Raw genomic sequence first — 288,358 nt, forward strand, 5'->3', positions numbered from 1 at the left:
TGTTTGCTAAAGCGCTGGAGAGCGGAACAATAATGAGTGTCTGCAGGCAACAGTGAAGCATGGTGGAGGATCCTTGCAAGTTTGGGGCTGCATTTCAGCAAATGGAGTTGGGGATTTGGTCAGGATTAATTGTGTCCTAAGTGCTGAAAAATACAGGTAGCTACATATCCATCATGCAATACCATCAGGGAGGCGTCTGATTGGCTCTATTCTGCAGCCGGACAACGACCCCAAACGTACAGTCAATGTCAGTAAGAACTATCTTCAGTGTAAAGAAGAACAAGGATACCTGGAAGTGAAAATATGGTTCCCACAGAGCCCTGATCTCACTATCATCGAGTCTGCCTGGGATTACACGAAGAGACCGACGGATTTGAGCAAGCCTACATCCACAGAAGATCTGTGGTTATTTCTCCAAGATGTTTGGAACAACCTCCCTGCTGGGTTCCTTCAAACACCGTGTGCAAGTGTACCTAGAAGAATTATTAATTTGATTTAGATTTCTCTTCTGCTCATTTACTTTGCATTTATTAATTGATAAAAAATAAACTATTAACACTTCTATTTTTTAAAGCATTCTTACATTGCAAATTTTTTTCCACACTTGCCTAAAACTTTTGCACAGTACTGTACATATAGAGACAATAGTGCTGTAGAGTAAAAAATAAATAAAAAATAAATAAATAAATGTGTTTTACCTGTTTGTTGATTTCAGTGTATTTCTCCCTGCAGCCTAGCAAAGCTGAAGGCATGTGATTGATCAAAGCTGTGAAGAGTGCACTTTAAAGGCAGTGTGGGTGTGTTGTTTGCCTTTCAGTCTGGAAGGGGCAGCTTTTCTATCACAATGTAGAGATCCTTATAATGCAGTGATTGAACAACATAACATCTGCAGCGCTTTATTTCCGAGGGTACTCAGCGTCACGCAGTACCAATGCTTTTTTAATTGGATAAGTGACCTAAGACTTGTCCAGTGTGTGGAATCTGCTGTACGTCATGCACCAACTTTTAACTTTAGGTGTGCCCCAGCCCTTTCTTATAGGAAAACATAGAGCACTGACTACAAAAATATACAGTCTATATACAGGTAGATATACAATTTTCTGTGCTGCTGTTTGCTTCAAATACTGTAGCTACCACACTAGAATATCAGCAAATGAGTGGTATTTATTAATATGCGGTGATAAAGAACCGTTTGTTACCACATTCTGGGGGAGATGGATCAAGTCTTGGAGAGAAACAATTGGAGAAGTCGCCCAAAGCAACCAATCACTTTGTCCCATTTCAAACGTAATGACAGTTATAAGCTAGTCGCTTTGTGCAACTTCTCCATTTCATCTTTCTCTAAGGGGGACAGTTACTAAGCAGTGATAAGAGCGGAGAAGTGAGCCAGTGGAGAAGTTGCCCATGGCAACCAATCAGCACTGAAGTAACAGCTATAATTTGCATACTATAAAATGATACAGAGCTGCTCATTGGTTGATGGGGAGATTTCTCCACTGGCTCACTTCTCCGCTCTTATCACTGTTTAGTAAATGTCCCCCCAAGTTCTAGATACATCTCCCCATCTGTCTTTAAAATTATGCCGAGTCAGCTGAGTGATACGTTGGGGGACTGATGAAGGACATTATACAGGAGGTAAATATTGCTGATATGCGGATGACATAGAATTTATGACAGAGGATTAGACACCTCTATAGTAATACCTCTTTAGAAAATGACTCCACACAAACCAAACCACGAGAAATTCAGCAATGTTTTACTACATAGCCTCAAACTATTGCCGAGGCCGTGCCAAACAGCACTTCTCAGCGTGCTAGGTCTCATGCAACCCAGAATCAGCACGACAAATTTACCCCAATATCGCTCAAATATGATTAGCAATAAAATGAGTGTTGATCAGTGTAATCTATTCACATTCCTTACTATACCATAAATTACCTGCTGGAGTTCGAATCTGATTTCTTAACTGACTTGTGTCCGGCCCCACCTTGTCTGCTACCTGCCCTTCCTTCAGCTGCCTCTGATATCCTCGTTATTGCCTTTTGTAATGCTACTTGAATTGTTATCCTGTACTATGATATCGTTGTCATTTCCTTTTGCTACTGTACATGTATTATGTTATCTTATATAGGAATTACATATCCGCTGTTTGTACTACTGCCCTATAAAGAGCTGTTGAAGTTTGTGTCCATTAACATTAATAATAACAATAATACTTGAATACAGGGGAATATCTGTGAGGTTCAGAGGAGGTTTGGTATCCTCAGACAAACTGAACAGGTCTTTCTGGTATTCTTGGAAGACGCAAGTGTAAGTAACAAGAAGCTACTGCCTATTTGCCAACAAGTCAGGCATAATTAGCTCTCTTTCCATTCCACAGCTTGCAAAAGTCAGGGCTCACACAAAATGCAGTGAAAAGCAACCCTGGGTGCCATCACAAATACTGAGCGTGCCAAGTGGAAACCATACATTGACAAAAATAATTTCCACTAGTAAGAGAAAAATCTGAGAAACACTAAACTGAAAATCCAAAGTGGACAGTTGTGTTTACATGCAGCAAGCACGGAGTTAGGGACAAAATATATGCATTGTGCTAGGTGCCCCCCACCTACCTCACTAATCACCTCCATAGCATTACATTACAAGTTCCTTATTCAATATGGGGTTGTAGACTTTCTGGACTATGAGTAGTTACTACTCCTTGCTGGCTGGCCAGTGCTGCGGTCCATAGACATGGATGTCCAGATAAAGAACACTGTCCAGGATCCACTGCAGCCCAGGGGCAAATGCTGGATTTCTTGTAGGCCTGATTCGGAGTTTGGAGTCATGCAAAAAAAAAAACCTAACTGTGCACTTTGGCAAAACCCACTGCAACTTTAACAGTGAACCCGTGGGCAGCCCTAACAGGGAGAACAGTGGGGGACTATTTGTCCGTGCCGGACTCTCTGTGTGTCTGTCCATAGCCAAAAATGAATCTGATACCACCTCATCAGCTTTCAAAAACAGTGCAATAAGTCTGCAGCCACACACATAAAATGTCGTCAGTGACATGCAAATACATCGATCCATTCCCCTTGGGCAATGAATAATTAACAGCCAAAAGTAATTTGAGGTGAAATTAAAAGGAAAGACTATTCCAGAGTAAGGGAAAGGGTGCATGTGGGGTGGTGGCCAGAGGGGGTGATTGGCAAGCTGGTCAAGGGGTATTAATAATAACACCAGCATGTTGTTCCTCCCTCTTCAATGACATGGGAGCTTTGAGGGCTGTCTTTTATTGATATAAATATATCTACAAACACGGATTTAAAAGATGGTGCTGATAAGACAGATGGTTTTGTTTCGATCACACAAAAACTTAAAATATGTAAAAAAAAAAATATTTTTTAGCGGTTATAAAATGTCTTCCTTAATTTTACTGCGTGAACATGTCTTGAAGGAAAAGCATCATTAATGGTCTTTAGCTAATAAAAGGAAAATGTCTATTTTGTATTTCTTCTTTTTTGCTCTAGGTGGTGCACACATATAAAGCGAAGTTTGGATCCACTCGCTGGATGTTCTGTAGCTTTGCTTCCCTTGTGGGAAGAGTGAAAATTGTTTCTGCGTATGACGAGGTCTGTCCTACACAACAATGAACTGCATCAGTTGAGTTTGTCTACAACAATTGTTTTTAAAAATTGGAATCATACTGAAACAAGGTTGTCGAAAAATGGCAGCGAAAGTAGCGTAAAGACAGAAAAAGATATTGTTTTTCTATTTTTGTCTACTCCACATTTTCCTTAAGAAAAAAATACATAAATAAATTTCAAAATGTAAAATACAATAGTATTGTGGTGTGATATGGGGTATTTGGTATGAGGTGCCGTTTTTTAAGAGGTTACGTTAAGCCTGGTGTTTCTGAAAAAGAATCTCTACACCAGTGGTTTTCAACCTCAACCCTCAAGTTTTCCTAACAGGTCACGTTTTTAGGAATTCTGCCTGTGGAAGCAGGTGTGATAATTACTGACCAAGCAAAATAGATTAACTCACAGATGCATAATTAACGAAATGCAGAAAACATTACCTGCTGGTGGTACTTGAGGACTTGAGTTGAGAACCCCTGTTCTACACCATAGGCCTCAACCATTTGAAGCTGAGATCCCATACTGAGTTTCAGTTTTGGTCAGGCCCTCTAAACCCAGACAGAAAACCCGCCTAGTCACTGATCAATTTCATAAGAGTAAATCTATATACTGTATATAGAGTTTCTTAGACACAGAATTTAAAAAAGTTTAATTTTTAAATATTTTGTTTGCAGTACCATATGGTATGAATCATGTCATCATCATCATCTCCCATCTTCTGAGGGCAATTACATCTTTTTTACGCACACATACACAGCTGAGTACCAGCATAAAGGTGGATCTTGGCTGACTGGTTCCACTGCTTTCCCCCTGAAAAGTCTTTCCATCACCTGTGTCTGAGTGTCAGGCCCGTTCTTAAAATATACTGTGGGTTGGCCGGATCGCTGAAAGAGCCCCACAGCCACCACCCTAAGGGCCAAGCTAAACAGTCTTAGTTATTCATTTCTGATAAATCACCTTATATTATACCACTATAATGCAAACAGAACCAGTGTTCCCTACATTATATCAAAAAGCAATACAGCCACATTACAGTACCTTCCAACACCCCCAGATATACCTGAAGCAGCCAGTGACCTGTCATATATAATACCAGCCTCTACTGCCCATGCATAAATAAGCAATATGGTGCCCAAAATTTGTCTTAACTGCCCCTACATATACAGTACATATAGTTTTATCATTTGTTTTTTAGGTGTTGAGAAATCCACAGGTTTGGTTGGAATGATAGAAAATTAATCAGGGGAGGGGGGGGGGGGCTGTGTGTAATCTCTGTGCAGGGCCCCCTCACCCCGCACCAGCAGCGGAGACTTGGGCACCGTTTCAGAGTCTACCATGCATATCTCTGGGAAAATTATGTCCTCCCAGTGGCAACTGTCCTCCCTTCTTCAGCGGCAACTGCAACGTAAGTATATTCAATAGGGGCATGGGCTTCCCTTGACTCAGGGATCCGTGTGCACCTATTATAGATATGCCAGTGCCTGGGAGGGTGGTGTCACAAAGGCCAATGGAGTGAAGGGCATAGAGAAGAAGAGGATGGAGCACACTGTCGTAGGTGGCAAAGATGTCTAGGAGGAAGAGCAGGAAGAAGCGGCCCTAGACGTGGCAGTGACTTTATACCAGCCTCAGTTTCTCCAACAAGTAAAGGCCTCCAGTGACCACACATATGCAAAATTCCAATTGCCCCATTCCTCTGGTGCTATGAGGTCTGGTAATGTCCACTGAAGCACATGTAGTGTACCAGCCTCTGTTCTTCCAATATATGACATACGCTAGACTCCAGATACCCCTGTTGACACTGCACACTGCTTCTTCATTAATGGCTGCAATATTTCATACTGCATAAAAAGTCTCAGATCCAAACTACTGAGCCTTTGCTGTAAAAATTCAAGAGTCACAGTACTTTGATTACCAATAATAGTGACGGTTATACAATGGAAGAAAGTAAAGGCATAAAGGTGTCGGTGATGGGGAATTCATACCTTCATGAATATTGAAGTCATAAATTATTTTTGAATTACATTATTTCCTTATGGCGTTCATTCTGGCATTGGCCTCCCACCCAGTAATAACATATATATTACCCTAACTCCTTCACAATATGACCCAGGCCCTATCTCTGTATAACCACGGTCTATTACTCTGTAACCTCCCAGTGTAGGAGAACCCCCCCATAATTCAACAACTACCAATGGTATGTAGGTATGTGACCGACGGTCACAACAACTCCCCCTGCATCCCAGCCACTCAAAATACCGACAGTCGGCATGCCGACTAGAAGGTACTATTCCCACTCGTGAGAGTCCACGATACCCATAGAGCGGGAAAAGAACCTGTGGCGAGCGCAGTACCGAGCACGCCACCAAGCCCGCAAGGGGCTTCGTTCCGCTGGATCCCCCCGCCGGGATCCCAGCCACCGGTAATGTGGCCCAAACCTCATTCCAATATCTAACTAAAAGTATGTAATCATGAATTAGATGGACAAGTTAAAAAAGTTTTTATTAAAAACGAACGACAAATGTTTTGGAGCAAAATTAAGGATTGGTGAGAAGTCTTTTTAACATCATTATCAACTATTTAATAATTAATTTTGCCTTTTAGATATCTAGTAATAGTATTCTAGAGATTATTTCCCTAATTTGAGAGGTTTTCCTTAGAGACTTGGGGCCAAATGTAATAGAGTGAGAGTTTCAGAAAGTGAGAGATTTGGTAAGATTTTGCAGTTTTTTTTTTAAAGTGGCAATCATTTACACAGCAAGATTAACCTGGTTTTGCAGTGTAAATGATTGCCACTTTAAAAAATAATGAAAAACCTTACCAAATCTCTCACTTTCTGAAACTCTCACTCTATTACAATTGGTCCTACAATTTTTAACTCCCAAGTCCTATTTAACAATAGAATAAAAACTAATTACTTGAATGAAAATATAAAATTTAATATAGAAAAAAGTTGGGGGGTTTTCAATGTTGTTATAACCCACAAAGTCCAAATAGATGTCCAACTGAAGATGATCTCAACACTTTCCTCAAGTGTCCATTAGTGGTCATGTCTTGAGATTTAGTCTTAGAATATTCAGACCTCCCAACAATAAACATTAAACTTCAGACATTGGGGTATATTTACTAAAGTGAGTTTTTGTAGAAGTGAAAATGTTGCCCATAGCAGCCAATCAGATTCTAGGTATTATCTCCTAGAAGGTGCTAGATGAATGATAAGTAGAATCTGATTGGTTGCTATGGAAACATCTCCACTTCTAAAAAAAAAAACCTCATACAGTACTTTAGTAAATTTACCCCATTGACTTCAGTCCGGCTAATTATGAAAAACAGAAGCAGATCATTATATGATGGCTAAAACGGGTCATTTTGGAAGTGGTGGTGGTTACTGTCCGAGGTGATTTGATTCTTTCAGCTGGGAACGATTAAGAAAATTGCGGCATGTACCAGGAGGTAATAAGGATATTGTTTTAAAAAAAATAAACAAAACGTTCTCACAATTTTTTTTTATTCCTCTTCTCCATTCACTCCAACAGTTCATGTTCTGTGTGTGTTTATGTGGTTAGAGTTGAACAAAAACACACACAAACATAACACATACACATACATGCACACACAACACAACACACATCCCCTTTTTAAAGCTCATATTTACCCTTAGATGAATTATCTTTCTTGTGGTCTTCAATAATGACTGACCCCCACACCCCATAGCACCAAGGGGGCTGACTGGCACTTCTGTCAAATACGTGAAGGCTTGGTGGCCCGATGAGCCAGTCTGAAGACCTGGTTGGCCAGCTTCACCTCCTGTCGCTCTGCTTGGCCGGCATGTTGAGACACAGGGGAGTGCCGCTAGTGAGATGCGTGGTCACACCCTTGATATATGACTAAGTGATCACCAATGGCGGACCTACCAGCCCAGCCCCCCCATCAATTAACTATGCACTTGACCCTTATTGATCTTAATATAGTTCTTGTAGTATCCGGACTTCTTAGGTACTAGTAAGCCACCTACTGTATTTACCGAAAGGGGTGCAATTTCCATGCACTGAGCGTAAAAACCCTGGTTTATGATCCTCAAAGACTCATTAGCTACACACAGTGGTGCCGAGAGGCAGGGGGACCAGGTACAAATTACCCGGGCCCAGGCTGCTGGAGGGGCCGGGGGGGGCAGCGGGTCCGGTAACCACCACCCCCAAGGACATAAGTACTCTGGTCGGCGGGCAACGGTGCCATCCACTCGGTGATATCTTCGGGAAGATGGTGCCGCACATAGAAAGTCTTTGCTCTCTAGTGGCCAGTGTCATCTTCTCAAATATTACTGGGAAGATGGAGCTGGTCAGGGAGGAGAGACCCGCTTCCAGATCAAGGAAGGGAGGAAGCGGGTTCTCTCTCCCCTGCATCCCTATGTTATAAAGGCGCCCCCTATGTTAAAATGGCATCCCACCTTGTGGAGCACTCTCGGCGGCTCCACAATTATTTTATTATTCACTTATTTTTATACTAAAGGGCATAATCACGCCCACTTAATAAGCCACACCCCTAGGCCTTTACTGGGGCCCTGCGTGGCTCTCAACGGCCCTGGCCACACATCTGCCTTTGCCCAGTTGATCAGTTAAAGATTTTTGTATACAACATTGCAGATCCTAGGCTTTCCACCACTTCCCACATTCTTAACAAGACCAGATTACAAGACCCCAGCTCTTAAATATCTTCCTGTTCACTAAGTCCTTCCTGCTACATTCTCATTGGCTCCTGTAACTCCTGACACTCCCCAGCAATCCAAGTTTAACAATTGTAGCACCATAATCTGTAATGTGCATACACCACAATCTCAGCATTACATTTTAATGCATCTGTTCCGTTTCCCAAAAAATACTTATTTTATTTTTATAGTTTCTGAAAGTGAATTTTTTATTTCATGCTTTCCTATATGTTTCCACAGGAACATTAGGGCTTTTTTTTCAAGCATATTAGAATAAATATATTTTATTAGTCTGTTACATCGGTAAAAATTGGGCAAAATTAGTTTTTAAAAAAACACAAAAAAAACAAAAACAATAGCATGTAGATATATATTGTGTTTGTTAAATTAAAAGGTATGATATGGCTGCAAAGATGTGTATATTTTTTTAATGTTTTTAAAAAAATAGATTTGTTAAAAATTATTGGGAACTGGGGTGGACCTTGGTTTGTTTAATTTATAGGTTTTTTTTTTCTAGCCCTAAAAGAGATTTATACAGTATGTTGTTATCTAGGTGCCTTCCTGGTTCTTCCAGTCATTGACATTATAAGAAGGGGTGTGATATATTTTGTTTATATTCACAATGTCCATATTAATTTGGTCGACATGAGTTTGTTGACATAGAACATATCAACATATTCATGTCGACATTCACCGTCGACAATGATGTACAGTTGTCGACATTGATTATGTGTTTTTTGTGTAATTCTCTCCCTAACTGTAACCCTAACGCTAACCTTAACTCTACTGGAAATGTCAACTTTATAACAAAGTTGACATCTCCTATGTCGTCATTCTGCAAGTGTTGACATTAATGGAGTTGTTATTGTAGCCGTATTGACATCATCAATGAGTGGCCCAAAGGCTGGATAATTTAAATAATGCATTGTTGCCCTAAAAATCATAGTAGCCAGCCATATCAGTGAGCACAGAGTTGGGGTGTAAGTTTGTGGGACTCTTTGAACTCCTATTTTGGTTGGAGAAGGTGCCAAGAGAATTGCCATGGTTACCAACTCTTAGGGTACGGCTTATTTCACCAGTCACCACAGGATTGAGTGGCTAAAAGAGCCAACGTGCTTTTCTGTGCAACACTTCATGTAATTAATTTTAGGACTGCTCTTTGTTAATCCCCCGTCGTCATTAAGAACAGTCAACCCAGCACTGAGTAGCCCATACACAGGCTTGGACTGGCCCACAGGGGTACAGGGGAAACCACCGGTAGGCCCCACTGCCTGGGGGGTCCTCCTCCTCTAGGGATCCGGTTCTAGACTGTGCCCATGAATTATATATTATACATATGTTACCTTATACTGCACAGGATTATGATGTATTCTCTACAGTACATTGCTGTCATTAATCTGGCACATTATCATGCATGCACTAGCATTAATTACTATATAAATTATCAAGGAGTCCAGACCAGGTACTCTACAATGGTTAGCCAAACCTCTGTGGTGGCTGGACACACCCTCTTTGGAGGCTGGCCACACCTCTAATCATGGGCCCCTACCACTGCATACCCCAGGTGGGCCCTTCATGCTCCAGTCCGACACTGGCCCCTACCACTGTATTCCCCCGGTGGCCCCTGCATGACCCAGTCTGACACTGCCCATACATGTTGACTTTTTCCTAGCTCCCTTCTGGAGATACCTTCTCCGTTTCCTAGCTCCCTTCTGGAGATACCCAGGGAGAGTATCCATTTCCCATGAAGGTTCTGTAAATACTTTTTTGGAGAGGTGGTAAGTATGGAGTAGCACAAGGGCTCATCGCGGTTGGGGGGGAGTTACTTTATATTGAGGATCACCACAAAATCATGGTAAACAGATTTGTTAGAGCACTTGCTAATGAATAACGGGATTGAGTTGAGGACCTTTTGCCCATGAAATAGAGGCCATGTAGAGGTTGGTTGGTTACTACTTTCGGGGGATGGGCTGGTACTGGAAGTGCTGGAGTTTGGTTAACATTTGTAGATTGTCCTGCCCTCATTTGTAAAACACTGAGCCTATGTCTAACAGCCTACTGCCTGGACACCCCATTTTCCTGTCTTTATGAAATCATGGTGGCCAGCACACATCTTGTGCACACATCTGTAGTATTCATTACACCAGCCCATAGCGACGCTAGAACAATGTGGTTGGGATTGTCTACGACAGTATTCATGGAGGAGCCAGTAGTCTTTAGAAGGCTGTTGACTGTGCTGAATCTTTCTGGCATCTAAGAAGTAGCACGGCTCAATTTTTCTCCAGGTCTCTGTGGAGGTGGAATAATTGCCACGGCTTGGTCTCAGCCACAAGCACATGGGTCCCCTCAAGTTTCAGCATTTAGAAAGGAGTCATACGGTTTCCTTGTTCTGTAGCTCCTGTCTTCTAAATACAGCCCTAAACTACAAACTATCTACAATAAGCATCTTTTAAATGTAAACTGGATTTGGTTAAGGTGATGAAAGGCCATTCCCGTGTGGCAGCTGCTTTTATTTCATGCCAGCCCAAACCTTCTGCTTAAGATACATTAAAAAGGAGGCAGACTGTTCCCTTTGCATGTGTAATGTGAGTGAGCGTCTCTCTGACTCCTGTTACAATTAGGCGGTAATGTAAGAGGTGATGCCATTTTTTATTTTTGTATACTGCGTGGTTTAAATGTTGAAAATTTTAGTTAATACTGTTTTCATACATTTAACTTTAGAGAAAAAAACAACAAAAAAACATAGAATTCATTGGAACACTAAAATCACAATACAACCTGTGACCGCGATGAACACAAAGACTGTGACTAGACACATAAGATCATAATAAATAACAAATTTTGCTGATTAACAAGGTTTAACATTTCTTTCTACTTTTACATTTTACTCCATTATTTGAAATTTAATATTCTGACCCCTGTTACAGCTTTCGTGTTTTATCTGAAGTCCAATGGCCGGTAGAACTAATCGCAAACAGAGGGCCTGATTCAGGTTTGCGAGCAAAGCAAAAAAGCCCACAACTGGCCAAAATCATGCTGCGCTGCAAATGGGGCAGATGTAACATGTGCAGAGAGATTTCGATTTTGGTGGTTATATTGTTTCTGTGCAGGGTAAATACTGGCTGCTTTTGCATGAAGCCCACAAATGTTAGACAGATTTGATTTTGCACTGCAATTTAGATTTGAGTTTTAACACACCCCACACAAATCTAACTCTCTCTGCACATGTTACAACTGCCCCACCTGCAGTGCACATGGTTTCGCCCAATTGTGTGCTTTTCTTGCAAACCTGAATTAGGCCCCCGGAATACTGAATAAGGAGAATCAGGAAAGGACACAAACAAAGAGTAATGGAGATTGCCAACCCTAAATAAGAATAAAAGCGATGGGCAAAAACTAAAACACAATAGAAGAAAGATAGGATGGATAACATAGATTATTAATTCATGAATACATTGAAGAAAAAAGATACGCACATCAATACAAAATAGCAGTAAACAAATGTTTCACCGGTTCAGTGCTAAAAACAGTGGGTAATAACCTTACTCTGTAATTGGAGATGTGGGTGTAGAAGGACTGGACTGAGAACTTCTGGAGTGAGACAGAACATCTTTACTCAGAATCACATATGTACTGTAACTAGACTGACTTCAAGGAAATATGATTCTTCCAGCATGCCTAGCAACAGACATCACTTCCTGCCAGGTCCTGGCTGGTCCTACATTTCCATTATTCCCTTCAAGATATAAATGTTAGATAATGCCTAAAGTGGTAGAGGGGCAGGATAGGGCAGTGGGCTGTCAATTTGCATATTGGAGCTGATTGGCTGGTGCGTTTATCACCTTGCACTTATCAATGGTTTATCACTTCCTTATGCCGTCTCCAGGTTAAAACATCTGCTCCATAGTTCTGGAATTTAGGGTCAGGCTTGGATACCCAACAAGACCTTGTGACGATGGGAAGCATTATAAATTGATGAGTTCCAACAAGCCCATTTGAGTATTCAGGCAAATCAAGTGATGGTCTTGAGTATGAAGATATGGTCACGGGCCATTCAGATCTTGACTCCTGTGAGGGCCAGATCTTGACTCCTAGCCCATTACTTTTAATCAGCAGAAACTGCCTGTGCATCCTATAACATAACTTTGCATCTAAGACGCATTTTCATGGCAAAAGATGCAAAAAAGACACTCAGCACTACCGAGTCCCACCACGGCATGGCGCGACTTGAAGGGCTAATTAGCATGACTGCAGTGTGTTTGCATATACATATACAAACACACATGCAGGTGCAACGTCACTTGCTGCAGCATAAGCTGAGCCGTGCCAGGGGGAAGCCATCCTGTCCCCTATTGCAGGTGTTAGCAGAGCTCCTGGGATAGAGCCAATTAACTATTCAGTAGCAGGTGCGCCATAGAGCTTTGTTGGAAGAGCAGTGGTCACACTTGGATCATGCTCTGAACCACACAGGTGCTGTTGTACATGCAGGTACCCCTTCAGGGTTTGGAGCCCGGAGACAGGAGTCCCCATTGCCTCTGGGAGTTACGCCTCTGCATACTCATCTTCCACTTGTGAGATAAATAGGCCCCGGAGACCACGCTTGTAGACAACATCCAGGTGGTATCTCTGTTATTTGAGCATCAATCATTGTATGGGGTAGAAGCATTATGCAGGAGCTTCCTCAGAATGGTGATGAGTAATTGATGGTCCATCTCAACAGTGATGGGCTACCCCAAGTAATGCAACTTGTGACAGGCAAAAACCAATGCTAAACAATATTTTTCAATCTGTGCATACTGCAATTCAGTCTCTGTCAGTTCTGTAGAGTGGAAGGCAATGCTTTTGGAGGCATATTGCACCCAGACTGTAGGTGCTAAAATTTTTGCCTCAGGCATGTCAGCAATAAATTGTTTGACTGTTCTCAATGGATGTCAAGACCTTAGGACTACTGTTCACTATGCCCCCTTCCTCATTAAGAGTGGTCAACCCAGAACTGAGTAGCTCTTCTTGCTGACTTTTTCCTGGCCCCCTTTCAGAGACTCCCAGAGAGGGCATCCATATCCGATAACCGGCAAGTATTGAGTAGCTCAATGGCTGATCAGTATTATGGGGTTTACCCTATATTGTGGATCACCACAAAATCACATTAACCAGTTAGATACAGTAGTTATTAATTAATAATTGGATTGGGTCTTAAGGACCTTTTGCCCAAGAAGCAGCGGCCATGTAGAGGTTGGTTAGTTGCTACTTTTTGGAGCTACTATTTGTTCCATAGCTACACCAGCATTAGCAGGACAAGTACTGTAAGTGCTGGTGTCTGGTTACAATTTGTAGAGGCCCCTGCCCTCATTTGTGTAAAAAAAAGCCTACAGTATGTCTAACGAGTCTCGTCCCACATCTGTGGCTCTCACAGGGCCACCACCAGGGGGGGACTGCTAGGACTGGAGTCCCGGGCCTTTACAGAGAAGACCCTGTCTCCTACTGCCCTCACCTCCCCCAACACACACACACACACACACACACACACACACACTTTGTGATCTGTTAGACTACACTGCAGCACCCAATTTGTTTTTTAATTAAAGAAAGCATTTCAACTCTACTCCCCCCACCCCAATATCTTCATCAGACATGAGGTGTGCGTACCACTGGGATTTATCTAAAATATGCAGTTGGTGATGGCATTTGCTGGCTTCGGGGATTGCTAATAGGGCGTCAGTGGTGTATCTGCAAATGAGGCGCTCCCCTCCCGCCAAGGGTACCTGCTCGTTGCCAGGGGATTTTTTCCCTCCAGCCGATGAGGGTCTGCGGTCCTGTCGCACCTGCTTCCTATGAAAATGGCCCTCCCAAAATGGCACTGCCTCCTCTAGCATCCTTAATGACTGTCTTCTCTGAGGCAGCAGCCATTTTGGGAGGGACATTTTCAATGGGAGCAGGCACAACAGGACCACAGATAAGTATCTCAAGCCTGGAGATATTTGTCTGCGCTGCGGTCCAGTCATGCCTGCCCACATAGATATAGCCCCCCACAGACACCCAGCACCTCCAAGCCACCATGGGGTATGCGGGGGGCTATTGCTACACCACTGTAGACCTGTCTCTTGCAACACAAGTTTTCTGAGTTTGGGCTCTTATACTTTTGATAAATGGGCCCTAATTTTAATAGTGTCTACTTATACCCATTTCACTCCACAAGCCCGGATCACTGAACACAGGTTTAAAGTAGAGATGTGCGGTTCAGTTCTCCAGAAATCCAAATCCATTTGAATGTTGTGGTTCCGAACCGAACCGATCTGAATTAAGTCCCGGTTCGGATCTTCCCGCTGTTCGGAATTCTTATTTTAAATCTGAATTTCAAGTTTTGGATTGCAAAAAGGACATGATTTTGGCTGTTTTTATTGATTTTTAGCAATGATTATCGATTTTATTATAGATTTCTAACCAAAAATCATCATCTCCAAGCGCCGTTGAGCCGGGTTGGCCATTCACACTGCCCCTTTCACACCGTGCCACGACCCAGGTTTTTGCGGCAGAGTGAAACGGGTATTACTTGGCCATAATGTTTTTTAGACATTTATTTTGCACAGAAAGGGACTGGGATCTTCTTTTCTTATAGAGAGCCCTTAAAATATCAGACTTGAGATGAGATTACATATCATATTTACATTGTATATACAAAGTAAGCTGACCAGGTAGATGTACTTCATTCAATGAAATGCGCCAGAGAAACCACAGAGGCAAAGCGGACCATCCAAAACACAAGCTACAAGGTAAGGACACTTTACATACCCCCCAACTCTGTATATTGCTGGGTCAAAGCAGGTCGCAGTGCAGTGTGAAAGAGGTCACTCCCGAATTCCCGGGTCGCCTGACCTGGAATTTTAACCCGGGAATAAAGAAGGGTTATTCCCCCATTATTACCGGGTCAGGTGCATTGTGAATGGGTTACCAGGTCTCATCTCTCAGTGCCACCTCCGCACCCGATACCGCATCGTTTCCAAATCCTGGGTGCGACCTAGCATTGCGATCTGAAAGCGGCATTACTGGCCTCCTGGCTCTTCACTGTTGTGCAACTATAAACGCACAGCTAAAGGCAAACTTATCCAAAACCAGAACATTAGGTTCCACATGGTAATAGGTGGCCACAAAAAACACTTCAAGTGGAACTACCAGCATGTCAATTGTACCTAAAACCAATTTACAAGATAGTCATGCACTATAGCCACCACTAAAGTTGTTGGTGGTGGTGGTGGGGGTTCGATCTGAGTCTTTGCCCTAGGTGAGGGAAAGCCTAGCTTCACCCGACTCCCGGGGATTTCAGAGCACACCCACAGATGGCAGAGTAAACCCACGGATGGCAGAATACACCCTTGGATGGTAGCAGGCACACATGTGTGACAGCTTATCTCATCACTATCAGGTGGAGGGCCCTGCCTATTTTGTCAGTCTTGGGCCCCAGTTCACTACACCAACCCATATCGACTTTAGGAGACTGTGGCTGGAAAAGTCTCCGACAATTTTCATGGAGGAGTCGGTAGCCTTTAGGGGGGTTGGGGGGGGGGGGGGGGGGGTGGAGGCTCCTGCATCCCTAAAAATATCCACCAATACACAGGCTGAATATTCACAACTAAAACAAAAAATTCCAAGATTCTGTTTTGGCATCTAAGAAGTAGCACGGCTCAATTTTTCTCCAGGTCTCTGTGGAGGCGGAATAATTGCCACCGCTTGGTCTCAGCCACAAGCACGTGGGTCCCCTCAAGTTTCAGCATTTAGAAAGGAGTCATACTGTTTCTTTGTTGAGTAGCTCCTGTCTACTAAATGCAGCCCTAAACTGCACACTGTATCTACCAAAAGCATCTTTAAAACATAAAATGGGTTTGGTTAAGGTGCTGAAAGGCCATTCCGTGTGGCAGCTGCTTTGTAAGCCATGCCAGCCAGGCCAGACAAGTAACACAAAACATAGTAAGAAGGGGGCAGACGGGTCCCTTTACATGTGGTATAGTGAAGGAGCGTCTCCCTGCCTCCTGTTACCGTTAGGTGGTAATGTAAGAGGGGATGGCATTTTTTTTTATACTGTGTGGTTTTAATGTGAAAAATTTGACATAATTCTGTTTTGCATATATTTAAACCTTAGAGGGGAAAAAAACACAGAATTCACTGGAACACTAACATCACATAACATCCCCGTGATATCAATAATCACGAAGACTTTAACGCCACACACAAGATCATATCCAATAAAAAATACTGCTGAATATAAAGGGTTAACATTTTTAACTACTTTTCCATTTTTTTCCATTATTTGCTCCTGTTGCAGCATTTGTGCGTTAGCTGAAGTCCAACGGCCGATATAGCTAATAGCATGTAGAGGGTCTTTTGCAGAGACGGATGTTGATCTTTCTGCACTTGAGTGATTTTAGTTATGGGAATGTCACGTGTGTGTCTGGGAACACTGCTGCGTTTCCAACCGCTGCTTTAGAGGCCATGCTTAGTTGGATTTTAGGAGAGTAGCTAGAGTAGACACTGATGCGCTACCACAAACATCGATGATGCGACTGATGTTGCAATGACAATCTCCATTGCAACTGCACAGATCCTGAAAGTGGGCGCTCGTACACTCCACCGCACGGCGGAACACAAAGGGACGGCTGAGATTATTTCCACCACCGCTATTGAGAGCGGCTGCATGACCAACCATCGCTGAATCAAGAGCAGAGTACGTAGAGTATACCGAATAAGAAGAACAAAGAAAGGACGCAAACACAGAATAATGGGGATTGGTCACACTAATTAATGGGAATTAGCGCAAACTAAAAACACAATAGAAGAAAGATAGGAGCATTAGTGTGAATGACGAAGGTTCATTATTGATTACATTTCACAATGTATAGGAGAAAATCTTCACTTGGTAGCAACTGTGGGTAAAAGGGCATCCGAGCTGAGCCAAGGGCAGCAGCTAGTAATAATAATAATTTTATTTATATAGTGCTCTTTCTCCAATAGGACTCAAGGTGCTTAACAGACAGCATGAAACATAGGGGGTTATTCCGAGTTGATCACTAGCTGCATTCGTTCGCTGTGCAGCGATGAGGCAAAAAATCAGCACTTACGAGCATGCGTATGCGGTGCAATGCGCACGCACGTCGTACTATTGCAACGAACGATGTAGTTTCACACAGGGTCTAGCGAAGCATTTCAGACGCACTGCTGGCCGCAGAGTGATTGACATGAAGTGGGTGTTTCTGGGTGTCAACTGACCATTTTTGGGGAGTGTTTGAAAAACCGCAGGCTAGCCAGGAAAAACGCAGTCGTGGCTGGGCGAACGCAGGGCATTTGTGACGTCAAAACAGGAACAGAATAGTCTGAAGTGATCGCAAGCGCTGAGTAGATTTGTAGCTACTCTGAAACTGCACAAAAAACTTTGTAGCCGCTCTGCGATCCTTTCGTTCGCACTTCTGCTAAGCTAAAATACACTCCCAGAGGGAGGCGGCATAGCGTTTGCACGGCTGCTAAAAACTGCTAGCGAGTCGATCAACTCGGAATGACCACCATAATACAGTACAGAAACATAGGGGCTAATTCAGACCTGATCGTAACAGCAAATTTGTTAGCAGTTGGGTAAAACCATGGGGGTAATTCCAAGTTGATCGCAGCAGGAAATTTTTTAGCAGTTGGGCAAAACCATGTGCATTGCAGGGGAGGCAGATATAACATGTGCAGAAAGAGTTAGATTTGGGTGGGTTATTTTATTTCTGTGCAGGGTAAATACTGGCTGCTTTATTTTTACACTGCAAATTAGATTGCAGATTAAACCCACCACACCCAAATCTAACTTTCTCTGCACATGTTATATCTGCCCCCCTGCAGTGCACATGGTTTTGCCCAACTGCTAAAAAAATTCCTGCTGCGATCAACTTGGAATTACCCCCCATGTGCACTGCAGGTGTGGCAGATGTAACATGTGCAGAGAGAGTTAGATTTGGGTGGGTTATATTGTTTCTGTGCAGGGTAAATACTGGCTGCTTTATTTTTACACTGCAATTTAGATTTCAGTTTGAACACACCCCACCCAAATCGAACTCTCTCTGCACATGTTACATCTGCCCCCCCTGCAGTGCACATGGTTTTGCCCAACTGCTAACAAATTTGCTGCTACAATCAGGTCTGAATTTGCCCCATAGTACAGCACAGGAATAATGAAAAGCAGATAGCATGGAGATACAACAGGTTTGGGTCATTAGTTGCAGGAATATTTATCCCACCCATGCAGAGCCCAGGTCAGGCAGCCATTTTATCCGCACTACGTAGGATTACACTTGGCAGCGTAGGGAATGCCTGGAACTGATGACACACAATGAGAGAGAGAGAGATAAAATACCTGTTGGGATACTTGTACGTACATCAGAGCCATGCTCTTTTCATTCTACAAAGTACCAGGTGAGGCCGTCACTAAACTGGCTACAACGTGCAAATAGCATTGCGTGGAAAATAGGACACAGAAGGATGAAATGAACGGTGACAAGTCAGATATCTCCTGCCTGAATAATGCCATGAGTCGCTCATTCTGCCTTTGAAGTAATAATTGTAGTCACATATGATGAAACATCGAAACAGTCCCCCCAAAAAAGTGAGAAACTTGTGTCGCCATTTTTTGTGTTGACCATTTCCTAGCCAACCTTTTCTACTGTCTACCTTTTCTATATCAACCTTTTTGACGCTCTCGACCCAAGGACTGTCTAATTACTGTAGATCTTTTATAGCGCACCCTTAATATTTGTGAGTATCCGCAAATATTCAATGAATAATAGGGTTTGCCTTTTCAATAATTGCCCCATTAAAACATTAGGCATATTCGCCGGGAACTCGCCAATGCCTGCATCAATTTACCCCATAGTCATTAAACGGGTTGGGATCGAAATACCGGCAGTTGGGATGTCGGAGGTCAGAATACCGTCAGCGACATTCCGATGATCAGAATCCCGACGGGGGAAGGTAAATACACTTATCTTCCCTCTCTGGCCCACTAACCCTCCCTGGTAGTGCTAAACTTAACCTCCCCTCCCCGCAGCCTAACTCTATCCCTCCCTGGGTGTGCCTAAACCTATCCCCCCTGGGCTGCAGCCTTACCCTGACCCTCACACCTGCAGCCTAACCATAACTCTCCCTGGGGGTACCTAAACCTATTCCCCCCCCCCCCCCCCCCCCGGGCTGCAACCTAATCCTAATCTCCCCCTGCGCGGGTTACATCCCCTGCGGCCCGGCGGATGCTTGGTCTGGATTCCGGCTGGAGACGCTATTCAGGGGTATATTCAATAAGAGTCGGAATGGACCCGACAACCCCTATTCAAAAGAGCGGCCAAATCCAACTGTCGGATTTGGCCGCCCCCGGTGTCTTGTCCTGCCTGCTGGGTGCGTTGACAGCAGCAGCGGGGGGAGCTGTCAGCGGCGCCGTGGGGGAAGGAGGGGTGCTGTAAGTGGCTGCCATGGGAGGGATGTCTGCAGCGGTGGGGGCAGCAGCAGGAGAGCAGCGGAGGAGGATGAGATGGAGAGGAGACGGGGGGAGCAGCGGCTGCAGCAGCGGAGGCTCACGGCGGCGTCCACCCGGCTCCAGCAAGCAGGACCTTGCTTGCTGGAGCCGGGTGGACGCTGCTCTGCTGGGTTCCTGCTCTACCCGCTGCCCCCCTTCCCCCCCTTCCATCTCCTGCTCTCAGTTTACCTCATCTCAATCCGACTTATTTTAAAGTCGGATTGAGATTGTCAGAAACGGGGGCTAAAACCTGTTGGGTTTGGCCCCGCTTCCGACAATGCACGCTGATCAGCGTGCATTCCAACAGCATTCCGACAAGTCGGATTTCCTGACATGTCGGAATAAACAGGGCCCTAATGAATAGGTCGGAACCCTTTCCGACCTAAAACTGTCGGAAGCTGCCGTCTTTCCAGCAAGACGGCAGCTTCCAACAGTTATTGAATATACCCCTCAGAATGCCAGGGTCCGCATTCCCAGTAGTATAAGGATTCTGGCGTCAGTATTCTGACTTCCGGGATCCCTATTAAACACCCTTTAATAGCAACAACTGGAGTATCTGTAAAAAAATTAAAAAAATAACACTGAGTGGCCCAGTTAGTTCTGATCTAAGACTAAATCCAATTTAAAATATCTGGCCATTCCTCAAACTTTGTATCCATCTCTGCTCCCCAAATTAGCTGAGCCATCTTAAGCAGATTTGCATTGCGCAATGTGCAAATACAGTAATAACAGGTTGCCAGAGGTAGTTTTCTGTAGGTATTGACCAAGGGAGACAGATGTTTAAAAATAAATTATTTATTTTTTAGCACTTTATAGTTTGCGATTATTTTCCTCCTTTGCAGATACTGGGAAGATGTATGTGTATCTATAACATATAAAACTGGGATTCTAAAAATGCAAAATTCAGTATATTGTGATTTAGGAATCACCCGACAACAAAAGCAGAACAGCGAAATCTGAAGTCGAGCCCAGATGTTACAACAGTTACCGAGAATAGTTTCCAAGTCGGCGTTACCATCAGGCATCTAGAGTATCAGCAACATCTGCTAAAGCATTTGGTATCTAGAAACACACATATTCTACCCAAGGTGTAAAGGTATGTTTAATAGGCTTCAAAGGGAAAATAAAGCGCAAAATTTCTCGTCCACTTAAACACAATTTACTGCCGTCTTATTATTTCCTCTCCAATCACATTGCATCAAGTGGGATATTAAAATGTCTTTTTGCAAGTTCAATGAAACGGTGGGAAGGGGAGACACATTATGAAATCTGATACATTGCACTGAGCCCCTTGTATTTCAAATAAATACCCTTTTAAAGTCACTATTGAAGGAATAGCTCCCCGGAGAAGCGTCTCTGTGCTGCGGAGGCAGATGTGCTGACGTTCTACAAGCCTAGCTATGAAATACACCAGTTTACAGTGATACACAAAGAGCGCAAGACCATGCGAACATGACAGGGCTTCATAATATACTGTAATAAATGTATCTCTCTGTACAGGATTTAGGAGGACTGTCTGAATTGATGGATCTGTACCAATATTCAACAGACGTTTAGATTTCTCTGACCAAACCTTTTAGAAGTTGGGAATGGAGAACAGTCAGCGCTGAAGTGAAAGCGATTAAAAATAAAAACCCCACGGTTATCCCTGTGGATTCCTATGGATCCTGAAGAAGAAAATAAAATTATTCACAACATTTTTTTCATCCAGGTTGAATTTTTTTATAAACCCAAAACTCTTGTACACGCCCCCTTCACATTCATTGGGGTTCCTTAGCAAAGGGCCTAATTCAGACCTGATCGTAGCCGGCTACGATCAGTCTCTCAGACATGCCGGGGACACACCCAGTCTCTCAGACATGCGGGGGGGACCCGCGTGTCTGGCTCTACCCTCCCCCCTTCCCCACACAAGTACAAAAGCGCTTTTGTACTTGACGAGTAGCTCCCTACCTGCGCGCTTGCAGGGAGCTACCAATCGCAGTCAGGGTCGCAGCGGCTGCGCGTGAAGTCATGCAGCCGCCGCGGCACCCCCCCCCCCCCCGCACAGTCCGGGCACCTCTGCATTGCCTGGACCGCGCCCCCAAAGGGGCGGGCACATGCCGCTGGCCCGCCTAGCGACCGCCTCTGCCGGGATCGCTGGGCTGAGATGGCAGCAATCCGGTCTGAAGTAGGCCCAGAGTTCAAACAAGGATTTGTCCATATTTTGCACTGAGGAGATAGAAGATTGAAACAGCTGTGTCCCAATCTATGGGGAAGATGTATTAAGCCTTGGAGATTGATGAAGTGAAGGGAGATAAAAGTACCAACAAATCAGCCCCTAACTGCCATGTCACATGCTGTGTTTGAAAAACGACAGTTAGGAGCTGATTGGTTGGTATAGTAATTAATTGAATTTTCAGTTTTACATTGATGAAGCAGTTTTTTTTTTTTTGTTTTTTTTTCTACACAAGTGGTAAAAATAATCTCTAAGCCATAGGGAACACATCACATGTTGAATAAACTCATGCAAAGTTTCCCATACTCCGCCATTACAGTTTAGGTTTTAAGGATATTCATGCTTGAGCACAGGTGAATAAATTAGCATCTCAGTCTATTTGATTTAACTATGTGTGCTCAAGCATGGATTTCCTGAAAACACGGACTGTAATGGTGGAGTTTGGGACACTCTGTACCAATGGAATGCTATTTTTGTCTCCGGGCTACCAGACTAAGTACTAATAACTATAGGAATATTATACAGTATTTGCTTACCCAAAAGTTTTAGAGTAGAACAAAAGACAGGCTAAAGGCCCAAGGTAATAGTCTGCGATTTGCTGCAAGTGAAAAGATTTTAAGCTGCATATTTTTTTTTATGATGGCAAAACAAACTTGCTGCTCTATATCGTGGCATTTGCTGCAATTTGCAGGCTATTACATTTGCCACCAAATACTACTTGAGTAACTATACTGAAAGGACAGTAGATGGCGCTGTACCTTTAGCTATTGTTTTGCAGTTTCTCTCTGTTGTGATAGTGTACACTCATCTAGTTGATTGTTCATGGGTTGAGTCTCCTTTAATTGTCTCAGTAAAGCTTAAAGCACAATTATTCCCTGTCTGTTGACGTTTGAGAAAATAAGTATATATATATATATATATATATATATATATATATATATATGTATGTATGTATGTATGTATGTATGTATACAGACACACACACACACACACATACATACAGTAATGGCCTGCGAGTTGAGTTGCAGGCACCCGCAAGATTTCAGCGATATAGCCGCTTTATTTAAACCGGCGAGTTTCGTTTTTTCAGCCTTTCCAAAAAATTGCAGCTTTAAATTGCAGCTAAATTGCCAAAATCTCGCAGCTACCTGTAGCGATGCAGACTATGACCATTGGCGTATTATCTTCAGCAAAACGTAATTATTTGCAGAATTCCCCATACTGCCAGGCATATATCCCAATACTTTTATCCAGCATTTTTAAGTAACATTTTCTACTATTTCCATAACACTATTATGCCAATATCAAGAGTTTTATGTATTCATTAATATCTTGGGGGGAAAGAGAGATCAGTGAATATTATTGTATTAGAGCCAAAAACGAAATTGCTGCCTAAGGTGTATCACACAGAGCTAATGAGTATCGGCTTCTACAGGTGTACCCTGTTTTTTGTGGGTTCAGTCGCGCCAAATAGCACCTTCCATAGCGTCTGGGCCCATGAGACTCAGTCAGGCTGAGAATATTTTTGGCTCAAAATGTTCATCTTATTCAGCTGGGAGTGACAAAACTGTATTTATAGCACACACCAGTCAGTGAGGTGTGTGACATTTGTACAGGTGTGATACGGACTCCGTATCTTTATAAGTGCTCCGATGCGAGCATACGCAGCTTTTCCTCACTCCCGGTTCCGCTGTGCTTAATCTGTGACTTTGGGGGTCATTCCAAGTTGATCGCTCGCTGCCGTTTTTTGGCAGCGCAGTGATCAGGTCAATACTGCGCATGCGTATGCACCGCAATGCGCAGGCACGTTGTACGTGTACAAAGCGGATCGTTGCTGGGCGATGGATTTAACAAAGAATCAGTTTGCACAGCGGATCACATGGAGATTGACAGGAAGAAGGCATTTGTGGGTGTCAGCTGATCATCTTCAGGGAGTGATTGGAAAAAGTAAGGCGCATTCAAGCGTTTGCTGGGCGGATGGCGGATGTCAATTCCGGCACCAAAAAGACTGAAGTGATCGCAGTGGCTGAGTAAGTCCAGAGCTACTCAGAAACTGCACAAAATGTTTTTGCGAAGCTCGGCTGCAAAGGCGTTCGCACACTTGCAAAGCGAAAATACACCCCCTTGTGGGCGGCAACTATGCGTTTGCACGGCTGCAAAAAATAGCTAGCGAGCGATCAACTTGGAATGAGGGCCTTTGTACGTGTGTAAAACCAATTCCTGTGCGGTTAAAGTCGCAGCCTAACATCGCTGGTAGACTGAGCGGCTTTTCACTGCAACAAAGATGTTACTCCGCTTGGAGAGTCTCACTTGCACCGGGCGCCTCGAGAAGTATGGCGTAAGGACGCTCAGTGTAAGCATGTGAGTGCCTCCTGTTACAAAGGAGGGTTCCCTGTAGTAGTCTAACTTTACAGGGGCTGACCGTTTTTAAAGTAACCTTTGTAAATAGCTATACTTTTCTTTCTTGCAGAATTTCCAAGATAATTTGTTCCGGACATCTGTTGTAACTTAATTTCCGTGCGATAGTGTTCATCAGCACCAAATCAAGATGGTTTGCGTTCTCCTTTAGAAACGTTGTATCCAATTGTGTATTTTTTATTTACATTTTTTCTTTTATGGTGCAATTTGCTGCTTCAGCGAGTCTAGGCAAAGCCTGATAAACTTTGGCGTGATCGTAGTCGGTAATTGGGAGAAAATACGGCATTGTTACTATGGCCTGTTACACTAACGTATTGTTCCACCGTTCTCTTTTCTGGAGTTACACCTTTTATTTTATTTTTTTCGATAGACAACAAATGTAAAATGTGTTACTTGTGTAACCACTGCGCCAGGGAGTAATTCAGAACGCATCTATAAGTAAAACTAAGCGCACTGATCAGTAATAAACATGTCCCGTGACAAATGAAGTATTCTGGGATTTAAAAAGATTTAAAAAAAAAAATCTTTTCTACTTTTTGTTATCTCTCCAATTCCTAAACTTTCAATAACATCTAATGTTATTAAAAATAAAAATACTTGGAGAGTGGGTGTAGAGATACAAAGTGTGTGTAGTCGCAAAGTTCAAACAAACCAAACTGCTCAGCGGCGAGTATCAAATGTAGTCGACTGGAAGCAGGAGCTAACACTCCGGTGTAACACCAATAACAATGATGATGACTGCGTCCGATTGGTCTCACACGGTGAAAACACACCCATTTATGCAAACTCACTAAATCTGCTACAACTGTGCTTTAAATGTCACCTTACGCCGAGGTGCACAATCGATTTACACAAATACAAAAAGCCTGAGAATGGGGACGTTGAAGCTTGCACACGTTTTTTTGTGTTGTAATAAACAAAATCCTATTTGTGTTTGCTTGGCTTATTGACATAGCAGATACATAGTATCTTGGCTATGGTTTGCCGGCTACCTCCTAAGATAGCTATAGATTTCCTATTTAACAATGACACAAGTCACCGACCATAATAGATGCTGTTATATCAGGATGGCGAAACCAGATGATCCCTTCCGCATAAAATGCTCTATTATGAAAATGAAGCATTTGTTCCTTTTTAATTAATGTGCAACTGCAATCCCAGGTGCCGATGCATGTGCGAATCCGCAGAGCCAGATCACCCCAGGGCAGAGTCCGACGTAGTGACAACGGTCCTCTTACCACTGCCAGTGTGTATTGCTGGGGCATTCAGTCAGGCTCTGAAGAAGTTGTGATGCACAGAAACGCACCAGCATGTTTATACAGCATTCTGTTCATTGGAGAAAACTAAGTGCTTTCATTTCATCCACACCAACCACGAGATACTCCTGGATTACTGTCAGAGGATTGTTGGTCACATCATGTATCCATGCCCTCTTCTATACTGTGCATTTGCTGTACACAGATTTGTCAGCTCATTCGAAAAACTTATCGGAGCTCTCTTTATCCATGGACTGGTCAGTTACGGGTGTGGATCTCTAGGGCGACAATGTTTAGGTCGACAGGTCAAAAGGTTACCGTTCCCAATCGTAATCCGCGTGGATCGTTAAGTATGAAAAAGTTAAAAAAAAGAATGAAAAAAAAAGTAAAAAACCCATGTTGACCTGTCGACCTAGAAACCCTGTCGACCTTGAAAACATGTCAACCTAGTGACTGTCGACCTATAGTGGTCAACCCAAACATTGTCGACCTAGACACTGTCGATCTTCAGACCGGATCCCCCAGTTACAGCTGCCTCTTATTTCAAGGTGTCCCACTTTGGGGACTTTGTGTTCTAAGCAAAACTTTAGAATGATCTATGATGAGACATTTGACTCGGAAAAAGACGGTGCACTTACAACAGGGCACACTATACCATCTATCATCATACAATTCACAGTTTACATTTGATTCCGGTATTTGATACTTTATTGGAAAGATAAATATTTTCCCTTTTTGATACCTTTATTTCATGTCATTCAATGCTGCTTATTGGAAAAGGGAAAAGAAACCTCTTACCTTACTATCACTTTAAAGGATACACCTTATTTATGAAATGGAGAACACCTTTGACCTCTAGCCACAAATTAATAGTTCTCGCATTGTTTGTGTGCATTATACATATTACTAGTATTGAGCTTAAACCAGCATTCCCGTATAGGTTAATTTTTTTTTCCTTAAATAGTCCCAATGTAAAGTGCAACAGTATATGCCAGTGCTAAATTAATAAAATGTTATTAAGTCGCAGTACCTTTGGGTAGTAATGTTTCTTAAGGTGTGTACACACGGTGAGATTTTTGCTTGCGATTTTGACTATATAGTCAAAATCGCAAGGAAAGTTAGTGCAGATCGCAAGGTGGAAGTCACCTTGCGGTCCCGCGAGGTCAGTATCGCAAGCCTAGATAGACTGGGCAGGCAAGTCAATTTTGACTATCTAGTATGAAAGTAAAGCCAAAATTGACACTTAGCCAAAATCACACATAGCCAGCATCGCAAGCACAGTCATCTAGGCTTGCGATACCAACCGTAGTCTATATCACATCGTGAGAATCGGGCATAGCTGAAATCTCACCGTGTGTACACACCTTAAGCCGTCCTTGCAAAAATCATTATCTTCTTTTCAAATTCTCTCTGTAAGTTGTAAAACATGGCTGCTAGTAATAAATCTTAGTACATAATTTGATGGCAGGATGGGAAGGTTTTACATCACGCAGAGCAGACTGAGACCAGAGGGGAGCTCAAAAGCCTCTCTGCTCACGACATCACGTGCCATATGACTAATCATCATAGTAGCCGATGACATTATGCTCAGTTATAATTATGAATGGCAGCATTATCACTGAAGGCAGCGTGAAGAAAAATCAAGGAAAATTATTTTCTTTACACAGTAGATTGCTACTTTAATAGTGATGTCAGATTTGAATTACTGTGACACTGGCTCATGGGCTGCCATGACTTCTCTTAGATAACAGGGACACAGTCTGGAATACTTTATGCTGGATTGATCTGTATACTTTATCACCTCTAGGCTGTGATTTCCTATTTCACTTTGTGCGAGAAAGACCATTTATCCTAAAGGTTTTGCTTTGTGAACGATTGCTGCCTTAAAAAATGGGCAGATTCACACAAAGTCCCGCACCTCCGGCAACACGCAGGGTATTACATTTAAAGGGTCATTCCGAGTTGATCGTAGCGGTGCTAAATTTAGCACCGCTACGATCATCTTCCCTGACATGCGGGGGGACGCCCAGCACAGGGCCAGCCCCCTTGCAGAAGTGCAAAGGCATCGCACAGCGGCGACGCCTTTGAACTTGAGTAGCTTCCGACCAGCGCAGCTTTAGCGTGCTGGCCGGGAGCTACTCCTCGCTCTCCGGCCCGCAGCGGCTGCATATGAAGTCACGCAGCCGCTGCGGCCCGCCCCCCCGTTCAGTCCGGCCACGCCTGCGTAGGCCAGACTGCGCCTACGAAACAGCGGCCAAACACCGCAGTTTTGCCCCTTCCGCCCAGCGACCGCCTCTGCCGGTCAATCACGGCACACGGGCAGTAGAGACCCGTTCGCTCAGCTGCAAAAAACAGCAGCGAGCGAACGGGTCAGAATGACCCCCTTAGCCCTTAGGCGCATACAGAAATACAAATGTTGCATATCAAATTAACCGGTGAAGTCGCGTGAAGCGTTTACGACGAAGCCATTTGAGAGAAAAAGACGCTACACTGCACTCTCACGCCAAACGACGTGCGGCTTATTGAGGCTAGGTGTATGAGATATCATCTGTATACTTTAAAACCTTACAAAATCTTTCCTTATATTTAAAAAAAAAAAAAAAAGACCACCCTATTACACAAGAAAAAGACTTTATTCTGGCTGCAACACAAGCAGCACCGCTACCATGGATACTGAGCCGTAACAGACCTCAAACCAGCACAGTGTGTGCAGAGGAATAGAGATGGACAATGAGATTAAAGAGAAAAGAAGAAGATAACAGATGATAAAAACTTGCTTTCAGCGCCTGGTACATATTTTCTTTCACAAGGAAAAATGAAAATATACGATGAGCGGCTGTCATTGTTCTCTAAACCTCAGCAAGGAAACAAGGGAGAGTATTGTGAAACCTTAGGTGTGAAGACTAAATCCCAGCAGTCACGGTTTTCTGGTGCAGATATAGACATTCAATGTATATACAGAGGAACAATGCGACTACACACCGGCTTCATAGATCACGCGTGTTGCAGCCAATATTTGCCCTGCAGGCTTTTATTCTGATGCGCTCTAGTCTCTGTCGCTGCTCTGTAGCCGCAATCTTTACTCCACCGCAGCTATTTAACACAAAGTAATAAATGTACACTACCAGAAAAATTATCATGGTCTGTATATGCTAGTAGGCAGGAAGTCAAAACATAAAAGGAGATTTATGGTAAAACTTACCATTGTTAAATCTCTTTCTGCGAGGTACACTGGATTCCACATCTTGATCCGACTCTACACCCCAATGTTATTCCTTGTGGAATAGCAGTGTACCCCGCTGCAGAAAAACAGGTTCCCTTCTGCCAAAGTTCATTCCATTCAAAAACTAAAATACCCAATGACTTTTTTCTTGTTCAGTGCAGTAGATTTGCTATAAACACTTGGGGCCTAATTCAGACTGGATCGCTGCAGCGGGGGCGATCGCAGTCTGAATCCTTTTGTGAAGTGCGCACGCGCAGCGGCCGCACTGCACGTGCGCACACCGGGAGCCCAATGAGATGCATGAGCATCTCAGGGCTGTGATCGCCTCTGCTTGATTGACAGGCAGAGGCAGTTGTGGGGCGGGAAGAGGGTTAGAACACCGTTGGCGGGGTGCGGTACGGACAACGGAGGCATGTCCGGACCGCTGCGGTGGCTGTGATCTGGGACGCGGCGAGTAGCAGCCTCCCAGCACGCAGGAGCTGCGCTGGCAGGGAGCTACTGAGCGGGTGCAAAAACATCGCCGCTGTGTGATGCTTTTGCACCCTTGCGGGGGAGGGGGGTGGGGTAGGGCAGGGCATGCGGAGCGGGCGAGCCTTGCACTAGGCGTACCCTCGCATGTCTGAGAAACTGATCGTAGATGTGCTAAATTTAGCACATCTACGATCAGATCTGAATCCCCCCCCTAGTCCCAATAATCCCTTACCATACTGTGTCATCTGATGTCTTAACATTGGGAAAATACCTTGAGTTACAATATTCAAGCAGCAAAAATCTGGACTCTCCTGGAAAGACAAGATAACATGGGAAGTCCTAGGCGTGACCAGGTTGCTCCACAATGAAACACGCCAAGTACACTACTCTGTAAGTAGTGCTGTACCTAACTTTACATATAACGTCCTCAACAGAAGCACGTGACACATGGTTCAAACACAATCAGCAAGTCAGCAAAGTTCTTGCTAATGACCGTACATGCAAATGGGACATCAAAAGATTAAAAGAAACATGGGAGCAACACAAATACAAAGAGACGGGATGTAATCAGGATCCCGGCGGTCAGAATACTGATGCCAGGATCCCGACCGCCAGAAAGCCGACCGCGCCGCCACAACTATTCCCATTTCTGGGTGTCCACGACACCCACGGAGTGGGAAAAATACCTGTGGCGAGTGCAGTGTGCCCCCCTGCCGGCATTCTGGCGGTCAGGATCCCAGCGTCGATATTCTGACCGCTGGGATCACGTACCCACCCCCAAGAAACACCACGCATTATAGGCAATTGGATGAATTGCAAATATACATGATTTTGCACAACATATTAATAAAATCTGACGTCGGTGATGCCACTTGCTTAACGCAACTGCTCTGTGGGTGATAAAGTGCAGAGATTGTGTACAGTCATATCGGGCAACATCTCTGCGTTGCATTCACATATAAAACAGCATTGAACACAATGAACAAAGTAACTATTTCAGTGTTTTAATTTAAGAAAAAAATAATAATTTATAAAGAAAAGGAAATTAAAGATCATCTTCACGTCTCCGTGACATCATTGGATCCTGGTGAATTAAGACTGCATCTTTCAGAATATCGGCTCAGCCTCCGCTGTGTTTAGGTTTAGACTAAAGGTCGGTCAATAGAGGCGACAATTTGTTACAGGGACAGTCGGCCGGTTGTGGTTTCGAGAGGTTACGACTGAGTGATCTGTAAAGTCTCCAACATGTTCTCTACCGCCTTCAGAGAGGACTGGGTATCAGGCATGGTGCGACCTGCAAGCTAAGAAGAAGAATGGTCATTATTACTTCATTCACATTACACACTGAACTCAACAAAGGTGGAACTTCCAGATCATGGGTTCTCAAACTCGGTCCTTGGGACCCCACACAGTTCATGTTTTCCAGGTCACCTGTACATTTTTAAAATGTGACAGTTGGTGATACACAGAGCAGCTGCCGGAGACCTGGAAAACGTGACCTGTGTAGGGTTCCTGAGGACAGAGTTTGAGAACCAGTGTTCTAGATGTACGATAATTCCCCAATCACAGCCTGGGCTTCTGATGAGAATGGAATTTCTTCCTGGGGAAGCTCCCTTTGCAGGCAGTTCTGCTTTGATGCAATTAATACTAACTTACCATGTTCTTCTAAGGTTCTAAGAAAACTTACAGTTATTACCAAGCGTGCTGTTCTAGCACTGTGTCTGGGAACAGTATGATCTGGTTCTTGGCTAGAAGATCGGTAAGATACGGCACTGTGTTTGCCCATGCAATGAGTTTGGCACGGGGTCCTGGCGACACTGCAATGTTGTCAGCAGGACTTCCTACAAGATGGCTAGCCATACTGTGGCAGGGTAGGCACTATACATGTCTCCTGCCTCTCAGCTGCAACCAATTACAGTCAATAGTAACAACTACACAAAGAAACAACCAAATTCACACAAATAGTGTAAACATGTAAAACACCATATTAATACTAAGAATTTACTTACCGATAATTCTATTTCTCATAGTCCGTAGTGGATGCTGGGACTCCGTAAGGACCATGGGGAATAGCGGCTCCGCAGGAGACTGGGCACAAAAGTAAAAGCTTGAACTAGCTGGTGTGCACTGGCTCCTCCCCCTATGACCCTCCTCCAAGCCTCAGTTAGGATACTGTGCCCGGACGAGCGTACATAATAAGGAAGGATATTGAATCCTGGGTAAGACTCATACCAGCCACACCAATCACACCGTACAACCTGTGATCTGAACCCAGTTAACAGTATGATAAACGAAGGAGCCTCTGAAAAGATGGCTCACAACAATAATAACCCGAATTTTGTAACAATAACTATATACAAGTATTGCAGACAATCCGCACTTGGGATGGGCGCCCAGCATCCACTACGGACTATGAGAAATAGAATTATCGGTAAGTAAATTCTTATTTTCTCTAACGTCCTAAGTGGATGCTGGGACTCCGTAAGGACCATGGGGATTATACCAAAGCTCCCAAACGGGCGGGAGAGTGCGGATGACTCTGCAGCACCGAATGAGAGAACTCCAGGTCCTCCTCAGCCAGGGTATCAAATTTGTAGAATTTAGCAAACGTGTTTGCCCCTGACCAAGTAGCTGCTCGGCAAAGTTGTAAAGCCGAGACCCCTCGGGCAGCCGCCCAAGATGAGCCCACCTTCCTTGTGGAATGGGCTTTTACAGATTTTGGCTGTGGCAGGCCTGCCACAGAATGCGCAAGCTGAATTGTACTACAAATCCAACGAGCAATCGTCTGCTTAGAAGCAGGAGCACCCAGCTTGTTGGGTGCATACAGGATAAACAGCGAGTCAGATTTCCTGACTCCAGCCGTCCTGGAAATATATATTTTGAGGGCCCTGACTACGTCCAGTAACTTGGAGTCCTCCAAGTCCCTAGTAGCCGCAGGCACCACAATAGGCTGGTTCACGTGAAACGCTGAAACCACCTTTGGGAGAAATTGAGGACGAGTCCTCAATTCTGCCCTATCCGTGTGAAAAATCAGGTAAGGGCTTTTATAAGATAAAGCCGCCAATTCTGAGACACGCCTGGCTGAAGCCAGGGCTAACAGCATTACCACCTTCCATGTGAGATATTTTAATTCCACAGTGGTGAGTGGTTCAAACCAATGTGATTTTAGGAACCCCAAAACCACATTGAGATCCCAAGGTGCCACCGGGGGCACAAAAGGAGGCTGTATATGCAGTACCCCTTTGACAAACGTCTGGACTTCAGGCACTGAAGCCAGTTCTTTTTGGAAGAAAATCGACAGGGCCGAAATTTGAACTTTAATGGACCCTAATTTTAGGCCCATAGACAGTCCTGTTTGCAGGAAATGTAGGAAGCGACCCAGTTGAAATTCCTCTGTAGGGGCCTCTTTGGCCTCACACCACGCAACATACTTTCGCCAAATGCGGTGATAATGTTTTGCGGTTACATCCTTCCTGGCCTTTATCAGGGTAGGGATGACTTCTTCTGGAATGCCTTTTTCCTTCAGGATCCGGCGTTCAACCGCCATGCCGTCAAACGCAGCCGCGGTAAGTCTTGGAACAGACAAGGTCCCTGCTGGAGCAGGTCCTTTCTTAGAGGTAGAGGCCACGGGTCCTCCGTGAGCATCTCTTGAAGTTCCGGGTACCAAGTCCTTCTTGGCCAATCCGGAACCACGAGTATAGTTCTTACTCCTCTCTTTTTTATGATTCTCAGTACTTTTGGTATGAGAGGCAGAGGAGGGAACACATACACTGACTGGTACACCCATGGTGTTACCAGAGCGTCCACCGCTATTGCCTGAGGGTCCCTTGACCTGGCGCAATATCTGTCCAGTTTTTTGTTGAGACGGGACGCCATCATGTCCACCTTTGGTTTTTCCCAACGGTTTACCATCTCTTGGAAGACTTCTGGATGAAGTCCCCACTCCCCCGGGTGAAGGTCGTGTCTGCTGAGGAAGTCCGCTTCCCAGTTGTCCACTCCCGGAATGAACACTGCTGACAGTGCTATCACATGATTTTCCGCCCAGCGAAGAATCCTTGCAGCTTCTGCCATCGCCCTCCTGCTTCTCGTGCCGCCCTGTCTGTTTACGTGGGCGACTGACGTGATGTTGTCCGATTGGATCAATACCGCCTGACCCTGAAGCAGGGGTTTTGCTTGACTTAGGGCATTGTAAATGGCCCTTAGTTCCAGAATGTTTTTATGAAGAGATGTTTCCATGCTTGACCACAAGCCCTGGAAATTTTGTCCCTGTGTGACTGCTCCCCAGCCTCTCAGGCTGGCATCTGTGGTCACCAGGATCCAATCCTGAATGCCGAATCTGCGGCCCTCTAGTAGATGAGCACTCTGCAGCCACCACAGAAGAGACACCCTTGTCCTTGGCGACAGGGTTATCCGCTGATGCATCTGAAGATGCGATCCGGACCATTTGTCCAGAAGATCCCACTGAAACGTTCTTGCATGGAATCTTCCAAATGGAATTGCTTCGTAAGAAGCCACCATTTTTCCCAGGACCCTCGTGCACTGATGCACTGACACCTGGCCTGGTTTTAGGAGATTCCTGACTAGCTCGGATAACTCCCTGGCCTTCTCCTCTGGGAGAAACACCTTTTTCTGGACTGTGTCCAGAATCATTCCTAGGAACAGGAGACGTGTCGTTGGAATCAGCTGCGATTTTGGAATATTTAGGATCCACCCGTGCTGACGTAACACTAACTGAGATAGTGCTACTCCGACTTCTAACTGTTCCCTGGACCTTGCCCTTATCAGGAGATCGTCCAAGTAAGGGATAATTAAAACGCCTTTTCTTCGAAGAAGAATCATCATTTCGGCCATTACCTTGGTAAAGACCCGAGGTGCCGTGGACAACCCAAACGGCAGCGTCTGAAACTGATAATGACAGTTTTGTACTACAAACCTGAGGTACCCTTGGTGAGAAGGGTAGATTGTGACGTGGAGATAAGCATCTTTGATGTCCAGAGACACCATATAGTCCCCTTCTTCCAGGTTTGCTATCACTGCTCTGAGTGACTCCATCTTGAATTTGAACCTCTTTATGTAAGTGTTCAAGGATTTTAGATTTAAAATTGGTCTCACCGAGCCGTCCGGCTTCGGTACCACAAACAGCGTGGAATAATACCCCTTTCCCTGTTGTAGGAGAGGTACCTTGATTATCACCTGCTGGGAATACAGCTTGTGAATGGCTTCCAAAACTGCCTCCCTGTCGGAGGGAGACTTTGGTAGAGCAGACTTCAGGAACCGGCGAGGGGGAGACGTCTCGAATTCCAGTTTGTACCCCTGTGATACTACCTGCAGAATCCAGGGGTCCACTTGCGAGTGAGCCCACTGCGCGTTGAAATTTTTGAGACGGGCCCCCACCGTGTCCGAGTCCGCTTGTAAAGCCCCAGCGTCATGCTGAAGACTTGGCAGAAGCAGAGGAGGGCTTCTGCTCCTGGGAAGAGGCTGCCTGGTGCAGTCTTTTTCCTCTTCCTCTGCCCCGGGGCAGAAATGAGTGGCCTTTTGCCCGCCTGTACTTATGGGAACGAAAGGACTGAGTTTGAAAAGACGGTGTCTTTTTCTGCTGAGAGGTGACCTGGGGTAAAAAGGTGGACTTTCCGGCCGTTGCCGTGGCCACCAGGTCCGATAGACCGGCCCCAAATAACTCCTCTCCTTTAAACGGCAATACTTCCATATGTCGTTTGGAATCCGCATCCGCTGACCACTGTCGCGTCCATAACGCTCTTCTGGCAGAAATGGACATAGCACTCACTCTTGATGCCAGGGTGCAAATATCCCTCTGTGCATCACGCATATATAGTAATGCATCCTTCAAATGCTCTATAGTTAGTAATATACTGTCCCTATCCAGGGTATCAATATTTTCAGTCAGGGAATCCGACCACGCCACTCCAGCACTGCACATCCAGGCTGAGGCGATTGCTGGTCGCAGTATAACACCAGTATGTGTGTATATACCCTTCAGGATATTTTCCAGCCTTCTATCCGCTGGTTCTTTGAGGGCGGCCGTATCAGGAGACGGTAACGCTACTTGTTTAGATAAACGTGTGAGCGCTTTATCTACTTTAGGGGGTGTTTCCCAACGCACCCTAACCCCTGGCGGGAAAGGGTATAGTGCCAATAATTTATTAGAGATTAGCACTTTTTTATCGGGGGAAACCCACGCTTTATCACACACCTCATTTAATTCATCTGACTCAGGAAAAGCTACTGGTAGTTTTTTCACTCCCCACATAATACCCTTCTTTGTGGTACTTGTAGTGTCAGAAATGTTCAATGCCTCCTTCATTGCCGTGATCATGTAACGTGTGGCCCTACTGGACATTACGTTTGTCTCCTCACCGTCGACACTGGACTCAGTATCCGTGTCTGGGTCTGTGTCGACCCACTGAGGTAACGGGCGTTTTATCGCCCCTGACGGTGTCTGAGACGCCTGGACAGGCACTAATTGATTTGTCGGCTGTCTCATGTCGTCAACAGTTTTTTGTAAAGTGCTGACATTGTCACGTAGTTCTTTAAATACAACCATCCAGTCAGGTGTCGACTCCCTAGGGGGTGACATCACTAATACAGGCAATTGCTCTGCTTCCACATCATTTTCCTCCTCATACATGTCGACACAATCGTACCGACACCCAGCACACACACAGGGAATGCTCTGATAGAGGACAGGACCCCACTAGCCCTTTGGGGAGACAGAGGGAGAGTTTGCCAGCACACACCAGAGCGCTATATATATATAGGGATAACCTTATATAAGTGTTACTCCCTTTTATAGCTGCTGTTTATAATTTAGCTGCCAATAGTGCCCCCCCTCTCTCGTTTTTACCCTGATTCTGTAGGGACTGCAGGGGAGAGTCAGGGAGCCGTCCTTCCAGCGGAACTGTGAGGGAAAATGGCGCTTGTGTGCTGAGGAGATAGGCTCCGCCCCTTCACGACGGCCTTATCTCCCGCTTTTTTCTGGAAAACTGGCAGGGGTTAAATACATCCATATAGCCCAGGAGCTATATGTGATGTATTTCTTTTGCCATCCTAAGGTATTTCTGTTTTTTATTGCGTCTCAGGGCGCTCCCCCCCAGAGCCCTGCACCCTCAGTGACCGGAGTGTGAAGTGTGCTGAGAGCAATGGCGCACAGCTGCAGTGCTGTGCGCTACCTTAGTTGAAGACAGGAACGTCTTCTGCCGCCGATTTCACCGGACCTCTTCGTTCTTCTGGCTCTGTAAGGGGGCCGGCGGCGCGGCTCCGGGACCCATCCAGGCTGAACCTGTGATCGTCCCTCTGGAGCTAATGTCCAGTAGCCTAAGAAACCCAATCCACTCTGCACGCAGGTGAGTTCGTTTCTTCTCCCCTTAGTCCCACGATGCAGTGAGCCTGTTGCCAGCAGGACTCACTGAAAATAAAAAACCTAAAATAAACTTTTACTCTAAGCAGCTCAGGAGAGCCACCTAGCATGCACCCTTCTCGTTCGGGCACAAAAATCTAACTGAGGCTTGGAGGAGGGTCATAGGGGGAGGAGCCAGTGCACACCAGCTAGTTCAAGCTTTTACTTTTGTGCCCAGTCTCCTGCGGAGCCGCTATTCCCCATGGTCCTTACGGAGTCCCAGCATCCACTTAGGACGTTAGAGAAATTTTATTACATTCTACTTGTAAGGCGCCACAAGTGTTTCGCAGCGCCGTACCGAGGTCATACAACAGAACAGTACAGGGAGACAGAACTTAACATAACAGTAAATACATACCAGAAATAGAGCACAGGTAACAAAGAGCACCACAATTCTCATATATAATACAGCTAAGATGTAAGTAGTGAGGGAGTGATCATTGTACTACTTGGGGCTGGCGGCTATAGATAGACATGAGCCTTTACCAGTAGGAGAGAAAGCGGGTAAAGATGGTCGCTGAATAGGAGAGAGCCGTGAGTGAAATGCGTAGAGAAGAGGGCTTAGATAACAAGAGGAAAGAGGGCCCTGCTCTGAGGAGCTAACAATCTAGTGGGGAGGGGTGACAGACAGATGACATGAGGTGCAAGCAAACGGTAGGTAGCCTGATGGCAGTATGCAAGCAAAGCAGAGATGGTCAAGGCATGAGGCAGGGGAATGGAGGAGCAGCCTCAGGACTAGGTTACGCATCGGAGGGTACGCTTTGATGAATAGATGGGTTTTCAGTGCACGTTTGAAGCTTTGCAAGGTCGGGAAGAGTATAATGGAGCGGGGGAGCGCGTTCCACTGAAGGGGTGCAGCATGGGCATAGTCTTGAACTTGAGCATGGGAAGCAGTGACCAGGGCAGAGGAGAGGTGACGGTCATTGGCCGACCATAGGGAGTATGAAGGGAAAAGAGGTTGGAGATGTAGGGAGCAGTGGAATTAGAGATGACCTTGTATGTGAGGGTGAGGAGTGTGAAGAGGATTCTGTAGGGGAATGGGAGCCAGTGTAGATTTTGTCGAAGGGGAGTGGCAGATGTGGAGCGGCGGGAGAGGAAGATGAGCCTAGCTGCGGAGCTGAGGACAGATTGGAGGGGAGGAAGATGGGAGCAAGCGAGGCCAGTGAGGAGAACGTTGCAGTAGTCGATTCGTGAGATGACCAGTGAGTGGATGATAAGTTTAGTTGCACTCTGGGAGAGAAATGGTCTGATGCGAGCAATGTTGCATAGCTGGAAACGACAGGATTGCGCCAGAGCTCGGATGTGGGGTGCAAAGGAGAGGGAGGAGTCAAGAGTGACGCCCAAGCAGCGGAGTTGGGGGAATGGGAGAGATGATGGTGTTGTCAACAGTGATAGAGATATTTGTAGGGGGTGTTACTCTGGCTGGGGGAAAGATAATGAGTGCAGCTTTATTTATAGCATGTCTCACATCATGCCTCTCCAAAATCTACCCTCAATTTCTTGCAGCCGCGTCTTTTGCCGCAGCATCTGATCGGTGTCTATGCCACTGCCAATTTCTTCAAAACTGAAACGCCCAACTGCAGCGCCTTCCACCTGCGGAAATCCGTCTTTAGACGCATCATCGAAACATGCCCTATGGCAGATGCAGTTTCTCAGTCTTAACATGGATTCCTATTGTCAGCGTTTTTTTTTTTACATCTTTGGACGCCGTCGCTGTCAGCAAATGCCTGTGTCTGCAATGCCACCCCGTTACTTCCCAGCTACACCCACTAAAATCTATACTCCCTTTGCCCCAATTTGTTCGGAGTCTCCGTGCGGTAACAAATCAGGAAGGATGCGCAGTGCGAATCAGATACATGCGCAGTACTTAAGACATTGGCCAACTGCGCTTTCATCAGCATAGCGAGCGACTCTGAATGAGGTCCAATGTGTGTAAAAGACATGGATGCCTCACAGCGGCGTGTATCATGGCGGCAGCGACCATTCACATCCGTTGGGGTATAGTCGTACCCGCAATCGTACAATGCGTTCTCTATTGATTGCGATTAATAGCACATGCCCGTGAACAGAAACACTAATGGCGACAAACCACTGGCGGGTGCGAATAGTCGCAGCCAAGATGAGGCTGAACATACAGATGTGTCCTCTAGTCTTAATACGCCATGCGGCGCCAGATGCCTGGCGTGAGTGAGCCGCCAGGTCCCGTGCAGCTCTGCTAATATCAGGCATCTTGTTTGCCGATAAGGTGTCTTAGTCGCAACGCAATGCTACATTGTAGCACTTCGTGTACAGATTCAGAGACTCAGTCGCACACAGATATACAAGTGTCATACAAATCAATCAGCAGAGACTCCTCGTGCGTCCTAGTCACACTGCATTGCCACCATGGCGCATTTTCGGAATAAAAAGCAAAAAAGACTCCCGGCGTTAGAAGATTCTCTGGCGACCTGGCGTGCCCAAGAGGGGCTGTTTTATAAGGACACATCTGTATCTACAGCAACAACAACAACAACAAAAAAGCTCAACTTTGCGCAAAAGACAGGGACGATTTACAGTAACAATTAGCGATAAAAAGGTCAAAACAATACGGCCAGGCCTTCGTGTGCAGTTACGCCCCCCTTTCGCCTTCAGTATACTATTTATGAAAAGCATAGAAAATAAAACCCACAATAAATCAGAACAACTTTCTGTTCCTGAATGTTCTAGACGTGGGATAGATCTTCTAGCATTTTCCGCTTTACTCAGGTTGTCAAAATACAGCCCTGAAGTGAAGTGTGTTTTCTCCATGTTCTGCACCGCTTGCAAAAACACAGCTGCAGAGAAGAAGCAGCTCCTGCCTGGGCAAAAGCCTTAGCGGCCCAAAGACCAGCCGTCGCTTTCCTCCAAATAGCACAGCAGCGCTGGGAAAGATTAACAGCCGTGTACACCATTAAACTAAGTTTTAATTTCCACTCTCCAGTATTTACTCAGGAAGAAATTAAGGCCGGCCAATTAGATCTTCCTACAATTACGCTCCCAGGCAGCTGAATGCGTGGAGTGAAGCCTTTGAGCTGGAAGCTGTTGAGTACTTCATGCTGATTTCAAAATGAGTTTTCTAACGGCACTGACAACCTCCATCACTCACCAGCCTGATTACGCTAAACATATGAAGCGGGGTAAACGGACGGCTTTTGTTCAGCGAGAAAGGCGCGTTTACAATGCACCGGCAATAAACTGCCATTTTCTCTGGAGAAGACTTCTTGTAATTTGCTTTTGGTCAGGGAAATATTTTCTTAGTCTAATGTGAGCATTTAAACACTTAATAAATTTTCAATATAATGGTTTATTTTCTGCGATTCTGCGAATTAGGTCTGTGATTTACGAGCGCTCTCCTGAGCTAAATTCATTTAGTAAGTCTGCTATGATGTGTGGGGAAGGATTATGTGCTCAAGGAACAGCTCCAGCAAAGAGCTCGGAGGGCCGTTAACCTGCTTCTGACCCGTATCCAAGCGTCCTGATCAATCACTTTACTGGGAACAGGTTTTTTTATTACACGCTCGCGTTATGATAAGGTAAGTACTGCTGATGTATCCAGCGTCGTTTAAGAATGAAAAATGGGGGAAAGTCGCAGAAAAGCATGTGCTATAAGCTATATATTGGCCACACCACCTATCACAGCTTATTATACTTCAGGTTTTGGCAACAAAGATACCTTCCTTTATTAAATTACGTGATTCTTTATTGTATTCCATGCTTTTTCTTCTTTTTTTGTTATTACATAATTCTTTATTGCATTACATGACTCCTGGCTACACCATACGACTTTTGTTGCTGCACTGTAGGTATTAGAGTAACCCTGCTGAATCACATACCCAGGCTTCTGCTGAAATCGGGCAATACTGTTCTAGACTTCTGTCTGCATTCTGGCTACGCCTCACATGCTGCTGTGCCACAGTGCTAGCTACAATGCTGATCCCTCAAGCTGCAATAATTTAGCCCTAAACTACGGAACATTGGCATGTAGGTAAGTGACCACAGATAGCCACATACAATAGCACTTAGCAGTAATCTCTCGCCCACACTAACAGTCCACTACTAATTAAGAGGCCGATTATCTCAAAATAATTTTAATTTCTATAAAAAGAACAGAACACAATACAATGGGTACTGAACTGTGTCAGGACAAGGTAGGGTTGGCCACTGTCCATCGATGGCTTGTCACTATCAATGCTCTCCTCCCAATAGTCAATGGTTTTACCATTGATGGGGAGATCTGATGGTTGGTGGGGGGGGGGGGGGGACCCACTACTTTTAAGTATTGCGCAGTCACAGTCCAGTTAGTATGCACACACGCAGACCTGAATCATCGATGAATAAACTATTAATGGTTCCCTTGATGGTTAAAAACCATTGACCATCAATGGCTCAGACATCAATGGACAAGTCTAGTGTGGATCCCAAGGGTGGATGGGGAAGGAGGGGAGAGGGGAGAAGAAGAGGGGCAGGTGGAAAGGAGGAGTAGGATAAGAGGAAAAGGGTAGGAGAGGATAGGGGGGGGGGGGCAGAAGAAGAGGAGGTAGATTAAGAGGAGAGAAGGTAAAAGGAGAAGAGGGGAGGAGGAAAAATGAAGTAGGAGAGGAAGGGGCAGACTAGATGGGCCAAATGGTTCTTATCTGCCGTCAAATTCTATGTTAAGAGAGGCGTAGGAGAGGAGGAGGAGGAAAGGAGGAAGAGAAGAGGACGAGGATTAGGAAAAAGGAAGGGAGAAGGAGGAGAAGAGGAGAAGGGGAGGAGGAGAAAAGAAGAGAAGAGGAGAGAAGAGGTGGTGAAGAAAAGAGGAGTGGAGGAGGAGGAGGAGGAGGGGAGTGGAAGAGGAAGAGAAGGGGAGTGGAGGAGGAAGAAGAGGAGACTAGGAGGAGAGTAGAAGGGGAGAGGAGGGAGAGGATGAGGAAGAGGTAGAGAAGGAGGGGAGGAGGAGAGGCTTGGATAGGAGGATGGTTGTCACAGATGGCAAACAAAAAAACAAAACAGTACGGTAGCGCTTAATAGCACATTGCTTTTACACAAACAGTTTTTAGTCATCTAATCTTTTCAGAATTTAACAAATTCACTTCATATGTTGGATTTTAAATATACTGACATTTATTAGTTTCAGTATAATTTCTACAAAACAACATTCACACAATGTTAAACAGATCACAGAACTGAAATTTTTAATTTTTAATGAAACCCGGCTGTTTGGAGTTAGTTAATTGAGCAAGACTGAATACTGTCTCATTTTAGTGCATTTATATTATACAGTACAACAGAACATAGAAATACAAGTAATATTTTATAGGACGAGTGCACTGCCCTCAGACCATCCACTTCAGGAGTCACATGCGATTGTGGTAGCACCCACATATCTCTCTGTATATATGACTGATGTATTCATAAATATGGCTGTCAAACCTAATTCTGATCGCTAGGAAGCGGCAAGCTGAATGACGGCATTTTCTCTGATGAACAATTATTTTGTCCACATTAATCACAGGGAACATCCTTTATGAAATTAAATATTCCAAAATGTTTGCAGCTTCGCCACGTCTGCTTTCAAACATTGGTTACATTAAAATTCAATAACCTGTCCAAAAACGTATTTTACTGGAAAATATAAGTGAGAAGGATCACGTTAGTGCACTGCCTTAGCATTAATGTCATCCGACTCGCTGCCAAAAATCTCCTGCTTTTAGACACGCTAAACCAATTACCCCACAGTGAAGGCAACAAGCACTATAATATTACTGTACTTTATAACAACCCAAATAGTTGTGTGCGATGTATCATGAGAGAGGTCACATTATCTACCACCAAATTAATAAACCACACTAACATGTAGCATTTACGGGAGTTTATTTAGAAATCTGTATCTGACATTTTTAGGTACACAATACATAACATGATGGGACGCTATTAGGGTTGCCACATCATCCCTTTAATTCTGGACACATTAATTACACAGGTTCTGTGGCTGGCTGACGTCAAGACTCCATGTCACCTGGTTTTAATCAGCCACAGAATCTGTGTAATTAATGTGTGTCCAGAATTAAAGGGATGTTGTGGCAACCCTAGTCGGTATACGTTCTATTTGCTGGCTGTTTGAATACCAGCGTTCAGGATACAGACGCCGGAATGTCGCCAGCCGGAATACGGGCGCAACAGGGCTATTCCCACTCTTGGGTGTCCTATGCTCTCGCCCCGCTGTCGGCAGACTGGCAGCCAGGATGCAGCTTTCGGTATACCGACAGCCAGCCGCCGGCAAGTCTTACTGAACACGATGGGTCCACTTGCGGCACCTGCTACAAGCTGTACCCATGTACTCCCTTGTACCTATATACCACTCCATTATTATGTTCCCTTTCCCCCGTACTTGTATATCCCCTAGTAATCCCTTACCTAGATACCCTCCTTGTTACCAGGGACCCCCCTGCCCTCCCTAAGGGAATAGCTACCAGCTGCTGTGGAACCACAGATTCCAGCAAACCCAACCAAGCACCTGTGGTAGCATGGCAGTATACTACAATACCATCCGGCTCCACGGCAGTGCGATCTCTCACCATAGGGGTCTCCCTCCCGTTCAGTGGCCTCCAAGATGCCGGCACAAAGATTTGCCAAGCAACAATAGACAGACGCATCTCTCTCAGGTGACCACCCAGAGCTCAGGAGAAGACTACGACATGGTAGAGGGTTAGGTGAGGGGCGGTTTGTAGCCTTGTGTCCTGGCAGTAAGAGCCGCAGATGTGGTATGCGCACAAGATGGGTAAACTAAGGACTGCTACCGGGCAGCTGGCGTGCCGGCGCTAGATGCACAGATGTACAATTATATAAATGTACGAAAATGCAAAAACACATTCAGTGGGCACCAAGACTACAGTATTTCTTTATTGGACCTAGCCAGGGAGCGAGCTACAGGTAGGAAGCAAAGTCCCGAACTATTGTCCAGTCCAGCCAGACAGCCACCCGCCCAATGCGTTCCTTTGTCATCTTCAACTTCCACATCTCTGAAGAAGTTGTGAAGGCAATGAAATGCGTGGGATGGCTGACAGGTCCTCTGCGGAGGACTTGGTACCTACATGGAGCTCAAACTCTGGCTTGGGTGAAGAAATAGCCTGGTAGTAACCTTAGAATTTCCTATTGTGGAAAGATCTTTCACCAAAAACAATTCAGATAAGCCAATTTGATAATTTTTCTAATGTACTCAGATAATCATTAAATCATCTCGCGGCCCGATCTTCCCCAACTACAGTAAAGTGTGGCTGTTGTTGCGATAGATAGAAAAAGCAGCAGCCACACACATGGAACGTGATGAGATCTTCCAAATACATTTTGAAGGCTCAGCAGTGAAATGAGTTGGATTCTCCTAAACGTCGCTGCTGAGCCTTCAAATTTATTTAACAGACGTTCTCATCAAGCCCCATTTGGGCGCTTGCTTCTCTTCTTCATAGATACATACTCAGATACAGACAGATAGATGTGATATTTGTCATTGAATTCACATATAGTACAAAATGGTACGCTGTCACCAGTTCAACAATCTAATTGTCCATGGGGTGGAACCCGCTACACTGACCCGTTAATGTGACTTACAGTGTCAGTTTTACAACTTAGGACGGAATGCTTTACCATCACGAATAAAGCTGTAACGCAGTCACTGTTAAAATGCTTGAAATCGTGTTTAAATCAGGTTCAACTACTCAATGTCCCTGTTCCGAGCGTTGACGTCCAAACCCGTAGGAAATGGGAAGGGTCATTGCAGCGCAAAGAACCCATGGCTGTAACCCAGAATTAATGTATATATAACAGTCAGTAGTAAATGGCTTACTGACTGCTAGCTCCTGCAGCCGACGTTTCTCCTGTCACTATATCCCAGCTCCTGCAGCCGACGTTTCTCCTGTCACTATATCCCAGCTCCTGCAGCCGACGTTTCTCCTGTCACTATATCCCAGCTCCTGCAGCCGATGTTTCTCCTGTCACTATATCCCAGCTCCTGCAGCCGACGTTTCTCCTGTCACTATATCCCAGCTCCTGCAGCCGACGTTTCTCCTGTCACTATATCCCAGCTCCTGCAGCCGATGTTTCTCCTGTCACTGTATCCCAGCTCCTGCAGCCGACGTTTCTCCTGTCACTGTATCCCAGCTCCTGCAGCCGATGTTTCTCCTGTCACTGTATCCCAGCTCCTGCAGCCAACGTTTCTCCCGTCACTGTATCCCAGCTTCTGCAGCCGACGTTTCTCCCGTCACTGTATCCCAGCTCCTGCAGCCGACGTTTCCCCTGTCACTGTATCCCAGCTTCTGCAGCCGACGTTTCTCCCGTCACTGTATCCCAGCTCCTGCAGCCGACGTTTCTCCCTTCACTGTATCCCAAGCTCCTGCAGCCGACGTTTCTCCCGTCACTGTATCCCAGCTTCTGCAGCCGACGTTTCTCCCGTCACTGTATCCCAGCTCCTGCAGCCGACGTTTCCCCTGTCACTGTATCCCAGCTTCTGCAGCCGACGTTTCTCCCGTCACTGTATCCCAGCTCCTGCAGCCGACGTTTCTCCCTTCACTGTATCCCAGCTCCTGCAGCCGACGTTTCTCCCGTCACTGTATCCCAGCTCCTGCAGCCGACGTTTCTCCCGTCACTGTATCCCAGCTCCTGCAGCCGACGTTTCCCCTGTCACTGTATCCCAGCTTCTGCAGCCGACGTTTCTCCCGTCACTGTATCCCAGCTCCTGCAGCCGACGTTTCTCCCTTCACTGTATCCCAGCTCCTGCAGCCGACGTTTCTCCCGTCACTGTATCCCAGCTCCTGCAGCCGACGTTTCTCCCGTCAATGTATCCCAGCCCCTGCAGCCGACGTTTCTCCCGTCACTGTATCCCAGCTCCTGCAGTCGACGTTTCTCCAGTCACTGTATCCCAGCTCTTGCAGCCGACGTTTCTCCTGTCACTGTATCCCAGCTCCTGTAGCCGACGTTTCTCCTGTCACTGTATCCCAGCTCCTGCAGCCGACGTTTCTCCTGTCACTGTATCCCTCTTCACTTCCTGACATCTCCCGTCCTCTTCTCCTGGTATCAGCCCCCCGTTACACCCCCGCTCCCCAAACCAGTCGTCCAGACTGCTTCCAGGGTCCAGCTTTATCACCTTCACTATGCCCCACATAATAGCCCCCACCCTCCCCTCCTACTCTCTAGGAAGATGGGTGCTGACAATCTGCACTTGGCTAAACTGAAGCTGGGTTGGTGACTGGGTTTGGAGCCTGGTCAATACTATGCCCCCCAGGCAGAAAAGACAGAGATTGGAAAAGTGAAAATAGGGCAAATGCCACCCTAACTTCCACCGCAATGGTGTTGAGTAGGTAGTAGACGTTTCCGGGGACAGCTATGAAAATGGGTGACAAGCCGCAGTGGGTGTAACCCTCGCTAACAAGACGCTTGCTTTCATATCCTAAACTACACTGGAGAAATGACAGCTTGGATGGGATTGGATGATGTTGTGGAGTTCACGGTCTATGGGCTGTGGGTTCTGTGGAACAGTTTTCCCAGACACCCCCTATTAAGAACGCAAATGATAAAGGTAAATTCAACAGCGTATAGGGAGCTAGGACGGAGGATGTCCGGTACGTCCTAGCTGCACGATGGCACCGGTGTCACTGTGTACGTCACCTACCTGGTACGCTCTTTTGATCTGATTAGCAGCCCAAGACGCAAACTTCACATTATCCTTCTTCATCTTCGCACTGGCTTTAGGATTGGACGCAATATGGATTGAAGACTGAAATAAAGAAGACACATTACATAAATATGAAATGTACACTTCCTTTTTTTAACAATTTCTATGACAACTGCTAAACAATCAGTTCAACCTCTTAGGGGGGAGATTTATCAAACCTTCTAAAGAGGACAAGAAGTTGCCAAAAGACACCAATCAGAATACAGTTCTCATTTTACAGAATGTACTAGATAAATGGCAGCCAGGATGTGACCGGGTTGCTATAGTCCACTAGTCCTCTTCAGGAGGTTTGATGAATCCCCCCCTCCCAAATCATCTGGTGACAGTGTAAACAATAGAAAACAATGTAACAGTGTGCAAGTGGCCAGCATAGATGTCCACAAGAATGTGTAGTGGATGAACTCCAAACGTTCTCAAAATAAAACACAGACCAAGGGTTGCCGACCAAGGGTTGGGAAAGCCGTGGAGAGGTCTAGATACAGGTGTCTGGCCTCGTAGACCATTTGCCTGCTGCAGCGTCAGCAACGTAATAAGACGGACAGAAATTATAGCTCTACTTTCACGTAGCGTTCATAATGCTGCAAAATGATAAGTAACAGAATGAAGAAATCCATCGGACAGCGCTGCACTGTGCAGTATGTGGTCCGAAGCCTCAGCGGACCCAGGACGCTTGCGTCAACTGTTTATCTATAGGCAGAGAGAACATCTATCATAAAGATATTAAACTAAAGCGCAGATGTGTCCTCACACATCTAGCCTCAATATGCGCGACGCCTGGTGCGAGTGAGCTGCTCTTTTTCATCTGCACCAAAAACATTGGGCTGTGACTGGACCTGCACAGGAATTAGTTGTAAATATGTACAAAGTTACACACAAAGCACAACGTAACTTGGCATGAACAAAAGCCAGGGCTGCTGCATTGTGGCACTGTGTATACAGATTAATTCTCAGACATCTATACAAGTGTCGCATATCAAATTAATCCATGCAGGGGTTTTATTGCATGACAGTGCGAGTAAAGTTCAGTACACACTGAGATCTATCAGCTGTTCGTTCGAACGGCCAATATATCGCAAACCCGTTTGCGGGGGTGTACACCCCATATGTTTGTCGCCGTTCACAGACCTATTGCGTCGGCTGTGCAGCACAACCGTTGGCCGACAGATCTACAGATATATCGGTGCATCTGGTTGTGTGTACAGGAGGGTCTGCCGACCACCTGTACACTTGCTACAGGGACCGCCGGTGACTGACATCTCAACTGGGCGGGCACAATTCAATGCCCGCCCACTTGTGATGTCAGGCACAACACAACAGGCAGACGACTACTAAGTGTGCACGCACTAAATATAAATAGAAATGTTAAAATTATATATAGCACGGAATTGAAAGATCAGCATTTGCCAGGGAGCACTTTTATTATTATATGCCTCATTATTAAGGGTTGTTCTGTTTCTCAGCAGTGTGATTATCTGTAATCTCTGCTGCAGATATCTGGTATCTATTACTAAATATAACATATGGAAAAGGTGGATATTACAGTCTGGTAATTACGGAGAACCCCTGCACCCCCCAGGGGTCTTGTTAGTGTTGCCTGGGCTTCTCGTGGCCGGGGAGTGACAGGGTGCAAACAGGTCTGCTCCTGAGGAGTAGCTTCTGATGGTTTCCACATGTGACCCGTGTTGTGTAGTACAGTACGAATACGCTCACCCAGCCAACTTACTATATAGAGACCAAACAGAGCTCGCATATTGTGGTTGTTCAGCTTCAGCGCCTGGGAGAAATATTTTCTAGACAGTTCAAGGTTCTCGAGTCCACCCTGCGTGTATTTCACCTGCTCATAAAAACAGATGAGAAAAAAACCAACATGACAATATTAATTACGCAGCTGCTAGGAGTGTGATATGTACATATAGAAAAACGCAACAGATTTTATTTACAGTTTGCAGTTTCAACATATTTTCTTATTCGAAATCCTTAACAATATACGACGCGGACAAATTTGTTGGTACCCATCCACGAGAAAGAGAAGAACCCATATTTCCCTCTTGAAATAAATTGGAAGAGACAAATGGAATTGGCATCCAGCGTTGTTTACTCCATATTTAATAGAAATCAGACTTTGCATTTGCTTTTTGATTCAACAGAATATTTTAAAATAATAAAAACAAATGAAGATGACCATGAATAACAATGATGGGACTAAACCGAATATTTTGTTGCACAATCTTTAGAGGCAAACACCGCAATCCAGCGTTTTTCTGTAGCTCTGAACGAGGCTTATACACCTGTCAGCAGGTAGTTTGGAGCACTATTCCTGAGCAATCTACTTCAGCTGTCTCAGGTGTGATGGGTGCTTTCTACAGACAGCGTGTTTCAGCTCTGTCCATAGATCTTCCATAGTATTCAGGCCACACCCAGAAAGGCTAGCTACAGTCCCACGGACTTTAAATTTCTCAATAGTATATTCCACTGTAGTCACAGGAACATCAAGCTGCTTGCACATGGTCTTATAGCCTTTACCTTTAACATGCCTGTCTACAATTTTCTTTCCGATATCCACAGACAACTCTCTCCTTAGTTTTCTCAGGTCCATGTTCAGTGTGGTGCACAAGATGATACCAAACAGAGTGACTACTTTTCTCCATTTAAATAGGATGAATGAGTAATTAGAAAACTGAAGACGTGTGACACTAATTTAAGAGATTTATAAATGCTTGGAGAGACCAAGTACCAATTAGCTTCTGTCATTTTTCAAACACATCCTGTAAAATGAAAGTTAGATGCGGATTGGTTAGTACTTTATCTCTCTCTCCATGAATTGATAAATCTCCACCTCAGTTTGAAATATCACTATGAACCGATAATTATCTTTTCTAAGGGGTACCAACAAATCTGTCCAGGGCATTTTTAGAATATCTATGGAGAATTAGCAATCATTTATCACTTTTCACAGTTTCTTTGCTTTATTCTGAGAAGGCGTGCGGAAATAGATGACGTAATAGCTTTTAAGTTCGTCACTTTTCAGGAGGAATGAAGCATTGCTTCAATGAGCTGTAAGGGCGTCAACAAGTCTGTATATGGCGTCATATTTTAAAAGTAAAAGGAACCCAAGTATTTGGAGCGGTACGGCAGGAGTAGGCTATTCTTTGTTGTACTACAAGTCCCAGAATGTCTGAAAACAATATAGAAACATAGAATATGACAGCAGATAAGACTTGGCCCATCTAGTATGCCCTCTTTTTAACCATATTTTTATCTCAAAACTTATTTGATCCTTATTTCTTTGTAAGGAGATCCTTATGTCTATCCCATGCATGTTTACATTGCCCATGAAGAGGCTGGCAGCACATACTGGGACAGCTATAAGCCCCAATGAGACTATCAGAGCCTGCCAGGCGAAGGATAAGCTCCAATGCACTAAAGGACCACTATTAACATAGCAACGTGTACTCTGTAAACACTCACCTCTGCAAATTGCTGGTAGTAGAAGTGGTTATGTGGGTTCGTCAGTAGCAATTCTTCCAGACAAAAGGCAGCTTTCGCATAGCTAAAAGGTGGAGAAACAGACACATCAGATACGGCTATATAGCAGAACATAATCTTACAAAGACCACCATTATTTCTCAATGGAAAGACACTCAAATCTTATGGAATTATTAAGAAAAAGAAAAAATGACACGGAAAACAAACAGAATACATAAAATAACGCCATGTGGTAGGAATGGTGGGAATTATAATACCCTGACACCGTCACAGTTAATGGGGCTCAGGTAACCTACTGCTCTCCAGCGGCCATAGCCGCTCCAGCTCCTTGCTAGGAGTATACAGTAATAGTATACAAGCTATCTTTAAAACGTAATCTTTCTGCTTTGTGGCTTATTGTTGTTATTATAGTTTATTTATAGAGTATAACCAGTTCTCACAGGGCTGTACAGAGAATGTGTGTAATGTCCAACCCCTGTAGAATGTAAGCTATCACGAGCAGGGCCCTCATCTGCTTTTCATACGGTTGGCTGGTTTAAACCAAATGGTTTTGGATTTAAAAAAAAAAACAACAACACTTATTCTGTGACTAGGTGATTCATCGCGCCCTACGGGCGCTCTTCACACCATCACAAGGGGCTACGCCCCTCAACCCTTGCACGCCCTTGGGAGCCACTGTGGATGGGGGAGGAGCAGTGGTGCCGCTGGTGGGGGAGGGGCAGGTGTGTGGGTGCAGCGCATGCGTTTGAGGGGGTCAGGACCCACCGCGGGTGGGGGGAGAGGCGGGTGCGGTGGTGACGCGGGTGGGGGAGGGGCAGGTGCGTGGGTATGGCTGGCGGGGGAGGGGGTCAGGATCCACAACGGGTGGGGGAAGGGCGGGTGCGGGGGTGCCGCGGATGGTGTAGGGGCGGGTGCGGTGGTGCCACGGGTAGGGGCGGGACGGGTGTGCCGCGGGTGGATTAGGGGGTCCAGAGCCACGGCGGGTGGGGGAAGGGTGGGTGCGGGGGTGCCGCGGATGGGGCCCGGACGGGCTGCGAGTGGGGGAAAGGCGGGTAATGCACACCCACCCAGGCTCAGATGAGAGATGTTCCCTGCACGTTGTCTGTCAGTGTCATCTCCCTATTCTGTGTCTCAAACCACAGCCGCACCGCCGCCGCATACCTGACACATCTCCCCCTCCTTCCCCTCCGCTAGTGTCTGCTGCCTGGCCACCCCTCCTTCCTCCTTCTCTAGGAAACACCGCAGCACAGCAACTCTGAGCAGCCGCAACCGGTGCTGCTGCTGCTCGGGCTTGCTGTGCCGCGGTGTTTCCCTGTTGCCGGATACCCGGGAGATGCGCTGCAGCTGCCCCGATCGCTGGCCACATGCTGCACCCGTGCATTGTCCTGCAAACAAGCGAGCCGTCCGGCGCCGGGGCGGGGGTTGGGGGGTGGATGTATGGTAATCCGGGGCTCCCCTACTGCAGCCAGGCAGTGTGTCCTCTGTTACTGCTGCGGCTACCGCCTAGGTGATAACGGAGAAGGGGCAGGCTGCTATCTGCTGCCACTGATAGGAAAGGCCGGGATATTGTAGCTCTCTGCGGGACACGTAGCGACAGAGCCTGTCCTGCCATTATGTGCAGGTTATCCCGGGGATCCCCTCCCGGGCTCGGTGCTGGGGATGTGCTCTGCTCCCACCCGACCGTAATGCGCTCACATTTGAATATTGATGTGTGGTGTTCTTATCTCCTATATAATAGGCCAGATCGGTCATTCTCAGCCAATCAGCTGTGGACTGGGTTTGATACACCTGACACTAACCCAATGAGAGCTCCTAGCCAAGCCTAGCGTTATCCACACAGTCACTCTGGGCTATTATATAGGAATTTACAGGCACGGCGCCGTTACTTCCCCCTGGTATTATTTAACATTCTTGTTGCTTGTGGTCTTCATTTGAGTGAGATGAACCAATGCAGTAAATTCACACACACAACAGAGATATAGGGAGGGTGAACCAGATCAGAGAAGTACTAAATCTGCCTAACATCAGCTAAGACTCCACAAACCCCTCCCCTAACAATCGTATAGGACAGGAAAAAACAACAACTAACATTCTCAATCCTAAAGGGCAAATAACTCCAACACATAAAAGAGGCAATACACATAGAAACACACATGGTTTAAGCTACGTTTTTCTAAATTTCAAAATCTTCAGTCCTATTGAGATGTTCCCGAGTGTACTTTATATGTTTTGAAAGGTTTAGTCTATTTACATATATTCAGATGTAACAGGAATAATAAACACTAAAAAATTGGTTTTATTGAAAGATGTAAAATAAATTGTATCAAAGCCTAATAACTCTGAATTGTTAGAAAGCATTGAAACCTTGTTGATCAAGTCTTCTAATACATAGCAATGTTTCACAACATTAACATAATAAGCAGGATTCAATTAGTTTTCTTTAAAATATGAATGCAAATTCTTAGGAACGGTGAGAAAACGTATTCATTTGCATTTGTAACTTATGGGAAAATGTATCAAAACTTGGGCGTTCACCAAGCCAAATCTGTACGGCACCTGACCTGCTTTATGGCAGCGGGATCTGGCACAAAAGTGTTCGCTACCCCATAGGGTAGTGAGAACTATTGTGCAAATAGGGGTACGAATCGGCCGGGGCGAAGGGTGCGTTGCCGCCATTTGAATTATCCCTAATGCACCAACCAATCAGCTCCTGATTTCTACCACCGGGCTGTGTCTGAAAAATGACTGTTAGGAGCTGATTGGTTGGTACTTCATCCCTCTCCAAGTCTTGATAAATCTTCCCTTTATAGTACCACCGCACCTGCTACTGGAGTACAATAATTATTTCCGTCGCCTTGGAACATGACCATTTCATGGACTAATAATTAATGTACTTGTAGGGAATTGCCAGGATGCAGTTTATTTATGACGAAGTAAAAATATGTTTAAGGAATATATGAAAAATGAATGCAAAATAAGTGGTAATCGCCGTCTCTCACTCTAAAGCAGTGATTTTCAACCTTTTTTTTACTCGCGGCACACCGAAAAATATTTTACAATTCCCAAGGCACACCATCCGTTCCCCACAGAAAAAAAACTAAAAGCACACATTGGCTCTCACAGTAAAAAAAATCCACACATACATTGGCCTACACAGAAAAAACAATCACATTGCTCCCCACATAAATCATGTTGCTCCCTACATAAATTTTTCACATTACTCCCCACATAAATCCTATTGCTCCCCACATTATTTATTCACATTGTTCCCACCATGAATACATATAAATCCTTATTCTCTCCACATAAATCCTATTGAAATCCTATTGTTCCCCACAGGAGAAATAAAATAACAAATATTAGCCCCTACCGGTCAGCTGTCCTTCTCCCTGTCCCTCAGTGGCGGGGCTTGTTCATAGTGGAATGCTGCGAATACTGAGCAGCGGGCGGTCAGGCAGGTGTGGATGTGGGTGGGCAAGGAAAGCTGTGTATGCAGGCGGGAACTGGAAGATGTGTATGCAGGCAGGTGGGCTGGCTGGGTGGTGAGATGCGGCGGCCGTGACCTATGATATCACATCGGCGCGTCTTCAAGGCATAGGTCACGGCCGGAGCTGCTCTGGCTCCGCGGCACACCTTGCAACTGGTCGCGGCACACTAGTGTGCCACGGCACACTGGTTGAAAAAGCCTGCTCTAAAGCCTTCCCCGTATATAGGAAGAACGGAGGAATGTGATGGAGAGTTTCAGATGGGCAAAGCCATTTGTACCAGATACAAACAAAACACAGCACACAAAGCCCTCAGGGGGAGAATAGAAGTCATACGACGATATTGGGAACCTGCACTAAGCTGTTGGCTAATCCCTTCTCGGCGGTTATTTCCTCCTGTCACTGCAACAATAAAACACCTAACAAAAACTATTACATATCCAATAAGCAGGTTTGGGCTGCGTGCAGAATTCCTGACGGTCCCAGACGCCGTACCTTGGTAACCGAGCTTTGTCTGTATAAAATGGCCTTTGTCTGGGACACAAAATATTATCCCTTTTTTTTTCCCTCTTTCTTCATCTGTGTAGCCAAATTTTTATTAAAAATCTACATATAATATTATATCCCCTAAGCGTAAGCAAACAAACTCATTTTATTCACAGAAAGTTTTAAGCCTTGACTTAAAGTTTTCACCGAGGTCTGTTTGGAAACTTACTCTAGCTCATTGATGTAGAGTTCTGCCAATTCATGCCAAGCTTCTTGGTCGCCCACAAATCTGCAATGAGAGGGAGTCAAATGCTTGAGGAACAAGGGTGGAGTGGGAAAGAGATTTGGAAAAAGGACAGCTTGTAAGCAAGAGGGGCTAAATCAAATGCAAATTCCATTTTAATTAAAAAATATACAGCAGACGCGCGAGACAAAAATCCTCTTGTAGGACACTCACTGTTCCAGATACTCATTCAGCTCTCGGATTGCCTCTGCGTTCCTCCCCTGGGCTTTCCGAATGGCAATCTTTCTCTTTCTTGTCGCCTATAGGATGACATTAAGAGCGGATTAGGGTCGCCGTAAAGAAGATCATTTCACTGTGCAAATGATTATCTCAATGCCAGAGGAATTCCGCCACATGATCCCTGTTTGGTCCGCAGTGTATAAACACACCCTGTGTTGTCCCACCGACACAATGCAAAGCTCAATAAGCAATCACATTACGTATGCCCGCCTATTGAGGCCGGCCGCTGTGTGCAAGGTCCCACACGCAGCAGCGGCCCATCAGAATGTAGTAATTACATATCAGCAGGGAGGGCTAATCCTGGCGTCCCATTCAGAGAGGTATCTCTCCTTCCTGTCACTCGGATAATCTCTGCATGTGCCACAAGGTGGGAAAGGGTCGCCCCAGAGGTGGAATCTACTATGGTCAAAACTGTGTTTGCCACGTCAACACATATTCTCTATGTAAACATTTTATACCTACGGCTCTCTTAAAAAAGTTTTATACAAAAATGACAATGGGGGTAATTCAGAGTTGATCGCAGCAGCAAATTTGTTAGCAGTTGGCAAAAAACCATGTGCACTGCAGGTGGGGTAGATGTAACATGTGCAGAGAGAGTTAGATTTGGGTGGGGTGTGTTCAAACTGAAATCTAAATTGCAGTGTAAACATACAGCAGCCAGTATTTACCCTGCACAGAAACAATATAACCCACCCAACTCTAACTCCCTCTGCACATGTTATATCTGCCCCACCTGCAGTGCACATGGTTTTGCCCAACTGTTAACAAATTTGCTGCTGCGATCAGGTCTGATTTACCACCTTAATCTCCTCTTTTCCAGTGTGCACATGCATTGATTAGCAAGCCTTTCCTCGTATTCTAGCGAATTACCCCCAATGTGCAATAGTTACTTATCACTTTGATGCAATAATTTGAAAGCTTCCTTCTCATGTCCAACCGTGTCTGTTTTTATATTAATATTTCCACCCATTGTGTAACCCACTATATTGGGCAGCCTTAATTGTGAATTATAAAAGAGAAAAATTGCACTCTAACACCGCAACGGACTATGCTGAATTAGATATGGGTGAAACGTTATATCGCCAATCTACTACAGCCCCAAAAACTACATGCTAAGATATCGCCATGGTTGGCACGGATGAGAAGTTACATGCAAGGCACACGTGACATGCTCGGATCTAAATGCGGATATTCTCCTCTATGCACCTTCAATCTGCTCGTTAAAGCAGCCTTCATTATTAGAGCGCTGTTCCGCCTAAAGACAGCCGGATCTCTGCATGCATAGAAATCTGCATAGGGGCAGATGCGATTAAAAATTATTTTGTAGTCCCATTGCCAACTTTCTCATTCAGCCACAAGTTGTGACGGAGGAGAGCTGCGTACGACTCAGTCTCCGGTATCTGCTTGGCCTGGACGCATGCGCAGTGCAAAAATCAGTGCGCCAAAATTCCTCTCTGCACTCCTATCAGGCTGTGCAAATTATATCTCCTAACTCACAGCGCAGAGAAGGACATGTTTTACAGTCAGTGCTAACCAAATGGGGAAGGAAAATACTGCGACATATGACAATGGGTGGGAATTCCGAGTTGTTCGCTCGTTGCAGTTTTTAGCAGAATTGCGATTAGGCAAAAAACGGCAGTTCTGCGCATGCGTATGGTCCGCAGGGCACACGCGCTAAGTACTTTCACACACAAAACTGTGCAATTTTACACAGTGCCGAGCAACGCTTTTCAGTCGCTCTGCTGATCGGTGAGTGATTGACAGGAAGTGGGGGTTTCTGGGTGGTAACTGAGCATTTTATGGGAGTGTGCTAAAAAAACGCAGGCGTGCCAGCCGAAAACGCAGGAGTGGATGGAGAAACGGGGGAGTGGCTGGTCGAACGCAGGGCGTGTTTGTGACGTCAAACCAGGAACCAAACGGACTGAGGTGATCGCAATCTAGGAGTAGGTCTGGAGCTACTCAGAAACTGCTAAGAATTTTCTATTCGCAATTCTGCTAATCTTTCGTTCGCACTTCTGCTAAGCTAAGATACACTCCCAGAGGGCGGCGGCCTAGCGTGTGCAATGCTGCTAAAATCTGCTAGCGAGCGATCAACTTGGAATGAGGGCCAATGTTCATAGATAACATACATAAAATGCATTAATAACTACAGTGATTGAGTACTTTTACCCCAAAAAAGTTACATTGTTAATATCCACAATTTCCGAATTATAGAATATTCTGAAATACGGTATTTTCTGAGCACGGCTGAGATGGTGACGCTTTTGCTTTCTGATGGTTCAATGTACACAAACTTCGTGCACAAAATTTAGAAAAACTCTTAATAAAATGACCTTCAGGCTGCGTGTATAGGGTGTATATGAAACAAATTAATTTCATTTTTAGACTTGGGTCCCATCCCCAAGATATCTTATTATGGTATGCAAATATTCCAAAATACAGAAAAATCCAATATCAAAATAGGCTCAACTTGTAATATTATTTGATACAAAGGAATCGGCGTAAAGTAGATTAAACACAACGACGCATGGCGCTGGTCACCCATATAGGACCTCTGCCTTTTTACTCAGACTGCAGATGTAACATGTGCAGAGAGAGTTAGATTTGGGTGGGTTATATTGTTTCTGTGCGGGATAAATACTGGCTGCTTTATTTTTACACTGCAATTTAGATTTCAGTTTGAACACACCCCACCCAAATCTAACTCTCTTACATCTACCCCCCCCCCCCCACACACACACACACACACACACACACACACACACACACACACACACACTGCAGTGAACATGGCTTTGCCCATTAGAGGAAGATTTTACTTTTGCAATCAACCTTGAATTGGGCCCCAAGTCATTAATAGTGCACTAAGGAGCTAATTCAGAGGAGGATGCTATTGGACGCTGCATCTTTGTACGGAATTAGGCTGTGCGAAATGAACGTTCCCGCTAGGCTAATTAAGCGGGGCGCTGCACCCTGCCCATTTAAGTGTTGATATGTACCATGCCCTGTTTGTAAGTGGCGGCTTGTCTCCTGCACCTTCAATTCTCCTGAGCTAGCCAACACATCCACAGAGCAGGGAGCAGGGGGAGAGAAGGGCCAGGTGTCCGGTCACAAACCCAGCCTCCAGGAGGCGTGCCGCACACCACGAACCATTCAATAGAAATCGATGTCGTCCCGCTCAATGTCACTGGCGCCGTTCACCTCTCGCGAGCCCAGAGGGGAGGCTGCACTGGCAAAGGTTATGCAGGGGACATGTTAATAAAGGCATGGAGAAGGATTCCTGAAAATATGAGCTGCTGGGAGACCAGAGTGATGGAAAAGGGGGCATGTCATGAGACCACACCCCTCAGCGAGAAGCCACGCCCCATTTTGGGGGGCACGCACAGTTGTGCACTCCTCAATGTCCAGCACACTGTCCTAAAAAACTCCTAGCGTGAACAGGAAATTCTGCAAAAACAGCAGGAGGGGTCTTAACTACAAAGACGGTCACTGCCGGCTTCTGTGATCCGATGCTGCATCCGAAAACGCAGCATCGGATCCCTCCGCGTGACCATCGGACATTTGAGAAACAGTCCGGTTACCCAGGAAAGCCGGGGAAATCACTCTACCAGGGACCGTGACGCTGCGCCCAAGGACACAGCCTCCGACTGAAACGGTGTATCACGCTTTGGCTTTTGGGGCACCGCAAGTGGCATCGCAGGACCAAATGTGCACACGCGCAGTGCCTCTCCTGCGTGTGCGCAGATCCAAAAACACTGGATAGTTAAAATGTAAAATCAGGCAATAAGTACTTACGATGTGCACCACTGTAAGATACAGGTGTATGCAGACAAATCTGTAACAGTTTTTATAATTGTTCCCATTACTTTTCTGACAGCCGCCACCACACGGACCTGGAGGACAGTGCGACACAGGATAGTTATCTGGGTGTTACTTATATACAGGGGTGGTTGGCAGCACACTACTCAGTCTTCGGCTGTGCGAATTAAAACCATCACTTGAGTAAGCGACAGTAACCGCTGTGTGCCGGTACAGTGAGAGGAGATGTGTTATCGGACAACTCCGCATATGTACAATACATCCTCCTTCCAATCTGCGCATCTTTACCGCGGCACCAGCGTTGAGCTTCTTACCAGCACCCACTTGGTGCCAAAGGCTCGTCAGGCGTTCTCTCTGCAAACTCGCACCAAACCCTGCGTGGAAACACTCACCCGGTGTACCCATTGTGTACTTAAACCTTTTAACACGCGTGCCTTTAGGTCCGTTAATCCCCGCCAAGTGCCTCTTTATTTGTATAAATGTTTATTAATCCTCCCTGTATGTATGCCAATACTTTAAGGGAGATTTTTTCCCCCTGTGCTAATACAGGATACAAAGTGCTGCCCAAGTTTTTTTTCTTTAAAAGGGCAGTGAATTCTGTACAAGTACATTAACCAAATCCCCTTATACATGAGGTCATACAAATGGGAGTCTAGGGTGGTTCTCTTGGAAGATCTCGCAGAAAATCACAGGAGTGGCGTCACGCCAATGCTTCGCTAAAATGTCAAATATTGTATCAAGAAACAATGATGGCTACACATAAACATCATGAATTCCTTCAGATCTGGCGCAACAGCAAATCGCAGTTGTCATGTTTCAGCCTCTCTCATTTACAACTGAAACAAATGTATATTTCCATGACTGTATCACTGCACATCAGGGAAACGGGTCTGGGACTGAGGGTCGACAGCACAAAGGTCGACACACCTTAGGTCGCTGCCAATTGGTCGACACACCTTAGGTCGACATGGACAAAAGGTCGACTGGAAAAAGGTCGACATGAGTTTTTTATGTTTTTTTGGTGTCGTTTTCTTCGTAGAGTGACCGGGAACCCCAATTAGTGCACCGCTTCGCTCGCCATGCTTCGGGCATGGTGCCTTCGCTCCGCTACCGCTTCGCTCGGCACACTTTACCGTTCCAATCGTAGTCCACGTGGATCGTTAAGTATGAAAAGGTTCAAAAAAAGAAAAAAATCGTGAAAAACTCATGTCGACCTTTTTCCATGCCGACCTTGTCCCTGTCGACCTTTTGCCCATGTCGACCTAAGGTGTGTCGACCAATTGGCGTCGACCTAAGGTGTGTCGACCTTTGTGCTGTCGACCTGGAGTCCGGATACCCAGGGAAACTGTAACTCTGCTTTGGAGTAAAGCTTGTGAAACAAAAAGGTATTTCAACCGTCAGGCAACTTTGTTTTACCAGGCTTGTACGTGCCCTCTTGTAACTTCTCCTAAATGCATTGCTTTATGCTTTTAGCTTTATTCTGTGCTTTTGGATCTTGTATCAATATCATCAGGCCTAGGTTTGCTGCTCTGGATTACATCACAGCTCTGCTTTACACTCCACACTGTGCACAGTTGTACCCAGACAGCATCTCCTTGTGGTATCCCTGGGGGAAGGAAATAAACAAGTCCTCCTACTCATATAAAGTCCTGGCTGAAAAGCTGCAGATGGAAGCCAAATAAGGTAAAAGCCGTGTATTCTGTAAAGGCTGCAGGAAGGTATGTAAAGGCCAACAAATTAAAGTTGTCTGAGGGTGTAACACCCTTGTAAAAATTGCCAGGCCAAACACAACTTGGTTATGCAAACTGAACTTACTAAAATACCGTACACTAGAAAGCCCTGCTTGGTGCAGCTGTGCTGGAGCTTTCTGTGCTGTAAGGTTCTCATCAACTGTGTGGTTACATGACTTTCACAACAAGGTATCAGGATCTCGGTTGAATTACTGGGCTTGTTCGGGAGCCTTCCCAGTACTGCCCAGTAAGACGAAACCCTGTGTCGACCGCTGGAGCGGAGCATGTTTCCTGCACAGACTTCTTCAGCTTCTACGTTAAATAGCGCAAGAGCAGAACATTTGCCTTAATGCTTAAAAGTAATAAGAAACCAAAATTTTACTAGAAACAAACTTTTAGAGTGGGGGAGGGGATTTGATCCTTACATAAACTTGCTACAGCAAAATCGTATATTTGAAATAAAGTTACCATCACAGCATACAACTTCGGGCTAAAGCCTCGTCTATCCTTACAGAACAAATTTGGACAACTGAACGAGTGTCGAAAAGTGAATCTCTGGCTACTGTGGACTACAAGTCCCAGCATGGGTGTGTTCAGAATAGTGACACACCGTAACAGTGAGATTCGAAGGAGTTGATAAAATTACATTCAAAATGAGTTAGCCGAATGGTGGCTGCTCGGCTGGTTTCAAGTCCTTGGGGTCAATTCAATTCGGCAACTTATGAATAGCGCCGGGAATTAGCTCCCGCCGCTATTCAATTCAGCTGCTAGTTACCCGCAATTGTCGGGAATTCTTCTCTCATCCCCGGGGAATGAGAGAAGAAACCCGACAAAAGTGCTGCCTCGCGCTGGGGAGTTAAGTCGGAGAATGCCCGTTCTCCCAAAAATTCAACCTGTTTAGTCGGCGAGAACGGGACATCGCCGACTTAACTGGAGCTGAATTGAATAGCGTCGGGAGCTAATTCCCGGCGCTATTCATAAATTGCCGAATTGAATTGACCCCCTTGTATTTCTGCTTTATACTATAATCTAAGCAACTCCGTGTGTCAGTGCACACACACACAAGAAAAAAGTGATCGTCTGTTTTGGAAGCCAAAATAAACTCAGCGAAGGCTGTACTTCGAATCCAAAGACCCCCCTTACACACACACCCACCCCCTAACGGCAGCCGCATGTCCATATGGCAGTGATCAGCAGGTACAGGCTATGTAAACAATCCTAATACCTGACAATTTATCAGAACGTTTCTATTTCACTTTCGCAAAGAAAAACTCTCAAACCCAGAAGAGGGGATTTCGTTCTATCCTCGAGTGAAGCACGTACAAGCTGCTGCAAACGCAATTCGGTTTTCTTTTTCATTTCTGTATAATTTACGAAGGAAAATCAATCCTGAAATAGGTATTGATTACAAAATAAAACATCTATTATTACCACTGGAATGATTATTATATATTTGTGACTGCATCTAAGCTAGCAGCGTCACGGCGAAGTATTTACAAACGAATGGCATGCATATAACAGAACAAAAACGTCTGTTTAATCCAACTCCCATCTATGATTTGGAAACCAGATAATCATTATCCCCGTCCTTTGATTAGTACGAACATTGCGCCTGCAAGCGCAATTGCGGCTAATGGTTTCTTAATATACTGTAAAGTAACCATTATAGCAGTTGTTACAGTGCTAGATGGAATACTGTATATATACAGTCATCAAGCGGTGCAACACAAGGGTCAAATTATTCTGGAAATGACTGAAGCGTGCGACTTTCACACAGATATGTAACACTTTGAAGCAAAAAGGCCCCGTTTTAGCAGAACAGGTAACGTAACGGTTGCGTGGCTTTCTTGCACGTCTTCAAGGCTTTAAATAAAGAAATGCAAAAACATTCCAACCTGGTGAAATTTAAAAAAAAAGTCAGCGCAACACTGGAATCTGTATCACAAACATCTACGCACAACGGTGCATTGACAGCACAAGAAACGCAAATAAGACTTTGAAACCCTGAAGTCTGTATTTATAGAAATAAAAGTTGTTATATTATTAATTTTTCTACTCTTCTATTTACTGTGCAAGCAAAGCAATATATCCAAGTTCCTAAAACAAAAAATAAATAAATACATATATATAATAATAATTAAAAGAAATAGATTTCCCTGCGGGAGAGCGAGCGAGAATGATTTGAAGCAATATTTTGTTAGCCAAGAGTGCGCTCTCAGACGGCTTCTCTCAAATTACCTATTACAGTCACAATATTTGACTTACTGTGTTCGTTGGATCTTCTTGTAATATCCTGTCATATATCTGGAGAGCATCATCGTACCTGTTCCAAAAAAGGAAAGTGAAAACCACTTATGGAAAATTAGTTCCAGAAAATATACATAGAGCTAAACAAACCCAACGATTCAGCACAAAAAAAAAAAAAATCAAAAAAAAAAAAATCAGTTTGCCAGAAAAAGACTTATAAAGCTTTCATTCTGACATTACGGCACAAAGTACACTATACAACACTTCTAATTATACAGCTTGCCAGTCACTTGGTTCAGAGAAAGAGAGAAAATAAACTTTATTTTAAAATAATGTTCAAACTTTACATTCACTCCTGTAGACATTCAGTAAAACAAGCGGTAAAAGTCATTTGTGTGTTTTAAGAAAGTATTCCGGGGACAGGTGTTTTAGTCATCAGGAAACAATCGTACAAAGCATAGATTGCTGTAAAGTGCGACACACAAAACTCATAGAAAGTCCCCAGAACTTGGGTATCAAATGTGATAAATATTACAGATGGATCCCTGCTCATCTATCCCTCTAATAGGATTAACTGAGCCAGGGAAGTCAGACTTAATCCCCTGCTGTAATGACTTAATCCCCTGCTGTATTGTTCTCTCTGTATTGTTTCGCAGCCGTGAACAATAGATGAAAGGCTTATGCTAATAAGCCTTGGTGCACCATGGTGCAGCAGAGAAGGCTAGATAAGCGAGGCTCCTTCTGTATTTATACAGTAAGGAAGGATGACTATCTGCACCTTCCTAGGAGTCTCCCTGCTGCCTATTCCCTTCAGGGTTCTCACCCTTTGAAATTACAAGTGAAAGGGGATGTGAGAATAATCAGAGATAAAGAATTAAAGTGAACTGCGTGGGATTTAGCGTGGAGCGGTGGTGTACCGGCGCGGTGCAGGGGGAGCAACCATCCCGTTGTTGAAAATTCTTGAGAAAAACGACTATGCAGCGGTGTACATCAGCGGCCGCAGACCCCAGTGATGCAGTGTGAGGATGTAGCCTTGGGAAGGTAATGTAGTGCAGTGATGCAGAGTTGGGAGGTAGTGTAAAGCAGTGATCGAGTGTGAGGATATAATGCACTGATGTAGAGTTAGGAGGTAGTGCTGTGCAGTGATGTAACGTTGGGAGATAGTGCAGTGCAGTGATGCAGTATGAAGATGTAGTGCAATTATGTAAAGTGGGAGTAGTGTAGTGCAGTGATGTAGGGTTGGGAGGTAGTGTTGTGCAGTGATGTAGTGTTAGTATGTGTGCAGTGATGCAGAGTTGGAAAGTAGTTCAGTGCAGTGATGTAGTATTAGGATTTAGTGCAGTAATGTAGAGTGAGGATGCAATGATGGGAGGTAGTGGGGGATTGCAATGCTGTGATGTAATTAGGGCATATAGTGCAATGATGGAGCATAATAATATAGTATGGGGGGAGGGGAGGAGGGAAGTTATGCAGTGATATAGTATAGTGCATAGAGAGGTCATTCATACAGTTGACGGTATAAAGGGGTCAGTGATGTATTGCTCGGTACAGAGGTGTAGATAGTGCATATAGTGCAATGATAGAGCATAGAAATTTAGTGTGCGGGTGGGGGGGGGGGGGGGTAATGCAGGAATGTAGTGTACTGTAAGGCAGGGTGTAGGAGGGGTGATGTAATGTAGGGCATAGTCTAGGGTCAGTGACGTAGTGCAGTGTAGGGCAGGGTGTAGGAGGGGTGATGTAACGTAGGACATAGACTAGGGTCAGTGATGTAGTGTAGTGTAGGGCAGGGTGTAGGAGGGGTGATGTAATGTAGGGCATAGACTATGGTCAGTGATGTAGTGCAGTGTAGGGCAGGGTGTAGAAGGGGTCATGTGATGTAGAGCAGAGACTAGGGTCAGTGATGTAGGACAGGGAGGACGACTGATGTAATGTAGTGCATAGACTATGGTCAGTGATGTAGTGCAGTGTAGGGCAGGATGTAGAAGGGGTCATGTGATGTAGAGCATAGATTAGGGTCAGTGATGTAGCGCAGTGTAGGGCAGGGTATAGGAGGTGTGATGTCATGTAGGGCATAGACTAGGGTCAGTGAGGTAGTGCAGTGTAATACAGGGTGTAGGGGGTTTGATGTAATGTAGGGCACAGACTAGGGTCAGTGGTGTAGTGCAGTGTAGGGCGGGGTATAGGAGGGGTTATGTAATGTAGGACAGACTAGGGTCAGTGATGTAGTGCAGTGAATGGCAGGGTATAGAAGGGGTCATGTGATGTAGAGCATAGACTAGGGTCAGTGGTGTACTGAAGTATAGGGCAGGGTGTAGAAGGGGTCATGTGATGTAGAGCATAGACTAGGGTCAGTGGTGTACTGAAGTATAGGGCAGGGTGTAGAAGGGGTCATGTGATGTAGAGCATAAATTAGGGTCAGTGGTGTAGTGCAGTGTAGGGTGGGTGTAGGAGGGGTTATGTAATGTAGGACAGACTAGGGTCAGTGATGTAGTGCAGTGTATGGCAGGGTATAGAAGGGGTCATGTGATGTAGAGCATAGACTATGGTTAGTGATGTAGTGCAGTGTAGGGCAGGGTGTAGAAGGGGTCATGTGATGTAGAGCATAAATTAGGGTCAGTGATGTAGTGCAGTGTAGGGCAGGGTGTAGGAGGGGTGATGTAATGTAGGGCATAGACTAGGGTCAGTGATGTAGTGCAGTGTAGGGCATGGTATAGGAGGGGTGATGTAATGTAGGGCATAGACTAGGGTCAGTGATGTAGCGCAGTGTAGGGCAGGGTACAGGAGGGGTGATGTAATGTAGTGCATAGACTAGGGTCAGTGATGTAGTGCAGTATAGGGCAGGGTGTAGAAGGGGTCATGTGATGTAGAGCATAGATTAGGGTCAGTGATGTAGTGCAGGGTATAGGAGGGGTGATGTAATGTAAGGCATAGACTAGGGTCAGTGATGTAGTGCAGTGTAGGGCAGGATGTAGAAGGGGTCATGTGATGTAGAGCATAGATTAGGGTCAGTGATGTAGCGCAGTGTAGGGCAGGGTATAGGAGGTGTGATGTCATGTAGGGCATAGACTAGGGTCAGTGATGTAGTGCAGTGTAAGACAGGGTGAAGGGGGTTTGATGTAATGTAGGGCATAGGCTAGGGTCAGTGATGTAGTGCAGTGTAGGGCAGGGTATAGGAGGGGTGATATAATGTAAGGCATAGACTAAGGTCAGTGATGTAGTGCAGTGTAGGGCAGGGTGTAGGAGGGGTGATGTAATGTAGAGCATAAATTAGGGTCAGTGATATAGTGCAGTGTACGGCAGGGTGTAGAAGGGGTCATGTGATGTAGAGCATAGACTAGGGTTAGTGATGTAGTGCAGTGTAGGGCAGGGTGTAGAAGGGGACATGTGATGTAGAGCATAAATTAGGGTCAGTGATATAGTGCAGTGTACGGCAGGGTGTAGAAGGGGTCATGTGATGTAGAGCATAGATTAGGGTCAGTGGTGTAGTGCAGTGCAGGGTGTAGGAGGGCGATGTAGTGCATCTTTCAGACCTGCACTCTCATTTCTAAGGTTCTCGCACGCATACATTTTTCTAGGTGTGGATTACGTAAGACTATATTTTGTCTGTTGTTTTGCATGAAATAAGTTTATTTTTATACAGTGCATTACATTTCCCAGTTGTTGTTATTAACATGGAGGATAAGCATTCTTTCCTGGCATAGTGGATTTATATACATGTGAAATAGTCTGCAGAGAATCAGCCAAACAGCTTCTGTTGAATACAATGGAGGTACCTTTGGTGGCAGTGAGGCAGCAATGCTAACCACTGTGCCACTGCACTTCCCCACGAGATAGCAAACAGGAATATTGATAGAAATCCAGAATAAAATCTCCCATGACAATTCCCATTTGGTTAGAAATGTATGATCTTGATTTTCGGACAGTAAAAAAATACGGGAGTGCAATGAAATGCTGGTTGTAGTACGATTACTAAGCGTTAAGTACTACACTACTATCAGGGAACGTATGTGTATGTTAATGTTCCCATGTGTGTGAAAGCTGCTGCCGTATTCCCTTAGCTAGACACACGCCGCAAATACTACAATAATAATATCTGTTGGACATTGAGGGATCTATTTACTAAGCCTAAGAGAGAGAGGTAAAGTACCGACCAATCGGCTCCTAACTGCCACGTTACAGGTTGTGTTTGAAAAAATAAGAATTTACTTACCGATAATTCTATTTCTCGTAGTCCGTAGTGGATGCTGGGGACTCCGTAAGGACCATGGGGAATAGCGGCTCCGCAGGAGACAGGGCACAAAAGTAAAAGCTTTAGGATCAGGTGGTGTGCACTGGCTCCTCCCCCTATGACCCTCCTCCAAGCCTCAGTTAGGATACTGTGCCCGGACGAGCGTACACAATAAGGAAGGATCTTGAATCCCGGGTAAGACTCATACCAGCCACACCAATCACACTGTACAACCTGTGATCTAAACCCAGTTAACAGCATGATAACAGCGGAGCCTCTGAAAAGATGGCTCACAACAATAATAACCCGATTTTTGTAACAATAACTATGTACAAGTATTGCAGACAATCCGCACTTGGGATGGGCGCCCAGCATCCACTACGGACTACGAGAAATAGAATTATCGGTAAGTAAATTCTTATTTTCTCTGACGTCCTAAGTGGATGCTGGGGACTCCGTAAGGACCATGGGGATTATACCAAAGCTCCCAAACGGGCGGGAGAGTGCGGATGACTCTGCAACACCGAATGAGAGAACTCCAGGTCCTCCTCAGCCAGGGTATCAAATTTGTAGAATTTTGCAAACGTGTTTGCCCCTGACCAAGTAGCAGCTCGGCAAAGTTGTAAAGCCGAGACCCCTTGGGCAGTCGCCCAAGATGAGCCCACCTTCCTTGTGGAATGGGCATTTACAGATTTTGGCTGTGGCAGGCCTGCCACAGAATGTGCAAGCTGAATTGTACTACAAATCCAACGAGCAATCGTCTGCTTAGAAGCAGGAGCACCCAGTTTGTTGGGTGCATACAGGATAAACAGCGAGTCAGTTTTCCTGACTCCAGCCGTCCTGGAAACATATATTTTCAGGGCCCTGACAACATCTAGCAACTTGGAGTCCTCCAAGTCCCTATTAGCCGCAGGTACCACAATAGGCTGGTTCAGGTGAAACGCTGACACCACCTTAGGGAAAAACTGGGGACGAGTCCGCAGTTCTGCCCTGTCCGAATGGAAAAAGAGATATGGGCTTTTGTGAGACAAAGCCGCCAATTCTGACACTCGCCTGGCCGAGGCCAGGGCCAACCGCATGGTCACTTTCCATGTGAGATATTTCAAATCCACAGATTTGAGCGGTTCAAACCAATGTGATTTGAGGAATCCCAGAACTACGTTGAGATCCCACGGTGCCACTGGAGGCACAAAAGGGGGTTGTATATGCAGTACTCCCTTGACAAACGTCTGGACTTCAGGAACTGAAGCCAATTCTTTCTGGAAGAAAAACGACAGGGCCGAAATTTGAACCTTAATGGACCCCAATTTTAGGCCCATAGACACTCCTGTTTGCAGGAAATGCAGGAATCGACCGAGTTGAAATTTCTTCGTGGGGGCCTTCCTGGCCTCACACCACGCAACATATTTTCGCCACCTGTGGTGATAATGTTGTGCGGTCACCTCCTCCCTGGCTTTGACCAGGGTAGGGATGACCTCTTCCGGAATGCCTTTTTCCCTTAGGATCCGGCGTTCAACCGCCATGCCGTCAAACGCAGCCGCGGTAAGTCTTGGAACAGACATGGTACTTGCTGAAGCAAGTCCTAGTGGATGCTGGGAACTCCGTAAGGACCATGGGGATTATACAAAAGCTCCCAAACGGGCGGGAGAGTGCGGATGACTCTGCAGCACCGCATGAGCAAACTCAAGGTCCTCCTCAGCCAGGGTATCAAACTTGTAGAATTTTGCAAACGTGTTTGATCCCGACCAGGTAGCAGCTCGGCAAAGTTGTAATGCCGAGACCCCTTGGGCAGGCGCCCAAGAAGAGCCCCCTTCCTCGTGGAATGGGCTTTTACTGATTTAGGATGCGGCAGTCCAGCCGCAGAATGTGCAAGTTGAATCGCGCCACAGATCCAGCGAGCAATAGTCTGCTTAGAAGCAGGAGCACCCAGCTTGTTGGGTGCATGCAGGATAACAGCGAGTCAGTATTTTTGACTCTAGCCGTCCTGGAAACAAAAATTTTCAGGGCCCGGACTACATCCAGCAACTTGGAGGCCTCCAAGTCCCGAGTAGCCGCAGGCAGCACAATAGGTTGGTTCAAATGAAACGCTGATACCACCTTAGGGAGAAATTGGGGACGAATCCTCAATTCTGCCCTGTCCCTATGGAAGATCAGATAAGGGCTTTCACATGACAAAGCCGCCAATTCTGACACACGCCTAGCCGAAGCCAAGGCCAAATATATATGACCACTTTCCACGTGAGATACTTCAACTCCACGTTCTGAAGTGGCTCAAAACAATGTGATTTTAGGAAAACCAACACTACGTTGAGATCCCAAGGTGCCACTGGAGGCACAAAAGGGGGCTGAATATGCAGCACTCCCTTAACAACGTCTGAACTTCAGGCAACGTCTTTCCTAGCCTTTAACAGCGTAGGAATCACTTCATCTGGAACGCCCTTTTCCGTTAGGATCCTGCGTTCAACCGCCAAGTCTTCAAACGCAGCCGCGGTAAGTCTTGGAACAGACAGGGCCCCTGCAGTAACAGGTCCTGTCTGAGACACAGAGGCCATGGGTCCTCCGAGATCATTTCTTGTAGTTCTGGGTACCAAGTTCTTCTTGGCCAATCCGGAACTACGAGTATAGTTCTTACTCCTCTCTTACTTACTATCGTCAGTACCTTGGGTATGAGAGGAAGAGGAGGGAACACATAAACCTACTGGTACACCCACGGTGTCACTAGTGCGTCCACAGCTATCGCCTGAGGGTCTCTTGACCTGGCGCAATACTTTTTTAGCTTTTTGTTGAGGCGGGACGCCATCATGTCCACCTGTGGCCGTTCCCAACGGTTCACAATCTGCGTGAAGACTTCTGGATGAAGTCCCCACTCTCCCGGGTGGAGGTTGTGCCTGCTGAGGAAGTCTGCTTCCTAGTTTTCCACACCCGGAATGAACACTGCTGACAGTGTTAGCACGTGATACTCCGCCCATCGGAGAATCCTTGTGGCTTCTGCCAACACCATTCTGCTTCTTGTGCCGCCTTGTCGGTTTACATGGGCTACAGCCGTGGTGTTGTCTGACTGAATCAGCACCGGCTGGTTTTGAAGCAGGGGTTCTGCTTGCCTTAGGGCATTGTAAATGGCCCTTAGGTCCAGAATATTTATGTGTAGGGAAGTCTCCTGACTCGACCATTGTCCTTGGAAATTTCTTCCCTGAGTGACTGCTCCCCAACCTCGGAGGCTTGCATCCGCGGTCACCAGGACCCAGTCCTGAATGCCGAATCTGCGGCCCTCGAGAAGATGAGCACTCTGCAGCCACCACAGCAAAGACACCCTGGCCCCGGGGACAGGGTGATCAGCTGATGCATCTGAAGATGCGATCCTCACTTGTCTAACAGGTCCCACTGAAAGTTCCTTGCATGGAACCTGCCGAAGGGAATTGCTTCGTAAGAAGCTACCACCTTTTCCAGGACTCGCGTGCAATGATGCACCGACACCTGATTTTGTTTTAGGAGGTCTCTGACCCGAGATGACAACTCCTTGGCCTTCTCCTCCGGGAGAAACACCTTCTTCTGTTCTGTGTCCAGAAACATGCCCAATATCAGCAGACGCGTCGTAAGAACCAGCTGCGACTTTGGGATATTCAGAATCCAGCCGTGCTGTTGTAGCACTTCCTGAGATAGTGCTACTCCGATCAACGACTGCTCCTTGGACCTCGCCTTTATAAGGAGATCGTCCAAGTACGGGTTAATTATAACTCCCTTCTTTCGAAGGAATATCATCATTTTGGCCATTACCTTGGAACACACCCTCGGTGCCGTGGACAGACCAAACGGCAACGTCTGGAATTGGTAATGGCAGTTCTGTACCACAACCTTGAGGTACTCCTGGTGAGGTGGGTAAATGGGGACATGTAGGTAAGCATCCATGATGTCCAGTGATACCATGTAATCCCCCTCTTCCAGGCTTGCAATAACCGCCCTGAGCGATTCCATTTTGAACTCGAACTTCCTTATATAAGTGTTCAAGGATTTCAAATTTAGAATGGGTCTCACCGAACCGTCTGGTTTCGGTACCACAAACATTGTGGAATAGTAACCCCGTCCCTGTTGAAGGAGGGGAACTTTTATTATCACCTGCTGGAGGTACAGCTTGTGAATTGCCGCCAGTACTACCTCCCTGTCCTGGGGAGTAGTTGGCAAGGCTGATTTGAGGTAACGGCGAGGGGGAGACGCCTCGAATTCCAGCTTGTATCCCTGCGATACCACTTGTAGAACCCAGAGATCCACCTGTGAGCGAACCCACTGGTCGCTGAAGTTCCGGAGACGCGCCCCCACCGCACCTGGCTCCGTCTGTGGAGCCCCAGCGTCATGCGGTGGACTCAGTAGAAGCAGGGGAGAATTTTTGTTCCTGGGAACTGGCTGTCTGGTGCAGCTTTTTCCCTCTCCCCCTGCCTCTGGGCAGAAAGGAAGCACCTTTGATCCGCTTGCCTTTCTGAGGCCGAAAGGACTGTACCTGATAGTACGGTGCTTTCTCAGGTTGTGAGGGAGCCTGAGGTAAAAATGTCGATTTCCCAGCTGTTGCTGTGGATACGAGGTCCGAGAGACCATCCCCAAACAATTCCTCACCCTTATAAGGCAAAACCTCCATGTGCCTTTTAGAATCAGCATCACCTGTCCACTGCCGGGTCCATAATACCCTCCTGGCAGAAATGGACATTGCATTAATTCTAGATGCCAGCCGGCAAATATCCCTCTGTGCATCCCTCATATATAAGACGACGTCTTTAATATGCTCTATGGTTAGCAAAATAGTATCCCTGTCGAGGGTATCAATATTATCTGACAGGGTATCAGACCACGCTGCAGCAGCACTACACATCCATGCTGAAGCAATTGCAGGTCTCAGTATAGTACCTGAGTGTGTATATACAGACTTCAGGATAGCCTCCTGCTTTCTATCAGCAGGCTCCTTCAAGGCGGCCGTATCCTGAGACGGCAGTGCCACCTTTTTTGACAAGCGTGTGAGCGCCTTATCCACCCTAGGAGATATCTCCCAACGTGACCTATCCTCTGGCGGGAAAGGGTACGCCATCAGTAATTTTTTAGAAATTACCAGTTTCTTATCGGGGGAACCCCACGCTTCTTCACACACTTGATTCAACTCATCTGATGGGGGAAAAAACACTGGCTGCTTTTTCTCCCCAAACATAATACCCTTTTTAGTGGTACCTGGGTTAATGTCAGAAATGTGTAACACATTTTTCATTGCCGTAATCATGCAACGGATGCCCCTTGTGGATTGTGTATATGTCTCATCCTCGTCGACACTGGAGTCAGACTCCGTGTCGACATCTGTGTCTGCCATCTGAGGTAGCGGGCGTTTGTGAGCCCCTGATGGTCTTTGAGACGCCTGGGCAGGCACGGGCTGAGAAGCCGGCTGTCCCACGGCTGTTACGTCATCCAGCCTTTTATGTAAGGAGTTGACACTGTCGGTTAATACCTTCCACATATCCATCCACTCTGGTGTCGACCCCGCAGGGGGTGACATCACATTTATCGGCACCTGCTCCGCCTCCACATAAGCCTCCTCATCAAACATGTCGACACAGCCGTACCGACACACCGCACACACACAGGGAATGCTCTGACTGAGGACAGGCCCCCACAAAGTCCTTTGGGGAGACAGAGAGAGAGTATGACAGCACACACCACAGCGCTATATAAACAGGGATTTACACTATTACAGAAAGTGATTTTCCCTATAGCAGCTATACAATACAGTTTTGCGCCTAAATTTAGTGCCCCCCCTCTCTTTTTTACCCTTTGAGCCTGGAAACTGCAGGGGAGAGCCTGGGGAGCTGTCTTCCAGCGGAGCTGTGAAGAGGAAATGGCGCCAGTGTGCTGAGGGAGATAGCCCCGCCCCCTTCTCGGCGGGCTTATCCCGCTCTTTTATTAATATTATGGCAGGGGATTTTTGCACATATATAGTTTATTAGACTATATTATGTGCTTTTTGCCAATTTAAGGTACTCTAATTGCAGCCCAGGGCGCCCCCCCCCCCCCCCCCCAGCGCCCTGCACCCATCAGTGACCGGAGTATGTGGTGTGCATAGGGAGCAATGGCGCACAGCTGCAGTGCTGTGCGCTACCTTAATGAAGACCGGAGTCTTCAGCCGCCGATTTCCAGGACGTTCTTCTTGCTTCTGGCTCTGCAAGGGGGACGGCGGCGCGGCTCCGGGACCGGACGACCGAGGCTGGGCCTGTGTTCGATCCCTCTGGAGCTAATGGTGTCCAGTAGCCTAGAAGCCCAAGCTAGCTGCAAGCAGGTAGGTTCGCTTCTCTCCCCTAAGCGCTCGTAGCAGTGAGTCTGTTGCCAGCAGATCTCACTGAAAATAAAAAAACCTAACAAATACTTTCTTTACTAGAAGCTCAGGAGAGCCCCTAGTGTGCAACAAGCTCGAGCCGGGCACAGATTCTAACTGAGGTCTGGAGGAGGGGCATAGAGGGAGGAGCCAGTGCACACCAGATATTACCTAATCTTTCTTTTAGAGTGCCCAGTCTCCTGCGGAGCCCGTCTATTCCCCATGGTCCTTACGGAGTACCCAGCATCCACTAGGACGTCAGAGAAATGACAGTTAGGAGCTGGTTGGCTGGTACTTTGTCTCCATCCACTTTATCTCTCTCCAATTCTTAGTACATCTCCCCCCTTATACACAAACACGAAGAGCAGATAAAGTGTCGGATCTAATCAAATAACAAAATAAAACATCTGGAGCATGTGTCCAAAATTGAGAAACATTTATCTTACACGTATTGCTGAGTTACTCTTCCCCGTCACAGAACGCGTTTCAGCAGCATTCAATCAAGCCAATTACACTGCTCCATGGAAGGAGAAACCCACCGAGACGTAATTAAGAAAAATGAGGATTTCTATAACCAACATCTGCAACGTGCGTGCCACGGATTATCTTACCGTTCCATAGCCTCGAAGCGCATGCCAGTCAGTTTCTTCACCCTGTGGCTGCCAGGAAACTGCCTCCGTAATTCTTGTAGACACGACTTCAGACAGAGAGAGTGGGCACCGATTAGGGACCAGCATTACACACAGACAGGGGGGAGAAACTAAAAGCTTCAACATAAAATGCAAGTGAATCGTATGGTTTAAGCGTCACCATAGGGATCAGTACACAGATTTATTTTCTTTACCGACAGTGAACATATAGGGGCATATCTATAAAGAAAAAAAAAAATATGCAAGGTATCCAACCACAACCACAGATGCCTTTTAGGTGATTACCCGCAAATGAAGTATCACCAGGATTCATATTGCAAAAGCAGCCCTCATACGTTTCTACGGGGGATTCTAAAATACCAAAATAACCGTACTCTGGAATGTGAAGCATCCACATAGCGTTAGCCATTGCATCCTACAGGCCAAGAACACGAAAGTTACCGGGCGACAGATCGCAATGCGCGCTATCACACGTGTTTTGCTGGTTTGTGATTCATCATAATAGTATCTGCAGTATACACAACTTTCTAGCAGCAATGAATAGTTCCTAGAAGGGGTTGGGTATGGAATCCCGGTGGTCGGGATCCCGGAGGTCAGAATACCGACTTCGGGATCCCGGCCGCCAAAATGCCCTCTGAGTACTCGCTACTCTCGCCACACTGGGGGCTCAGGTTCTATTCCCACACTACAGGGTGTCATGGACACCCACAAGTGGGAATAGCCTGGACGCAGCTGTCGGGCATTCTCGGCGGCCGCGGGATCCCAGCCTCGGTATTCTGACCGCCGCGATAGTAACTACACCCCCCTAGAAGTGACTTGTACATAGCGCAGAGTGTAAATCTGTTTCACATATCACATGCGTGGTCTGATAAATACTGTATATAAAAAGCGTACGCTGTCTGAGATTTTGGGGAACATTTTCTATATTTAAATAGGGTGACGTCTTTCGTTGATCTTATATTTTACTGCCTAAGGGGTTTGTGTACTAAGCCATGGAAAGAGAGAGAAAGTGGACGGAGATAAAGTACCAGCCAATCAGCTCCTAACTGTCATTTTTCAAACACAGCCTGTAACATGGCAGCTAGTACCTGATTGGCTGCTACTTTAACCCTGTCCACTCTATCTTTCTCCAAGGCTTAGTAAATAGACCCCTAACTTCTGTATTATAATGCGGAGAGGTGAAATGTATAACACTGGCCTAAGCTGGCGGAATAGAGCGTGTGACATGGGATGAAGTGAATACCCCTGGGGGGACTTTGTGTGGGCGGCACAAGTGCAGCGTTTTAGGTTGGACCCAGGAAGGCTCTTTCAGTACATTTACACTGGGAAACATAAACATGGTTGGGGAAAACAAAACGTAACCAGGATGGAAATAACTGATCAATGATATTACTTACTATTGCTATGTCATCGCGGCCACAGTCCAGTGCCGCAATCATCACCTGTTCATGGACTATCCATACTGCACAAAGACATTAACACAAGAAGAAAATCATTTCATACAACCAAAGAAATAATTCTGATACATTTGGGTCAATAAACATTTACGGTAGGGGTACTGTACATGCGGCCCGCCAGCTACTGTATAACTACATATCCCAGCATGCCCTGCCACCGTTTCAGCATAGCCTAATGTCAAAACTATAGCAGGGCATGCTGGGATGTTTAGTTCCACAGCAGCTGGAAGCTGCATGATAAATACCCCTGGTTTATGACTGCAAGGCAATTGAGAACATTTGGTGATTTAAAAAAAAAAAAAAAAAAAAGAGACTAGAACAAATTTCAATGCGTAAATTTACCACAAATAAGTAAAAATCAATGAATTTGCTACACAGCAATGCTATATTTAGAAACGCAGAACTAGACGGCAGATAAGAACCACTTGGCCCATCTATACTGCCCTAATGTCATGTAGTGCTTTGAGTAAGAAAAACCACTGTGGGGGACATTCAATTGTTTGAAAAGTCGGTTAGGTGTCTGTGTTTTCCTATTAGATAGGAAAACACAGACACCTAACTGACTTTTCAGAAAATTGAAACCCCCCCCAGCTAATGCTTTGTGTACTGCGGAGCTGAACCTCATATCTGAAAGTGTGTAACAAACTACGCAAGCCTATCACTCTCTTGCATATTACCATTATATAAAAGGCACGCATCTCTGAGAGGGAGTGACAAGCTTGTAGACTTGCTTTACTGAGAAAAGGACTCCGTCGCTTTACGAGCATCAAAAACACAGAGCAGAGGTTTAGTATTACAAAACAAACCGAAAAACAGTAAATAGAACGGGCACAATGAGCTTAATGCAGGGTTGGTGCAGTTAGTAAGTTCCACAGGTTACATAACCCACCCATGAAAGGTACCAGGCGAGGCAGCCATCTTGGGCGCGCTACATAGGCTACAATGTGTGAGATAAGCCATGTATTATTAATGTTCATTCTAATCTAGCACCCTGCACCTTTTCAAAATCCGTGCAGTTCCCCTTTCCTGCCTGGGGTGTCGCTCTCTGCTCTGGTGCTTCTCAGCACACACTGATCTGTTACTCAGTGCTGTGATACAGACCAGCGTGTGCTGAGATGCACCAGAGCAGAGAGCAACACCGCAGGCAGGAAAGAGGAACTGCACAGGATTTGAAAGGTGCAGGGTGCTAGAAGGAACATTATATTATATGTATTAGGATATGTACTGAATTAATAGATCTGTGTGTTTTTCACCCCGCCCAAAAAAAAAAAAACATCCGAGGGAGCCATGTTGGGCGCACTGTGTAGGTTACATCTGGCAGGGTGTGCAATTAGCGGAAATGTAACATCCAGATGGAGGAGGAGGGAAAAAAATAGAGAAGCTGAATACAAAGGCACAACATAAGGAGTATTAAAATAATTATGAGGGCACTAAGAACTTTGGTAAAGTTGACAACTTAAAAATGTAAATTAATGTAGACAAACAGCAATTGGTGGATTTGCAAGTGATGTCACAGCAGCTTAACAGACTGAAACGTCAACTTCTATATTTACACCAGACGTGCTGTACATAGAAGTGGACAGGTACAGTTTATTAATATATGTTGAATGATTAATCTACGGTGCCCAACAGTCTAGAGACTGTGATAAATCAGTGATATGCTTTAGATATTTGTCCAAAGAAATCTACATTTATAGTTTCTATTTTAATCCATTTTATCTGGCACCTTGAACAATAGGGGGATGATTTACTAAAGTGTGGTATGCCAAAACTGCAGTCGCCTTTCCCGATACATACAATAGCAATAGATGCTAAACAAGCCTGGATTAGCATTTATTTCGATTGCCACTTTAAAAACATTATGCGGTCCGAAGTTCGACCGTAGCTGTGTCGACTCACAATGTTGACAACATAATGTCAACATCTGTATGTTGACTTGGTTCAAATTGTTGAAAGGCACCAGGTCGATATCCTCAAATGGTTGACACGTTCACAATGACGACATCTGAAACGTTCCCATGTGAAATTACAACATTATGATGCACAGAGTAACAGTTAGACACACGGATTGCAGAACACAGACGACTTTCTATCATACAGCAACGTTATCATTTCTCCAATCCGGAGGTTACTCTCAGATGTATTTTAGAATATTTTTACTTTCAAAGAATCGAGTGACTGGGGAAAACGGACAATAATATATCCTTACAGTGTGGCAACAAATATACTGCAAGCGTGATTGGAATATACGTCAGACTTAGTCGAGTGTCAGACGGAGGATAAAGAAAAAGATACAGTAGCAAGAACATGAAGTAACTACATGGAGAAGAAAGTAACGGTAAGAGGAAAGAAAATAATAAAGGAACTAAGCGCTGGAAAGGACTCTGCAAAGAGGAAATCAAGTCCAAGATCAAGTGGGATCTAGGGTATTAGGGTAAGTAGGGAAAATATGCAGCTGAGGCCTGCAGGAGGGTCCTTATCTATCATTCACATCGAGGTATATATTCAGGAACGACTACAATGTCAGACAAAACCGAAGGCGGTTCAAATCCAAGCGGCCTTCAAATAGACACACAGTGTTTTGGTTTCTTCTACAATGAAAGATCTGCGATACGGCTATAAGTCTATGACAAACACAGCACTTTCACTTGCGACAAAAGACACAGCGAGCTCAAGTTCTGTAATTCTTAAATATTTCTCCCCGACCAACTCGTACTTTTCACAACAACATTGTTTTACTTTGAGGGAGGGAGGTGGGGGGCAATAAGATCCGCTCTACAGGGAGAACAACAAGGGTGGCCTCCAAGAATGTCACTTGTGAACATACGTACTAGGACAACAGCAAGGGAGGCATACAAGCTGGTTGCACTGAACCGAAAAGCCGGCTCGTTCTCATTGCCTTTAAGAGCTGACCCTTTACCGATCAAGACTTGTAGAAAACGCAATGGGTGGAGGATCTGCCGGTATGCAGTCACCTTTCATATGCACAAATAGGCTCCAACTAGATCTGGTGGCTTAGGTTTATTGCCATGGGACCATGTCTTTCCAATCTCCTCTTATTCATGTGTGTGACCAAACTGGAACCCTAGACACTGGATCTGCCAGTGTTACCGCCTTACTCCGACTTAGCTGAGTGTGCTAGTGTATGCCACCTCTCCACCACAAAGAGCAAATGTCACACCCAAAAACCTAAAGGAAGCAGTGCTAGGTTGGACAAACAAGCTCAAATCTCAAGGCCTATGGACTGAAGAGCAGAGCTTCAGAGACTCTCCGGTTGGCAACCGTAGCACATGGGCTTGTGTTATGCCAGGCACAGGTCAGACCCCTATGTCTCACTTGTGTAGTGTTCACGCTAGGCTGTTTTAGCAGGGCGCCGCACCCTGCCCGATTTTTAAGGGCAAAATCCGCCCTGTCCTTTCTGTGGCACGCCCCCAACAGTGACACCGCCGGCCGCCCACGCCCCCTGTTTTGACGTCTGTGGGCTGAACCGCCCACTTTTATTTTAAGAAAATGACCCCCCCTATTTTGCATGGTCACGCCCCTTTTTGGACACGCACTTGTGCCCCCCACAGTCCGGCGCCCTGCCCAAATTCTAGATTGAACACTACTTGTGCCAACGTTTTCAATTCCTTTACAAGTTGAAAAATAAACTGCAAATAGGCATACATTAAACGACACAAGCCAATACAACAGATGCAACTCCCTTATCCTGCATTACACGCACGAAAAAACAAAGGGGTCTATTCATGAAGCAGTGAAAAGTGTGAAAGTGAGCCAGTGGGGAAGTTGCCCATGGCAACCAATCAGCACTGACGTTACATTTATAATTTGCATACTATAAAATTATACAGAGCAGCTGATTGGTTGCCATGGGCAACTTCTCCACTTGGTCACTTCTCTACTCATTCCCCCCTTCATGAATTGACCCCTGACTGTCAAGTCACAACCAGTATTTGAAAAATGACAGACAGGAGCTGATTGGCTGGAGCGTTATCACCTTCCACTTTATCACTTCTCTAGGCTTAATACATCTGCCCCTCTAGAATCCGTGAATAGTTTATGCATTCGTGTATTAACAATGTTGCCGCACCCGCTAACCGCAGAGTTATCGGGGATTTTATTTCAACCCGCGGTGACCCGGAGCAGTGAGGGCAGCGGCAGTTGTGAGAATCCAACCATGGACACTTGCAATCCCTGTGCTGGTCCCAGCTCTAAACTACACCGACTCCGTTAGTCCATAACGCAAAGTGACACAGCTGCAGAATGCGCTCTTTAGCCCGGCCTCTTGGCAATGCGCAGAGCTTTTCAATATGCAAACCGGCGCAGTTTCCAACCTGCATCTGTCCCATAATATCAACTGTGAAATCATGGGTTCTATAAAAGATGAGCAAAGAAACCTTTCTTTAGGATTCTTCTTCACTGCAAGGTACTGTAATATTTGCCATTTTTTCCCACATCCTATGGTAACGAGAGAGAAAAAAAAGCATATGTATTTTTTTTTTTTTTCATCTGCTATTCATTTTTTTTATACATTATCTATATCTAGCATAGATAAATTGGTAGAGAAAGGTCTATGGAAACCCTGATTTTTTTTTTTTCAGTGACATTTTTACATTCTATGAAAGGCTCCTTAATATGACGTGATGATATTCGGTGTTTATTTTCTAATTTTCTAGTTTCTTATATAGAACCGCATATTCCGTTGAGTTTTACATTTGTAAACAGTGACAGAACAAACTGGGTAATAACAGACATCGGAGGTAGAAGGGGCCTGCTCGCAATCTTACAATAATCTGACAGCACATCACCGGAACGCACCCTTTCTCCCTATTCGCTAAAGCAAAGCCTTTCCTAACAGGCTTATAAAGAAGCCGCCTGTCAGGAAGGTTCCTGGACAACGACTATGCTGAAAGTCATTAGCAAAGAATAAACATTATATTATATAATATACACACACACATTCACATCTATAGTGAACTAACAGCATTTTTAATGGCGGACCGGGTGTATTGCAACTGTATGGCTGACCGCATGTCCAGCGCAATGTGACATTGGTATAACTGATCTCACTGGTCAATTCTTAAAGAGGGACAGTATAACCGGGACTGTAAGATTACAATGAACGGTAAGTTGTGATACAGGGTCGCATCAGAGCCGTTCCGCTGTCAGAGTGCTGCTCCACGCACACGGTGCACAGTCAGCCTACTAGAATTCGGCTGCTTGTATTCCTGAATGAGTGCAATAAAAGCCCCAGGAATTGCGTTCAGCAACCAGTCTTCTACCTATAAATCAGGCTTTGCCGGCCGTGTCCTCAGCTACAAAGCACAGCAATGTGTTTTCCTTTGCAATTGCTTCAGAATTAAGAAAAGCACTTGCGCTGCCAAAGTTCGCAGCTCTGAAAGATAAATGAGCTTTTGCTATTGGAACTCTGTTTAATATTGTTTAAAGGTACCAAATAACAGATCGGTGCCAGAGTGGGTCGGATTTCCTACAAGTTAGGTGACCATTTCCTGGAATGTTTTTCTTGGAAAGTCGGCGGCTCACAGGAGACCTAATTATCAGCAGAAGGCAAGGGGTACCCGGGTGCGAGACGGGACACATAACAAGAGCTGGCAGCCCCTGCTTCCACGGCCCACTGAGTGATGACAGCCCGGCCGGCCGATACAAAGCTGGTTTCTCTGCCAAGGGGGATCTGTAGCAGGTCTCTCCCAGCAAACACGCTACAATTAAAGCTCACCAAAAAGCTCGCTCAGGGCCCCGGTCGCAGCGAGAGCTTTAACTTCCACTATACGCAAGGGACTCTCATGAAACGTCTACGCAAGGAGACTTTGCAAGCCGTATATACATCCTGCCGCATGTGTTCTACAAACAAAACTACACACTGGGCTTTGTTGGTTTAAGTATATGCAAAGAGCAAATAAACCAACAGCAACTTAAATAAATCATGCGCCCAAATTTGACATCATATTAGGTATCAGCAAGCCCTTTAATACTCTCCCTCCCCCACCAGGGTGACACTTTGGGTGAGGACCTGATAAACCAAGGGTATGATTACAAGGGAGCGAAGGGGCTGATTTTTTAGAAAATAGCTTTTTAGACAGTTTACATAACTCTTAGGAACGGATGGAATTAGCCGCAAGCTAATTGCGAAACCGCTTCCAGCGGCTCTGCTGGCGCCTACACCTGCTCGTCACCGTAATTGGACGGTAGCTCATCGCTAACTGAATCTGGACCTTAGACTAAGGGCCTAATCCAGATCTGATCGCTGGGCTGCTAATTTTGCTGTCCTGAGTTCAGATCGTCGCCGCCTACAGGGGGAGTGTATATTCGCCGTGCAAGTGAGTGATCGCACGTGTAGCTGAGCTGCAAAAATCCACTTTGTGCAGTCTGTGAACAACCCAGGATTTACTTCTCCAGTGCGATGAAAACGTGCTGATTGGGGCCGGAACTGACGTCACACACACTCCCTGAAAACGGTTGGGCACGCCTGCGCTTTCCAGAACACTCCCAGTAAACGCTCAGTTGCCACCCACAACCAGCCTCTTCCTGTCAATCACCTTGCGTACGCCCGTGCGATCGGATTTTTCATACTATAGTTGACCGGCAATACCCGTAGCTGCTGTCCGACGCACATGTGCATTGCGGTGCATGCGCAGTTACTATCTGATCTCCCGCTGTGCGAAAAGTCTTCACCTCTTTCATTGTTCTTTCCTGCTAGCACTGTCCTTATCACCTTTGCACCTGGGTCTCCCAATACCCCACCGGAGACTTTGATGGTACTAGCTCACTGACTCCTGTTTTAGTAGCCCCCCCCCATAACCTATCATTACTTACTTCAACAAGCCAAAATGAGTTGCCCTATCCTACCCTCGGCTTCCCACTACCCTGTCACCCAACCTTTGGCTGTACAGATATGTCCACACTCAACTTTCTAATAATAAAAAGGACTCAAAGTGCTTTACATACAGTATGCATTCAAAACACATAATACAAAAGAAGCTGAACGGGAAAGAGAACTTGCATTTGGGTTGTACTTTTTTTGTGCGCAAATCATGACAAATAGCATTAATTGGCGCCCCACGGAGATTACTTAGCCGCACCAAATGTCTTTTTTTTTTTCATTTGCCTTAGTTGCACCACTAATACCACAAAAGTGCAATGCAAGGGTACATGGACTACCGGTCTGGCATTACATATACTTCTGTAAATCTGGGTACAGAAGGCAAAAGACAGAGCTCGGATAACAGCAGCCTTTCGCAATGTATCATTATGCGCAATCTGCGACTTTATACATGTGCGACATTACATTTATTCTAGCGTCTCTGGTACATGGGAAGTGCCTTCATATGCGGCTGCATTGTGACTAAGACGCACGATTTTGGGTAAAGTACGCACCGCTACCAGTGGCGGACATGATGCAGAAACTCTAAGTAAATAAGGAGACCGCTGTATTTTTGTGTTTATAATTATCCTTTGTATGTACTGTATGTAAATTGTACTGCTTATCACTGCACGGCACTGCGGACTGTGGCGCGTTTCATATAGATGAGAATATAAAAACAAATATACACACACTTGGCCTACAAAAAAATGCACTTTTTTTCTTTTTGTTATACACTTGGAACTATACGCAGCCCTAGAACGTAATGAGAAACACAGCTTTTATTACGGCATGTAAAGCCCTGGGCTGCTCGCAACCACTGTTCTATATAAACTTCTCATGACACCAGTTGAAAGAAGAGGGAGTCCTGTGGGATATTACAGCAGAGCAGGTGCGTTCATAACACCAGCCGGCGTCTCGCTGCGCGGAATGTCATGGACACCATAAACTTACTGTCGTCCCCGAGTTTGGAGGAGTGCTCATTTAACAACTCTTCACCGACTTCTACGATTTGCTCGCTGTTCCTGTAGTTTTCCTCTCGCCAAGTTTTCATTTTGTCACGCATTTCTGCAAAAAGGGAACGCCAAACAGACACATTATAAAGAGACCAGTTTCATTGCGCCTAGAAGCCTATTGTTATAAACAGTGTACTTTATAGTTGTACGAAGATTTATTACTATTAAGGGATTTAAAATGTAATTATTGGCAAATTCATGAAAGTTTACAAAAACACTATTTACAAATAACGACATGAGATCTATTATCTAGTATGGTTGGGTCTTTGGTTTTTACAAATGTTTTTTTTACCCACAACCTGGAGCAACATGAGCAAAACATACTAAAACAAAAATGCTCCATGTATACGCTTCTATTACATTATTTAGCTGGTCTCACACAGTAGAAGGAAACAACTGGTGACTGTATTTTTGTATATGACACGATCACTAGCGGCATCAATTACAGATATGTCCTCATACATCTAGCCTCAATACGCCATGCAGTGCAAGATGGTCACACAAAGCTACATCTGTTTCTAACACAGTCCCCTGGTTACACACAGCTACATCTGTTTCTAACACAGTCCCCTGGTTACACACAGCTACATCTGTTTCTAACACAGTCCCCTGGTTACACACAGCTACATCTGTTTCTAACACAGTCCCCTGGTTACACAAAGCTACATCTGACACAGTCCCCTGGTTACACACAGCTACATCTGTTTCTAACACAGTCCCCTTGTCACACACAGCTACATCCATTTCTAACACAGTCACCTGGCCACACACAGCTACATCTGTTTCTAACACAGTCTCCTGGTCACACACAGCTACATCTGTTTCTAACACAATGCCCGGGTAACACACAGCTACATCTGTTTCTAACACAGTCTCCTGGTCACACACAGCTACATCTGTTTCTAACACAGTGCCCGGGTCACAAACAGCTACATCTGTTGCTAATACAGTCCCCTGGTCACACACAGCTACATCTGTTTCTAACACAGTCCCCTGGTCAAACAGCTACATCTGTTTCTAACACAGTCTCCTGGTCACACACAGCTACATCTGTTTCTAACACAGTCCCCTGGTCACACACAGCTACATCTATTTATAACAGTTCCCTGGTCACACACAGCTACATCTGTTGCTAATACAGTCCCCTGGTCACACACAGCTACATCTGTTTCTAACACAGTCCCCTGGTCACACACAGTTACATCCGTTTCTAACACAGTCCCCTGGTCACACACAGCTACATCTGTTTCTAACACAGTCCCCTGGTCACACACAGCTACATCTGTTGCTAATACAGTCCCCTGGTCACACACAGCTACATCAGTTTCTAACACAGTCCCCTGGTCACACACAGTTACATCCGTTTCTAACAGTCCCCTGGTCACACACAGCTACATCTGTTTCTAACACAGTCTCCTGGTCACAAACAGCTACATCTATTTCTAACACAGTTACCTGGTCACACACAGCTACATCTGTTCTAACACAGTTAAATCTGTTGCTAATACAGTCCCCTGGTCATACACAGCTACATCTGTTTCTAACACAGTCCCCTAGGCACACACAGCTACATATATTTCTAACACAGTTACCTGGTCACACAAAGCTACATCCATTACTAACAGTTACCTGGTCACACACAGCTACATCCATATCTAACACAGTTCCCTAGTCACACACAGCTACATCTGTTTCTAACACAGTCCCCCGGTCACACACAGCCACAACTGTTTCCAACACAGTCTCCTGGCCACACACAGCTACATCTGTTCTAACACAGTCCTCTGGTCACACACAGCTACATCTGTTTCTAACACAGTCTCCTGGTCACACACAGCTACATCAGTTTCTAACACAGTCCCCTGGTCACACACAGTTACATCCGTTTCTAACAGTCCCCTGGTCACACACAGCTACATCTGTTTCTAACACAGTCCCCTGGTCACAAACAGCAACATCTGTTTCTAACACAGTCACCTGCTCACACACAGCTACATCTGTTTCTAACACAGTCCCCTGGTCACACACAGCTACATCTATTTCTAACACAGTTCCCTGGTCACACACAGCTACATCTGTTGCTAATACAGTCCCCTGTTCACACACAGCTACATCTGTTTCAAACACAGTTCCCGGGTCACACACAGCTACATCTGTTTCAAACACAGTTCCCTGGTCACACACAGCTACATCTGTTTCTAACACAGTCCCCTGGTCACACACAGCTACATCTGTTTCTAACACAGTCTCCTGGTCACACACAGCTACATCTGTTGCTAATACAGTCCCCTAGGCACACACAGCTACCTCTATTTCTAACACAGTCCCCTACGCACACACAGCTACATCTGTTTCTAACACAGTCCCCTGGTCACACACAGCTACATCTGTTTCTAACACAGTCCCCTGGTCACACACAGCTACATCTATTTATAACAGTTCCCTGGTCACACACAGCTACATCTGTTGCTAATACAGTCCCCTGGTCACACACAGCTACATCTGTTTCTAACACAGTCTCCTGGTCACACACAGCTACATCTGTTTCTAACACAGTCCCCTGGTCACACACAGCTACATCTGTTGCTAATACAGTCCCCTGGTCACACACAGCTACATCTGTTTCTAACACAGTCCCCTGGTCACACACAGTTACATCCGTCTCTAACACAGTCCCCTGGTCACACACAGCTACATCTGTTTCTAACACAGTCCCCTGGTCACACACAGCTACATCTGTTGCTAATACAGTCCCCTGGTCACACACAGCTACATCAGTTTCTAACACAGTCCCCTGGTCACACACAGTTACATCCGTTTCTAACAGTCCCCTGGTCACACACAGCTACATCTGTTTCTAACACAGTCCCCTGGTCACAAACAGCTACATCTATTTCTAACACAGTTACCTGGTCACACACAGCTACATCTGTTCTAACACAGTTAAATCTGTTGCTAATACAGTCCCCTGGTCACACACAGCTACATCTGTTTCTAACACAGTCCCCTAGGCACACACAGCTACATATATTTCTAACACAGTTACCTGGTCACACACAGCTACATCCATTACTAACAGTTACCTGGTCACACACAGCTACATCCATATCTAACACAGTTCCCTAGTCACACACAGCTACATCTGTTTCTAACACAGTCCCCCGGTCACACACAGCCACAACTGTTTCCAACACAGTCTCCTGGCCACACACAGCTACATCTGTTCTAACACAGTCCTCTGGTCACACACAGCTACATCTGTTTCTAACACAGTCTCCTGGTCACACACAGCTACATCTGTTTCTAACACAGTCCCCTGGTCACACACAGCTACATCTATTTATAACAGTTCCCTGGTCACACACAGCTACATCTGTTGCTAATACAGTCCCCTGGTCACACACAGCTACATCTGTTTCAAACACAGTTCCCTGGTCACACACAGCTACATCTGTTTCAAACACAGTTCCCTGGTCACACACAGCTACATCAGTTTCTAACACAGTCCCCTGGTCACACACAGCTACATCAGTTTCTAACACAGTCCCCTGGTCACACACAGTTACATCCGTTTCTAACAGTCCCCTGGTCACACACAGCTACATCTGTTTCTAACACAGTCCCCTGGTCACAAACAGCTACATCTGTTTCTAACACAGTCACCTGGTCACACACAGCTACATCAGTTTCTAACACAGTCCCCTGGTCACACACAGCTACATCTATTTCTAACACGTTCCCTGGTCACACACAGCTACATCTATTGCTAATACAGTCCCCTGTTCACACACAGCTACATCTGTTTCAAACACAGTTCCCTGGTCACACACAGCTACATCTGTTTCAAACACAGTTCCCTGGTCACACACAGCTACATCTGTTTCTAACACAGTCCCCTGGTCACACACAGCTACATCTGTTTCTAACACAGTCTCCTGGTCACACACAGCTACATCTGTTGCTAATACAGTCCCCTAGGCACACACAGCTACCTCTATTTCTAACACAGTCCCTTTCGCACACACAGCTACATATATTTCTAACACAGTCCCCTGGTCACACACAGCTACATCTGTTTCTAACACAGTCCCCTGGTCACACACAGCTACATCTGTTTCTAACACAGTCTCCTGGTCACACACAGCTACATCGGTTTCTAACACAGTCCTCTGGTCACACACAGCTACATCTGTTTCTAACACAGTCCTCTTGTCACACACAGCTACATCTGTTGCTAACACAGTTCCCTGGTCACACAAAGCTACATCTGTTTCCAACACAGTCTCCTGGTCACACACAGCTACATCCATTTCTAACACAGTCCCCTGGTCACACACAGCTACATCTGTTCTAACACAGTCTCCTGGTCACACACAGCTACATCCATTTCTAACACAGTCCTCTGGTCACACACAGCTACATCTGTTGCTAACACAGTTCCCTGATCACATAATGCTACATCTGCTTCCAACACAGTCTCCTGGTCACACACAGCTACATGTGTTTCGAACAGTTTCCTGGTAGAAACTGGTACAGTGCCATTTACACATCCCTTGTCTCCTTTGACAATGACAGAATAAGTAGTCTTGGAAACACGCATGGTTCTGCTAGACAGGAGCGGTTAAAAAGAGCATTTAAGATACAGGTGCTTTTTACACCAGGCAGCAAACAATGACCGGAAGATGATGGATGTTCTTCAGGTCCTAATTTTTTATATATTTTTTACAATACAGGCAACCCCATATGTGAACCAGGCACCCTGGCAATATTTAATGAGCCCCGTGTGAGAGTCTACGAACAGAGGCTCAACATAAACATTCTTCTGCAAATCAGAGCTCCTATTTCACACATTAAATCATCAGAAACATATGTGCATAGAAATACCATAACAGAAACCCAGGTTAATGCACCAAACTCAGAGAAAAGAACACGGCATGATGAAAAGGGAAGATTAGCAAGAAGCCGACCCATCCTTACTAAAATATTACCAAAGTAGAGAGAAAGCGATTTTCCATATGCGCCGTATGTTAGAACATCAGACTAACAAACCCGACAAGGATCTCGCTTGCCAGAAGCAATCTCAGCTCTCTCATAAAGCTGTCACTTTTTTTTTTTTTCACGTTCAGAATCTTTTTTTTGTTTTTTTTATTGTTAACTCAGACCAAAACCAGCCTTGGGTAGTATTTCCGTCAGACGGCAGAGAACAAGTGCTTCCTGGCATGCAGGTCCCTGGAAACCGTCGTTGAATAGTATGAATATCAGCAAGCGTGAACACATCAAAAACCTAGCGTAGGCCAAAGACACAGAAAAATAGCAGGCAGCCAACGAGCCCTGCCTACCAATAACTTGGCGCCCACCGCGTTCCCCACACCAGTATAAACTATCGTAGGAAGAGGCTAGGCTATAATGCCGCTGCCATAGCTTCTAGCATTTTGACACCCAAATATGGAATTAGCAATTCTGGTAATTCCGTAAGAATGAAAGCCATTTAAAAAGCGTTATTTCTCTAAGGAGTAAAGCTGGAGGAAAACATGTTCTTCTGACACTTTATATTAGGCAGTGTACTTCACTTTTCGTGTGCCTGTCTTATAACACATCTGCGCTGGCCTGGAAAAAGGCTGCAGGCTGTACAGAAGACCAGGACAATTGCGGCCCAGGGGTTAGACTTACTAAAGGAGCCTGTTTTCTAAGCCGGGTTTCATCTGCAATTTTATAACAGCAATAGGATTAAATGCTAAACAAGCTCAATTTAGTATTTATTTCTATTGCCGTTTTAAAATGATCGTCAAAAGCCGCCCGATGGAGAACAAGCTCCTTTACAAAACCGGTTTAATCTTGCAAAGAACACCAGCAAAGCAGTATGCGTTTAACACACCGCCCGTCGGGATCCCGGCTGCCTCAATACCAACGCTGGGATCCCGATGGGGAAACTACACCGCCGCCGGAAGACCGGCGAGGTAGGCGGTTCCCCCTCTATGGGTGTCACCAACACCCATAGAGGGAGAATAGAACCTGCGGTGAGCAAAGCTCGCCACCGAGCCCGCAGCGTGGCAAACACGCATGGGGCTTTGTTGCGCTCGCCCCCCTGCTGGCATTCTAGGACCCGGGATGCGGTTGTCGGTATACGGACATTCGCCATCCCGTGTGGCGGGATCACATAAGGATCCCATCAGAACCAGTCATGTAATTGATCATTTCACAATAGCAATTATGAATAACTATTATTATTAATGACCTCTTTCCTACCATGTTTTTGACATTGACATACTAATGCATTATCAATTATCTCTAACCTCATTTCCACACATGCCAATTACTGACTCCTCTCTTCCCCATAATCACCACTTCCTACTCCGTCCTTTAGGACTTCTCCCGCGCTGCTCCCAATCTCTGCAATACCCTCCCACACTCATGGCCCATACGGTGAGATTCGGGCTATGCCCGATTCTCACTATGCGACAGGGGCTAGGTCGGCACATAGTCAGTATCACAAGCACACTCATTATGTGCTTGCGATACTGACTATGGGGGTCATTCCGAGTTGATCGCTAGCTGTCGCTGTTCGCAGCGCAGCGATCAGGCTAAAAATCAGCATTTCTGCGCATACGTATGCTCCGCAATGCGCACGCGCAATGTACGGGTACAAAGCCCGTTGTGGTTGTGCACAGGTTCTAGCGAAGTTTTCAGTCGCAACTGACGGCCGCAAGAAGATGAAGATTGACAGGAAGGGGACGTTTCTGGGTGTCAACTGATCGTTTTCAGGGAGTGTTTGCAAAAACGCAGGCGTGACTGAAAAAACGCAGGCGTGGCTGGGCGGGTGTATGACGTCAAATCCGGACACGAGTAGGCTGAAGTGATTGCAAGCACTGAGTAGGTTCAGAGCTACTCAGAAACTGCACAAACTGTTTTTGCAGAGCTCGGCTGCACATGCGTTTGCACTTCTGCTAAGCTAAAATACACTCCCCAGTGGGCGGCGGCATAGCGTTTGCACGGCTGCTAAAACTAGCCAGCGAGCGATTAACTCGGAATGACCCTTCTATAGAGACAGTCAAAATTGACTTGCCTGCAGAGTCCATCTGGTCTTGCGATGCCGACCGCGCATCGGCATCGTATCGGGATCGCAAGGTGACTTTCACCTTATGATCTGCACTATTTTTTCTTACGATTTTGACTATATATTGCAGTAGTTCCCAAACGTGTCTGAAACACGGCAGCCCGGTCTATTAGCATTTCCTCCATGACACCCCTAGGCCAAAAGTTTCTTATCGAGAAACTCTGCAAAAAAGGTTAAATTAACTGTGCTTACCTGTCACCCTTAGGGCTAGTTGTGCCATGGTGGCAGGGTACAGTTTCTCTTTACCCACATATTTTATGATTGCCAGTCACCAGCACTGGTTTTGCCTATAACATTAACCAAAAATAATGTTATTTGCCACTGGACCTACCACTCGTGGCACCCTTGCAAGTGCCCTGCGGTACTCCAGTGTACCACAGCCTAACCCTCCCTTCCCCGTTGCCTAAACCTAACTCTAACCTCCCCCTCTAAGTGCCCAAACCTAACCCTCCCTTCCCCGTTGCCTAAACCTAACCCTTACGTCCCCCTCTAAGTGCCTAAACCTAACCCTAACCTCCCCAGTTCCTAACCATAACCTTCTCGTCCCTGCTCCCTAACACTAACCCCCCTTCTCCTAGCTAAACCTAACCTCACCCCCGCAGCAGGACGGTCCCGCTATAAGAACGATCGGGATGCTCGGCGTCGGAATGTAAACGCCAGCATTGTGGCGTCCTCCTTTGGGATCCCATCTGTCAGGAAGGTAACGGCTTCCCGTCTCAATAAGCACCAGTTCTAGGTAAGACCCTTGTAAGGTTGTCTGCTTGCATACATTGGATCTGGTTAGAGCAATTTCAATATATATATTTCTAGAACAGAGGATACCAGAAAAACAGATCTTCTTGTAAGTCTTGAAGGTTCACGTCAGGGTCAAGCTCAATCTAAAAAATTAAAATGCTTGCAAGATCGTACGAGAAGTAATTTTACTGACTTGTAAGGATGTGAAGTGCGGGTAATACTGAGGGAACCTTCCCAGGCAACAGTAGCAACCTCTGAGGCTCACAGGGTTCAGACATCAGCAAAGCCTGTCCTACATTTTCCCAAACATTATCTTCTCTGTGTCGCTGCTTCAGGGGACGCTTAATGTGGTAAGAAGATTCTTCAAGCAACTGACCAATAGCCTTCTTGTTTTCATGAATGAACGGACCAGTAGAGTGAAGTGCGAGACCGGGGTTTAACCTACACGTCAGGCCCGCCAGGAGTGCTTCCAATAACTTAAATGATCAGGCAAAAATAATTCACCCTGAGTATATTTAAGCAGTAAAGTGCGGGAGGGGATTACTGGGTTACCATAACGCTGATAGTTCTCACAAAATGGCCGACACAACTGCACGGTAAACCTTAGTTATCAATCCTTAACGAGCTTGCTTTCGATGTGGATGATTTTTGCAAATTAACTTAAACACAGTACTCAGGCCAGGGATTTCATCACTGACTGCAGACAGTACTTATGACTGTATTAAAAAGTTTTTCTAAAGCCATATATTCTTTCAAAAGTAAAGACTGTGGGGATGTTGGGTAAATGATGTTCCACGTAGAAAATTTAGTGCTCCCAGACTTCCTTCTGGACAGCTATTTAACCTGGCTCCGAGCTTGTTTTATCTGGTCATGAATATTCCACCTCGTTTGTGGAAAAAGAAAGGATCCTTTTTCTCTGCTCTTCTCAAAGGCTGAGGATCCTCTGCGAGGAGTAAAACTTTACCGGTTGCGATGTTCAGAGTGACAGCTTAATATAACTCACCTGTTACCAGAGAGCCGGGACATTCAACAGTGCACCAACAGATGTTCAAAGAAAGCCGTGTTCTGTCAGCTCCAGGCAATTAGTTTTATTTAGTGACTATCATTAATTTTTATTTACTATCCGCAATATGGAAGGCGGTCTACACCTTGGCCCTCATTCATAATGCGCATTTTAGGTGATGCGTCTCTTTTGCGGAGACTTACGGTGTTCTTTCTTCACCGAGACTGCCGGGAGGTGGCATGTAGACGCGACCTAAGTACAGGCGTTGTCAGCACAAAAGGAGTCTAAGATGGCCACCTAATAGGTGCATATGTCTCTCTTCGGAGGGAGTTGACTTGCAGGAAGTACGACCCTTGTGCAATTTGTGAGTTGACAATGACGATGACCGCTGCGGACTGCGTTTATTTAGCCAAAGTCTTCCAAGGCACAACAAATTTTGCAAATGTCAAATGCTGTGGCTGATCTATACCAGCAGGATTACAGTGTACTGATCACCCGTATTACAAAAAATAAAGGGGGAGATGAATTAAAGCTCGGATAGCTTTCTAGGTAAATTTTATGTTTGCAGACGGCATTCAACTCTAAATAATTTCCCTTATGTTTAAAAAGTAACAGTATAAATTTGTGGTTAATACAATACCTTCTTCAAACTTACAAAGTTGAAAATTGGGACACATCAGACCATGCCCCGGGTTCACCCCAGCCACACACTGTTATGATGACTTACTGCTACAATCCACACACCTTTCCCTGCCGACCGCAGCTCCTCACGTAGCAGGAAATATGGACTGCTGGCAGGTATGTCCTTAGTGTGCATGCTTCACCACAGTGTGGTCAGTACAAGGCTGGGGATTAGGTTATAACCCAGCCTCTCTCATCCTACAGCTCCCGGCCTGGGGCTGGCAGCGGGTGCCGGGGATAAGGCCAGATGCTATTTACCATTAAGTAAACACATAAATACTAAAGCAAATTAAAAATAAGATTTTAAACCTACCGGTAAATCTTTTTCTCGTAGTCCGTAGAGGATGCTGGGGACTCCGTAAGGACCATGGGGATAGACGGGCTCCGCAGGAGACATGGGCACTTTAAGAAAGAACTTTAGGTATGGGTGTGCACTGGCTCCTCCCTCTATGCCCCTCCTCCAGACCTCAGTTAGGGAAACTGTGCCCAGAGGAGACGGACAGTACGAGGAAAGGATTTTTGTTAATCCAAGGGCAAGATTCATACCAGCCCACACCATTCACACCGTATAACTTGTGATATACAAACCAGTTAACAGTATGAAACAAAACAGCATCAGTTCGAGACTGATGAAAACTGTAACATAACCCTTATGTAAGCAAAACTATATACAAGTCTTGCAGAAGTAGTCCGCACTTGGGACGGGCGCCCAGCATCCTCTACGGACTACGAGAAAAAGATTTACCGGTAGGTTTAAAATCTTATTTTCTCTTACGTCCTAAAGGATGCTGGGGACTCCGTAAGGACCATGGGGATTATACCAAAGCTCCCAAACGGGCGGGAGAGTGCGGATGACTCTGCAGCACCGATTGAGCAAACATGAGGTCCTCCTCAGCCAGGGTATCAAACTTATAGAACTTTGCAAAGGTGTTTGACCCCGACCAAGTAGCAGCTCGGCATAGTTGCAGTGCAGAGACCCCTCGGGCAGCCTGCCCAAGACGAGCCCACCTTCCTAGTGGAATGGGCTTTTACCGATTTTGTTAACGGCAATCCAGCCGTTGAATGAGCCTGCTGAATCGCGTCACAGATCCAGCGAGCAATAGACTGTTTTGAAGCAGGAGCGCCAACCTTTTTGGCTGCATACAAGACAAACATTGCTTCTGTTTTTCTAACTCTAGCCGTTCTGGCTATGTAAATCTTCAAAACCCTGACCACATCAAGGGACCCGGAATCCTCCAAGTCACGTGTAGTCACAGGCACCACAATAGGTTGGTTCATATGAAAAGATTAAATCACCTTAGGCAAGAATTGAGGACGGGTCCGCAATTCTGCTCTATCCATATGGAAAACCAGATAGGGCTTTTATGAGACAAAGCCGCCAATTCCGATATTCGCCTAGCCGAGGCCAAGGCTAACACATGATCACTTTCCACGTGAGATATTTTAATTCCACTGTTTCAAGTGGTTCAAACCAGTGCGACTTAAGGAAACTCAACACCATGTTAAGGTCCCAAGGCGCCACCGAAGGTACAAAGGAGGCTGAATATGCAGCCCTCCTTTCACAAAAGTCTGTACTTTTGGAAGAGAAGCTAATTTCTTCTGAAAGAAAAAGGATAGGGCCGAAATCTAAACCTCAATGTAGCCTAATTTTAGGCCCAAATTCACTCCAGTCTGTAGGAAGTGAAGAAAACGGCCCAGATGGAATTCTTCCGTAGGAGCATTACTGGCCTCACACCAAGCAACATACTTCCGCCATATACGGTGATAATGTTTAGCTGTCACGTCCTTCCTAGCCTTTATCAGAGTAGGAATGACCTCATCCGGAATGCCCTCTTCCGCTAGGGTCCGGCATTCAACCGCCATGCCGTCAAACGCAGCCGCGGTAAGTCTTTTAACAGACAGGGCCCCTGTTGTAACAGGTCCTGTCTTAGAGGAAGAGGTCACGGATCTTCTATGCGCATTTCCTGCAGATCCGGATACCAGGCCCTTCGCTGCCAATCTGGAACAATGAGAATTGTCTGTACTCCTCTTTTCCTTATTATTCTCAACACCTTGAGGATGAGAGGAAGAGGAGGAAACACATAGACCGACTGGAACACCCACGGTGTCACTAGAGCGTCCACTGCCACCGCCTGAGGGCTCTTGACCTGGCGCAACACTTCTGCAGTTTTTTGTTTTTAGACAGGACGCCATCATGTCTATCTGGGGCAGGCCCCATTGACTTGCAATCTGTGCGAAGACTTCCTGATGAAGTCCCCACTCTCCTGGATGTAGATCATGGTTGCTGAGGAAGTCTGCTTCCCAGTTGTCCACTCCCGGAATGAACACTGCTGACAGTGCGCCCACATGATTTTCCGCCCAGCGAAGAATCCTGGTGGCTTCCGCCCTTGCCATTCTGCTCCTTGTGCCGCCTTGGCGGTTTACATGAGCTACTGCGGTGATATTGTCTGACTGGATCAGAACTGGTAGGTCGCGAAGCAAAGTCTCCGCTTGACGAAGGGCGTTGTATATGGCCCTCAGTTCCAAGACGTTGATGTGAAGACAAGTTTCTTGACTTGACCAAAGACCTTGGAAGCTTCTTCCTTGTGTGACTGCTTCCCAACCTCGGAGGTTCGCGTCCGTGGTCACCAGGACCCAGTCCTGAATGCCGAATCTGCGACCCTCCAGAAAGTGAGCACTCTGCAGCCACTACAGGAGAGACAACCTGGCCCTGGGGGACAGGGCAATCAACCGATGAATCTGTAGATGTGACCCGGACCACTTGTCCAGTAGTTCCCATCGGAAAACCCTCTCCCTGACCAAGGTCATGAGTTCCTGGGCCTTTTCTATTGGAAGATAAACCCTTTTCTGGTCCATATCCAGAAATATGCCTAAGAAGGTCAAAGGAGTCGTAGGCACTAACTGTGACTTCGGGGTATTGAGAATACAGCCGCGTTGCTGTAGCACCTTCAGTGAAAGTGACACGCTGTTCAACAACTGCTCTTGTGATCTCGCCTTTATAAGGAGATCGTCCAAGTATGGGATAAATGTGACACCCTGCCTGCGCAGGAGCACCATCATTTCTGCCATTACCTTGGTAATGAAATTGGTAATGACAATCCTGTACCGCAAATCTCAGGTACGCCTGATGAGGTGGATATATGGGAACATGAAGGTGTGCATCCTTCATGTCCAGGGATACCATAAAATCCCCCCCTTCTAGGCTGGTGATGAGCGCTCTGAGGGATTCCATCTTGAACCTTTTTAAGTATAGGTTCAAGGATTTTAATTTTTTAAAATGAGTCTGACCGAACCGTCTGGTTTCGGGACTTGATTAATACCCCCTCCCCTTGTTGTAGCAGGGGAGCTTTTACCACCACCTGTTGAAGACACAATTTTTTAAATTGCATTTAAAACTATCTCCCTCTCTGGGGGAGAAGCTGGTAGGGCCGATTTGAAAAACCGGCGAGGGGGCAGCTCTTCGAATTCCAGCTTGTAACCCTGGAAGACAATTTCTATTGTCCCAGGATCCACCTGTGAGTGAACCCCGATGTGGTTGAAAAGTCGAAGACGTGCCCCCACTGGGGCGGACTCTCACAACGGAGCCCCAGCGTCATGCGGTGGATTTTGTAGAGGCCGGGGAGGACTTCTGCTCCTGGGAACTAGCTGTGGTTGGCAGCTTTTTCCCTCTACCCTTACCTCTGGCAAGACAGGACTATCCTCGTGCTCTCTTGTTTTAATTTGAGCGAAAAGACTGCATTTGATAATGTGGCGCTTTCTTAGGCTGTGAGGGAATAAAAGGCAAACATTTTTATTTACCTGCCGTGGAGACCAGGTCCGAGAGACCGTCCCCAAACCATTCCTCACCCTTATGAGGTAAAAACCTCCATATGCCTTTTTGAGTCGGCATCACCTGTCCATTGCCGGGTCCATAGGACTCGTCTAGCAGAAATGGACATAGCGTTGACTTTAGAACCCGGCAGGCCAATGTCTCTTTGAGCATCCCTCATATGTAAGACAGCATCTTTAATCTGACTAAGGGTTAACAAATTGGTATCCCTATCCAGGGTATCCAATTTTGTCGTTAAGGTATCAGTCCACTCTGCTATAGCGCTACAAACTCGAGCCGACGCTAACGCCGGTCTGAGTAAGGTACCAGAGTCTGTGTAAATGGACTTTAATGTAGCCTCCTGCTTGCGATCAGCAGGATCCCTTAGGGTATATCTTGGGGTGGCAGTGCTACCTTTTTTGGATAAGCGTGTCAACGCTTTATCTACCCATGGGGAGGATTCCCACCGTATCCTGTCCTTGATCGGGAAGGGATACGTCATAAGAATCCTTTTGGGAATCTGCAGTTTCTTGTCTGGAGATTCCCATTTTCCAATAACTCAATCAGCTCATTAGAAGGAGTAATTGTTACCTCAGGTTTCTTTTCCTTATACCTGTGTACCCACCTGTCAGGGACCGGGGGTTCCTCTGTGATATGCAAAACCTCCTTTATTTCAATAATCATATATTGAATACTTTTAGCTAATTTTGGCTATAATTTTGCATCATCGTAGTCGACACTAGAGTCAGAATCCGTGTCGGTATTAGTGTCTACTATTTTGGATAGTGGGCGCTTTTGAGACCCTGAGAGTCCCTGTGACATAGGGGCAGGCAGAGCCTGACTCTGTGCATCATTTCTGGACTCAGCTTTGTCCAACCTTTTGTGCAATAAATTTACATTAGCACTTAACACATTCCACATATCCACCCAGTCACGTGTCGGTGTTGCCGACGGAGAAACTATATTTATTTTGCTCCACCTCCTCACTAGGAAAGCCTTCTACCGCAGAATTGCCGACACACGCGTACAGACACACCACTCATTAAGGGAATCCTCTTATCTGGAGACAGTTCCCCCACAAGGCCCTTTGGAGAGACAGAGAGAGAGAGTATGCCAGCACACACCCAGCGCTAATGACCCAGGAAAAAACACAGTATGTTTATCCCAGATAGCGCTGTAATCATGTATTTGCGCCCAATTATGTGCCCCCCCCCCCCTTCTTTAAAACCCTCTTTCACTGTGGTAAGCAGGGGAGAGTCCGGGGAGCTTTCTCTCAGTTTGTGCTGTGGAGAAAATGGCACTGGTGAGTGCTGAGGGAGAAGCCCCGCCCCCTCAGCGGCGGGCTTCGGTCCCGCTCATATAATGAAAAAAACTGGCGGGGGCTCTTTATATATACAGTGCCTAGCTGTATATACTTCTTTTTGCCAGAAAATGAGGATATATTGCTTCCCAGGGCGCCCCCCCCTGCGCCCTGCACCCTTACAGTGACTGCCGTGTGTGAGGTGTGTGGGAGCAATGGCGCACAGCTTTACTGCTGTGCGTTACCTCAGTGAAGATCTGAAGTCTTCTGCCGCCTTTGAAGTCTTCTTTCTTCTCATACTCACCCGGCTTCTATCTTCCGACTCTGTGAGGAGGACGGCGGCACGGCTCCGGGACGAACTCCAGGGTGAGACCTGTGTTCCGACTCCCCCTGGAGCTAATGGTGTCCAGTAGCCTAAGAAGCAGGACCTTGCACTCAGAGAGTAGGGCTGCTTCTCTCCCCTCAGTCCCTCGATGCAGGGAGTCTGTTGCCAGCAGGCTCCCTGAAAATAAAAAAAATAAGAATTTACTTACCGATAATTCTATTTCTCGTAGTCCGTAGTGGATGCTGGGGACTCCGTAAGGACCATGGGGAATAGCGGCTCCGCAGGAGACTGGGCACATCTAAAGAAAGCTTTAGGATTAACTGGTGTGCACTGGCTCCTCCCCCTATGACCCTCCTCCAAGCCTCAGTTAGGATACTGTGCCCGGACGAGCGTACACAATAAGGAAGGATTTTGAATCCCGGGTAAGACTCATACCAGCCACACCAATCACACCGTATAACTTGTGATCTGAACCCAGTTAACAGTATGATAACAGAGGAGCCTCTGAAAAGATGGCTCCCAACAATAATAACCCAATTTTTGTAACAATAACTATGTACAAGTATTGCAGACAATCCGCACTTGGGATGGGCGCCCAGCATCCACTACGGACTATGAGAAATAGAATTATCGGTAAGTAAATTCTTATTTTCTCTAACGTCCTAAGTGGATGCTGGGGACTCCGTAAGGGCCATGGGGATTATACCAAAGCTCCCAAACGGGCGGGAGAGTGCGGATGACTCTGCAGCACCGAATGAGAGAACTCCAGGTCCTCCTCAGCCAGGGTATCAAATTTGTAGAATTTAGCAAACGTGTTTGCCCCTGACCAAGTAGCTGCTCGGCAAAGTTGTAAAGCCGAGACCCCTCGGGCAGCCGCCCAAGATGAGCCCACTTTCCTTGTGGAACGGGCTTTTACAGATTTTAGCTGTGGCAGGCCTGCCACAGAATGTGCAAGCTGAATTGTACTACAAATCCAACGAGCAATAGTCTGCTTAGAAGCAGGAGCACCCAGCATGTTGGGTGCATACAGGATAAACAGCGAGTCAGATTTCCTGACTCCAGCCGTCCTGGAAACATATTTTCAGGGCCCTGACAACATCCAGCAACTTGGATTCCTCCAAGTCCCTAGTAGCCGCAGGCACCAAATAGGTTGGTTCAGGTGAAAACGCTGGAACCATCTTAGGGAGAAACTGAGGACGAGTCCTCAATTCCGCCCTGTCCGAATGGAAAACCAGATAAGGGCTTTTACAGGATAAAGCCGCCAATTCTGACACGCGCCTGGCCCAGGCCAGGGCCAACAGCATGACCACTTTCCATGTGAGATATTTTAACTCCACAGATTTAAGTGGTTCAAACCAATGTGACTTTTGGAACCCAAACTACATTGAGATCCCAAATTGCCACTGGAGGCACAAAAGGAGGCTGTATATGCAGTACCCCTTTTACAAACGTCTAAACTTCAGGGACTGAAGCTAGTTCTTTTTTGGAAGAAAATTGACAGGGCCGAAATCTGAACCTTAATGGACCCCAATTTCAGGCCCATAGACACTCCTGTTTGCAGGAAATGTAGGAATCGACCCAGTTGAATTTCCTCCGTCGGGCCTTACTGGCCTCGCACTACGCAACATATTTTCGCCAATTGCGGTGATAATGTTTTTGCGGTTACATCCTTCCTGGCTTTTGATCAGGATAGGGATGACTTCATCCGGAATGCCTTTTTTCCTTCAGGATCCGGTGTTCAACCGCCATGCCGTCAAACGCAGCCGCGGTAAGTCTTGGAACAGACAGGGTCCTTGCTGGAGCAGGTCCCTTCTTAGAGGTAGAGGCCACGTATCCTCCGTGAGCCTCTCTTGAAGTTCCGGTTACCAAGTCCTTCTTGGCCAATCCGGAGCCACGAATATAGTGCTTTCTCCTCTCCATCTTATCAATTTCAGTACCTTGGGTATGAGAGGCAGAGGAGGGAACACATACACTGACTGGTACACCCACGGTGTTACCAGAGCGTCTACAACTATTGCCTGAGGGTCTCTTGACCTGGCGCAATACCTGTCGAGTTTTTTAATCATGTGGACGACTACTGGGTGAAGTCCCCACTCTCCCGGGTGGAGGTCGTGCTGAGGAAGTCTGCTTCCCAGTTGTCCACTCCCGGAATGAATACTGTTGACAGTGCTATCACATGATTTTCCGCCCAGCGAAGAATCCTTGCAGCTTCTGCCTTTGCCCTCCTGCTTCTTGTGCCACCCTGTCTGTTTACGTGGGTGACTGCCATGATGTTGTCCGACTGGATCAACACCGGCTGACCTTGAAGCAGAGGTCTCGCTAAGCTTAGAGCATTGTAAATGGCCCTTAGCTTCAGGATATTTATGTGAAGTGATGTATCCAGGCTTGACCCTAAGCCCTGGATATTCCTTCCCTGTGTGACTGCTCCCCAGCCTCGCAGGCTGGCATCCGTGGTCACCAGGACCCAGTCCTGAATGCCGAATCTGCGGCCCTCTAGAAGATGAGCACTCTGCAACCACCACAGGATGGATACCCTTGTCCTTGGTGACAGGGTTATCCGCTGATGCATCTGAAAATGCGACCCGGACCATTTGTCCAGTAGGTTCCACTGGAAAGTTCTTGCGTGGAATCTAACGAATGGGATTGCTTTGTAGGAAGCCACCATTTTTACCCAGAACCCTTGTGCATTGATGCACTGAGACTTGGTTCGGTTTTAGGAGGTTCCTGATTAGCTCGGATAACTCCCTGGCTTTCTCTTCCGGGAGAAACACCTTTTTTTTCTGGACTGTGTCCAGGATCATCCCTAGGAAACAGAAGACAAGTCGTCGGAACCAGCTGCGATTTTGGAATATTGAGAATCCAATCGTGCTGCCGCAACACTACCTGAGATAGTGCTACACCGACCTCCAACTGTTCCCTGGATCTTACCCTTATCAGGGAATCGTCCAAGTAAGGGATAACTAAAATTCCCTTCCTTCGAAGGGATATCATTTCGTCCATTACCTTGGTAAAGACCCGGGGTGCCGTGGACCATCCCTACGGCAGCGTCTGAACTGATAGTGACAGTTCTGTACCATAACCTGAGGTACCCTTGGTGAGAAGGGTAAATTTTGACATGAAGGTAAGCATCCTTGATGTCCCGAGACATTATGTAGTCCCCTTCTTCCAGGTTCGCAATCACTGCTCTGAGTGACTCAATCTTGAATTTGAACCTCTGTATGTAAGTGTTCAAAGATTTTAGATTTTAGATTTAGAATCGGTCTCACCGAGCCATCTGGCTTCGGTACCACAATAGTGTGGAATAATACCCCGTTCCCTGTTGCAGGAGGGGTACCTTGATTATCACCTGCTGGGAATACAGCTTGTGAATGGCTTCCAAAACTGCCTCCCTGTCAGAGGGAGACGTCGGTAAAGCCGACTTTTGGAAACGGCGAGGGGGAGACGTCTCGAATTCCAATATGTACCCCTGGGATATTACCTGAAGGATCCAGGGGTCTACTTGCGAGTGAGCCCACTGCGCACTGAAATTCATTGAGAACGGGCCCCCACCGTGCCTGAGCTTGTAAAGCCCTAGCGTCATACTGAGGGCTTGGCAGAGGCGGGAAAGGGTTTCTGTTCCTGGGAACTGGCTGATCTCTGCAGCCTTTTTCCTCTCCCTCTGTCACGAGCAGAAAAGAGGAACCTTTTGTCTGCTTGCCAACAAAGGACTGCGCCTGATAATACGGCGTCTTATTTTGAGAGGCGACCTGGGGTACAAACGTGGATTTCCCAGCTGTTGCCGTGGCCACCCTTTCAAAGGCAATACTTCCAAATGCCGTTTGGAATCCGCATCACCTGACCATTTTACTGGTAGAATTGGACAACGCACTTATACTTGATGCCAGTCGGCAATTATTCCGCTGTGCATCATGCATATATAGAAATGCATCTTTTAAATGCTCTATAGGCAATATTTCCAGTCAGGGAATCCGACCATGCCAACCCAGCACTGCACCTCCAGGCTGAGGCGATAGCTGGTCGCAGTATAACACCAGTATGTGTGTAAATACCTTTTTGGATACCCTCCTGCTTTCTATCAGCAGGATCCTTAAGGGCGGCCATCTCATGAGAGGGTAGAGCCCTTGTTCTTACAAGCGTGTGAGCGCCTTATCCCCCCTAGGGGGTGTTTCCCAACGCACCCTAACCTCTGGCGGGAAAGGGTATGCAGCCAATACTTTTTTAAGAAATTATCAATTGTTATCGGGGGGAAACCCACGCATCATCGCACACCTCATTTTATTTCTCAGATTCAGGAAAACTACAGGTAGTTTTTCCCTCACCGAACATAATACCCCTTTTTGGTGGTACTCGTATTATCAGAAATGTATAAAAACATTTTTCCATTGACTCAATCATGTAACGTGTGGCCCTACTGGAAATCACGGTTGTCTCTTCACCGTCGACACAGGAGTCAGTATCCGTGTCGGCGTCTGTATCTGCCATCTGAGGTAACGGCCGCTTTAGGGCCCCTGACGGCCTATGAGACGTCTGGACAGGCACAAGCTGAGTAGCCGGCTGTCTCATGTCAACCACTGTTTTTTTTATATAGAGCTGACACTGTCACGTAATTTTCAACAGTACATCCACTCAGGTGTCGACCCCCTAGGGGGTGACATCACTGTTACAGACACTCTGCTCCATCTCCACATCATTTTTCTCCTCATACATGTCGACACAAACGTACCGACACACAGCACACGCACAGGGAATGCTCTGATAGAGGACAGGACCCCACTAGCCCTTTGGGGAGACAGAGGGAGAGTATGCCAGCACACACCAGAGCGCTATATATATACAGGGATAACCTTATATAAGTGTTTTTCCCCTTATAGCTGCTGTATGTTTTAATACTGCGCCTAATTAGTGCCCCCCTCTCTTTTTTTAACCCTTTCTGTAGTGTAGTGACTGCAGGGAAGAGCCAGGGAGCTTCCCTCCAACTGAGCTGTGAGGGAAAATGGCGCCAGTGTGCTGAGGAGATAGGCTCCGCCCCCTTTTCGGCGGCCTTATCTCCCGGTTTTTTGTATATTCTGGCAGGGGTTAAATGCATCTATATAGCCCAGGAGCTATATGTGATGTATTTTTTGCCATGTAAGGTATTTCTGTCATGTTTTATTGCGTCTCAGGGCGCCCCCCCCAGCGCCCTGCACCCTCAGTGACCGGAGTATGAAGTGTGCTGAGAGCAATGGCGCACAGCTGCAGTGCTGTGCGCTACCTTATTGAAGACGGGAACGTCTTCTGCCGCCAATTTTTCCGGACCTCTTCGCTCTTCTGGCTCTGTAAGGGGGCCGGCGGCGCGGCTCCGGGACCCATCCAGGCTGGACCTGTGATCGTCCCTCTGGAGCTAATGTCCAGTAGCCAAGAAGCCCAATCCACTCTGCACGCAGGTGAGTTCGCTTCTTCTCCCCTTAGTCCCTCGATGCAGTGAGCCTGTTGCCAGCAGGTCTCACTGAAAATAACAAACCTAAACTAAAACTTTCACTAAGAAGCTCAGGAGAGCCCCTAGTGTGCACCCTTCTCGTCGGGCACAGAAATCTAACTGAGGCTTGGAGGAGGGTCATAGGGGGAGGAGCCAGTGCACACCAGTTAATCCTAAAGCTTTCTTTAGATGTGCCCAGTCTCCTGCGGAGCCGCTATTCCCCATGGTCCTTACGGAGTCCCCAGCATCCACTTAGGACGTTAGAGAAACTAACAAATATACTTTCTTATCAGGAAACTCAGGAGAGCTCCCTGTAATGCACCCAGTCTCCTCTGGGCACAGTAGTAAACTGAGGTCTGGAGGAGGGGCATAGAGGGAGGAGCCAGTGCACACCCATACCTAAAGTTCTTTCTTAAAGTGCCCATGTCTCCTGTGGAGCCCGTCTATCCCCATGGTCCTTACGGAGTCCCCAGCATCCTCTAGGACGTAAGAGAAAAACCAATATAACATTTGCTAACCAACCACACCTGTGAACAAGTTACAGTAGCTGGCAAAATCTGCCCACACACGGAAAAACCAGGCTCCGTTCCAATAGGTAGATCTGGCACACGATGAAAATAGTGGATGTGGCCACTTAACGAGTTGAACCGATATTCATCTAAAATAATCTCAAAATATCTAATGCCTTGGAGAGGACACCAGACCATTCATGAGAAACCCTCTTTTGGCCTCTCTCGGATAGCCACCCAGTTTCACTCTTCGCCTATGTGACTATGCTCCTCCTCACTTCCTTCCTCTCCACCCACTCCAACACAGCTATGTGTCCTCTCACTCCATCAAATCTGCCCTCACTCAGGTCACCTATAACCTCCTCATGGCCAAAACCAAACACCATTTCTTTATTCCTGTAGTTCTCTTCATCTCCATAGCAAGCTACAATGCTGACCACCCATTCTCCACCTGCAATCTACCCCATCGTCAGGCTCTGTAACTCAGCTCACCCGATTCACCTCCTACTCGTCCATCCGTTCTCTCTCTGTCTGCACACCCACTTCCCCTTCCTGCGAGGGGCACTCCGGTATCTGTCCACGGCTCTTCCAATGTATAGACGGACAATGGGGGTTATACAGACCGGTTCGCATGCAGCGGTTCTTCGCTGCGGTGCGAACGGGTCAGAAACGCGCATGCGCGGCGGACGCATTGCACACACGCATCGTTGCCCGACGACGATCATCACCGGGCAACGATGCCGCCAGCGACAAATGTTATCGCAGGAAGATGGACAGGCGGGAGGCGTTCCGGGGCGGATACTCACCGTTTCCAGACGTTTTTGGGGAGTGGTAAGAAAAACGCAGGCGTGTCCAGCCGAACGGAGGGCGGATGTCTGACGTCAGGACCGGGACCTTCATCGCTGGAGCTATCGCACAGGGTAAGTAACTCTTATCCTGGTCTTGTTTTGCAGGAAACTTTGAAGCATAGCAGTACTGCACAAGCGTTCGCAGCCCTGCTATGCTAAAATACACCCCCCCCCCCCCCCCCCCCCCATAGGCGGAGATTAGTTGATCACACCAGCAGCAAAAAGTTGCTATGTGCGATCAACTCGGAATGAGGGCCAATGTCTAGGAGAGGTGGATTTAGAGGTGAAGGCGCACCTAGGCACAACAGCAGGTCCCCACCACTTGTCTAATTTTATTATCATTGGTTGGTTATAAGCTCTTATTTGATGACAGCCAATTTAATACAATAATAAAAAAAGTCACTATGACTTTCTTTATTTTTTATTGCTGTATGTATACATATTTACTAAGTGGGACAGCTTTCAGGGGCAGTCTGTGCATGTCCTAACCATTTACACTCCATTTAGGATGGCATATGGGACAGTACAGTGAAAATACTTTGCAGTTACTGGTACTTTTCAGGCTGGCGTTACCAACAAAAGCATCCAAGTGCCATCCCCAACATGTGCCTCACGTGCCCAATAGGAAATTCGCCACTGTGTCTAGGTCGACCCCATATGGTCGACATGCATTAGGTCGACACTGACAAAAGGTACACACTGGAAAAGGATGACAGGTACAAATGGTCGACACACTTATTGTCAACACACCTTTTGAAGGTTTCTTTTGCCTTTTTTACACCTTTTTCATTCTTTACCTTCCATGTGGACTACGATTGGGAATAGTAACCTTGCCCGCAGCATGCGAGTCATACACTAATTGCGGTTCCGCTCCGATGATGAAAACGACAAAAAAGAAAAAAAAATACTGTGTTGACCTTTCTTGTGTTGAACATATCCTGTGTCGACTTTTTGTACCGGTTTTCTTGATGTTGACCTTTTGTCAGTGTCAGCCATATGGGGTCGCAACTAATGACTGTCGACCTAGACATTGGAGATAGTCTATTCCACACCCGTCCATGGCCCCTTCTCTCATCCTCCTACACCTCTTCTCTCGATACCACCTCTATGCTGATTATACCCTAATTTATCCCAGGTCACCATTTTTACCCTTCTGCGCTCTCCTATGTCGCCTTGTGTCTGTCAATATCTACTCCTGGGTGTCAATCCAAAAAACTCAGTATTTCCAAAGGGAAGCAATGTCTGCAAATTATGGCATAGGGAAGGAGGGTCCGCACACCGTGGAATAGAGAAGGAGGGTCCGCGTGCTGCAGGATAGGGAAGGAGGGCCCGTGCGCCGCGGGATAGGGAAGGATGGTCCGTGCGCCGCGGGATAGGGAAGGATCCGACAGGTCAGTATTCAATGAGCAGAAAAAATAAGAATTTACTCACCGGTAATTCTATTTCTCGTAGTCCGTAGTGGATGCTGGGAACTCCGTAAGGACCATGGGGAATAGCGGGCTCCGAAGGAGACTGGGCACATCTAAGAAAGAACTACCTGGTGTGCACTGGCTCCTCCCTCTATGCCCCTCCTCCAGACCTCAGTTAGGAAACTGTGCCCGGAAGAGCTGACACAATAAGGAAAGGATTTGGAATCCCGGTTAAGACTCATACCAGCCACACCAATCACACCGTACAACTCGTGATACTATACCCAGTTAACAACAGTATGAATAACAACTGAGCCTCTCAACAGATGGCTCCAAACAATAACCCTTTAGTTAAGCAATAACTATATACAAGTATTGCAGACAATCCGCACTTGGGACGGGCGCCCAGCATCCACTACGGACTACGAGAAATAGAATTACCGGTGAGTAAATTCTTATTTTCTCTGACGTCCTAGTGGATGCTGGGAACTCCGTAAGGACCATGGGGATTATACCAAAGCTCCCAAACGGGCGGGAGTGTGGGGATGACTCTGCAGCACCGAATGAGCGAACTCTAGGTCCTCTTCAGCCAGGGTATCAAACTTGTAGAATTTTGCAAATGTGTTTGAACCCGACCAAGTAGCAGCTCGGCAAAGTTGTAAAGCCGAGACCCCTCGGGCAGCCGCCCAAGAAGAGCCCACCTTCCTCGTGGAATGGGCTTTCACTGATTTAGGATGTGGCAGTCCAGCCGCAGAATGTGCAAGCTGAATCGTGCTACAAATCCAGCGAGCAATAGTCTGCTTTGAAGCAGGAGCACCCAGCTTGTTGGGTGCATACAGGATAAATAGCGAGTCAGTCTTCCTGACTCTAGCCGTCCTGGAAACATAGATTTTCAGGGCCCTGACTACGTCCAGCAACTTGGAATCCTCCAAGTCCCGAGTAGCCGCAGGCACCACAATAGGTTGGTTCAAATGAAAAGCTGATACCACCTTAGGAAGGAATTGGGAACGAGTCCTCAATTCCGCCCTATCCATATGAAAAATCAGATAAGGGCTTTTACATGACAAAGCCGCCAATTCTGACACACGCCTGGCCGAAGCCAAAGCCAACAGCATGACCACTTTCCACGTGAGATATTTTAGCTCCACGGTTTTAAGTGGCTCAAACCAATGCGACTTTAGGAAATCCAACACTACGTTGAGATCCCAAGGTGCCACTGGAGGCACAAAAGGGGGCTGAATATGCAGCACTCCCTTAACAAAAGTCTGAACTCCAGGCAGTGAAGCCAGTTCTTTTTGGAAGAAAATTGACAGAGCCGAAATCTGGACCTTAATGGAACCCAATTTGAGGCCCATAGTCACCCCTGACTGTAGGAAGTGCAGAAATCGACCCAGCTGAAATTCCTCCGTTGGGGCCTTCCTGGCCTCACACCACGCAACATATTTCCGCCATATGCGGTGATAATGTTTTGCGGTCACATCCTTCCTAGCCTTTAATCAGCGTAGGGATGACTTCCTCCGGAATGCCCTTTTCCTTCAGGATCGGGTGTTCAAACGCCATGCCGTCAAACGCAGTCGCGGTAAGTCTTGAAACAGACAGGGCCCCTGCTGCAGCAGGTCCTGTCTGAGCGGCAGAAGCCATGGGTCCTCTGAGATCTTTTCTTGAAGTTCTGGGTACCAAGCTCTTCTTGGCCAATCCGGAACAATGAGTATAGTTCTTACTCCTCTTCTTATTATTATCCTCAGTACCTTGGGTATGAGAAGAAGAGGAGGGAACACATAAACCGACTGGTACACCCACGGTGTCACTAGAGCGTCCACAGCTATCGCCTGAGGGTCACTTGACCTGGCGCAATATCTTTTTAGCTTTTTGTTGAGGCGGGACGCCATCATGTCCACCTGTGGCCTTTCCCAACGGTTTACAATCATTTTGAAGACTTCTGGATGAAGTCCCCACTCTCCCGGGTGGAGGTCGTGTCTGCTGAGGAAGTCTGCTTCCCAGTTGTCCACTCCCGGAATGAACACTGCTGACAGTGCTAACACGTGATTTTCCGCCCATCGGAGAATCCTTGTGGCTTCTGCCATCGCCATCCTGCTTCTTGTGCCGCCCTGTCGGTTTACATGGGCGACCGCCGTGATATTGTCTGACTGGATCAGCACCGGCTGGTTTTGAAGCAGGGGTCTTGCCTGACTTAGGGCATTGTAAATGGCCCTTAGTTCCAGAATATTTATGTGTAGGGAAGTCTCTTGGCTTGACCATAGTCCTTGGAAGTTTTTTCCCTGTGTGACTGCCCCCTAGCCTCGAAAGCTGGCATCCGTGGTCACCAGGACCCAGTCCTGTATGCCGTATCTGCGGCCCTCTAGAAGATGAGCACTCTGCAGCCACCACAGCAGAGACACCCTGGTCCTTGGAGACAGGGTTATCAGCCGATGCATCTGAAGATGCGATCCGGACCACTTGTCCAACAGATCCCACTGAAAGATCCTTGCATGGAACCTGCCGAATGGAATTGCTTCGTAAGAAGCTACCATCTTTCCCAGGACTCGCGTACAGTGATGCACCGACACCTGTCTCGGTTTTAGGAGGTCTCTGACTAGAGATGACAGCTCCTTGGCTTTCTCCTCCGGGAGAAACACTTTTTTCTGGTCTGTGTCCAGAACCATTCCCAGGAACAGCAGACGTGTCGTAGGAACCAGCTGTGACTTTGGAATATTCAGAATCCAGCCGTGCTGTTGCAGCACCTTCCGAGATAGTGCTACTCAGACCAACAACTGCTCCCTGGAGCTCGCCTTTATAAGGAGATTGTCCAAGTACGGGATAATTAAAACTCCCTTTTTCCGAAGGAATATCATCATTTCGGCCATTACCTTGGTAAATACCGTCGGTGCCTTAGACAGACCAAACGGCAACGTCTGGAATTGGTAATGACAGTCCTGTACCACAAATCTGAGGTACTCCTGGTGAGGAGGGTAAATGGGGACATGCAGGTAAGCATCCTTGATGTCCAGTGATACCATGTAATCCCCTTCGTCCAGGCTTGCAATAACCGCCCTGAGCGATTCCATCTTGAACTTGAACCTTCTTATATATGTGTTCAAGGATTTCAAATTAGAAATGGGTCTCACCGAACCGTTCGGTTTCGGTACCACAAACATTGTGAAATAGTAACCTCGTCCTTGTTGAAGGAGGGGTACCTTGATTATCACCTGCTGAGAATACAGCTTGTGAATCGCCTCCAGCACTGCCTCCCTGTCTGGGGGAGCTGTTGGCAAGGCAGATTTGAGAAAACGGTGAGGGGGAGACGTCTCGAATTCCAGCTTGTACCCCTGAGATACCACTTGTAGAATCCAGGGATCCACCCGTGAGCGAGCCCACTGGTCGCTGAAGTTCTTGACACGGGCCCCCACCGTACCTGGCTCCGCCTGTGGAGCCCCAGCATCATGTGGTGGACTTAGAGGAAGCGGGGGAGGACTTTTGTTCCTGGGAACTGCTGTATGCTGCAGCTTTTTCCCTCTACCTCTGCCTCTGGGCAGAAAGGACGCGCCTTTAACCCGCTTGCCTTTCTGGGGCCGAAAGGACTGTACCTGATAATACGGTGCTTTCTTTGGCTGTGAGGGAACATGGGGTAAAAATGTTGACTTCCCAGCTGTTGCTGTTGAAACTAGGTCCGAGAGACCATCCCCAAACAACTCCTCACCTTTATAAGGCAAAACTTCCATGTGCCTTTTAGAATCCGCATCACCTGTCCACTGCCGAGTCCACAATACTCTCCTGGCAGAAATGGACATTGCATTTAGTCTAGATGCCAGCCGGCAAATATCCCTCTGTGCATCTCTCATGTATAAGACTGCGTCTTTAATATGCTCTATGGTTAGCAATATAGTGTCCCTGTCTAGGGTGTCAATATTTTCAGACAGGGAATCTGACCACGCAGCTGCAGCACTGCACATCCATGCTGAAGCAATAGCTGGTCTCAGTATAATACCTGAGTGTGTATATACAGACTTCAGGATAGCCTCCTGCTTCCTATCAGCAGGCTCCTTTAGGGCGGCCGTGTCCGGAGACGGTAGTGCCACCTTCTTTGACAGACGTGTGAGCGCTTTATCCACCCTAGGGGATGTCTCCCAACGTAACCTGTCCTCTGGCGGGAAAGGGTACGCCATTAGTAACTTTTTAGAAACTACCAGTTTCTTATCGGGGGAAGCCCACGCTTCTTCACACACTTCATTTAACTCATCAAATGGGGGAAAAACCACTGGTAGCTTTTTCTCCCCAAACATAATACCCTTTTTTGTGGTACCTGGGGTAATATCAGAAATGTGCAACACATTTTTCATTGCCGTAATCATGTAACGGGAGGCTCTATTGGAATGTACACTAGTCTCCTCGTTGTCGACACTGGAGTCAGTATCCGTGTCGACATCTGTGTCTGCCATCTGAGGTAGCGGGCGCTTTAGAGCCCCTGATGGCTTTTGAGACGCCTGGGCAGGCACGGGCTGAGAAGCCGGCTGTCCCACATCTGCTATGTCGTCAAACCTTTTACGTAAGGAGTTGACACTGTCGCGTAATTCCTTCCACATATCCATCCATTCAGGTGTCGACCCCGCAGGGGGTGACATCACATTTATCGGCACCTGCTCCGCCTCCACATAAGCCTCCTTATCAAACATGTCAACACAGCCGTATCGACACACCGCACACACACAGGGAATGCTCTGACTGAGGACAGGACCCCACAAAGTCCTTTGGGGAGACAGAGAGAGAGTATGCCAGCACACACCAGAGCGCTATATAATGCAGGGATTCACACTACACACAGTGATTTTTCCCCTATAGCTGCTATAAATATACAGTTTGCGCCTAAATTTAGTGTCCCCCCTCTCTTTTTTACCCTGGAAACTGCAGGGGAGAGCCTGGGGAGCGTCCTTCTAGCGGAGCTGTGAGAGGAAATGGCGCCAGTGAGCTGAGGGAGATAGCCCCGCCGCCTTCTCGGCGGACTTCTCCCGCTTTTTTAAGGATATTTTTGGCAGGGGATTTTACACATATATAGTCTTACTGACTATATTATGTGTTTTATGCCAATATAAGGTACTCTTATTGCAGCCCAGGGCGCCCCCCCCCCCCCAGCGCCCTGCACCCATAAGTGACCGGAGTGTGTGGTGTGCATGGGGAGCAATGGCGCACAGCTGCAGTGCTGTGCGCTACCTTAATGAATACCGGAGTCTTCAGCCGCCGATTTCCTGGACGTTCTTCTTGCTTCTGGCTCTGTAAGGGGGACGGCGGCGCGGCTCCGGGACCGGACGACCGAGGCTGGGCCTGTGTTCGATCCCTCTGGAGCTAATGGTGTCCAGTAGCCTAGAAGCCCAAGCTAGCTGCAAGCAGGTAGGTTCGCTTCTCTCCCCTAAGTCCCTCGTAGCAGCGAGTCTGTTGCCAGCAGATCTCACTGAAAATAAAAAACCTAAATATATACTTTCTTTTCTAGGAGCTCAGGAGAGCCCCTAGTGTGCAACCAGCTCGGCCGGGCACAGAATTCTAACTGAGGTCTGGAGGAGGGGCATAGAGGGAGGAGCCAGTGCACACCGGGTAGTCCTAATTCTCTTAGATGTGCCCAGTCTCCTTCGGAGCCCGCTATTCCCCATGGTCCTTACGGAGATCCCAGCATCCACTAGGACGCCAGAGAAATCAGACTGTTGGATTTGGCTGTTCACGACAACGGTCACAAGTACCTGGGGAGGCAGACACCGCTTATATCACGTGCTGTCACGTCCGGCGGGCGGCTGCTGCTGTTTCCCGTCATTGACCCGCTCCTCTCCTAACATGGTCCCCGTCCCCCGTCTCATCTCCACGATTCCGACAAGGCCATAGGTCGGAACAGTTTCTGCCCTAAAAAAGTTGGAAACCGCCGTCTTTCCGACAAGACGGCAGTTTCCGACTACAATTGAATACCCCCCTTTGTGTTTTAATCAAAAATGTATACCAGCAGATGCGAATGCAGTTTACATTTTTATTGCTATTCTGTCACCTTTATTTCCTTTTGACGTATAAAGGAAACAACAAAGACAATTTGCTGGTATGCCAGGTTCCATATATGCCACCAAATGTATAAACACTACAAGTGCCTCATTCAGGCTGGGGTATATTACACTGCAAATGTGGCTTACCTTCCCAGGTCACATCGTACATATCGGAAACCTTGGCCATTTTATTCTCTGTAAGACATAAAATACATATATATTTAGTCATATTGCATAAGGGGGTCTGGACGGGTGTAGTATGTGATGTCGGCTGTCGAGCTCCCTGCGGCCAGCATACCGGTGCCAGAATCCTGACCGCCGGCATACCGACAGCTGGGCGAGCGCAAATGAGCGCCTTGCGGGCTCGCTGCGGGCACAGTAGCACGCCACGCTATCTTTTCTCCCTCCGGGGGGGTTGTGGACCTCCAAGAAGGAGAAAAGCTGTCGGTATGCCGGCGGTCGGGATTCCGGCGCCGGTATGGTGGTCGTCGGTAGCCCGTCACCAGCAACCTGAAGACCACCCATCTGGACTGCACTCTTCACATAATCAGAGGAGCTACCATGCTGAGACTTGTAGCGCAACGCAGAAAAGAAAAAATGCAGGTGCACACTAAAGGCCTCATTCAGAGCGGACTACAATGCTTGCGATTTTATTATCTCAGGGCTATTTCACACACACCGGTTTTCACCAGAAAGCAAAAAGCTGACCCGGTTTTCGGCAGCGAATCGGTGGCTTTCACACTCAACAGCTTTGTACCGTGTTGAATGTTGTGGGCATGTGCAGACGCAGCAGTTGGACGGCAGCCGTCCTAGTCAGTGGACATTCCTGGCTGTAACACGGCGACTAGGTCGTGTCCTTGCCACCTGAAAGGACCAATCTAGTTTCATACTTTACTAAAAAAAACTTAGTACACAGCAAAAAAAGGGCTGTTTTTTTGCCGGATTGTGAAAATCGGCGCGTGTGAAATACTCCAATTCAATTGTTGCTCCGTTTAGGTGCACGGCAGCCGCGGGGGATGACATTTCTTCTCGCAGCCTCTTGAGGTGCGAGAAGAAATATGGGTTAAGCCAGTCAGGAGTTTGGGCGCCCAAAGCAGGACTTTACACGGGTTTAGCAGTTTTACGCAACTAAACCCGGTATGTTTGGGAACGACATGCGCGATATACATGGGCATCCAAACGGTTCCGGTATGAATGGTCGACCATGTTATGGTCGACAGTCATTAGGTCGACATTGACATGGTCGACATGGACACATGTTCGACACATGAAAATGGTCGACGCATGAAAAGGTCGACACGCTTTTTTTTTTTTTTTTTTTTTTTTTTGTCGTTTTTTGCATAAAGTGACTGGGAACCCCAATTAGTGCACCGCTTCGCTCGCCATGCTTCGGGCATGGTGCCTCCGCTTTCTTTTGGCACAGATTACCGTTCCAATCGTAGTCCACGTGGATCGTAAAGTATTGAAAAGTTCCCCAAAAGAAAAAAAAGTTAAAAAAACTCATGTCGACCATTTTCATGTGTCGTCCATGTCGACCAATAGTGGTCGACCTAATGACTGTCGACCATTACATGGTCGACCATGTGAACGGATACCAATCCAAACACAACTAAATTGTGACAATTGTTTGGGTGTCTAAACAGTCCCTTTTACATGGGAAAAATAGATGCACAGAACAACTGAAATGGCCTATCAGTGCTTATGGTGTGCACCTGCATTTTCTATTTTTTTCTGTGTGTCATATCGTATAACACAGGTCAACCGTTTTGATATATTCAGTTTATCATTAATCACATATATACAGCATCTTCTGTTTATTTAGGGCAGCACAGATGGGGTAATGGTCAGCATTACTGCCTCACAGCACTGAGGTCATGGGTTCGATTCCCACCATGGCCCTAACTGTGTGGAGTTTGTATATTCTCCCCGTACTTGCGTGGGTTTCCTCCAGGTACTCCGGTTTCCTCCCACAATCCAAAAATACACTGGTAGGTTAATTGGCTCTAAACAAAAATTAACCCTTGTGTGTATGTGTGATAGAGAATATAGAGTGTAAGCTCCACTGGGGCAGGGACTGATGTGAATGGGCAAATACCTGTATTCTCTGTACAGCGCTGCAGAATATGTGTGCGCTATTTAAATAACTGTTGATGATAATATCTCCGCAGGTGTAAAGGCGGGTACACACTACCCGATGTTTAAATGCCGGTGGTGATCGACTATATCAGTACAATATTGGTGAACGCTGAACGACGTGCGGGAGCGCGCATCAATCATCGTTCACCAATATCACACTGGCAGATTTCAAGCTAAAGATAAACGATAATGACATAAAAGTCGTTATCGTTTATTTTTTTTGCCAGAAATCGCCTAGTGTTTAACCCCCTTAACAGTGATTCACCTTTGTTAAAACTCTTTCTGCGAGGTACACTGGGCTCCACAAGGATAGACATTGGGGTGTTGAATAGGATCTTGATCCGAGGCACCAACAGGCTGAAAAGCTTTCACTGTTCCCAGAATGCATAGCGCCGCCTCCTATATCACCCCGCCTCCCTGCACAGCAGCTCAGTTTTTAGTTAACTAGCCCAATGCAGTAGCAGGAAAAGAGATGACAGCGGTTAGTAGCCACAAACACCACACTCTCACGACAGGAGAAGTCTCAGCGGCTAATGCCATACCAACCCAAAGAAGCTAAGTGTGTCAGGGTGGGCGCCTTGTGGAGCCCAGTGTACCTCGCAGAAAGAGATTTAACAAAGGTAAGTTCTTACCATAAAACTCGTTTTCTGCTGCGGGGTATACTGGGCTCCACAAGGAAAGACATTGGGGATGTCCTAAAGCAGTTCCTTATGGGAGGGGACGCACTGTAGCGGGCACAAGAACCCTGCGTCCAAAGGAAGCATCTTAGGAAGCGGCAGTATCGAAGGCATAGAACCTTATGAACGTGTTCACAGAGGACCACGTAGCCACCTTGCAAAATTGTTCAAGGGTCGCACCACGGCGGGCCGCCCAACAAGGTCCAACAGACCGAGTAGAATGGGCCGTATTGTGAGCAAGAGCTGATAGACCAGCCCTCACATAAGCATGTGCAATCACCATTCTAATCCATCTGGCCAAAGTCTGCTTGTGAGCAGGCCAGCCCCGTTTGTGAAATGCAAACAGCACAAAGAGAATCAGTTTTCCTAATAGAAGCAGTTCTCTTCACATAGATACGGAGAGCCCGTACCACATCCAAAGACCGCTCTTTGGGAGACAGATCAGGAGAAACAAGTGCCAGGACCACAATCTCCTGGTTAAGGTGGAACGAAGAAACCACCTTAGGTAAATATCCGGGACGAGTCCTAAGAACCGCCCGGTCACGGTGAAATATCAGATATGGGCAACTACAGGACAAGGCACCCAAATCCGACACTCTTCTAGCTGAAGCAATAGCCAGCTGAAGCAATAGCCAGCAGAAACACCACCTTAAGGGAAAGCCACTTAAGTTCAGCTGAACCAAGAGGTTCAAACGGAGACTCTTGCAACGCCTCCAAAACCACCGACAAGTCCCAAGGAGCCACAGGCGGGACATAGGGAGGTTGGATACGCAACACACCCTGAGTAAAGGTATGCACATCAGGTAAGGTCGCAATTTTTCTCTGAAATCACACCGACAAGGCAGATATTTGAACCCTGAACGAGGAAGTCTGGGCGTTGTGGAAGTAGAATTGGACGCTCTGACGATAGGCCTTGCAGGTCTGAGAACCAGACCCGTCTGGGCCACGCTGGAGCTATGAGAAGCAGATTTCCTTTTTCTTGCTTGAACTTCCGAATTACCCTGGGCAGGAGTGACACCGGAGGGAACAAGTACGGTAGTGTTCACTCTAGGCTGTTTTAGCAGGGCGCCGCGCCCTGCCCGTTTTTTAACAGGCAAAACCCGCCCTGCCCCTTTTGCGGCGCCCTGCTAGAACAGCCGCCCGCTCCCTGCCCTCCCGGCGTGTATAGATGCCGTGCGCATGCGTGCGGCATCCATTCACGCATTGGGAGAGGGCTGGGGGAAGCCCAGCACCGACGGAGGTGCTGGGCACGCCCCCAACAGTGACGTCGCCGGCCACAGACGCTCTCTATAGTAGCCTCTGTGGGCCGCACCGCCCCCTAAAATGACGGAGGCGTGGCCACGCCCCCTAATTTGCGTGGCTGCGCCCCCATTTCGGACGTGTGCCCCCCTGAGTCCGGCGCCCTGCCCCATTTCACTCCTAGAGTGAACACTACGTACGGCAACCGAAACCTCCACGGCACCGCCAGCGCATCCACGAATGCTGCTCGAGGATCCCTCGTCCTTGCTCCGAAGACCAGTACCTTGTGATTGTGTCGAGACGCCATCAGATCTACGTCTGGAAGGCCCCACTTTTCTGCTAGGAGTTGAAACACTTCTGGATGGGAGGCCCCACTCGCCGGCATGTACGTCCTGAAGACTGAGAATGAATATTGCCGATATGGCCGGAAGATGGCGTTCCGTCCAATGTAGAATCCGTGAGACTTCCTTCATTGCCAAAATGGCTTTGAGTGCCGCCTTGATGATTTATGTAAGCCACTGTGGTGGCGTTGTCCGACTGTACTTGAACAGGACGGTTCTGAATTAAATGCTGGGCCAGGTTCAACGTATTGAAGACCGCCCGCAATTCCAGAATATTGATCGAGATGAGGGATTCCTCCTTGGTCCACCGACCCTGAAGGGAGTGTTGCTCCAGCACCGCGCCCCAACCCCTTAGCCTGGCATCTGTCGTCTACAGGACCCAGTTGGATATCCAGAAGGGACGGCCCCTGCACAATTGTCGGTCCTGGAGCCACCAGAGCAGCGACAGACAGACCTCCGGAGTCAATGAGATCATGCGAGACCTGATCCAGTGAGGCAGGCCGTCCCACTTGGCTAGAATCAGCCTCTGGAGGGGGCGAGAATGGAATTGAGCATACTCCACCATGTCGAATGCTGACACCATGAGGCCCAGCACCTGCATCGCCGAATGTATCGACACTTGCGGACGAGAAAGGAAGCAACGAATCCTGTCCTGAAGCTTCAGGACTTTCTCCTGAGACAAGAACAACCTCTGGTTGTGAGTGCCCAATAGCGCTCCCAGGTGCACCATGCTCTGAGCAGGGACCAGGGAGGATTTCTTCCAGTTAATGAGCCACCCGTGGGCTTGTAGAAACCGGACAGTCATATCCAGATGACGTAGGAGAAGTTCTGGGGAATTTGCCAGGATTAACAAGTCGTCCAGACACGGCAGTATCCTGACCCCTTGACGGCGGAGTACCACCGTCATCACCGCCATAACTTTGGTGAAGACTCGCGGAGCCGTAGTTAAACAAAAAGGTAACGCCCGAAACTGATAATGGAGGTTGCCAATCGCAAACCTCAGGTATTGCTGATGTGACGCTGCTATAGGAATATGTAGGTAAGCATCCTGTATGTCCAGGGAGACCATGTAGTCGCCAGGTTCCAACTTGGAAACTTTCACAAACCTGTTCAATGACTTGAGGATGAGAATGGGCCGGGAAGACCCATTCGGTTTCGGGACTAGAAACAGCGGAGAATAGAACCCCCGGCCCCTCTGCGCAAGAGGCACCTGTACTAGGACTCCTCTATCCAGAGGGTCTGTACCACCAAATGTAGAGTGTTTACCTTTGTCTGGTCCAACGGGACGTCTGTCCGGCAAAATCGATGAGGGGGTCGGTTTTTGAAGGCAATGGCGTAACTTCGAGTGACGACTTCCCGTACCCAGGCATCTGATGTGGTCTTCAACCATTCCTGGGTATACCCTAGAAGCCGGCCCCCCACCGTGGGATCCCCCAGGGGGAGGCCCGCCCCGTCATGCGGCAGGCTTATCGGTATTGGAAGCTGGCTGACGGGCCGCCCAGGCTCTTTTGGGCTTTGGCTTACCAGGTTTGGAAGTGCGGGCCTGCTTGTTGTACGCATGACCTTTTGCTTTACCTGAAGGACGAAAGGGGCGAAAGGAAGTACCTTTAGCCTTCGACACAGAAGGAGCAGTACTTAGCAGACAGGCAGTTTTGGCAATAGCCAAGTCAGCCACAATCTTATTTAAGTCCTCCCCAAACAGAATATCTCCCTGGAAAGGGAATACCTCCAGGGTTTTTCTAGAATCCAGATCCACAGACCAGGATCTCAGCCACAATATCCGGCGAGCCAGGACTGATGTAGTAGAGGCCTTGATGCTAGGATACCGACATCAGAAGCCGCCTCTTTAATATAGTGAGAAGCTGTGACAATAAATGACAAGCATTGTCTAGCATGGTCAGAAGAGATTTCAGCTTCTAACTTCAAGAACCATGCTTCAATAGCCTCTGCAGCCCATGTTGCTGCAATAGTGGGCCTTTGTGAAGCACCCGTGAGGGTGTAAATCATTTCAGACAACCCTCCACACGTTTATCCGTAGGCTCTTTTAGAGACGTGACGGTAGTGACAGGTAGAGCGGAGGAAACCACCATCCTAGCCACATGTGAGTCTACTGGAGGAGGCGTTTCCCAATTTTTAGACAGCTCTGGCGCGAGGGGATAGCGAGCCAGCATCTTCTTTTGAGGCACAAACTTCTTACCCAGGTTTTCCCATGGTTCCTGATCTATATCCACTAGGTGGTCAGCGTGAGGTAAAACTTGTTTAACTTAAAGTATGATATTATCTGCGCTAACTCCTTTAAGGAAAAAAGAAAGATAGAGAAAAGAGAAGAAAAAAGGGGAAAAAAGGAGAAGTTTCTACAAAAGTGACAAAACAAAATGGTGCAGCCGTAGATTAAACCAGTACCCTCACTGGTTAGGGGTAATTATATACAGAATTCTTGGCGCAACATTTAAAGACAGGGACTCTTGTCAGACTGAATATAACATTTAATAATCACAAATTAAAAGATTGCTTAATAAGCATATAGTTAAAAATGATATGTTCATTCAATGGGTATAGCCAATATAAAATACTCTGTGTTGAACCAATTTTAATTAAAAGTCAATGCCTCAACGGCAAAAAATGTCCTGAGACCTGGTATCCTTAGCCAAATAGGCTTGTGATGTATCTCATTAAACCAGTCTATATCAATATTTCAACGGTGTAGCCTCTTATCTTTTTACACTTTGCTGTGCAAATGACTTGATCCACACTGGGAACATTTCCGTAACAAGCAGTCTTTAAAGTAACTTTATGGGGGTAAGTCCACTACTTCCTGGTGACACTTTAGCTGATTACAGCGCTCATGTACCTCTCACTGATAGTGTGATGGATCCCCGTCTCTGCCGTCCTCGTTCCCCTCTGCTAATGTCAGCCGCCTCCCAGAGCCGTGGTGATCCGTCGCTCTACACAGCTTGCAGTCTGTGGAACGCACCGCTCTGGCTTCCGGTTTTGCGGTTTCCGGTGACGTTAGCCGGCGTGTGTGGTCCGTACAGGATTTGGGCTCGTCCGTGCTGTAGAGCAGTGGTGCAATTGGTTCAACACAGAGTATTTTATATTGGCTATACCCATTGAATGAACATATCATTTTTAACTATATGCTTATTAAGCAATCTTTTAATTTGTGATTATTAAAATAAGAATTTACTCACCGGTAATTCTATTTCTCGTAGTCCGTAGTGGATGCTGGGAACTCCGTAAGGACCATGGGGAATAGCGGGCTCCGAAGGAGGCTGGGCACTCTAGAAAGATCTTAGACTACCTGGTGTGCACTGGCTCCTCCCACCATGACCCTCCTCCAAGCCTCAGTTAGGTACTGTGCCCGGACGAGCGTACACAATAAGGAAGGATTTTGAATCCCGGGTAAGACTCATACCAGCCACACCAATCACACCGTACAACTCGTGATATGAAACACAGTTAACAGTATGAAACAATAGAGCCTCTCAACAGATGGCTCAACAATAACCCGATTTAGTTAACAATAACTATGTACAAGTATTGCAGATAAACCGCACTTGGGATGGGCGCCCAGCATCCACTACGGACTACGAGAAATAGAATTACCGGTGAGTAAATTCTTATTTTCTCTGACGTCCTAGTGGATGCTGGGAACTCCGTAAGGACCATGGGGATTATACCAAAGCTCCCAAACGGGCGGGAGAGTGCGGATGACTCTGCAGCACCGAATGAGAGAACTCCAGGTCCTCCTCAGCCAGGGTATCAAATTTGTAGAATTTTGCAAACGTGTTTGCCCCTGACCAAGTAGCTGCTCGGCAAAGTTGTAAAGCCGAGACCCCTCGGGCAGCCGCCCAAGATGAGCCCACCTTCCTTGTGGAATGGGCATTGACAGATTTTGGCTGTGGCAGGCCTGCCACAGTATGTGCAAGCTGAATTGTACTACAAATCCAACGAGCAATAGTCTGCTTAGAAGCAGGAGCACCCAGCTTGTTAGGTGCATATAGGATAAACAGCGAGTCAGATTTTCTGACTCTAGCCGTTCTGGAAACATATATTTTCAGTGCCCTGACAACGTCTAGCAACTTGGAGTCCTCCAAGTCCCTAGTAGCCGCAGGCACCACAATAGGCTGGTTCAGGTGAAACGCTGACACCACCTTTGGGAGAAACTGGGGACGAGTCCTCAATTCTGCCCTATCCATATGGAAAATCAAATAAGGGCTTTTACAAGACAAAGCCGCCAATTCTGATACTCGCCTGGCAGAAGCCAAGGCCAATAACATAACCACCTTCCACGTGAGATATTTCAGATCCACGGTTTTTAGTGGTTCAAACCAATGTGATTTTAAGAAACTCAACACCACGTTGAGATCCCAAGGTGCCACAGGAGGCACAAACGGGGGCTGACTATGCAGCACTCCTTTTATAAATGTCTGAACTTCAGGTACTGAAGCTAGTTCTTTTTGAAAGAAAATCGACAGAGCCGAGATCTGTACCTTAATGGAACCCAATTTAAGGCCCATAGTCACTCCTGCTTGCAGGAAATGCAGAAATCGACCTAGTTGAAATTCCTCTGTTGGGGCCCTTTCGGCCTCACACCATGCAACATATTTTCGCCATATGCGGTGATAATGAGTTGCTGTAACCTCTTTCCTGGCTTTAGTAAGCGTAGGAATGACTTCCTCCGGAATGCCCTTTTCCTTCAGGATCCGGCGTTCAACCGCCATGCCGTCAAACGCAGCCGCGGTAAGTCTTGGAACAGACAGGGCCCCTGCTGCCGCAGGTCCTGTCTGAGTGGCAGAGGCCATGGGTCCTCTGATATAAATTCTTGAAGTTCTGGGTACCAAGCTCTTCTTGGCCATCCACGAGTATCGTTCTTACTCCTCGCCTTCTTATTATTCTCAGTACCTTTGGTATGAGAGGCAGAGGGGAGAACACATAAACCGACTGGTACACCCACGGTGTTACCAGAGCGTCCATAGCTATCGCCTGAAGGTCCCTTGACCTGGTGCAATATCTTTTATAGCTTTTTGTTGAGGCGGGACGCCATCATGTCCACCTGTGGCCTTTCCCAATGGTGTACAATCCTATTGGAAGACTTCTGGAGGTAGTCCCCATTCTCCCGGGTGGAGGTCGTGTCTGTTGAGAAGATCTGCTTCCCAGTTGTCCACTCCGGGAATGAACACTGCTGACAGTGCTAACACATGATTTTCCGCCTATCGGAGAATCCTTGTGGCTTCTGCCATCGCCATCCTGCTTCTTGTGCCGCCCTGTTGGTTTACATGGGCGACTGCCGTGATGTTGTCTGATTGGATCAGTACCGGCTGGTTTTGAAGCAGAGGCCTTGCCGGCCTCAGGGCATTGTAAATGGCCCTCAGGTCCAGAATATTTATGTGTAGGGAAATAACCTGACTTGACCAAAGTCCCTGGAAGTTTCTTCCCTGTGTGACTGCCCTCCAGCCTCAAAGGCTGGAATCCATGGTCACTAGGACCTAGTCCTGTATGCCGAACCTGCGGCCCTCTTGAAGATGGGCACTCTGCAGCCACCACAGTAGAGATACCCTGGTCCTTGGAGACAGGGTTATCAGCCTATGCATCGGAAGATGCGATCCGGACCACTTGTCCAACAGGTCCCTCTGAAAAGTTCTTGTATGGAACCTGCCTAATGGGATTGCTTCGTAGGAAGCTACCATTTTTCCCAGGACTCGCGTGCAATGATGCACCGCTACCTATTTTGGCTTCAGGAGGTCTCTGACTAGAGATGACAACTCCTTGGCTTTCTCCTCCGGGAGAAACACTATTTCTGGTTTATGTCCAGAACCATCCCCAGGAACAGTAGACGTGTCATAGGAACCAGCTGTGACTTTGGACTGTTTAGAATCCAACCATGCTGTTGTAGCACTTTCCAAAATAGTGCTACCCCGACTACCAACTGCTCCTTGGACCTCGCCCTTATAACGAGATTGTCCAAGTACGGGATAATTACAGCTCCCTTTTTTCGAAGGAGTATCATCATTTCGGCCATTACCTTGATAAAACACCCTCGGTGCCATGTACAGTCCAAACGGCAGTGTCTGGACTTGGTAATGGTAATCCTGTACCACAAATCTGAGGTACTCCTGGCGAGGATGGTAAATGGGGACATGCAGGTAAGCATCCTTGATGTCCCGGGATACCATGTAATCCCCCTCGTCCAGGCTTGCAATAACCGCCCTGAGCGATTCCATCTTGAACTTGAATTTTTTATGTATGTGTTCAAGGATTTTAAATATAAAATGGGTCAAACCGAACCATGCGGTTTCGGTACCCCAACCCGTGTGGAATAGTAACCCCGTCCTTGTTGAAGTAGGGGCACCTTGAGTATTACCTGCTGGGAATACCGCTTATTAATTGCCTCTAGCACAGCTTCCCTGGCTGAGGGAGTTGTCAGCAAGGCATATTTTAGGAAACGGCTGGGGGGAGACATCTCGAATTCCAGCTTGTACCCCTGAAATACTACTTGAAAGAAACAAGGATCCACCTGTGAGCGAGCCCACTAATTGCTGAAATTTTTGAGACGGCCCCCCACCGTACCTGGCTACACCTGTGGAGCACCCGCGTCATGGTGTGGACTCACAGGAGGCGGGGGAAGAATCTTGATTCTGGGAACAGGCTGACTGGTGCAGCTTTTTCCCTCTACCCTTGTCTCTGTACAGAAAGGAAGCGCCATTTGACCCGCTTGCTTTTCTGAAGCCGAAAGGACTGTACCTTTGTCTGTGAGGAAACCGGAGGTAAAATTATTTCTTCCCAGCAGTTGCTGTGGATACGAGGTCCCAGAGACCATCCCCAAATAATTCCTCACCCTTATAAGGCTCTCTATGCGCTTTTTAAGTCAGCATCACCTGTCCAGTGACAGGTCTCTAATACCCTCCTGACAGAATGGACATAACATTTATTTTGGATGCCAGCCGGCAAAATATCCCTCTGTGCATCCCCCATATATAAGACGACGTCTTTAATATGTTTTTATGTTTGCCAACTAGTATCCCTGTTTGACAGGGTCACCGACCACGCTGCAGCAGCACTATCTGCAGGTCTCAGTCTAGTACCTGAGTGTGTAAATACAGACTTCAGGATAGCCTCCTGTTTTTTATCAACAGGTACCTATTAAAGTGGCCGTATCCTAAGACGGCAGTGCCACCTTTTTTGACAAACGTGTGAGCGCCTTATCCACCCTAGGGGATATCTCCCAGCGTAACTTATCCTCCTGGCGGGAAAGGGTACGCCATCAGTAACTTTTTATAAATTACCAGTTTCTTAACGGGGGAACCCACGCTTTTCACACACTTCATTTATTCATCTGATGGGGGAACAAAACACTGCCTGTTTTTTCTCCCCAAACCTAAAACCCATTTTTAGAGGTGCTTGGGTTAAAGTCAGAAATGTATAACACATTTTTTATTGCCGGGATCAAGTCACGGATGTTCCTAGTGGATTGTGTATATGTCTCCACCTTGTCGACACTGGAGTCAGACTCCGTGTCGACATCTGTGTCTGCCATCTGAGAGAGCGGGTGTTTTTGAGCCCCTGATGGCCTTTGAGACGCCTGGGCAGGCGCGGGCTGCGAAGCCGGCTGTCCCACAGCTGTTACGTCATCCACCCTTTTATGTAAGGAGTTGACACTGTCGGTTAATACCTTTCACCTATCCATCCACTCTGGTGTCGGCCCCACAGGGGGCGACATCACATATATCGGCCTCTGTTCCGTCACCATATAAGCCTCCTCATTCAACATGTCGACACAGCCGTACCGACACACCGCAGACACACAGGGAATGCTCTAAACGAGGACAGGACCCACAAAAGCCCTTTGGGGGGACAGAGTGAGAGTATGCCAGCACACACCAGAGCGCTATATAATGCAGGGACTAACTGAGTTATGTCCCCTATAGCTGCTGTTTTTATATATATATAATGTATACTGCGCCTAAATTTAGTGCCTCCCCCTCTCTTTATTAACCCTTTGTAGACTGCAGGGGAGAGCTAGGGAGCTTCCTTCCAGCCGAGCTGTGAGGGAAAAACGGCGCCAGTGTGCTGAGGAGATAGGCTCCGCCCCTTTTTCGCGGCCTATTCTCCCGTTTTTTATGGAATTCTGGCAGGGGTATTTACCTCATATATAGCCCCTGGGGCTATATATTGAGGTATTTTAGCCAGCCAAGGTGTTTTTATTGCTGCCTCAGGGCGCCCCCCCAGCGCCCTGCACCCTCAGTGACTGGAGTGTGAAGTGCGTGAGAGGAGCAATGGCGCACAGCTGCAGTGCTGTGCGCTACCTTGGTGAAGACAGAGTCTTCATGCCGCCGATTTTCCGGACCATCTTCTTGCTTCTGGCTCTGTAAGGGGGACGGCGGCGCGGCTCCGGGACCGAACATCAAGGCTGGGCCTGCGGTCGATCCCTCTGGAGCTAATGGTGTCCAGTAGCCTAAGAAGCCCAATCCGGCTGCAAGCAGGCGAGTTCGCTTCTTCTCCCCTTAGTCCCTCGCTGCAGTGAGCCTGTTGCCAGCAGGTCTCACTGAAAATAAAAAAATCTAAGACTATTACTTTCTAAGAGCTCAGGAGAGCCCCTAGTGTGCATCCAACCTCGGCCGGGCACGAAATCTAACTGAGGCTTGGAGGAGGGTCATGGTGGGAGGAGCCAGTGCACACCAGGTAGTCTAAGATCTTTCTAGAGTGCCCAGCCTCCTTCGGAGCCCGCTATTCCCCATGGTCCTTACGGAGTTCCCAGCATCCACTAGGACGTCAGAGAAATGTTATATTCAGTCTGACAATAGTCCCTGTCTTTAAATGTTGCGCCAAGAATTCTGTATATAAAACTTGTTTAACCACCTTCTGACGCTTGAACCTATCTGGTTTCTTAGGAGGGACGGATGGCTCGGGATCATCCGTAATCTGTAAAATCAACTTAATAGCCTCCAAAAGATCAGGAACATCCACATGTGAACTACCCTCCCCATCAGTAGTATCTGTGTCAGAATCTGTGGGGTCAGTATAAGCGCCATCTTCATCAAACGAGGTGTCAGTGACAGCAGTGGATTGTGAGGAGATTAGAGCTTGCTTAGAGGACCGCTTGGGCGAGCGAGGGTCAGAGTTTTTAGTAGTCAGGGACTGGTTCAACTTCTTCGATTGAGCAGATAAATTGGCCGCCCACGGCGGGTTAGCTGCAGGGACCACTTATGGTTGCACCGGCATAGGGGGTGCTCGTTTATTAACTAGCGTATGCAGAAGCATGGAAAAAGCAGCCCACGGTGGGTCAATATGGACCTCCGTTGCCACAGTCCCACTGGGGGGGCAAGGAGCCCCCCAGAACCAGAGCCCACAGCTGCTATATTCTCCTCATATGGATCTGTGGCTTCAGCAACACCTGCAGTGTATTCCGCCCCAGAACCGTTACCCTCAGAAGCAGACATTATATAACTTGCAGTACACGGTACAATTGGCAGCATCACAATACCTCTTACTCAAACCCCTGCACAGTGTAGTCAGCACAAGCAGAGATATAGGAGAGATATGGTGACTAAATCACAGAGAAAAAATAAGATTTTACTCACCGGTAAATCTATTTCTCGTAGTCCGTAGTAGATGCTGGGGATTCCGTAAGGACCATGGGGATAGACGGGCTCCGCAGGAGATAGGGCACTCTAGAAAAGAATTAGGTCTACTGGTGTGCACTGGCTCCTCCCTCTATGCCCCTCCTCCAGACCTCAGTTAAGGAAACTGTGCCCGGACAAGCCAACATTACAAGGAAAGGATTTTGGAATCCAGGGTAAGACTCATACCAGCCACACCAATCACACCGCATAACTTGTGATAACCAAACCCAGTAAACAGTATGAACAATTACAAAACATCAGACAACCTGATGTAATCATAACATAACCCTTTGTTAAGCAATAACTATATACAAGTATTGCAGAGAAGTCGCACTTGGGACGGGCGCCCAGCATCCACTACGGACTACGAGAAATAGATTTACCGGTGACTAAAATCTTATTTTCTCTGACGTCCTAGTGGATGCTGGGAACTCCGTAAGGACCATGGGGATTATACCAAAGCACCCCAAAGGACGGGAGAGTGCGGATGACTCTGCAGCACCGAATGAGCTAACTCAAGGTCCTCCTCAGCTAGGGTATCAAACCTGTAGAACTTTGCAAATTTGTTTGAACCCGACCAAGTAACTGCTCGGCAAAGTTGCAATGCCGAGACCCCTCGGGCAGCCGCCCAAGAAGAGCCCACCTTCCTTGTGGAATGGGTCTTTACTGATTTTGGATGCGGCAACCCAGCCGCAGAATGAGTCTGCTGAATCGTGTCACAGATCCAGCAAGCAATCGTTTGCTTTGAAGCAGGAGCACCCAGCTTGTTGGATGCATACAGGATAAACAGCGACTCCGTTTTCCTGACCTTAGCCGTTCTGGCCACATAACTCTTCAAAGCCCGCACTACATCTAGTAACTCGGAATTCTCCCAGCCACTGGTAGCTACAGGCACCACAATAGGTTGTTTCATATGAAAAGATGACACTACCTTCGGCAGAAATTGCTGACGAATCCGCAATTCTGCCCTGTCCATATGAAAAACCAGATAGGGGCTTTATATGTGACAAAGCCGCCCATTCCGACACGCCTAGCTAAAGCTAAGGCTAAAAACATGACCACCTTTTACGTGAGATATTTTAACTCTACTGATGTTAGTGGTTCCAACCAATGTGATTTCAAGAAAATCAACACCACGTTCAGATCCCAAGGTGCCACTGGAGGCACAAACGGGGGCTGTAAATGCAGCACTCCCCTACAAAGGTCTGAACTGCAGGAAAAGAAGTCAGTTCTTTTTTTAAAGAAATGGCTAAGCCTGATATCTGGGCCTTAATGGATCCTATTCTTAGGCCCAAAGACACTCCTAATTGTAGGAAGTGAAAGAAAACGGCCCAGCTGGAATTCCTCAGTAGGAACATTCCTGGCCTCACACCGAGCAACATTTTTTTTTTTTGCCATATACGGTGATAATGTTTAACCGTCACATTGAACACTGTACATTATAGTAGTCTACACTGGAGTCAAACGCTGTGTCTATCTAAGCGTCCCTTATTTTGGATAGTGAACCTTGAGAGACTCTAACGATCTCTGCGACATAAGGACAGACATGGGTAGATTTCCTGTCCGTTCTCCAACTCAGGTGCAATAAATTCACCTTAGCACATATCCAAACAGGTGTCGGCGTCGTCGACGGAGACACCCACTCACACACATATTTGCTCCATCTTCTTGGAACATACAGGGCCCCTGTTGCCACCAAGCCTGTCTTAGAGGCCGAGGCCATGGGTCCTCTGTGAGCATCTCTTGCAGATCTGGATACCAAGTTCTTTTTGGCTAATCCGGAACAATGAGTATTGTTCACACCCCTCTCTTCCTTATGATTCTCAGTACCTTGGGTATGAGATGACGAGGGGAAAATACATACACCGACTGTAACACCCACGGTGTCATTTGCGTATCCACAGTTATCGCCTGAGGGTCTCTTGACCTGGCGCCATACCGCCGTAGCTTATTGTTGAGGCGAGATGCCATCATGACTACTTGTGGCAGTTCCCACCGACTCGCCATCAGCATGAAAACTTCTTGATGAAATCCCCACTCTCCCGGGTGTAGGCCGTGCCTGCTGAGGAAGTCTGCTTCCCAGTTGCCCGGAATGAACACTGCTGACAGTGCGCTTACGTGATTCTCCGCCCAGCGAAGAAATCTGGTGGCTTCCATCCTCGCCACCCTGCTCCTTGTACCGCCTTGGCGGGTTACATGAGCCACTGCGGTGATGTTGTCTGAGTGAATCAGAACCGGTTGGTCGCGAAGCAGGGTCTCCGCTTGACTTAGGGCGTTGTATATGGCCCTTAGGTCCAGGATGTTAATGTGAAGTCAAGTCTCCTGACTTGACCACAGACCTTGGAAATTTTCTTCTCTGTGTTACTGCCCCCCCCCCCCCCACCCTCGGAGGCTTGCATCCGTGGCCACCAGGACCCAGTCCCGAATGCCGAATCAGCGGCCCTCGCGAAGGTGAGAACTCTGCAGCCACCACGAGAGACACCCTGGCCCTGGGGGATAGGGTTATTCACCGATGCTTCTGAAGCTGTGATCCGGACCACTTGTCCAGTAAGTCCCACTGAAAGGTCCTCGCATGGAACCTGCCGCCGGGAATGGCCTCTTATGATGCCACCATCTTTCCCAGGACTCGAGTGCAGTGATGCACTAACACCTTCTTTGTGTATATAGATTTCTGACCAGTGTCACGAGCTCCTGAGCTCTCTCTATTGGGAGATGCATCCCTTTCTGGTCTGTGTCTAGGATCATGCCTAGGATGGGCAGATGAGCTGTAGGAACCAACTGTGACTTGGGAATATATAGAATTCAGTCGTGTTACCGTTACACTTTCCGAGAAAGTGACACGCTGTTCAGCTACTGCTCTTTTGATCTCACTTCTATGTAGAGATCTTCTAAATACGTGACAATAGTGACACCTTGCTTCCACAGGATCACCCTCACTTCCGCCATTATCCTGGTCTAAACTGGTAATGACAATCCCGTACCGCAATACTGAGGTACGCCTGATGAGGTGGGTAAATGGGGACCTGAAGGTATTCATCCTTATGTCCCGAACCCCCTTTCAGGCTTACAATGACAGCTCTAAGCGATGCCATCTAGAACTTGCCCCTTTTCAGGTATATGTTCAGGGATTTTAATTCAATATGGGTCTGACCAAACCTTTTGGTTTTGGGACCACAACATGGTCAAATAAAAATAATCCCCTCCTTGTTGAATGAGGGGAACCTTGACCACCACCTGTTGAATATACAATTTGTGAAATGCAGTTCACACTGTTTCCCGTCAGGGCCGTTGGTGAGGGGGCATTTTTTCTTGTATCCCTGAGACACAATATCTAACAGGTAGTGAACCCACTTGCGGCTGCACTTCCGAAAGCGTGCCCCCACCGGGCCTAGCTCCGCCTGTGGAGCCCCAGCGACATACGGTGGATTATGTACAGGCCGGGGAGGACTTTTCTCTGCCCCCGCCTCTGGCAAGAAAGGACGCATCTCGGACTTTCTTGTTTCTTTATTCGAAAAGCTACATTTGATAATGTCGTGCTTTCCTAGGCCATGCAGGGATATAAGGCCAAATATCAGAATTACCAGATATAGCCGTGGAGACCCCATCCGATAAACCATCTCCACCCAATCCTCAGCCATCCATATGCCTCTTAAGGCTGCATCGTCTGTCCATTGTACAGGACACGTCAAGCAGAAATCGACATAGCTTTGTCACTAGGACCCAGTATACTCGTGTCTCTATAGGCATGCAATATATATATATATATATATATATATATATATATATATATACACACACACATATCTCTTAAGACAGCATCATTAATATAAATATATATATATCCCTACACATATATATATATATATATATATATACACACACACACATACATACTAGGGTCTCTATCTCTGCTGATAAGGTACCTGTCCATGCTGCCACAGCGCTATAAACCCATGCCGACCCAATCGCCGGTCTGAGTAGTGTACCATAATGTGCACGCTATCTACAGGATCCCTGAGAATAGCTGTAGCATCAGGGCTGCCTTTTGTGACACCCTAGGGGAAGATTTCCATCTTATCCTGGCCCTAGTGGGTAAAGGATACTGTCTGAGAAATCTTTGTGGGAAGCTGCCGTCTCTTGTCTGGAGATTCCCGCTCTTTTTCCTCATGAGAGGAGGGAAAGTTACCTCAGCTTCCTTTCCCTTACACCTGTGTACCCTCATGTCAGGGACAGATGAGTCATCAGTGATATGCACATTTTATTACAATAAACATATATTGAATACTGTACTGCCAATCTGGCTGTAATTTTGCATTATCATAGTCAACACCGAAGTGATAGTGAGCATTGTGAGACTCTGACGGACTCTGCGACATAGGGACAGACCTGGGTAGATATCCTGTCTGTTTCCTAACCTTCTTTGTGCAATAACTTTATCTCAGCACTAATTTACACATATCCACACAAGTGTCGGCGTTGTCGACGGCGACATCTTCTTACACACATTATCTCCATCTCCTCCTTATGGGAGCCTTCTACATCAGACGTGTCGACACACGCGTACCGACACACCATACACACAGGGGAAGCTCTTTTTGAAGACAGCTCCCCCACAAGGCCCTTTGGAGAGACAGAGAGAGAGTTTGCCAGCACACACCCCAGCGCTATATGACCCAGGAAAAAACACAGTAACTCAGTGTTTACCCAGTAGCTGCTGTATTATATGATTTGCGCCTAAATTTATGTGCCCCCCCCCCCCCCCCTCTCTCTTATTTTCACCCCTCAATTGTGATTCTGCAGGGGAGAGTCCGGGGAGCTTCCTTCCAGCGGAGCTGTGAAGAGAAAATGGCGCTGGTGAGTGCTGAGGAAGAAGCCCCGCCCCCTTCATGGCGGCTGTCTGTCCCGCGATTGTGTGTGAATAATGGCGGGGGCTCATGCAGACATACAGTGCCTACCTGTATGTCTGCTTACTTTTGCCAAAAGGTACCTTATTGCTGCCCAGGGCGCCCCCCCCCCCCCCTGCGCCCTGCACCCTACAGTGACCGGAGTGTGTGGTGTGCTGTGGGAGCAATGGCGCACAGCTGCAGTGCTGTGCGCTACCTTATATGAAGACAGAAGTCTTCTGCCGCCGATTTCACTCCACGCCGTGCTTCTTGCTTCTGGCTCTGCGAGGGAGACGGTGGCGCGGCTCTGGGATCGGACCGCCAATGGTTAGTACCTGTGTTCGATCCCTCTGGAGCTAATGGTGTCCAGTAGCCTAAGGAGCACAACCTATCCCGCAGTTGGTAAGGTTTGCTCCTCTCCCCTCAGTCCCACGTAGCAGAGAGTCTGTTGCCAGCAGAAGCTCTCCGAAAATAAAAAACCTATTCAAAATACTTTTCTCTCAGCAAGCTCTGTAGAGCTCACTAAGGTGCACCGTTCGGGCACTGAGGTCTGGAGGAGGGTCATAGAGGGAGGAGCCAGTGCACACCAGTCGACCTAATTATTTTCTAGAGTGCCCTATCTCCATGGTCCTTACGGAGTCCCCAGCATCCACTTAGGACGTTAGAGAAATACGTATTAAAGTATATCTTGTGAAAATCCTATATAAAACCTGACGCACCAAGCCCTCTCAGGTTACAGAATATAGGGATAGCAAGTTGAGTGAGAGACACGAAATGGAAACCACTCAGCAAGCTAATGCACACACAGATAGTCACAGTTGTACAGTGCAGAGGTTATTACTAACAATAATACTGCACTGGACCAGCTTATATAGCTATATAGTCAATAGATATAACACTGCACAGTAAGAACTGGATGTATATCACAGGGCACTTGTACCAGAGAAGAACCCTGACTAAATGCACTCTTTCTTAACTAACACTGTCTAATAGGCAGGTAGAATACTTAAGTGTCATGTAAAGTCACAGCGCTGACAACCAGGCGGCTTTACACAGGAGGATTTGCCCAAGCAGTCCCAGGAACAGTGTAGCTGAGAGAAATGGCGCCCAGACACTGACAGGGAGTGAGGGAGAGACAGATATGCAGCTCCAGGGCGGGACCATTTGCGGGAAATGGCGCCCTGGGGCTGGGGGAGGGGCTCCAGGTCTAAGCCTTATCCCCCTGCTGGCAAAACCACCGGGTACTGTGGGCTACTATTAAAATGGTTTTAAGGGAAAACCTGACCTGCACCCATGCCCTGGTGATCTAGTGGGATCGCCTGTACTGCCACAGTGTCCACCGCCAGCGCGCGCGGCCCGCCTCCCACTGACCGCGCCATATCGCGATAAAGTACGGGTCCCGCAAGTGGGACCCACTCACCACCTCCCGAAGCGCGGCCACGCAATCCCGGAGAGCCCCCGTCGTGTGTGCCTGACCATGGAAGAAAACCGGAGCCTCCTGCTGTAGTTACCCAGCAACCAGGGCTCGGGAGTGTACAGCGCCGCTGGGGAGAGCTGGAGCTGCAGCAGTGAATGTCTCCTAACATTTATACACCGCTGCTGCCCTTGTAGTCTTCACTTTTTCTTCAAAAAAAGCTCTTCTTTGGGCTGCCCAGAGCTGCCCCTCTGTTATGTGCCTGCTATCTGCGGTAGAAACTACAAAACTGAGCTCCTGTGCAGGGAGGCGGGGTTATAGAGTAGGCGGCGCTATGCATTCTGGGAACAGTCAAAGCTTTTCAGCCTGTTGGTGCCTCGGATCAAGTTCCTACTCTACACCCCTATGTCTATCCTTGTGGAGCCCAGTGTACACCGCAGCAGAAAAATCTATAACATTACAGCAGGGACATGTATGTGCAGCACATGACACTGACCTGTGTGTTACAGCAGAGACATGTATGTGTACGTATGTGCAGCACATGACACTGTTACAGCAGGCACATGTATGTGTGTCGTATTTCGTATTGGTCAGCGCGCTCTGTAAGGGATACCTGGGGATTGTTTGGTTTGAGGTGTGGGTAATAACCAGTGGGGTGATGTGTTGTCTGTGTACCTTATGTGAAGAGATGCGGTAATGACCACTCTGTGTTAGTTATGTCACAATGTTTTATTTATGATATAGCCGGATTTGAGTCTCAATGTCAGTAAGTGAATGTCCCAGGCTGGCTCACCACTTTTCAGGTGTGTCCTGCAGACTACCCTTTTTTCCAGTATACCCTCCTGATGGTATACTGATGAGGCTACAGCTCAGGTAAAATGTCAGGTGTGCCCTAAGGGCCACCTTTACCATAGGTGTGGTTAATCCTATGTGTCTTCTGATGCTGTTTCTATTATTGAGGTTTATGGTGTGACTAGTGCGGCGTCCCGCCTGTCAGACCCTTCTGATGTGCGGCAATGAGTGGTGTGGTCATAAGCTGTGTTGTACACACTTACCGCCGGGGGCAGGTGCTGCCTGCCGCCGGTGACCGAGTCTTTGCCGTCCTCAAGCCTGTTTTCCTGCGCCTGCTCTCTCTGCGTGTCCTTCGTGTCTCAGAGACCGTGCACCTTAACTGCAGTTGCCGGTCTCCTTCGTCTTCAGTCCCGTCCTGTGGCTTCCTGTTTCGCGTATCACGTGCCGGGTCACGTGAGCGCGCTGTACACAGAAAGTGCCGATGCGTCTCCTTCTCCAGCCGGAGAGAGGAGAATGATTGTAGGCAATGTAGATAGTAATGTCTGTAGGTCCCAACGCGTTTCAGCACGAGTGCCTTTTTCTAGGGTTATACGTGTAGTGTTCCGTGGCTGTTTTATGCTGTGGTCGCTTTCCTGATTGGTCCTTCCTTAGCATCCCATTCTCTACTCTGATTGGGGGGGGGGGATACGTCAATCATCTGGATTATATGTCCGTGGTTGGATGTGTGATTCTTTCAATCATGTACATTTATTGCGTGGTTGTCCGCTATCCATTACATGTTATAAACATAATGTTTACATTGTTACATTGTTATTCGTCTCCCTAAAACTGATACATATCATAGAGCAACATGAGAAAGATCTAGAAACAATAGATAAAGACATCCTTTCACTACATAGCAAATTGGAATCTTATCACAAAGATCAGGACTATCAAGAAATAGAGACACTAACCAAAAACAGACTTAAGAAAGGGGAGGACATTATTATTGAAAGAAAAAAGAAAAAATTCCTTAGAGACAAGTGGGGCATTAAAACCACACATAAAAGGAAAACACCCACCACATCCAAACCCATAGCAAGTTCAGACAACGCAAACCCACTTCACAGAACGAATCTGCACAACACCATCAATACAACATACAGACATCCAAAAACAAACAGGACCCTGACGTATCAAGAATACATGACAGTACTACACTCCAACACAAACAGGCAGACACAACCAGACTCTGAGACAGAATCAGATATCACCGATACATCATGCATGAAAGACATAGAATCATCCTTCTCCATCCACGAGATAGAGGACCCAAATTACGAAGATACAATAAGACAATCCCTAGAGACAGGCTGCCTAACAGCAGTACTAGACATACAGTCAGAAACACCAAACGAGAATGGAAAAAAGAAAATCACACACACCGAAGGACCACACGATCAAGCACCCAATACCACTACCCAAAACGGAGAGAATTGGGACATAGATTTTTTAGACCTGGAGGCAGGCATTGCAGCCTGCCGTACACCCGCAATAAAGAAACAAAACAACAAAAGAAAAACACCAGAAACAGAAGAGGGTGTAGGGGAGGCCAAAAGAATAAGACCACCAAGGGCACTGAGAAAACCCCGCTGACCGAAGGAGTATTTAACCTAAGTAGCTTCCCATTAGGAGATCAACATAAGAAATTATTAAACAAAGGCCTCAAATTTGCCCCTACCAAAAAAATGAATAAGTTTGAAACCTATATGGACATACAAGCATTCACCAGGAAACTCACTCTCAAAAAGTTCTTTGCACAGACCCATTTACAACACCAACCTTTCACTGAAACCTCAACATTTAAGCATACCGAATGCAAACCACAATCGACCTTTTACCCACAACATATAAAGGGACACATAATCAACACATTCGAACAACTGGTAACCAATGACCTAGAGAAAATTGACAAGACTCACAAACAACGTCTAAACCTAGACAAGGGAGAGATACAGGCATTGGAAGAACTCAAGGGCACCAAAACATTAATCATCAAACCGGCAGACAAGGGGGGAGGTATAGTGTTACTTGATAAAAGTGACTACATCCAAGAATCAGTACGCCTACTTGGGGACACACAAACATACATTAAACTGAAAGGGGACCCAACACAAGATTACAAACGGCAGCTACAATCACTACTAAACGAAGGTTTATCCATAGGAATTATCAACAAAAAAGAATTTGAGTTCCTCACACCAACCAACCCAGTAATACCGGTATTTTATTATCTTCCGAAAATACATAAAGATTTAGAACACCTGCAAGGAAGACCCATCATTTCAGGGATCAATTCTCTCACCTCCAACCTATCCAGATATATAGACTCATTCCTTCAACCACACGTAGTCAGGCAAAAATCACACCTTAGAGACACCACCCATATACTTCAATTACTTCAAGACATAACCTGGGCAGATGACATGGTATTAGTTACCAGTGACGTGACATCCCTCTATACCATTATAAAACACAATCAAGGGACCGACAGTTCCAAACACTTTCTGTCACAGGACGCTACATTACTACCGGCACAGACTGACTTCATAATCAGAGCCATAACATTCATACTGGAGCATAACTACACCTGGTTCGAGGATGAATATTACAAACAACAGACAGGGACCGCCATGGGGACCAGGTTCGCACCAAGTTATGCAAATTTATTCATGAGCAAGTGGGAGGAGGATTACATCTGGAAGGGGCATGACTTTGGGGCGAACCTGGTCCTCTGGCGTAGATACATAGACGATATATTTGTATGGAAAGGGACAGAACATGACCTAAATACATTCTTACTATACATTAGCAACAACGATAGAAATTTACAGTTCACTACTAAGTACAGCAAGGAACAAGCAGTTTTCCTTGATCTAGACATTTACATCAAGGACAATCAGATCCATACCCGCACACATCACAAAAAGGTGGACGTCAATAGCTACATTTTATCCACAAGTGGTCACCACCCAAATTGGCTTCAAAGTATCCCAACAGGACAATTCACACGATTAAGAAGAAACTGCACACAAATAGAAGACTACCGTAAACAAGGACTAGATCTCAAACAGAAATTTTTAGACAAAAAATATGATAAAGAAATTGTACACAAAGCTTACAAAAAATTGGAAGATACAGATAGGAAAGATCTCCTAAAATACAAAGAAAGGGATGAAAACCAACACAACAAGGACATCTATTTTGTAACACAATACAACACTGGAGCAGGCCAAATAAAACAGAGTATATTGAAACACTGGACGATCCTTATGCAAGATGAAACCCTAGCAAGAGTACTACCCCCACAACCCAAAGTAGTATACAAAAAAGCCCCAGATCTGAAGGACAAACTCGTACACAACCACATCCCACCAACCAGACCACAACAGACAACATTAAATGGTACAGGGAAGAGGCAGGGATTCCATTACTGTGGATCATGTTTAGGCTGTAGAACATCCAACTCAAGATCAACCAAAAGAATCACTGAGTTCACATCGAACACCACAGGTCAGAAATACACTATTAGGGAAGAAGTCTCTTGCCACACAAAAGGGGTTATATATCTGATCACATGCCCATGTGGACGACAATATGTTGGACGTACCATTAGAACACTAAAGATCAGGATTTCTGAACACATCCATAACATAAAGAAAGGATACGAACAACACAGTGTTTCACAACATTTCAAGGAGACACACATGCAGGATCCATCCAAATTACAATTCATGGCAATACAACAGGTCACAAATAACTGGCGAGGGGGGGATTATGTGAAAAAAATCAATAGAGAAGAACTCAGATGGATCTTCAACCTGAAGACACTCACACCACGAGGCCTTAATATAGAGTACAATACAGCTACAGCCCTATAAGCCACAAGTTATACAGAACAAAACGATTACACGTAGTCCTCATCCCTACCCGCTCCCCCCCCATTCCCTCATTTATCACTTCTCCACATAGTACAACATAGCCAGCCACCGCTGGTGCAGTATACTAAAGATACACCCCAACAGGGTCCTACTAACAATCACCAACAGCCATTCATTACAAGCTGATCCCCCACCCCTCCCAAAACAGATGACAATGTATCCTGTCCCTCATCGAACTGTTTAGCCACTCCTTACACAGATGATCAAATGTACCCTGTTCCACATCCAACAGTTAAGCTTCATAAATAAACTACCCCTCCGTTACAAAGGGAGGTGTATAACAGACATATATACACAACACAATGGAGACAGCCACACAGTAAACAACACACATGTATGATATCATTAAACACCCAATTATGTGCATATTACCAGCAATTGAAACATTCCCCGTCCAATTACAACAGAATATATACTGTCCTTCATCCAACAGTGCAGTTATGGCGCATAACACTCTCCCACTGTGAAGGGAGACGAATAACAATGTAAACATTATGTTTATAACATGTAATGGATAGCGGACAACCACGCAATAAATGTACATGATTGAAAGAATCACACATCCAACCACGGACATATAATCCAGATGATTGACGTATCCCCCCCCCAATCAGAGTAGAGAATGGGATGCTAAGGAAGGACCAATCAGGAAAGCGACCACAGCATAAAACAGCCACGGAACACTACACGTATAACCCTAGAAAAAGGCACTCGTGCTGAAACGCGTTGGGACCTACAGACATTACTATCTACATTGCCTACAATCATTCTCCTCTCTCCGGCTGGAGAAGGAGACGCATCGGCACTTTCTGTGTACAGCGCGCTCACGTGACCCGGCACGTGATACGCGAAACAGGAAGCCACAGGACGGGACTGAAGACGAAGGAGACCGGCAACTGCAGTTAAGGTGCACGGTCTCTGAGACACGAAGGACACGCAGAGAGAGCAGGCGCAGGAAAACAGGCTTGAGGACGGCAAAGACTCGGTCACCGGCGGCAGGCAGCACCTGCCCCCGGCGGTAAGTGTGTACAACACAGCTTATGACCACACCACTCATTGCCGCACATCAGAAGGGTCTGACAGGCGGGACGCCGCACTAGTCACACCATAAACCTCAATAATAGAAACAGCATCAGAAGACACATAGGATTAACCACACCTATGGTAAAGGTGGCCCTTAGGGCACACCTGACATTTTACCTGAGCTGTAGCCTCATCAGTATACCATCAGGAGGGTATACTGGAAAAAAGGGTAGTCTGCAGGACACACCTGAAAAGTGGTGAGCCAGCCTGGGACATTCACTTACTGACATTGAGACTCAAATCCGGCTATATCATAAATAAAACATTGTGACATAACTAACACTGAGTGGTCATTACCGCATCTCTTCACATAAGGTACACAGACAACACATCACCCAACTGGTTATTACCCACACCTCAAACCAAACAATCCCCAGGTATCCCTTACAGAGCGCGCTGACCAATACGAAATACGAATTGCAACAGGAGGTGGGACACCTCCAGGTCAGCTGCACACTTAGTCAATACCCCCCAATGTGAGCGCAGCCTCCCCTTCTACCAAATAACATGTATGTGTGTATATATGTGCAGCACATAACACTGTTACAGCAGGCACATGTATGTGTGTATATATGTGCAGCACATGACACTGTTACAGCAGGCACATGTATGTGTATGTATGTGCAGTACATGACACTGTTACAGCAGGCACATGTATGTGTATATATGTGCAGCAGGCACATGTATGTGTATGTATGTACAGCACGTGTCACTGTTACAGCAGGGACATGTATGTGTATGTATGTATGTGCAGCACATGATACCATGTTACAGCAGTGACATGTATGTGTATGTGCAGCACATGACATTGTGTTACAGCAGGAATATGTATGTGTATGTATGTGCAACACATGACATTGTTAAAGCAGGGACATGTACGTGTATGTACAGCACACGATACTGTGTTACAGCAGGCGCATGAATGTGTATATATGTGCAGCACAGGACACTGTTACAGCAGGCACATGTATGTGTATGTACGTACATCGTATGACACTGTTACAGCAGGGACCTGAACATGTATATATGTGCAGCATATGACGCTGTCACAGCAGGGACATGTATGTATGTATGTATGTATTGCACATGATACTGTTACAGCAGGGACATGTATGTGCAGCACATGACACTGTTACAGTAGGCACATGTATGTGTATGTATGTGCAGCACATGACTGTTACAGCAGGCACATGTATGTGTATGTATGTGCAGCACATGACTAACAGCAGGCACATGTATGTATGTGCAACACATGACACTGTTAATGCAGGCACATGTATGTGTATGTATGTGCAGCACAGGACACTGTTACAGCAGGCACATGTATGTGCAGCACATGACACTGTTACAGCAGGGACTCATGTATGTGCAGCACATGACACTGTTACAGCAGGCACATGTCTGTATTTATGTGCAGCACGGGACACTGTTACAGCAGGAACATATCTGTGTATTTATGTGCAGCACTGTTACTACAGGGACATGTATGTGTACGTATGTGCAGCACATGAAACTGTTACATACACATACATGTCTGTGCTGTATGTGCAACACATAACACTGTGTTACAGCAGGGACATTTATGCGTGTGTATGTATGTGCAGCACAGGACACTGTTACAGCAGGCACATGTATGTGCAGCAAATGACACTGTTACAGCAGGGACTCATGTATGTGCAGCACATGACACTGTTACAGCAGGCACATGTATGTGCATGTATGTACAGCACGTGACACTGTTACAGCAGGCACATGTCTGTATTTATGTGCAGCACGGGACACTGTTACAGCAGGAACATATCTGTGTATTTATGTGCAGCACTGTTACTACAGGGACATGTATGTGTACGTATGTGCAGCACATGAAACTGTTACATACACATACATGTCTGTGCTGTATGTGCAACACATAACACTGTTACAGCAGGGACATTTATGCGTGTGTATGTATGTGCAGCACATGACACTGTTACAGCAGGGACATGTATGTGTATGTACAGCACACAACACTGTTATAGCAGGCATATGTATTTGTATGTATGTACATACAGCACACAACACTTACAGCAGGCACATGTATTTGTATTATGTGCAGCACATGACACTGTTACAGCAGGGACATGTATGTGTAGCACATGACAGTGTGTTACAGCAGGGACATGTATGTGAAGCACATGACAGTATGTTACAGCAGGGACATGTATGTGTAGCAAATGACACTGCGTTACAGCAGGGACATGTATGTATGTATGTGCAGCAAATGACACTGCGTTACAGCAGGGACATGTATGTGTAGCACGTCATGAAACTGTTAGAGGGACATGTATGTGCAGCACATGACACTGTGTTAGAGGGACATGTATGTGCAGCACATGACACTGTGTTAGAGGGACATGTATGTGCAGCACATGACACTGTTAGAGGGACATGTATGTGCAGCACATGACACTGTTAGAGGGACATGTATGTGTCTGTATGTACAGCACAGGACACTTACAGCAGGTACATGTATGTATGTGCAGCACACGACACTGTGTTAGAGGGACATGTATGTGCAGCACATGACACTGTGTTAGAGGGACATGTAGGTGCAGAACATGACACTGTGTTACAGCAGGGACATGTATGTGCAGCACATGACACTGTTAGAGGGACATGTATGTGCAGCACATGACACTGTTAGAGGGACATGTATGTGCAGCACATGACACTGTGTTAGAGGGACATGTATGTTCAGCACATGACACTGTGTTAGAGGGACATGTATGTGCAGCACAAGACATTGTGTTAGAGGGACATGTATGTGCAGCACATGACACTGTGTTAGAGGGACATGTATGTGCAGCACATGACACTGTGTTAGAGGGACATGTATGTGCAGCACATGACACTGTGTTAGAGGGACATGTATGTGCAGCACATGACACTGTGTTAGAGGGACATGTATGTGCAGTACATGACACTGTGTTAGAGGGACATGTATGTGCAGTACATGACACTGTGTTAGAGGGACATGTATGTGCAGCACATGACACTGTGTTAGAGGGACATGTATGTGCAGCACATGACACTGTGTTACAGCAGGGACATGTATGTGCAGCACATGACAGTGTGTTAGAGGGACATGTATGTGCAGCACATGACAGTGTGTAGAGGGACATGTATGTGTATGTACAGCATATGACGCAGCTCTGGCACACACAGTGCAGGCACAGGGCACGCTGTCCGAAGCGGTTACCTGGACTGGGACACCCGCTGTTTCTAATCGGCCGGCACTAGACAGTGAAGCGCTGCTGCTGGGAGCCCGGAAGTGACGCCAAGGAGTTTCCCCCAGGAGCGAAGTCTGCGTGCTGCGTCACGCTGCCAGGAGATGGGCGGAGCTCCGGTGGAGGGGGCGGGGAGAGAGGAGCACGGGCTGTGTCTGAGTACAGGAGGGTGGGCGGAGCTCTGGCGGAGGGGGCGGGGAGAGAGGAGCCCGGGAATGAATGAGCCAGTGGTGCTGGTGACTGTGTAGAGCCGGGTTGGGCTGCTAGGCAAGAATCAGGGGGTCATCCACAGTTGATCGCTAGCTGCCGATGTTCGCTGCATAGCGATCATTTATAAAAACGGCAAAACTACGCATGCGTATGGGGCACAATGCGCATGCGCGTTGTATGGGTACAAAGTATCGTTTTTTTGCACTGCTAGCGACGATTCTATTCGCACAGACGGGATCGGTATGAAATACTTCCAATCAAAATCCCGACGTTCAAAATCCCGACACCAATTGACCGATGGTCAAAATACCGACAAGGTCAAAATACCGACACGGACTAAATACCGACATTTAAAATACCGACAAGGTCCAAATACCGACATGTAAAATGCCGACAGGTCAAAATACTGACATGCCTTTTTTGATGTTTTTTTTGTGTGTATGTCGACATAAATCAACATGGACACCATATAAAGTGTACCGCGTCCCCTTGCTGCGCTCGCCATGCTTCTGGCACGGTGCCTCGCTGCGCTCGGCACACTATTATATTCCCCCTCCAGGTCCACTGGGATGGTAAAGTATGAACAAGTCGGTTTCAATGAAAAAAATCATGAAAAACTTGTATCGGTATTTCGACCTGTCGGCATTTTACATGTCGGTATTTTGACCTTGTCGGTATTTTAAATGTCGGTATTTTGTCCGTGTCGGTATTTTGACCTTGTCGGTATTTTGACCATCGGTCAATTGGTGTCGGGATTTTGAACGTCGGGATTTTGATTGGAGGTAAACTGACTGCATCCCCTACAGACGATAGCAATTAGATTGACAGGAAGTGGGAGTTTATGGGTGTCAACTGACCGTTTTCTGGGAGTGTTTGGAAAAACGCAGGCGTGTCCAGGCGTTTGCAGGGCGGGTGTCTGACGTCAATTCCGGGACTTTCGTTGCTGCAATCATCGCACAGGATAAGTAACTTCAGGGCTGGACTTGTTCTGCACAAAATGTGTTTGTACCCGCTCGGCTGCACAGGCGTTCGAACTCTTGCAAAGCGAAAATACACTCCCTTATGGGCGGCGACTATGGGTTGCACGGCTGCTAAAAGTAGCTAGCGAGCGATCAACTCGGAATGAGGGACCAGGTGTGTAGAGATCAGCTGCAGGCTCCTGCTGCCTCCCTCAGCCCCAGGCTGTGCTGACCGCTGTGGAGGGCTGAGCTCACCCATGGTGATCACCCAGACTCCTGCCACAGCAGCACAGAGGGGCTGACTCTAGCCTCAGGCAGCAGCGGAACCCAGATATACAGTACTACCTTATGCTAATGTGAGTATCCGTTCAGCTAATGCGGGAGCCATGGCATCTGCATGCGGGAAACAGTGTCGCCCAGCGGCATACCTTTCAACATTTTGCTGTAAAAAAGTCTATACAGGGGGCGTGATCATGAGTAAAGGGGGCGTGTCAGTGGGGACTCGTCTGTGGTACCGGCCGCTGTTCCTGGGGCTGCTGGTGCTGCCAGGGAAGGTGGAGAGAGCAGCCCGACGCGATGCAGAAGTCCGTGTCCTCGCAGTGCTGCGATATATAGCTGGACAGTCGAGAAATCCGGTGCAATCGGTACACCCCTGTTTTAGCCGGTACAGACCTTATAAAAACGGCACTGTGCGGTACAGTTGGAGGGTGTGCATTGGTTATGTGTTGACCGTCACCATCAGTCAGGGCCGAAACTAGGGGTGTGCTATCAGTGTCGTCACACCGGGCCTTGGAGGACTTCAGTGACACTGATACCCCTTTCAGACCACCAGCTATGAACACGGGTTATTGGCACATGAGTGCGCACCCATGTTCATGTGCGGTCTGAAAGGTGCCAGGGTTGAAATGCCAGGTCAAGCGACCCGTTATTCCAACTCGGGTAGCGAGCAGGGTTGAACACGTGTTCAACTCGGCTCGCTGTGCGGTGTGAACGGGAGCCGAGTCGATGCAATCAGTGTGTGTGTGGACAGGTGGCTCTTTGAGATCATGCGCCGTGTTGCTTACAGCAGCGGGGCATCTGAGGCGGGACACACACTGGGAGCTCCATGTGTCAGGCTCCCGGGAGTGACCCACCTCTGGCAGTCAGAAAGGGGTATGAGTGTGAAGTAATGGAGGAGAGCATGTCCGGTGAAAAGGTTGTGATCTGAGAGAGGGAAAGGGGTGTTAGTGAATTCGGAAACTGAGCATAGTCTGGTGAATACTAGATCAAGGAGAGGCTGAGAGAGGAGGTTAGAGAGAGGAGTTTGGAGGCATGAGCAGCAGATTTTGGAATAGCAATTTTGAAATCTCCCATGATGATGGTGGAGATGTCAGAGGATAGGAAGTGAGGGAGCCAGACAGAAAAATCTTCCAGTAATTGTTTGGGTTGCCCAGGTGGGCGATAGATAGCTGCAGCATGCAGAGAGAAAGGAGTGTAAATCCTGACAGAATGTACTTCAAATTATGTAAATGTGAGTAATGGAACCTGTTGTAGAACTGTGCATGCGAAAGATTGTGATAGTAATAATCCACCCCCACCTCCTTTACAGTTACCAGGCCCGGGAGGGGGGGGGGGGTGAAGTGGAGGCCACCAGGTGACAGTGCTGCAGGGAGGGCCATGTCAGTATGCCATTATCTAGGCATGCCTGAACAAAATTGCAAACACAGGTATTTACGGTCGCAAGGAAATCCTGATATAACAATTGTTTCTCTGACGTCCTAGTGGATGCTGGGGACTCCGTCAGGACCATGGGGAATAGCGGCTCCGCAGGAGACAGGGCACAAAATTTTAAAAGTTTGACCACTAGGTGGTGTGTACTGGCTCCTCCCCCTATGACCCTCCTCCAAGCCTCAGTTAGGTTTTTGTGCCCGTCCGAGCAGGGTGCAATCTAGGTGGCTCTCATAAAGAGCTGCTTAGAGTAAAAGTTTTGATAGTTTTATTATTTTCAGTGAGTCCTGCTGGCAACAGGCTCACTGCAACGAGGGACCTAGGGGAGAAGAAGTGAACTCACCTGCGTGCAGGATGGATTTGCTTCTTAGGCTACTGGACACTAGCTCCAGAGGGACGATCACAGGTACAGCCTGGATGGGTCACCGGAGCCGCGCCGCCGACCCCCTTGCAGATGCCGAAGTAAGAAGAGGTCCAGAAACCGGCGGCTGAAGGCTTTTCAGTCTTCATGAGGTAGCGCACAGCACTGCAGCTGTGCGCCATTGCGCTCAGGCACACTTCACACCGGCGGTCACTGAGGGTGCAGGGCGCTGGGGGGGGCGCCCTGGGCAGCAATGTTAATACCTTTCTGGCTAAAAAGAATACATCACATATAGTCCATGAGGCTATATGGATGTATTTCACCCCTGCCAGGTCTCAGAAAAACCGGGAGAAGAGCCCGCCGGAATAGGGGGCGGGGCCTATCTCCTCAGCACACAGCGCCATTTTCCTACACAGCTCCGCTGCTAGGAAGGCTCCCAGGCTCTCCCCTGCACTGCACTACAGAAACAGGGTAAAAAACAGAGAGGGGGGGCATTTTTTGGCGATATTATATATATTTAAGCAGCTATAAGGAAACAACACTTATATAAGGTTGTTCCTATATAATTATAGCGCTTTGGTGTGTGCTGGCAAACTCTCCCTCTGTCTCCCCAAAGGGCTAGTGGGGTCCTGTCTTCTATCAGAGCATTCCTTGTGTGTCTGCTGTGTGTCGGTACGTGTGTGTCGACATGTATGAGGACGATGTTGGTGTGGAGGCGGAGCAATTGCCGGTAATGGTGATGTCACCCCCTAGGGAGTCGACACCGGAATGGATGGCTTTGTTTATGGAATTACGTGATAATGTCAGCACGCTGCAAAAGTCGGTTGACGACATGAGACGACCGGCAAACCACTTAGTACCTGTACAGGCGTCTCAAACACCGTCAGGGGCTGTAAAACGCCCTTTGCCTCAGTCGGTCGACACAGACACGGACACCGAATCTAGTGTCGACGGTGAAGAAACGAACGTATTTTCCAGTAGGGCCACACGTTATATGATCACGGCAATGAAGGAGGCTTTGCATATCTCTGATACTGCAAGTACCACAAAAAGGGGTATTATGTGGGGTCTGAAAAAACTACCTGTAGTTTTTCCTGAATCAGAGGAATTGAATGACGTGTGTGATGAAGCGTGGGTTACCCCTGATAAAAAACTGCTAATTTCAAAGAAGTTATTGGCGTTATACCCTTTCCCGCCAGAGGTTAGGGCGCGCTGGGAAACACCCCCTAGGGTGGACAAGGCGCTCACACGTTTATCCAAACAAGTGGCGTTACCGTCTCCTGATACGGCCGCCCTCAAGGATCCAGCTGATAGGAGGCTGGAAAATACTCTAAAAAGTATATACACACATACTGGTGTTATACTGCGACCAGCAATCGCCTCAGCCTGGATGTGCAGTGCTGGGGTGACTTGGTCGGATTCCCTGACTGAAAATATTGATACCCTGGATAGGGACAGTATTTTATTGACTATAGAACAATTAAAGGATGCATTCCTTTATATGCGAGATGCACAGAGGGATATCTGCACTCTGGCATCAAGAGTAAGTGCGATGTCCATATCTGCCAGAAGAGGTAAGAGACTGCAGCAAGCAGCCCCTTCCCAGGAGCAGAAGTCCTCCCCGGCTTCTGCAAAGGCCTCAGCATGACGCTGGGACCTTACAAGCGGACTCAGGGGCGGTGGGGGGTCGCCTCAAGAATTTCAGCGCACAGTGGGCTCACTCGCAGGTGGACCCCTGGATCCTGCAGGTAGTATCTCAGGGTTACAGGTTGGAATTCGAGAAGTCTCCCCCTCGCCGGTTCCTAAAATCTGCTTTGCCAACGTCTCCCTCAGACAGGGCGACGGTATTGGAAGCCATTCACAAGCTGTATTCTCAGCAGGTGATAATCAAGGTACCCCTTCTACAACAGGGAAAGGGGTATTACTCCACGCTATTTGTGGTACCGAAGCCGGACGGCTCGGTAAGACCTATTCTAAATTTGAAATCTCTGAACCTGTACATACAAAAATTCAAGTTCAAGATGGAGTCACTCAGAGCAGTGATAGCGAATCTGGAAGAAGGGGATTTTATGGTGTCCTTGGACATCAAGGATGCTTACCTTCATGTCCCAATTTGCCCTTCACACAACTGATCCCGACGACACGTCTGCTGTTCCTAGGGATGATTCTGGACACTGTTCAGAAAAAGGTATTTCTTCCGGAGGAGAAAGCCAGGGAGTTATCCGAACTCGTCAGGAACCTCCTAAAACCATGGACAGTGTCTGTGCATCAATGCACAAGAGTCCTGGGAAAAATGGTGGCTTCTTACGAAGCGATTCCATTCGGCAGATTCCATGCACGAATTTTTCAGTGGGATCTGCTAGACAAATGGTCCGGATCGCATCTGCAGATGCATCAGCGGATAAAATTGTCGACAAGGACAAGGGTCTCTCTGCTATGGTGGTTGCAGAGTGCTCATCTGTTAGAGGGCCGCAGATTCGGCATACAGAACTGGGTCCTAGTGACCACGGATGCCAGCCTGAGAGGCTGGGGAGCGGTCACACAAGGAAGAAACTTCCAGGGCGTGTGGTCAAGCCTGGAAACGTCTCTTCACATAAATATACTGGAACTAAGAGCAATCTACAATGCTCTAAGCCTGGCAAAACCTCTGCTTCAGGGTCAGCCGGTGTTGATCCAGTCGGACAACATCACGGCAGTCGCCCACGTAAACAGACAGGGCGGCACAAGAAGCAGGAGGGCAATGGCAGAAGCTGCAAGGATTCTTCGCTGGGCGGAAAATCATGTGATAGCACTGTCAGCAGTGTTCATCCCGGGAGTGGACAACTGGGAAGCAGACTTCCTCAGCAGACACGATCTTCACCCGGGAGAGTGGGGACTTCATCCAGAAGTCTTCCACATGATTGTAGTCCATTGGGAAAGACCAATGGTGGACATGATGGCGTCCCGCCTCAACAAAAAACTGGACAGGTATTGCGCCAGGTCAAGAGACCCTCAGGCAATAGCTGTGGACGCTCTGGTAACACCATGGGTGTACCAGTCAGTGTATGTGTTCCCTCCTCTGCCTCTCATACCCAAGGTACTGAGAATTATACGGCAAAGGGGAGTAAGAACGATACTAGTGGCTCCGGACTGGCCAAGAAGGACTTGGTACCCGGAACTTCAGGAGATGCTCACGGAAGATCCGTGGCCTCTACCTCTAAGAAGGGATCTGCTTCAGCAGGGACCGTGTCTATTCCAAGACTTACCGCGGCTGCGTTTGACGGCATGGCGGTTGAACGCCGGATCCTAAGGGAAAAAGGCATTCCGGAAGAGGTCATCCCTACCCTGGTCAAAGCCAGGAAGGAGGTGACTGCACAACATTATCACCGCATTTGGAGAAAATATGTTGCATGGTGTGAGGCCAGGAAGGCCCCGACAGAGGAATTTCAACTGGGTCGATTCCTACATTTCCTGCAAACAGGATTATCTATGGGCCTCAAATTAGGGTCCATTAAGGTTCAAATTTCGGCCCTGTCGATTTTCTTCCAGAAAGAATTGGCTTCAGTTCCTGAAGTCCAGACTTTTGTAAAAGGAGTACTACATATACAGCCCCCGGTTGTGCCCCCAGTGGCACCGTGGGATCTCAATGTAGTTTTGGATTTTCTCAAATCCCATTGGTTTGAGCCACTCAAATCGGTAGATTTGAAATATCTTACATGGAAAGTAACCATGCTACTGGCCCTGGCTTCAGCCAGGAGAGTGTCGGAATTGGCGGCTTTATCGTATAAACGCCCATATCTGATTTTCCATTCGGACAGGGCAGAATTGAGGACGCGTCCTCATTTTCTGCCTAAGGTGGTATCAGCGTTTCACCTGAACCAGCCTATTGTGGTGCCTGCGGCTACTAGCGATTTGGAGGATTCCAAGTTGCTGGACGTTGTCAGAGCATTGAAAATATATATTTCAAGGACGGCTGGAGTCAGAAAATCTGACTCGCTGTTTATACTGTATGCACCCAACAAGCTGGGTGCTCCTGCTTCTAAGCAGACGATTGCTCGTTGGATTTGTAGCACAATTCAACTGGCACATTCTGTGGCAGGCCTGCCACAGCCTAAATCTGTCAATGCCCACTCCACAAGGAAGGTGGGCTCATCTTGGGCGGCTGCCCGAGGGGTCTCGGCATTACAACTCTGCCGAGCAGCTACGTGGTCAGGGGAGAACACGTTTGTAAAATTCTACAAATTTGATACCCTGGCTAAGGAGGACCTGGAGTTCTCTCATTCGGTGCTGCAGAGTCATCCGCACTCTCCCGCCCGTTTGGGAGCTTTGGTATAATCCCCATGGTCCTGACGGAGTCCCCAGCATCCACTAGGACGTCAGAGAAAATAAGAATTTACTCACCGGTAATTCTATTTCTCGTAGTCCGTAGTGGATGCTGGGCGCCCATCCCAAGTGCGGATTGTCTGCAATACTTGTACATAGTTATTGTTACAAAAAAATCGGGTTGTTTATTGTTGTGAGCCATCTTTTCAGAGGCTCCTACGTTATCATACTGTTAACTGGGTTCAGATCACAAGTTGTACGGTGTGATTGGTGTGGCTGGTATGAGTCTTACCCGGGATTCAAAATCCTTCCTTATTGTGTACGCTCGTCCGGGCACAGTATCCTAACTGAGGCTTGGAGGAGGGTCATAGGGGGAGGAGCCAGTACACACCACCTAGTGGTCAAACTTTTAAAATTTTGTGCCCTGTCTCCTGCGGAGCCGCTATTCCCCATGGTCCTGACGGAGTCCCCAGCATCCACTACGGACTACGAGAAATAGAATTACCGGTGAGTAAATTCTTATTTTTTCTTATATAATATTTGGTTGCATTGTGTTCTCAGACAGCGTGTGGATTATAGATTGAAATATATGTACATACGTTTAAATGTATTGCGGCATGCTGCATTTTTCACTTGGTGTATGCATGTGCACACGCGTGTCTCATTCACGGGCACACTAGTTACACCATCCATACGCATCATGGGATAGATGAGCGTGGCTACATCTGTATTTACACCCATATACAATAGCATATGTCAGGACATTTCAGTGTGCTCCCAACCCCCTCTACCGCCTTTCCTTCCCTACGCACTCACACGCATACCCCTTACTAACGGACAGCCGGGTCCCCTACCTAGGCTGGGCCTGTCCCATCTGCCTATGCGCATGCATGTCGGAGACAGGTCAGACCATAGCAGATTATTATATAGATGTATGGATATGTGTGTCTATCGACAGGTAGAGGCGTTCCACGGATTTATCTTTAGATTTCTCAGGTACAGAAAGCTCAGAAGCAACATTTCAGGGTGGCATTGCAAAGCGGGCCGCACGGTATTCGGATGATAGGTCGACACTCAATAGGTCGACCACTAATGGTCGACATGGTCATGATGTCGACGCAAATATGGTCAACACAGCTTTTTTGTTTCCTTTTTTTCCAACTTTTTGCATACTTTACGTGGACTACGACTGGGAATAGTAACCGGTTTCCGGTCAACCTTTTCATCATGTTGACCTTTGACAGGTCCACCAATAGTGGTCGACCTAATGACTGTCGACCTAATTAGGGTCCACCCTGTGGTCCATACCCGGGCACTGGTGTTCAAAGCGGGTTCAGCCAGGGTGTGACACCTGGAGTGGGGTGAAACCAAAATGTCGGCTCCTCCACAGTGACAGAAGCCAGGTGCTGCAGGGTGAAAGTCTCCTACAGCACCCGGCCCCTGTTATAGAAAAGGAGCCGACAGCGCAAGGAGACTGTCTCCCGGGGCATCCCAGCATCTCCGGAGATGCCGGGCACGCCCCCAGAGAGACGATTTTTGGGATCCCAGCGAGGCCACGGCCTCTATATAAGGCCACACCCAGCAGGGAGAGGACTGTGCTCCGATTGGCTCTATGAGTCAGTGAGAGCCAATCAGAGCTAACATTGGGCACTGTTGCCTAGCAGCAACCTAGAGAGGTGAGGCAGTAAGAGGACTGAGATGACTCATGTGTGGGGCAGAGAGTCAGCCTCCAACGAGCCAAGGTAGATTCCCTGATGAGGACACAGCAGCCAGGGGAGGCATACTATTAGGAATTAAAAAAAAAAAATCCACCATCGGAACACCATTGAATGATCACCATTCAATGGTGGCAAAATTGGAAGGTCACCATCAAATGGTAAAAACACTACCATCGAAAGAAAAACATTGATTTTCTGAAACATCGACCATCGATGTCCATCCCTACACCACACCCGGTGATGCCTCTGTACCCGGGCAGCACATGGGGCGAGAGATGCCATCTTCATGGCTTTATCCCCACTACACAATGCCGCAATTAATGGCATTGTGAGGTAAATGGTGGGGCAACCTAATCTACCCACTTCCATCCAGAGGATCCTTAGGAACGAGTCCTATATATCCTTGAATAAGGTCATACCCCTCAAAGACTGGTTACACCTCCCACATCACTAACCCCATTCCTGTGGTGCTAGTTACACCGCCTGCGGCAGCACACAGTAGGCTCTCCGTAAATTTCGGCTCCAGGCCCACGTAAACCTTTATCTGGCACTGCAACCATGGCAGAGGTAAGTTTATTTTTGTTAAAAGATATGTGAAACCCTCTTCCAAATGATGCCTCTTAGTTAATATGTAGCAGGCCCTAACGTCGACGGCTGGTTTTCATCATGGCCAGCGATTCCTCCCTGTTCCCAGCATGAGAATGTTTACCCTGGATGTGGGGATGTTGATAACAGCTCCTCTTGCTGTTACGTAACATGCATGTGAGGTGAAACGTGTGAGACTACAACATGGACTGTGTGTAAAATATCCACATGATAGTGTTAGTATTGTGGCAGTAGTATTCCTTTCAGCCGTAAAGAGGAAGACATAAAGCACTGTATTGCGCTGGCCCATTGAAAGTGGGAATAATGGTAATTTACAGCACCAACAGGGTTAGACAAGGGCAGTGCAGTGGTTAGCATTGCTGTCGCCCAGTGCTGGGGTTATGGGTTTGTTTCCCACTAGGGCCTTGTGTTGTTTGTATGGAGTTTGTATGTTCTCTCCTGCAGCAACCCTGCCTTGTAAGGCAAAGTACAGTTAAGCTTCCTGGTACTTGACCCTAGATCCTGTGGACTGGAAACAGCATTTCCAGGTTGGGTGTACAGAATTATCATTGCGCACTTGCACCAGACGCATCCCTGTTGCACAAGATCCTGAGGAAGGATACACATCCGAAACGCGTTGGTAGTGGAGAGAGGGCACTGCACCTGGTGGACCTTGCAAGGGAGATGTCACGTTCCGGCGGGAGACTATGCAGGGGAGCCGGCTCTTACCTGTCCGGTCCCTTTGGAGAGATCCAGCTGGCGGAGGTGCGGGCTGCTGGCGCCGGGCAGGGTGCGCTGGGAGGACAGGCAGGGGCACTGGTTGGCGGCTCTGCAGACTGGCAGCATGTCCCTCCAGCAGGGGTTAGCGGTGCTGCTGTGGAGCCAGGGCTTCTGTGAACAGGCTAGGCTGTGTTCCCGGTAGCCATCTTGAATGTGGGCAAAAAGCCTGTCTTGCCCACACTTCACCAATTTATCACTTTCCTGTGGCCAATTAGCTCCGAGCAGCTGCTATAAGACAGGAAGGTCTGGAGGAGGGAAATTGCCAGTGCAACGTCTTTCACGGTATCTGTGAAGCTAGCTCTCTGTGCTCCCGCAGCTTCTCCAGTGTCAGGTTCTTGTTACCGCAAAGTACCCAAGCCTCCTGATATAGCCTTACGCAGACTGCCGACTCTGTTCCCGTGTCCTACCTAGCTACCTGTTCCGGACGCCGCAGTAAACAGCCTTCGGAATTCCTCCTTTAAAGTACTGGGTCACTGTTCCGGTATCCTCAGCCACCCGCTAACCTACAGTCGTATCTCTATTCAACTGTCTTTGGTGAACGCTGTTAAACTACTCCAAGTAATAAATGCGCAAGACCTTCATCCATCCGGCTCGTTTGTTATTCAGAGATCCAAGTGCACCAGAATCATCTTCCCCAAATCCGGATCCACAAGAATCCTCAGACATGACAGGAGACAGGGCCGTCTTTTCGTATGGGCTCAATGGGCTCTTGCCCAAGGGCCCCAGGAGTTTAAGGGCCCTAGGCTGATAGCTGAGGATCTCCTCTTTCCAGGGGTACCAGATTTTTTAAATTCGGCCCTGGGGAACCGGAGATATCCGACTTGAAAGCAGTGGTCCCCATCCAAGCCTGTTAATTGCTATTGCCAGCCAAATATCTCAGGTTCTGTTTGACATAGAGTTTTTTGGGGGTAAAATCCAAAAGCTGAGACTCTCCCCTTTTGGTAGACACTGGCAGCTTGTCTCTACTATGCCCAGAACCAGAGACATCAGCCTTCAAGCAGCTGGTCCCTGCTCCAGATCCACACGCCTGCTATGCAGTTTTATATATTCGTTGGTGGATTGCTCTGGTTCCTGAGCTCTGATCCCCAGGTCCCCAGAACCTTCTGAAAGGTGGAACTCTCTAGTTTTTTTTGTCCCATTCAAAGCTAAGAAATATATTTTCAGGAACTTGAGATATCTGCAGTCATGCAAGCTGCCCTCCCACCGGAAAATGATAAATTTTAAGCCCACACAACCATCCACTTCTCCCCTGCATATTAAACACCCCATACCACCCTGGAAGTCATGTACCAGGGCTTCTTCATTCAGCCCAATGCCCCCTTCTACAGTTTAGCCCCATCTGTGCAGTAAAGGAGTAATTAGCAGAAATTACTGTTCCGGGTCCTACATGCTGAGCGGAAGATAGAACACCCTCTACCACCCGCGGGACATCAAAGCTGCTGCTGATAGCACCCCCCACCCCTACCACTGGGGAATGAGTAGGGGGCCCAGTGCATTGCTGTGCCCAGGGGCCAATACTACTGTTAAGAAGGCCCTGACAGGAGACCTATGTTCCAGGAGGGAGGTGAAGTGCCCGGGAACTGTGATTTGTTATCCTTTCATGTCTGAAACATTGTCTTCTTCTAAGACCCTCTTTGGTACACTGTAAGCCTATCTATAGGGATTTTATGTTTGTGTAAATAAAGTATTACCTGGTTTACACCAAGAGCAGCACCTCTTTTACAGTCTCTTGGAGGTAATATAATAATAATAATAATTTTATTTATATAGCGCTCTTTCTCTAATCGGACTCAAGGCGCTTAACAGATACATAGCATAATATAGTACAGAAAATAATAAAGTACATTTTCATAAAATACAGAAGAATGAAGATACTAAAAGGGACATTATGGAAATGCTGAGTAAACAGAAAAGTCTAGAGTCTGTTTTTGAAGGATTCTATAGTTGGGGCCTCTTGCACTGTGCGGGGAAGTGAGTTCCATAGAGTCGGAGCCACATGACTAAAAGCTCCACCCCCAGATGAATTACGGGAGATTCTAGGTACTACTAAAAGTCCTTCATCTACAGATCGCAGTAATCCAGTGGGGCAGTATGGGGTCAGAAGCTGCTTCAGGTACCTCGGGCCCTGGTCATGTAATGCTTTGAAACTCAGTAAGCCAATCTTGAAGATGATTCGCCATCTTACAGGCAGCCAGTGAAGGGAGTACAGGATGGGTGTTATGTGGCTAAAACGGGGCTGGTTGGGTAACAGCCTGGCAGCTGTGTTTTGCAACAGCTGTAAGCGTTGCAATTCATTTGCTGGGAGACCAAAGTCTAATCGAGATGATACAAATGCATGGATGACTTTTGGCAGATCATCTGAGGAAATTAAGTGCTTGATTCTGGCTATGATCCTCAGGTGAAAGAATGAGGATTTGATTGTGGCTGATATCTGATGTTTAAGTGTCAAGCCACCATCCAGGACAGCGCCAAGATTCCGCACACGATCACTGGTCTGTAATTCTGAATCCCTGAGTGTAAGTCCAGTTGGTTGGCTATGCTGCAGTCTTGTCCTTTGTTGTTGCGGTCGTATCATAAGGATCTCTGTTTTATCCGGGTTCAGTCGCAGCCAACTGGCGCTCATCCACTCCTGTAGTTCAGCTAGACAGCCATTTAGGGTTGCTATTGGGTTATCAGTGCCCGGAGCAAAGGACAAGTACAGTTGTGTATCATCTGCATAGCAGTGGTAGACCAGGCCATGGCACCTGATTATTTCGCCAAATGGGAGCATGTATACTGCAAAAAGCATGGGGGATAGTAGAGAATCTTGTGGGACACCACATGGCAATGGCACTGGTGGTGATGAGTATTATCCAGATGATACTCTCTGTGACCTGCCTGTGAGAAATGATTTGAACCAGCTTAGGACTGTGCCATCCAGACCACAGAAATGTATCAGTCGCTCAATCAGAAGCCCTTGGTCCACGGTATCAAATGCTGCAGAGAGATCCAGAAGGATTAATATTGAACAGTCACCTCTGTCTCTTGCCATCAGAAGATCATTTAACACACACACCAGGACTGTTTCAGTGCTATGTCTTCTCCTGAATCCTGATTGGAATGGATCATAAATATCATGGGTTGTCAGGCGGGTTTCCAGTTGATTTGCAACCATTTTCTCAAAAACCTTTCATAGGAAAGGAAGGTTTGATACCAGTCTGTAGTTGGTCATGCAGTTGGGATCTAAATTAAGTTTTTTAAGAAGCGGTCTAACAATTGCTTCCTTTAGGGGTCCAGGAAAAATGCCTGTCTGCAAAGAGCATTGAACAATTTTTGCAAAGACAGGACCAATTATATCCATACAACCTATTAGAAGCTTGGTTGAGGCCGGGTCCAGATCACAGGTGGTGGGACGCAAGATCCGAGCAATTTTGGCAGTGTCTTTTACATCCACTGGGTCAAAGCTGGTCCATGAAGGCAGGTGGCTTATATTGGCAGGCTTTGTAGTTTGGCACTCCTTTGATGGCACTGTGGAGATTCCAGCCCAGATGGTGGATATTTTATCTGTAAAGAAGTTTGCAAACTCGTTGCATCTTGCCTGGGAGAGGGTTTCATCAGTCTGCAGGCATACTGGCTTGCAAAGCATCTCCACTGTGCGGAAAAGTCGAGATGGCCTATTGTTTGCTGCCGTGATCTCATTTGACAGGAACTGTGATTTCTTACGAGTGATTGTCGATTGATATTCTTCGCTATGCTTTATTAGTTTTATTTTGTCATCCATTAGGTTAGTCTTCCTCCATCGTCTTTCCAGTCTACGCCCCCTTTTATTGAGCTCACTAACACTGTTGTCGAACCATGGAGCTTGACATTGTGGTTTACGAGGCACAGGGGCGATAATATAAATTGCAGCCATAACATCCCTATTATAATAACAAACTAGGGAACAGTGCTATTCACAGGCACCCAGTATAGCAGAGAGATCTAGATTTGTTGTTAGAGCCTGGGGAGTCATACCCCTCCTTGGACGATACCTTGTCAACTCCACGGGCAGAGATCTTATTTGAGGGGTTGCACCTGAGAACCAAAGGGAGTAGTGGTCTGACCAGATGACTGGGTTTATTTTTAGGTCAGTGACTTCTAATCCAATCTGAAAGACAAGATTGAGAGTGTGACCGCTTTTGTGTGTGGCAGAAGGAATGACCTGTGTGAAGCCCAGACCATTCATTGTGCACAGGAGGTCTTGGCCAAGGCGTGAGAGCTCATCATCCACCCATGCATTGAAATCCCTGAGGATGAGCCATCTTTGATGTTCCAGAACCAGGCTGGCAACAGTGTCTGCAATTTCTTGTAGAAATATCTTTCCATCTCCAGGGTGCCGGTAAATGAGAAGTACTCTAAAACCTAATCCTGTCGAACTCCGGGCAGCAATGCACTCGAATGAACGAGTAATTTCAATAGGGTGGACCCTGAGTTTAAGGTCTTTTTTGAAGCAGATAGCCACCCCTGCGGTCCAGTCTTGGGTTGTGGATGACAGAGTAGTTTGTTGGGATCGCAGCCTCCAATTTAGGTGCTGAATTTCCATCTAGCCAGGTCTCTGTAATACAGGCTAGATCTGCAGATTCAATAAGGTCAGCAATTGCTGTAGTCTTGTTTCTTATAGATCTGGCATTACAAAGGACTGACCTGATTGGGCATACCAGAGGGCCTTCAGTTTTCTTTATGTTAAGTGCAGGAGCTCTGGGTATGGGGGTCACAAAGCGAGAGTTGACAGTTCTGTTCTTCAAAACACAGGGCCGTCTTTTGGGTATCACTTCTATTTGATTGTTCTTTGAATATGGGGGTGAGCAGGTGGGCAAAGGACTTAGGTGGTTACCGGGGGAAAAACATTTCCGTCCTGCTCGCTTCCCACGAATGCGCCTGTGTTTTCTTTTTAAAATGCCAAGGGATTGGAGAATAGAAGCCTGTGATGGTGTGATAGGAACTGCGGAACGTGGTGGGCGGAGTGAAAGAATGAAGCTGGAGGAATACGTATACATTTGATCATCAATGACAGATTACTATAAGTATGAGCTGCACATAATGATGACAGAGGGAGAGAAAGCAGTGTTGTTGGTTTTTTTTTCTTTTTTGTGTTTTGTTTTCCCCCAATTCGGTATGTGATCCAAAATTATAATGGGTTTATGAACAAAGTTATTGCTATAACCTATTGGGTATATTTGAAGCAAGTGATAAATAAAATAACTGCTGATTTAGTTAATTATCCTAGGATAGGCAGTCTTGTGGAAAGGTGTTAGAAGCCAATTCCTACTGTGTAGGTGTGAAAAGTCTCAGTGTGAGAGGCCTTTGAAGTAGATTTCTTGTGGGGGTAGTGATAACGTGTCCTAGGGAATGGATCCTGATTTGAAACAGTGAGCCTTCAGCAATTCAGAGCCTGAATATACTGATGTTAGTTGATTAATGCAATAAGTCAGTTATTTGTTGCTCAGAGAACAGAGGTGGATGATGTCTAAGTGAGGGGCTGGATGGAGCCAAAGATAGGTTGTAGTCCACGGTACCTTATCTGGGATGTCCAATGCAGAGTACAGTAGCTGACAAACTGAAGGACTTCTCAGTGGAGGTATGCAGAGGATTCAATCCAGTGTGTATCTCAGCGCAGGAATGCAATCCGTTGGTTTTGATCAGATGTCTGCGTAGAGTAGTGCAAGTTAAAGGTAAGTCCTTGGATATTTATGATGATTCATAGGTCACTTGTGGTGAATTTAAGCTGTTTTATGGAGATGATCAGGAGCATGCAAAAGGTGAGGCAGCCATTTTGGGCGCCAACAGATGGAATTGGAGTGTGCTTTCTTTCACTGATGTCCATTTGGGGAGTCTACAGGTTCCGCAACAGGGAGGACAAACAAAAAAAGCCTTTCAACGAACATATCTCGTTAAGGTGAGCATTGGATATATTTGAAAGGAAACATTTGGATTAAAACAGACCTTATTAATCCTTTTTCTCATACATCCTAAAGGATGCTGGGGTCACAATTAGAACCATGGGGTATAGACGGGATCCGCAGGAGACATGGGCACTTTGAGACTTTGAATGGGTGTGAACTGGCTCCTCCCTCTATGCCCCTCCTCCAGACTCCAGTTTTAGAATTGTGCCCAGGCAGACTGGATGCACACTGAGGAGCTCTACAGAGTTTCTCGGGAAAAGACTTTTGTTAGGTTTTTTATTTTCAGGGAGACTGCTGGCAACAGTCTCCCTGCTTCGTGGGACTTAGGGGAGAGAAGTCAGACCTACTTCTGGTGAGTTTAAAGGATCTGCTTCTTGGCTACAGGACACCATTAGCTCCTGAGGGTCTGATCGCTAGGTACGCCTAGATGCTCGTTCCCAGAGCCGGCCGTCACCCCCCTTGCAGAGCCAGAAGTCAGAAAACAGGTGAGTAGAAGAAGTAAAGAAGACTTCAGTGACGGCTTCTGAGGTACCTCAGACCCCTTGTGAGACCATATGCTGGTGCGGTTGGCCCTGGGTTCCTCCTAATGCAAGACAATGCTAGACCTCATGTGGCTGGAGTGTGTCAGCACTGCAAGACGAAGGCATTGATGCTATGGACTGGCCCGCCCGTTCCCCAGACCTGAATCCAATTGAGCACATCTGGGACATCATGTCTCGCTCCATCCACCAACGCCATGTTGCACCACAGACTGTCCAGGAGTTGGCGGATGCTTTAGTCCAGGTCTGGGAGGAGATCCCTCAGGAGACCATCCACCACCTCATCAGGAGCATGCCCAGGCGTTGTAGGGAGGTCATACAGGCACGTGGAGGCCACACACACACTACTGAGCCTCATTTTGACTTGTTTTAAGGACATTACATCAAAGTTGGATCAGCCTGTAGTGTGTTTTTCCACTTTAATTTTGAGGGTGACTCCAAATCCAGACCTCCATGGGTTAATACATTTGATTTCCATTGATAATTTTTGTGTGATTTTGTTGTCAGCACATTCAACTATGTAAAGAACAAAGTATTTAATAAGAATTTCTCTGACGTCCTAGTGGATGCTGGGTACTCCGTAAGGACCATGGGGAATAGACGGGCTCCGCAGGAGACTGGGCACTCTAAAAGAAAGATTAGGTACTATCTGGTGTGCACTGGCTCCTCCCTCTATGCCCCTCCTCCATACCTCAGTTAGAATCTGTGCCCGGCCCGAGCTGGTTGCACACTAGGGGCTCTCCTGAGCTTCTAGAAAAGAAAGTATTTGTTAGGTTTTTTATTTTCAGTGAGATCTGCTGGCAACAGACTCACTGCTACGTGGGACTTAGGGGAGAGAAGCAAACCTACCTGCTTGCAGCTAGCTTGTGCTTCTAGGCTACTGGACACCATTAGCTCCAGAGGGATCGAACACAGGGCCCGACCTCGATCGTCCGTTCCCGGAGCCGCGCCGCCGTCCCCCTTGCAGAGCCAGAAGACGGAAGAAACCGGAGGAAATCGGCGGCTGAAGACTTCGGTCTTCATTAAGGTAGCGCACAGCACTGCAGCTGTGCGCCTTTGCTCCCTATGCACACCACACACTCCGGTCACTGATGGGTGCAGGGCGCTGGGGGGCGCCCTGGGCAGCAATTAGAGTACCTTACATGGCAAAAACCACATAATACAGTCTAATAAACTGTATATGTGCATAATCCCCCGCCATAAAAGTATATAAAAAAGCGGGAGAAGTCCGCCGAGAAGGGGGCGGGGCTATCTCCCTCAGCACACCGGCGCCATTTTCTCTTCACAGCTCCGCTGGAAGACAGCTCACCAGGCTCTCCCCTGCAGTTTCCAGGCTCAAAGGGTAAAAAAGAGAGGGGGGGCACTAAATTTAGGCGCAAACTGAGTATATTAAGCAGCTATAGGGAAAATTCACTTTTGTTAGTGTAAATCCCTGTTTATATAGCGCTGTGGTGTGTGCTGGCATACTCTCTCTCTGTCTCCCCAAAGGACTTTGTGGGGTCCTGTCCTCAGTCAGAGCATTCCCTGTGTGTGTGTGCGGTGTGTCGGTACGGCTGTGTCGACATGTTTGATGAGGACGCTTACGTGGAGGCGGAGCAGGTGCCGATAAGTGTGATGTCGCCCCCTGCGGGGCCGACACCTGAGTGGATGGATATGTGGAAGGTATTAACCGACAGTGTCAACTCCTTACATAAAAGGTTCGATGATGCAGCTTTGGGACAGCCGGCATCTCAGCCCGCGCCTGCCCAGGCATCTCAGATGGCAGACACAGATGTCGACACGGAGTCTGACTCCAGTGTCGACGAGGATGAGACAAATATACAATCCACTAGGGCCATCCGACGCATGATTACGGCAATGAAAAATGTGTTGCACATTTCTGACATTAACCCGGTTACCACAAAAAAGGGTTTTATGTTTGGGGAGAAAAAGCAGCCAGTGACTTTTCTCTGACGTCCTAGTGGATGCTGGGGACTCCGTAAGGACCATGGGGGAATAGCGGCTCCGCAGGAGACTGGGCACAACTAAGAAAGATTTAGGACTACCTGGTGTGCACTGGCTCCTCCCTCTATGCCCCTCCTACAGACCTCAGTTAGAATTTTGTGCCCGGCCGAGCTGGTTGCACACTAGGGGCTCTCCCGAGCTCTTAGAAAGAAAGTATATTTAGGATTTTTATTTTCAGTGAGACCTGCTGGCAACAGACTCACTGCTACGAGGGACTGAGGGGAGAAGAAGCGAACCTACCTGCTTGCAGCTAGCTTGGGCTTCTTAGGCTACTGGACACCATTAGCTCCAGAGGGATCGAACACAGGCCCAGGCTCGGTCGTCCGGTCCCAGGGCCGCGCCGCCGTCCCCCTTGCAGAGCCAGAAGCAAGAAGAACGTCCAGAAAATCGGCGGCTGAAGACTCCGGCCTTCATTAAGGTAGCGCACAGCACTGCAGCTGTGCGCCATTGCTCCCCATGCACACCACACACTCCGGTCACTGAGGGGTGCAGGGCGCTGGGGGGCGCCCTGGGCAGCAATTAGAGTACCTTACATGGCAAAAAGCACATAATACAGTCTAATAAACTGTATTTCTCTGACGTCCTAAGTGGATGCTGGGGACTCCGTCAGGACCATGGGGAATAGCGGCTCCGCAGGAGACAGGGCACAAAAATAAAGCTTTAGGATCAGGTGTTGTGCACTGGCTCCTCCCCCTATGACCCTCCTCCAAGCCTCAGTTAGGTTTTTGTGCCCGTCCGAGCAGGGTGCAATCTAGGTGGCTCTCTTAAGGAGCTGCTTAGAAAAAGTTTTTAGGTTTTTTATGTTCAGTGAGTCCTGCTGGCAACAGGCTCACTGCATCGAGGGACTTAGGGGAGAGAAGTTCAACTCACCTGCGTGCAGGATGGATTGGCTTCTTAGGCTACTGGACACCATTAGCTCCAGAGGGAGTCGGAACACAGGTCTCACCCTGGGGTTCGTCCCGGAGCCGCGCCGCCGACCCCCCTTGCAGATGCTGAAGATTGAAGGTCCAGAAACCGGCGGCAGAAGGCTTTTCAGTCTTCATGAAGGTAGCGTACAGCACTGCAGCTGTGCGCCATTGTTGTCACACACTTCACACCATAGGTCACGGAGGGTGCAGGGCGCTGCTGGGGGCGCCCTGGGCAGCAATGTATAATACCTTTTATGGCTAAAAAATACATCACATATAGCCCTTGAGGCTATATGGATGTATTAAACCCATGCCAGATATCTCAAACTCCGGGAGAAAAGCCCGCCGGAATAGGGGGCGGGGCTTATTCTCCTCAGCACACAGCGCCATTTTCCTGCTCAGCTCCGCTGTGAGGAAGGCTCCCAGGACTCTCCCCTGCACTGCACTACAGAAACAGGGTAAAACAGAGAGGGGGGGGCACTTTTTTTGGCGATATTTTATATATTTAAGCTGCTATAAGGATACAACACTTATATAAGGTTGTTCCCATATATATTATAGCGCTTGGGTGTGTGCTGGCAAACTCTCCCTCTGTCTCCCCAAAGGGCTAGTGGGGTCCTGTCTTCGATAAGAGCATTCCCTGTGTGTCTGCTGTGTGTCGGTACGTGTGTGTCGACATGTATGAGGACGATGTTGGTGTGGAGGCAGAGCAATTGCCGATAATGGTGATGTCACCCCCCAGGGAGTCGACACCGGAATGGATGGCTTTGTTTATGGAATTACGTGATAATGTCAGCACATTACAAAAATCAGTTGACGACATGAGACGGCCGGAAAACCAGTTGGTACCTGCCCAGGCGTCTCAGACACCGTCAGGGGCTGTAAAACGCCCTTTACCTCAGTCGGTCGACACAGACCCAGACACGGACACTGAATCTAGTGTCGACGGTGAAGAAACAAACGTATTTTCAAGTAGGGCCACACGTTATATGATCACGGCAATGAAGGAGGCTTTGCATATCTCTGATACTGCAAGTACCACAAAAAGGGGTATTATGTGGGGGGTGAAAAAACTACCTGTAGTTTTTCCTGAATCAGAGGAATTGAATGATGTATGTGATGAAGCGTGGGTTAACCCAGATAGAAAAGTGCTAATTTCAAAAAAGTTATTGGCATTATACCCTTTCCCGCCAGAGGTTAGGGCGCGCTGGGAAACACCCCCTAGGGTGGATAAGGCGCTCACACGCTTATCAAAACAAGTGGCGTTACCGTCTCCTGATACGGCCGCCCTCAAGGATCCAGCTGATAGGAGGCTGGAAACTACCCTAAAAAGTATATACACACATACTGGTGTTATACTGCGACCAGCCATCGCCTCAGCCTGGATGTGCAGTGCTGGGGTGGTCTGGTCGGATTCCCTGACTGAAAATATTGATACCCTGGATAGGGACAGTATTTTATTGACTATAGAGCAATTAAAGGATGCTTTTCTTTATATGCGAGATGCTCAGAGGGATATTTGCACTCTGGCATCGAGAGTAAATGCGATGTCCATATCTGCCAGAAGAAGTTTATGGACGCGACAGTGGTCAGGTGATGCGGATTCTAAACGACATATGGAAGTATTGCCGTATAAAGGGGAGGAATTATTTGGCGTCGGTCTATCGGATCTGGTGGCCACGGCAACTGCCGGAAAATCCACCTTTTTACCTCAGACCCCCTCCCAACAGAAAAAGACACCGTCTTTTCAGCCGCAGTCCTTTCGGTCCTATAAGAACAAGCGGGCAAAAGGACAGTCATATCTGCCCCGGGGCAGAGGAAGGGGTAAGAGAGGACAGCAAGCAGCCCCTGCCCAGGAACAGAAGCCCTCCCAGGGTTCTGCAAAGCCCTCAGCATGACGCTGGGGCTTTACAAGCGGACTCAGGAGCGGTGGGGGGTCGACTCAAGAATTTCAGCGCACAGTGGGCTTGCTCACAGGTGGACCCCTGGATCCTGCAGGTAGTATCTCAGGGTTACAGGTTGGAATTCGAGAAGTCTCCCCCTCGCCGGTTCCTAAAGTCTGCTTTGCCAACGTCTCCCTCAGACAGGGCGACGGTATTGGAAGCCATTCACAAGCTGTTTTCTCAGCAGGTGATAGTCAAGGTACCCCTCCTACAACAAGGAAAAGGGTATTACTCCACGCTATTTGTGGTACCGAAGCCGGACGGCTCGGTAAGACCTATTCTAAATCTGAAATCTTTGAACCTGTACATACAGAAATTCAAATTCAAGATGGAGTCACTCAGAGCAGTGATAGCGAATCTGGAGGAAGGGGACTTTATGGTGTCCCTGGACATAAAGGATGCTTACCTGCATGTCCCAATTTGCCCTTCACATCAAGGGTACCTCAGGTTCGTGGTGCAAAACTGTCATTATCAGTTTCAGACGCTGCCGTTTGGATTGTCCACGGCACCTCGGGTCTTTTCCAAGGTAATGGCCGAAATGATGATTCTTCTTCGAAGAAGAGGCGTATTAATTATCCCTTACTTGGACTATCTCCTGATAAGGGCAAGGTCCAGAGAACAGCTGGAGGACGGAGTAGCACTAACCAAATTAGTGCTGCAACAACACGGGTGGATTCTGAATTTTCCAAAATCTCAGTTGACACCGACAACACGTCTGCTGTTCCTGGGAATGATTCTGGACACGGTTCAGAAAAAGGTGTTTCTTCCGGAGGAGAAAGCCAAGGAGTTATCCAAACTTGTCAGGAACCTCCTAAAACCAGGAAAAGTGTCTGTGCATCAATGCACAAGAGTCCTGGGAAAGATGGTGGCTTCTTACGAAGCGATTCCATTCGGCAGATTCCACGCACAAACTTTTCAGTGGGATCTGTTGGACAAATGGTCCGGATCGCATCTGCAGATGCACCAGCGGATAACCTTATCACCACGGACAAGGGTGTCTCTTCTGTGGTGGTTGCAGAGTGCTCATCTGTTAGAGGGCCGCAGATTCGGCATACAGGACTGGGTCCTGGTGACCACGGATGCCAGTCTGAGAGGCTGGGGAGCGGTCACACAGGGAAGAAACTTCCAGGGAGTATGGTCAAGCCTGGAGATGTCTTTTCACATAAATATACTGGAGCTAAGAGCGATTTACAATGCTCTAAGTCTGGCAAAACCCCTGCTTCAGGGTCAGCCGGTGTTGATCCAGTCGGACAACATCACGGCAGTCGCCCACGTAAACAGACAGGGCGGCACAAGAAGCAGGACAGCAATGGCAGAAGCTGCAAGGATTCTTCGCTGGGCGGAAGATCATGTGATAGCACTGTCAGCAGTGTTCATTCCAGGGAGTGGACAACTGGGAAGCAGACTTCCTCAGCAGACACGATCTACACCCGGGAGAGTGGGGACTTCATCCAGAAGTCTTCCACATGATTGTGAACCGTTGGGAAAAACCAAAGGTGGATATGATAGCGTCCCGCCTCAACAAAAAACTGGACAGGTATTGCGCCAGGTCAAGAGACCCTCAGGCAATAGCTGTGGACGCTCTGGTAACACCGTGGGTGTTCCAGTCAGTGTATGTGTTCCCTCCTCTGCCTCTCATACCAAAAGTACTGAGAATTATACGGCAAAGGGGAGTAAGAACGATACTCGTGGCTCCGGATTGGCCAAGAAGAACTTGGTACCCGGAACTTCAAGAGATGCTCACGGAGGATCCGTGGCCTCTACCTCTAAGACGGGACCTGCTTCAGCAGGGACCGTGTCTATTCCAAGACTTACCGCGGCTGCGTTTGACGGCATGGCGGTTGAACGCCGAATTCTAAGGGAAAAAGGCATTCCGGAAGAGGTCATTCCTACACTGGTAAAAGCCAGGAAGGAGGTGACTGCACAACATTATCACCGCATTTGGAGAAAATATGTTGCGTGGTGTGAGGCCAGGAAGGCCCCCACGGAGGAATTTCAACTGGGTCGATTCCTACATTTCCTGCAAACAGGATTGTCTATGGGCCTCAAATTGGGGTCCATTAAGGTTCAAATTTCGGCCCTGTCGATTTTCTTCCAGAAAGAATTGGCTTCAGTTCCTGAAGTCCAGACTTTTGTAAAAGGAGTACTACATATACAGCCCCCGTTTGTGCCCCCAGTTGCACCGTGGGATCTTAATGTAGTTTTGGATTTTCTCAAATCCCATTGGTTTGAGCCACTCAAATCGGTGGAGTTGAAATATCTTACATGGAAAGTAACCATGCTACTGGCCCTGGCTTCAGCCAGGAGAGTATCAGAATTAGCGGCTTTATCATATAAGAGCCCATATCTGATTTTCCATTCGGACAGGGCAGAACTGCGGACGCGTCCTCATTTTCTGCCTAAGGTGGTGTCAGCGTTTCACCTGAACCAGCCTATTGTGGTGCCTGCGGCTACTAACGATTTGGAGGATTCCAAGTTGTTGGACGTGGTCCGGGCATTGAAAATATATATTTCAAGAACGGCTGGAGTCAGAAAGTCTGACTCGCTGTTTATATTGTATGCACCCAACAAGCTGGGTGCTCCTGCTTCTAAGCAGACGATTGCTCGTTGGATTTGTAGCACAATTCAACTTGCACATTCTGTGGCAGGCTTGCCACAACCAAAATCTGTCAAGGCCCATTCCACAAGGAAAGTGGGCTCATCCTGGGCGGCTGCCCGGGGGGTCTCGGCATTACAACTCTGCCGAGCAGCTACGTGGTCGGGGGAGAACACGTTTGTAAAATTCTACAAATTTGATACCCTGGCTAAAGAGGACCTGGAGTTCTCTCATTCGGTGCTGCAGAGTCATCCGCACTCTCCCGCCCGTTTGGGAGCTTTGGTATAATCCCCATGGTCCTGACGGAGTCCCCAGCATCCACTTAGGACGTCAGAGAAAATAAGATTTTACTTACCGATAAATCTATTTCTCGTAGTCCGTAGTGGATGCTGGGCGCCCATCCCAAGTGCGGATTGTCTGCAATACTTGTACATAGTTATTGTTACAAAAAAATCGGGTTGTTATTGTTGTGAGCCGTCTGTTCAGAGGCTCCTACGTTTGTCATACTGTTAACTGGGTTCAGATCACAAGTTGTACGGTGTGATTGGTGTGGCTGGTATGAGTCTTACCCGGGATTCAATATCCTTCCTAATTGTGTACGCTCGTCCGGGCACAGTATCCTAACTGAGGCTTGGAGGAGGGTCATAGGGGGAGGAGCCAGTGCACACCACCTGATCCTAAAGCTTTATTTTTGTGCCCTGTCTCCTGCGGAGCCGCTATTCCCCATGGTCCTGACGGAGTCCCCAGCATCCACTACGGACTACGAGAAATAGATTTATCGGTAAGTAAAATCTTATTATGTGCATAATCCCCCGCCATAAAAGTGTAAAATCCCCTGCCAAAAATATCCTGAAAAAAGCCGAAGTCCGCCGGGAAGGGGGCGGGGCTATCTCCCTCAGCACACTGGCGCCATTTCCTCTCACAGCTCCGCTGGAAGGACGCTCCCCAGGCTCTCCCCTGCAGTTTCCAGGCTCAATATGGTAAAAAAGAGAGGGGGGGCACTAAATTTAGGCGCAAACTGTGTATTATAGCAGCTTTAGGGGACAAATCACTGTGTGTAGTGTGTATCCCTGCATTATATAGCGCTCTGGTGTGTGCTGGCATACTCTCTCTCTGTCTCCCCAAAGGACTTTGTGGGGTCCTGTCCTCAGTCAGAGCATTCCCTGTGTGTGTGCGGTGTGTCGGTACGATTGTGTCGACATGTTTGATGAGGAGGCTTATGTGGAGGCGAAGCAGGTGCCGATAAATGTGATGTCACCCCCTGCGGGGTCGACACCTGAATGGATGGACATGTGGAAGGAATTACGCGACAGTGTCAACTCCTTACATAAAAGGTTTGATGACATAACAGATGTGGGACAGCCGGCTTCTCTGCCCGTGCCTGCCCAGGCGTCTCAAAAGCCATATGGGGCTCTAAAACGCCCACTACCTCAGATGGCAGACACAGATGTCGACACGGATACTGACTCCAGTGTCGACGACGATGAGACTAGTGTACATTCCAATAGAGCCACTCGTTATATGATTACGGCAATGAAAAATGTGTTGCACATTTCTGATATTACCCCAGGTACCACAAAAAAGGGTATTATGTTTGGGGAGAAAAAGCTACCAGTGGTTTTTCCCCCATCTGATGAATTAAATGAAGTGTGTGAAGAAGCGTGGGCTTCCCCCGATAAGAAACTGGTAATTTCTAAAAAGTTACTAATGGCGTACCCTTTCCCGCCAGAGGACAGGTCACGTTGGGAGACATCCCCTAGGGTGGATAAAGTGCTTACACGTCTGTCAAAAAAGGTGGCACTACCGTCTCCGGACACGGCCGCCCTAAAGGAGCCTGCGGATAGAAAGCAGGAGGCTATCCTGAAGTCTGTATATACACACTCAGGAATTATACTGAGACCGGCTATTGCTTCAGCATGGATGTGCAGTGCTGCAGCTGCGTGGTCAGATTCCCTGTCGGAAAACATTGATACCCTAGACAGGGACACTATATTGCTAACCGTAGAGCATATTAAAGACGCTGTCTTATTCATGAGAGATGCACAGAGGGATATTTGCCGGCTGGCATCTAAAATAAACGCAATGTCCATTTCTGCCAGGAGAGGATTGTGGACTCGGCACTGGTAGAGATGAGCGCCTGAAATTTTTCGGGTTTTGTGTTTTGGTTTTGGGTTCGGTTCCGCGGCCGTGTTTTGGGTTCGAACGCGTTTTGGCAAAACCTCACCGAATTTTTTTTGTCGGATTCGGGTGTGTTTTGGATTCGGGTGTTTTTTTCAAAAAACACTAAAAAACAGCTTAAATCATAGAATTTGGGGGTCATTTTGATCCCAAAGTATTATTAACCTCAAAAACCATAATTTACACTCATTTTCAGTCTATTCTGAATACCTCACACCTCACAATATTATTTTTAGTCCTAAAATTTGCACCGGGGTCGCTGTGTGAGTAAGATAAGCGACCCTAGTGGCCGACACAAACACCGGGCCCATCTAGGAGTGGCACTGCAGTGTCACGCAGGATGTCCCTTCCAAAAAACCCTCCCCAAACAGCACATGACGCAAAGAAAAAAAGAGGCGCAATGAGGTAGCTGTGTGAGTAAGATTAGCGACCCTAGTGGCCGACACAAACACCGGGCCCATCTAGGAGTGGCACTGCAGTGTCACGCAGGATGGCCCTTCCAAAAAACCCTCCCCAAACAGCACATGACGCAAAGAAAAAAAGAGGCGCAATGAGGTAGCTGTGTGAGTAAGATTAGCGACCCTAGTGGCCGACACAAACACCGGGCCCATCTAGGAGTGGCACTGCAGTGTCACGCAGGATGTCCCTTCCAAAAAACCTTCCCCAAACAGCACATGACGCAAAGAAAAAAAGAGGCGCAATGAGGTAGCTGTGTGAGTAAGATTAGCGACCCTAGTGGCCGACACAAACACCGGGCCCATCTAGGAGTGGCACTGCAGTGTCACGCAGGATGTCCCTTCCAAAAAACCCTCCCCAAACAGCACATGACGCAAAGAAAAAAAGAGGCGCAATGAGGTAGCTGACTGTGTGAGTAAGATTAGCGACCCTAGTGGCCGACACAAACACCGGGCCCATTTAGGAGTGGCACTGCAGTGTCACGCAGGATGTCCCTTCCAAAAAACCCTCCCCAATCAGCACATGATGCAAAGAAAAAGAAAAGAAAAAAGAGGTGCAAGATGGAATTGTCCTTGGGCCCTCCCACCCACCCTTATGTTGTATAAACAAAACAGGACATGCACACTTTAACCAACCCATCATTTCAGTGAGAGGGTCTGCCACACGACTGTGACTGATATGACGGGTTGGTTTGGACCCCCCCCAAAAAAGAAGCAATTAATCTCTCCTTGCACAAACTGGCTCTACAGAGGCAAGATGTCCACCTCATCATCACCCTCCGATATATCACCGTGTACATCCCCCTCCTCACAGATTATCAATTCGTCCCCACTGGAATCCACCATCTCAGCTCCCTGTGTACTTTGTGGAGGCAATTGCTGCTGGTCAATGTCTCCGCGGAGGAATTGATTATAATTCATTTTAATGAACATCATCTTCTCCACATTTTCTGGATGTAACCTCGTACGCCGATTGCTGACAAGGTGAGCGGCGGCACTAAACACTCTTTCGGAGTACACACTTGTGGGAGGGCAACTTAGGTAGAATAAAGCCAGTTTGTGCAAGGGCCTCCAAATTGCCTCTTTTTCCTGCCAGTATAAGTACGGACTGTGTGACGTGCCTACTTGGATGCGGTCACTCATATAATCCTCCACCATTCTATCAATGTTGAGAGAATCATATGCAGTGACAGTAGACAACATGTCCGTAATCGTTGTCAGGTCCTTCAGTCCGGACCAGATGTCAGCATCAGCAGTCGCTCCAGACTGCCCTGCATCACCGCCAGCGGGTGGGCTCGGAATTCTGAGCCTTTTCCTCGCACCCCCAGTTGCGGGAGAATGTGAAGGAGGAGATGTTGACAGGTCGCGTTCCGCTTGACTTGACAATTTTGTCACCAGCAGGTCTTTCAACCCCAGCAGACTTGTGTCTGCCGGAAAGAGAGATCCAAGGTAGGCTTTAAATCTAGGATCGAGCACGGTGGCCAAAATGTAGTGCTCTGATTTCAACAGATTGACCACCCGTGAATCCTTGTTAAGCGAATTAAGGGCTCCATCCACAAGTCCCACATGCCTAGCGGAATCGCTCCGTGTTAGCTCCTCCTTCAATGTCTCCTGCTTCTTCTGCAAAAGCCTGATGAGGGGAATGACCTGACTCAGGCTGGCAGTGTCTGAACTGACTTCACGTGTGGCAAGTTCAAAGGGCATCAGAACCTTGCACAACGTTGAAATCATTCTCCACTGCGCTTGAGACAGGTGCATTCCACCTACTATATCGTGCTCAATTGTATAGGCTTGAATGGCCTTTTGCTGCTCCTCCAACCTCTGAAGCATATAGAGGGTTGAATTCCACCTCGTTACCACTTCTTGCTTCAGATGATGGCAGGGCAGGTTCAGTAGTTTTTGGTGGTGCTCCAGTCTTCTGTACGTGGTGCCTGTACGCCGAAAGTGTCCCACAATTCTTCTGGCCACCGACAGCATCTCTTGCACGCCCCTGTCGTTTTTTAAAAAATTCTGCACCACCAAATTCAAGGTATGTGCAAAACATGGGACGTGCTGGAATTTGCCCATATTTAATGCACACACAATATTGCTGGCGTTGTCCGATGTCACAAATCCACAGGAGAGTCCAATTGGGGTAAGCCATTCCGCGATGATCTTCCTCAGTTGCCGTAAGAGGTTTTCAGCTGTGTGCGTATTCTGGAAAGCGGTGATACAAAGCGTAGCCTGCCTAGGAAAGAGTTGGCGTTTGCGAGATGCTGCTACTGGTGCCGCCGCTGCTGTTCTTGCGGCGGGAGTCCATACATCTACCCAGTGGGCTGTCACTTGTCCACATGTCCGTGGTTAAGTGGACATTGGGTACAACTGCATTTTTTAGGACACTGGTGAGTCTTTTTCTGACGTCCGTGTACATTCTCGGTATCGCCTGCCTAGAGAAGTGGAACCTAGATGGTATTTGGTAACGGGGGCACACTGCCTCAATAAATTGTCTAGTTCCCTGTGAACTAACGGCGGATACCGGACGCACGTCTAACACCAACATAGTTGTCAAGGCCTCAGTTATCCGCTTTGCAGCAGGATGACTGCTGTGATATTTCATCTTCCTCGCAAAGGACTGTTGAACAGTCAATTGCTTACTGGAAGTAGTACAAGTGGGCTTACGACTTCCCCTCTGGGATGACCATCGACTCCCAGCAGCAACAACAGCAGCGCCAGCAGCAGTAGGCGTTACACGCAAGGATGCATCGGAGGAATCCCAGGCAGGAGAGGAATCGTCAGAATTGCCAGTGACATGGCCTGCAGGACTATTGGCATTCCTGGGGAAGGAGGAAATTGACACTGAGGGAGTTGGTGGGGTGGTTTGCGTGAGCTTGGTTACAAGAGGAAGGGATTTACTGGTCAGTGGACTGCTTCCGCTGTCACCCAAAGTTTTTGAACTTGTAACTGACTTATTATGAATGCGCTGCAGGTGACGTATAAGGGAGGATGTTCCGAGGTGGTTAACGTCCTTACCCCTACTTATTACAGCTTGACAAAGGGAACACACGGCTTGACACCTGTTGTCCGCATTTCTGGTGAAATACCTCCACACCGAAGAGCTGATTTTTTTGGTATTTTCACCTGGCATGTCAACGGCCATATTCCTCCCACGGACAACAGGTGTCTCCCCGGGTGCCTGACTTAAACAAACCACCTCACCATCAGAATCCTCCTGGTCAATTTCCTCCCCAGCGCCAGCAACACCCATATCCTCCTCATCCTGGTGTACTTCAACACTGACATCTTCAATCTGACTATCAGGAACTGGACTGCGGGTGCTCCTTCCAGCACTTGCAGGGGGCGTGCAAATGGTGGAAGGCGCATGCTCTTCACGTCCAGTGTTGGGAAGGTCAGGCATCGCAACCGACACAATTGGACTCTCCTTGTGGATTTGGGATTTCGAAGAATGCACAGTTCTTTGCTGTGCTGCTTTTGCCAGCTTGAGTCTTTTCATTTTTCTAGCGAGAGGCTGAGTGCTTCCATCCTCATGTGAAGCTGAACCACTAGCCATGAACATAGGCCAGGGCCTCAGCCGTTCCTTGCCACTCCGTGTCGTAAACACTGGCGTGCGCAGCACATTTTATTAGGGGGTGCACTGTCGGAGGGGTGTGTCTAGCACCGCCTTTTGGGCGTGTCTAGCACCATCTATTGATTTTCAACGTATATAAAATATCCACCCTTGTACCAATCCTAATAAAGCAGATACATTGTCAGATGTTGTGGTGTGCACCAAACAAACACCCCTGATGGCACTCACTGCAATTACACTGCTCCTACTCAGCCTGGTCTGGCTCCCCCTCTCTTTACCCTGCAAGATGCAGCAGCTTACTTACAAGTCGGTAACTGAACTGACCCTGACAGTCGCAGACTAGTTACTGCTGCTGCTGGAAAAACAAGTGACGTGTCAATGCTGCTGCAGACTGCCTGCCAGTATTAAACTTGTCTTCCTAAGAGGAACGCTGGCTGCATGCTGCTCCTCATCAGTGGCTGGCGTTGGCATAGCATAGAAGGAGAGAGGTGGGCATGTGGCGGGTGTGACGGGTGGGTGTGCGAGCATCACACTGTTTTTGTACGTGGAGGTGGAGCTGGGAATTTGAAAGCCGGTGGCAGTGGCACCCTTGATTAACCCAGGCGTCCGGTCAGTAATGCAGTCCTGACAGGGTGCAGCGCAGAGGGGACAGTCAGTAATCTGCCTGCTCGGTGATTGCTGCATCAGGCATGTGAGATCGGGCTCCCAGACATTAGGGGGTGCCTGTGCGCACCAGGCACCCCCCTTGCGCACACCTATGGTCGTAAATGGCATATTGGCAAGTTTACGCTTCTCCTCCGACAATTTTATTTTAGGTTTTGGAGTCCTTTTTTTTCTGATATTTGGTGTTTTGGATTTGACATGCTCTGTACTATGACATTGGGCATCGGCCTTGGCAGACGACGTTGCTGGCATTTCATCGTCTCGGCCATGACTAGTGGCAGCAGCTTCAGCACGAGGTGGAAGTGGATCTTGATCTTTCCCTAATTTTGGAACCTCAACATTTTTGTTCTCCATATTTTAATAGGCACAACTAAAAGGCACCTCAGGTAAACAATGGAGATGGATACTAGTATACAATTATGGACTGCCTGCCGAGTGCAGACACAGAGGTAGCCACAGCCGTGAACTACCGTACTGTACTGTGTCTGCTGCTAATATAGACTGGTTGATAAAGAGATGTCTATGTAACTATGTATGTATAAAGAAGAAAGAAAAAAAAACCACGGTTAGGTGGTATACAATTATGGACGGACTGCCTGCCGAGTGCAGACACAGAGGTAGCCACAGCCGTGAACTACCGTACTGTACTGTGTCTGCTGCTAATAATATAGACTGGTTGATAAAGAGATGTCGTAGTAGTATGTATGTATAAAGAAGAAAGAAAAAAAAACCACGGTTAGGTGGTATACAATTATGGACGGACTGCCTGCCGAGTGCAGACACAGAGGTAGCCACAGCCGTGAACTACCGTACTGTACTGTGTCTGCTGCTAATATAGACTGGTTGATAAAGAGATGTCTATGTAACTATGTATGTATAAAGAAGAAAGAAAAAAAAACCACGGTTAGGTGGTATACAATTATGGACGGACTGCCTGCCGAGTGCAGACACAGAGGTAGCCACAGCCGTGAACTACCGTACTGTACTGTGTCTGCTGCTAATATAGACTGGTTGATAAAGAGATGTCTATGTAACTATGTATGTATAAAGAAGAAAGAAAAAAAAACCACGGTTAGGTGGTATACAATTATGGACGGACTGCCTGCCGAGTGCAGACACAGAGGTAGCCACAGCCGTGAACTACCGTACTGTACTGTGTCTGCTGCTAATATAGACTGGTTGATAAAGAGATGTCTATGTAACTATGTATGTATAAAGAAGAAAGAAAAAAAAACCACGGTTAGGTGGTATACAATTATGGACGGACTGCCTGCCGAGTGCAGACACAGAGGTAGCCACAGCCGTGAACTACCGTACTGTACTGTGTCTGCTGCTAATATAGACTGGTTGATAAAGAGATGTCTATGTAACTATGTATGTATAAAGAAGAAAGAAAAAAAAACCACGGTTAGGTGGTATACAATTATGGACGGACTGCCTGCCGAGTGCAGACACAGAGGTAGCCACAGCCGTGAACTACCGTACTGTACTGTGTCTGCTGCTAATATAGACTGGTTGATAAAGAGATGTCGTAGTAGTATGTATGTATAAAGAAGAAAAAAAAACCACGGTTAGGTGGTATACAATTATGGACGGACTGCCTGCCGAGTGCAGACACAGAGGTAGCCACAGCCGTGAACTACCGTACTGTGTCTGCTGCGACTGGATGATAAATGATATAAAAAATATATATATATCACTACTGCAGCCGGACAGGTATATATTATATATTATATAATGACGGACCTGCTGGACACTGTCTGTCAGCAGAATGAGTTTTATTTTTATAGAATAAAAAAAACAACAACACACAAGTGAAGTCACACGACGAGTGTTTAACTTTTTCAGGCAATCACAATATAAGTATACTACTAACTATACTGGTGGTCAGTGTGGTCAGGTCACTGGTCAGTCACACTGGCAGTGGCACTCCTGCAGCAAAAGTGTGCACTGTTTAATTTTAATATAATATTATGTACTCCTGGCTCCTGCTATAACCTATAACTGGCACTGCAGTGCTCCCCAGTCTCCCCCACAATTATAAGCTGTGTGAGCTGAGCAGTCAGACAGATATATAATATATATAGATGATGCAGCACACTGGGCTGAGCCTGAGCAGTGCACACAGATATGGTATGTGACTGAGTCACTGTGTGTATCGCTTTTTTCAGGCAGAGAACGGATATATTAAATAAACTGCACTGTCTGGTGGTCACTCACTATATAATATTATGTACTCCTGGCTCCTGCTATAACCTATAACTGGCACTGCAGTGCTCCCCAGTCTCCCCCACAATTATAAGCTGTGTGAGCTGAGCAGTCAGACAGATATATAATATATATAGATGATGCAGCACACTGGGCTGAGCCTGAGCAGTGCACACAGATATGGTATGTGACTGAGTCACTGTGTGTATCGCTTTTTTCAGGCAGAGAACGGATATATTAAATAAACTGCACTGTCTGGTGGTCACTCACTAGTAAACTCTCTGCACTCTCTACACTTCTACAGTACTCCTCCTAGTCCTAAGCTCCAGTAAATCTCTCTCTCTTATAATCTAAATGGAGAGGACGCCAGCCACGTCCTCTCACTATCAATCTCAATGCACGTGTGAAAATGGCGGCGACGCGCGGCTCCTTATATAGAATCCGAGTCTCGCGAGAATCCGACAGCGTCATGATGACGTTCGGGCGCGCTCGGGTTAACCGAGCAAGGCGGGAGGATCCGAGTCTGCTCGGACCCGTGAAAAAAACCATGAAGTTCGGGCGGGTTCGGATTCAGAGAAACCGAACCCGCTCATCTCTACTCGGCAGTGGACAGGAGATGCAGATTCTAAAAGGCACATGGAAGTTTTGCCTTACAAGGGTGAGGAGTTGTTTGGGGATGGTCTCTCGGACCTCGTTTCCACAGCGACAGCTGGGAAGTCAGCATTTTTACCCCATGTTCCCTCACAGCCAAAAAAAGCACCGCATTATCAGGTACAGTCCTTTCGGCCCCAGAAAGGCAAGCGGGTTAGAGGCGCGTCCTTTCTGCCCAGAGGCAGAGGTAGAGGGAAAAAGCTGCAACATACAGCCAGTTCCCAGGAACAAAAATCCTCCCCCGCTTCCTCTAAGTCCACCGCATGACGCTGGGGCTCCACAGGCGGAGCCAGGTACGGTGGGGGCCCGTCTCAGGAACTTCAGCGACCAGTGGGCTCGCTCACGGGTGGATCCCTGGATTCTACAAGTAGTATCTCAGGAGTACAAGCTGGAATTCGAGACGTCTCCCCCTCGCCGTTTCCTCAAATCTGCCTTGCCGACAGCTCCCCCGGACAGGGAGGCAGTGCTGGAGGCGATTCACAAGCTGTATTCTCAGCAGGTGATAATCAAGGTACCCCTCCTTCAACAAGGACGGGGTTACTATTCCACAATGTTTGTGGTACCGAAACCGGACGGTTCGGTGAGACCCATTTTAAATTTAAAATCCTTGAACACTTATATAAGAAGGTTCAAGTTCAAGATGGAATCGCTCAGGGCGGTGATTGCAAGCCTGGACGAGGTAGATTACATGGTATCACTGGACATCAAGGATGCTTACCTGCATGTCCCCATTTACCCTTCTCACCAGGAGTACCTCAGATTTGTGGTACAGGACTGTCATTACCAATTCCAGACGTTGCTGTTTGGTCTGTCCACGGCACCGAGGGTATTTACCAAGGTAATGGCCGAAATGATGATATTCCTTCGGAAAAAGGGAGTTTTAATTATCCCAGTGTGACCGGAGAGACTAACCAGCCACACGTGAAATGGCCACCGCGGCACTGAAGGGGTTAACCCCTAGTGGCCGGCGCCCTTAACAGGACAATGGCCGCTTGGCGCCACTTTAAAACTGTGCACTGGTGCTAAGCGCCATCTTTAAATGTAGTGTGGGTGCTAGGGACCGGGTATTTAAAAATACATTTAATACTGTGTTTTCACCAATGTTATATTTAAGGCAATAGGCACAGTTGTAAGATTGCACATTTACATTGCATGCAAATGCCAGCACTTAGAAGGAATGTGTAAGCTGTGTTGGTTTTAAAATGCATTTACGTTTGTGGACAAATGGCTTGGAAGCTTCTCACCTAGGAATTGAGATGCTGATGACCCTGGCACCTGGAAAGGGGTGTATGGACAAGCCATTTCTTTGAGATTGAGATGTGTCTCTGCGTAACTTTATAGACACATGCAGGTGAAAGGATTTGTTGCTGTCTTCTCTGAATATTGGGGGTCATTCCGAGTTGTTCGCTCGCAAGCGGATTTTAGCAGATTTGCTCACGCTAAGCCGCCGCCTACTGGGAGTGAATCTTAGCATCTTAAAATTGCGAACGATGTATTCGCAATATTGCGATTACACACCTCGTAGCAGTTTCTGAGTAGCTTCAGACTTACTCGGCATCTGCGATCATTTCACTGCTTGTCGTTCCTGGTTTGACGTCACAAACACACCCAGCGTTCGCCCAGACACTCCTCCGTTTCTCCAGCCACTCCTGCGTTTTTTCCGGAAACGGTAGCGTTTTTTCCCACACGCCCATAAAACGGCCTGTTTCCGCCCAGTAACACCCATTTCCTGTCAATCACATTACGATCGCCAGAACGATGAAAAAGCCGTGAGTAAAATTACTAAGTGCATAGCAAATTTACTTGGCGCAGTCGCAGTGCGAACATTGCGCATGCGCATTAAGCGGAAAATCGCTGCGATGCGAAGATTTTTACCGAGCGAACAACTCGGAATGACCCCCATTGTGTGAACTGGGTTTGCATGGAGATGTTAGAGAGACAGGAACATGTTGATCAGATTGTTTTACAAATGCAAACTAGTGGGTTTCATTCAACAACAGTTTGATGTAACATTTCTTAGGCTGCATTATGTGTGATGCAGATTATGTTTAATTTACAGTATAAGAACGTTGTCTATGTGTGAGAGGGTGAATGCAATTGAAATGCAAGTTACATTTACATTTGTGAAAGAGACAGGATGATGATAATCAGATTGTGTTTGGGAAAGCCACTGGTTTGGTTATATATGAAGAGGAGCAGGAATGTGCTTTATCTAATTCTTAACTTTTGAAATGTAACTTGTATTTCTTTATATTTTCTGCGATAACCTGATTGGTTGGAGAAGACAGGGAGGGCTTACCCCCCTGTGGTACTGTGTGTAGAACTGAGATAAAAAGAGGATGCCTGTGAGCCTCCAGGTAGTTATACCATCTTATTCTGCTGAAACATCTGATTGTATGCTGTTGCCCCTAGCAATAGGGAGGAGCCTTTTTAAAGGTTATTATCATTGAGCAAATAAACATCATTGCCTCAAGAAGACTGCTTCATCTTGTGACCAACAGGGTTAGGCCAAACCTAGCCCCGTCCTCCGGCTGTCCAGGGAAGCACCTAACGTCTCCAAGTTCCGCCTTCCGCCAGCTACCGGTAGAGGCCTAGCAAGTGGCTAGTGGGGATTCGTTAACACCACACAGGTGTGGTAAGGCAGTGCGTCGGCACATACAGAGCAGAACCGTGGTTCCAAACGCCACGGCAGGTTAGGAGTTTGGTGGTGGCAGCATAAACCCGCCCACAACGCAGTGGGTGGAGTCAGTAACAGGCGGTTACTGACGGTAAGCGGGAACCCCTATGTGGTCAGGCCTCGTGTGACCTAACCTTCCAATCTGTGCGCAGGAGACGGGACGCGAAAGCGGCGAGTGCTTTCGTACGGGACCGTCCTGTCACAGAAATTGGTGGCACAGCGGTGGGATATTCCCAGGCAGCTTTTCATCACCCGATTGGAGAAGCCGAGTTACTCAGGAGAGGAGTAACTGCAGCGCAGGAGAACGCACAAGATGGCGGAATTCAGCGGAATGTCCAAGGATGATCTGGAGATCGTGTGCCAGGAGAAGGGTGTGGATATCCCTTCCAACGCGTCCAGAAGCGTCATGAAGGCGGCGCTCAGGAGCTGGGAGGAGTCCCATCGGGCGGAGGTGGAAAGCACTGACGGCGTCAGCATCGCAGAGGACGGCCCAACAGTGGGCCTTCGTAAGGAACCGGTGAGACCCACAATCCCCGCCCTCTCTCACAGCAGCAATGTTTCCCAGCAATCCCTAGCAGGGCCAGGATCCCAACGTCCCAGGGGGGGCGGCCCGGATACCCTAGCAGATCGGCTAGCGGAATTGGGGGAAAAGGCAACAGAGCAAGAGCGCTTGGTCATCATCCAGATGTGGCGTGATGAGCGGGCACCACAGGCCGTGGTACCCCGGGAGCCGTTGTCAGCTGTCGTACACAGATCAGGACGTATTCAATTTGCCAAGTTTGCAGACAGTAATGGGGACATTGATGGACATTTGCAAGTTTTTGAAAGGACTTGTAAACTACACGATCTACCCAAGTCAGAGTGGGTGAGACACCTTGTGCCCACTCTGCATGGAGAGGCCTTGGAGGCCTATCGAGGAGTGGACACGGAGGACTGTGGGAACTACGACGAAGTAGCGAAGGCCCTCCTCCAGCGATTCTTCATCACTCCAGAGTCTTACAGGAAGAAGTTCAGAGACTTGCCCAAGAATCCTAGCAGCACCCATGAGCAGTTCGCCACCCAGCTGCGGCAGTACGTGGTGAAGTGGGTGAAGGATTCGGAAGCCACTACATGGGACGCACTGATCGACCTGATCTGCAGGGAGCAGTTCTACCGCAGGTGCGCCCAAGAAGTGAAGGAGTGGGTGCTAGATCGGGAGCCACCCAGCTTAAAGATGGCTGCCCAATTAGCCGACAAGTATGTGGCAATTCGGCCACAGGGGCAGAAGCGCCCAGCCAGCAGCCAGCTCCAAAAGACTGCACCACCAAGGGGACATCCCTCTTCAACTCATCACCCCCAAAGACAAGCATCTTCCAACCCGGGTGCTCTTGGCCAGCAACCGCACCGCAGCGTCCCTGCAACTGATCAGAGATCATCGGTGCCACGACTGGAGAAGAAGTGCTACGGCTGTGGGAAAATTGGACATCTGAGGATGAACTGTCCTGCATCCCAAGCACCCCAGACTCGTGCCCCAAATCCGAGTGCTGGAGTCCGGATCGCTTGTTTGACGAGAGGAGATGAGCCTACAGAGACTGTTCCCCCTCCAGTCAGTCCGATGGAGTGTGGCGAGAGACAGGTGCACTCTGCGGAGAGAGTCACCTGGATGGCCAAACAGCCCCTACACAACATGTGGAGGCACCTGCAGCCGGTCCACGTGGGACCCCTGCAGGGAGAAGGCCTAAGAGACTCTGGGGCCTCAATCACTGTGGTGAGCCCCCACCTTATAGATCCTGCTGCAGTATTGCAGGGTCGCACTGCCAAGGTCACCCTGGGAGATGGAACAGAGAAAGCGGTTCCCATGGCAAGAGTCTACCTGGACTGGGGAGCTGGACCAGAGTTGCGAGAAGTTGCCGTCATGGATGGTCTCCCAACTGATGTGGTCCTCGGAAATGATCTGGGTGGTGGGATCGTCACTACGTTTGTTGGCGCCATTCCCCGGAGTCAAGTTCCAAAACCACCGTTGACATCAGCTACTCCAGCACAGCCCAGCCCAGGGGAAAAGACTACAGCTGCTAGACAACTGCCAGCACAGCCAACCACAGCATCAACCAGCCCAGAGGAAAAGATTACAGCGGCTAGATCGGCACATCGACCCCGCATGCCTTTTGCCTCTGGTATGCCTACGTCCCCTAGCAACACAGAGGATGTCGGTTCCAGCTCGTTTGATCCTGTGGGGGTGCCCACTGATGCTCCTGACCCCAGTGGTTTGCCAACTCCGGCGGTGAGTATGAGAAACCACACTGACTTTTCCATGACTGACCCCTACAAGACTGACCCTAGTAGTCCCCACCTAGATCCCCCTGTAGAGTGTCCCAATTTAGGAGAGATTGAGGGCCACAGGCAGGAGTTTAGGGAGGCTCAACTCTCTGACCCATCCCTGAAAGGCATGAGGCGCCACTCTGGCAGCGGCCTTGACAGGGTTGGGGCAGGAAGTTTGACCTGGCGGGAAGGGTTAAGGTACAGGGTAGCCAGGAAAGTGGGAGGGGATAGACCAGATAGGGAATGTGTCCAACTGGTCCCCCCAGGGAACTTTCCTGCGCAACCGGTGTCGGTTGCCAGCGAAACCCCTTTGGACAGTAACCCTGAGATAGACCGTACCCTGAAGTGCCTGACACAGTGCTTACCCTGGTCTGGAATGTCGGATGACGCCCAGACCAACTGTAAGGCTGGTGCCATGCGTTGGCAGCTGGGGCACTCCAGCGGTTGTGTTGTCTCTGGGCCTCTGCTCATAGGAGAACCCTTGCAGCAAGTTGCTGTGGACATAGCAGGTCTCCTGCCTGTGCGCAGTAGATCGGGGAAGACACGCAGTCTCCCTGTAGTGGATGCCACACAGGATCCAGAGGCTGGTGGTCTGGCCGCCATCCCTGTGGCACAGGTAGCGAACGAGGAGGAAGGAGTAGGCCTAGGTGACAGGGTAGGTTTCCCGAGTCATAGGTCGACGGAGGAGGATTGGAGGGCAGGTCTGACAGTTAGGGCAGACAGTTGCCAGATAGGTATGATGGAGGTGCAGTGCCTGGGGCACCATGTGGGAGGAGACAGGGGTAGGCCCAAACCAGAGGGGGTGGAGGCAACCAGAGGCTGTCCCCGACCCACATCACCCAGACCGGTACTGACCTTAGAACCTGTAAGGCCCTACGGACATGTTGTCATTGACTTTAGTCCTGTAGTGAACCCCTTGACAGAGATGGCTAGGAAGGGCATTCCCAAGTCAGTGAACTTTGCACCCGCTTGCGAGTTGGCATTCCAGTCATTGAAGGAGGCTCGGGTACCTGCTCCAGTGCTGATGGCGCACATTCTTGACCAGGACTGTGTGTTACGAACTACTGCGCCACTGCACGGACTGGGAGCAGTACCGAGCCAGAAAGAGCCATATGGGCAGGAGCACCCTGTGGCCTGTTTGAGCAGGAAACTGCTATGGTGGGAGGTGGGGTATGCCACAATTGGGACACCTGGGGTGGCATTTGTTTGTAACCAGCCCCCCGCCGTGGTGACTTACCACCTACCTGTTAGGTGGCTGCAACCTACCTTGGGGAAATTGGACAGACTTTTGTGGTGGAGCCTTGAACTTGGACTTCAGGTGGACTATTTGAACATTGTGCACCCACGAAGAGAGGCCCACTACACTATGGATGAACTGTCTAGGCCAGAGCCTACACCCCCCAGGTAGCGTCCCCTTCACCCCAACGGACTGCGGGACCAGGACCCAAATCGTTGGGACATGGGTCCCTGGTTGACCCGCTTGAATGGGGGGGGAGGAGTGTGACCGGAGAGACTAATCAGCCACACGTGAAATGGCCACCGCGGCACTGAAGGGGTTAACAACTAGTGCCCGGCGCCCTTAACAGGACAATGGGCGCTTGGCGCCACTTTAAAACTGTGCACTGGTGCTAAGCGCCATCTTTAAATGTAGTGTGGGTGCTAGGCACCGGGTATTTAAAAATATATTTAATACTGTGTTTTCACCAATGTTATATTTAAGGCAATAGGCACAGTTGTAAGATTGCACATATACATTGCATGCAAATGCCAGCATTTAGAAGGAATGTGTAAGCTGTGTTGGTTTTAAAATGCATTTACGTTTGTGGACAAATGGCTTGGAAGCTTCTCACCTAGGAATTGAGATGCTGATGACCCTGGCACCTGGAAAGGGGTGTATGGACAAGCCATTTCTTTGAGATTGAGATGTGTCTCTGTGTAACTTTATAGACACATGCAGGTGAAAGGATTTGTTGCTGTCTTCTCTGAATATTGTGTGAACTGGGTTTGCATGGAGATGTTAGAGAGACAGGAACATGTTGATCAGATTGTTTTACAAATGCAAACTAGTGGGTTTCGTTTACCAACAGTTTGATGTAAGATTTCTTAGGCTGCATTATGTGTGATGCAGATTATGTTTAATTTACAGTATAAGAACGTTGTCTATGTGTGAGAGGGTGAATGCAATTGAAATGCAAGTTACATTTACATTTGTGAAAGAGACAGGAAGATGATAATCAGATTGTGTTTGGGAAAGCCACTGGTTTGGTTATATATGAAGAGGAGCAGGAATGTGCTTTATCTAATTCTTAACTTTTGAAATGTAACTTGTATTTCTTTATATTTTCTGCGATAACCTGATTGGTTGGAGAAGACAGGGAGGGCTTACCCCCCTGTGGTACTGTGTGTAGAACTGAGATAAAAAGAGGATGCCTGTGAGCCTCCAGGTAGTTATACCATCTTATTCTGCTGAAACATATGATTGTATGCTGTTGCCCTTAGCAATAGGGAGGAGCCTTTTTAAAGGTTATTATCATTGAGCAAATAAACATCATTGCCTCAAGAAGACTGCTTCATCTTGTGACCTACAGGGTTAGGCCAAACCTAGCCCCGTCCTCCGGCTGTCCAGGGAAGCACCTAACGTCTCCAAGTTCCGCCTTCCGCCAGCTACCGGTAGAGGCCTAGCAAGTGTCTAGTGGGGATTCGTTAACACCACACAGGTGTGGTAAGGCAGTGCGTCGGCACATACAGAGCAGAACCGTGGTTCCAAACGCCACGGCAGGTTAGGAGTTTGGTGGTGGCAGCATAAACCCGCCCACAATGCAGTGGGTGGAGTCAGTAACAGGCGGTTACTGACGGTAAGCGGGAACCCCTATGTGGTCAGGCCTCGTGTGACCTAACCTTCCAATCTGTGCGCAGGAGACGGGACGCGAAAGCGGCGAGTGCTTTCGTACGGGACCGTCCTGTCACACCCGTACTTGGACGATCTCCTTATAAAGGCGAGGTCCAGGGAACAGTTGTTGATCGGAGTAGCACTAGCTCGGGAAGTGCTACAACAGCACGGCTGGATCCTGAATATTCCAAAGTCGCAGCTGGTTCCTACAACGCGTCTACTTTTCCTGGGGATGGTTCTGGACACAGAACAGAAAAAAAGTGTTTCTCCCGGAGGAGAAGGCCAAGGAGTTGTCATCTCTAGTCAGAGACCTCCTAAAACCAAAACAGGTGTCGGTGCACCACTGCACGCGAGTCCTGGGAAAGATGGTGGCTTCTTACGAAGCAATTCCATTCGGAAGGTTCCATGCAAGGATCTTTCAGTGGGATCTGTTGGACAAGTGGTCCGGATCGCATCTTCAGATGCATCGGCTGATAACCCTGTCTCCAAGGGCCAGGGTGTCGCTGCTGTGGTGGCTGCAGAGTGCTCATCTTCTAGAGGGCCGCAGATTCGGCATACAGGACTGGATCCTGGTGACCACGGATGCCAGCCTTCGAGGTTGGGGGGCAGTCACACAGGGAAGAAACTTCCAGGGACAATGGTCGAGTCAGGAGACTTCCCTACACATAAATATTCTGGAACTAAGGGCCATTTACAATGCCCTAAGTCAGGCAAGACCCCTGCTTCAACACCAGCCGGTGCTGATCCAGTCAGACAACATCACGGCGGTCGCCCATGTAAACCGACAGGGCGGCACAAGAAGCAGGATGGCGATGGCAGAAGCCACAAGGATTCTCCGATGGGCGGAAAATCATGTGTTAGCACTGTCAGCAGTGTTCATTCCCGGAGTGGACAACTGGGAAGCAGACTTTCTCAGCAGACACGACCTCCACCCGGGAGAGTGGGGACTTCATCCAGAAGTCTTCCAAATGATTGTACACCGGTGGGAAAGGCCACAGGTGGACATGATGGCGTCCCGCCTCAACAAAAAGCTAAAAAGATATTGCGCCAGGTCACGGGACCCTCAGGCGATAGCTGTGGACGCTCTAGTGACACCGTGGGTGTACCAGTCGGTTTATGTGTTCCCTCCTCTGCCTCTCATACCCAAGGTACTGAGAATAATAAGAAGGAGAGGAGTAAGAACTATACTTGTGGTTCCAGATTGGCCAAGAAGAGCTTGGTACCCAGAACTTCAAGAAATGATCTCAGAGGACCCATGGCCTCTGCCGCTCAGACAGGACCTGCTGCAGCAGGGGCCCTGTCTGTTCCAAGACTTACCGCGGCTGCGTTTGACGCCATGGCGGTTGAACACCGGATCCTAAAAGAAAAGGGCATTCCGGAGGAAGTCATCCCTACCCTGATTAAAGCTAGGAAGGAGGTGACCGCAAACCATTATCACCGCATATGGCGAAAATATGTTGCGTGGTGTGAGGCCAGAAGGGCCCCAACGGAGGAATTTCAGCTGGGTCGATTTCTGCACTTCCTACAGTCAGGGATGACTATGGGCCTCAAATTAGGTTCCATTAAGGTCCAGATTTCGGCTCTGTCGATTTTCTTCCAAAAAGAACTGGCTTCACTGCCTGAAGTTCAGACGTTTGTTAAAGGAGTGCTGCATATTCTGCCCCCTTTTGTGCCTCCAGTGGCACCTTGGGATCTCAACGTGGTGCTGAATTTCCTTAAGTCACTTTGGTTTGAGCCACTTAAAACCGTGGAACTAAAATATCTCACGTGGAAAGTGGTCATGCTGTTGGCCTTGGCTTCGGCCTGGCGTGTGTCAGAATTGGCGGCTTTGTCATGTAAAAGCCCTTATTTGATTTTCCATATGGATAGGGCAGAATTGAGGACTCGTCCCCAATTTCTTCCTAAGGTGGTATCAGCTTTTCATTTGAACCAACCTATTGTGGTGCCTGCGGCTACTAAGGACTTGGAGGATTCCAAGTTGCTGGACGTAGTCAGGGCCCTGAAAATCTATGTTTCCAGGACAGCTGGAGTCAGGAAAACTGACTCGCTATTTATCCTGTATGCGCCCAACAAGTTGGGTGCTCCTGCTTCAAAGCAGTCTATTGCTCGCTGGATCTGTGGTACGATTCAACTTGCACATTCTGCGGCTGGACTGCCGCATCCTAAATCAGTAAAAGCCCATTCCACGAGGAAGGTGGGCTCTTCTTGGGCGGCTGCCCGAGAGGTCTCGGCTTTACAACTTTGCCGAGCTGCTACCTGGTCGGGATCAAACACGTTTGCAAAATTCTACAAGTTTGATACCCTGGCTGAGGAGGACCTTGAGTTTGCTCATTCGGTGCTGCAGAGTCATCCGCACTCTCCCGCCCGTTTGGGAGCTTTGGTATAATCCCCATGGTCCTTACGGAGTACCCAGCATCCACTAGGACGTCAGAGAAAATAAGAATTTACTCACCGGTAATTCTATTTCTCGTAGTCCGTAGTGGATGCTGGGAGCCCGTCCCAAGTGCGGATTTTCTGCAATACTTGTATATAGTTATTGCTTAACTAAAGGGTTATTGTTATGAGCCATCTGTTCAGTGAGGCTCAGTTGTTATTCATACTGTTAACTGGGTATAGTTATCACGAGTTGTACGGTGTGATTGGTGTGGCTGGTATGAGTCTTACCCTGGATTCCAAATCCTTTCCTTGTAGTGTCAGCTCTTCCGGGCACAGTTTCCCTAACTGAGGTCTGGAGGAGGGGCATAGAGGGAGGAGCCAGTGCACACCAGATAGTACCTAATCTTTCTTTTAGTGTGCCCAGTCTCCTGCGGAGCCTGTCTATTCCCCATGGTCCTTACGGAGTACTCAGCATCCACTACGGACTACGAGAAATAGAATTACCGGTGAGTAAATTCTTATTATTTCATTCATTCAGATCTAGGATGTGTTATTTTAGTGTTCCCTTTATTTTTTTGAGCAGTGTATATATATATATATATATATCTCAAAACAGACTGGCAAGAGGGGACATAGGGGCGGAGACACTGTCCTACCCCCGCCAGTATAAACATTTACTGAAAAAACGCGGGTCTGAAGCGCGCCATTGCGGGGGCGGAGCTTAGTCCTCTCAGCTCACACAGCTCAGCGCCATTTTCTCTACACAGGCTGCAGAGACGCTGGTCCTTCCTCACACTGCTGTACAAGTAACAGGGTGCAAAACGGGGGGGGGGGGGGCACAGTAATTTTGGTGCATATTATTATTACTAGGTGCTTCATCGCGCCCTACGGGCGCTCTTCACACCGTCGCAAGGGGCTACGCCCCCTTAACCCTTGCATGCCTTTCTGGGGTTTAATATTTGTATTATATGGAGTACTACCTGCATTCCTTTGTTAGTGGTTAAATATTGCACAATGAAAGGGCGTGCGATGGTGAAGGAGGCGCAGCCCCTTGCGACGGCGTGAACAGCACCTGCAGGGCACGATGTACAGAATGTAGCGGGTGCGGGGGGACTGCGGATGGTGTCTGTAGATGCTGCGGGTGGAGGGGGGTCAGAAGTGGGGGTGGGGCCCGGATGGGGAAGGTTCGGGAGGTGCTGCGGGTGGGGGAGGGGCAGAGGAGTGGGGGATGCAGATGGGGGAGGGGTCCGGAGGCACTGCAGGTGGGGGAGGGGCAGGGGTGCCACGGGTGGGAGAGGGGCAGGTGTGGGGATGTTGTGGATGGGTGAAGGGTTCCGGAGGTGCTGTGGGATGGTAAGGGACGGGAGTGCCGGGGGTTAGGTAGGGGACCGCAGGCACCATGGGTAGGGTAGGGGCAGGTACGGGTGGTGCGGCGGATGGGAAAGGAGATCCGGAGGTGCTGCAGGTGGTGGAGGGGCAGGTGCGGGGGTGCCATTGGTGGGGGAGGGGTGGGTGAGGGGGGGACCGCGGATGGAGGAGGGTGTCTGCAGATGCTGCGGGTGGAGGGGGGCAGGTGTGGGGGGAGACATATAAGGGGGGTGAATGGTGGAGGGGGCCTGGAGGTGCTGTGGGTGGTGAAGGGGCGGAGGAGTGGGAGCCACGGGTGGTGTAGGGGGTCTGGAGGCACAGCATGTGGGGGAGGGGTGGAGTGCCGCATGTGGTGGAGGGGAAGGTGCGGAGGTGTGGTGCATTGGGGAGAGGTCTGGAGGCGCTGCGGGTACTATACATGCCATAAAAGGTAGTTGGAGGGTATGCAGTAACAGGGCCAGGACAGGGGTGACAGGGTCAGAACAGGGTTGACGGGGCCAGGACAGGGGTGACAGGGTCAGAACAGGGGTGACGGTGCCATGACAGGGGTGACGGGGCCAGGACAGGGGCGACGGGGCCAGGACAGAAATGACAGGGACAGAATAGGGGTGACAGGGCCAAGGTAGGGGCGGCAGGACCAGGACAGGGGTGACGGGGCCAGTATAGGGTTGACAGGGCAAGCACAGGGGTGACAGGGCCAGGATAGGGGTAACAGGGCCAGCATAAGGGTGACAGGGCCAGGATAAGGGTGAAAGGGCCAGGATAAGGGTGAAAGGGCCAGGATAAGGGTGGCAGGGCAAGGCCAGGGGTGACAGGGACATTACAGAACACAGGGCACGGGAGAGATTGGTATTAGGGACAAAACAGTGGTGACAGACAGATGTGTCTTACCGGAGTCACTGCTGCTGGCTGCTGCTGTTCCACTCCAACCTGTTGGGATCTGCTGCTGCTGGAGACTTGGCATGGCTGACTCTCTCAGGCTGGAGTCCTGCTTCCTCTGCCCGTCCGCATCCCTCCCCCCCACTCCTCAGTCACACAGCGCGGACCTCGCGGCTGCCGGGCACTGTGGTAAGGGGGGACTGGGAGTGACTGGTTAGCTCCCTGGAGACACTGTGGCTGGAGGGAGGAGTGGGTCAGAGCCTGCAAGCAGCTCGGATTTCTGCAGCGCTACCCGCCAGCTAAAGTGTGTGAATGAGCTGGGCGCACTCCACTGCGGGTGGCAGCGCTGCAGCTAGCGGTGGGGTTGCCGGGGCTGGAGATAACAGAGCCAGTATGGAACCTGCACAGCGGCAGGTGCCCCACAAAACTGCAGCTAAGAAGCGTGGAGTGTGCTAGAAAGTGACGCTCCTCCGCGCCAGAGAGACCCTGCTGAGTATGCCGATGTGGGGGGTCAAGCACACAGTGAGCCGGTGCCCGTCTGTCTGTATGACATACCCCTCACACACCCCCATACCTCCCAAATGTCCCGATTTTCGCGGGACAGTCCCATTTTTTGGGGTCTGTCCCGCTGTCCCACCCGCGGGTCGCAGTGTCCCGCAGTGGGGGGGGGCAGTTGGAAAGCTCCTGTACTCGCTGTTCTGCTTAGCAGAGCAGCGGTGAATAGTGGAGACAGAGGGAGAGGGGGCATCAGGGGTACGGATTAAGGGGGGGTTCCAGCAGCAGAGCCGGATTAAGGGGGGGGGGTACGTACCGTTGGCCCCACAGTTTTAGGGGGCCCCCCCGGCTGGAGTAGCTCTGTCCCAGCTCAGAAGCTCCCCCCCCCTCCCCGTCCTGCCAGCAACAACGGCAGCATTGTGCTACAGTCAGCACACGCTGCTGCGTGTTGGCAGGTTTGTGGTGTTACAGGGAGGCAGCAGTCTCCCTGCTTTCTTCTGCCTGTGCGGGTGTGTAGGGGGGAGCGACCCCCCCCCCCCTGGATTTAGCCCTAGCTGAGGGGCCAAAATTCCATTTAAAAAATAAAATAAAATAAAAATAAAAAAAGCGGAATTTGCATAAGGGGGCGTGGCAGCGTGTCCCGCGATTAGGCCACGCCCCCAACCCCACAGCAGGCACAGCAATGAGATAGGGCTCCCCTGTCTCAAGTGCCCTGGGCCCCCCGGACTCATAATGAGCCCCTGGGGTCATGCCAGCAGCTCACAGAGCGCTGGGCATGCCCCCTCACTGACGAAAACGGGGGCCCTCCCGTGAAGCCACGCCCCCTTTTCGCAGAGTGTGTGTCCCTCCTTCTGCCTGAAGAAAGCTCCTGCAGAAAGCTGGGAGGTATGCACCCCTGCCTGTGCCATGCCCATACTATCTGCTTCTGCTCCTAGTCTCCTATAGATTTGGCCAGATCTGTGACTCATTTGACTAACTCCGCCCACTGTTGTGACTCCGCCCAGCGTTAGCAAATGAATCACAAAGTCACAGATCTGGGCTATTATATAGGAGATTATAATAATAGCGCTGCAAGTCTAAGGCATTAATTTGGGTTTCAGAACCGTTGGTGAAGCGCTGGGTTGTGAGCTGGCAAACTCCCTCTGTGTCTCTCTGACAGACTTTACAGTGGGTCTGTCCCCTATATGCCCAGTGTGTCTGTGAGTGTTGGGTACACGTGTGTCGGCATGTCTGAGGCGGAGTGCTCTTCCCAGGAGGAGACTGTGTTGGGGACACAAACGGCTGTGGGAGTGACCCTGTCGGCACCGCCAACTCCTGATTGGGTTAATGTGTTGAATGCCTTGAATGCAAATGTGGCTCTTATTAGTAAGAGATTGGATAAATCTGAGTCTCAGAACCAGGCATGGAAGAAGTCTGTGGAGGATGCGTTGTTGTAAGTCCAGACCCCTTCGGGGTCACAAAAAAGATTGTTTGCCCAGTTGGCAGACACGGATACCGACACGGACTCTGACTCCAGTGTCGACTATAGTGATGCCAGATTAGATCCAAAATTGGCAAAGAGCATTCAGTACATGATTGTGGCGATAAAAGACGTATTACAGATCTCGGAGGACCCTGCTGTTCCTGACAAAAGGGTCTGTATGTATAAGGGAAAGAAGCCTGAGATAACGTTTCCTCCCTCTCATGAACTGAACACTCTATTTGATAAGGTTTGGGAAAGTCCTGACAAAAAGTTTCAGATTCCCAGAAGGATTCAGGTTGCGTACCCCTTTTCTTCTGGGGATAGGGATAAGTGGGAGTCACCCCCTATTGTGGACAAGGCTCTATCCCGGCTGTCCAAAAAGGTGGCTCTTCCGTCCCCGGACACGGTAGCCCTTAAAGATCCTGCGGATCGTAGGCAGGAAAATACATTGAAATGCATTTATGTCACCACGGGTACGCTACTCAGGCCAGCCATTGCATCTGCGTGGGTTAGTAGTGCAATCGAAAAATGGGCAGATAGCTTGTCATCTGATATAGATACCCTAGATAGGGATAGCATCCTCTTGACTCTAGGTCATATCAGGGACGCCGCAGCATATCTAAAGGAAGCTGCAAGGGATATTGGCCTTTTGGGATCAAAGGCCAATGTCATGGCTGTCTCAGCTAGGCGTGCGTTGTGGATTCACCAATGGAATGCTGATGCTGACTTCAAGAAAAGTATGGAAGCTTCTCCATATAAAGGTGTGGCCTTATTTGGAGATGGCCTTGATGATTTGGTGTCTACGGCTACCGCAGGTAAGTCATCCTTTTTACCTTATGTTCCTCCACAACAAAAGAAAACGCACCATTATCAGATGCAGTCCTTTCGACCCAATAAATTCAGAAAGGGAAGGAGTTCTTCCTTCCTTGCTACTAGAGGAAGGGGAAGAGGTAAAAGATCTCCAGCCTTGTCAGGCTCCAAGGAGCAGAAGTCCTCCCAGGCTTCTGCCACCTCCACCGCATGACGTTGAGACTCGCATGACGTTTCAGACGGGCACCGGTGGGGGCCCGTCTGAAACTCTTCAGTCAGTTTTGGGTTTGTTCGAACCTAGACCCTTGGATATTACAAATAGTATCCCATGGGTACAAGCTGGAGTTTCAAGACGCCCCTCCTCGCCGTTTTTTCAAATCGGCCTTACCAGTTTCTCTTCCCTACAGGGAGGTAGTTTGCTACGCAATACAAAAATTGTGTTTAAATTAGAGATGAGCGGGTTCGATTCCTCGGAAACCGAACCCCCCCGAACTTCACCCATTTTACACGGGTCCGAGGCATACTCGGATTCTCCCGTATGGCTCGGTTAACCCGAGCGCGCCCGAACGTCATCATCCCGCTGTCGGATTCTCGCAAGATTCGGATTCTATATAAGGAGCCGCGCGTCGCCGCCATTTTTCACTCGTGCATTGGAAATGATAGTGAGAGGACGTGGCTGGCGTCCTCTAACTTTGTTTCAGGGGGCTGCATATCTTTATTCTGGGGACCAGCAGTATTATAGGAGGAGTACAGTGCAGAGTTTTGCTGACCAGTGACCACCAGTATTATACGTTGTCTGCCTGAAAAACGCTCCATATCTGTGCTCAGTGTGCTGCATATATCTGTGCTCACACTGCTTTATTGTGGGGACTGGGGACCAGCAGTATTATATAGGAGGAGTACAGTGCAGAGTTTTGCTGACCAGTGACCACCAGTATACGTTGTCTGCCTGAAAAACGCTCCATATCTGTGCTCAGTGTGCTGCATATATCTGTGCTCACACTGCTTTATTGTGGGTACTGGGGACCACCAGTATATTATATAGGAGGAGTACAGTGCAGAGTTTTGCTGACCAGTGACCACCAGTATACGTTGTCTGCCTGAAAAACGCTCCATATCTGTGCTCAGTGTCCTGCATATATCTGGGCTCACACTGCTTTATTGTGGGGACTGGGGACCAGCAGTATTATAGGAGGAGTACAGTGCAGAGTTTTGCTGACCAGTGACCACCAGTATTATACGTTGTCTGCCTGAAAAACGCTCCATATCTATGCTCAGTGTGCTGCATATATCTGGGCTCACACTGCTTTATTGTGGGGACTGGGGACCACCAGTATATTATATAGGAGGAGTACAGTGCAAAGTTTTGCTGAACAGTGACCACCAGTATTATACGTTGTCTGCCTGAAAAACGCTCCATATCTGTGCTCAGTGTGCTGCATATATCTGTGCTCACACTGCTTTATTGTGGGTACTGGGGACCACCAGTATATTATACTAGGTGCTTCATCGCGCCCTACGGGCGCTCTTCACACCGTCGCAAGGGGCTACGCCCCCTTAACCCTTGCATGCCTTTCTGGGGTTTAATATTTGTATTATATGGAGTATTACCTGCATTCCTTTGTTAGTGGTTAAATATTGCACAATGAAAGGGCGTGCAATGGTGAAGGAGGCGCAGCCCCTTGCGACGGCGTGAACAGCACCTGCAGGGCACGATGTACAGAATGTAGCGGGTGCGGGGGGACTGCGGATGGTGTCTGTAGATGCTGCGGGTGGAGGGGGGGCAGAAGTGGGGGTGGGGCCCGGATGGGGAAGGTTCGGGAGGTGCTGCGGGTGGGGGAGGGGCAGAGGAGTGGGGGATGCAGATGGGGGAGGGGTCCGGAGGCACTGCAGGTGGGGGAGGGGCAGGGGTGCCACGGGTGGGAGAGGGGCAGGTGTGGGGATGTTGTGGATGGGTGAAGGGTTCCAGAGGTGCTGTGGGATGGTAAGGGACGGGAGTGCCGGGGGTTAGGTAGGGGACCGCAGGCACCATGGGTAGGGTAGGGGCAGGTACGGGTGGTGCGGCGGATGGGAAAGGAGATCCGGAGGTGCTGCAGGTGGTGGAGGGGCAGGTGCGGGGGTGCCATTGGTGGGGGAGGGGTGGGTGAGGGGGGGACCGCGGATGGAGGAGGGTGTCTGCAGATGCTGCGGGTGGAGGGGGGCAGGTGTGGGGGGAGACATATAAGGGGGGTGAATGGTGGAGGGGGCCTGGAGGTGCTGTGGGTGGTGAAGGGGCGGAGGAGTGGGAGCCACGGGTGGTGTAGGGGGTCTGGAGGCACAGCATGTGGGGGAGGGGTGGAGTGCCGCATGTGGTGGAGGGGAAGGTGCGGAGGTGTGGTGCATTGGGGAGAGGTCTGGAGGAGCTGCGGGTACTGTACATGCCATAAAAGGTAGTTGGAGGGTATGCAGTAACAGGGCCAGGACAGGGGTGACAGGGTCAGAACAGGGTTGACGGGGCCAGGACAGGGGTGACAGGGTCAGAACAGGGGTGACGGTGCCATGACAGGGGTGACGGGGCCAGGACAGGGGCGACGGGGCCAGGACAGAAATGACAGGGACAGAATAGGGTTGACAGGGCCAAGGTAGGGGCGGCAGGACCAGGACAGGGGTGACGGGGCCAGTATAGGGTTGACAGGGCAAGCACAGGGGTGACAGGGCCAGGATAGGGGTAACAGGGCCAGCATAAGGGTGACAGGGCCAGGATAAGGGTGAAAGGGCCAGGATAAGGGTGAAAGGGCCAGGATAAGGGTGGCAGGGCAAGGCCAGGGGTGACAGGGACATTACAGAACACAGGGCACGGGAGAGATTGGTATTAGGGACAAAACAGTGGTGACAGACAGATGTGTCTTACCGGAGTCACTGCTGCTGGCTGCTGCTGTTCCACTCCAACCTGTTGGGATCTGCTGCTGCTGGAGACTTGGCATGGCTGACTCTCTCAGGCTGGAGTCCTGCTTCCTCTGCCCGTCCGCATCCCTCCCCCCCACTCCTCAGTCACACAGCGCGGACCTCGCGGCTGCCGGGCACTGTGGTAAGGGGAGACTGGGAGTGACTGGTTAGCTCCCAGGAGACACTGTGGCTGGAGGGAGGAGTGGGTCGGAGCCTGCAAGCAGCTCGGATTTCTGCAGCGCTACCCGCCAGCTAAAGTGTGTGAATGAGCTGGGCGCACTCCACTGCGGGTGGCAGCGCTGCAGCTAGCGGTGGGGTTGCCGGGGCTGGAGATAACAGAGCCAGTATGGAACCTGCACAGCGGCAGGTGCCCCACAAAACTGCAGCTAAGAAGCGTGGAGTGTGCTAGAAAGTGACGCTCCTCCGCGCCAGAGAGACCCTGCTGAGTATGCCGATGTGGGGGGTCAAGCACACAGTGAGCCGGTGCCCGTCTGTCTGTATGACATACCCCTCACACACCCCCATACCTCCCAAATGTCCCGATTTTCGCGGGACAGTCCCATTTTTTGGGGTCTGTCCCGCTGTCCCACCCGCAGGTCGCAGTGTCCCGCGGTGGGGGGGGGGGGGAGCAGTTGGAAAGCTCCTGTACTCGCTGTTCTGCTTAGCAGAGCAGCGGTGAATAGTGGAGAAAGAGGGAGAGGGGGCATCAGGGGTATGGATTAATGGGGGGTTCCAGCAGCAGAGCCGGATTAAGGGGGGGGGAGGGGGTACGTACCGTTGGCCCCACAGTTTTAGGGGGCCCCCCGGCTGGAGTAGCTCTGTCCCAGCTCAGAAGCTCCCCCCCCCTCCCCGTCCTGCCAGCAACAACGGCAGCATTGTGCTACAGTCAGCACACGCTGCTGCGTGTTGGCAGGTTTGTGGTGTTACAGGGAGGCAGCAGTCTCCCTGCTTTCTTCTGCCTGTGCGGGTGTGTAGGGGGGAGCGACCCCCCCCCCCCCCCTGGATTTAGCCCTAGCTGAGGGGCCAAAATTCCATTTAAAAAAAAAAATAAAAAAAAAATAAAAAAAGCGGAATTTGCATAAGGGGGCGTGGCAGCGTGGCCCGCGATTAGGCCACGCCCCCAACCCCACAGCAGGCACAGCAATGAGATAGGGCTCCCCTGTCTCAAGTGCCCTGGGCCCCCCGGACTCATAATGAGCCCCTGGGGTCATGCCAGCAGCTCACAGAGCGCTGGGCATGCCCCCTCACTGACGAAAACGGGGGCCCTCCCGTGAAGCCACGCCCCCTTTTCGCAGAGTGTGTGTCCTTCCTTCTGCCTGAAGAAAGCTCCTGCAGAAAGCTGGGAGGTATGCACCCCTGCCTGTGCCATGCCCATACTATCTGCTTCTGCTCCTAGTCTCCTATAGATTTGGCCAGATCTGTGACTCATTTGACTAACTCCGCCCACTGTTGTGACTCCGCCCAGCGTTAGCAAATGAATCACAAAGTCACAGATCTGGGCTATTATATAGGAGATAGGAGGAGTACAGTGCAGAGTTTTGCTGACCAGTGACCACCAGTATACGTTGTCTGCCTGAAAAACGCTCCATATCTGTGCTCAGTGTCCTGCATATATCTGTGCTCACACTGCTTTTTTGTGGGTACTGGGGACCACCAGTATATTATATAGGAGGAGTACAGTGCAGAGTTTTGCTGACCAGTGACCACCAGTATTATACGTTGTCTGCCTGAAAAACGCTCCATATCTGTGCTCAGTGTGCTGCATATATCTGTGCTCACACTGCTTTATTGTGGGGACTGGGGACCAGCAGTATTATATAGGAGGAGTACAGTGCAGAGTTTTGCTGACCAGTGACCACCAGTATTATACGTTCTCTGCCTGAAAAACGCTCCATATCTGTGCTCAGTGTGCTGCATATATCTGTGCTCACACTGCTTTATTGTGGGTACTGGGGACCACCAGTATATTATATAGGAGGAGTACAGTGCAGAGTTTTGCTGACCAGTGACCACCAGCATAGGCGTGCGCAGCTAATTTTATTAGGGGGTGCACCCACGGAGGGGCACATCTAGCACCGCCTTTTGGGCGTGTCTAGCACCACCCATAGACATGTCTAGAACTATTTTACATTCTCTCAGTAAAATCACATGGCTTATCTAATTTCTCCCTAATAAGAAAGTAGATATAATACACTCCAGAGAAAAAAAAAAGAAATATAATGGTGCGACCACCAGGCAGTACTGACGGTCCGCTACGGCATAACCCTGAGTGCTAGCTGCCGCTGTACCCTATTCACTGCTTACACTTCCACAATCTATCCCTGACCCAGTGGCGGAACTAGAGAGTGATGGGCCTAGGTGCATATGCGTTCCCCTCCCCACCCACCCCTTGCACCCCCCAGCACTACACCCTAATTTTGAGTGAGCCACTCTGAAAAGTACGGGAGTTTTACTGAGCCAAATGGGAGGCGATCACAAGACCGCCTGTCGGAAAACCAGCGCCACAGGCTTTTCTCCCTCTGTGGGTGTCCGCGACACCCATAGAGGCGAAAATAGATCCTGTGGCGAGCGTAGCGAGCCACTGTGCCTGCAACGTGGCGAGCATGGCGAGCCTGGAAGGGGCTTTCTAGCGCTCGCCCCGCTGTAGGTATACTGGTGGTCGGTATCCTGCTGTCATGACAGCCGGGATCCCGGCCTCCGGTAAGAGGTATGTATTCCGGGACGAACATTTCCATTTTAATATAACATAAGTAAGTTTATAATTTACACATGTGCCATCAGAGCCTCATTTGCCTCTTTCTATGCCAACAGACCCCTCCTCTGCAGGACACCAGCATTTGTCACAAATGTTCCCATGCTCACCAGCTACTGACAGTAGTGACCCTTATTCACATTATGAGTCAAAATTCACATTTTGCCACACAGTATGAGCCGAAATTCACATTACACCACACGGTATGAGATGAATTTCACATTATGCCACACAGTATGAGCTAAATTCACATTACGCCACACAGTGTGAGCCGAAATTCACATTACGCCACACGCTATGAGATGAATTTCACATTATGCCACACAGTAGGAGCGAAATTCACATTACGCCACACAGTGTGAGCCGAAATTAACTTTTTGACATACAGTATGAACTGAAATTAACGTTATGCCACACAGTATGATCCAAAAACTCACATTATGTCACACAGTATGAGTCGGAATTCACATTATGGCAAACAGTATGCCCCCAGCAGTGCCAGATACACATAATACCCCCGTAGTGCTCACCGTTATTATAAAAGTATAACACATCATTAATAATAAATATTTTGAGGGATATAAATAATCCATAGTAATAAAAAAAATCCAAATTTAACATATTAAACAAAGCTGTCTCAGAATCAGAATCAGCTTTATTGGCCAGGTGTACTCACGTACACTAGGAATTCTTTGTGGTACAATGCATCGCCAAGCAGCAACATGAAGGAGGAAAAACGTAGCATACATTACAAACATTACACATATGAGTTCATACTGCACATATGCAACTGTACAGTAGACATATTATACATTTAAGACTAAAAACTAAGGCTGCTTGGCAGAGCAGCACCGAGGCAGCCATCCGCGGCGCCATTTTTTTTTTTACAGAGTGACACACTGACAGATAGCGTGTGTCTTAAGGCCCATACACACTGGGCGATTTTGAGCTGAAAGCAGCTCACTTTTCAGCTCAAAACCGCCCAGTGTGTATGCCCCGGCGATGAGCGGTGATGCGCGCCTACGCTTCATTGCTGGCAGCCACCGTTCATCTGCTGGTATTACCAGCAGATGAACAGTGAGGTGGACAGCTTTCCATAGCATCCTGTTATGGAAAGCCGTTCACCCCCACTGACATTGCTGGGCGATTTTCAGCCCAGAGATGTCAGCGATCATCCCTGTGCATACACGCTGGGCAAAAACGTCCAGTGTGTATGCACCTTTACACTCTCTGCTGAGTGCTGAACTGTCTCAGGCTCGCTCAGCCATGTCCTCCTGAGAGGAACGCTACCTGGGCTGGGCCTGTGAAGTTGGTGTGGCTGGCGGCAGCAGTTACAGGACAGTGAGGACACGGCGCACAGGCAAACGCAGGATTTTTATGGGGGGGGGGGGGTTCCTATATGTATATGTATATATATATATATATATATATATATTTATACCGCAAAAACAATGGCCGGCACTCCAAGAAGATGTCAATAATTAAACCACATCACAGCATGTCACCAATCACATAGTACACATAAACACACACAGCATACATACATACACACAGTGAACTCACATAATAGTAGACATACACATAGATGACATAGTTACATACATAAACACACATAGCAGTAGTACACAACAAGCATACATACAGTAGACACACACAGTAGCATACAGATACACAGCAGACACAGTTGCCACCATAGTATACATACTGTACACACACATCTCTTTCACAAAACAATAAAGCACATCCACCATACTTGCATATAGACGCTGCCAGCCCCTGCCGAGTCAGCGAGAGCCCGCACGGCCAGCATCTTTAATCAAAGATGCCCGCGTACTGATCTCCCCCCCACTGGACCCGCCACTACCGCCGTCACCCCCTGACATGCGTCTCATACCTGCAGACAGGAGACGCTGCATCCAACTCAGCCAGTCCACCCCCATGAGAAGGAAGGAGCTGCACTCACCCCCCTGCGTGCAAGTAGCCGCGGGAGGAGACTGAAGACCGCGGGCAGGAGGCAGCGCTTGACATCAGTCACCCCCTGTACGGCCGCTGGGCTGCCATTCATGACCCCAGCATGTGCCTCTATAAATATATTGTCCCCGGCGGCGGGCCCAGCGGCACAGTTTGTCAGTGACAGACTCGCGATCATCGCAGGCGTGCAGTGCGGGGGGGTGCCGGACATTAGGGGGTGCCTGTGCGCACCAGGCACCCCCCGTGCGCACGCCTATGACCACCAGTATTATACGTTCTCTGCCTGAAAAACGCTCCATATCTGTGCTGCATTGTAGTATATAGTAGGAGTACAGTGCATAATTTTGCTGACCACCAGTATATAATATATAGGAGTACAGTACAGAAGGCCACTGCTCTACCTACCTCTGTGTCGTCAAGTATACTATCCATCCATACCTGTGGTGCATTTCAGTTTTGCACAGTTTGCTGACCACCAGTATATACTATATAGCAGTACGGTACAGTAGGCCACTGCTCTACCTACCTCTGTGTCGTCAAGTATACTATCCATCCATACCTGTGGTGCATTTCAGTTGTGCGCAGTATATATAGTAGTAGGCCATTGCTATTGATACTGCCATTGCTATTGATACATGTAATTCCACACATTAAAAAATGGAGAACAAAAATGTGGAGGGTAAAATAGGGAAAGATCAAGATCCACTTCCACCTCGTGCTGAAGCTGCTGCCAGTAGTCATGGCCGAGACGATGAAATGCCATCAACGTCGTCTGCCAAGGCCGATGCCCAATGTCATAGTAGAGAGCATGTAAAATCCAAAACACAAAAGTTCAGTAAAATGACCCAAAAATCAAAATTAAAAGCGTCTGAGGAGAAGCGTAAACTTGCCAATATGCCATTTACGACACGGAGTGGCAAGGAACGGCTGAGGCCCTGGCCTATGTTCATGGCTAGTGGTTCAGCTTCACATGAGGATGGAAGCACTCATCCTCTCGCTAGAAAAATTAAAAGACTTAAGCTGGCAAAAGCACAGCAAAGAACTGTGCGTTCTTCTAAATCACAAATCCCCAAGGAGAGTCCAATTGTGTCGGCTGCGATGCCTGACCTTTCCAACACTGGACGGGAAGAGGTGGCTCCTTCCACCATTTGCACGCCCCCTGCAAGTGCTGGAAGGAGCACCCGCAGTCCAGTTCCTGATAGTCAAATTGAAGATGTCACTGTTGAAGTACACCAGGATGAGGATATGGGTGTTGCTGGCGCTGAGGAGGAAATTGACAAGGAGGATTCTGATGGTGAGGTGGTTTGACACCTGTTGTCCGTGGGACGAATATGGCCATTGACATGCCTGGTCAAATTACAAAAAAAATCACCTCTTCGGTGTGGAATTATTTTAACACAAATGCGGACAACAGGTTTCAAGCCGTGTGTTGCCTTTGTCAAGCTGTAATAAGTAGGGGTAAGGACGTTAACCACCTCGGAACATCTTCCCTTATATGTCACCTGCAGCGCATTCATCATAAGTCAGTGACAAGTTCAAAAACTTTGGATGACAGCGGAAGCAGTCCACTGACCACTAAATCCCTTCCTCTTGTAACCAAGCTCCTGCAAACCACACCACCAACTCCCTCAGTGTCAATTTCCTCCTTACACAGGAAAGCCAATAGTCCTGCAGGCCATGTCACTGTCAAGTCTGACGAGTCCTTTCCTGCCTGGGATTCCTCCGATGCATCCTTGAGTGTAACGCCTCCTGCTGCTGGCGCTGCTGTTGTTGCTGCTGGGAGTCGATCGTCATCCCAGAGGGGAAGTCGGAAGACCACTTGTACTACTTCCAGTAAGCAATTGACTGTCCAACAGTCCTTTGCGAGGAAGATGAAATATCACAGCAGTCATCCTGCTGCAAAGCGGATAACTCAGGCCTTGGCAGCCTGGGCGGTGAGAAATTATCCACCATTAATTCACAGGCAACTACAGACTTGATTGAGATACTGTGTCCCCGGGACCAAATACCATCTAGGTTCCATTTCTCTAGGCAGGCGATACCGAAAATGTACACAGACCTCAGAAAAAGAGTCACCAGTGTCCTAAAAAATGCAGTTGTACCCAATGTCTACTTAACCACGGACATGTGGACAAGTGGAGCAGGGCAGACTCAGGACTATATGACTGTGACAGCCCACTGGGTAGATGTATTGCCTCCCGCAGCAAGAACAGCAGCGGCGGCACCAGTAGCAGCATCTCGCAAACGCCAACTCATTCCTAGGCAGGCTACGCTTTGTATCACCGCTTTCCAGAAGAGGCACACAGCTGACAACCTCTTACGGAAACTGAGGAACATAATCGCAGAATGGCTTACCCCAAATGGACTCTCCTGGGGATTTGTGACATCTGACAACGCCAGCAATATTGTGCGTGCATTACATCTGGGCAAATTCCAGCACGTCCCATGTTTTGCACATACATTGAATTTGGTGGTGCAGAATTATTTAAAAAACGTCAGGGGCGTGCAAGAGATGCTGTCGGTTGCCCGAAGAATTGCGGGCCACTTTCGGCATTCAGCCACCGCGTGCCGAAGACTGGAGCACTCCTGAACCTGCCCTGCCATCATCTGAAGCAAGAGGTGGTAACGAGGTGGAATTCAACCCTCTATATGCTTCAGAGGATGGAGGAGCAGCAAAAGGCCATTCAAGCCTATACATCTGCCTACGATATAGGCAAAGGAGGGGGAATGCACCTGACTCAAGCGCAGTGGAGAATGATTTCAACGTTGTGCATGGTTCTGCAACCCTTTGAACTTGCCACACGTGAAGAGTCATGTCATTCCTCTCATCAGGCTTTTGCAGAAGAAGCTGGAGACATTGAAGGAGGAGCTAAAACAGAGCGATTCCGCTAGGCATGTGGGACTTGTGGATGGAGCCCTTAATTCGCTTAACCAGGATTCACGGGTGGTCAATCTGTTGAAATCAGAGCACTACATTTTGGCCACCGTGCTCGATCCTAGATTTAAAACCTACATTGTATCTCTCCGGCAGACACAAGTCTGCAGAGGTTCAAAGACCTGCTGGAGAGAAAATTGTTAAGTCAAGCGGAACGTGACCCGTCAACAGCTCCTCCTTCACATTCTCCCGCAACTGGGGGAGCGAGGAAAAGGCTAAGAATTCCGAGCCCACCCGCTGGCGGTGATGCAGGGCAGTCTGGAGCGAGTGCTGACATCTGGTCCGGACTGAAGGACCTGCCAACGATTACTGACATGTCGTCTACTGTCACTGCATATGTTTCTCTCACCATTGAAAGAATGGTGGGGGATTATATGAGTGACCGCATCCAAGTAGGCACGTCAGACAGTCCGTACGTATACTGGCAGGAAAAAGAGGCAATTTGGAGGCCCTTGCATAAACTGGCTTTATTTTACCTAAGTTGCCAACCCTCCAGTGTGTACTCCGAAAGAGTGTTTAGTGCAGCCGCTCACCTTGTCAGCAATCGGCGTACGAGGTTACTTCCAGAAAATGTGGAGAAGATGATGTTCATCAAAATGAATTATAATCAATTCCTCCGTGGAGACATTCACCAGCAGCAATTGCCTCCAGAAAGTACACAGGGACCTGAGATGGTGGATTCCAGTGGGGACGAATTAATAATCTGTGAGGAGGGGGATGTACACAGTGAAAGGGGTGAGGAATCAGACGATGAGGAGGTGGACATCTTGCCTCTGTAGAGCCAGTTTGTGCAAGGAGAGATTGATTGCTTCTTTTTTGGTGGGGGCCCAAACCAACCAGTCATTTCAGTCACAGTTGTGTCGCTGAAATGATGGGTTTGTTAAAGTGTGCATGTCCTGTTTATACAACATAAGGGTGGGTGGGAGGGCCTAAGGACAGTTCCATCTTGCACCTCTTTTTTCTTTCATTTTTCTTTGCATCATGTGCTGTTTGGGGACTATTTTTTTGAAGTGCCATCCTGCCTGACACTGCAGTGCCACTCCTAGATGGGCCAGGTGTTTGTGTCGGCCACTTGTGTCGCTTAGCTTAGCCATCCAGCGACCTTGGTGCACCTCTTTTTTTCTTTGCATCATGTGCTGTTTGGGGACTATTTTTTTGAAGTGCCATCCTGTCTGACACTGCAGTGCCACTCCTAGATGGGCCAGGTGTTTGTGTCGGCCACTTGGGTTGCTTAGCTTAGTCACACAGCTACCTCATTGCGCCTCTTTTTTTCTTTGCATCATGTGCTGTTTGGGGACTATTTTTTTGAAGTGCCATCCTGTCTGACACTGCAGTGCCACTCCTAGATGGGCCAGGTGTTTGTGTCGGCCACTTGGGTCGCTTAGCTTAGTCATCCAGCGACCTCGGTGCAAATTTTAGGACTAAAAATAATATTGTGAGGTGTGAGGTGTTCAGAATAGACTGAAAATGAGTGGAAATTATGGTTATTGAGGTTAATAATACTATGGGATCAAAATGACCCCCAAATTCTATGATTTAAGCTGTTTTTGAGGGGTTTTTGTAAAAAAAACACCCGAATCCAAAACACACCCGAATCCAACCAAAAATTTTCAGGGAGGTTTTGCCAAAACGCGTCTGAATCCAAAACACGGCCGCGGAACCGAATCCAAAACCAAAACACAAAACCCGAAAAATTTCCGGTGCACATCACTAGTATAAATCAGGTTATCATCAGGGTTCCCCAGTCACAACAGGGAGAAGGGTTTTATTCGAGCCTGTTTGTGGTCCCGAAGCCGGACGGCTCGGTCAGACCGATCCTAAACCTGAAATCCCTGAATTTCTTTCTAAAGAGATTCATATTCAAGATGGAGTCTCTCCGAGCAGTGATCTCCAGTCTGGAGGAAGGGGATTATATGGTGTCGGTGGACATAAAAGATGCCTACTTATATGTTCCCATTTATCCTCCGCATCAGGCTTACCTGAGATTTGCAATTCAGGATTGTCTTTACCAATTTCAAACATTGCCGTTTGGTCTTTCCACGGCTCCGAGGATTTTCACCAAAGTGATGGCGGAGATGATGGTTCTCCTTCGCAAACAAGGAGTCACGATTATCCCATACTTAGACGATCTCCTGATAAAAGCGAGATCCAGGGACCAGTTGGTCCAAAACGTTGCACTCTCCTTAACTTGCCAAAATCACAGTTGATTCCGACGACGCGGTTGTCATTTTTGGGAATGATATTGGACACAGAACTACAGAGAGTCTTTCTTCCTGTGGTAAAGGCGCTGGAACTTCAGAGTCTGGTCAAACAAATTCTGAAACCAGCAAGAGTGTCAATCCATCAATTCATTCGGTTGCTGGGGAAGATGGTTGCGGCCTACGAGGCCATTCAGTTTGGCAGCTTCCATGCCAGAGTGTTTCAGTGGAACCTGTTGGACAAGTGGTCCGGGTCCCATCTACACATGCACCAGAGAATAATCCTGTCGTCCAAGGCTAGGATATCGCTCCTGTGGTGGCTGCACAGCTCTCACCTCCTAGAGGGGTGCAGGTTCGGGATACAGGATTGGATCCTGGTGACCAGGGATGCAAGCCTCTGAGGTTGGGGGGCAGTCACACTGGGAGAAAGCTTCCAAGGAAGATGGTCAAGTCAGGAAACTTGTCTCCACATAAATGTTCTGGAGTTAAGGGCCATTTACAACGGCCTCCTACAAGCGGCACATCTTCTTCGAGATCTGCCGGTACTGATCCAGTCAGACAATGTAACAGCAGTAGCGTACATAAACAGTCAGGGCGGAACGAAAAGCAAAGCGGCAATGGCAGAAGCCACAAGGATTTTCCGCTGGGCGGAAAAACATACAAGCGCTCTGTCAGCGATATTCATTCCAGGAGTGGACAACTGGGAAGCAGACTACCTCAGCAGACACGATCTCCATCCAGGAGAGTGGGGCCTCCACCAAGAAGTCTTCGCAGAGATAACAAGTCATTGGGGAGTTCCTCAAATAGACATGATTGCATCTCGTCTCAACAAGAAGCTTCAGAGATATTGTTCCAGGTCAAGGGACCCTCAAGCAATAGCAGTGGATGCACTGGTGACACCGTGGGTGTTTCAGTCGATGTATGTATTCCCTCCACTTCCTCTAATTCGAAAGTTCTAAAGATCATAAGAAGAACAAAGATCAGGGCGATCGTCATTGTTCCAGACTGACCAAGGAGGGCTTGGTATCCAGATCTTCAGGAATTACTCATAGGAGATCCCTGGCCTCTTCCTCTGCATGAGGACCTGTTACGACAGGGGCCGTGTGTGTATCAGGACTTACCGCGGCTGCGTTTGATGGCATGGCGGTTGAACGCAGAATCCTAACCCGTAAGGGTATTCCCAGTGAAGTCATTCCCACACTTATTCAGGCCAGAAAAGGGGTAACGGCTAAACATTACCACTGTATTTGGAGAAAATATATCTCTTGGTGTGAAGCCAAAGGGGCTCCTACGGAAGAGTTTTGCCTGGGGCGTTTTCTCCATTTTCTACAAGCAGGTGTGGATGCGGGCCTAAAATTAGGCTCAATTAAGGTACAGATTTCAGCCTTATCGGTTTTCTTTCAGAAACAATTGGCCTCCCTTCCAGAAGTTCAGACTTTCGTGAAAGGAGTGTTGCACATCCAACCTCCATTTGTGCCTCCGGTGGCACCTTGGGACCTTAATGTGGTGTTGCAGTTCCTTCAATCACATTGGTTTGAACCTTTGTGGAGTTGACATTCCTCACTTGGAAAGTGGTCATCCTGTTGGCCTTGGCATCTGCAAGGCGGGTGTCTGAGTTAGCAGGCTTATCTCACAAGAGCCCTTATTTGATCTTCCATGAAGATAGAGCTGAGTTGAGGACACGCCAACAGTTTCTACCGAAGGTGGTTTCCTCTTTCCACATAAACCAACCTATTGTGGTACCTGTGGCTACTGACGCCTTAGTTGAATCAAAATCTCTGGATGTCATCAGAGCTTTGAAGATTTATGTCACCAGAACGGCTCAGATTAGGAAAACAGAGGCTCTGTTTGTCCTGTATGCTTCCAACAAGGTTGGGTGTCCTGCTTCCAAGCAGACCATTGCGCGCTGGATCTGTAACACGATTCAGCAGGCCCATTCCACGGCTGGACTGCCGTTACCGGAATCAAGTGAAGGCCCATTCCACTAGGAAGGTGGGCTCGTCCTGGGCGGCTGCCCGGGGAGTCTCGGCGTTGCAACTTTGCCGAGCAGCTACTTGGTCGGGGTCAAACACTTTTGCAAAGTTCTTCAAGTTTGACACCTTGGCCGATGAAGACCTTAAGTTCGATCAATCGGTGCTGCAGAGTCATTCACACTCTCCCGCCCGTTCTTTGGTATAACCCCATGGTTCTAATGGTGACCCCAGCATCCTCTAGGACGTATGAGAAAATAGGATTTTAATACCTACCGGTAAAGCCTTTTCTCTTAGTCCATAGAGCAGGGGTGGGGAACCTCCGGCCCGCGGGCCGTATACGGCCCGCGAAGCCGTTTGGTCCGGCCCACCAGGTTGTGTCAGTGAGACACGCTGCCGCTCAGTCGGGCGGCAGCGTGTCTCAGCTGTCAGAGCAGGGAGACGGAGGAGAGCGCGGCTGTAGAATGGGACCAGCGGCGTGTAGTACTTCAAACCAGCCACCGGTCCGTGAGCCAATCAGAGCTCGCGGACCGGCAGCCAATCAGGAGCCGCGGCTGCCGGTCCGCGAGCTCTGATTGGCTCTCGAACCGGCGGCTGATTTGAAGTACTACACGCCGCCGCTTTCACTCGACAGCCTCGCTCTCCTCCGTCGCGTCCACGGTAAGCAGCACGGAGGGGAGGGCATTTGTATACCTGGCACTGTGGGGGCTGTATACCTGGCACTGTGGGGGCTGTATACCTGGCACTGTGGGGGGCATTTGTATACCTGGCACTGTGGGGGAATCTGTATACCTGGCACTGTGGGGGCTGTATACCTGGCACTGTGGGGGGCATTTGTATACCTGGCACTGTGGGGGAATCTGTATACCTGGCACTGTGGGGGGTATTTGTATACCTGGCACTGTGGGGGGTATTTGTATACCTGGCACTGTGGGGGGCATTTGTATACCTGGCACTGTGAGGGGCATTTGTATACCTGGCACTGTGGGGGGTATTTGTATACCTGGCACTGTGAGGGGCATCTGTATACCTGGCACTGTGGGGGCATCTGTATACCTGGCACTGTGGGGGCATCTGTATACCTGGCACTGTGAGGGGCATCTGTATACCTGGCACTGTGAGGGGCATTTGTATACCTGGCACTGTGGGGGCAATTGTGGATCTGGCACCGCACTATTGGGGGCATATGTGTATCATGTCCCATTTTAACTGGCCACACCCATTTTTTTGGTGCGTGCGCGCCTTCGGCGCGCACACACAGTTACTCTAAGGGGCAGACCTACTGGGGGGCAGGGTCATTTTTTAAGTTGAAAATTTTTGTATGGCCCCCGAAGGATTTTATAAATATCCAAATGGCCCTCGGTAGAAAAAAGGTTCCCCACCCCTGCCATAGAGGATGCTGGGCGCCCGTCCCAGTGCATACTGTATCTGCAGTTAATAGTTATGGTTACACATATGTTGTGTTACGTTTATTGTCAGCCTGTTGCTGAAATTGTTCATGCCGTTGGCTTGTGTTTTGTTGATTGCCACGTTGTGAGGCATGCTTGAGGTGTGAGCTGGTATGAATCTCACCTTAGTTAACAATAAATCCTTTCCTCGAAATGTCCGTCTCCCTGGGCACAGTTCCTATAACTGGAGTCTGGAGGAGGGGCATAGAGGGAGGAGCCAGTTCACACCCATTCAAAGTCTTAAAGTGCCTATGTCTCCTGCGGATCCCGTCTATACCCCATGGTTCTAATGGTGACCCCAGCATCCTTTACGGACTAAAAGAAAAGGATTTACCGGTAGGTATTAAATTCCTATTTTCTCATACGTCCTAGAGGATGCTGGGGTCCACTTCATGACCATGGGGTATAGACGGTTCCGCAGGTGCCATGGGCACTCTTAAAACTTTTCAATGGGTGTGAACTAGCTCCTCCCTCTATGCCCCTCCTCCAGACCTCAGTTTTTAGAAATGTGCCTAGGCAGACTGGATGCACTCTAGGGGAGCTCTACTGAGCTTCTCTGAAAAGACTTATGTTAGGTTTTTTATTTTCAGGGAGAACTGCTGGCAACAGTCTCCCTGCTTCGTGGGACTGAGGGGGCAGAAGTAGGAACCAACTTCCTGAAGAGTTTCATGGCTCTGCTTCTGGCTGACAGGACACCATTAGCTCCTGAAGGGTACTGAACGCTAGCCGTGTCTAGATGCTCACTCCCACAGCACGCCATCACCCCCCTAACAGAGCCAGAAGTCAGAAGACAGGTGAGTAGAAGAAGACAGATCTTCTATCAAGAAAAGTGACGGCTGAGGTACAGCGCAGCTGGTGGGAGCGCAGCGCGCCATTGCTGCCCACACACACAGGCACTGCAGGGTGCAGGGCGTGCGAGGGGGGGGGGGGGGCGCCCTGGGCAGCAAAAACACCTCTATAAACTGGCAAAAAGGGGGCATAAGATGCCCAGGCACAGCCCTACCCTCGCCAGTATAAATATTATGAAAAGTTCTGAGGTAAAAACGCGCCATTGTGGGGACGGAGCTTCTTCCTCAGGCAGCCAGCACACTGCTCAGCGCCATTTTCTCTCTCAGGCTGCAGAGACATCGCTGGTCCTCCTTCACTTCTGACTACAAGTATCAGGGTGCAAAACAGGGGGGGCACAAGCGAATTTGGTGCTTTACAAGTGTGTTTTACTGTGTAAAAAACGCTGCATGTCTGTGGGCATTCTGTGTTCACAGGCATTAGATACTGGCGCTGGGGTTGTGAACTGGCTGCTCCTAAACTGTGTCCCTCTGACAGATTTTACTGTGGGTCTGTCCCCTATATGTCCCAGTGTGTCTGTGTGTGTGTTGTACACGTGTGTAAGACATGTCAGAGGCAGGGAGTTCCTCCCCGGAGGAAACCATTTTAGGGACACAGAAGTGTAATGTGGTGGCGCTGCCGGCACACCAGGAGCCTGCATGGGTGAAAGAAATACGTGATAGTATGCATCATATCAATAGGAGATTAGATAAGTCTGAATCTCATGCTGAGTGCTGGAGAAAATCTGTGGAGGATGTGATTTTTCAGGGCTCTGTTCTTCCATCCGCAGGCGACCCCTCTGACACTGATTCTTGTGACGACGATAGTGACTCCAGAGAAATAGATCATAAATTGGCAAAAAATATACAATATATGATTGTGGCTATAAGGGAAGTTCTGGAGGTCACGGAAGCCACTCATGTACCTCAGGAGAAGGCTTATTTCTATAAAGAAAATAAATCTAAGGTCACTTTCCCTCCTTCCCACAAGCTTAATACTCTCTTTGAAGGTATGTGGGTGAATCCCGAAAATAAATTTCGTATTCCCAAGAGAATTCAGATAGCTTATCCTTTCCCGGTGGAGGACAGGAAAAAATGGGAGTCACCCCCTGTGTTAGACAGTGTACTGTCCAGGTTGACAAAGAAGGTAATTCTCCCTGCACCTGGCACGGCTTCACTAAAAGAGCCGGCAGACCGAAAGATGGAAACTACATTGAAATCCATTTATGTTGCCAATGGTACGCTGCTCAGGCCCACAATTGCTTGCGCGTGAGTGAGTCGCGCTATTGAAAAATGGTCAGAAAGCGTGTCATCAGAAATTGACACGATTGATAAAGATGAGATACTCCTTAAGTTAGGGAATATCAAAGACGCTGCCGCATACATGCTAGAAGCGATGAAAGATATTAGACTCTTGAGTTCACAAGCCGCTACCATGGCAATATCAGCTCGGCGGGCGTTGTGGATTTGCCAGTGGAACGCGGATGCGGATTCCAAAAGAAATATGGACGCTCTCCCATATAAAGGTGAGGCCTTATTTGGCGATGGACTGGATGCGTTAGTCTCGACTACCGCAGGTAAGTCGACATTTTTGCCCTCTGCGCCTGCACTGGCAATAAAGACATATCACCCGCACATGCAGTCCTTTCGGCCCAATAAATACAAAAAAGCAAGAGGTTCCCCCTTCTTTGCAGGTAGGGGAAGGGGAAAGGGAAAGAAGTCCACAGCGGCTTCAGGTTCCCAGGAGCAGAAGTCTACCCCTACTTCTGCCAAATTTTCAGCATGACGCTGGGGCTCCTTTGCGGGAGGCCGCTCGGGTGGGGGCACGTCTCAAACTGTTCAGCCAAGGTTGGATTCTGTCTGGCCTGGATCCCTGGGTGTTGCAAATAGTGTCCCAGGGATACAAGATGGAGTTTCAAGACGTTCCCCCATGCCGATTTTTCAAATCGACCTTGCCAGCTTCTCTTCCAGAAAGGGAAGCAGTAACAGCGGCAATACAAAAATTATGTCAGGATCAGGTCATAGTCCTGGTACCTTTGTCACAACAAGGGGAGGGGTTTTATTCAAGCCTTTTTTGTAGTTCCGATGCCGGACGGCTCGGTCAGACCGATCCTAAACCTAAAAAATCTGAATCTCTACTTGAAACGATTCAAGTTCAAAATGGTATCACTGAGGGCAGTGATTTCCAGTCTGGAGGAGGGGGACTACATGGTGTCTGTAGACATAAAAGATGCTTACCTGCATGTTCCCATTTATCCTCCTTACCAGGCTTATCTGAGATTCGCTGTTCAGGATTGCCATTACCAATTCCAGACGTTACCTTTCGGTCTCTCCACGGTGCCGAAGGTATTCACCAAGGTGATGGCGGAGATGATGGTTCTCCTGCATCAAAAAGTAGTCAATATAATTCCTTATCTAGATGATCTCCTGATAAAGGCGAGATCCAGGGAGCAGTTGTTACAAAACATCACACTCCTGTCAATACTCCAACAACACGGTTGGATCATAAATGATCCAAAGTCACAGCTGGAACCGACGACAAGATTGTCTTTTCTCGGGCACAGAAGTTCAGAGAGTATTTCTTCCGGTGGAAAAGGCTCTGGAAATCCAGAAAATGGTAAAACAGATATTGAGACCATCAAGTGTGTCGATCCATCAGTGCATTCGGTTGTTGGGGAAGATGGTGGCGGCCTACGAGGCCATACAGTTTGGCAGGTTCCATGCCAGGGTATTCCAGTGGGACCTGTTGGACAAGTGGTCGGGATCCCACCTACACATGCACCGGAAGATAATCCTGTCGTCAAAAGCCAGGATTTCGCTCCTGTGGTGGCTGCACAGTTCTCACCTACTAGAGGGACGCAGGTTCGGGATTCAGGACTGGGTCCTGGTAACCACGGATGCAAGTCTCCGAGGCTGGGGAGCTGTCACTCAGGGGGAAAGCTTCCAAGGAAAATGGTCAAGTCAGGAAGCCTGCCTTCACATAAACGTGCTGGAATTGAGAGCCATTTACAACGGCCTTCAACAAGCGGTACATCTTCTTCAGGATCATTCCGTGAAGATCCAGTCGGACAGTGTAACAGCAGTCGTGTACATAAACAGGCAGGGCGGAACACAAAGCAGAGCGGCAATGGCAGAGAGGACGAAGATCCTCTTCTGGGCAGAAAGACATGTAAAGGCTCTGTCGCCAATTTTAATTCTGGGAGTAGACAACTGGGAAGCAGACTTCCTCAGCAGACACGATCTCCATCCAGGAGAGTGGGGCCTCCACCAAGAAGTCTTCGCAGAGGTGACAAGTCTTTGGGGAGTTCCTCAAGTAGACATGATGGCATCTCGTCTCAACCAGAAGCTTCAGAAATATTGTTCCAGGTCGAGAGACCCTCAAGCAATAGCAGTGGATGCGCTAGTGGCCCAGTGGGTGTTCCGGTCGGTGTATGTCTTCCCTCCACTTCCGCTGATCCCAAAAGTGCTCAGGATCATAAGGAGAACAAGAGTTACTATCCTGTATGCTCCCAACAAGATTGGGTGTCCTGCTTCCAAGCAGATTATTGCACGTTGGATCAGAGGTGCGATTCAGCACGCTCATACTACGGCTGGATTGCCGTTATCGACGTCGGTGAATGCCCATTCCACTAGGAAGGTGGGCTCATCCTGGGCGGCTGCCCGGGGGTCTCGGCATTGCAACTTTGCCGAGCAGCTACTTGGTCGGGGTCAAACACATTTGCTAAATTCTACAAGTTTGACACCTTGGCCGATGAAGACCTCAAGTTCGGTCAATCGTGCTGCAGGGTCATCTGCACTCTCCCGCCCGTACTGGAGCTTTGGTATAAACTCCATGGTCATGAAGTTGACCCCAGCATCCTCTAGGACGTATGAGAAAACAGGATTTTGATACCTACCGGTAAATCCTTTTCTCCTAGTCCGTAGAGGATGCTGGGCGCCCGTCCCAGTGCGTACTTTACCTGCAGTTTTTGTTATTAGAGTTACACAGGTTGTGTTATATTAGTTTCAGCATGTTGCTGCAATTGTTCATACCCGTTGGCATGTGTTAGTTGAATGCCATGTTGTGCGGCATGGTTGAGGTGTGAGCTGGTATGAATCTCACCATTAGTTAAAAAGTAAATCCTTTCCTCGAAATGTTAGTCTCCCTGGGCATAGTTCCTATACTGAGGTCTGAAGGAGGGGCATAGAGGGAGTAGTCAGTTCACACCCTTGAAAAGTCTTAAAGTGCCCATGGCTCCTGCGGAACCATCTATACCCCATGGTACTGAAGTGGACCCCAGCATCCGCTATGGACTAGTAGAAAAGGATTTACCGGTAGGTATTAAAATCTTTTTTTTTCTGGTAGTCTCCCGCAGCCCCGGAAGAGTGGTTGGATCTCCAGGATTTTACCTGGAATTTTGTGTCCTTGGCTTCCTCTGCGGCTCTGATTGTGTCCTTTCTTAACTTTGTTGTCTGTTCTGATTGAAGGGTTTGCGCTTGCCTTGACCAATCCCAGTACAGGTGCTGCTACCTGCCCAGCAAATACTTTGCCCCTTGGAAACACCCCGGACACAGATGGAAGCCTGGAGTTGTTCCCCAGTGAGATAGCTCCACTAGGGTACTCTGCTCCCTGTCTTGTTCCCAGCCACAGGGCGGAAGTGACAGCTGCCAAAGGATTAAACTTGCAGACGGTCCACACTTATGCCTTGCAGAAAGGAGTATAATTACAGAAAGAGCTACGACCTCTATAGTGCGCCATCCCTGAGGATTTCCTGCAGCAGCGCACTCCATAGCTGGCCTTTTTTCCCAGGAAGAGGCTCACCCTGTAAGTTGCTCTAGGTGGTATCTCAGCTCCCTTACCTTCTCCATGATGAGACGTATCAACCCTAAAATGCAGTGAAATCCCTACAATATCATATGCATAAAAGTGTTTAGCGACAGATCTCGGAGAACAAACCCTACTGTACTTGGCCCTTCAAGGAGTGCTCCTTTCCTGCCCCATCCCACCTCTCCGGGCGCAAGATGGCATCTCTGCCACGATCGTGCACTATCAGGCGTAGAACTCACTCTGCATTATGGCCTGGGAATATTTCCAAATGTAGAATCCAACCGAATACAAATGACTTGATGACGTTTTTGAAGTCAGCGCATTGTTGCACAAAAGAAAATCTGAAAGACGGACAAACCAACCATGGGGGCAGATGTCCTTGAAAGTTCTGCCTAAACTTTCTCATTGTTTCATTTAGACTACAGTACCAGTTCAATTTGTTTCAAAGCAAAGATAATACGTCCAATCTCTGTACATTATCTGTAGTAAAGAAATGGTTCGCAGCTTTCACCAAGCATCAGTTTTTCCCCTAGGTCTCTAATGTATTGTTACAGGGCACATCCATCATTCCTATTCTGCTGTCATTAGTCGGGGATGAGTAAATTGAGAACTGCAGAACTTTTTTTGTCACGTACATACGTATTAAACATGTTTGTTAAACGGGTCTGCATTGCGAATGCCTACCTTTTTATAAAGTGCGTGATATAATATTGACAGATGTGTATATGTTACCATTTACTGTAAGTGTGCGTACATTTTTATCTAAACGCTTTATTTATCCGGCCACCTTGCCAGAGTTCACTCTCGATTTCTAAAATGTGCATTAGAATGGTCATTATTTTCCTTTTTACTGGAAACAATTTATAGAGATCATATCTCACATTTTTCATTCCAAACACATGTTGTCAGATGTAAATATTAGTTCTCCTTGTTTGAGGTTTGCCACAGTTTCTTTGCCCAAAACCGGAGCAGACAGCCACAGAGAGCTGCAATGACTGAGAGTTAGTGAGAAATGAATGTACAGCGCCTTGTTCCAGCCCCACACTCAGGAAGGCATCATAGTGGTTCACAGCCAATGCTGATGGGGGATTAAGCACATATTGCTGGTCATATCAATAGCAGGACAGACTTTAAAGGCCTTATGTAGGGAGATACTTTCAGAGCTATATCAGATTAACTGAGGAGCTAGAAAAGAAGGGCAAAAAGTACAGTGTCCTGCAAAACATACCTAGAGGCCAGTGGCGGAACTTGCGAGTGGTGGGCCCAGGTGCAAAAATATGTTTTGTGCCTCCTCCCTTCTAGGCCCCACTGAGTTCATGGTGGCATACCATGTGACCACTGAACAATACAGACAGCATCCCAGTGTCTAATAATAATCTATTCCCCTTTCAATCAGATAATAATAATCTGTGCCCACTTTAAACCCACCAGTGTCTTGTGGCTCCACAGATGGGTCTGCTGGCAGAGGTTAACAGAGGAGAGGCAGAGGGTGATGGGAAAAGTCTGACAGGGAGTGGCAGAGGGTGACAGGGAGAGGCAGAGGGTGATGAGAAGAGGCAGAGGATGACAGGGAGATGCAGAGGGTGACATGAGACAGGTAGTGGGTGATAGGGAGAGGCAGAGAGTAACAGGGAGAGGTAGAGGGTGACGGGGAGAGGCAGAGGGTGATGGGAGAGGATGATGGAGATGCAGAGGGTGACATAGGAGAGGCAGTGGGTGATAGGGAGAGTGTGACAGAGAGGCAGAGGGTGACGGGGAGAGGCAGAGGGTGATGGGGGAGAGGCAGAGGATGATGGGAAGAGGCAGGGGATGACAGGGAGATGCAGGGGTGACATGGGAGAGGCAGAGAATGACAGGGAGAGGCAGAAGGTGACAGGGAGAGGGTGATGGGTGAGGCAGAGGATGATGGAGATGCAGAGGGTGACATAGGTGAGGCAGTGGGTGATAGTAAGAGTGACAGGGAGAGGCAGAGGGTGACAGGTAGAGGCAGAGGGTGATGGGAGAGGCAAAGGATGATGGAGATGCAGAGGGTGACATAGGAGAGGCAGTGGGTGATAGGGACAGTTTGACAGGGAGAGGCAGAGGGTGATGGGAGAGGCAGAGGATGATGGAGATGCAGAGGGTGACATAGGAGAGGCAGTGGGTGATAGGGAGAGGCAGAGGGTGGTGGGAGAGGCAGAGGATGGTGGAGATGCAGAGGGTGACATAGGAGAGGCAGAGGGTGATGGGAGAGGCAGAGGATGATGGAGATGCAGAGGGTGACATAGGAGAGGCAGTGGGTGATAGGGAGAGGCAGAGGGTGATGGGAGAGGCAGAGGATGGTGGAGATGCAGAGGGTGACATAGGAGAGGCAGTGGGTGACAGGGAGAGGCAGAGGGTGATGGGAGAGGCAGAGGATGATGGAGATGCAGAGGGTGACATAGGAGAGGCAGTGGGTGATAGGGAGAGGCAGAGGGTGATGGGAGAGGCAGAGGATGGTGGAGATGCAGAGGGTGACATAGGAGAGGTAGTGGGTGATAGGGAGAGGTAGAGTATGATGGAGATGCAGAGGGTGACATAGGAGAGGCAATGGGTGCAGAGGTATAGCTAGGTGCCATGGTGCCCGGAGCAAGGGTATTTTTCAGCGGCCCCACCCCTGTACTGAACTGGGGGCATGTTACATTTGAAAATAAAAAAAAATATTTAAATAAATTGCTGACTGGGCTGGTTCTAGACCTTGTGGAGCTCAAGGTGAACGTTTCCTTTGGGCTCCCCCATGCTTAGAATAGGGATAGTGTGCAACAAAGGTGTGCACCAAAAATATAGGTACATGGCTTCATGGTGGAGGGGTGTGGCCACAGAATAGTACCAATTCACATTGCACCACACAGCAGTGTCTGTTATTCACATTACACCACATAGTAGCACCCCTATACACTTTATACCACAGTAGAGCCGGTTATATACTTTATGCCACACAGTAGAGCTCCTTATATACGTTATGCCACAGTAAAGCCGCTTATACATGTTACTCTGCAGCTTCTAATGCAGAGAGAGGTGCAGCAGCAGCAACTGGGGCAGAAAGAGGTGCTGCAGCATCAAAGTAGAGAGAGGTGCTGTAGCAGCCAGGGCAGAAAGAGGTGCTGCAGTAGCTGGGGCAGAAAGAGGTGCTGCTGCAGCAGCTGGGACAGAGAGGGTTGCTGCAGCAGCTGGGACAGAGCGGGTTGCTGCAGCAGCTGGGACAGAGAGTGGTGCTGCAGCAGCTGTGGCAGAAAGAAGAGATGCAGCAGCGGGGGCAGAGAGTGGTGTACAACGGCCTGCGGTATAGCAGGCAGAAGGAGGGGCAGGCAGCGGCGCGCCCTCTAACACCGGAGCCACCCTCGCTACACCCCTGAGTGGGTGATATCATTTATTGGTGCACCACCAGTGCCAACTAGCTCTGCCATGCCTAATGTCATCATTTGCAGAGCACTCTGACACTTGGAAAACCAAAAGTGTCAACATGCCCATGTTTTGCAACTGCAGCACTTCTTTATTCATCCATTACAACCTATACGCACGCTATTTACTGGACTGCACCCACTTCCCAGCATTCCCAATGGTCCTAGGGACAGTCACTGAAGATTCAGGCTTTCTATCAAATCAGGGAATGTCTACAAATATCTATTGTAAAGACATCACAGCCCTGGCATTCAGGGCCTGCAGGGATCTGTAGTGCACTTCTTATTAAAAAAAATTCTCACGCCTTGAGGATATGTCTTCAGCCTATGTTTGCATATATACGCCACTACAACTTATGCCTAGCAGAGTCCTATCTTTATGATGGGACATGCATGTGAATTGGGGGGCACTGTGTGGCATAATGTGAAAAGGGGGCACTACATTTGTTGAACACAATGGGTGGGATTTACTAAAGCCGAAAATGCGTCCAAAACTCCTGAGTTTTGGCCACATTTCCATATGTACCAGTCTCTGAAATGTGATAAATGCCAGTGCTCAGACCTCGTGGGTAACACCATCTTCGTGTGGTGTTACCCTATAGAAGCCTATTTGCTTCGCATTTTCCCCTGAGAGGGATCTAATCGTATTCCTCCCAGTACCCCCCACTGCGGTAGCGTTACTCTACGCATCTGCAGAAGGTCTCCTAAACCCAGAAGTCCTTTCGCAAAGGACAGCTCTTATTGGAAAAACTGTCCTTTGCCATTTTAATCAATTTCTAAGTATTTACCGGCGTTATTAACGTTTCTATGTACCTGATAAGTGGCGGGAAGTATCGCACTGCAGATGTGATGTTTAGTACATCCCACCCAATGTATTTATACTTTATAACATCGCCAGTATATCATTTTGTAAATTTTATTGGTTAGGGCCCCCACAGGTTTGTTGCCTTTAGGGCTTCCACAAAATTTCATCCACTCCTGTCAGCGGGCACCGTCACAGCGCATGTTTACTGGGCCTTTAAGAAGTCACATTAGGAATGGAAAGGCTTCTGTTTTTCCACCAAGAGAAGTGACACCCACTAATTCTATAACATTCCTTAATACTACGTTCCTCTATTTGCTGAGACAGGAATGCAGCCTTCAGTTCTTTACTGGTCTTCCACCTCTTCAAGGACTGTTTTTGGCTGGGATAGGTGCAAACAATCAGTGCCCAATGTTGTTACTGGTAATCCTAGTGAGGGGAGCTTGCTTCTTTTGGCAATACAGCATGGAAGGGTTTGGTGTGGCTGGGATGCAGGAATGTATTGTCTGCTGGTGGCAGACTACAATTCCCAGCATACCACAGTCTATGAACACAGTCTGGGCCTGATTCACAGCCGCACAAAAAATCCAGATTTTCCTGGAGTAAAGTCATTTTTTGCTGCTGAAAATCCAGAGGAACTCCTGCAGCGTCTGCCTTACACTGAGCACGCAGGGCTGCCATCAGAAATTGCGGGGCCCGGGGCTGACAAAATAGGCAGCCCCCCCCCCCCCCCACCACCCCCCCCCTCTCCCCCCCCCCACACACACACACACACACACACACACACACACACACTGTGGAGGAGTCAGTTTTAGAATTGCACCAGTTAACGTGTGTGTGTGTGTGTGTGTGTGTGTGTGTGTGTGTCTCCACTAGCCAAGGAGATAATGCCACAGCCTGTGGACACATTTATACTGGTGCATGCGGCTGTTGCATTATCCTCCCCCCACACCCACACCCCCAACTAGTCACCCTTGGGCAGGGTTCCCTGGGGTAGTGGTGGAACTATTGTTGGTGCAGGGGGTGCAACGCTAAAGGGCCCAGCGGGGAGGGTGTTCCAGCAATTCCAGGTCTCTCTTTAGGTCTGAGGCCCCTAGTGCTCGCAGTGCAGGGAGCAATTGTAGGGACCCTGCAAGCCACTTTCAGGCACCATGGGGCAGGGACGGTGCTACCCCCAGGGCCCTGCTCCATGTTTGCCAGTACCAGTGGCAAACGCAAGATCTGCATGGGGGGGTTTCCAGAACTGGGCGGGGCCAATCACGGGGGTGGGGACTGAGGTGACCCAGTATATGCTGGGTCCGTAAAACTAGTGTGTCTGTGTGTGTGTGTGTGTATATATATATATATATATATCTACTAGTGATGAGCGGGTTCGGATCCTCGGGATCCGAACCCGCCCGAACTTCACCTTTTTTCTCATGGGTCCGAGTGACTCGGATCCTCCCGCCTTGCTCAGTTAAATCGAGCGCGCCCGAACGTCATCATCCCGCTGTCGGATTCTCGCGAGATTCGGATTCTATATAAGGAGCCGCGCGTCGCCGCCATTTTCACACTTGCATTGAGATTGATAGGGAGAGGACGTGGCTGGCGTCCTCTCCGTTATAGTAGAAAAGAGTAAAGACTGAGTGACTTAGTTATAATTGTGGGGAGGATTGGGGACGGGGAGCAGCTGTTAGGGAGTACAGTGCAGGGTTTTGATTATACCACCAGTGAGTTTAATCCTTTGTTTCTCTGCCTGAAAAAAACGCTCCACCATATCTGTGCTCACTCAGTGTGCTGCACTGCTGCATGATATATCTGTGCTGAGTGCACTGCTCACACTGCCTAATTGTGGGGACTGGGGAGCAGTTATAGCAGGAGTACAGTGCACAATTTTGCTGACAGTGACCACCAGTCCAGTATACGTTTGTCTGCATGAAAAACACTCCTGTGGTGGCTTTTTTTTCCTTCATACTAGTTTAGCAGTCTGCTGACAGTGTCCACCAGGTCCGTTATTATTATACAGTATATTATATATATATATAGCAGTACGGTAGGCCACGGCTGTACCTACCTCTGTGTCGTCAGTGCACTCGTCGTCCATAAGTAATATAATATTATAGTATCCATCCATCTACATTGTATACCTGTGGTGGCTTTTTTTTTTTTCATACTAGTTTAGCAGTCTGCTGACTGTGTCGACCAGGTCCGTTATTATTTTTATACAGTATATTATATATATAGATATATATATATATATAGCAGTACGGTAGGCCACGGCTGTACCTACCTCTGTGTCGTCAGTCGTCGTCCATAAGTAATATAATACTATACTATCCATCCATCCACATTGTATACCTGTGGTGGCTTTTTTTTTTCTTCATACTAGTTTAGCAGTCTGCTGACAGTGTCCACCAGGTCCGTTATTATTATACAGTATATTATATATATATATATATATATATATATATAGCAGTACGGTAGGCCACGGCTGTACCTACCTCTGTGTCGTCAGTGCACTCGTCGTCCATAAGTAATATAATACTATACTATCCATCCATCTACATTGTATACCTGTGGTGGCTTTTTTTTTTCTTCATACTAGTTTAGCAGTCTGCTGACAGTGTCCACCAGGTCCGTTATTATTTTTATACAGTATATTATATATATAAGCAGTACGGTAGGCCACGGCTGTACCTACCTCTGTGTCGTCAGTGCACTCGTCGTCCATAAGTAATATAATACTATACTATCCATCCATCTACATTGTATACCTGTGGTGGCTTTTTTTCTTCATACTAGTTTAGCAGTCTGCTGACAGTGTCCACCAGGTCCGATATACAGTATATATATAAGCAGTACGGTAGGCCACGGCTGTACCTACCTCTGTGTCGTCAGTGCACTCGTCGTCCATAAGTAATATAATACTATACTATCCATCCATCTACATTGTATACCTGTGGTGGCTTTTTTTTCTTCATACTAGTTTAGCAGTCTGCTGACAGTGTCCACCAGGTCCGTTATTATTTTTATACAGTATATTATATATATAAGCAGTACGGTAGGCCACGACTGTACCTACCTCTGTGTCGTCAGTGCACTCGTCGTCCATAAGTAATATAATACTATACTATCTATCCATCTACATTGTATACCTGTGGTGGCTTTTTTTTCTTCATACTAGTTTAGCAGTCTGCTGACAGTGTCCACCAGGTCCGTTATACAGTATATATATAAGCATTACGGTAGGCCACGGCTGTACCTACCTCTGTGTCGTCAGTGCACTCGTCGTCCATAAGTAATATAATACTATACTATCCATCCATCTACATTGTATACCTGTGGTGGCTTTTTGTTTCTTCATACTAGTTTAGCAGTCTGCTGACAGTGTCCACCAGGTCCGTTATTATTATACAGTATATTATATATATATATAGCAGTACGGTAGGCCACGGCTGTACCTACATCTGTGTCGTCAGTGCACTCGTCGTCCATAAGTAATATAATACTATAGTATCCATCCATCTACATTGTATACCTGTGGTGGCTTTTTTTTTCTTCATACTAGTTTAGCAGTCTGCTGACAGTGTCCACCAGGTCCGTTATTATTATACAGTATATTATATATATATATATAGCAGTACGGTAGGCCACGGCTGTACCTACCTCTGTGTCGTCAGTCGTCGTCCATAAGTAATATAATACTATACTATCCATCCATCTACATTGTATACCTGTGGTGGCTTTTTTTTTCTTCATACTAGTTTAGCAGTCTGCTGACAGTGTCCACCAGGTCCGTTATTATTATACAGTATATTATATATATATATATATATATATAGCAGTACGGTAGGCCACGGCTGTACCTACCTCTGTGTCGTCAGTGCACTCGTCGTCCATAAGTAATATAATACTATACTATCCATCCATCTACATTGTATACCTGTGGTGGCTTTTTTTTTCTTCATACTAGTTTAACAGTCTGCTGACAGTGTCCACCAGGTCCGTTATTATTTTTATACAGTATATTATATATATAAGCAGTACGGTAGGCCAAGGCTGTACCTACCTCTGTGTCGTCAGTGCACTCGTCGTCCATAAGTAATATAATACTATACTATCCATCCATCTACATTGTATACCTGTGGTGGCTTTTTTTTCTTCATACTAGTTTAGCAGTCTGCTGACAGTGTCCACCAGGTCCGTTATACAGTATATATATAAGCAGTACGGTAGGCCACGGCTGTACCTACCTCTGTGTCGTTAGTGCACTCGTCGTCCATAAGTAATATAATACTATACTATCCATCCATCTACATTGTATACCTGTGGTGGCTTTTTTTTCTTCATACTAGTTTAGCAGTCTGCTGACAGTGTCCACCAGGTCCGTTATACAGTATATATATAAGCAGTACGGTAGGCCACGGCTGTACCTACCTCTGTGTCGTCAGTGCACTCGTCGTCCATAAGTAATATAATACTATACTATCCATCCATCTACATTGTATACCTGTGGTGGCTTTTTTTTTTCTTCATACTAGTTTAGCAGTCTGCTGACAGTGTCCACCAGGTCCGTTATTATTTTTATACAGTATATTATATATATAAGCAGTACGGTAGGCCACGGCTGTTCCTACCTCTGTGTCGTCAGTGCACTCGTCGTCCATAAGTAATATAATACTATACTATCCATCCATCTACATTGTATACCTGTGGTGGCTTTTTTTTTCTTCATACTAGTTTAGCAGTCTGCTGACAGTGTCCACCAGGTCCGTTATACAGTATATATAAAAGCAGTATGGTAGGCCACGGCTGTACCTACCTCTGTGTCGTTAGTGCACTCGTCGTCCATAAGTAATATAATACTATACTATCCATCCATCTACATTGTATACCTGTGGTGGCTTTTAGTTGTGCGCATTAAAATATGGAGAACAAAAATGTGGAGGCTAAAAAAATAGGGAAAGATCAAGATCCACTTCCACCTCGTGCTGAAGCTGCTGCCACTAGTCATGGCCGAGACGATGAAATGCCATCAACGTCGTCTGCCAAGGCCGATGCCCAATGTCATAGTACAGAGCATGTAAAATCCAAAACACAAAAGATCAGTAAAAAAATGACCCAAAAATCAAAATTAAAAGCGTCTGAGGAGAAGCGTAAACTTGGCAATATGCCATTTACGACACGGAGTGGCAAGGAAAGGCTGAGGCCCTGGCCTATGTTCATGGCTAGTGGTTCAGCTTCACATGAGGATGGAAGCACTCAGCCTCTCGCTAGAAAAATGAAAAGACTTAAGCTGGCAAAAGCACAGCAAAGAACTGTGCGTTCTTCAAAATCACAAATCCTCAAGGAGAGTCCAATTGTGTCGGTTGCGATGCCTGACCTTCCCAACACTGGACGGGAAGAGCTTGCGCCTTCCACCATTTGCACGCCCCCTGCAAGTGCTGGAAGGAGCACCCGCAGTCCAGTTCCTGATAGTCAAATTGAAGATGTCAGTGTTGAAGTACACCAGGATGAGGATATGGGTGTTGCTGGCGCTGGGGAGGAAATTGACAAGGAGGATTCTGATGGTGATGTGGTTTGTTTAAGTCAGGCACCCGGGGAGACACCTGTTGTCCGTGGGAGGAATATGGCCATTGACATGCCTGGTCAAAATACAAAAAAAATCAGCTCTTCAGTGTGGAATTATTTCAACAGAAATGCGGACAACAGGTGTCAAGCCGTGTGTTGCCTTTGTCAAGCTGTAATAAGTAGGGGTAAGGACGTTAACCACCTCGGAACATCCTCCCTTATACGTCACCTGCAGCGCATTCATAATAAGTCAGTGACAAGTTCAAAAACTTTGGGCGACAGCGGAAGCAGTCCACTGACCAGTAAATCCCTTCCTCTTGTAACCAAGCTCGCGCAAACCACACCACCAACTCCCTCAGTGTCAATTTCTTCCTTACCCAGGAAAGCTAATAGTCCTGCAGGCCATGTCACTGGCAAGTCTGACGAGTCCTCTGCTGCCTGGGATTCCTCCGATGCATCCTTGAGTGTAACGCCTACTGCTGCTGGCGCTGCTGTTGTTGCTGCTGGGAGTCGATCGTCATCCCAGAGGGGAAGTCGGAAGACCACTTGTACTACTTCCAGTAAGCAATTGACTGTCTAACAGTCCTTTGCGAGGAAGATGAAATATCACAGCAGTCATCCTGTTGCAAAGCGGATAACTGAGGCCTTGACAACTATGTTGGTGTTAGACGTGCGTCCAGTATCCACCGTTAGTTCACAGGGAACTAGATAATTGCTTGAGGTAGTGTGCCCCCGTTACCAAATACCATCTAGGTTCCACTTCTCTAGGCAGGCGATACCGAGAATGTACACGGACGTCAGAAAAAGACTCACCAGTGTCCTAAAAAATGCAGTTGTACCCAATGTCCACTTAACCATGGACATGTGGACAAGTGGAGCAGGGCAGACTCAGGACTACATGACTGTGACAGCCCACTGGGTAGATGTATTGCCTCCCGCTGCAAGAACAGCAGCGGCGGCACCAGTAGCACCATCTCGCAAACGCCAACTGGTTCCTAGGCAGGCTACGCTTTGTATCACCGCTTTCCAGAATACGCACACAGCTGAAAACCTCTTACGGCAACTGAGGAAGATCATTGCAGAATGGCTTACCCCAATTGGACTCTCCTGGGGATTTGTGGCATCGGACAACGCCAGCAATATTGTGCGTGCATTACATCTGGGCAAATTCCAGCACGTCCCATGTTTTGCACATACCTTGAATTTGGTGGTGCAGAATTATTTAAAAAACGACAGGGTGTGCAAGAGATGCTGTCGGTGGCCAGAAGAATTGCGGGCCACTTTCGGCGTACAGGCACCGCGTACAGAAGACTGGAGCACCACCAAAAACGCCTGAAACTGCCCTGCCATCATCTGAAGCAAGAGGTGGTAACGAGGTGGAATTCAACCCTCTATATGCTTCAGAGGATGGAGGAGCAGCAAAAGGCCATTCAAGCCTATACATCTGACCACGATATAGGCAAAGGAGGTGGAATGCACCTGTCTCAAGCGCAGTGGAGAATGATTTCAACGTTGTGCAAGGTTCTGCAACCTTTTGAACTTGCCACACGTGAAGTCAGTTCAGACACTGCCAGCCTGAGTCAGGTCATTCCCCTCATCAGGCTTTTGCAGAAGAAGCTGGAGGCATTGAAGGAGGAGCTAAAACAGAGCGATTCCGCTAGGCATGTGGGACTTGTGGATGGAGCCCTTAATTCGCTTAACCAGGATTCACGGGTGGTCAATCTGTTGAAATCAGAGCACTACATTTTGGCCACCGTGCTCGATCCTAGATTTAAAAACTAAGTTGGATCTCTCTTTCCGGCAGACACAAGTCTGCAGAGGTTCAAAGACCTGCTGGTGAGAAAATTGTCAAGTCAAGCGGAACGCAACCTGTCAACATCTCCTCCTTCACATTCTCCCGCAACTGGGGGTGCGAGGAAAAGGCTATGAATTCCGAGCCCACCCGCTGGCGGTGATGCAGGGCAGTCTGGAGCGACTGCTAATGCTGACATCTGGTCCGGACTGAAGGACCTGCCAACGATTACTGACATGTCGTCTACTGTCACTGCATATGATTCTCTCACCATTGAAAGAATGGTGGAGGATTATATGAGTGACCGCATCCAAGTAGGCATGTCAGACAGTCCGTACGTATACTGGCAGGAAAAAGAGGCAATTTGGAGGCCCTTGCAGAAACTGGCTTTATTCTACCTAAGTTGCCCTCCCTCCAGTGTGTACTCCGAAAGAGTGTTTAGTGCCGCCGCTCACCTTGTCAGCAATCGGCGTACAAGGTTACTTCCAGAAAATGTGGAGAAGATGATGTTCATTAAAATGAATTATAATCAATTCCTCCATGGAGACATTCACCAGCAGCAATTGCCTCCAGAAAGTACACAAGGACCTGAGATGGTGGATTCCAGTGGGGACGAATTAATAATCTGTGAGGAGGGGGATGTACACAGTGAAAGGGGTGATGAATCGAACGATGATGATGAGGTGGACATCTTGCCTCTGTAGAGCCAGTTTGTGCAAGGAGAGATTGATTGCTTCTTTTTTGGTGGGGGCCCAAACCAACCAGTCATTTCAGTCACAGTCGTGTGGCAGACACTGTCGCTGAAATGATGGGTTCGTTAGAGTGTGCATGTCCTGTTTTTACAACATAAGTGTGGGTGGGAGGGCCCAAGGACAATTCCATCTTGCACCTCTTTTTTCTTTCATTTTTCTTTGCGTCTTGTGCTGTTTGGGGAGTATTTTTTTGAAGGGCCATCCTGCGTGACACTGCAGTGCCACTCCTAGATGGGCCAGGTGTTTGTGTCGGCCACTAGGGTCGCTGAGCTTAGTCACACAGCTACCTCATTTGGCTTCTTTTTTTCTTTGCGTCATGTGCTCTTTAGGGAGTATTTTTTTGAAGGGCCATCCGGCCTGACACTGCAGTGCCACTCCTAGATGGGCCAGGTGTTTGTGTCGGCCACTAGGGTCGCTTAGCTTAGCCATCCAGCGACCTCGGAGCAAATTTTAGGACTAAAAATAATATTGTGAGGTGTGAGGTGTTCAGAATAGACTGGAAATGAGTGTAAATTATGGTTATTGAGGTTAATAATACTATGGGATCAAAATGACCCCAAAATTCTATGATTTAAGCTGTTTTTTAGGGTTTTTTGAAAAAACACCCGAATCCAAAACACAACCGAATCCGACAAAAAAAAATTCGGTGAGGTTTTGCCAAAAACGCGTTCGAACCCAAAACACGGCCGCGGAACCGAACCCAAAACCAAAACAGAAAACCCGAAGAATTTCCGGTGCACATCACTAATATCTACACATATATATATATATATATATATATATATATATATATATATATATATATATACATACACATACACATTACACACACATGCATATACACATATACATAGCATATTAAACATGCATACATATATATATATGTACACACACATACAGTACACATATATATACACATGTGTATATACGTATGCACATGGATATATATGTACTATAATTAAAATAAAGTAAACTTTTATTGCACTTACAAGTGCCACCAGGAAGACAGCAGGCTGCAGAGGACGCTAGACAGCCATTAATAATACTCATGTAGCTAAAAAAAAAAATATATATATATATATTTAGTGGAGGGGGGGTTTCTGGGTGCTCGGAACCCCCCCTGGGTGCGCCACTGAGTACCACTCGCACACCCATGGTTGCAGCCCTGCATATGACTTGTGCATTTGTAGTGGCTGCAAGCTTTGGACCATGCATGGTCAAATGCTTCCCGGCTCTATACTTTTGAGAACAGAAAAGGGGTCCCAAGAAACTGCAGCAACATTGCTGCGCCTCTATTCTACTTGTCGCCCAACAGTGCACTGTTATTCCCTGCGCCCGGACATGACTTCGCTGCCCACGCCAGTCGATCACAGACTGGGTTTGGCAGAGCCGGATTAAGACCATGGGGGGCCCGGGGCACTTAAGAGAGTGGGGCCCCTAATAGAGAAGGCAGAAAATAAATACATATATATATATATATATATATATATATTTGCCTCCCCAAGCAGCACACCCCCTGCCACACCGCAGATCGGATCTCTCTTCCGATCCGATCTGCGGTGCTGTGCTCCCCGGATCCCGTCCTCACTGCAGCAGCAGGCGCACAGACAGGACAGCTGAGCTGAGCGACGGCTCAGCTGTCCAATAAAGTATGAATGAAGCAGCCTGCCGCTCAGTCATTGGCTGGGCACGCAGGCTGTTTCATTGATACATTATTGGACAGCTGAGCCCAGTGGCATAACTAGAAATTTTTCTCCCCCAAGCCAAAAAATCCTTCGGCGCCCCCCCCCCCCCCCCCCCATATCCCCCGTAATTGGCACTAGCAGAGGTAGAAAAATGTGCACGCCGCAGGCGCGCGCCGGCAAAAAGGGTGTGTGGCTTTGTCGAAATGGGCGTGGCTTTGCGTGGAGGGCGTGGCATTGCAGGAAAAGACTACCTTATACCCCAGTTTTGCAACCTGCACGCCCAGACGTTGGCCACCACAGGAAAGAAAAATAATCCTGATTCATGCCCCTTACATTATTTGTCATTTTTCCTCCTTATAGTAATGCCCAGTATACATTATTCCACATACTGCAATGGCCCTTAGACATCATTCCACACACAATAATGCACATGACACAATATGCACACACTGTAATGCCCCAGACACATTATGCCACACACCGTAATGCCTGTGACACATTATGACAGGAATCGCAATGCCCGTTATACATTATGCTACACACTGCAATGCCCCTGATATATTATAGCACATACAATGTCTGTGACACAGTATGACACACACCACAATGATCCTGAGACATTATACCACATACCACAATGCCCGTGATATAGTATACAACACATCGTAATGCCTGATACATTATGACACACACCGCAATGTCCGTGATACATTATGCCACACACCGTAATGCCCATTACACATTAAGTTCTACAGTAAGGCTTCTAATTACTTTTAAATTACCTGCTCGTTGCCAGGGGTTTTCATGCTCAGGGTGTCATGCTCGTTGCCAGGGGTTTCATGCACTGGGTGTCAGGCTCGTTGCTAGGGGGTAGTGCTTGTTGCTAGGGCCATGGTCCCAGTGCCACATATGCCCCCAGTGCCAGATATTCCCCTACAGTGCCAGGTATATGCCCCTAGTGCCAGATATTCCCCCACAGTGCCAGGTACATGCCCCCAGTGCCACATATACCCCCCCCCCCAGTGCCACATATGCCCCCTCAGTGCCTGCTCCCCCCAGTGCCAAATATTCCCCCACAGTGCCAGGTATATGCCCCCAGTGCCAGATATTCCCCCACAGTGCCAGGTATATGCCTCCAGTGCCAGATCTTTCCCCCACAGTGCCAGGTATATGCCCCCAGTGCCAGATCTGCCCCCACAGTGCCAGGTATATGCCCCCAGTGCCAGATCTGCCCCCACAGTGCCAGGTATATGCCCCCAGTGCCAGATCTGCCCCCACAGTGCCAGGTATATGTCCCCAGTGCCAGATCTGCCGCCACAGGGCCAGGTATATGCCCCCAGTGCCAGATCTTCCCCCCACAGTGCCAGGTATATGCCCCCAGTGCCAGATCTGCCCCCCACAGTGCCAGGTATATGCCCCCAGTGCCAGATCTGCCCCCCACAGTGCCAGGTATATGCCCCCAGTGCCAGATCTGCCCCCCACAGTGCCAGGTATATGCCCCCAGTGCCAGATCTCCCCCCCACAGTGCCAGGTATATGCCCCCAGTGCCAGATCTGCCCCCCACAGTGCCAGGTATATGCCCCCAGTGCCAGATCTGCCCCCCACAGTGCCAGGTATATGCCCCAAGTGCCAGATCTGCCCCCCACAGTGCCAGGTATATGCCCCCAGTGCCAGATCTTCCCCCCCACAGTGCCAGGTATATGCCCCCAGTGCCAGATCTGCCCCCCACAGTGCCAGGTATATGCCCCCAGTGCCAGATCTGCCCCCCACAGTGCCAGGTATATGCCCCAAGTGCCTGCTTCCCCCTCCCCCCATGTGTTGGAGGGACACGGAGCGCATCGCGCGTCTCTCCTGTGTCCCTCCTGGCACCGTAATGCCTGTGACACATTATGACAGGAATCGCAATGCCCGTTATACATTATGCTACACACTGCAATGCCCCTGATACATTATAGCACATACAATGTCTGTGACACAGTATGACACACACCACAATGATCCTGAGACATTATACCACATACCACAATGCCCGTGATATAGTATACAACACATCGTAATACCTGATACATTATGACACACACCGCAATGTCCGTGATACATTATGCCACACACCGTAATGCCCATTACACATTAAGTTCTACAGTAAGGCTTCTAATTACTTTTAAATTACCTGCTCGTTGCCAGGGGTTTCATGCTCTTGGTTCCATGCACGGTGCCAGGGGTTTTCATGCTCAGGGTGTCATGCTCGTTGCCAGGGGTTTCATGCACTGGGTGTCATGCTCGTTGCTAGGGGGTAGTGCTTGTTGCTAGGGCCATGGTCCCAGTGCCACATATGCCCCCAGTGCCAGATATTCCCCTACAGTGCCAGGTATATGCCCCTAGTGCCAGATATTCCCACACAGTGCCAGGTACATGCCCCCAGTGCCACATATACCCCCCCCCCCAGTGCCACATATGCCCCCTCAGTGCCTGCTCCCCCCAGTGCCAAATATTCCCCCACAGTGCCAGGTATATGCCCCCAGTGCCAGATATTCCCCCACAGTGCCAGGTATATGCCTCCAGTGCCAGATCTTTCCCCCACAGTGCCAGGTATATGCCCCCAGTGCCAGATCTGCCCCCACAGTGCCAGGTATATGCCCCCAGTGCCAGATCTGCCCCCACAGTGCCAGGTATATGCCCCCAGTGCCAGATCTGCCCCCACAGTGCCAGGTATATGTCCCCAGTGCCAGATCTGCCGCCACAGGGCCAGGTATATGCCCCCAGTGCCAGATCTTCCCCCCACAGTGCCAGGTATATGCCCCCAGTGCCAGATCTGCCCCCCACAGTGCCAGGTATATGCCCCCAGTGCCAGATCTGCCCCCCACAGTGCCAGGTATATGCCCCCAGTGCCAGATCTGCCCCCCACAGTGCCAGGTATATGCCCCCAGTGCCAGATCTTCCCCCTCACAGTGCCAGGTATATGCCCCCAGTGCCAGATCTGCCCCCCACAGTGCCAGGTATATGCCCCCAGTGCCAGATCTGCCCCCCACAGTGCCAGGTATATGCCCCAAGTGCCAGATCTGCCCCCCACAGTGCCAGGTATATGCCCCCAGTGCCAGATCTTCCCCCCCACAGTGCCAGGTATATGCCCCCAGTGCCAGATCTGCCCCCCACAGTGCCAGGTATATGCCCCCAGTGCCAGATCTGCCCCCCACAGTGCCAGGTATATGCCCCAAGTGCCTGCTTCCCCCTCCCCCCATGTGTTGGAGGGACACGGAGCGCATCGCGCGTCTCTCCTGTGTCCCTCCTGGCTCTCCCCCGGCTGGTCTAATAAAGGAAGTGCCGGTTCGTGAGCCAATCAGAGCTCACGAACGGCACTTCCTTAGACCGGCCGGGGGAGAGCCAGGGAGGGACACAGGAGAGACGCGCGATGCGCTCCGTGTCCCTCCAACACAGCAGGGAGGGAGAGGAGACCGCAGATTGACATGCGGACGCTCGTCCGCATGTCAATCTGTTCTAAGGGAGCCGGGGAGCACAGCACCGCAGATCTGATCGGAAAAGAGATCCGATCTGCGGTGTAGCAGGGGGCCCTTTTGGAAAGGGGGGCCCGGGGTACGTATCCCCCGGGGCCCCCCCCTTAATCCGGCTCTGGGGTTTGGACCTCATGGGACCTGGCCAATAAGTGATTCCCTCTTACCCTCAGTAACCGCCTGTTACTGACTCCACCCACTGCACAGTAGGTATATTGCTACCACCACCAGGTTCCTACCATGTGGCACCTGGAACCACCTTATTGCTCAAGCTCATACTATTGGCACCTGAATACCGCTTATGCTGTGTATGCGTCGACACGCTGCTGACACCTCCTGACTGGCATCGGTGGACTCCCTAGTTGCTGACCTGGACCAGACCCGGCAAGATAGCTTACCAAGGGCGGAGTTTGGAGATGCTGGGGTCAAACCAGGACAGGCGGAGAACGGGACTACTTGTGTCGTATTCCTGTTGGTCGCAAGATGAAGAAACCGTCTAGAAGGCAAAGATGTTTATTGCTCATAGGGGTATATTTACTAACATTCGTATTTTTCCGAAAGTGGTCAAAGTTCAATCACGAATGACATCGAAAGTGTAAAATTGCAACTTTTTGAATTGATTACGACTAATTTACTAAGCTGTCGTATTTGATTTTTCAGTGTTGTCCGATGTCGATGTAATTCGTGTTTTTTTGGTTTATAATGCGGCCGATTTGGTTGTTTTGCGGCCGTGATTTCATTATTTTTTACGACTGCGTCACATGTCTGTTACGGCAGTGTTTTTTGGTTTTACGGGCGCGTTTTTACCCTAAGTTTCGTTTTTGTCACTCGTCCGTGATTGGTTGTATTCGTGATGGAGGAGTGTCTGTGCACATTACTATAAAAACGCCCCAAACACACCGCACCTCGTGGGTTTAGCTAGTGGAGAGGAGAGAGGAAGGTGTATTTGGAGTTGGTGAGTTTGGTGGAGTTTTTGGTGGATTTTGAGAGGAGTTTTGCGATTGTTGAGTGCTGTACTGTGTGTGTAAGTAGTCTTGTCATACTTGTGTAGTTTTTTCAAAGTCTGTCTACTTTTTTGTCCTTGTTTTTTTTTTTCAAGTCTATTGTCATTGTTTGTGAGTGTGTGTGTGTGTGTGTGTGTGTGTGTGTGTGTGTGTGTGTGTGTTTGCTGTGTGGTGTGTAGTTTTAGTGGAGGAGTGTGTTTTCTGTTTTGTTTTTTCAGTGTTTTGTGTAGTTTGTCCTGATTATGTCTGAGTCAGAGGTCAGTGTGGTGGAGGAGGTTAGTGAGAGGGAGGAGGTGAGTGAGGTGGAGGAGGTGAGTGAGAGGGAGGAGGTGAGTGAGGTGGAGGGGGTTAGTGAGAGGAAGGAGGTTAGTGAGGAGGAGGAGGGGGTGTCTGTTGCTACGTCCTCCAGTGATAGTGATGGTGCTGTGGCTCCGCAGCCACGCACCACTACCAAGACTCGGCGCAATGTTAAGTTCAGCTATGCTGAAAACATGGCTTTGGTGCGGGAGCTGATGAGGCATCATCGGCAATTGTTTGGGCAGGATGCTGCCAAGGTGTCTTCCCGCAGGAAGTCTGTCCTGTGGGGCAAAGTTATCATGGCAGTCAATAGTGAGGGTGTGGTGAGGCGGACTGAGGACACGTGCAGAAAAAGGTTTTATGATATCAAGCGCTGTGTCAAGGCCAAGATGGCCAAGGAGGCTAAGTCAGCCCGCCAAACCGGGGGTGGACACCCTTTCCGGGCAACGTTTCGTGACTGGGAGGAGCCTGTGCGGGCACTTATTCCTGCAGAAGTGGTGTCTGCAACTCATGTCCGGGATTCGGACCGACCAACGCAGGATGGTGAGTTGTTTGTTCATATTTTTATTTTATACAATTCAAATCTGTACATGCTGCAAAATGTTAATGTTTTTTTAAGTATGCAAACATTGTGTTTGTAATGTCGTGCAGGCCTGTGCACCCTGTAGCTGTAAATGTGTTTACAAACTACAATTCCCATCATGCATTGGCTGAGTTTTTATATTAGTGATTGTTAAATCTGGTGCACTGCATGCTGGTATGTGTAGTTCGAATACTGAATCTGAGATATTGCTTGTCCATAGCTGTTGTATGTAATGGCATTTGTCTTGTATTTATTAGTGTGTTTTTAGTTTTTTTGCATAGTATTTTTTAAAACATTATTGTTTGTGTCAGGTTTAAATTTTGACATCTCTCCAATATATTGCCCACAATTCAACAATGTTTATGGATTATTTAGTGTAACACCATCTTCATTTAAGAAGACACACCCAATTAAGTAATCCAGAATAGCTTAACCAGAAATTAGTTTACTTAACATTGCGTACAAGATGGTTACAGTACACTAAGGTTTAGCAGATAACATTGAGTACTCCAAGTATGGTCATAATGTTTTTTACACTTTTTCAACAGTACGCCAGACCAGCGCCACAGACAGGCCACAGCCAACTGATGAGGATGCTGGGATTGCAGGTAAGAATTCACTGTAGTCACATATTCTGGAAACACATAAAAGCACAAAATATTAATGTTTATATTTTCACATAGGTTCTTCTTCTGCAAGCCGCCCTCCTCTAAGGCGCCCATCACAGGGCTCTGTGAACTTACCGAGTAGGCCAAGTAAGACGCGGCGTGTGGAGTCTGCATCTGCGCCTCCATCTTCCCCACCCAGACGGCGCATCTCCGCTGTCTCGCCCCAGCCACCACAGACACTTTTGGCTAGTCCCCAAAGTGATGAGCCGCGATCACCTGTTAGGGTCTCCTGCCCTGTGCTGCCACGTCGTCATGGCAACCGGGAGACAAGTGCTAGCGGAGTAACCTGAGCGCAGCTGATACTCCGGTTCGGGTCTTTTGCTGTGCAGTGGTTACAGGCTCTGTGCACGGCAGGGGATCCGGTGCTGGTTTTTGTGCTCACAGTCTGTGAGGTCTGAGTGGGGCGTGGACAGCACCTGCTTTATAAGGCCTCTTCTCAGGTTAAGCAGATGCTGCTGAATCTTTGTTGGTTAGTCAGTTCCTGAAAGTTAGCCAGTACTGTGTAGCTTTGTATTTGTTGTTGCTTACTGCAAATAGGCCTGGGGATTTGGTACTACACTCTGCCAATCCAGACCTAGCAGTAAGACTGGAGTCAGTCGTTTAGCTTGCTGGGGTTCTTTTACTACTCTGTGAACTTAGCAAGTTTGCGGCTGTATTCTAAGACTTGCCTGCCTAAATCCTGTCTCACTGTGCAAGGTGTCAGGTGTCAGTTTAGTGGCAGTAAGCTGAACCTGTGCACTGCAAGTGAGAATTAGGATTGTGGAGACTCTCCTTGTGTCTATCATTCCATCTCTGACCAAGGAGTTTACTGCCACACCCGTTGGTAACCCTTTAGGGTTTTGCTGTTGCCCTTAGCAACAGCATTTCGGGTTCTCTACGTATTAAAACACAACATCTTGCTTTTCCCATCTGAGCATTACTAATACTAGGGAGACACCCAGTTCCTTAGCCTCTGGGCTTCTCTGTTCACTTTGTGTGTATTTTGTTACCCTATCACCTTCTGTGTACGTAATGTCATATTCCCCAGTCTGTCTGTGAGTTCATTTGTTTTGCATAACTATCCGTTCAGACACCAGTACATTCCTGCAGGCACTGGTGTGCATAACAGTTCAAACACCAGTACATTCCTGCAGGCACTGGAGTGCATAACAGTTCTGACACCAGTACATTCCTGCAGGCACTGGTGTGCATAACATCACCTCAGCTATCTGGTGAGTAAAAACTTACACTAAACACATTCAAACATTTTAACACAGTACATTTACTATGATGTGAGTTGTAGTTGAGAAGACATGTTTCACGTATCAACCAATAAGATTGCAGGTATTAACTTATTGAAGGTGCAAAATCTTAGTCAAATTTAGTCTAATTGGTTGCTATGGGCAACATCACATTTATAATTTAAGTCCCATCTTACTAAATTGAGACCACACACGTGCACAGAAAATGAACATCAGCTTACTCACCTAACTTAAGAACCCCCCCCTCCACAGCATTATAGTGTTCACACACCTCCCCTGTCCTGGATGTAGACTGCTTACCTGATCCGCTCCTCTGGGCCATCCAGGTGAGCAGTCTATATCCAGGACAGGGGAGGTGAGAGAACACTATAATGCTGTGGAGGGGGGGTAGTTAGGTGTGGAACACGCCAGTCAGTCTCTGTGCACGCCTGTGATGGCACATATTTTTTTATAAAAAATTAAATCCTAGTTTGGATAAACACACCTCAAATCTAAAAATGTCCAGACTATTATTAAATATGGAATGTTTAGGACTACCAAATATATTTAATCTAAACTAAACAGTGCATGTTGCCCACCCCATACAGAACCAACCTTCATGGGCGACGTTGACCAGCAGGAACCAGACCAACAGGCCACCTATACACTGCACCTTACGCCCGTTGTTCCGACCCAGCCAAGCCAGCCGCAGGATATCCCCCAAGCCTCCGTTAGTCCCCAATTGCTCACTGCTCCACCCCAGCAAGAAATGTTCGCAGACTTTTGGTCCAGTTGGGCAACCCAACAGAGCCAAAACACTGCCTGCCTGAACGCCCACACCCAACACCTTGCCAGTCTGCCCCATCATCTTCCGCGCATTAGTCAGAACTCGGGCAGACTGATTGTCCAGGTAGGCAGAATTGCCACATCAATGGAACAAATCCGGGCCGACAACACACAAATGCTGGCAAATTTGACGCGCATCATTGATGAGCAACAGCGGCAGCAGCAAGCACTCATCCAAGTCATCCAACACAATCAGGTGGTGAATGAGACTTTGTCGAGGATTGTGGCCAGCCACACTGCAAGTAATAACCAGCTGAATGCGAGTATCCATAACTTAAGCCAAAGTATCACTCTGATGACAGCACAACAAGTGAGCTCCAGCTCTGGAACCACTACCCCAAGCCAAACCCCAGTAACCTCCCCTGTTAGAAGATCCTCCAGAACACGTGCCAGTGACCCTGCTCAAAGCACGGCACCCAGCACACACAAGAAAAATAATGATTTCAAAAATACATTTGAGTAACACAATAAAAATGAAAATATTGTATTCACAAAACTTCCGGTGTCCGTGTCAAACATTGTCTAACACCCTATGTATGTATGATTTAATGGGGTAATGAATGTCAATGTTTTTTTAACAATCCTAAACTAAAATGTACAGACTACTATAAAGAACAAACACTAAGTAACAAAACACACATTCACACTTACCAAAAAAAAAAAAAAAAGTGTTTAGTCAAGGTTAATTACAACCAAAAACTACTTACCGGTAAAATACCGCAGAATCACTTCTTGCCTTACCTGCCTCCCTACATCTGTACTCACACTGTCACCAGATGTTTCTAACTCCTCTGCTTGCTGAGTGTTTTCTTCATCATCATGTGCCAGATGTTGTTTCAAGCACAGATTATGGAGAAAACAGCAGCAGAACACAATCCTAGTCACCTTTGAGGGACTATACAACAAAAGGCCTGCAGATTTATCCAGACACCGAAACCTAGATTTCAGCACCCCAAAACATCTTTCTATCACATTCCGCGTAGCCTTATGTGCATGATTGTAACTGTGTTCAGCAGGAGAATCAGGTTGGGACAATGGAGTAAGTAGCCAAGAGTAGCAGCCATAACCCCCATCACCTGAAAAACAGATATAGGCAACATTAGTACATGTGTATGATGAATAATTAGCCAAAACAAAAATGGTGTTTGTAGTTAATACACATACACACAACACACTTGGAACATACCCAGCAGCCAGCCATCAGGCATTTGTCCGTCCTCAAATTTATCGAAGAGAGATGACTAACTGAGGATGAAGGAGTCATGGCAGCCGCCAGGGTAACCTGCAACCACACTCATAATTTTTAGATTTGCATCACAAACCACCTGAACATTAGTGGATTGGGACAGATGTCGATTGGTATAGTTATATTGGCGGCCCCTAGGTGGTCTCAGCTCAACGTGTGTGCAATCTATGGCCCCCAGCACATTGGGCATGTGAGCAAGCTCATAGAAAGCTACCCTGACAGCATGCCACCGCGACTCCTGGGTAGGGAAGCTGATAGAGGCATTTATTTATATGGGGTTCCAAGACATCCAAAACCTGAGTGGACATTAATAAATCTAAGGTGAGTGTCATGATCTGTATTCAATACAATACTGTGTTATAAGACCTTACAGAAGCAACACTTAGACATAGACGTGTATGTATTTTTCAACTCACCTGATTCAAATATTTTGAAAAGGTGGGCTGGGAGATACCAATGACATCGCCTGTCACAGCCTGGAAGCTCCCAGTAGCCATAAAGTGTAACACAGCCAGGAGTTTGTGCAGGCCTAGTCCCAGTTTGACAAGGTCATACAGTCGGAAAATGTTGTTTCTATTTAGGCGAAACATCTGTATGACCCTATCATCGGACAATGCATTTAAGTTTAAACGACCCCTAAAAAAACGTGGCTGGCGCACCCTCCGCGGCACCTGTACAACCTGCTGACCATGTTCACTTACCTGGCCCTGATTTCTTGAAGACTCATGGAGCAGTCTCAGGTATCCCCCAGCAACCAGAAAATCTGTAGCACACACCACAGCCGCCATTTCAGAGTGAGAGAATTGAAAAATGTGCCTGGGACCCTTTTATAGGGCCAAACATTCAGGTGTGAGTAATGGATAATTGAGTACACATGTAAACACGCTTCACAAAAGCAGGTCTGTTTTTTTTTAGGACTTTTTTACGATTTGTATTTTTTCACGGCCGCAAATGCATTTTCACGGTAGACATTACAATTACGAATGGTTAGTAAATGACCGAGATTCATATCTAAACAGGCGCGTTTTGACCGATGGTGTATTCATTCGTATTTTTTTTCTTGGACTTCCAAAAAAATACGAATGCCCTCATCACTGCCGTGATTTGAGTTTAGTAAATGACCGAGATGACACTTTGAAGAAAAAACGGCATCTCGGTCAAAATCGGGACCTTAGTAAATATACCCCATAGTCTTAAAGAAGACCCCTTCTCCTTGCAAGCATTGGTCAGAGGACAGTATACAGTGTTACAGCATTTCCACATCTCATGATGTCACAGAAGATGTATACTCTGAGGCACGCAGGCCTCCTTTTTATATCAATCCAAGACACAATACCACAGGGGGTAGTTCCTCTCTGGGTCTTTTTAACCAATCAGACTATCTCACAAAATCTAAATACAGATTACATTTCAAAAGAGTAAAATAACTGGAAAAAGCAATTTCCTGCTTCTTTTTATGCATTTATCCCAAAACAGTTTTCTTTAACAAGTGCATACCTCCCAACTGTCCCGATTTTGGCGGGACAGTCCTGTTTTTCTGGGACTGTCCCGATGTCCCATCCTAGGGTCACAGTATCCCACGGAGGGTGGGTGGAGGGCAGTTGGGAGACCCTCTCTTACTTGCTGCTCATGCGTCTATATCCCTCCTCCCAACTTTCTAAAGTTGGAAGGTATGCAAGTGCACTTGTTTAACATGTACCTGTCTCTTTCACTAATATAAATATAACTCGAATTTCAATTGCATCCCTCATCTCACATATCTAGGGGTATATTTACTAAGGTCCCGATTTTGACCGAGATGCCGTTTTTTCTTCAAAGTGTCATCTCGGTCATTTACTAAACTCAAATCACGGCAGTGATGAGGGCATTCGTATTTTTTTGGAAGTCCAAGAAAAAAAATACGAATGAATACACCATCGGTCAAAACGCGGCTGTTTAGATATGAATCTCGGTCATTTACTAACCATTCGTAATTGTAATGTCTACCGTGAAAATGCATTTGCGGCCGTGAAAAAATACAAATCGTAAAAAAGTCCTAAAAAAAACAGACCTGCTTTTGTGAAGCGTGTTTACATGTGTACTCAATTATCCATTACTCACACCTGAATGTTTGGCCCTATAAAAGGGTCCCAGGCACATTTTTCAATTCTCTCACTCTGAAATGGCGGCTGTGGTGTGTGCTACAGATTTTCTGGTTGCTGGGGGATACCTGAGACTGCTCCATGAGTCTTCGAGAAATCAGGGCCAGGTAAGTGAACATGGTCAGCAGGTTGTACAGGTGCCGCGGAGGCTGCGCCAGCCACGTTTTTTTAGGGGTCGTTTAAACTTAAACGCATTGTCTGATGATAGGGTCATACAGATGTTTCGCCTAAATAGAAACAACATTTTCCGACTGTATGACCTTGTCAAACTGGAACTAGACCCTGAGACAGCACGCTCTCGCTCTGTCTCAGGCCTGCACAAACTCCTGGCTGTGTTACACTTTATGGCTACTGGGAGCTTCCAGGCTGTGACAGGCGACGTCATTGGTATCTCCCAGCCCACCTTTTCAAAATATTTGAATCAGGAGAGTTGAAAAATACATACACGTCTATGTCTAAGTGTTGCTTCTGTAAGGTCTTATAACACAGTATTGTATTGAATACAGATCATGACACTCACCTTAGATTTATTAATGTCCACTCAGGTTTTGGATGTCTTGGAACCCCATATAAATGCCTCTATCTGCTTCCCTACCTAGGAGTCGCAGTGGCATGCTGTCAGGGTAGCTTTCTATGAGCTTGCTCACATGCCCAATGTGCTGGGGGCCATAGATTGCACACACGTTGAGCTGAGACCACCTCGGGGCCGCCAATATATATATACCAATCGGCATTCTAGCCAATCAACTAATGTCCAGGTGGTTTGTGATCCAAATCTTAAAATTATGAGTGTGGTTGCAGGTTACCCTGGCGGCTGCCATGACTCCTTCATCCTCAGTCAGTCATCTCTCTTCGATAAATTTGAGGACGGACAAATGCCTGATGGCTGGCTGCTGGGTATGTTCCAAGTGTGTTGTGTGTATGTGTATTAACTACAAACACCATTTTTGTTTTGGCTAATTATTCATCATACACATGTACTAATGTTGCCTATATCTGTTTTTCAGGTGATGGTGGTTATGGCTGCTACTCTTGGCTACTTATTCCATTGTCCCAACCTCATTCTCCTGCTGAACACAGTTACAATCATGCACATAAGGCTACGCGGAATGTGATAGAAAGATGTTTTGGGGTGCTGAAATCTAGGTTTCGGTGTCTGGATAAATCTGCTGGGCTTTTGTTGTATAGTCCCTCAAAGGTGACTAGGATTGTGTTCTGCTGCTGTTTTCTCCATAATCTGTGCTTGAAACAACATCTGGCACATGATGATGAAGAAAACACTCAGCAAGCAGAGGAGTTAGAAACATCTGGTGACAGTGTGAGTACAGATGTAGGGAGGCAGGTAAGGCAAGAAGTGATTCTGCGGTATTTTACCGGTTAGTGTTTTTTGGATGTAATTAACCTTGACTAAACACTTTTTTTTTTTTTTGGTAAGTGTGAATGTGTGTTTTGTTACTTAGTGTTTGTTCTTTATAGTAGTCTATACATTTTAGTTTAGGATTGTTAAAAAAACATTGACATTCATTACCCCATTAAATCATACATACATAGGGTGTTAGACAATGTTTGACACGGACACCGGAAGTTTTGTGAATACAATATTTTCATTTTTTTTTGTGTTACTCAAATGTATTTTTGAAATCATTATTTTTCTTGTGTGTGCTGGGTGCCGTGCTTTGAGCAGGGTCACTGGCACGTGTTCTGGAGGATCTTCTAACAGGGGAGGTTACTGGGGTTTGGCTTGGGGTAGTGGTTCCAGAGCTGGAGCTCACTTGTTGTGCTGTCATCAGAGTGATACTTTGGCTTAAGTTATGGATACTCGCATTCAGCTGGTTATTACTTGCAGTGTGGCTGGCCACAATCCTCGACAAAGTCTCATTCACCACCTGATTGTGTTGGATGACTTGGATGAGTGCTTGCTGCTGCCGCTGTTGCTCATCAATGATGCGCGTCAAATTTGCCAGCATTTGTGTGTTGTCGGCCCGGATTTGTTCCATTGATGTGGCAATTCTGCCTACCTGGACAATCAGTCTGCCCGAGTTCCGACTAATGCGCGGAAGATGATGGGGCAGACTGGCAAGGTGTTGGGTGTGGGCGTTCAGGCAGGCAGTGTTTTGGCTCTGTTGGGTTGCCCAACTGGACCAAAAGTCTGCGAACATTTCTTGCTGGGGTGGAGCAGTGAGCAATTGGGGACTAACGGAGGCTTGGGGGATATCCTGCGGCTGGCTTGGCTGGGTCGGAACAACGGGCGTAAGGTGCAGTGTATAGGTGGCCTGTTGGTCTGGTTCCTGCTGGTCAACGTCGCCCATGAAGGTTGGTTCTGTATGGGGTGGGCAACATGCACTGTTTAGTTTAGATTAAATATATTTGGTAGTCCTAAACATTCCATACTTAATAATAGTCTGGACATTTTTAGATTTGAGGTGTGTTTATCCAAACTAGGATTTAATTTTTTATAAAAAAATATGTGCCATCACAGGCGTGCACAGAGACTGACTGGCGTGTTCCACACCTAACTACCCCCCCTCCACAGCATTATAGTGTTCTCTCACCTCCCCTGTTCTGGATATAGACTGCTCACCTGGATGGCCCAGAGGAGCGGATCAGGTAAGCAGTCTACATCCAGGACAGGGGAGGTGTGTGAACACTATAATGCTGTGGAGGGGGGGGGTTCTTAAGTTAGGTGAGTAAGCTGATGTTCATTTTCTGTGCACGTGTGTGGTCTCAATTTAGTAAGATGGGACTTAAATTATAAATGTGATGTTGCCCATAGCAACCAATTAGACTAAATTTTACTAAGATTTTGCACCTTCAATAAGTTAATACCTGCAATCTTATTGGTTGATACGGGAAACATGTCTTCTCAACTACAACTCACATCATAGTAAATGTACTGTGTTAAAATGTTTGAATGTGTTTAGTGTAAGTTTTTACTCACCAGATAGCTGAGGTGATCGCGGCTCATCACTTTGGGGACTAGCCAAAAGTATCTGTGGTGGCTGGGGCGAGACTGCGGAGATGCGCCGCCTGGGTGGGGAAGATGGAGGCGCAGATGCAGACTCCACACGCCACGTCTTACTTGGCCTCCTCGGTAAGTTCACAGAGCCCTGTGATGAGCGCCTTAGAGGAGGGCGGCTTGCAGAAGAAGAACCTATGTGAAAATATAAACATTAATATTTTGTACTTCTATGTGTTTCCAGAATATGTGACTACAGTGAATTCTTACCTGCAATACCAGCATCCTCATCAGTTGGCTGTGGCCTGTCTGTGGCGCTGGTCTGGCGTACTGTTGAAAAAGTGTAAAAAACATTATGACCATACTTGGAGTACTCAATGTTATCTGCTAAACCTTAGTGTACTGTAACCATCTTGTACGCAATGTTAAGTAAACTAATTTCTGGTTAAGCTATTCTGGATTACTTAATTGGGTGTGTCTTCTTAAATGAAGATGGTGTTACACTAAATAATCCATTAACATTGTTGAATTGTGGGCAATATATTGGAGAGATGTAAAAATTTAAACCTGACACAAACAAAAAAATGTAAAAAAATACTATGCAAAAAAACTAAAAACACACTAATAAATACAAGACAAATGCCATTACATACAACAGCTATGGACAAGCAATATCTCAGATTCAGTATTTGAACTACACATACCAGCATGCAGTGCACCAGATTCCCGATTTTGACCGAGATGCCGTTTTTTCTTCAAAGTGTCATCTCGGTCATTTACTAAACTCAAATCACGGCAGTGATGAGGGAATTCGTATTTTTTTGGAAGTCCAAGAAAAAAAATACGAATGAATACACCATCGGTCAAAACGCGGTTGTTTAGATATGAATCTCGGTCATTTACTAACCATTCGTAATTGTAATGTCTACCGTGAAAATGCATTTGCGGCCGTGAAAAAATACAAATCGTAAAAAAGTCCTAAAAAAAACAGACCTGCTTTTGTGAAGCGTGTTTACATGTGTACTCAATTATCCATTACTCACACCTGAATGTTTGGCCCTATAAAAGGGTCCCAGGCACATTTTTCAATTCTCTCACTCTGAAATGGCGGCTGTGGTGTGTGCTACAGATTTTCTGGTTGCTGGGGGATACCTGAGACTGCTCCATGAGTCTTCGAGAAATCAGGGCCAGGTAAGTGAACATGGTCAGCAGGTTGTACAGGTGCCGCGGAGGCTGCGCCAGCCACGTTTCTTTAGGGGTCGTTTAAACTTAAACGCATTGTCTGATGATAGGGTCATACAGATGTTTCGCCTAAATAGAAACAACATTTTCCGACTGTATGACCTTGTCAAACTGGGACTAGACCCTGAGACAGCACGCTCTCGCTCTGTCTCAGGCCTGCACAAACTCCTGGCTGTGTTACACTTTATGGCTACTGGGAGCTTCCAGGCTGTGACAGGCGATGTCATTGGTATCTCCCAGCCCACCTTTTCAAAATATTTGAATCAGGCTCTCTGAACAGAGACTGGACACGGGTCCCATCAACTCGGAAGTCCGCCTCTGTTGGTTGTGACTCCTGAGGACAGCCTAGCCTAAATGTTGTCTTATTCTCCTATTCTATATTGCTTATCTGTATGTCTGTCTCCCCCAGTTGTGGCTTTCCCCTGCTTCCGCCCCAACAGCGTCCCACCCCCCCGCATCCAATACACCGCCATCTAGGTATGTTAACCTAGGTTGGCCGCTGACATATCGCTAGATAACCTAGGGGAGGGTGGAGTTGGGGAGCAGATGTTTACGCATATATCCTTTCAAACGTAGATTCCCAGACTCGGGGCACTGAGACGAGTGCCCACTACCTTTGATGCGTCTGGCCCGGCCAGGCCGCGTCCCCACAATTGGGTCTTATACCCTTGCCCGGTCGTTGTCACCTGGTGACCCCTTATGGCTTCCCCTTGACCGGCACATATGGCCAGATGCCGTTTTTTCTGGTCTCCAACCCCCCTCTTTTCCCTGTCTTTCCCACGTTTTGTCCTCCCTGTTTCTATCACTATCTTGGTATCTAGGCTTTTTCTTTTCTTTTGTCCGTCTATACATAAATACCAACCAGAAACTGCACACATTTACACTGTTTTTGTCCTGGTCTTTCGTAGAGATGCGGTGTCTGGAGGGAGGAGATGAAGCGATTCGTGATCCGGCCGGACATGGCTCTTAAAGTCTACTCGCACAACGTTAAAGGTTTGAATAGCCCCCACAAACGCACCAAACTATTTCTCTCCCTTAAGCAGGCCAAGGGAGATTTAGTCTTCCTTCAGGAAACGCATTTTAAGAAATCCCTACACCCCGACCTAAAATCCAAAGCTTACCCACTTACGTTTCATGCATGCGATGCCACACATAAGAAGAGGGGGGTTTCCATCTTGATAGCTGCTCACCTCACGTTCGAGCTGCTGGACAGTCATGCAGATAAAGCAGGTAGATGGCTTATCCTAGTGGGGAAGCTGAATGATAGCCTATGCACCCTAATTAACATATACGCCCCAAACCAAAACCAAGCTACATTTTTCGGGAGAATAAGCGCACAGCTGACTAGTCTCGGCCGAGGGGAAGTCATCATGGCTGGAGATTTCAATGAGGTGCTAGATGCCTCCCTAGATAGGTCATCCCCTCCCCGTCCTCGGTCCCCTCACCACCCCCGCCCGACTGTGGCATCCCTTGCCTTGCTAGACCTTTTAAAAACCCACTTGCTATTCGATTCCTTTAGGATATCTGAACCACTGACCAGAGACTACACCTTTTATTCCTCGGTACACAAAACCTACTCTAGAATAGACATGATCCTACTCAGCCGGGATATATCCTCAAATCTGAAATCCGCTGGTATTCTCCCTATGATATGGTCTGACCATTGCCCGATCACTGCCGAACTCCAATCCATCACCCCAAGACCTCCCCCCGTATCCTGGCGTCTGAACGACTCCGTCCTACATAACCAAGAAGTCACCACTCAAATTAAAGACTGCCTGACCGAATACTTCCTTCTCAACGATGTCCCGGAGATCTCCCCAACTACTCTGTGGGAAGCACACAAAGCTGTCCTCCGAGGCCATCTAATAAGCCAGACGGCTAGGTTTAAAAAATCCCAGAAGCTCAGCTTCCTTTCCCTCTCTACGAAACTTCAGACCCTTGAGCGTCAGCATAAACTATCTCCCACCATGTCTAACCTAGAGCCCCTACTAGAGGCTAGGAACGCAATGTCACTTTCTCTGTCGGAACGCACGGCGAAGACTCTTCAGAGGCTTAACCAGTCCTTCTACGAGAAAGGCGACAAAGCCGACAGAATCTTGGCATCTCGCCTTAGAGCACACAGATCCCGTAACAATATCTTAGCGGTAAAGACCGACTCTGGCGTACTTACATGTGACCCAGGGGGTATAAACAGGGAGTTTCGAGATTATTACACCAAGCTATATAATCTAAACCCCAAGGCCCCAAGCCCCAACCCTCCTGATGCATTAATCTCAGAATTTCTCCGACGAGCTGACCTCCCCCAACTATCTGTCACTGACGCGGCAGATCTGAACAGAGATATCACGGAGGAGGAAATAACAGCCGTCCTGAGAAACCTTAAATCTTCTAAAGCACCAGGCCCTGACGGCTTTACGGCCTCATATTACAAAAAATTTGCCCCCTTGTTGGTCCCCCATCTACGGGTACTATTTAACGCAGTCCTACAGGGCGCCCCACTACCAAGTACCATGCTGGAGGCCAGAGTAATAGTTATACATAAAGAAGGCAGGGACCCACGAAATTGCGCTAACTATCGCCCCATATCCCTACTGAATCTAGATATTAAAATATATGCAAAGATCTTGGCCACCCGCCTTAATGGTGTGTTACCTGAACTGATACACTATGATCAGGTGGGATTTATACCAGGACGCCAGGCCAGAGACAACACTAGAAAAGCGATCGACACTATCCACCTATTGAATAACAGGCAGACCCCATCTATTATCCTTTCCCTTGACGCTGAGAAGGCGTTCGATCGTATCTCTTGGCCGTTCTTATTGCAGACTCTTCAGGCGTTTGGGATATCGGCGGAATTTCTGACTGGGGTCTCAGCACTCTATTCCTCTCCGATAGCAAAAGTCCTTACCAACGGGATACTGTCCCCCCCCTTCCCATTGACTAATGGAACTAGACAGGGTTGTCCTCTCTCGCCCCTGGTGTTTGCCTTGGTCATTGAACCACTAGCAGCCATGCTAAGGAGGTCGGACAGTGTTAGGGGAGTGCAGATGGGCTCACAGGAGTCCAAGATCTCCCTCTTCGCCGACGATGTCCTACTATCTCTAACCCAGCCGCAGTCTTCCCTACCCGCCCTATACAGGATTATAGAGGAATATGGTTCCCTCTCGGGATATAAAATAAACTACTCTAAATCGGAAGCCATGCTGCTCCATGTCCCTGGAGACCTTTGGCGCTCTCTGCAGTCCTCCTTTGACTTACGTTGGCAAACTAATAAGATCAAGTACCTGGGAGTCTATATTACCTCCCACTATAACTCCTTATACTCCGAAAATTTTCCACGGATACTGAGCTAGATTAAATCAGATTTGATAAGATGGAGGACGCACATCATATCCTGGCTGGGTAGGATAATTGCCCTTAAAATGACAGTTATGCCACAACTTCTATATCTTTTTCAGATCCTGCCTGTGAGGGTCCCGGAGAAGGTCCTCAGGGATGCCCAGGCCTCATTTGTGAAGTTTGTTTGGAACGACAAACCCCCTCGGATTGCCTCTAATGTACTTCGACTTCCCCGCACTGCGGGTGGCCGAGGATTCCCCGATATCAAACTCTACTACCTGGCTAGCCATCTCAGTCAAATGGTGGCCTCATTTGCACCCCGTGGCTGTATCGCCTGGGTTGATCTCGCCGCACTAGCCATGGGAATCCGTTCACTGGCTTCGCTATGGGGCCTGGGCAAACCACATCGACTGGCCCTTAGAGACATCTCACCTTCCCTTAAATTTCACCTATCTACCTGGCACAAGTCTACTACGAAATACTGCTTATCCTTCCCACACTCCCCTCTTACACCCCTTTGGGACAACCCAGATTTTCCCGCCGGGATCCCTCCCCGTAAATTTACATCCTGGTTTAATGCCCGGATCCTTGTGGTCCACGACTTATCCCTACAAGGCCAATGGATGTCATTAGATATCATTAAATCCAAATTCCCCTCACTGTCCCCTCCCTTCTTTGAATATTTCCAACTCCGTCACTTCCTCCTATCCCTACCACAGGCCGACGCCCAGCGGGACCTTACACCCTTTGAGTCTTTATGTCTTGCAAAACCCATAAGCAGAGGCCTAATCTCGAAAATATATACCCTGTTGGTTGGGACCTCCTCTGGACCGCAGACCCGCCACGAACGGGAGTGGGAGAGGGACTTGGGCCCCCCCCCCGACGAAACCTGTTGGGAGGAAGTTCGGGAGGGCATTGCTAAAAGCTCAATCTCGACCCGACTCAAGGAGACATCCTATAAATTATATTACAGGTGGTATTATACCCCAGACAAACTATCGCGGATGTTCCCTTCTGCCACCCCGGTGTGTTGGCGGGGATGCGGCCTACGGGGCACTCTCCTCCATATTTGGTGGACCTGCCCACGTATCGTTAACTACTGGAGGAGGGTGCTCGACATATTGAACTCCTTAGCAGGGCTTAAGCTTACATTAGACCCATGGATGTTTCTACTGGCCCGTCCACACCCAGACCTTGACCCCCTACTGAATAAATTATTTTCCCATATACTAGTAGCGGCTAAATCCTTGATTGCCAAAAACTGGAAAACCGCCACTCCGCCCACGATTCCTGCCCTGAACAACCATATATGGTTCGTAGCCAACATGGAAAAAATCACCTATTACCTGCATGACTGCCCCCACAAATTTGAATTAGTCTGGGGTCCATGGCTAAATGCGCGGTCCCCCTCAACTTAGGATTCAATCCTGGCCTCTAACCCCATCTCATTGACCCCCGAGTGGGTCGCACCCGGGCCCTCCCTCCGGACACCGCCCTGCAATTTTGGTGCCTGAATGTCTCTGCACTGCTTCATATCATACAGGTATACCCATTCTATGAGTAGTGTCTATAATTAATGCAGATAATCCAGCTATTGTACTCCCACTGTCGTTTAGAACGGATTTGTTGTCCCCTCTCTCCCCTTTTTCTTTCTTTCTTTTCTCTCTCTCTGTCCCCCCTCCCTTCCTCCCTCCCCGTTACCTCCTGATGTTCCCATTTTCCCCATGTATGCGCTCCTTGGTTGAGGAGAAATTTTGCTTATCTGTTAACTATACACAAAATAATTGGAAAACTGACGCCTTGAGGACTGTTTTGTACATTTTATTATGCCACTGCTTTTTGTGCCACATGTTGTTGACCTTTCAGTCTCTCTTGGTGTGAATAAAGAAATTTGTTAAAAAAAAAAAAAAATATTTGAATCAGGTGAGTTGAAAAATACATACACGTCTATGTCTAAGTGTTGCTTCTGTAAGGTCTTATAACACAGTATTGTATTGAATACAGATCATGACACTCACCTTAGATTTATTAATGTCCACTCAGGTTTTGGATGTCTTGGAACCCCATATAAATGCCTCTATCTGCTTCCCTACCCAGGAGTCGCAGTGGCATGCTGTCAGGGTAGCTTTCTATGAGCTTGCTCACATGCCCAATGTGCTGGGGGCCATAGATTGCACACACGTTGAGCTGAGACCACCTCGGGGCCGCCAATATATATATACCAATCGGCATTCTAGCCAATCAACTAATGTCCAGGTGGTTTGTGATCCAAATCTTAAAATTATGAGTGTGGTTGCAGGTTACCCTGGCGGCTGCCATGACTCCTTCATCCTCAGTCAGTCATCTCTCTTCGATAAATTTGAGGACGGACAAATGCCTGATGGCTGGCTGCTGGGTATGTTCCAAGTGTGTTGTGTGTATGTGTATTAACTACAAACACCATTTTTGTTTTGGCTAATTATTCATCATACACATGTACTAATGTTGCCTATATCTGTTTTTCAGGTGATGGTGGTTATGGCTGCTACTCTTGGCTACTTATTCCATTGTCCCAACCTCATTCTCCTGCTGAACACAGTTACAATCATGCACATAAGGCTACGCGGAATGTGATAGAAAGATGTTTTGGGGTGCTGAAATCTAGGTTTCGGTGTCTGGATAAATCTGCTGGGCTTTTGTTGTATAGTCCCTCAAAGGTGACTAGGATTGTGTTCTGCTGCTGTTTTCTCCATAATCTGTGCTTGAAACAACATCTGGCACATGATGATGAAGAAAACACTCAGCAAGCAGAGGAGTTAGAAACATCTGGTGACAGTGTGAGTACAGATGTAGGGAGGCAGGTAAGGCAAGAAGTGATTCTGCGGTATTTTACCGGTTAGTGTTTTTTGGATGTAATTAACCTTGACTAAACACTTTTTTTTTTTTTTTGGTAAGTGTGAATGTGTGTTTTGTTACTTAGTGTTTGTTCTTTATAGTAGTCTGTACATTTTAGTTTAGGATTGTTAAAAAAACATTGACATTCATTACCCCATTAAATCATACATACATAGGGTGTTAGACAATGTTTGACACGGACACCGGAAGTTTTGTGAATACAATATTTTCATTTTTTTTTGTGTTACTCAAATGTATTTTTGAAATCATTATTTTTCTTGTGTGTGCTGGGTGCCGTGCTTTGAGCAGGGTCACTGGCACGTGTTCTGGAGGATCTTCTAACAGGGGAGGTTACTGGGGTTTGGCTTGGGGTAGTGGTTCCAGAGCTGGAGCTCACTTGTTGTGCTGTCATCAGAGTGATACTTTGGCTTAAGTTATGGATACTCGCATTCAGCTGGTTATTACTTGCAGTGTGGCTGGCCACAATCCTCGACAAAGTCTCATTCACCACCTGATTGTGTTGGATGACTTGGATGAGTGCTTGCTGCTGCCGCTGTTGCTCATCAATGATGCGCGTCAAATTTGCCAGCATTTGTGTGTTGTCGGCCCGGATTTGTTCCATTGATGTGGCAATTCTGCCTACCTGGACAATCAGTCTGCCCGAGTTCTGACTAATGCGCGGAAGATGATGGGGCAGACTGGCAAGGTGTTGGGTGTGGGCGTTCAGGCAGGCAGTGTTTTGACTCTGTTGGGTTGCCCAACTGGACCAAAAGTCTGCGGACATTTCTTGCTGGGGTGGAGCATTGAGCAATTGGGGACTAACGGAGGCTTGGGGGATATCCTGCGGCTGGCTTGGCTGGGTCGGAACAAAGGGCGTAAGGTGCAGTGTATAGGTGGCCTGTTGGTCTGGTTCCGGCTGGTCAACGTCGCCCATGAAGGTTGGTTCTGTATGGGGTGGGCAACATGCACTGTTTAGTTTAGATTAAATATATTTGGTAGTCCTAAACATTCCATACTTAATAATAGTCTGGACATTTTTAGATTTGAGGTGTGTTTATCCAAACTAGGATTTAATTTTTTATAAAAAAATATGTGCCATCACAGGCGTGCACAGAGACTGACTGGCGTGTTCCACACCTAACTACCCCCCCCCCTCCACAGCATTATAGTGTTCTCTCACCTCCCCTGTTCTGGATATAGACTGCTCACCTGGATGGCCCAGAGGAGCGGATCAGGTAAGCAGTCTACATCCAGGACAGGGGAGGTGTGTGAACACTATAATGCTGTGGAGGGGGGGGTTCTTAAGTTAGGTGAGTAAGCTGATGTTCATTTTCTGTGCACGTGTGTGGTCTCAATTTAGTAAGATGGGACTTAAATTATAAATGTGATGTTGCCCATAGCAACCAATTAGACTAAATTTTACTAAGATTTTGCACCTTCAATAAGTTAATACCTGCAATCTTATTGGTTGATACGGGAAACATGTCTTCTCAACTACAACTCACATCATAGTAAATGTACTGTGTTAAAATGTTTGAATGTGTTTAGTGTAAGTTTTTACTCACCAGATAGCTGAGGTGATCGCGGCTCATCACTTTGGGGACTAGCCAAAAGTATCTGTGGTGGCTGGGGCGAGACTGCGGAGATGCGCCGCCTGGGTGGGGAAGATGGAGGCGCAGATGCAGACTCCACACGCCACGTCTTACTTGGCCTCCTCGGTAAGTTCACAGAGCCCTGTGATGGGCGCCTTAGAGGAGGGCGGCTTGCAGAAGAAGAACCTATGTGAAAATATAAACATTAATATTTTGTACTTCTATGTGTTTCCAGAATATGTGACTACAGTGAATTCTTACCTGCAATACCAGCATCCTCATCAGTTGGCTGTGGCCTGTCTGTGACGCTGGTCTGGCGTACTGTTGAAAAAGTGTAAAAAACATTATGACCATACTTGGAGTACTCAATGTTATCTGCTAAACCTTAGTGTACTGTAACCATCTTGTACGCAATGTTAAGTAAACTAATTTCTGGTTAAGCTATTCTGGATTACTTAATTGGGTGTGTCTTCTTAAATGAAGATGGTGTTACACTAAATAATCCATTAACATTGTTGAATTGTGGGCAATATATTGGAGAGATGTAAAAATGTAAACCTGACACAAACAAAAATTTTTAAAAAAATACTATGCAAAAAAACTAAAAACACACTAATAAATACAAGACAAATGCCATTACATACAACAGCTATAGACAAGCAATATCTCAGATTCAGTATTCGAACTACACATACCAGCATGCAGTGCACCAGATTTAACATTCACTAATATAAAAACTCAGCCAATGCATGATGGGAATTGTAGTTTGTAAACACATTTACAGCTACAGGGTGCACAGGCCTGCACGACATTACAAACACAATGTTTGCATACTTAAAAACACATTAAAATTTTGCAGCATGTACAGATTTGAATTGTATAAAATAAAAATATGAACAAACAACTCACCATCCTGCGTTGGTCGGTCCGAATCCCGGACATGAGTTGCAGACACCACTTCTGCAGGAATAAGTGCCCGCACAGGCTCCTCCCAGTCACGAAACGTTGCCCGGAAAGGGTGTCCACCCCCGGTTTGGCGGGCTGACTTAGCCTCCTTGGCCATCTTGGCCTTGACACGGCGCTTGATATCATAAAACCTTTTTCTGCACGTGTCCTCAGTCCGCCTCACCACACCCTCACTATTGACTGCCATGATAACTTTGCCCCACAGGACAGACTTCCTGCGGGAAGACACCTTGGCAGCATCCTGCCCAAACAATTGCCGATGATGCCTCATCAGCTCCCGCACCAAAGCCATGTTTTCAGCATAGCTGAACTTAACATTGCGCCCAGTCTTGGTAGTGGTGCGTGGCTGCGGAGCCACAGCACCTTCACTATCACTGGAAAACGCAGCAACAGGCACCCCCTCCTCCTCCTCACTAACCTCCTCCCTCTCACTAACCCCCTCCACCTCACTCACCTCCTCCCTCTCACTCACCTCCTCCACCTCACTCACCTCCTCCCTCTCACTAACCTCCTCCACCACACTGACCTCTGACTCAGACATAATCAGGACAAACTACACAAAACACTGAAAAAACAAAACAGAAAACACACTCCTCCACTACCATTACACACCACACACCCAACACACACACACACACACACACACACACACACACACACACACACACACACACACACACACACTCACTCACTCACAATGACAATAGACTTGAAAAAAAAACAAGGACAAAAAAGTAGACAAACTTTGAAAAAACTACACAACAAGTATGACAAGACTACTTACACACACAGTACAGCACTCAACAATCGCAAAACTCCTCTCAAAATCCACCAAAAACTCCACCAAACTCACCAACTCCAAATACACCTTCCTCTCTCCTCTCCACTAGCTAAACCCACGAGGTGCGGTGTGTTTGGGGCGTTTTTATAGTAATGTGCACAGACACTCCTCCATCACGAATACAACCAATCACTGACGAGTGACAAAAACGAAACTTAGGGTAAAAACGCGCCCGTAAAACCAAAAAACACTGCCGTAACAGACATGTGACGCAGTCGTAAAAAATAATGAAATCACGGCCGCAAAACAACCAAATCGGCCGCATTATAAATCAAAAAAACACGAATGACATCGACATCGGACAACACTGAAAAATCAAATATGACAGCTTAGTAAATTAGTCGTAATCAATTCAAAAAGTTGCAATTTTACACTTTCGATGTCATTCGTGATTGAACCTTGACCACTTTCGGAAAAATACGAATGTTAGTAAATATACCCCCCAGACTGAGAACAGTTTGGCTTAATCAGAATCTTAGAATCAGAATCTTAACAACTTCTTGAGAACAACATGAGATTCTGAAACCCAGTAACATTGGGGTATATTTACTAAGATCCCGATTTTGACCGAGATGGTGTTTTTTCTTCAAAGTGTCATCTCGGGAATTTACTAAACTCAAATCACAGCAGTGATGAGGGCATTCGTATTTTTTGGGAAGTTCTAGTAAAAAAATACGAATGAATACACCTTCGGTCAAATACACCTGCAATTTGGTAGAACTCGGTCATTTACTAAAAAAGTGTAATTCCCAAACACTGCCGTGAATAAATACAAATCGTAAGAAAGTGCTCAAATAAAACAGACCTGCTTTTTTTTACCGTGTTCTGATATGCATGCTCGGATCCATGAGATCCGTGCATGTTTATCAGTGGGAAGGGGTGGGAAAGTGTTAAATTTGTTTAAAAAAAAATGCGTGGGGTCCCCCCTCCTAAGCAAAACCAGCCTCGGGCTCTTTGAGCCGGTCCTGTTTGAAAAAATATGGGGAAAAAAGTAACAGGGGTTCCCCCATATTTAATCAACCAGCACCGGGCTCTGCGCCTGGTCCTGGTTCCAAAAAAACGGGGGACAGAAAGCATAGGGGTCCCCCGTATTTTTAAAACCAGTTCCGGGCTCCACTAGCCAGGTACATAATACCACAGCCGGGGGACACTTTTATATAGGTCCCTGCGGCCCTGGCATTACATACCCAACTAGTCACCCCTGGCCGGGGTACCCTGGAGGAGTGGGGACCCCTTCAATCAAGGGGTCCCCCCCCCCTCCAGCCACCCAAGGACCAGGACTGAAGCCCGAGGCTGTCCCCCCATCCAAGGGCGGCGGATGGGGGGCTGATAGCCTTTTTGAAAAGAGTTGAATATTGTTTTTAGTAGCAGTACTACAAGTCCCAGGAAGCCTCCCCGCAAGCTGGTACTTGGAGAACCACAAGTACTAGCATGCGGTGGAAAACCGGGCCCGCTGGTACCTGTAGTACTACTACTAAAAAAATACCCCAATAAAAACAGGACACACACACCTTGAAAGTAAAAGTTTATTACATACATCCACACCTCCATACATACATACATACAGTACTTTACCAATAAACAAGAATTAGCGCTTGGAAACTGGATAAGAATAAACTAACAATTTAATCAGGATTAAAAATTCATGTATACTGTTGCAACAGATATTTAAAACAATAATAAGTGCAATTAAAATTTAGGGCATAGTATAGCACTGCATGAAGTTTAAAAAGTCCCATATACTTAATATGGATTCAATACTGTTGGCCGGTACTCAAAAGAACCAATTCTTCCCCAAAATAGGTGCCACAGTCCAGGAACAATTGTAAGCGAATGATATTATTACCAACTGCAGTTAGAGTCGACCTGATTAGCTTGGTTCAAGATGCCACTTGGTCCAATTGATCGCTCAGGTCCCAAATTTTTGCAGATGTTCAAATCGCTGATGGCAGAGTTCCTATATCCGACTTCTAGGCGTTTGTAGGGGTATAAAGAATGAGAGTCCAGCCAATCCACCGTGGATTTGGGACCTGAGCGATCAATTGGACCAAGTGGCAGAATTGGTTCTTTTGAGTACCGGCCAACAGTATTGAATCCATATTAAGTATATGGGACTTTTTAAACTTCATGCAGTGCTATACTATGCCCTAAATTTTAATTGCACTTATTATTGTTTTAAATATCTGTTGCAACAGTATACATGAATTTTTAATCCTGATTAAATTGTTAGTTTATTCTTATCCAGTTTCCAAGCGCTAATTCTTGTTTATTGGTATTGTAGTTGTGGGGGTCTCACTAACCCCGTTAAATTAGCTGCTACAGGAAAAGCAACTCACTACGAGCGCCAAAGGCAATTACTTAGTAATTCCATTTTTTGCACATTGATACATACAGTACTTACCTATGTTCACACGAGGGTCGGTCCTCTTCTCCATGTAGAATCCATGGGGTAGCTGTTGGAAAAATTATACTCACATAATCCAGTGTAGCTTGACCCTCTTCTGTTGTATTTGTAATCCACGAATTTGGCAAAATAAAAAAACGAACACCGACCACGCACTGAAAGGGGCCCCATGTTTTCACATGAGACCCCTTTCCCCGACTGCCAGGAAACCCCCCCCCCCCCCCCGACTTCTGTCTAAGAGGGTTCCTTCAGCCAATCAGGGAGCGCCACATCGTGGCACCCTCCTGATTGGCTGTGTGCTCCTGAAGTGTCTGTCAGGCAGCACACGGCAGTGTTACAATGTAGCGCCTATGCGCTCCATTGTAACCAATGGTGGGAACTTTGTGGTCAGCGGTTGACCGAAAGTAACCTCACCGCTGACCTCCTCTGGAATACCCTTTTTAACTAGGATTTGGTGTTCAACCACCATGCCGTCCAACGTAACCGCGGTAAGTCTTGGAACACGCAGGCCCATGTAGTAGCAGGTCCTCCCTGAGAGGAAGGGGCCACGGATCTTCTGAGAGCAGTCCCTGAAGATCTGCATACCAGGCCCTTTGAGGCTAATCTGGAACAATGAGTATTGTCTGCACTCTTGTTCGTCTTATGATTCTCAATATTTTTGAGATGAGAGAAAGTGGAGGGAACACATAGACCGACTGAAACACCCACGGTGTCACCAGGGCGTCCACCGCCGCTGCCTGAGGGCCCCTCTACTTGGAACAATACGTCCGAATCTTTCTGTTGAGGCGTGATGCCATCATGTCTATTTGAGGAAGTCCCCAACGACTTGTCACCTCTGTAAAGACTTCCTGATGAAGTTCCCACTCTCCTGGATGGAGATCGTGTCTGCTGAGGAAGTCTGCTTCCCAGTTGTCCACTCTGGAATGAAGACCGCTGACAGTTTGCTTACATGATTTTCCGCCCAGCGAAGAATCCTGGTGGCTTCTGCCCTTTCTGCTCAGCTTTTTGTCCCGCCCTGGCGGTTTCACATGCGCCACGGCCGTGACGTTTGTCTGACTGGATCAGAACAGGTAGGTTGCGAAGAAAATACTCTGCTTGTTTGATTCCAGCACATTGATGTGTAGGCAAACCTCTTGGCTTGACCGTATTCCCTAAAAATTGTTTCCCTGTGTGACTGTTCCCCATCCTCGGAGGCTCGTGTCCGTGGTCACAAGAACCCAATCTTGAATGCCGAACCTGCGACCCTCTAGAAGGTGAGTACTCTGGAGCCACCACAGGAGAGAGAAACTGGCCCGGGGGAACAGGGCAATCTTCCAATGCATGTGCAGGTGGGACCCTGACCACTTGTCCAGAAGGTCCCACTGAAAAGTCCGTGTGGAATGGCCTCGTAGGCCGCAACCATCTTTCCTAACACATGAGTGCACTGATGAACTGACACTCTTTTTGGCTTTAATAGGTCTCTGACCATGTTCTGGAGTACTTGGGCTTTTTCCTTTGGGAGAAAGACCCTTTTGTTTTTCTGTGTCCAGAATCGAGTTGTTGGAACCAACTGCGACTTTGGTAGATTTAGGATCCAGCCGTCTTGTTGTAGTATTCTCAGGGAGAGAGATACGCTTTGTAACAATTTTTCCCTTGAACTCGCCTTTATCAAGAGATCGTCCAAGTACGGGATAACTGTGATGCCTTGCTTGCGCAGGAACACCATCATTTCCGCCATTTCCTTGTCTGGGCTGTGGAAATCCCAAACGGCAACGTCTGAAATTGGTAATAACAATCCTGTACAGCGAATCTCAGGTACGCCTGATGAGGAGGATATATGGGACCATGAAGGTATGCATCCTTTATGTCTAGTGACACCATAAAAAAAAACCCTTCCAAGCTGGAGATCACTGCCCGGAGAGATTCCATCTTGAATTCGAACCTTTTCAGATATAGGTTCAAGGATTTTAGATTCATAATGTGCCTGACCAAGCCATCCGGTTTCGGGACCACAAAAAGGCTTGAATAAAAACCCTTCCCCTGTTGTAGCAGGGGAACCTTGATGATTACTTACTGATGATACAGTTTCTGTATGGCAGCTGCCACTGTTTCCCTCACTGGGGAGGAAACTGGCAAGACCGATTTGAAAAATCGGTGAGGAGGCACATCTTCGAATTCTAGTTTGCATTCTTGGGATACAATTTCTACCGCCCAAGGATCCAAGTCCGACTGAACCCAGACTTGGCTGAAGAGTCGAAGACGTGCCCCCACCGGCGCGGACTCCCTCAGCGGAGCCCCAGCATCATGCAGTGGATTTTCCAGAGGACGGGGAGGACTTTTGTCCCAGGGAACTAGCCATAGCAGGTGCTCTTTTCCCTCTACCTCCACCTCTGGCGAGGAAGGAAGAGCTCCGACCCTTTCTGAACTTATGCGACCGAAAGGACTGCATCTAATATTGAGGTGTTTTCTTTTGCTGTGGGGGAACATAAGGCAAAAAAGAAGATTTACCCGCGGTAGCTGTGGTAACCAGATCCGCGAGGCCCTCCCCAAATAAAACTTCACCTTTGTAAGGCAAAACCTCTATATGTCTTTTTGAATCAGCATCACCTGTCCATTGACGGGTCCACAGGGACCGTCTAGCAGAAATTGCCAAGGCATTGGCTATTGAACCCAACAGCCCAATATCTCTCGCAGCTTCTCTTATATATAATGCTGCGTCTTTAATGTGACCCAAGGTCAACAAAATGGTATCTTTATTAGTGATGAGCGGGTTCGGTTTCTCGGAAACCGAACACCCCCGAACTTAAGCCTTTTTACACGGGTCCGAGCCGTGCTCGGATTCTCCCGTGTGGCTCGGGTAAACCGAGCGCGCCCGAACGTCATCATCCCGCTGTCGGATTCTCGCGAGATTCGGATTCTTTATAAGCAGCCGCGCGTCGCTGCCATTTTCACACGTGCATTGAGATTGATAGGGAGAGGACGTGGCTGGCGTCCTCTCCGTTATAGTCATAATAGAAAAGACTAAGAGTGACATTGTTATAATTGTGGGGAGGATTGGGGACGGGAAGCAGCTGTTAGGAGTACAGTGCAGGGTTTTGCTGATAGTAGTGAGTGTGACCACCAGTTTTATCCGTTCTCTGCCTGAAAAAAACGCTCCATACCATATCTGTGCTCAGTGTGCTGCGCTGCTGCATGATATATCTCTGCTGAGTGCACTGCTCACACTGCCTAATTGTGGGGACTGGGGAGCAGTTATAGCAGGAGTACAGTGCACAGTTTTGCTGACAGTGACCACCAGTCCAGTATACGTTTGTCTGCCTGAAAAACACTCCTGTGGTGGCTTTTTTTCTTTATACTAGTAGTTTAGCAGTCTGCTGACAGTGTCCACCAGGTCCATTTATTATTCTGTACATATTATATATATATAGCAGTACGGTAGGCCACGGCTGTACCTACCTCTGTGTCGTCACTAGTCGTCCATAAGTAATAATAGTATACTATCCATCCATCTACATTGTTGTTAGGGTCTCCTGCCCTGTGCTGCCACGTCGTCATGGCAACCGGGAGACAAGTGCTAGTGGAGTAACCTGAGCGCAGCTGATACTCCGGTTCGGGTCTTTTGCTGTGCAGTGGTTACAGGCTCTGTGCACGGCAGGGGATCCGGTGCTGGTTTTTGTGCTCACAGTCTGTGAGGTCTGAGTGGGGCGTGGACAGCACCTGCTTTATAAGGCCTCTTCTCAGGTTAAGCAGATGCTGCTATATCTTTGTTGGTTAGTCAGTTCCTGAAAGTTAGCCAGTACTGTGTAGCTTTGTATTTGTTGTTGCTTACTGCAAATAGGCCTGGGGATTTTGGTACTACACTCTGCCAATCCAGACCTAGCAGTAAGACTGGAGTCAGTCGTTTAACCTGCTGGGGTTCTTTTGCTACTCTGTGAACTTAGCAGGTTTGCGGCTGTATTCTCAGACTGCCTGCCTAAATCCTGTCTCACTGTGCAAGGTGTTCAGGTATTCAGTTTAGTGGCAGTAAGCTGAACCTGTGCACTGCAAGTGAGGATTAGGATTGTGGAGACTCTCCTTGTGTCTATCATTCCATCTCTGACCAAGGAGTTTACTGCCACACCCGTTGGTAACCCTTTAGGATTTTGCTGTTGCCCTTAGCAACAGCATTTCGGGTTCTCTATGTATTAAAACACAACATCTTGCTTTTTTCATCTGAGCATTTCTAATAATAGGGAGACACCCAGTTTCTTAGCCTCTGGGCTTCTCTGTTCACTTTGTGTTTATTTTGTTACCCTATCACCTTCTGTGTACGTAATGTCATATTCCCCAGTCTGTCTGTGAGTTCATTTGTTTTGCATCCCTATCCGTTCAGACACCAGTACATTCCTGCAGACACTGGTGTGCATAACAGTTCAGACACCAGTACATTCCTGCAGGCACTGGTGTGCATAACAGTTCAGATACCAGTACATTCCTGCAGGCACTGGTGTGCATAACATATTCAGCAGCCTAATACTCCTGTTGAAATTTTGTGGGAATATGGAGCATACCCCTCAAAATACGTTGCAATAGGTGGTCGATAAGGTGCAGGTCCTGACTCGACAATTTAATGATTTGTCCATTAAAATGCACACCACCCAGGCCGCTGGCGGAACTCCCGCAGCAGCAGCACCTTCAGGGGTTAAGGAGCCGAAAGTAAATCTCCCGGATCGTTTTTCTGGAGATCGCTCGCAGTTCTTTTGTTTCAAGGAGAGCTGCAAGCTGTACTTCCGGCTTAGGCCTCAGTCTTCAGGGTCGGAGATTCAGCGGGTGGGCATAGTGATTTCCTTGCTACAAGGAGACCCACAGGTCTGGGCATATGGGTTGCAGCCTGACCGTCCGTCGCTTAAAAGTGTTGATGCTTTTTTTACGGCACTGGGCATGTTGTATGATGACCCTAACAAGACGGCCTCAGCCGAGGCTCAGATTTCGATCCTTAAGCAAGGGCGAAGGCCAGTTGAGGTTTACTGTACGGAGTTTCGGAGGTTGGCCCATGATACCCAGTGGAATGACCCAGCCCTGAGACACCAGTACCGAAGAGGTCTTTCTAACCAGATAAAAGACCAACTGGTACAATATCCCTTGCCTGATAGCTTGGATCAGCTCATGCAGTTATCTATCCGGGTGGATAGACGGCTGAGAGAGCGTAGGCTTGAAAGGGAGACCGAGGTTTCCTTCTTTCCCAAGGGAACCTCAGACTCTGAGGAATTTTCCGAGGAGCCTATGCAGATTGGGGCTACCCGCCTCTCCTCGCGTGAGAAGACGCGGAGGAGACAGCAGGGGTTGTGTTTGTACTGTGGGAATAAAGGTCATGTGGTAGTATCATGCCCAGAAAAGCCGGAAAACTTCAGGGCCTGAGGGTGATGGGAAATATCCTGTCAGGCCAGAAGTCAGAATTTCCCAAGAAGACTTTTATCATTCCGGTGACCTTGAAGATCCTCGGTCAAACTGTCAAGACTGAGGCCTTTGTGGACAGTGGGGCCGACGGGGTTTTTATGGACCGCCAATTCGCCCTGAAACACTCTGTTCCCTTAGTACCCTTGGCATCGGAAATTGAGATTTGTGGGTTAAACGGGGAACCATTATCCCAAGGTAAAATTACCTCTTGCACTAGCCAGATTTCTTTGTTTATTGGAGCCACACACTCTGAAAAATTGTCCTTTTATGTGACTGTCTGTACTTTTGCCCCATTGGTGTTGGGGTTACCCTGGTTAAGGGCCCACAATCCTCAATTTGACTGGGTCTCTGGGGAGATTCTTAGTTGGGGTACTGATTGTTTCAGGAGTTGCTTGAGCCTTCCAGTCAGGCTCTCGCAGCTAAGTTTGCCAGGATTGCCAGGGTGTTATGCAGATTTTGCGGACGTGTTCTCCAAAAAAGTTGCAGAGGTACTACCTCCCCATCGCCCCTATGACTGTGCCATTGATTTGTTGCCAAATGCTAAGCTTCCCAAGAGCAGGTTGTACTCCCTGTCACGTCCTGAGACTCAGGCTATGGCAGAGTACATTCAGGAGAACTTGGCTAAGGGATTTATCAGACCTTCACAGTCTCCAGTTGGGTCGGGGTTCTTCTTCGTGGGTAAAAAGGACGGTTCGTTGCTACCCTGCATCGACTTCAGGGAATTGAACCGTATCACGATTAAAAACTCATACCCACTGCCTCTCATTTCGGTCTTGTTTGACCAGCTTCGTACTGCCACCATTTTTTCTAAGATTGACCTACGCGGGGCGTACAATCTAATCCGAATAAGAGAGGGGGATGAATGGAAGACTGCCTTTAATACCCACTCAGGGCATTATGAATATTTGGTGATGCCTTTTGGGCTCTGTAATGCCCCGGCAGTCTTCCAGGATTTCATGAACGATGTACTCAGGGAATATTTGGATAGATTCTTAGTTGTATACTTAGATGACATCCTAATCTTCTCCCATTCCCTGGAGGAACATCGGAAGCATGTACGCTTAGTCCTCCAGAAACTCAGAGACCACCGGCTTGGGGCGAAGCTGGAGAAGTGCGAATTTGAAGTTCAGCAAATCGCATTTCTAGGATATATTATCTCCCCAGAAGGTTTCCAAATGGAGGGTTCCAAGGTACAGGCAGTCCTGGATTGGGTGCAGCCCACTAGTTTGAAGGCGCTTCAGCGTTTCCTGGGCTTTGCAAATTTTTATAGATGATTTATCGCTGGATTTTCGTCTATAGTGGCGCCCTTGGTGGCACTCACTAAGAAAGGGGCGGATGTTGCTCACTGGTCTTGTGAGGCTAAAGCGGCTTTTGCCCGTCTCAAAAGGGCATTTGTCTTGGCCAAGGTGCTGCGACACCCAGATCCAGAGTGTCCTTTTGTGGTGGAGGTGGATGCCTCTGAGATGGGTATTGGGGCAGTGCTCTCTCAGATGGGAGTGTCTGATAATCGCCTTCATCCCTGTGCTTACTTTTCCCATAAATTTTCGCCTGCCGAGATGAATTATGACGTGGGTAACCGGGAATTGTTGGCTATTAAGGATGCACTCGAGGAGTGGAGACACTGGTTCGAGGGGGCTAAGTTTGTGGTCTCAATTCTCACCGACCATAAGAATCTGGCATATTTAGAGTCAGCGAAGCGTCTCAATGCCAGGCAGGCACGATGGGCTTTGTTTTTTGCTCGCTTTAATTTTTTGATAACATATCGCCCTGGGTCAAAAAACATCAAGGCTGATGCGCTCTCACTGAGTTTTGCTCCAATCCAGGAGACCACCGAGGAGCCGTTGCCCATTGTGTCCCCATCATGTATTAAAGTGGGCATTACCCAGGACCTCTTGTCATTAGTCCTTAGAGCACAGGAGCAGGCTCCTCCAGACCTTCCGGTAGGTCTTTTGTTTGTGCCTCCTAGGTTAAGACAGCGAGTGTTCCTGGAATTCCATGCCAAGAATTCGGCAGGTCACCCGGGTATTGCCAGAACTCGGGAGTTGCTATCTAGGGCGGTGTGGTGGCCCTCGGTGCCTAAGGATGTGGATCAGTGGGTTCGGGCATGTGACATCTGTGCCCGAAATAAGACTCCTAGAGGGGTTCCTGTTGGCCCATTACATCCACTCTCTATCCCATCTAAGCCATGGACCCACATTTCAATGGATTTTGTGGTGGACTTGCCCAAATCCTCGGGGATGACAGCCATCTGGGTTGTCGTTGACAGGTTTTCGAAGATGGCGTACTTCGTTCCACTGGTTGGGCTGCCATCGGCCAGATGCCTGTCTGAATTATGTATGCTGCATGTTGTGCGTCTCCACGGGTTGCCACTTGATGTGGTCTCTGACCGCGGATCCCAGTTTGTGGCCAAATTCTGGAGGGCATTTTGTTACGATCTCCAGATTTCTGTCAGCTTGTCGTCAGGCTACCATCCGCAGTCTAATGTGCAGACTGAAAGGGTGAACCAGTCCTTGGAGCAGTTCCTCAGGTGTTATGTCTCCAAATGTCAGACTGACTGGGTTGCTCATCTGTCCATGGCGGAGTTTGCCTATAACAACGCGGCTCACTCTGCTACAGGGATCTCTCCCTTCCTTTGTGTGTATGGGCATCATCCTAAGGCCAATTCTTTTGACCCCCTGGACTCCACGCCTGGTGGTTCCTCTGTGGTTTCTGTCCTTAGAGGTATTTGGAGGAAAGTGAAGAAAGCCCTTGTGTCTGTGTCATTAGTGACCAAAAGGGTTTTTGATAAGCGGAAAAGACCCTGCAGCTTCAAATTAGGAGACTTCGTCTGGTTGTCTACCAAGAATTTGAAGTTGAGACAGCCATCTCATAAGTTAGGCCCACGGTTCATCGGCCCTTATAAGATCACCAGGGTAATCAATCCGGTGGCATTTCAGTTAGACCTGCCCCGTTCTTTGGGTATCAATAAAACATTTCATTGTTCCCTTTTAAAACGGGCGATTAGTAATCCTTCTTCCAGTGGAAGACCTTCTCCTCTTCTGATACGTTGCCAGAAGGAGTTTGTTGTTGAAAGGATTCTTGACTCCAAGATGGTTCGGGGTCGGCTGTCATTTTTGGTGCACTGGAAGGGGTATGGCCCGGAGGAGCGGTCGTGGGTGCGCAGTTGTGATCTTCATGCCCCCAGACTGATACGCTCTTTCTTCTCGCAGTTCCCCGATAAACCCGGTGGTAGGGGTTCTTTGACCCCTCGTCAGAGGGGGGGTACTGTTAGGGTCTCCTGCCCTGTGCTGCCACGTCGTCATGGCAACCGGGAGACAAGTGCTAGCGGAGTAACCTGAGCGCAGCTGATACTCCGGTTCGGGTCTTTTGCTGTGCAGTGGTTACAGGCTCTGTGCACGGCAGGGGATCCGGTGCTGGTTTTTGTGCTCACAGTCTGTGAGGTCTGAGTGGGGCGTGGACAGCACCTGCTTTATAAGGCCTCTTCTCAGGTTAAGCAGATGCTGCTGAATCTTTGTTGGTTAGTCAGTTCCTGAAAGTTAGCCAGTACTGTGTAGCTTTGTATTTGTTGTTGCTTACTGCAAATAGGCCTGGGGATTTTGGTACTACACTCTGCCAATCCAGACCTAGCAGTAAGACTGGAGTCAGTCGTTTAACCTGCTGGGGTTCTTTTGCTACTCTGTGAACTTAGCAGGTTTGCGGCTGTATTCTCAGACTGCCTGCCTAAATCCTGTCTCACTGTGCAAGGTGTTCAGGTATTCAGTTTAGTGGCAGTAAGCTGAACCTGTGCACTGCAAGTGAGGATTAGGATTGTGGAGACTCTCCTTGTGTCTATCATTCCATCTCTGACCAAGGAGTTTACTGCCACACCCGTTGGTAACCCTTTATGGTTTTGATGTTGCCCTTAGCAACAGCATTTCGGGTTCTCTACGTATTAAAACACAACATCTTGCTTTTTTCATCTGAGCATTCCTAATAATAGGGAGACACCCAGTTTCTTAGCCTCTGGGCTTCTCTGTTCACTTTGTGTTTATTTTGTTACCCTATCACCTTCTGTGTACGTAATGTCATATTCCCCAGTCTGTCTGTGAGTTCATTTGTTTTGCATCCCTATCCGTTCAGACACCAGTACATTCCTGCAGGCACTGGTGTGCATAACAGTTCAGACACCAGTACATTCCTGCAGGCACTGGTGTGCATAACAGTTCAGACACCAGTACATTCCTGCAGGCACTGGTGTGCATAACAATTGTATACCTGTGGTGGCTTTTTTTTCTTCATACTAGTTTAGCAGTCTGCTGACAGTGTCCACCAGGTCCATTATTATTATTCTGTATATATTATATATATAGCAGTACGGTAGGCCACGGCTGTACCTACCTCTTGTCACAACTGAGGGTTTGAGCTGACGGGAGGAAGCCTCAGTTGTAGAGGCTGAGATGGAATTAAACTTGGGAGGTTTAATCAGACCCCTGGACATGTAAGTGCAGAATGATTACCAGAAGGTGTGACCATGACAACCAGTTTAAAATTCAAAATAAAAGTTTAGTAACAGACTCCGTGTGATAACAAGCAGCATTCAAGGTTCAGCAAAGACAGTGGCAAATAACACAGTTCCTGGAACACATAACCATAGAAGGTATCTCAGAGCACTGGTAGGTTTAGAACAGATATAAAAGTCCTTTGATGGAATCACCTTACCAGGCCTGGTTGTAGTAGTAGAAATAGCCAAGGAACATGCCAGTAGTTGTAACAGGTGAATCTGGTTACTTGAGTAAGCTGCTGTATCAGCTGGATGGAACCAGCCAGATGGTAAGACACGGAGTGGATGCTGAGTGGAATCAGCCAGGTGATGAAACACAGGGTGGATGCCGAATGGAATCAGCCAGGTACTAAAGTCACGGAGTGGATGCTGGATGGAACCAGCCAGGTGATAAAACACAGAGTGGATGATGTGAGATGCTAGGGAGCGTAGAAACAGAATAGCTGATAAATGATTACCGGTGGTAGTGGATACTGCTGGTAAGACAGGATCCGCTGGATCAGCACCGGTGTTTAGTAGAAGCTGAAATCTGTTGAAAGCTGGCTGCTGGAAACAGATAGTAGATAGCTGGAAACTTGGACAGCCACGGAAGACTGTAGAGTCAGGCTGTACCGCAAGATGGAAAGCAGGTGCGAGTCTCTTTGTGGATGCTGGAGACAGGAACTGGAACCTGGAGAAACAAGCCACAGGAGAGAGAGACTGGAACAAGGTATGACATTCAAAGCACTGACATCTATCTGGCCCAGACACAGGATACTTATACCTGCTGCTATGCAGGCATTGGCTGGGCAATTATGCAGATTCCAGAGACGGTGGATTGGAGGAATTGGAGCATGTGATCAAATCCAACATGGCTGCGCCCATGCTGGAACCTGGAGGGAAAACTGGTTTGAAATGAAATGTGCAAACATAGTGATAATGGCGGCGCCGGCGCGGGGGACAGGAGACGCCAGATGACTGTTATATGCTGAGACACTTGGAGGGCAGCAGAGGCCGCGGCAGGCATGATACACTATACTGAGAACCTGCAGCAATAACACAGGAACGGCGGCGGAGGCCGCGGAGGACGGGAGACGCCATGTTGGATTCAAACATGGCGCCGCTGTGGTAGTGTCTCAAAATGACAGGAGGGATGTGCAGAGTGTTAACACAGATGAGATCCGGACATGGAACACTGGGCCAGTCTCTGAAGACACCTAAACGGCAGGTAATGGCGTCCAGATACCCGGATCGTGACAGCTCTGTGTCGTCATTCGTCGTCCATAAGTAATAATAGTATACTATCCATCCATCTACATGCCTGTGGTGGCTTTTTTTTCTTCATACTAGTTTAACAGTCTGCTGACAGTGTCCACCAGGTCCGTTATTATTATTCTGTATATATTATATATATAGCAGTACGGTAGGCCACGGCTGTACCTACCTCTGTGTCTTCACTCGTCGTCCATAAGTAATAATACTATACTATCCATCCATCTACATTGTATACCTGTGGTGGCTTTTAGTTGTGCGCAAAATATGGAGAACAAAAATGCGGAGGTTAAAAAAATAGGGAAAGATCAAGATCCACTTCCACCTCGTGCTGAAGCTGCTGCCACTAGTCATGGCCGAGACGATGAAATGCCATCAACGTCGTCTGCCAAGGCCGATGCCCAGTGTCATAGTGCAGAGCATGTAAAATCCAAAACACAAAAGATCAGTAAAAAAATGACCCAAAAATCAAAATTAAAAGCGTCTCAGGAGAAGCGTAAACTTGCCGATATGCCATTTACGACACGGAGTGGCAAGGAACGGCTGAGGCCCTGGCCTATGTTCATGGCTAGTGGTTCAGCTTCACATGAGGATGGAAGCACTCAGCCTCTCGCTAGAAAAATGAAAAGACTTAAGCTGGCAAAAGCACAGCAAAGAACTGTGCGTTCTTCGAAATCACAAATCCCCAAGGAGAGTCCAATTGTGTCGAGTCCAATTGTGTCGGTTGCGATGCCTGACCTTCCCAACACTGGACGGGAAGAGCTTGCGCCTTCCACCATTTGCACGCCCCCTGCAAGTGCTGGAAGGAGCACCCGCAGTCCAGTTCCTGATAGTCAAATTGAAGATGTCACTGTTGAAGTACACCAGGATGAGGATAAGGGTGTTGCTGGCGCTGGGGAGGAAATTGACAAGGAGGATTCTGATGGAGAGGTGGTTTGTTTAAGTCAGGCACCCGGGGAGACACCTGTTGTCCGTGGGACGAATATGGCCATTGACATGCCTGGTCAAAATACAAAAAAAATCAGCTCTTCGGTGTGGAATTATTTCATAAAAAATGCGGACAACAGGTGTCAAGCCGTGTGTTGCCTTTGTCAAGCTGTAATAAGTAGGGGTAAGGACGTTAACCACCTACTGTGTCCCCGGTACCAAATACCATCTAGGTTCCATTTCTCTAGGCAAGCGATACCGAGAATGTACACAGACCTCAGAAAAAGAGTCACCAGTGTCCTAAAAAATGCAGTTGTACCCAATGTCCACTTAACCACGGACAAGTGGAGCAGGGCAGACTCAGGACTACATGACTGTGACAGCCCACTGGGTAGATGTATTGCCTACCGCTGCAAGAACAGCAGCGGCGGCACCAGTAGCAGCATCTCGCAAACGCCAACTCGTTCCTAGGCAGGCTACGCTTTGTATCACCGCTTTCCAGAATACGCACACAGCTGAAAACCTCTTGCGGCAACTGAGGAAGATCATCGCAGAATGGCTTACCCCAATTGGACTCTCCTGAGGATTTGTGGCATCGGACAACGCCAGCAATATTGTGCGTGCATTACATCTGGGCAAATTCCAGCACGTCCCATGTTTTGCACATACCTTGAATTTGGTGGTGCAGAATTATTTAAAAAATGACAGGGGCGTGCAAGAGATGCTGTCGGTGGCCAGAAGAATTGCGGGCCACTTTCGGCGTACAGGCACCGCGTACAGAAGACTGGAGCACCACCAAAAACACCTGAACCTGCCCTGCCATCATCTGAAGCAAGAGGTGGTAACGAGGTGGATATCAACCCTCTATATGCTTCAGAGGATGGAGGAGCAGCAAAAGGCCATTCAAGCCTATACATCTGCCCACGATATAGGCAAAGGAGGTGGAATGCACCTGTGTCAAGCGCAGTGGAGAATGATTTCAAAGTTGTGCAAGGTTCTGCAACCTTTTGAACTTGCCACACGTGAAGTCAGTTCAGACACTGCCAGCCTGAGTCAGGTCATTCCCCTCATCAGGCTTTTGCAGAAGAAGCTGGAGGCATTGAAGGAGGAGCTAAAACAGAGCGATTCCGCTAGGCATGTGGGACTTGTGGATGGAGCCCTTCATTCGCTTAACCAGGATTCACGGGTGGTCAATCTGTTGAAATCAGAGCACTACATTTTGGCCACCGTGCTCGATCCTAGATTTAAAACCTACGTTGTATCTCTCTTTCCGGCAGACACAAGTCTGCAGGGGTTCAAAGAACTGCTGGTGAGAAAATTGTCAAGTCAAGCGGAACGCGACCCGTCAACAGCTCCTCCTTCACATTCTCCTGCAACTGGGGGTGCGAGGAAAAGGCTACGAATTCCGAGCCCACCCGCTGGCGGTGATGCAGGGCAGTCTGGAGCGAGTGCTGACATCTGGTCCGGACTGAAGGACCTGCCAACGATTACTGACATGTCGTCTACTGTCACTGCATATGATTCTCTCACCATTGAAAGAATGGTGGAGGATAATATGAGTGACCGCATCCAAGTAGGCACGTCAGACAGTCCGTACGTATACTGGCAGGAAAAAGAGGCAATTTGGAGGCCCTTGCAGAAACTGGCTTTATTCTACCTAAGTTGCCCTCCCTCCAGTGTGTACTCCGAAAGAGTGTTTAGTGCCGCCGCTCACCTTGTCAGCAATCGGCGTACGAGGTTACTTCCACAAAATGTGGAGAAGATGATGTTCATTAAAATGAATTATAATCAATTCTTCCGCGGAGACATTCACCAGCAGCAATTGCCTCCAGAAAGTACACGGGGACCTGAGATGGTGGATTCCAGTGGGGACGAATTAATAATCTGTGAGGAGCGGGATGTACACAGTGAAAGGGGTGATGAATCGGACGATGATGATGAGGTGGACATCTTGCCTCCGTAGAGCCAGTTTGTGCAAGGAGAGATTGATTGCTTCTTTTTTGGTGGGGGCCCAAACTAACCAGTCATTTCAGTCACAGTCATGTGGCAGACCCTGTCGCTGAAATGATGGGTTCGTTAAAGTGTGCATGTCCTGTTTTTACAACATAAGGGTGGGTGGGAGGGCCCAAGGACAATTCCATCTTGCACCTCTTTTTTCTTTTCTTTTTCTTTGCGTCATGTGCTGTTTGGGGAGTATTTTTTTGAAGGGCCATCCTGCGTGACACTGCAGTGCCACTCCTAGATGGGCCAGGTGTTTGTGTCGGCCACTTGTGTCGCTTAACTTAGTCACACAGCGACCTTGGTGCGCCTCTTTTTTTCTTTGCGTCATGTGCTGTTTGGGGAGTATTTTTTTGAAGTGCCATCCTGCGTGACACTGCAGTGCCACTCCTAGATGGGCCAGGTGTTTGTGTCGGCCACTTGGGTCACTTATCTTAGTCACACAGCTACCTCATTGCGCCTCTTTTTTTCTTTGCGTCATGTGCTGTTTGGGGAGTATTTTTTTGAAGGGCCATCCTGCGTGACACTGCAGTGACACTCCTAGATGGGCCAGGTGTTTGTGTCAGCCACTTGGGTCGCTTATCTTAGTCACACAGCTACCTCATTGCGCCTCTTTTTTTCTGTGCGTCATGTGCTGTTTGGGGAGTATTTTTTTGAAGGGCCATCCTGTCTGACACTGCAGTGCCACTCCTAGATGGGCCAGGTGTTTGTGTCGGCCACTTGGGTCGCTTAGCTTAGTCATACAGCTACCTCGGTGCAAATTTTAGGACTAAAAATAAGATTGTGAGGTGTGAGGTGTTCAGAATAGACTGGAAATGAGTGGAAATTATGGTTATTGAGGTTAATAATACTATAGGATCAAAATGACCCCCAAATTCTATGATTTAAGCTGTTTTTTAAGGGTTTTTTGAAAAAAACACCCGAATCCAAAACACACCCGAATCCGACAAAAAAAATTCGGTGAGGTTTTGCCAAAACGCGTTCGGACCCAAAACACGGCCGCGGAACCGAACCCAAAACACAAAACCCGAAAAATTTCCGGTGCACATCACTAATCTTTATCTAGGGTGTCAATATCAGATGACAAGGTATCTGTCCCCTCTGCAACTGCGCTACCCCCCCCCCCCCATGCCGCCGCTACTGGCGGCCTTAGTAGGGCACCCGTATGTGTATAAATTGACTCTAAGGTAGTTTCCTGTCTGCGATCAGCAGGATCCTTGAGGGCTGCCGTATCAGGGGATGGTAGCGCCACCTTTTTTTGACAAGCGCGTTAAAGCCTTGTCCACCGTGGGTGAGGATTCCCACCGTAACCTGTCCTGGGAGTGGAAAGGTTACGCCATAATAATTCTCTTGGGAATCTGCAGTTTCTTATATGGTGTTTCCCAAGCTTTTTCAAACAGGGCGTTCAGCTCGTGAGGTGGGGGGAAAGTTACCTCTTCCTTAAACATGCAGACCCTTGTGTCAGAGACAGAGGGGTCCTCGGTGATATGCAAAACATCTTTTATTGCAACAATCATATATTGAATACTCTTGGCCACTTTTGGGTGCAACTTAGCATCATCATCGTCGACACTGGAGTCGAAATCCATGTCTGTATCAGTGTCTACTACCTGTGAAAGGGGACGTTTCTGAGACCCCAAAGGGCCCTGTGACACAGTCAAAGCTATGGATTGACTCCCTGCTTTTTCCTTGGACTCAGCTTTGTCCAATCTTTTGTGTTTAAAACATTCCACATATCCATCCAATCAGGTGTCGGCGGCGCCGACGGAGACACCACAATCATCTGCTCTGCCTCCTCCCTAGATGAGCCTTCCACCTTAGACATGTCGACACACACGTACTGACACCCCCACACACACTGGGATACCTAATATTATGGGGACTGACCCACAATAAGGCCCTTAGGAGAGAAAGAGAGAGAGTATGCCAGCACATACCCAGCGCCGCTGTACACTGAGACAAAAATCCCAGCCTGTCAGCGCTTTTTATATATATGTGTAAAACACCACATTTTTGCGCCAAATAATGTGCCCCCCCCCCCCCCTCGTTTTGACCCTCTGTACTAGCTAACAGCAGGGGAGAGTCCGGGGCCGCTTCTCTGCAACATGCTGAGTAGAAAATGGCGCTGGTTAGTGCTGGAGGATCAAGCTCCGCCCCCGACGGCGGGCTTCGGTCCCGCTCTAAATCTTTATACTGGCGGGAGATTTGGAATTATATATCTACAGTATATATAAGTACTCTGCCAGTCTTATCTGAGGTATATTTATGCTGCCCAGGGCGCCCCCCTGCGCACTGCACCCTAACTGTGGCGCCTGTGTGAGCTGGGAGCAATGGCGCGCAGCGTTACCACTGCGCGTTAACTCATGAAGCTCTGAAGTCTTCTGCCGCCTTTGAAGTCTTCTCTCTTCTTATACTCACCCGGCTTCTATCTTCCGGCTCTGCGAGGAGGACGGTGGCGCGGCTCCGGGACGAACGGCGAGGGTGAGACCTGCGTTCCGACTCCCTCTGGAGCTAATGGTGTCCAGTAGCCTAAGAAGCAGAGCCTATCATTTAAGTAGGTCTGCTTCTCTCCCCTCAGTCCCATGAAGCAGGGAGCCTGTTGCCAGCAGTGCTCCCTGAAAATAATAAACCTAACAAAAGCTTTTTCAGAGAAACTCAGGAGAGCTCCCCTGCAGTACATCCAGTCTCCACTGGGCACAGGAACTAACTGAGGTCTGGAGGAGGGGCATAGAGGGAGGAGCCAGTGCACACCCATTCCAAAGCTTTACAGTGCCCATGTCTCCTGTAGAGATGAGCGGGTTCGATTTCTCTGAATCCGAACCCGCCCGAACTTCATGTTTTTTTTCACGGGTCCGAGCGACTCGGATCTTCCCGCCTTGCTCGGTTAACCCGAGCGCGCCCGAACGTCATCATGACGCTGTCGGATTCTCGCGAGGCTCGGATTCTATCGCGAGACTCGGATTCTATATAAGGAGCCGCGCGTCGCCGCCATTTTCACACGTGCATTGAGATTGATAGGGAGAGGACGTGGCTGGCGTCCTCTCCATTTAGATTAGGGTTGAGAGAGAGAGAGAGAGATTGACCTGAGGCTGTTATACTGTAGAAGAGAGTGCAGAGTTTAGTGACTGACGACCACAGTGACCACCAGACAGTGCAGTTGTTTGTTTTATTTAATATATCCGTTCTCTGCCTGAAAAAAACGATACACACAGTGACTCAGTCACATACCATATCTGTGTGCACTGCTCAGCCCAGTGTGCTGCATCAATGTATATATATATCTGACTGTGCTCAGCTCACACAGCTTATAATTGTGGGGGAGACTGGGGAGCACTGCAGTGCCAGTTATAGGTTATAGCAGGAGCCAGGAGTACATAATATTATATTAAAATTAAACAGTGCACACTTTTGCTGCAGGAGTGCCACTGCCAGTGTGACTAGTGACCAGTGACCTGACCACCAGTATATATAATATTAGTAGTATACTATCTCTTTATCAACCAGTCTATATTAGCAGCAGACACAGTACAGTGCGGTAGTTCACGGCTGTGGCTACCTCTGTGTCGGCACTCGGCAGCCCGTCCATAATTGTATATACCACCTAACCGTGGTTTTTTTTTCTTTCTTTATACATACATACTAGTTACGAGTATACTATCTCTTTATCAACCAGTCTATATATTAGCAGCAGACACAGTACAGTGCGGTAGTTCACGGCTGTGGCTACCTCTGTGTCGGCACTCGGCAGCCCGTCCATAATTGTATATACCACCTAACCGTGGTTTTTTTTTCTTTCTTTATACATACATACTAGTTACGAGTATACTATCTCTTTATCAACCAGTCTATATTAGCAGCAGACACAGTACAGTGCGGTAGTTCACGGCTGTGGCTACCTCTGTGTCGGCACTCGGCAGCCCGTCCATAATTGTATATACCACCTAACCGTGTTTTTTTTTTCTTTCTTTATACATACATACTAGTTACGAGTATACTATCTCTTTATCAACCAGTCTATATATTAGCAGCAGACACAGTACAGTGCGGTAGTTCACGGCTGTGGCTACCTCTGTGTCGGCACTCGGCAGCCCGTCCATAATTGTATATACCACCTAACCGTGGTTTTTCGTTCTTTCTTTATACATACATACTAGTTACGAGTATACTATCTCTTTATCAACCAGTCTATATATTAGCAGCAGACACAGTACAGTGCGGTAGTTCACGGCTGTGGCTACCTCTGTGTCGGCACTCGGCAGCCCGTCCATAATTGTATATACCACCTAACCGTGGTTTTTTTTTCTTTCTTTATACATACATACTAGTTACGAGTATACTATCTCTTTATCAACCAGTCTATATATTAGCAGCAGACACAGTACAGTGCGGTAGTTCACGGCTGTGGCTACCTCTGTGTCGGCACTCGGCAGCCCGTCCATAATTGTATATACCACCTAACCGTGGTTTTTCTTTCTTTCTTTATACATACATACTAGTTACGAGTATACTATCTCTTTATCAACCAGTCTATATATTAGCAGCAGACACAGTACAGTGCGGTAGTTCACGGCTGTGGCTACCTCTGTGTCGGCACTCGGCAGCCCGTCCATAATTGTATATACCACCTAACCGTGGTTTTTTTTTCTTTCTTTATACATACATACTAGTTACGAGTATACTATCTCTTTATCAACCAGTCTATATATTAGCAGCAGACACAGTACAGTGCGGTAGTTCACGGCTGTGGCTACCTCTGTGTCGGCACTCGGCAGCCCGTCCATAATTGTATATACCACCTAACCGTGGTTTTTCTTTCTTTCTTTATACATACATACTAGTTACGAGTATACTATCTCTTTATCAACCAGTCTATATATTAGCAGCAGACACAGTACAGTGCGGTAGTTCACGGCTGTGGCTACCTCTGTGTCGGCACTCGGCAGCCCGTCCATAATTGTATATACCACCTAACCGTGGTTTTTTTTTCTTTCTTTATAGTCATACTAGTTACGAGTATACTATCTCTTTATCAACCAGTCTATATTAGCAGCAGACACAGTACAGTGCGGTAGTTCACGGCTGTGGCTACCTCTGTGTCGGCACTCGGCAGCCCGTCCATAATTGTATATACCACCTAACCGTGGTTTTTTTTTCTTTCTTTATACATACATACTAGTTACGAGTATACTATCTCTTTATCAACCAGTCTATATATTAGCAGCAGACACAGTACAGTGCGGTAGTTCACGGCTGTGGCTACCTCTGTGTCGGCACTCGGCAGCCCGTCCATAATTGTATATACCACCTAACCGTGGTTTTTCTTTCTTTCTTTATACATACATACTAGTTACGAGTATACTATCTCTTTATCAACCAGTCTATATTAGCAGCAGACACAGTACAGTACGGTAGTTCACGGCTGTGGCTACCTCTGTGTCTGCACTCGGCAGGCAGTCCATAATTGTATACTAGTATCCATCTCCATTGTTTACCTGAGGTGCCTTTTAGTTGTGCCTATTAAAATATGGAGAACAAAAATGTTGAGGTTCCAAAATTAGGGAAAGATCAAGATCCACTTCCACCTCGTGCTGAAGCTGCTGCCACTAGTCATGGCCGAGACGATGAAATGCCAGCAACGTCGTCTGCCAAGGCCGATGCCCAATGTCATAGTACAGAGCATGTCAAATCCAAAACACCAAATATCAGAAAAAAAAGGACTCCAAAACCTAAAATAAAATTGTCGGAGGAGAAGCGTAAACTTGCCAATATGCCATTTACGACACGGAGTGGCAAGGAACGGCTGAGGCCCTGGCCTATGTTCATGGCTAGTGGTTCAGCTTCACATGAGGATGGAAGCACTCAGCCTCTCGCTAGAAAAATGAAAAGACTCAAGCTGGCAAAAGCAGCACAGCAAAGAACTGTGCATTCTTCGAAATCCCAAATCCACAAGGAGAGTCCAATTGTGTCGGTTGCGATGCCTGACCTTCCCAACACTGGACGTGAAGAGCATGCGCCTTCCACCATTTGCACGCCCCCTGCAAGTGCTGGAAGGAGCACCCGCAGTCCAGTTCCTGATAGTCAGATTGAAGATGTCAGTGTTGAAGTACACCAGGATGAGGAGGATATGGGTGTTGCTGGCGCTGGGGAGGAAATTGACCAGGAGGATTCTGATGGTGAGGTGGTTTGTTTAAGTCAGGCACCCGGGGAGACACCTGTTGTCCGTGGGAGGAATATGGCCGTTGACATGCCAGGTGAAAATACCAAAAAAATCAGCTCTTCGGTGTGGAGGTATTTCACCAGAAATGCGGACAACAGGTGTCAAGCCGTGTGTTCCCTTTGTCAAGCTGTAATAAGTAGGGGTAAGGACGTTAACCACCTCGGAACATCCTCACTTATACGTCACCTGCAGCGCATTCATAATAAGTCAGTGACAAGTTCAAAAACTTTGGGTGACAGCGGAAGCAGTCCACTGACCAGTAAATCCCTTCCTCTTGTAACCAAGCTCACGCAAACCACCCCACCAACTCCCTCAGTGTCAATTTCCTCCTTCCCCAGGAATGCCAATAGTCCTGCAGGCCATGTCACTGGCAATTCTGACGAGTCCTCTCCTGCCTGGGATTCCTCCGATGCATCCTTGCGTGTAACGCCTACTGCTGCTGGCGCTGCTGTTGTTGCCGCTGGGAGTCGATGGTCATCCCAGAGGGGAAGTCGTAAGCCCACTTGTACTACTTCCAGTAAGCAATTGACTGTTCAACAGTCCTTTGCGAGGAAGATGAAATATCACAGCAGTCATCCAACTGCAAAGCGGATAACTGAGGCCTTGACAACTATGTTGGTGTTAGACGTGCGTCCGGTATCCGCCGTTAGTTCACAGGGAACTAGACAATTTATTGAGGCAGTGTGCCCCCGTTACCAAATACCATCTAGGTTCCACTTCTCTAGGCAGGCGATACCGAGAATGTACACGGACGTCAGAAAAAGACTCACCAGTGTCCTAAAAAATGCAGTTGTACCCAATGTCCACTTAACCACGGACATGTGGACAAGTGGAGCAGGGCAGGGTCAGGACTATATGACTGTGACAGCCCACTGGGTAGATGTATGGACTCCCGCCGCAAGAACAGCAGCGGCGGCACCAGTAGCAGCATCTCGCAAACGCCAACTCTTTCCTAGGCAGGCTACGCTTTGTATCACCGCTTTCCAGAATACGCACACAGCTGAAAACCTCTTACGGCAACTGAGGAAGATCATCGCGGAATGGCTTACCCCAATTGGACTCTCCTGTGGATTTGTGGCATCGGACAACGCCAGCAATATTGTGTGTGCATTAAATATGGGCAAATTCCAGCACGTCCCATGTTTTGCACATACCTTGAATTTGGTGGTGCAGAATTTTTTAAAAAACGACAGGGGCGTGCAAGAGATGCTGTCGGTGGCCAGAAGAATTGCGGGACACTTTCGGCGTACAGGCACCATGTACAGAAGACTGGAGCACCACCAAAAACTACTGAACCTGCCCTGCCATCATCTGAAGCAAGAAGTGGTAACGAGGTGGAATTCAACCCTCTATATGCTTCAGAGGTTGGAGGAGCAGCAAAAGGCCATTCAAGCCTATACAATTGAGCACGATATAGTAGGTGGAATGCACCTGTCTCAAGCGCAGTGGAGAATGATTTCAACGTTATGCAAGGTTCTGATGCCCTTTGAACTTGCCACACGTGAAGTCAGTTCAGACACTGCCAGCCTGAGTCAGGTCATTCCCCTCATCAGGCTTTTGCAGAAGAAGCTGGAGACATTGAAGGAGGAGCTAACACGGAGCGATTCCGCTAGGCATGTGGGACTTGTGGATGGAGCCCTTAATTCGCTTAACAAGGATTCACGGGTGGTCAATCTGTTGAAATCAGAGCACTACATTTTGGCCACCGTGCTCGATCCTAGATTTAAAGCCTACCTTGGATCTCTCTTTCCGGCAGACACAAGTCTGCTGGGGTTGAAAGACCTGCTGGTGACAAAATTGTCAAGTCAAGCGGAACGCGACCTGTCAACATCTCCTCCTTCACATTCTCCCGCAACTGGGGGTGCGAGGAAAAGGCTCCGAATTCCGAGCCCACCCGCTGGCGGTGATGCAGGGCAGTCTGGAGCGACTGCTGATGCTGACATCTGGTCCGGACTGAAGGACCTGACAACGATTACGGACATGTCGTCTACTGTCACTGCATATGATTCTCTCAACATTGATAGAATGGTGGAGGATTATATGAGTGACCGCATCCAAGTAGGCACGTCACACAGTCCGTACTTATACTGGCAGGAAAAAGAGGCAATTTGGAGGCCCTTGCACAAACTGGCTTTATTCTACCTAAGTTGCCCTCCCACAAGTGTGTACTCCGAAAGAGTGTTTAGTGCCGCCGCTCACCTTGTCAGCAATCGGCGTACGAGGTTACATCCAGAAAATGTGGAGAAGATGATGTTCATTAAAATGAATTATAATCAATTCCTCCGCGGAGACATTGACCAGCAGCAATTGCCTCCACAAAGTACACAGGGAGCTGAGATGGTGGATTCCAGTGGGGACGAATTGATAATCTGTGAGGAGGGGGATGTACACGGTGATATATCGGAGGGTGATGATGAGGTGGACATCTTGCCTCTGTAGAGCCAGTTTGTGCAAGGAGAGATTAATTGCTTCTTTTTTGGGGGGGTCCAAACCAACCCGTCATATCAGTCACAGTCGTGTGGCAGACCCTGTGACTGAAATGATGGGTTGGTTAAAGTGTGCATGTCCTGTTTTGTTTATACAACATAAGGGTGGGTGGGAGGGCCCAAGGACAATTCCATCTTGCACCTCTTTTTTCTTTTCTTTTTCTTTGCATCATGTGCTGATTGGGGAGGGTTTTTTGGAAGGGACATCCTGCGTGACACTGCAGTGCCACTCCTAAATGGGCCCGGTGTTTGTGTCGGCCACTAGGGTCGCTAATCTTACTCACACAGTCAGCTACCTCATTGCGCCTCTTTTTTTCTTTGCGTCATGTGCTGTTTGGGGAGGGTTTTTTGGAAGGGACATCCTGCGTGACACTGCAGTGCCACTCCTAGATGGGCCCGGTGTTTGTGTCGGCCACTAGGGTCGCTAATCTTACTCACACAGCTACCTCATTGCGCCTCTTTTTTTCTTTGCGTCATGTGCTGTTTGGGGAGGGTTTTTTGGAAGGGACATCCTGCGTGACACTGCAGTGCCACTCCTAGATGGGCCCGGTGTTTGTGTCGGCCACTAGGGTCGCTTATCTTACTCACACAGCGACCTCGGTGCAAATTTTAGGACTAAAAATAATATTGTGAGGTGTGAGGTATTCAGAATAGACTGAAAATGAGTGTAAATTATGGTTTTTGAGGTTAATAATACTTTGGGATCAAAATGACCCCCAAATTCTATGATTTAAGCTGTTTTTTAGTGTTTTTTGAAAAAAACACCCGAATCCAAAACACACCCGAATCCGACAAAAAAAATTCGGTGAGGTTTTGCCAAAACGCGTTCGAACCCAAAACACGGCCGCGGAACCGAACCCAAAACCAAAACACAAAACCCGAAAAATTTCAGGCGCTCATCTCTAGTCTCCTGCGGAGCCGTCTATACCCCATGGTCCCTACGGAGTCCCCAGCATCCTCTAGGACGTAAGAGAAAGACTATTCCGGGTATAAAACCAAAATAAACTTTCGCCTGGAACGTAGCACTTCTGTGTCTGTTTTACATAGAGACATGCAAGAATAATCCCCTGTTCTGCATCTCAAGGAAACGGCCTGTCTAGAGACCCCTTTCAAGTTATAGGGCCATTAGCATATCAATTCCTAGGTGAGAATGTCCCAAAGCAATTTGTTCCCAAATGTCTATGCATTTTAAAACCAAAACAACTTTCACATTCCTCATAAGGACCTGTCACGTGACAGGGCAGGAGAGGGGAGAAGCAAGGTAGGAAGAAGGGACCCAAATGGACACTCACGGGCTTACTTTGCTCGCCACGCTTCGGGCACGGTGGCTCGCTCCGCTCGCCACCTGGTTAATAAAGGCAACCAGTGGTGGCGTGGATAGTGAAACTGCAAACCCCCCGTCCTTGCTCCACCCCCTGGGTGTGAAAGGTCCTTTAGCCCACTAGGATTTAGCAACTACCATAAGTGCTTCACCCATGCATTTTAAATGTGCAATTCTAAAACCATGCATTGAGCACTAAGTATAACATGATAGAACACATTATTATACATACCCGGCACTGTCACAGGTAACACAGTTTAAATGGTGCCTATTGTACATTTAAAAATGGCATTGTAGGATGGGGTTAACTCCTTTAGTGCCACGGCGGACATTTTATCCACGTAGGTCTTGAGTCTACGGCAACACACCCCTCTTTGATTTAATACATGTGGCCATTTTAGCCTATTCAAATGCTTTACCATTAGATACATCAACTTCTATAGAAACTCAACAACCACCCCAAATCATTGTAGCATTAATCCAGTATAATGTTTAACTATTATGCGATCAGTAGGCCTGATTCATATTTACGCAAACCCGATGGTTTGACTACAAATGGGATGTTTGGGGGTCTGCGCATGTGCAGAATTGGTCTTTGCAATATCGCTCACAGCCCCCTGTCAGTCTCAGCATAATGGACAATTTGTGGCATTTGGGAGGCGAAGGGGGGGGGGGAGTGGTAGGCACTGTTCTTCAAAATGGACCCATTCTGAAGGTGTGAAGGGTTGACATTGGGGGAGGGGGGGGGAGTGGCAGCCACTGTCCTTCAAAATGGACCCATTCTGAAGGTGTGAAGGGTTGACATTGGGGGAAGGGGGGGGGGAGTGGCAGCCACTGTCCTTCAAAATGGACCCATTCTGAAGGTGTGACGGGTTGACAACACATACCCTGGAGCCGAGTGTCTACATCCTGCGGCCAGCCTGAGGGAGCTTTATTATTATTACCAGTTATTTATATAGCGCACACATATTCCGCAGCGGTTTACAGAGAATATTTGTCCATTCACATCAGTCCCTGCCCCCTTACACTCTATATTCCCTATCATGTGTACACACAGACACATTCACGCTAGGGTTAATTTTGTTGGGAGCTTATTAACCTACCAGTATATTTTTGGATTGTGGGATAAAACCAGAGTACCTGGAGAAAACCCACGCAAGTACGGGGAGAACATACAAACTCCACACAGTGCCATGGTTGGAATTGAACCCATGACCTCAGTGCTGTGTGCCGTTACACCGTCCGTACTGCCCGTGAGCAGTGAGCTTCAGCTTATGCAGGCTGGACGGTGCCAAAAACCATCGGGAATCGCTACCAGTGCCGCGGCACTTAATGGATCCCTGATCCCCTCCTCCCTCTCCCCAAGTACTCCTGCTTGGGGGCGGAGTTTTGTGGAATGAAACGGTTGCGTCGTGACGCCACTACGCAACCGCGTCAATCCGCAAAACTCCGCCCCTGAGCAGGAGTACCTGGGAAGAGGAGGGGGGAGCCAAGCTGGAAAGAGGAGGCGGCCGGCGCGAGGAAGGAGAGGCGGCTCGCCCCGAGGAGCGGGAAGATCGTCTTGATATGTAAGTTATATATCTCTCTCCCCTCCTCTACCTCCCCCCCCACTTGACACGTGCCTGCCGTACTGTAGAGAATGTGGACACTTTCCTGCCGTGCTGTGTAAAATGGGGACACTTGCCTGCCGCAATGTGTAAAATGGGGACATGTGCCTGCCGTGCTGTGTAAAATGGGGACACGTGCCTGCCGTAATGTGTAAAATGGGGACATGTGCCTGCCGTGCTGTGTAAAATGGGGACACGTGCCTGCCGTAATGTGTAAAATGGGGACATGTGTAAAATGGGGACACGTGCCTGTCGTAATGTGTAAAATGGGGACACGTGCCTGCCGTAATGTGTAAAATGAGGACACGTGCCTGCCGCAATGTGTAAAATGGGGACACGTGCCTGCCGCAATGTGTAAAATGGGGACACGTGCCTGCTGTAATGTGTAAAATGGGGACACGTGCCTGCCGTAATGTGTAAAATGGGGACATGTCTAAAATGGGGACACGTGCCTGTCGTAATGTGTAAAATGGGGACTCTTGCCTGCCGTAATGTGTAAAATGGGGACATGTGCCTGCCGCAATGTGTAAAATGGGGACACGTGCCTGCCACACTGTGTAAAATGGGGACACGTGCCTGCCACAATGTGTAAAATGGGGACACGTGCCTGCTGTAATGTGTAAATTGGGGACACTTGCCTGCCGCAATGTGTAAAATGGGGACACGTGCCTGCCACAATGTGTAAAATGGGGACACGTGCCTGCCACAATGTGTAAAATGGGGACACGTGCCTGCTGTAATGTGTAAATTGGGGACACTTGCCTGCCGCAATGTGTAAAATGGGGACACGTGCCTGCCACAATGTGTAAAATGGGGACACGTGCCTGCCACAATGTGTAAAATGAGGACACGTGCCTGCCACAATGTGTAAAATGGGGACACGTGCCTGCCACAATGTGTAAAATGGGGACACGTGCCTGCCGCAATGTGTAAAATGGGGACACGTGCCTGCCACAATGTGTAAAATGGGGACACGTGCCTGCCACAATGTGTAAAATGGGGACACGTGCCTGCCGTAATGTGTAAAATGGGGACACGTGCCTGCCGTAATGTGTAAAATGTGGACACGTGCCTGCTGTAATGTGAAAATGGGGACATGTCTAAAATGGGGACACGTGCATGTCGTAATGTGTAAAATGGGGACTCTTTCCTGCCGTAATGTGTAAAATGGGGACACGTGCCTACTGCAATGTGTAAAATGGGGACACGTGCCTGCCGTAATGTGTAAAATGGGGACACGTGCCTGCCGCAATGTGTAAAATAGAGACACGTGCCTGCCGTAATGTGTAAAATGGGGACACCTGCCTGCCGCAATGTGTAAAATGGGGACACGTGCCTGCCTCAATGTGTAAAATGGGGACTCTTGTCTGCCGTAATGTGTAAAATGGGGACACCTGCCTGCCGCAATGTGTAAAATGGGGACTTTTGCCTGCCGCAATGTGTAAAATGGGGACACGTGCCTGCCGCAATGTGTAAAATGGGGACTTTTGCCTGCCGCAATGTGTAAAATGGGGACACGTGCCTGCCGCAATGTGTAAAATGGGGACTTTTTTTTTTAATCCTGTGGTGGCCATGATGAGGAGATCAGATGAGGCCATGCCCATTTTAACAGAGCCACACCCATTTTATCGAGGCCCCACCCCCTCACCGGGAGCCCGCTTTCGGCGCGCGCATGCTTTTCCGTTTTATATCTATGGGGGGGGGGGGGGGCGCATTTTGAAATCTCGCACTGGGAGCTAAATTAGCTAGAAACGGCCCTGATCGCTACCACCATGAACCGCAATCCTCAGACGCAGCACTCGGATGTCACAAATGCTAACCGCTGGCATATATCACCCACAGACGCAGGGGCGTTTTAAGAGAGGAGGAGGCCCGGGTGCAGCCTCCTCCGTTCGGGCCCCCTCCTCTCTGCCCGGAGCGCTGTAGAGTCTGAGCAGTAGAGCGCTCAGACTCTACTGCGCATGCGCAGATCTCAGGGAAAATGGCGCGGCGACCATTTTCCCTGAGATTTCTCTACTGCGTATATGCGCAGAACTCCGTGAAAATGGCCGCTGGGCCATTTTCACAGAGTTTTAACACCGCGGTGGACGTCCCCTCGGGACTCCGAAGGGGTGACGTCCCCGCGGGACTCCGGAGGGGTGAGTAATCAGAAAATGGGTGCAGCGTGTGCGGTGGGGGCCCGCTCTGGACTCGGGCCCGTGTGCACCGCACACACTGCACCCATTATAGAAACGCCAGTGCACAGACGGCTCCTGCTGAATTAGAATTTGAATGACTGAATTGCACAGCGGCTTCCTTGCGGCTACATGAACCACGCCCAGTGATCTCTGCAAATATCTATAAGCGCAGGATGGGATGAACGTGATAGTTTAAAGCATTGCGCTATGAAAATGAATCTATACGCCCGATAATCTAAGCTTTTTCCTTCGCCGACCCTCTTATAGTCATTTCTGTTACCTTGATATGCGTTCCAAAAATATTTCGGCATTTCTCATATCAGGATCACTGCACAATGAAGAATGTTAGACCCTAAATAAATTAGGACTTTGATGAGAGCAAACATCATAATGCATCTTTGTTTGGCACGGCCGGCCTAATCAAAAAATGATGATCTTCTCACAGATATCATATGTCTTGCAGATGCTCTGATTAAAGCAGACAGATAGAAGACTCTCATCTACCAACGTTGCAGAAAGCAGCAGTAATTCTCAACCAGCAGCAGAAAACTGGACACATCTAAGCTTCAGCAACAGTGAAATACAAGAATGTGCAAGAACTTAACAAAAAAAAGACATATTTGAAACATGGTTAATGAATAGTTTATGCTGGTCACTCCGAGTTGATCGCTTGCTAGCAGTTTTTAGCAGCCATGCAAACGCTATGCCGCCTCCCACTGGGAGTGTATTTTAGCTTAGCAGAAGTGCGAACGAAAGGATCGCAGAGCGGCGGCATAATTATTTTGTGCAGTTTTAGAGTAGCTCAATACCTACTCAGCGCTTGTGATTACTTCAGACTGTTCAGTTCCTGTTTTGACGTCACAAACACGCCCTGCGTTCGCCCAGCCATGCCTGCATTTTTCCTGGCACGCCTGTGTTTTTTTGAACACTCCCTGAAATTGGTCAGTTGACACCCAGAAACGCCCACTTCATGTCAATCACTCTGCGGCAAGCAGTGCGACTGAAAAGCTTCGCTAGACCTTGGGGTAAATTTACTAAGGTGGGAGATTTTTACAACTGGTGATGTTGCCCATGGCAACCAATCAGATTCTACTTACCATTTATCTAGCTGCTTCTAGCGGATAATAGACATAATCTGATTGGTTGCCAGGGGCAACATCACCAGTTGTAAAAATCTCCCACCTTAGTAAATTTACCCCCTTGTGTGAAACTACATCGTTTGTTGTAATAGTACGTCGCGCATGTGCAGTGCGCCGCATACGCATGCGCAGAAGTGCAGTTTTTTGCCTCATCGCTGCACAGCGAACGAAAGCAGCTAGCGATCAACTCGGAATGACCACCTTTATACTGTATCGAGTAACGGTTTCCCATATGAATGCTTTTAGTTCTTGCTACGGAATGGTTCTATAATTGGGGCGTGGTTCATTAGGTCGACATACATTGGGCGCAGGGCCGGTGCTAGGGTGTTCGGCGCCCCCCTGCAAACTATAAAATTGCGCCCTCCCATATTCCGTTGGCGTGCGCCGGGAAAAGGGGTGTGGTCTCACAACTAAGGGGCATGGCCACACAATAGTACCCACATTTAAAATTACGCCACAATGTAGCACAATCTTATTAATCTTATACGTAATGCCCCACCCGTAGTAGTAGCGTCCTTATATGTAATGCCCCCCCGTAGTAGTAGCACCCTTATACATAATGCCCCCCCAGTAGTAGCAGCACCCTTATACATAATGCACTCACAGTAGTAGTAGCATCCTTATACATAATGCCCCCCAGTAGTAGTAGCATCCTTATACGTAGTGCCCCCCCAGTAGTAGTAGCATCCTTATACATAATGCACCCAGAGTAGTAGTAGCATCCTTATACGTAGTGCACCCCCAGTAGTAGACGCGTCCTTATATACGTAATGCCCCCCCCCCCCAGTAGTAGAAGCGTCCTTATACGTAGTGCACCCCCAGTAGTACTGAGATATAAAGGAGAAGAAATCCCCAGTGGTATGCTGATCCCACTCTCCCGGCGCTGTTCAATATATTGTTAGTATAGAAATATTTTTATTTATTTCATGTAAGCAAACAGCAGCGTCTGTTTTGAGACTTGGTTAGGGTCTCTAGCATAAACAAAGTGATATAGATTTGGAAAACATCGCGCTATTAATAGAATAAAATATAATAATATTGATTTTTGTGATATTATTTATCAGGCTGTAAAAGTTGTCAGAAATGAGGTCGGGAGACTTTATATGAATAAAAAAATATATGTATACTTTTTATTTTATACCAAATACTACACCATAAACATAAAACATATATATAAAAAGATTCTATTCTATGCAAGCATCAGATATTTAATAGTCATAGCATAATTCGGGACCTATAAATGAATTAAACTATAATAACAACTCAAGTGAGTGTATTATAAAGTAGATACCACGTGTCCTTTATAGACAATATGTGTCAGATTGTATTTCTTTGCAAGATCCACACGGGTTTAATAGATGGTTCTATAAGCCGGCGTCCCGGCTGTGATGATTAGTTCAGAATACAGTGAAGGTAAGATAGTTACCGCCTGTGGCTGTCAAAGTTATACCTTATAGCGTCCTTCCTTTCCCGGTGGTGAGGCTATCACCGCCCCGGGCGTGTTGTATCGGGTGACCGTGATATAATAGGAGACAGATTACTCACAGGTGGTTCCTGCCGAAGCTGCGTTCGGCAGGAACCACCTGTGAGTAATCTGTCTCCTATTATATCACGGACACCCGATACAACACGCCCGGGGCGGTGATAGCCCCCCAAGTAATAGTAGCATCCTTATATATAATGCCCCCAAGTAGTAGTAGTAGCGTTCTTATATGTAATGCCCCCCCCCAGCAGTAGTAGCGTCCTTATACGTAGTGCACCCCCAGTAGTAAAAGCGTCCTTATACGTAGTTCCCCATAATAGTAGTATCGTCCATATACGTAATGCCCCACAGTAGTAGTAGCGTCCTTATACATAATGCACCCCCAGTAGAAGCCTCCTTATATGTAATTCCCCCGTAGTACTAGTAGCGTCCTTATAAGTAATGCCCCCCCCCCCAGCAGTAGTAGCGTTGTTAATCATAATGCCCCCCCTATAGTAGCGTCCTTATACGTAATGCACCCTCCCAGTAGTAGTAGCGTCGTTACGCGTAAAGCCCCCCCTGTAGTAGTAGCATCCTTATACGTAGTGCACCCACAGTAGTAGTAACATCCTTATACGTAATTCCCCCCTAGTAGTAGTATCGTCCTTATAAATAATGGCCACCCCAGTAGTAGCGTAGTTTCACGTAATGCCCCCCTGTAGTAGTAGCGTCCTTATACGTAATGCCCCCCCAGTAGTAGTAGCGTCCTTGCATGTAATGGTCTCCCCCAGTAGTAGCGTCATTATACGTAATGCCCCCCCCCCCCCAGTACTAGCGTCCATAAAGTGCGCGTACGCAGACATACCTCACACACACAATTCACACATATATACACACACATACACACCCACCCACCATATGCACACACACACACACACACACACACACACACACACACACACACACACACACACACACACACACACACACACACACCACTTACCTAAGCCAGTCTCCCTCTGTACTGCAGCCTGGTCAGTGTAGCTCCGCCCCTTCTGTCCCGTTTAGCCCCGCCCCCTTTCGGTCCGTTTAGCTCCGCCCCCTTCTGTCCCGTACTCAGCTGCTGTCACACGGGGAGGGGAGGCAGGAGGTATTTGATTCTGCAGGCGCTGCTGCCAGTGACTGTCATACAGTGACAGACACAGCAGCAGCAGGGGGGACAGGACGGCGCAGCAGTGAAGGGATTCAGAGCAGGGAAAGCGCCTCTCTGTCCCAGCGCCTCCCTGCACTGCATCCCTTCGCTGAGTGGGTAGCGCCAGGCCTGATTGGGCGACCACGTTTGGTCGACATGCATTGGGGCGACATGATCACTAGGTCAACGTGGTCATTAGGTCAACACGTGCTAGGTCGACATGGAAAAAGGTCAACATGAGTTTTTTTACTTTTTTGGGTGCCGTTTTCTTCGTAAAGTGATCGGGAACCTCAATTAGTGCACTGTGTCCCAGAGCAGCGAGCAGCTTTGGGCACGGTGCCTCGCTATGCTGCGCTCGGCACAGGTTACTATTCCCAATCGTAGTCCACGTGGATCGTTAAGTATGAAAAAGGTCAAAAAATTAAAAAATTGTGAAAAACTCATGTCAACCTTTTTCCATGTCGGTCTAATGACCATGTCGACCAAGTGATCATGTTGACCTAAAGCATGTCGACCAAATGTGGTCTACCCAATGTATGTCAAACTAACTCATGTCGACCTAATGACCGCCATCCCTATAATTGCTACAGCGCTAAATCACAGACACCGATATTACCTAGAACCTGCCCCTTCAAAAACAGACTCAAGACTTTCCTGTTCACTCAAGCATTCCCTTAATGTTAATATAGTATCTCCATGCTCTCTGTATTATAGGCCTGATGTTTGTAAGAAATGCAAAAAAGCAAGCAACTGGGCAAAACCATGTTGCACGGCTGGTGGGGCAGATGTAACACGTACAGATTTAGATTGGGGTGGGTTATATTTTTCCCATGCAGGGTAAATACTGTCTGCATTTGCATGTAGCCCACAAATACTGACCAGCTTTATTTTTACACTCTTTGAACACACCCCACCCAAATCTAACTCTCTCTGCACATGTTACATCTCCCCCCCCCTACACCAGTATAGCCATGTGCCATTAGCATACCACCAGAGCCCCTACACCAGTATAGCCCTGTGCCAACACCACATCAGCATACTACCGGATCCCCTACACCAGTATAGCGCTGTGCCGACACCACATCAGCATACCACTGGATCCCCTACACCAGTATAGCCCTGTGCCAAGATCACATCAGCATACCACCGGATCCCCTACACCAGTATAGCCCTGTGCCAACACTACATCAGCAAACCACCGGAGCCCCTACACCAGTATAGCCCTGTGTCAACATCACATCAGCATACCACCGGATCCCCTACACCAGTATAGCCCTGGGCCAACACTACATCAGCATACCACCGGAGCCCCTACACCAGTATAGCCCTGTGCCAACACCACATCAGCATACCACCGGAGCCCCTACACCAGTATAGCCCTGTGCCAACACTACATCAGCATACCACCGGAGCCCCTACACCAGTATAGCCCTGTGTCAACACCACATCAGCATACCACCGGAGCCCCTACACCAGTATAGCCCTGTGCCAACACTACATCAGCATACCACCGGAGCCCCTACACCAGTATAGCCCTGTGTCAACATCACATCAGCATACCACCGGATCCCCTACACCAGTATAGCCCTGTGCCAACACTACATCAGCATACCACCGGAGCCCCTACACCAGTATAGCCCTGTGCCAACACCACATCAGCATACCACCGGAGCCCCTACACCAGTATAGCCCTGTGCCAACACTACATCAGCATACCACCGGAGCCCCTACACCAGTATAGCCCTGTGTCAACACCACATCAGCATACCACCGGAGCCCCTACACCAGTATAGCCCTGTGCCAACACTACATCAGCATACCACCGGAGCCCCTACACCAGTATAGCCCTGTGCCAACACTACATCAGCATACCACCGGAGCCCCTACACCAGTATAGCCCTGTGCCAACACTACATCAGCATACCACCGAAGCCCCTACACCAGTATAGCCCTGTGTCAACACTACATCAGCATAACACTGGATCCCCTACACCAGCATAGC

General features: G+C 47.7%; 1 protein-coding gene across 1 annotated transcript; it reads right to left on the bottom strand.

Annotated features, from left to right (window-relative positions):
- Nucleotides 1–30,420: 30,420 nt before the first annotated feature.
- Nucleotides 30,421–141,650, bottom strand: EMC2 (ER membrane protein complex subunit 2). The gene is made up of 12 exons (XM_063924505.1): nt 141,525–141,650; nt 112,266–112,313; nt 82,856–82,969; nt 74,962–75,026; nt 73,526–73,611; nt 62,365–62,422; nt 54,485–54,570; nt 54,257–54,316; nt 50,039–50,120; nt 48,294–48,404; nt 46,508–46,612; nt 30,421–30,733 (listed from the first exon to the last, which is right to left on the bottom strand). Exons 2-12 carry the CDS (start codon nt 112,303–112,305, stop codon nt 30,647–30,649), a joined length of 894 nt encoding a protein of 297 aa, XP_063780575.1. The 5' UTR covers nt 112,306–112,313; nt 141,525–141,650; the 3' UTR covers nt 30,421–30,646.
- Between the last annotated feature and the right edge of the window lie 146,708 nt (nt 141,651–288,358).

Source organism: Pseudophryne corroboree, chromosome 5, assembly GCF_028390025.1.
Source record: "Pseudophryne corroboree isolate aPseCor3 chromosome 5, aPseCor3.hap2, whole genome shotgun sequence".
Classification (NCBI taxonomy): domain Eukaryota; kingdom Metazoa; phylum Chordata; class Amphibia; order Anura; family Myobatrachidae; genus Pseudophryne; species Pseudophryne corroboree.

Excerpts from the sequence above, each read along its gene's own strand:
- EMC2 (XM_063924505.1), bottom strand. The coding sequence starts at position 112,305 with ATGGCCAAGGTTTCCGATATGTACGATGTGACCTGGGAAG. Across the intron at positions 62,423-73,525 it reads CGCTTCGAGGCTATGGAACG|GTACGATGATGCTCTCCAGA; the intron begins GTAAGATAATCC and ends TTTTTGGAACAG. Across the intron at positions 50,121-54,256 it reads CTCTACATCAATGAGCTAGA|CTATGCGAAAGCTGCCTTTT; the intron begins GTAAGTTTCCAA and ends TCCACCTTTTAG.